The 235,385-nt window shown below is 43.8% G+C and overlaps 2 protein-coding genes across 4 annotated transcripts; both read left to right on the top strand.

The window, feature by feature from the left end:
• The first annotated feature begins 11,114 nt into the window (after nucleotides 1–11,114).
• Nucleotides 11,115–164,027, top strand: ARMC9 (armadillo repeat containing 9). 3 transcript variants are annotated; one of them, XM_067466116.1, is made up of 27 exons: nucleotides 11,115–11,356; nucleotides 13,010–13,095; nucleotides 15,349–15,474; nucleotides 16,842–17,009; nucleotides 24,206–24,361; nucleotides 26,301–26,393; nucleotides 29,103–29,127; nucleotides 38,225–38,382; nucleotides 43,861–43,959; nucleotides 59,310–59,345; nucleotides 73,354–73,388; nucleotides 75,366–75,477; nucleotides 77,468–77,560; nucleotides 79,089–79,179; nucleotides 79,619–79,742; nucleotides 86,511–86,650; nucleotides 88,852–88,928; nucleotides 93,644–93,718; nucleotides 101,199–101,289; nucleotides 104,417–104,475; nucleotides 124,260–124,364; nucleotides 129,648–129,766; nucleotides 135,628–135,705; nucleotides 141,607–141,737; nucleotides 144,239–144,371; nucleotides 155,546–155,718; nucleotides 163,140–164,027. In XM_067466116.1, exons 2-27 carry the CDS (start codon nucleotides 13,042–13,044, stop codon nucleotides 163,160–163,162), a joined length of 2,574 nt encoding a protein of 857 aa, XP_067322217.1. In that variant the 5' UTR covers nucleotides 11,115–11,356; nucleotides 13,010–13,041; the 3' UTR covers nucleotides 163,163–164,027. The 3 variants fall into 3 exon arrangements, with proteins under 3 accessions (XP_067322217.1, XP_067322215.1, XP_067322216.1); XM_067466114.1 differs by lacking the exon at nucleotides 135,628–135,705 and having other exon boundaries at nucleotides 11,116–11,356; XM_067466115.1 differs by lacking the exons at nucleotides 59,310–59,345; nucleotides 135,628–135,705 and having other exon boundaries at nucleotides 11,116–11,356.
• A 40,244-nt stretch (nucleotides 164,028–204,271) lies between these two features.
• On the top strand, nucleotides 204,272–229,045 carry B3GNT7 (UDP-GlcNAc:betaGal beta-1,3-N-acetylglucosaminyltransferase 7). Its single transcript, XM_060767312.2, has 2 exons — nucleotides 204,272–204,397; nucleotides 226,099–229,045. Exons 1-2 carry the CDS (start codon nucleotides 204,387–204,389, stop codon nucleotides 227,297–227,299), a joined length of 1,212 nt encoding a protein of 403 aa, XP_060623295.2. The 5' UTR covers nucleotides 204,272–204,386; the 3' UTR covers nucleotides 227,300–229,045.
• The last annotated feature ends 6,340 nt before the right edge of the window (nucleotides 229,046–235,385 follow it).

Raw genomic sequence — 235,385 nt, 5'->3', positions numbered from 1 at the left:
TTTATTTATTTATTTATTTATTTATTTGCTATATTTATATACCGCCGTTTCTCAGCCTAGCCGGCGACTCAACACAATCAACAGTATACAGTTAAAAGCATAAAAAGCATAAAACACAGTTCATACATCAATACCAATCCAGTTCAACTCTTAATTAAAAACGTGATCCAGTCCGTCGTCCATATTGCCAGTCCTTTAGTCAATTACCATTCGTTGCACTGAGTTAACCAAATGCCTGCCTGAACATCCAGGTCTTCAATCTTCTTCGGAATATCATCAATGAAGGGGCTGATCTTACCTCCAAGGGCAGGGCGTTCCATAGCCGCGGGGCCACCACAGAAAAGGCCCTGTCTCTCGTACCCGCCAGCCGCACCTGTGAAGCAGGCGGGATAGAAAGCAGGGCCTCCCCAGAAGATCTTAGGGTCCTGGTGGGCTGATAGGCCGAGATACGTTCGGATAGGTAAGTTGGGCCAGAACCGTTTAGGGCTTTAAAGGCCAACGCCAGCACTTTGAATTGAGCCCGGTAGCAGATCGGCAGCCAGTGGAGCTGGTGCAGCAGAGGAGTTGTATGCTCCCTGCGCTCCGCTCCCGTTAGTATCATGGCTGCCGAGCGTTGGACTAGTTGGAGCTTCCGGGCCGTCTTCAAAGGCAACCCCACGTAGAGAGCGTTGCAGTAGTCCAAACGGGATGTGACCAGAGCGTGGACTACCGTGGCCAAGTCAGACTTCCCAAGGTACGGGCGCAGTTGGCGCACGAGTTTTAACTGTGCGAATGCTCCCCTGGTCACCGCCGAAACCTGGGGCTCCAGGCTCAGCGATGAGTCCAGGATCACACCCAAACTGCGAACCTGCGTCTTCAGGGGGAGTGCGACCCCATCCAACACAGGCTGTAACCCTATACCCTGTTCGGCCTTACGACTGACCAGGAGTACCTCTGTCTTGTCTGGATTCAATTTCAATTTGTTCGCCCCCATCCAGACCGTCACAGCGGCCAAGCACCGGTTCAGGACCTCGACAGCCTCCTTAGTAGCAGGTGGGAAGGAGTGACAGAGTTGGACATCATCCGCGTACAGATGACATCGCACTCCGAAACTCCGGATGATCTCGCCCAGCGGCTTCATGTAGATGTTGAACAACATGGGAGACAATATTGAACCCTGAGGAACCCCACAAGACAAAGGTTGTGGGGTTGAACAGGAGTCTCCCAGTAACACCTTCTGAGACCGATCCTCGAGGAATGAGCGGAGCCACTGCAGAACAGTCCCTCCAAGACCCATTCCTGCGAGGCGTCTCAGAAGGATACCGTGGTCGATGGTATCGAAGGCCGCTGAGAGGTCCAGCAGCACCAACAGGGACACACTCCCCCTGTCGAGCTCCCGACGCAGATCATCCACTAAGGCGACCAAGGCTGTCTCAGTACCATGCCCCGGCCTAAAGCCAGACTGTGCCGGATCCAGATAATCCGTGTCTACCAAGAATGCCTGGAGTTGTGAGGCCACCACACGTTCCAGGACTTTGCCCAAAAAGGGGAGATTGGAAACAGGCCGAAAGTTGACGAATTGAGTGGGGTCCAGTGATGGTTTTTTCAACAGCGGTTTTATTACAGCTTGCTTTAAGCTGGCTGGAATATTGCCTTCCCGGAGGGAGGCTTTAACCACCACCTTCACCCACTCGGCCAATCCCCCTCTGGCCGAGTGGGTGAATAAACTAAGCCAAGGAGCAAAATAAGCACAAAGAACTTATCCTGTCTAATGGTAATTCCTGCTCATTCCGAAACTTAAATACAGAGAACAGAACACACAAAGCAGATTTTAGCAACCAAAAAAGATATTGGCAACTGCAGAACATCTTGCCGAAAGCCTTGGAGCTTTCTGCTAAAAAGAGGCATTTGTTTCAGGCTGGTTTTCAGCAGGAAATAAAGAAAAAGAAGCTGCAATAAATTAGGGAGCGAAATATAAAACAAATAGAGCACTTGTAGATTTATGTTCCATCTGAAGGTGTCCATAGAGAAACACCTGGATTGTAAACACAGCAGTGATGACACATTTATGACATTGCTAGGCGCCAAATGTGTTTCTACAAGAAAGCGACAATCTGTGGCTTTTAATTAAAGTGCGTCCATTCAATAGTTGAGATGCGCCCTGAGGCACTCCAGGTCAGGAAGAAGCCCTCCGACTTTAAAACACACCACACGAAGAGTGAAGAAACAATAAATAGTAAATAGTCAGAAGAAATAAATGCTTGTAAGAAAATAAGAAGGTTCCAAAAAGTCCATAAAAAGCAGTAACACAAAGCAAAGTCCCCACAAATAATAAAAGCAATCCAAGACAGCATTAATCCAGAGATGCAAAGACAATCCAAAAGTTGTTGTAGGTTTTTTCGGGCATCACATGGTTTTGCATAATCTGGAGTCCTGTTTTTCTTACCTGGACTTCTGGCTGAAGCATTATCCTAGTCAAGGAGGATATGGTGGAGGCTCCTTCTTTGGAAGCTTTTAAACAGAGGCTGGATGGCCATCTGTCAGGGGTGATTTGAATGCAATATTCCTGCTTCTTGGCAGAATGGGGTTGGACTGGATGGCCCATGAGGTCTCTTCCAACTCTTGGATTCTATGATTCTATGAGCCCTGCCACATGCACAATGGTGCATGATATTGACAAGCTGGAAGAAAAGTTCAAGAGGGGTAATGACAGGCATAGAATCATGGAATCAAAGAGTTGGAAGAGACCTCATGGGCCATCCAGTCCAACCCCCTGCCAAGAAGCAGGAATATTGCATTCAAAGCACCCCTGACAGATGGCCATCCAGCCTCTGTTTAAAAGCTTCCAAAGAAGGAGCCTCTACCACACTCCCTCCGGGGCAGAAAGTTCCACTGCTGAACGGCTCTCACAGTCAGGAAGTTCTTCCCAATGTTCAGATGGAATCTCCTTTCTTGTAGTTTGAAGCCATTGTTCCGCATCCCAGACTCCAGGGAAGCAGAAAACAAGCTTGCTTCCTCCTCCCTGTGGCTTCCTCTCACATATTTATACATGGCTATCATATCTCCTCTCAGCCTTCTCTTCTTCAAGCTAAACATGCCCAGCTCCTCAATCCGCTCCTCATAGGGCTTGTTCTCCAGAACCTTGATCATTTTAGTCGCCCTCCTCTGGACACATTCCAGCTTGTCAATATCTCTCTTGAATTGTGGTGCCCAGAATTGGACGCAATATTCCAGGTGTGGTCTGACCAAGGCAGAATAGAGCATGGGGAGCATGACTTCCCTAGATCTAGACACTATGCTCCTATTGATGCAGGCCAAAATCCCATTGGCTTTTTTGCTGCCACATCACATTGTTGGCTCATGTTTAACTTGTTGTCCACGAAGACTCCAAGATCTTTTTCACACGTACTGCTCTCGAGCCAGGCATTGTTCCCCCATTCTGTATTTTTGCATTTCATTTTTCCTGCCTAAGTGGAGTATCTTGCATTTGTCCCTGTTGAACTTCATTGTGTTAGTTTTGGCCCATCATCTCTCTAATCTGTCAAGATCATTTTGAATTCTGCTCCTGTCCTCTGGGGTATTATCCCTCCTATTTGGTGTCGTCTGCAAACTTGATTATCATGCCTTCTAACCCTTCATCTAAGCCATGAATGAAGATCCTGAGCAGGACCAGGCCCAGGACGGAACCCTGCTGATGGCACTCCACTCGTCACTTCTTTTCAGGATGAAGAGGAAGTCTTGGGGAGAATCACCCTCTGGGTTCGTCCACTTAACCAATTACTGATCCACCTCACCGTAGTTTTGCCTAGCCCACATTGGACTAGTTTCCTTGCCAGAAGGTCATGGGGGACCTTGTCAAAGAAGGCCTTCCTGAAATCCTGACACGCCACATCCACGGCATTCCCCGCATCTACCCAGCTTGTAGCTCTATCGAAGAAAGAGATCAGATTAGTCTGGCATGACTTGTTTTTGATAAATCCATGTTGACTATTAGCAATGACTGCATTTGTTTCTAAGTGTTTGCAGACCGCTTCCTTAACAATCTTTTCCAGAATCTTGCCCGGTATCGACGTGAGGCTGACCGGACGGTAGTTGTTTGGGTCGTCCTTTTTTCCCTTCTTGAAGATTGGGACCACATTGGCCCTCCTCCAATCTGCTGGAACTTCTCCCGTTCTCCAAGAACTCTCAAAGATGGTTGCCAATGGTTCCGAAATGACTTCCGCTAGTTCCTTCAATAATGTTTAAATATGTGAAAGGATACTGTATTATCCTTTTTAAAGAATTTACTCTGTTGTAAAAAGAAGATGGCAGAGTCAGTGCATAGAGGTGACATCAAAAGGCAGAACTACTTCACTTTGGGGATAAAAGAGTAGAGAATGCAGTAGGGGAAATGAAGCACAAAATAGGTATTTTATTTGTTTATCGTGTCAGGAGCAAACCAAACAGTTGTATTGAATTTTTTTAACAAACAAACAAACAAAGCACAAAGTTTGCAAGCTTAGTAGTTGATTAGATGTCCTTTGACCAGTATCTGGCCACTTGGAGTGCCTCTGGTGTTGCTGCAAGAAGGTCCTCCATGGTGCATGTGGCAGGGCTTATAGAATCATAGAATCCAAGAGTTGGAAGACACCTCCTGGGCCATCCAGTCCAACCCCATTCTGCCAAGAAGCAGGAATATTGCATTCAAATCACCCCTGACAGGTGGCCATCCAGCCTCTGTTTCAAAGCTTCCAAAGAAGGAGCCTCCACCACACTCCGGGGCAGAGAGTTCCACTGCTGAACGGCTCTCACAATCAGGAAGTTCTTCCTAATGTTCAGATGGAATCTCCTCTCTTGTAGTTTGAAGCCATTGCTCCATTGCGTCCTAGTCTCCAGGGAAGCAGAAAACAAGCTTGCTCCCTCCTCCCTGTGGCTTCCTCTCACATATTTATACATGGCTATCATATCTCCTCTCAGCCTTCTCTTCTTCAGGCTAAACATGCCCAGCTCCTTAAGCCGCTCCTCATAGGGCTTGTTCTCCAGATCCTTGATCATTTTAGTCTCCCTCCTCTGGACACATTCCAGCTTGTCAATATCTCTCTTGAATTGTGGTGCCCAGAATTGGACACAATATTCCAGACGTGGTCTAACCAAAGCAGAATAGAGCATGGGGAGCATGACTTCTCTGGATCTAGACACTGGGCTCCTATTGATGCAGGCCAAAATCCCATTGGCCTTTTTTGCCACCACATCACATTGTTGGGCTCATGTTCAATTTGTTGTCCACGAGGACTCCAAGATCTTTTTCACACGTCCTGCTCTCGAGCCAGGCCTCATTGTCCCCCATTCTGTATCTTTGCATTTCATTTTTTCTGCCTAAGTGGAGTATCTTGCATTTGTCCCTGTTGAACTTCATTTTGTTAGTTTTGGCCAATCATCTCTCTAATCTGTCAAGATGGTTTTGAATCCTGCTCCTGTCCTCTGGAGTCTTGGCTATCCCTCCCAATTTGGTCCCGTCTGCAAACTTGATGATCCTGCCTTCTAGCCCTTCATCCAAGTCATTAATAAAGATGTTGAACAGGACCGGGCCCAGGATGGATTATGACCTAGAAAGCTCTATACGGTTCTGGTCCAGCTGACTTGTCCGAACGCATCCATCCCTACGTCCCACCTCGTAATCTAAGATCATCCGGGAAGGCCCTGCTCTCACTCTCGTCGACAGGGGAAATGAAGCACAAAATAGGTATTTTATTTATTTATCGTGTCAGGAGCAAACCAAACAGTTGTATTGAATTTTTTTTAACAAACAAACAAACAAAGCACAAAGTTTGCAAGCTTAGTAGTTGATTAGATGTCCTTTGACCAGTATCTGGCCACTTGGAGTGCCTCTGGTGTTGCTGCAAGAAGGTCCTCCATGGTGCATGTGGCAGGGCTCATAGAATCATAGAATCCAAGAGTTGGAAGAGACCTCCTGGGCCATCCAGTCCAACCCCATTCTGCCAAGAAGCAGGAATATTGCATTCAAATCACCCCTGACAGGTGGCCATCCAGCCTCTGTTTCAAAGCTTCCAAAGAAGGAGCCTCCACCACACTCCGGGGCAGAGAGTTCCACTGCTGAACGGCTCTCACAATCAGGAAGTTCTTCCTAATGTTCAGATGGAATCTCCTCTCTTGTAGTTTGAAGCCATTGCTCCATTGCATCCTAGTCTCCAGGGAAGCAGTAAACAAGCTTGCTCCCTCCTCCCTGTGGCTTCCTCTCACATATTTATACATGGCTATCATATCTCTTCTCAGCCTTCTCTTCTTCAGGCTAAACATGCCCAGCTCCTTAAGCCGCTCCTCATAGGGCTTGTTCTCCAGACCCTTGATCATTTTAGTCGCCCTCCTCTGGGCACATTCCAGCTTGTCAACATCTCTCTTCAATGGTGGTGCCCAGAATTGGATACAGTATTCCAGGTGTGGTCTGACCAAGGCCGAATAGAGCATGTGGAGCATGACTTCCCTGGATCTAGACACTAGACTCCTATTGATGCAAGCCAAAACCTGCTAGGATTCCATAGCATTGCCACCTGGCAGTTAAAATGTTGTCAGACTGCATTTATTCCACAGTATAGACATGCACGAGACATTAACAAGAACCTAGCCCTAGTTGAAAGTCTTTTTAATTTCATTTCCCTCTTGCTGTGAGCCCTTTTGGTTTCTCCAGCATCCTTTTCTCGTCCAGAGAGGCCACTCTTCTCTTTTCTGCAGTTCGAGTAGGTCATTGGCTTTTTCCCTTCTGAAAAACAAAATTGTTTTCCGGGAAATCATCGTACTTTATCCCAGGCGTCTGTGAGAAACTATCCTAACCATCCATCTCTTCAAAGCCCCGGCCCACGTCGCAATTCATAAAGCAAAAGGCTTTGGAGTTTGTCAACCTCAAGAAGCCCAAGGGTCAGGCCGATGGCTGGGTTTGCAAGTGTTTGCAAGAGAAGCCATCTGTTTGCTTAAATAAACTTGCAAGGGACAAAAGCGTACGTCCACTTTGAACAATTGCAAAAATGGCAGAAGCCACAAGCCCTGGCAGGCCAGGATGCCTTTTATCTCTGAGCCAAGGGGAAACCGGTTTGATGTCTATATCGCTCCAGAAGTATTTAAGATATAATCAATATTCAGTATTTATGTAGGCTGTTGCTAGCTTCCAAATCCTTCCAGCGATGCATTATCTCAGATTGCACCCACATTGTGGAATTAATGCAATTTGACATGGCTCAATGGCTCAATGCTATGGAATCCCAGGAGCTGTAGTTTTGCAAGGTCTTTAGCCTTCTCAAGAAGGGGCTCATCAAACTACAAATGCCATGATGCCACAGAAGTTAAAGTGGCATCAAACTGCATTAATTATATAATGTAGATGAATGCACCTTAAGAGAAAAAATTTCAACTTGGTGCCTTTCGGATGTCTCGGATTACATCTCCCATCATCCAGTCAGTGGTTCAGATAGTGACACTTTTCAACTCCATTTTAAAATGTTACTACTACTACTACTATCACTACTACTACTTGTATAGAAGGTAAGGGGACCAAACCTGTAATAGAAACAACTGATTTTTGGAAATAAGTATTGTAATTGGCTGGTCTGGGGTGAAGGGTCAGCACTGGGTGATTGGACAATATGGAAGCAGGAGGATGAAATATTGTAGGTATCAAGACATACATGTTCTGCACAATTTGTTAATGGGAAGTGCTAAGATAAGAATTAAAAAACTCTAAAATTACAACAGCAAAACAGCAGAGAGGAAACAACCAGGCACATCTTAACACCTCTCAACAGAACATTTTCCCAGGCTCAGCCAGGCCTTCAAATGCTAATGAAGGTGATCAGCTGAAACATTCACACCTATCTTCAGCAGAGAGCTCTTTGCCCCACCCCAGTCATTCCACGGATATATAAACCCATTTTCCTATTTCCAACAGACCTCACTACCTCTGAGGATGCTTGCCATAGATGCAGGCGAAACGTCAGGAGAAATGCCTCTAGAACATGGCCCTATAGCCCGGAAAAACCTACAACAACCCATTCACACCTAACTCCAGCAGACAAGAGTCCTTTGCCCCACCCTAGTCATTCCACAGATATATAAACCCATTTTTCCTACTTCCAACAGACCTCACTACCTCTGAGGATGCTTACCATAGATGCAGGCGAAACGTCAGGAGAAATGCCTCTAGAACATGGCCATATAGCCCGGAAAAACCTACAACAACCCATTCACACCTAATTCCAGCAGACAAGAGTCCTTTGCCCCACCCTGGTCATTCCACAGATATATAAACCCATTTTTCCTACTTCCAACAGACCTCACTACCTCTGAGGATGCTTACCATAGATGCAGGCGAAACGTCAGGAGAAATGCCTCTAGAACATGGCCCTATAGCCCGGAAAAACCTACAACAACCCATTCACACCTAACTCCAGCAGACAAGAGTCCTTTGCCCCACCCTGGTCATTCCACAGATATATAAACCCATTTTTCCTACTTCCAACAGACCTCACTACTCTGAGGATGCTTACCATAGATGCAGGCGAAACGTCAGGAGAAATGCCTCTAGAACATGGCCATATAGCCCGAAAAAACCTACAAGAACCTAGTGATTCCAGCCATGAAAGCCTTCGACAATACATAAGATAAGAATGTTTAAACACTGAATATGTTAAAGCTACAATAAATAAAAAGTTAAAAAACTACTACTACTACTATTATCATTACATAATTACATAATCCACCAGCATGGAAGCGATGCTCCTATGCCACCAACTCCGCTGGACTGGCCACATTGTCCGAATGCCCGATCACCATCTCCGAAAGTTGTTACTCTACTCCCAACTTAAGAACGGGAAATGAAATGTTGGTGGGTAGGAAAGGAGATTCAAAGATGGGCTTAAAACACACCTTAAAAACTGTGGCATAGATTCCAAGAATCGGGAAGCCCTGGCCTTTGAGCATTCTAACTGGAGGTCAGCTGTGACCAGCAGTGCTGCAGAATTCAAAGAGGCACGAATGGAGGGCAAAAGGGAGAAATGTGCCAAGAGGAAGAAGGTGTGCCAAGCCAACCCTGATAAGGATCACGTTTCAGCTGGAAACCAATGTCCTCACCGCGGGAGAGCATGCGGAACAAGAATAGGCCTCCACAGCTACATACGAACTCACCGCCAAAACACTACACTTGGAGGACCATCATCCTCGGGCTACAAGGCGCATCTGTGCTGTCGACGGGAGCGAGAGCAGGGCCTTCCCGGATGATCTTAGATTACGAGGTGGGACGTAGGGATGGATGCGTTCGGACAAGTCAGCTGGGCCGGAACTGTATAGAGCTTTCTAGGTCATAATCCATCCTGGGCCCGGTCCTGTTCAACATCTTTATTAATGACTTGGATGAAGGGCTAGAAGTCAGGATCATCAAGTTTGCAGACGGGACCAAATTGGGAGGGATAGCCAATACTCCAGAGGACAGGAGCAGGATTCAAAACGATCTTGACAGATTAGAGAGATGAAGGGCCAAAATTAACAAAATGAAGTTCAACAGGGACAAATGCAAGATACTCCACTTTGGCAGGAAAAACGAAATGCAAAGATATAAAATGGGGGACGCCTGGCACGAGAGCAGTACGTGTGAAAAGATCTTGGAGTCCTCGTGGACAAGAAGTTAAACATGAGCCAACAATGTGATGTGGCAGCAAAAAAAGCCAATGGGATTTTGGCCTGCATCAAGAGGAGCATAGTGTCTAGATCTAGGGAAGTCATGCTCCCCATGCTCTATTCTGCTTTGGTTAGACCACACCTGGAATATTGTGTCCAATTCTGGGCACCACAATTCAAGAGAGATATTGACAAGGTGGAATGTGTCCAGAGGAGGGAGACTAAAATGATCAAGGGTCTGGAGAACAAGCCCTATGAGGAGCGGCTTAAGGAGCTGGGCATGTTTAGCCTGAAGAAGAGAAGGCTGAGAGGAGATATAATAGCCATGTATACATATGTGAGAGGAAGCCACAGGGAGGAGGACGGAGCAAGCATCCTTCCTGCTTCCCTGGAGACTAGGATGCAGAACAATGGCTTCAAACTACAAGAGAGGAGATTCCATCTGAACATGAGGAAGAACTTCCTGACTGTGAGAGCCGTTCAGCAGTGGAACTCTCTGCCCCGGAGTGTGGTGGAGGCTCCTTCTTTGGAAGCTTTTAAGCAGAGGCTGGATGGCCATCTGTCAGGGGTGATTTGAATGCAATATTCCTGCTTCTTGGCAGAATGGGGTTGGACCGGATGGCCCATGAGGTCTCTTCCAACTCTTTGATTCTATGATTCTGAGGAAGCCTGCCACAGATGTGGGCGAAACGTCAGGAGAGAATACTTCTGGAACATGGCCACAAATAACAACAACTCAATAACAGTTATAGTTTCACACGGCCTTCAGATTTCGTTGGCTAAGAGCGCAGGGGACTCACCAAACTATAAATCCCAGGATTGCATAGGATTGAACTGCGGCCTTGTGTCAATCAAACCCTCCTGACTCTTTGAAAGAGGGGGATTTTTCCCAGCATCCCCTTCGCACCCTCTTAGTAAAGCATCCCCCGTTGCTAGGAGACGCCTCTCCCCGCCCCTCCGCTTCTGAATGGCATTCGTTTTGGCGAATGATGTGCTCCTCTAACTGAGGGGGCGGGGCCTAGCGGGCCTGCCGTTGCCAAGCGACAAGGGAGTGAGTTGGACCTTCTAATAAAAGCATCCCCCGTTGCTAGGAGACGCTTCTCCCCGCCCCTCCGTTTCTGTTTGGCATTCGTTTTGGCCAATCACGTGCTGCGCTGACTGAGGGGGCGGGGCCTAGCGGGTCTGCAGTTGCCGAACGACAAGGGAGTGAGTTGGGCCTTCTAATAAAAGCATCCCCGTTGCTAGGAGACGCTTCTCCCCGCCCCTCCGTTTCTGAATGGCATTCGTTTTGGCGAATCACGTGGCCCTCTGACTGAGTGGGCGGGGCCTAGCGGGTCTGCCGTTGCCAAGCGGCAAGGGAGTGAGTTGGGCCTTCTAATAAAAGCATCCCTCGTTGCTAGGAGACGCATCTCCCCGCCCCTCCGCTTCTGTTTGGCATTGGCTTTGGCCAATCACGTGCTTCTCTGACTGAGGGGGCGGAGCCTAGCGGGTCTGCCGTTGCCAAGCGACGAGGGAGTGAGTTGGGCCTAGTTCATTTCGAAGCTGAGCTTGGGAGTCGCCACTTCCACCTCAAATTCTCCCTTTTTGGGAGGTGGAAGGGCCTAGAAACCTATTTTTAGGAAGTGGAAGGGCCTAGAAACCTATTTTTCTTAAAAAATAGAATAAAGTTCCCTGACTTTCTGTCACTCAAAGATTTGCACTCTGCACATGCTCAGAGGTACGTCCTTGTTTAGCTTTGCAAAGCTTTGGGAGCCTGGCTTCAAGATCTTAGCTTATACAGCCTATTACTATTGGAATTGAATGAATTAAATGATTTAAATTGTTTTCTGTGTTTCAGTGTCTGGGATATTTAATTTGTGGGGTTTAAATATGTATATTTTATATTTTCTTACCTCTATTTAGCTCATTTTGCTTCATTATTATATTGTGTTTGTATAATTGTATAATTTTCATAATTGATTAATTTTGTATAATTTTTATATATTTTATATTATATTTTATATGTATTCTATATATATTTATGTTATATATACTATATTTCGCTCATTTTGCTTCATTATTATATTGTGTTTTCTTGTGTGTGTATTTTAGCTGGATGTAATTGCTTTTATTGTATAACTTTATATATATTTATATAATATTATATTTTATATGTGTTTAGTATTTATATATATATATAATATTTATATTATATAAATTTTTACAATATATATATATATAAATTAAATATATATTATGAATTTATATTATATTTGATATAGATATATATTTTTATATGATAGACATATAATTAATATAATATATTTATATTAGATTTGAGATATATATATATATATATATATATATATATGAGTATTATTATTTATTTTATTATTTACAGTATTTATATTTCGCTTTTCTCAACCCTAGGGGGACTCAAAGCGGTTATTATTTAATTTTATATATATACATACATATATATATATATATATATATATATTATTTACTTTATTATTTACAGTATTTATATATCACTTTTCTCAACCCTAGGGGGACTCAAAGCAGTTATTATTGTATTATTATTTACTTTATTATTTACAGTATTTATATATCGCTTTTCTCAACCCTAAGGGGACTCAAAGCGTTTATTATTTAATTATATACACACACACACACACACATACATATACATACACACACACACATTTATATTACATTTTATATATTTTATATATATTATATTACATTAGATTATATTTTATATAGACATTAGATTTTATATCTATTATATTTATGTATTTTTTATTTATTTTTCATTTCTCCCTCTTCTCATGCTTTGAGGTCAGTTACAGCATAATTAAAACAGATAATTGGGTTGCTGTCAGTTTTTTGGGCTGTATGGCCATGTTCCAGAAGCATTCTCTCCCGACCTTTCGCCGGCATCTATGGTAGGCATCCTCAGAGGTTGTGAGGACCTCACAACCTCTGAGAATGCCTGCCACAGATGTGGGCGAAACGTCAAGAGAGAATGCTTCTGGAACATGGCCATACAGCCCAAAAAACTTACAGCAGCCCCATGATTCCAGCCATGAAAGCCTTCGACAATACAAAGTTTTTACTGTCTAATAAACTTTTCCCATGTTCTTATGATAGAACCAATTAGGAAATGACATTTGTAACCCAGGAACAAACATCGTGTTACATAGTGTTGTTGTTGTTGTTGTTATTATTATTATTATTAGTATTGTTAACTTTTATTTCTATCCTGCTTTTCTCCCCATAGGGACTAAAGCCAACTAACAGTCGTGTGACACAACTTTGTAAACATTTAAAATAAGACAAATACAAAATTTCCAAAAAAATATATTTGTATATTGTATTCTAATTACAGGTTACCCCCCTCTGACAGCTGCTTGACATTTCATGATGGGGGACATCCTTGCGTATGAAGCGGAATTGCTCGGAATGGTGAAAGAGGTACTTTTTTATTTTCACTCACTGATTTTCTTTCTAGTGATACTGTGAGGCTTCATTTTGCAATATGGTTTATTTTGGTAGGGTTGTAAAGAGGCCCTGTAATTACATGTGTGTGTGTGTGTGTGTGTATACATACACACACACACACACACATGTAATATTACTAAGAATATTACAATATAATGGTATAGTACAATACAGTAAAATATAATACTGATACTGTGCTATGCTAATAATATAATATATTGTATGTATATATAATAAAGCATGCCCAAAAGGTGTGTTTTTTTCAATACAGTAAATAAACTGTTTTTCCCCCATAGCAGCTGTGTTTTTTGCATCTCAATTTACCTTCCCATTTTGAATTTTTTAAAATAATATTACTATTCTCTTCGGGGATGTTCTGTTCTGGCATTAGCATCTAATCTGTTACTATAGCATGTAAACAAACAAGACGTAGGCAGTGATCATGTACCCAATTAAGTGAAAGGAAACCCCACTGAAACCAGAGCACTTCCTTTTGTGTAGAAATATACGATATTGCACCATTAGCATCCTATATTTCTTATTTGCTATATTGGAGCAGGCCAATTGTCACAGAAGGAAAGATTTTGCAAGTCTTTTGCTGTTTTTGTCCCCAAGAGAGACCGTTAGTTTCCTGTTCTGTTTCACTAGCCTATTGTAATCCTTTTTTTGTTGTTTGTATCTTTTAATGCAGGGGTTCTCAACCTGTGGGTCCCCAGGTGTTTTGGCCTACAACCCCCAGAAATCCCAGCCAGTTTACCAGCTGTTAGGATTTCTGGGAGTTGAAGGCCAAAACATCTGGGGACCCACAGGTTGAGAACTGTCGGAAATATGAAATATTAACTAGGTATTAGTGATTACAAAAGTGCAAGTCAAGCACTGAAAGAGTGAGTAGGCCAAAGCCTGTTAGAGTCAGTGGGCCAAAACTAGTGTCATCCTGAGGAGAATAAGTTGGCCAAATCCTGTTAATGGGCCAAAACTAGTGTTGTCCTGAGGAGTGTGAGATAAACCTCTGTGTGAGAGAAGCCTCATGTAAGAAAGCTCCAGTGTAAAGGCTGCTGCATGTAAAGCTATTATGTATTTGTTTATTTTATGGAAAGTCACAGGTCCACAGTCTGGGTGTCCTCCTGGACTCATCACTTACGCTTGAAGCTCAGGCGTTGGTGGTGGTTGGGAGGGCCTTCGCACAATTAAGACTCGTGTGCCAGCTGTGACCGTACCTCGTGAAGGCAGATCTGACCACGGTGGTCCATGCCTTAGTCACCTCCAGATTGGACTACTGTAATGCACTCTACGTGGGGCTGCCCTTGAAAACAGCTCAGAAACTTCAGTTGGTTCAACAGGTGGTGGCCAGGCTACTAACCGGTGCTTCTTACAGGGAGCGGTCAACCCTCCTGTTTAAGGAGCTCCATTGGCTGCTGTTCATGGAGCTCCTTAAACAGGCCTACAAAGCCCTGAATGGCACCTACCTGCGTGACCGCATTTCTGTGTACGAACCCACACGATCCCTTCGATCATCTGGAGAGGCCCTGCTCACGTTCCCACCTCCCTCGCAGGCTCGATTAGTGGGGACGAGGGAGAGGGCCTTCTTAGTAGTGGCCCCTCGACTCTGGAACTCACTTCCCAGGGACATTAGACATGCTCCAACATTGGCAGTCTTTAGGAGGAGTCTAAAAATGTGGTTGTTCCAGTGTGCCTTCCCAGAATAGGAGAACTCTCAGCAATATGCCCTCATAATGCACTTTAATACTGACTTAGGGTGGATTGTTGTTCCCTCATTTCTCTCCGAAAAATCCTATCCAGTTATATTTTTTACCTGTCCACGTCAGCATATTTTCAATTTTAATTTATTACATTTGGCCCAGCCATTTTAAAACTGTTTATATGTCACTATTGATAGTTGTTTTGTTATGTGATTTATATGATTTGTATTTTATTGATGGTTTATTAATGTTGTGTTATTGATGTTGTTTGATGTATTTTGGGCTTGGCCTCATGTAAGCCGCACCGAGTCCCATGGGGAGATGGTAGTGGGGTACAAATAAAGTTTTATTATTATTATTATTATTATTATTATTATTATGGAAACCTTGTTCTTGTAAAAAGTGCAACCATATTATTTCACTACAGAGAAAATCCTCCTTTGGGCTACTCGTGCTGCCGATAAGTTACTCTGCTCTACATTTATGTTTTAATGGAAAATGTAATGACATATTTTCTTGTTTGCAGTATTTGGACTATGCAGAGTTTGAGGAGACTGTGAAAACTTTCACAAAGGAATGCAAAATAAAAGGGAAGCCATTGCCTAAGACAGGAGGTAGTTGTGCAAAGGACTCTAAGACACTAATAATCCAGGTAACACCACACTTTTTGCAGAATTATTATGTTTTATTTATTGAATGAAACCAAATGCTTCTATTTCTTTGCCGGGCTTCAACTGTGCTGCTATGCTGTCATTTTAGTATGAATCTGGGATCTCCAAACAACCATTATAATATGGCTGAATGGGTTTGCTTCAGAAGTAAAAGCAAACCTTTTCCCCGTGTAAAGAAATGTAGCAGCAATAATTCCTGGAATTTTTTTCCAGTGGATTTCCAAATATTGTAGATGATTTGCTTTATTGGATTGTTGTCTTCTTTATATTGCTTTCTGAGAAAATGTGTTGTAGCAGTCATTGGATGTTCTGCTTTCCTCTTACTCATAAGTAGAAAGATGGCCACCTCTGCCCCCTTCCTGCGCTCAGTTATTACATTGCTCACTACTTAACCCTGGCAGCGAAATGCAGCCTCCTTGTAAAGTACTTGCAATTGTGCTCAGTCGAAATACCAGGCTATGTCTTGCAAGTGTGATATGCTTATTTTATTTATTTTGGTTGCTTCTACCCCGCCCTTCTCACCCCGGGGGGCACTCAGGGTGGCTTACAAAAGCGAGGCACAATTTGATGCCCGCAAAACATACAGCAAAAGACAATAACATCATTTAACAACAACAATTCAATCAAGAACAGCAATTACCATAAGATAATAATTATAATAGGTAAAAACAACCATAAAACCAATAAAAGCAATAAAAATCCATACAAACCTCCTTGACGGTCAGCGTTTCACAATCTCATAGTTTAAATTCCAATTCCATAATTGTCAGTCCTTTTAGTCCTATACATCTGGTTTCTGTATCTAATTGTCAGGTTGCCCAAAGGCCTGGTCCCACAACCACGTCTTTACCTCCCTCCTGAAGGTGAGGAGGGATGTTGACACCCTAATTTCCCCCGGGAGTGAGTTCCACAAGTGAGGGGCCACCACTGAGAAGGCCCTGCTCCTCGTCCCCACCAGCCTCGCTTGTGATAGCGGTGGGGTCGAGAGCAGGGCCTCCCCGGATGATCTCAAGTTCCGGGGTGGGACGTAGAGGGAGATACGTTCGGACAGATACACTGGACCAGAACCGTAAAGGGTTTTGTAGGTCAAAACCAGCAACTTGAATTGTGCTTGGAACTGAACCGGCAGCCAGTGGAGCTGACACAGCAGGGGGGTGGTATGCTGCCTGTATGTCGCCCCGGTGAGCATGCTTCCAAGATATAGCCTGATGTTTGGATTAACTTTTGTTAAAGGGTAAGCTTTCCAGGCATGGGCAAACTTTGTCCCTCCAGGTGTTTTGGACTTCAACTCCCACAATGCCCAACAGCCCATGCCTTACTCTCTTCTCTTTTCCTTTCTGTTTGGAAGGATCTTCTGACTTCCTTTACCGACGGAGACCAGGACGTCTTCTTTGAACTCTGGGAGGAACACATCCCCTCCACAGTGCGAGACAAAGAAGCTCTTGCCCAGAAGCTGGAGTTCTACCTTCACATTCATTTTGCCATCTTCCTCTTAAAGCACTCGGTGGGGAAGCCGGTATGTTTGCTCTGCTCTAAATTTGGCTGCATGGGTTTTCTGACTGTCTAGGTTTTTAATGAGTAGTGGAGCCTGGGGTGTGCTCGACTGTTGAGTCCCTGTCTTGGTGTACAATCCATTCAATTCAATCCTCTTTCCGGTTTAATATTTAATTTTGGTTTGTGGCTTTGGTTTAGTTCTTCCTGGGGAAGTCTGACTGTGCCCTATCTTATAGTACTCCTCTATAAAAAGGTAAAGGTTTTTCCCTGACGTTAAGTCCAGTCGTGTCTGACTCTGGAGGTTCTTGGGCCTTCCAGGTGTTGGAGGGCCCAAATTTGCCCATGCCTGATCAAAACCATTATAATGATGTTCATGCCAAGGGTCCTGCCACACAGGCCTATATCCCAGAATATCAAGGCAGAAAATCCCACAATATCTGCTTTGAACTGAGATATCTGAGTCCACACTCAGGTTTAGCACAGCTGGTAAATCATCAGCAACTATAAGTTCGAAGCCCCGGCTCGGCGTGAGTGGCCAACTGCCAGCCCTGCTCACTGTTTACCTAAGCAGTTAGAAAGCAGCTTTAGCTGTAATTAGAAATATTAGGTACTAGGTTCTTGTGGGTTTTTTCGGGCTATAGAGCCATGTTCTAGAGGCATTTCTCCTGACGTTTCGCCTGCATCTATGGCAAGCATCCTCAGAGGTTGAGGTCTGTTGGAAGTAGGAAAAATGGGTTTATATATCTGTGGAATGGCTGGGGTGGGGCAAGGAGCTCTTCCCTGCTGCAGTTAGGTGTGAATGTTGAGCTGATCACCTTCATTAGCATTTGAAGGTCTGCCTGAGCCTGGGAAAATCTGTTGCTGGGAGGTGTTAATCTGTGCCTGGTTTTTTCCTCTCTGTTGTTTAGCTGTTATAATTTTAGAGTTTTTTAATACTGGTAGCCAGATTTTGTTCATTTTCATGGTCTCTTCCTTTCTGTTGAAATTGTCCACATTCTTGTGGATTTCAATGGCTTCTCTGTGTAGTCTGACATGGTGGTTGTTGGTGTGGTCCAGCATTTCTGTGTTCTCAAATAATATGCTGTGTCCAGGCTGGTTCATCAGGTGCTCTGCTATGGCTGACTTCTCTGGTTGAAGTAGTCTGCAGTGCCTTTCATATTCCTTGATGCGTGTGTTGGGCAATGCTACTGCGTTTGGTGGTCTCTATGTAGACTTGTCCACAGCTGCATGGTATACGGTAGACTCCTGCAGAGGTGAGAGGATCCCTCTTGTCCTTTGCTGAACGTAGCATTTGTTGGATTTTCTTGGTGGGTTTGTAGATTGTTTGTATGTTGTGTTTCCTCATCAGCTTCCCTATGCGATCAGTGGTTCCCTTGATGTATGGCAGGAACACTTTTCCTCTGGGTGGATCTTCATCTTGATTCTCGTGGCTTGTTCTTGGTCTTGCAGCTCTTCTGATGTCTGAGGTGGAGTCTCCATTGGCCTGGAGAGCCCAGTTGAGGTGGTTCAGTTCATCTTGGAGGAGGTGGGGTTCGCAGATTCTTTTTTGCACGGTCTGCCAAGGCTTTTATGGTGCTTCTTTTTTGACTTGGGTGATGGTTGGAGTTTTTATGTAGATATCTATCTGTGTGTGTGGGTTTTCTGTAGACGGTGTGACCCAATTGTTGATCTGGTTTGCGGATGACTAGGACATCTAGATATTAGATGTTATATTAGGTACCACTAAAAGTGGGGTAGGTGTTTTATAATGCCATAAAGAAAAAAGAAGATCAGATAATGCTGGAATGAGGATGTCCTGACAACTTTTCTTCATAGAGGATGGAGCAACAGTACCCCCTGTGGACTCGAGCCCAACCGTCCATGGCATCAAAACAACACTTCCTTCTGTTCTGTCTGTGTACTGTCTATACAAACGGCATTGAATGTTTGCCGTGCTTGTGTACTTGTGATCCACCATGCGTCCCCTTTGAGGTGAGAAGGGCGGAATATAAATGAAGTGGTGTTGTTGTTATTATTATTATTTGAAATACAACAAGATGAGTCCACAGCAAACACTCTGCTGTGTGTTGAATTGGATCACACTTGTCTAGGACTGTGTGATGTATCGGCAAATGATGCGTGCAGATCCCAGTAAGGTGGCCTTCTGCAGCTGGCAGATGGTAATTTTGTCAGCGCTGATTGTGTTTAAGTGCAGGCCAAAGTCTTTAGGCACTGCACCCAGTGTGCCGACCACCACTGGGATCACCTTGACTGGCTTGTGCCACAGTCTTTGCAGTTCGATTTTTAAATCCTCATATCATGTTAGCTTTTCCAGTTGTTTCTCTGCAATCCTGCTGTCACCTGGGATTGCAACATCAACGATCCATACTTTGTTTTTTAACACGATTGTGAGGTCAGGAGTCCTGTGCTCCAAAACTCTGTCTGTCTGAATCCCGAAGTCCCAGAGGAGTTTGGCGTGTTCATTCTCTGTAACTTTTTCCGGCTTGTGATTCTACCAGTTCTTTGTCGCAGGCAGATGGTATTTGTGGCACAAGTTCCAAGGAATAGTCCAAGGAATAATTTGTGGCACAAATTCCAAGGAGATATGATAGCCATGTATAAATATGTGAGAGGAAGCCACAGGGATTTGAATGCAATATTCCTGCTTCTTGACAGGGGTTCTTACTGGATGGCCAATGAGGTCTCTTCCAACTCTTTGATTCTATGATTCTATGAATCATCTGAGTAATGGTATTGTGCCTCTGCTTGTAGTCTGTCTGCGCAATCTTCTTGCAGCAGCTCAGGATATGATTTATTGTTTCATCTGCTTCCTTGCGGAGTCTACATTTGGGATATGGTGTTGTTGTTGTTATTATTATTATTATTATTATTATTATTATTATTATTATGTGGGATTTGATATACTAGGATACTCTAGGATATAGGGCCCCAAGTCCTCGTAATGCAATCCTAATCCTTCTTGTTAATCCTTTGTGCTTTCCAGTTGTTTCCAATTCATGGCAGCCCTAAGGCAAACCTATCATGAAGTTTTCTTGGCCTTTATTGGTCTTGCTCTTCGCTTGAGAGGTTTCCCACTGGGCTTCCATTTCCGAGTTAGGATTTGAACCCTGTTCTCCAGGGTCGTTGTCCTACAGTGAAACCACTAGGCCATGCTGATTTTCGGTGCATCCTTATTTGATAGGAGGTCTCAATAAACACAGATGGGAGTTATTCCAGAATAAGAACGCATAAGATGTCTTTTGTACATGCTATACCATTTTATTCCTTATGCAAACGTGTTCCTTGGAGCAGTTTCATCAGTCAAAAGCTGTGGTAAATAAAACATGCCAGCCTTTAAGATGTCACAAGATTGCTGCCACAGACTGACACGGCTTCCACAGAAATATTGCTTTTGTTCCTTTTCCTGTAGTAACTTCACCTGGGCAAGAAGCATAGACGTCTAAGAACTATGGCTTGTGTCTCTGCAGTCTCAAACCGTGAAAATACAGGCTTTTTCTAAAATGGTTGAGACTTAGATTGGAAAGAAGCAACATAAACTGTGCTATTAAAACCAAGACATCGTGTTTCTATACCTGGAGCAATCATATCCATACAATAGTCAGGCACTTTGGGTAATAAGGCCTTAAAGTAGTCTAGTGTGGTTGGGGAAAGTCAGTAGAAGTGGTGCCATAAGGTCACCTGCAGGCTGCCTGCGGTATTCGGTAGGTGAGAATTGAGGCTTTCTAAAAATACAGCATCTTGCTGTGCGCTCTTTGCTTTCTCTTCGTATTGGTCCCCGCGCAATCAAAACAGCAGGGAAAGTGTTGTGAGGGCTGCTGGCTAGTTACATTTGGGCCTTAAAGGGACTTTCATCCAAGATGCAAGGTAATAAATAGTGTTTTGTATACCTCCCAACAGAGCTAGTATAAAGTTATCTGCATTGTTGTTATGCCACTTGTTTCCAAAAGAAGTAAAAGTATGATTATTCTCTGGATGGTACTGAGAAGTGATCCACATCTTCAGCAAGATGCAAGAAGCAGTTAAATTTAATCATATCTGGTAGCCATTGTGATATAGTGGTTTGAGTGTTGGACTTGGCCATAGAAACCCTCTGAGTGGTCCTGTATCAGGGCTCTTATCCCAGGATCTGATCCCAGGTTTTCTGCTTTCAACTGGATTATAGGAGTCCCCACTGCCAAATAATAATAATAATAATAATCTGTCTATCTATCTATCTATCCATCTATCTATCTATCATCTATCTATGATATGTGCATAATGAGTACCTTAAAAACAAAAGAACAAATGAATGAAATCACACCAAATGTGGCAAGAAAACGTCTCACAACACAAGGAGTGACCATCACTCAAAAAAAATATATGATTTTGTTATTTGGGAGTTGTAGTTGCTGGGATTTATAGTTCACCTACAATCAAAGAGCATCCTGAACTCCACCAAAGATGGAATTGAACCAAACTTGGCACACAGGACTCCCACAACCAACAGAAAACACTAGAAGGGTTTGGAGGGCATTGACCTTGCGTTTTGGAGTTGTAGTTCACCTACATCTATAGAGTACTGTGGACTCAAACAATGATGGATCTGGGTTGTTGTAGGTTTTTTTGGGCTATATGGCCATGTTCTAGAGGCATTTTCTCTTGACGTTTCACCTGCATCTATGGCAAGCATCCTCAGAGGTAGTGAGTGATGGATCTGAACCAAACTTGGCATGAATACTCAGTATGCCCAAATATGAGCACAGATGGAATTTGGGGGAAATAGACCTTGACATTTGGGAGTTTATAGTTCACCTGCAATCAAAGAGCATTCTGACATCTGCCCTTGCACTGTGCTACTCTGCTGCTGAGTATGCATGCCCAGTGTGGAACACATCTCACCACACTAAAACAGTGGATGTGGCTCTTAATGAGACATGCCGCGTTATCATGGGGTGTCTGCGCCCTACACCACTGGAGAAATTACACTGCTTAGCCGGTATTGCACCACCTGACATGCGCCAGGAAGTAGCAGCCAATAGTGAAAGGAACAAGGCAGAGACATCTCCAGCTCATCCCCTGTTTGGGTATCAGCCAGCATGTCAACGACTTAAATCTAGAAATAGTTTTCTAAGATCTACAGAGACACTCGCTGGAACACCTCAGCAAGCGAGAGTCCAAAAGTGGCAGGCTCAAACCCAGAACCTCAACCAATGGCTGATACCAAATGAGAGACTCCCTCCTGGGCACACAGAAGACTGGGTGACTTGGAAGGCGCTGAACAGACTGCGCTCTGGCACCACGAGATGCAGAGCCAACCTTCAGAAATGGGGCTACAAAGTGGAATCCTCGACATGCGAGCGTGGAGAGGAGCAAACCACTGACCACCTGCTGCAATGCAACCTGAGCCCTGCCACATGCACAATGGAGGACCTTCTTGCGGCAACACCAGAAGCACTCCAAGTGGCCAGATACTGGTGAAAGGACATTTAATCCACTACCAAACTCACAAATTTTGTATTTTGTCTGTTTGTTTGCTTTGTTCTGTTAGAAATGTAATATAATTTGACTGTTTGTCCTGACACGACAAATAAATAAATAAATAAATAGAGCATTCTGAACCCCACCAATGACAGAATTGGGGCAAACTTCCCACACAGAACTTCCATGACCGACAGAAAATACTTAAGGTCATCCAGTCCAACTTCCTTTACCAGGGCAAGAAAACATAATCAAAGCCCTCCTGACAAAGACCCATCCAGCCATAGATATAGATATAAATGATTCACACAGAGAGAGAGAGGTATAGTATCCTAGATTTGAAAGGGACCCCTAAAAAAGGACAATTATATGTTGCCTGTTCCAGAGTAGGCAAACCAGACACTCTCCACATCAACACTGACAAAGAAATAGCAAGAAATACTGTTTACCCAACAAGCAACAAGAAATTACAGATATTAGAAATCAACACTTTCTTATTACTTTATTTCCCAGATCACCTGACTGGGCCACAGCAACGCGTGGCAGGGGACGGCTAGTCTGGGATAAACAGAAAACTTGAGATCAGATCCTGGGATATAGGGCCTGTCTAGAAGGGCCCTCACACTCTATCTCCCTTACAGACAGGCAATGACAAGCCTTGCTCTGAACTAATTTTGGCAGGAATACCCTATGATACAGGCATGGGCAAACTTTGGCCCTCCAGGTGTTTTGGACTTCGACTCCTGCAATTTGGAGGGCCAAAGTTTACTCATACCTGCTATGACAGGCTCGCTTAGAGCTTCGGTATGGTTGGGCTACTTCACATAACTTGCCAGACTTAAGCCACTGCCAGACATGTTCGGCATCAACTTTATTTGTCATGTCAGAGCAACCAGTCCATTATATTACATTTCTAACAGAACAAAGCAAACAAACAGGCAAATACAAAACTTGTGAGTTTGGCAGTTGGTTAAATGTCCTTTGACCAGTATCTGGCCACTTGGAGTGCTTCTGATGTTGCTTCAAGAAGGTCCTCCATTGTGCATGTGGCAGGGCTCAGGTTGCATTGCAGCAGGTGGTCTGTAGTTTGCTCTTCCCCACACTCGCATGTCAAGGATTCCACTTTGTAGCCCCATTTCTCAAGTTTGGCTCTGCATCTCGTGGTGCCAGAGCGCAGTCTGTTCAGTGCCTTCCAAGTCGCCCAGTCTTCTGTGTGCCCAGGGGGGAGTCTCTCATTTGGTATCAGCCATTGGTTGAGGTGCTGGGTTTGAGCCTGCCACTTTTGGACTCTCGCTTGCTGAGGTGTTCCAGCGAGTGTCTCTGTAGATCTTAGAAAACTATTTCTAGATTTAATTCGTTGAAATGCTGGCTGATACCCAAACAGGGGATGAGCTGGAGATGTTTCTGCCTTGGTCCTTTCACTATTGGCTGCTACTTCCCGGCGGATGTCAGGTGGTGCAATACCGGCTAGACAGTGTAATTTCTCCAGTGGTGTAGGGCGCAGACACCCCGTGATAATGCGGCATGTCTCGTTAAGAGCCACATCCACTGTTTTAGTGTGGTGAGATGTGTTCCACACTGGGCATGCATACTTAGCAGCAGAGTAGCATAGCGCAAGGGCAGATGTCTTCACTGTGTCTGGTTGTGATCCCCAGGTTGTGCCAGTCAGCTTTCGTATGATATTGTTTCTGGCACCCACTGTTTGCATCAACTGTAATACAGCTATGCAAAGAGCTGACATGTGTTTCTTTATTTTACAAGAACAAAGTGGCTTTGGATAAAAGGATTTTGTGCTTTAAAACCTACCTGGAAACCAAAGGGGCAGGCCTGAGCCAGACGACAGAATTCCTCCCGTTCTACGCCTTGCCTTTTGTTCCCAACCCTATGATCCACCCTTCCTTCAGAGAACTTTTCCAGGTATGCACCTGCTTTGTTCAGAAATTACAGCTATTTTATTGGAATGTTGTGTGCTTTTTGGGCTATAGTTTCATGTTCTGGCAGCATTTTCTCCTGACGTTTTGCCCATGTCTGCGACTGGCATCTTCAGAGAATCTCATTTTATCAGAGGAACTATTTTATTATTCTGTTCTGTTGCAATCTATATGTCCCAGTTGTTCCACAAAAGCTTCCTAGCCATTTCTCTGTTGGAATTGATAGATTGACACACTCAATAAAGCGTGTGTAGTCTTGTGTTCACCCAAAAGTGTTAAAAGAAGACATTTTTTTGAGGTGTTAGATCAATTTACTTAAAATACAGTCCACAGTAATGTTGTTACACATTCACAGGTTTTGCTGAAGGGGTGATATGTATTTGGAACAGATTTTTTTTAACTTTTATTTTTTTCCTTTATTTTTTATTAATTATTTGACACAATCCCATACATAATCAGAAAATGTACATTCAGAAATAATGAAACATGTCTAGATCTGTATGCAGATGGCAACTTGTACAAAATAAGTATAACATACTTTACCATTCATTCGAATTTAAGACATTTTCAAAGGAAAATCCATGCAAACTATTCCTAACTAGAACTGTTTCCATCTAGATAACAGCAATAGTGCCATCAGCTATTTCTCTCCCCCCCCCCCCCTATATCAAACACACACACAAAAATAATCCCAATGTATTTGGGAAATTCCTTACGAGGCCAGAAATATATCTTAAATATATCTTCATGATCAAGAGAGTTTCAGAAAACAAGACATATTATTAAAGTCTTCTTTTTTACTCCTTTTTACACTTTTGGGTGAACACAAGACTACACATGCTTTATTGGGTGTAGTTAAAATGTTTTTAATTAACTAAAATATATGCACTAAAACGACTTACACAGATTAAAAGAGTTTCCAGATACCAAATAAAATAAATGAGCATACAAGAATGTTATTTATTTTAGAGACTTTCTATTGTATTCTGTATGGAAGAACCACCTCTTTTTTGAATGCAACAGAAATCCAACTGCGTTGTCGAAGGCTTTCATGGCTGGTATCACTGGGTTGCTGTGAAGTTTTCCAGGCTGTATGGCCATGTTCCGGAAGCATTCCCTCCTGACATTGCACCCACATCTATGGCACACTCTGAGGATGCCTTCCATAGATGTGGGTGAAACATCAGGAGAGAATGCTTCTGGAACATGGCCAGACAGCCTGGAAAACTCACAGCAACCCAGAAATCCAACTGATGGGCAAGCCTCTCTGAAGCATGTTCAGCAACCTTGGTGTTGTACTAAAAAGGGCTTTTTCTGTCGAGAAATTGCCAGTTATATTGCTCCGAGTGATTGACAACATAGGAGTGAAAATGGAGACGAATGGGTTACTCGTGAAGATGGCATAATATTAGAGAAATGCTTTCTTCCAGTCAGAATCCTGCAGTTTTCATTCTTACTCCATTGTTATTTTTGTGTCGTTCTCAAATACACCTCAACTGCAGAAATCCATCCAAGAGGTTATTGAAGACTGTAAATATTGTGACTTGTTCATCAGGGTACAATGTGCTCACATTCATCTCTATTGGACAACCATAATTTTTTGTCCTTTTCCTTGGCTGCTTTGCTGTTGTGTGTTTTCCATTTCAAAGAAGGTTGCGGAGGAGAACTTAATGATGATTTTTGCCAGTAAAGATGGCACTTTTTCCATTTTGATGACCACTCTGCATTTTACAATATTCCCAGTAGCTTTCTGCACATCAACCATTCCCCAAATGGTCTGTTATTCTATTTATTTTACCAGGGAACACATTTTAAGTTGCATGTTCTTCTGCCTTGCTTCCTGCCTTCGACAACATTGTAATGCATGGCATGCTTTATGTACATATTTGGAAAACAGTTTTGATCTGTGTACGTTTCTCTTCTAGGACTCTTGGGAGTCTGATCTGAAAACAAGGTTGGAAGAATTCCTGTCTGTGACGCTGAAAGCCAGTAATACCCCAAGGCTTTTGACGTTATATGTATCCTTTGCAAAAAGCTTTCAAAATAGTCCTATTGCAGTGATTACGAAATGATTCCCTCTTGGTTTTTGGTAGAATGAGAATCACTTGGCTTCTCAGCATCTCGATGATATTGTATTGTTTGACTCTGTACATAGTTAGGTGAAAGTTCTGACTTCAATAGAACAGTCACCCAAGTAGATTGCAATTCACTGATTAGTAGGATATGTTTTAATCAGTGAATAAATTGGCAAATTGGATGTTCGAATAATCCATGTACAGTATTGATGTATGAGTAAATAGTTTTGAAGAAAAAATATACTGTACTTTTGCATCATACACACATACTATGCATGGCTATTCTTTTCAGTCTAAGGCTGGCTGTACAATATAATTAATGTCATTTAACAGTGTAATGAAAACCTGCTCACGGGCCTCCATACCGAGAGGCTGCAGAACCAACTACCTTCAGGGCATTACTCCTGAAACATCTGCCTTATTGGAAAACGATTACAGGATCCACAACGAAGTCCCATTTAGTGAGTAGACCCTTCAGGCAGGGCAGAGCATTGTGTCCTCCATCTCTGAAGCCAAGAAAGAACAGTGGATCAAGCTGATCACAGAGGTCGACATGGGCAGGAGCAGCCAGAAGGCGTGGAGGCTGCTAAGACGGTTGAGCAACAACCCCTAACAAACAAATACCCATGCCAACATAAAGGCAGATCAGACAGCACACCAACTATTGAAGAATGCCAACATAAAGGCAGATCAGACAGCACACCAACTATTGCCTTCGACAAGGTCCCCCATGAACTTCTGGCAAGGAAACTAGTCCAATGTGGGCTAGGCAAAACTATGGTGAGGTGGATCTGTAATTGGTTAAGTGGACGGACACAGAGAGTGCTCACTAATGCTTCCTCTTCATCTTGGAAAGAAGTGACAAGTGGAGTGCCGCAGGGTTCCGTCCTGGGCCTGGTCCTGTTCAACATCTTTATTAATGACTTAGATGAAGGGCTAGAAGGCAGGATCATCAAGTTTGCAGACGACACCAAATTGGGAGGGAGAGCCAATAGTCCAGAGGACAGGAGCAGAATTCAAAACGATCTTGACAGATTAGAGAGATGGGCCAAAACTAACAAAATGAAGTTCAACAGTGACAAATGTAAGATACTCCACTTTGGCAGAAAAAATGAAATGCAAAGATACAGAATGGGTGACGCCTGGCTCGAGAGCAGTACGTGTGAAAAAGATCTTGGAGTCCTCGTGGACAACAAGTTAAACATGAGCCAACAATGTGATGTGGCGGCAAAAAAAGCCAATGGGATTGTGGCCTGCATCAATAGGAGCATAGTGTCTAGATCTAAGGAAGTAATGCTCCCCATGCTCTATTCTGCTTTGGTTAGACCACATCTGGAATATTGTGTCCAATTCTGGGCACCACAATTGAAGAGAGATATTGACAAGCTGGAATGTGTCCAGAGGAGGGCGACTAAAATGATCAAGGGTCTGGAGAACAAGCCCTATGAGGAGCGGCTTAGGGAACTGGGCATGTTTAGCCTGAAGAAGAGAAGGCTGAGAGGAGATATGATAGCCATGTATAAATATGTGAGAGGAAGCCACAGGGAGGAGGGAGCAAGCTTGTTTTCTGCTTCCTTGGAGACTAGGACGCGGAACAATGGCTTCAAACTACAAGAGAGGAGATTCCATCTGAACATTAGGAAGAACTTCCTGACTGTGAGAGCCGTTCAGCAGTGGAACTCTCTGCCCCGGAGTGTGGTGGAGGCTCCTTCTTTGGAAGCTTTTAAGCAGAGGCTGGATGGCCATCTGTCAGGGGAGATTTGAATGCAATATTCCTGCTTCTTGGCAGAATAGGGTTGGACTGGATGGCCAATGAGGTCTCTTCCAACTCTTTGATTCTATGATTCTATGATTCTATGAATGGGAAACCCAACCTTGCTACCAAAGTAGGAAAGAAACCAATAGCCAGACAACCAGAGATTGAGAACAACAACCTCCATGAACCCTTTACATCTACTGAATTGGACATGGCTCTCAATAAATGTAAAAATGGCAAAGCAGCTGGCCTGGATGATCTACAGATGGAACAAATCAAGAACTTTGGCCCAAAAGCAAGGCGCTGGCTGCTGGAGCTGATGAACAACTGCACTGCATCCTGTCAGATCCCCAAAATCTGGAGGAAATCAAGAGTCATAGCCATCTTGAAACCAGGCAAAGACCGTAATGATCCAAAAAGCTATAGACCAATCTCCCTGTTGTGCTACCTTTACAAATTAGTATCTAAGATGGATACCCCCAGGCACTCTTCTAAAATGGCTGCTGAACTTCCTGGGCCTACTTTTCTGAACCTTTCCTAGCCTAACAAGTAGGGAATTAATTACACCAGACCAATGTCAGGATCATTAAGTTTGCTCTCGTAACCATTGATGTGAGATTCGTACTGGGTGGGGAAAAAGTGATGCTGGTGGAAAGATGCAGGGAAAAAAGTGAGATCCTCTCTAGAATATCACCTTTGGAAAAAGGTCCTCTTGGTTAGTACAGGTGCCTCCTTTTTGAGCATATATGAATAACATATCTTGTCCATATCTCTGCAGTATTCTTTGTCAAAGTTTCAGAAGTATTTCTGTGAAACTTCAAGCTGTTCTCTCTGTCTCTCTGACTCTTATTTACATATTGCTCATTTTCCTTAGCCCTTATTGTCTCACCTGACAGAAGGAGAATGCACAGTGCAGCCAAGGTAAATAATTCAGTTTAATGAATACATGAAAGAAAATTCTGTAGATGACCTGTATATTCTCTTGTGGCATCAGAATGTCTGTTCCTGCTTACTAGAAGTAAAAAGGAGGGGATTTTTACTCTGTATTTACTTTTTTATAATGTCTGGCTTGCATTAGTTATTAAGAATAATTTATGATATAGCCTACATAGGGGCAAAAGTTTGGTAGCATTTTCTTCCACAGTTTGTCAAACTTCCCTAACAATATTTGGATATTGAACAAAGATGCATTTAGGTAAAACAAGGACTTTAAAACTCATATGGTGGCAGCAGATAGGGAAGGAATTTGCAGAATATTATTTATTTACTTTGCTTATATACCGCTGTATCTCAAGCCCGAAGGCGACTCACAGCGGTTCACAAACAGTAGAAACAGTAGAAACAGCAGTGGTTCCATACAACATATAACAATTGACTTAACACATTATCCATAAATTACCAATAAGCAATTACAATGCACAATTATTACAAAAAACAACCGTACCCAATCTTCTCATCATCCAAGCGTAGTCCAGATTCGTCGTCCATTGTTCCATTCCTATGTTCCATTACCAGATTGTACTCAATTACTCAAATGCCTGCACAAACAGCCAGGTCTTCACCTTTTTGCGGAATACCATTAGAGATGGTGCTAGTCTAATGTCCGTAGGAAGGGCGTTCCACAGCCGAGGAGCCACCACCGAGAAGGCCCTATCTCTCGTCCCCGCCAGCCGAGCTTGAGAAGCAGGCGGGATCGAGAGCAGGGTCTCCCCGGAAGATCTCAAACTCCTGGTGGGTTCATAGGCAGAGATGCGGTCAGATAGGTAGCTTGGGCCGGAACCGTTTAGGGCTTTAAAGGCCAACGCCAGCACTTTGAATTCAGCCCGGTAGCAGATCGGTAGCCAGTGGAGTTGGCGCAACAGGGGGGTTGTATGCTCCCTGCGCTCCGCTCCTGTTAAAATCATGGCTGCCGAGCGTTGGACTAGTTGGAGCTTCCGAGCTGTCTTCAAAGGCAACCCCACGTAGAGAGCGTTGCAGTAGTCTAAACGGGATGTAACCAGAGCGTGGACTACCGTGGCCAAGTCAGACTTCCCAAGGTACGGGCGCAGCTGGCGCACAAGCTTTAGCTGTGCAAATGCTCCCCTGGTCACCGCCGAAACCTGGGGTTCCAGGCTCAGCGATGAGTCCAGGGTCACACCCAAGCTGCGAACCTGCATCTTCAGGGGGAGTGCGGCCCCATCCAACACAGGCTGTAACCCTATGCCCTGTTCGGCCTTGCGACTGACCAGGAGGACCTCTGTCTTGTCTGGATTCAATTTCAATTTGTTCGCCCTCATCCAGACCGTCACAGCGGCCAAGCACCGGTTCAGGACCTGGACAGCCTACTACCACTATACTACTACCACTACTACTACCACTACTACTAATAATAATAATCAAAATTGATGTGGCTCACAACTGGAACTTGGAAAAAGGAGACAGAGGGCCTGATTCTTACAGCCCAAGAATAAAAAATTGGAACCAATGCCATCAAAGCCAGAATTTAAAACTCAATGACAAATCCCAAGTGTAGACTGCAAGAGGGCAGACAAACGATGGGCCACATCCTCAGCTGCTGCAAGAAGGTCGTGCAGACAGACTACAAGCAGAGGCAGAATGCTCGGATGATCCCCTGGATCTCATGCCGCAAATACCATCTGCCTGCGACAAAGAACTGGTGAAATTATGAGCCTGAAAAAGTTACAGAAAATGAACACGTCAAACTACTCTGGCACTTCCGAATTCAGACTGACAGAGTTTTGGAGCACAATACTCCTGATCTCACGATCATAGGGAAAAACTTGAAGAATCACAAGTGAGATTGGTGGGGATGAGGAGCAGGGCCTTCTCGGTGGTGGCCCCTCACCTGTGGAATTCACTTCCTGGGGAAATTAGGTCATCGACATCCCTCCTCTCTTTTAGAAGGAAACTAAAAAATGGATATGTGACCAGGCCTTTGGGTAATCTGGCAGATAGACAAAGGTCAATGACGACTAGAATTGATAGGATTTGACAATGTGGAATGGAATTTACGGATTCTGAGCTGGCGAACGTTGGGCATTAGATTGGTTTTATTGATTGTGATGTATAATTGACTGTTTTAATTGTTTTATAATTGCTGTTGATATATGTTTTTATCTTATTGTTTGTGTTGGCATCGAATTGTGCCTTTTGTAAGCCGCCCTGAGTCCCCCTTCGGGGGTTGAGAAGGGCGGGGTAGAAATGCGCGAAATAAATAATAATAATAAAAAAGAAAAGTATGGATCGTTGATGTTGCAATCCTAGGCAACAGCAGGATTGTCAAGAAGCAACTGGAAAAGCTGACACGATATGAGGACTTAAAGATCGAACTGCAAAGACTCTGGCACAAGCCAGTCAAGGTGGTCCCAGTTGTGATCACATCGTCAGCTGCTGCAAGAAGATCACGCAGATAGACTACAAGCAGAGGCACAACACCATTTCTCAGATGATTCATTGGGACTTGTGTCACAAATACCATCTGCCTACAACAAAGAACTGGTGGGATCACAAGCTGGAAAAGTTTACAGAGAATGAATACGCCAAACTCCTCTAGGACTTCCGGATTCAGACAGACAAAGTTTTGGAGCACAAGGCTCCTGACCTCACGATTGTGTTAAAAAACAAAGTATGGATCGTTGATGTTGCAATCCCAGACAAAGAGCAGGATTGCAGAGAAACAACCGGAAAAGCTGACATGATACGAAGTTTAAAAATCGAACTGCAAAGAATCTGGCACAAACCAGTAAAGGTGGTCCCAATGGTGATCGGCACACTGGGTGCAGTGCCTAAAGACCTTGGCCTACACTTAAAAACAATTGGCGCTGACAAAATTGCCATCTGTCAGCTGCAAAAGGCCACCCTACTTGGATCTGCAAGCATTATTTGCCAGTACATCACATATTCCTAGACACTTGGGAAGTGTCCGACGTGTTATCAAATACGAAAGCCAGCATAGTGATAAACAACATTATTTATATTTTGCTCTATTTTCCCAGCGGGACTCAGGGCGGATTGTCATGTGAAAGACAAGTGCTTAAACATGACCCTTTTGCTGATTTTCCCCATGTAAATGCCACATATAAATTTGAAGAGTGGGGAGGTGTCTGTTTGCCTGAACTTGGCCAAGATTTGGAAAGCCCAGGAAAAATGCTGTGCTTAGTTACGTAAGGAAAAAACATAATCCTGAGTAGACATTTATGGGCTGCAGTTACGTCGTTTATTGTGCTCTTAAAACAAAATGAAGATGTTGATGGGAGAAATGACAGAATCCCTTGGAAAATGTCTTACGTTTTTCTGGTCTCTTGAAGCGTTCCCTGTAATGGCAGGAAAGGCATGTTTCCTTTAAGGAGGAGGAATAGTTTAGGGACCAGAATCTCAGTTGATTTCCTTTATCAGCATAATTGTACCCTCTGCTTTGCAACGCCAGCCGCATAATGTCTGGTTGTTGCATGCGTTCAAGTCATTTATGACTTATGGTGACTCTAAAGTAGACAATTCAAGAAAGGTATTGACAAGCTGGAATGTGTCCAGAGGAGGGCGACTAAAATGATCAAAGGTCTGGAGAACAAGCCCTATGAGGAGCGGCTTAAGGAGCTGGGCATGTTTAGCCTGAAGAAGAGAAGGCTGAGAGGAGATATGATGAGAGTCATGTATAAATATGTGAGAGGAAGCTACAGGGAGGAGGGAGCAAGCTTGTTTTCTGCTTCCTTGGAGACTAGGACGCAATGGAACAATGGCTTCAAACTACAAGAGAGGAGATTCTATCTGAACATGAGGAAGAACTTCCTGACTGTGAGAGCCGTTCAGCAGTGGAACTCTCTGCCCCGGAGTGTGGTGGAGGCTCCTTCTTTGGAAGCTTTTAAACAGAGGCTGGATGGCCATCTGTCAGGGGTGATTTGAATGCAATATTCCTGCTTCTTGGCAGAATGGGGTTGGACTGGATGGCCCATGAGGTCTCTTCCAACTCTTTGATTCTATGATTCTTTATCACAAGATTTTCTGGGAGCCCCTGGTTGTACAATGGGTTAAACCCTTGTGCCGGTAGGACTGCTGACTGATAGGTCAGCGGTTTGAATCCAGAGAGAGTGGATTGAGCTCCCTCTATCAGCTCCAGCTCCCCATGCGGGCACATGAGAGAAGCCTCACACATGGTAAAACATCAAACATCTGGGCATCCCCTGGGTAACATCCTTGCAGATGGCCAATACTCTCACACTAGAAGCAACTTGCAGTTTCTCAAGTTACTCTAACACGGAAAAAATAGATTTTCTTAGCAAAATTTCTTCAGAGAGGGGTTTGTCTTTGCCCTCCTCTGTTGAAGCATTAACCTGATCCAGCACATTTTTGCTTCAGGTGTGAAGTCTGTGTTTGTATCCCAACATATATAGAAAGCAGTAAAGGCTCTAAATAAATGCAGAGAGTCAGCTTTCCAATCTTTTATTCAACTGAGCACAGTGACCACCTCAATATAGGCATTTGAGCACTGTGGCCCATTGTACTGAGCACCCACCAAGTGTCACAGCTTTTTAGGAACAAGGAACCTGGGATATGTCTATGTTCCTCATTTGTTGCAGTTACGACACACTGGCAACAAAGATGCACATAGTCAAAGCAATGGTATTCCCCGTAGTCACCTACAGATGTGAGAGCTGGACCATAAGGAAGGCTGAGCGAAGGAAGAGAGATGCTTTTGAACTGTGGTGTTGGAGGAAAGTGCTGAGAGTGCCTTGGACTGCGAGAAGATCCAACCAGTCCATACTTCAGGAAATAAAGCCCAGTCTCTCACTGGAGGAGAAGGAGATGAGAGGCCAAGATGAAGTTCTTTGGCCACATCATGAGAAGACAGGAAAGCTTGGAGAAGACTGATGCTGGGGAAAATGGAAGGAAGAGGGGCTGACCAAGGGCAAGGTGGATGGATGGTATCCTTGAACACTTTGGATTGACCTTGAAGGAGCTGGGGGTGGTGACAGCTGACAGGGAGCTCTGGCGTGGGCTAGTCCATGAGGTCACGAAGAGTCAAAAATGACTGAACGAATGAACAACAACATGACACCACTTTAACTGTCATGGCTCCATCCCACATCATTGTGGGAGTCATAGTTTGGTAAGGGACTTAGAATTGACTGCCAGCACTCTGTCCTGCAGCATGGGAGTACAGTGGAGAGTTCCAAGTTCCTTACCAAACTACAAATTCCAGGATTCCATAGAGTGGAGCCATGGCTGTTAAAGTGGTATCAAACTACAGCAATTGTGCAGTATGAAAGACTCCCTTTAGCTCTTTCTTGCTTTGATGCTATATATATGCATTTTGCTTCTTCATTTTGCTGGTTTCACTCCTGTTCTCCCAACAAAGAAGTCTTGACGATAAGTCACATCCTGGAATGATGTAACAGACAGATACAAAGGAATCTGGGTTAGAAAGCAGTCGATTTCCCCCAATTTTTGCCAGAGTTTAAGAAACTTGGGAGTTCCACGTGAGCTCACTGTGTTGCTTAAACTACTTGGTTGGCATTTGGTCTCTGTGAGAGGGAATACGTTGTGTTGTCAGAATAAAATAATCAGAAAAGTACTATTCAGTGAAGGGGAAAATTGACTGAGACCTCTTGGGCTTTTTGTTCTGTAGTTTTCAGTTTGGAATTTAAAACTGTGGAAAGTGTGTTTCCGTTTCCTTGGAAGTTTCTTCAGTAGATTGGGAGATGTAGGTTCTTCAATCTGCCTTTCGCTTTTGCTGCTTTGACTCTGTTCTCATCAAGTACTCAATCTTCCTTCTTACAAGCCTTGTCACTTCGTGGATGCTACCTCTTCCTTTGTGTGTTGTGTTAGGCGATCCCTCGCTGTCCGAGTAGGATAGTCTTCCAAGATCAGTGTACTGGTGGGTCCGTAGGTGACTGTGGACCCCTATTCTTGACCTGCATCTTCTTCTGCAATGAGGGCATTGGTTTCCAGGTGGAAAGCGGTCTCGGTCAGGGTTGGCTTGATGCGCCTTCCTCTTGACACGTTTCTCTCTTTCTCCCTCCATTCGTACCTTTTCAGATTCTACAGCTCTGCTGGTCACAACTGACCTCCAGCTGGAGCATTCAAGGGCCAGGGCTTCCCAGTTATGGGAAGCCCTCTTCCTTTAGTTTCTTCTTCAATAGCCATGGGTTCAACTTGACTTTTGGCTTATCCCCAAAGGCCTTGTGGTCTGTTGTAACCAAGCCTCAGTTCGTGTGACTGTAGGCTTGGTTACAACAGATTTGGTTACTGTATTGTCAAAGGCTTTCATGGCCAGAATCACTGGGTTGTAGTTTTTTTCAGGCTATATGGCCATGTTCTAGAGGCATTCTCTCCTGACGTTTCACCTGCATCTATGACAAGCCTTCTCAGAGGTAGTGAGGTCTGTTGGAACTAGGAAAATGGGTTTATATATCTGAGGAATGACCAGGGTGGGCCAAAGAACTCTTGTCTGTTGGAGCTAGGTGTGAATGTTTCAATTGACCACCTTGATTAGCATTTGGTGGCCTGGCAGTTTTTTGGTGTGGCTTGTTAGTGCCTGGGGCAATCTTTTGTTGACAGGTGATTAGTTGTCCCTGATTGTTTTCTCTCTGTTGTTTTGCTGTTGTAATTTTAGAATTTTTTAATACTGGTAGCCAGATTTTGTTCATTTTCATGGACTCTAAAAAAACTCTAGGCTGTTAGGAATTGTGGGAGTTGTAGTCCAAAACACCTGGAGGGCCGACGTTTGTCTGCCCAGTTCCCCTTCGTTTGTCCAGTTCCCCTTCGTCATGTAGGAACACACAATCCAAGCGCTCCTGACAGACAGCTATCCAATCTCTGTTTCAAAACCTCCAGAAAAGGAGCCTCCAAAGGACTCCCCGGCAGCAGCGGATTCCATTGAACGCCATGAGTTCATTTCCACTTATCAAGTCATTTATGTGTTTTATGTGCCTTAAAGGGCACCGCAGTGAAAGATTGTACAACTGAGTTTCTGTAATTGCATATCAGTCACAGACCTTTTCGGTAGTATGCAGGGCTTCTAGTGCGTAGTTTGGAAACTGTTATGTCACATTGGAGGGTTTTAAAGGCATCCGTCCATAAAGGGTTTCCATCTGGGAAATGCAAGTGCCAGTTCTGTTTTAACGCTCCGTGATAAAAGTTGATACCTGTGATTCTTGTTTGGTTTGGTTTGAAACGGTCTCCAGTAAATACTCAGGTCTGTTTATAAGCACCATCTTAAGAGCACCGAGCATTGTTTGCCGGACTTTGAGACAAAATGTTCTAGCGAGACCATTAAATTGTCAAGGCCTGTTTTAGAGGCCGACGTTTTCCCATCCTCTGGCTGTGTGTTGTTTCAGTCCAAGGAGGGTGATGTAGTCTAACGCTGACTGAGTACATTCCCATCGCCTGGCCTGGGTCTTGTGAAGCTGGTAGTATTTCCTAACGTCTATAGTACCTGCTGCAAAGTGTCTCTCTTGTGCCTTTTTGTAGCCATAATGGATCTCACTAGCCAAAGAGGAGGCCAAAAGCGTGACTCTTACTTTAAGCATTTTTTTTACCCCTAACTTGATGGTAGCCGGAGTCAAATGGAGAATGCACAACTGGATCAGCCCTTCATATCGCTGAGCCTGGAACCTCAAGTTTTGGCAGTGGCGAGGGGAGCTTTTGCACAACTAAAGCTTGTGTGCCAGCTGCACCCGTACCTTGGGAGGTCTGACTTGGACACGGTGGTCCACACTCTGGTTACATCCCGTATAGACTACTGTAACGCTCTCTACATGGGGTTGCCTCTGAAGACTGCCCAGAAGCTGCAATTAGTCCAATGCTTGGCTGCCAGGCTACTGAAGGGAGCAGGGTACATGGAGCGCACAACTCCCTTGTTGCGCCAGCTCCACTGGCTGCAAATTAGCTTCCGAGCGCAATTCAAAGTGCTGGTTTTAACCTACAAAACCTTTTAAGTTTCCCGCCCAGTTTACCTGTCTGAATGGATTCTCCCCTACGAACCATCAAGGGTGTTAAGATCTTCCGGAGAAGCCCTGCTCTCAGTCCTGCCACCTTCGCAGTCGCATTTGGTGGGGACAAGAAACAAGGCCTTTTCTGTGGTGGCTCTCCGGCTATTTATTTATTTATTTCGTACATTTCTACCCTACCCTTCTCAACCCCCGAAGGGGGACTCAGGGCGGCTTGCAAAAGGCACAATTCGATGCCAGCAATACACATAATAAGATAAAATACATAGCAGCAACAATTATAAATAGTTAAAACAATCCAATTATCCAATAACAACTAATAAAAGCCAGTCTAGTGTTCAACGTTCGCCAAGTCCAAAATCCGTAACTTCATTCCACATTGTCATAATCCTATCCAACTCTAGTCGTCATTGTCCTTTGTCTCTCTGCCAGATTACCCAAAGGCCTAGTCCCATATCCATGTTTTTAGTTTCCTTCTGAAAGAGAGGAGGGATGTCGATGACCTAATTTCCCCAGGAGCGAATTCCACAGGCAAGGGGCCACCACCGAGAAGGCCCTGCTCCTCGTCCCCACCACCCTCACTTGTGATAAAGGTGGGGTCGAGAGCAGGGCCTCCCCAGAGGATCTTAAACTCCGAGGCGGGACGTAGAAGGAGATGCGTTCGGACAGATACGCTGGGCCGGAGCTATGGAACTCTCCTGAATGAAATTATATCTGCCCCTTCCCTCCTGACCTTTAGGAAGCAAGTGAAGTCTTGGTTGTGGAACAAGGCATTTGCAGAGTGATGTCTGAGACCGGTAATTGACTAAGATATTGACAACAATGTGCAGACTGAGTTGGATGTTGTTTTTATCCTGGCAAATGTTTTATTATGCTTTTTATCCGATATGTATTTTAACTTATTTTTTTAATATAATGTTTTAAAGTTTGTTTGTGATCATTGAATACTTCCTGTTAGCTGGTCTTTGTCCCTCTATGGAGGACGGAGGTAGAGAAGATCGGAATAGAAAAGTTTTAAATAAATAAATAATACCCCAGTGAAACTGACACATTTCCTTTCCTCTTTTCTGCAGAAATGCTGCAGCAGCTTCACCAGCAGCTGGTGGAGTCCGAACGCAAAACTATGACTTACCTCAAGCGATTCAATAAAATCCAGGCCGACTATCACAACCTGATTGGGGTCACGGCCGAGCTGGTGGATTCCCTGGAGGCCACAGTGAGTGGCAAAATGGTGAGTCAGTCAGAATTAGAGGGCAGGGAGAGTTGCTTGCTGGGATAGTGTAATTATTTATTTCATGTATAGCCTGCCTTTCTCTCGACATGAGCCTCAAGGCGACTTACAGCACGGCTAGCTCAAGATAGAACTGAAAACCTGATCAAAGTTGAGACATGATTAAATGCGCTATCCTATGAAAATGCTGTGAATTTTTAAAAGTGCTGTCATGCATATCCAGTATTGCCCTCGTGTTGGAGGGGCCTAGCCTACTTTCTTCCTTCTCCAACTCTGAGAGGGTCTTCCTCACAATGTCTCCACAGCAACATCCTTGCCACAATGGGTAGGCTCTCTTTGTGGTTCTTTCCTTCCTTCCTTCCTCCATTTTCCTCCTACAGCTTCTCCCTCTTCCCTTCCCTTCCCTCCTTGCTCCTTCCTTCCTTCCTTCCTTTCCACGCTTTCCCTCATACAGCTTCTCCAGTCTTCTTTTTTTCCTATTTCTTCCTTCCTTCCTCCCCCCCTCTGCACTTTTCTTCCTTTTCTTAACCTTCTTTATTTCCTCCCTCCCCTCCCTCCCCCTCATACACATGTCACCTAGCAGCAACAAAGCCACTTCACCCCCTTCTTTCCAAGTGACATCACAGAGGGCCACTTCACCTGGCAGCAGCAAATCCTCTTGGTTCTTTTTCTTTCTCTCTGTACCCAAAAGAGTGGTCCTTTTAGTTCAAAACACTCAGTTATTTTGAGTTGGACAATGAAAGTTATTTGTGCCATTTTTGGTCCAGATCCACCAAGCAATGGAGAAGCCTTTGTGGTACAAATAAACACAACAAACTACTTTGACTTTTATATAAATAGATAGAATAAAATTGCTTAATAATAACTATAAAGGTAGAAATAGATCACATCCCCCAATTAAACAAACCACTTTCTGCACAACCAATCATCAAATGCCTGTTGAAATAAGGGTATCAGGAGGGCTTTATCTGCGGCTGAAAGGAGAGCAGGGAGCAAGCCAGACAGTTTCCACAGCCTGGGAACAACCACCAGAAAGGCCCTATTCCAGGGGAGCATTTGCACAGCTAAAGCTTGTGCGCCAGCTGCGCCCGTACCTTGGGAAGTCTGACTTGGCCACGGTAGTCCACGCTCTGGTTACATCCCGTTTAGACTACTGCAACGCTCTCTACATGGGGTTGCCTTTGAAGACAGCTCGGAAGCTCCAACTAGCCCAACGCTCGGCAGCCATGATTTTAACAGGAGCGGAGCGCAGGGAGCATACAACCCCCCGGTTGCGCCAACTCCACTGGCTACCGATCTGCTACCGGGCTGAATTCAAAGTGCTGGCGTTGGCCTTTAAAGCCCTAAACGGTTCGGGCCCAAGCTACCTATCCGACCGCATCTCTGCCTATGAACCCACCAGGACTTTGAGATCTTCCGGGGAGACCCTGCTCTCGATCCCGCCTGCTTCTCAAGCTCGGCTGGCGGGGACGAGAGATAGGGCCTTCTCGGTGGTGGCTCCTCAGCTGTGGAACGCCCTTCCTACGGACATTAGACTAGCACCATCTCTAATGGTATTCCGCAAAAAAGTGAAGACCTGGCTGTTTGAGCAGGCGTTCGAATAATTAGTGCAATGATTGGTTAATGAACACTGGAATGGAACAATGGATGACGAATCTGGAACATGTTTTTGATGACGAGACGACAGTGAATGGGTATTGTAGTAACTGTTTATTAATTGTGTAATGTGTTAGGTTGTTAACTGTTTCTATACTGTAGTACTGAATTTTGCTGTTCGTATTTGTTGTGAACCGCTGTGAGTCGCCTTCAGGCTGAGAACAGCGGTATATAAGTAAGGTAAATAAATAAATAAATACATAAATAAATATTCCCCATTCATATACACCTTATATACATAGCCTGAAGGTAATTTTGCACACAGTTTTAAAAAATAATTATGTGTGTGAAACAAAGTTGATGGACATTGAGCCATCAAAAAGCAAAGGTGTCATTATCTCAGCTATCCCTATGGACAGTTTCAGATTTTGGAGTCTTTTACATTGGGAAATTCCGGATAAGAGTGGCTCACCTTGTATATTCTCTGCTTTTAAAAGCTGAATTAGTATACAAAGTAAAGTATATCATGCAAGTATAAATATTTGCAACTGTGAGTCTGCTCCTTCCAATCCCCTCTCTTGATTTCTGATTGTTCTCTGAGGTTTTCAAAGCTGGGAAAATGGATCCAGAGGGAATTCTGCAGAAAGCTGACTCCTGTGGGGATGGTTCAGTGCCCTCTTGTTTACCATTCATCCCCTGGAAATGTCTCCCTGCCACCCCTACCCCTGTTGTTGCTGCTGTTCTGATTTAGGGTGGTCCTAAAGAAGCCAGTCTATGATTGGAAAATCCCAACTCAACCATAAAATCCATTAGGCAACCTGGGCAACTCATACTATTTTGGCCTTAGAGGCAGAGCGTAGCAAACTACTTAGGAACATATCTGGCCAAGAAAACCCTGAGGTTGGAAAGACACTGAAGGCATACAGTAAGAATAGCAAAAGTAGTCCTATTAGGGTTTTCTCAGCAAAATTTGCACAAGAGAGAGTTTCCCATTGCCTTCCTGTGAGGCAGAGAGACTTGGTCAAGATTACCCAATGGGTTTCCATGGGTGAGATAAAATCCCAATTCTGGTTTTTCAGAGTCCTAGTCCAACATTTAATCCAATTTTCCACAGTGGCCCTCCTCTCCATGTTAAGTATCCCTTACCCAGGATTCTGAAATCTAAAGTACTCCAAAATGGTTCACATGGGTGGCTGAGCTAGTGACATTTTTACTGTCCGTTTGCTCAGACTACAGATTATTATTGGTTTGGTTGCATGCACACAAATATTGTGTATAAAATTACCTTCAGGTTATATATACAGTGTATAAGGTGTATATGAAGCATATATGAATTTTGGGTTTAGACATGGGTCCCATCTCCACAGTGTCTCATTATGTATATGCAAGCATTCCAAAATTGCAACAACAACAACAACAACAACAAAATCTGAAACACAGAACTATTCTGTTGCAAGCATTTTGGATAAGGGATACTTATTGTCCTATATTAGCCCAGCAAAAGTGGATTTGCCTCTATTGAGCTCTGCCCCAAGGGCCAGAAAACATGGGTTGTTTTTTTCCCCCCATATTGTCTAAGGCTTTCACAGCCAGAATCACTGAGGTGTTTCTGGGTGTAGTTTCCGGGCTGTATGGTTGTGTTCTTGCAGCTTTTTCTGACGTTTTGCCTGTATTTGCAGGCGAAACGTCAGGAGAAAATGCTGCTAGAACACAGCCCAGAAACCACATAACACCACATTGTATTTCTTCTGCTAAAGCAAATATGATCATATCACTGGCACCAAAACAATAAATAAATAAGTTGAAGGGTTTTGTTTGGTTTGTTTGCCATATTGCATCAATAATAGTGGAGGGATCTGTATCAGAGGAAGTGGCACAAAGGGAGAGGGTTTGCCACACTTGGCGACCCTTTTCTGAGTCACGTTTGTCGTTGATGACCCAAACATGGCTGTCTGGTGTCTTGTATAGTGTGCTCTGAAGCAATCTGGGTCATCTCTTCTTTGTTCACCATGGACTTGCTTTTCCTAGAATCTACCAGGTGATGGCACCATTTAGTTGAATTGGTGGTCTTTCTCAAACTGGATCGGTTGAAGTCTGGAAAATGAAAAACACTTTCACCTGATGGCATTTTTATGACCTTGGATTGGACAGAATTTTAACATCATGGTCCTGGAAAGAATTTTTTTTAAAAAAATAGTATTTCTCACTCCCAGAAAAAAAATCTTACATGCCAGCTCTCACAGAGGAAACGGCAGAATCTGCGTCATATACAGTCGCCACTCCCTGAGTATTCACAAATTCAACCATCCATAGTTTGAAAATATGTTTAAAAATCTATAAAGAAAACCTAAAAATTGGCATTTTTTTGTATGGGGCACAGTTTTACTATGTCATTGTATATCATGGGACAGGAGCATCCTCAGGTTTTGGAACCAACAATGCCACCTATGAGCTAGGCCAAAGTGACTACACAAGAGGGGAGTAATTTCTCCCATCCAAATTTCTCCAAATATGAAATTATTGTACTTCACCCCTATATGTGTCAGTTCCTAGTATGATCAGGGACATTTTAGATCGGTTTTCAAGATTTCTTTATTTTAATATTGTGTAAAATCAGAAAGAGCAGGAAGTGAATCTGGGACTGGATGCAAACGTACTGTGTGAAAATCTGTGCTTTGAAATGTTCTATATAAAGGGGTCCAAATAGTCCACTATAGATAAATGCAGTTGTGGCCAGATTGTGCTATTATTATTATTTTGTCGTGTCAGGAGCAAGTCGCTTCTGGTGTGAGAGAATTGGCTGTCTGCAAGGACATTGCCCAGGGGACACCTGGATGATTTGATGTTTTTATCATCCTTGTGGGAGGCTTCTCTCATGTTCCCACATGAGGAGCTGGAGCTGATAGAGGGAGCTCATCTGCCTCTCCCCAGATTCGAACCTGCGACCTGTCGGTCTTCAGTCCTGCCGGCACAGGGGTTTAACCCACTGTGCAACGGGGGGCTCCTAAGATTTATAGTGCTATAAGACACTATAAACATCTTCAGACAATTGAAAGAGTCTGTGGTGGCGCAGTGGGTTAAACTGCGAAGCTGCAGATGTTGCTGACTGAAAGGTCAGCGGTTTGAATCTGTGGGATGGGATGAGCTCCCGTTATTAGCCCCAGCTTCTGCCAACATAGCAATTTGAAAATATGCAAATGTGAGTAGATGAATAGGTACTGCTATGGCGGGAAGGTAACAGCTCTCCATGCAGTCATGCCGGCCACATGACCTAGGAGATGTCTACGGACAATGCGAGTTCTTCAGCTTAGAAATGGAGATGAGCACCACCCCACAGAGTCGGACACGACTAGACTTAATGTCAGGGGAAACCTTTAACTTTAACATACTCCAGAAAGTGCCATCTATATAAATAAAAATGTAATGTTCATTTGTGGGATTAACATAACTCAAAAACCACTGGATGAATTGACACCAAATTTGGACACAATGCACCTATCAGGCCAATGAGTGACCATCACTCATCAAAACACTGAAAAACACAGCAGAAGGGACTTAAAATCAAAAAACAAAACAAAACATTACAACGCATTCGTAAAACCACATATATATACGCAAACACACATATACACAAATATATACACACAAAAAACACATATACATAGACTGGGCCACAGCAATGCATGGCAGAGGATGGCTAGTATCCTATAAATTCACAATGACTATTCTTACAGTCTTTTTGTCGTGAGAATTGGATATTCCTTGTCCTTGTGGGTTTGGGTTTTCAGTCCTTTGGATTTGTTAGTCTAGAGTCCCCTGGTTAATTAAGGTCAAAGGAAAGAGGTCTAACTTCCCTCTTGGTTTGTTGTTTCCCTAACGTAGATCACTCCAGAAGACCTACAGAGTGTTTGTGTGCGTCTCTTTAGCAACCAGATGAGGCAGAGTGTGGCCCACAGCATTGACTTCACAAGGCCTGGAACTGTAAGTATAACCTTCTCTCTGATGTTTTAGGTTTAAAAGTCGTGCTGTTATCTTGTAGGGAGAAAATATGTACATATAGGTAGAGATAAGGTGAGCCTTGCCCGCATAATTCCTCCCAAAGGTGTAATGGAGTTGTGATGTGCGAGTGTCCTTGAGCAAGATCTTTTTGTGCTAGTTCTCATAAAATGGACTGGCAGCTTTATGTGTAAGAGCCCTGTGACACATTTACATGTGCAGAGCACTCTTTTGGTGTGTGTATATATCTTGTTTGGGCAACATGGGACAAGATGCTATATATTTTCATTTTATGCACGGAAAACAAAGGTTTGCGAGGGAGTGTCTTGGTCAAGGCCAGGTTTGTGACTCAATCCAACCAGATCAGAGCTGGTGGAAACAGACAGGCCTTTGTGTTCATTTGATGATTCTAGACAGGTACAGAAAGTCTAAGGGTACCACCCTTTTTTCATATTGCCCTGAACAACAGCCGCCTCACCATAAACCTTTGCAATCCGAGGAGCTGTTCCCTTTCACGGAGTCCCCAAAGGCCTTCTGTGTTGAGAGTGAAGAAGCATCAACACTTGTCTGGAGATCAATTAGGAACAAAGGGATGACCACGGTCCATGCCTGCTATCTAGTTTTTCACCTCTGCTTCTCAGATCCATCTAACTCAAGGTGTTTTACGTTTTTCCTGCATCGAAAGGTCACTTCCCCTTTCTTCCCTAAAGCTTTGTTACCCTTTGTTTAGAAGGGAGCATTATGGGGTTTTTCTGCCTCAAGACCTGATCTTAGACCTGATAGTCAGCATTGACTCTCCTGCCAAAGTTGTCACGTCTATCAACTCTTTTATCTGAGATGTATTACCTGCAGCAATAAAAAATGTTTACCTTTCTTAACCTTCCCAGAACATCCTGAATATTTTCTTTTCTGTTTCCTGCCATAATGCACTGGCTGTGTTGGATTGTATTCTGTTATAGATACCAAGTATAGATACCAAGCTGCCTGTCTTTCGCAGCTTCTGGAGATCAGCTGCCTTGATCTGAAGGTGCCAAACCCTGAGCACAGCTCCATTCCTTCTCTCTATCAGGCAAATAGCTCTGGACAAATGTCATCACCATCATCATTACAGGTTATCACTCGTGGCTGAGTGTGATTGCCTTCCAAGTGTAGGGTCTTGGTGGTGGGTCCATAGGTGTAAGTAGAGATCTATTCTAGATCTGCAATGTTATAATTGATTGCGTCTAATATCAATGAAGAAGTGGATTGTAGGATTTTTGGGCCTGCTGAGCCTGTGAGCCAGCATGAGATTTTAAGTTCTGAAATTGAGCATTCTCCTGCAGTTAGGGAAGGTGAAGGTCACATTCCAGAGAGGGACCCAGAGAAGTCTTTCTCTAGGGAAACGAGTTTAAAGGATAAATGCCAGGTGGAGAGGTAAATGAGTTGTTAGATAGGAGGCTTAGTTTTCATAAACTCCGAGCTGCTTCACAGACTCAGAGAAGGTCACAACGCTTGTTAGAGAAAAAGCTGTTATCAGTTTGCAAAGGTAAACGGTATGATTTCATGGCTTTATTAGAGCGACCAAAGGGATTTTTCAGCAGTCTGGTCAACATTGGAATTTGAAGCAGCAACTCTTGTCAAGTTCTACTCAAGTTTGCTAAGGGAATTATAGTTTCATGTTTCCAGTGGTTCATGTTCAATGCTTTCAAGTTTAAAGGATTGTTCCTGAATTCTTTGTATTGGATTTTATGCTGCCTTGCATATTTTTCATTCCTGGTTTTGCATTCCTGGTTTTTGATGCAACTCTGGATCTTGTGGACTATTTCATACATTTAGAGTTAGATCAGCGGTTCTCAACCTGGGGGTTGCGACCCCCAAGGGGGTCATTTGGCCATTTCGGAGGGGTCATGAGGTTGCCTCCTTTGGCCCCACTCCCAAGGCTTTGTGCGAGGCCAGGCCTAGTGTGAAGGAGCCTCACCTGCCTTGGGCTCTCACTGGCCAGGAAGGGCACGGGCCAGGAGAGGGCTCATTCGCGCAAAGCCTGACCTTGCGCAAAGCCTGCCTCGCCTACTTTGCACTCTCCGAAAATTATTTTATGGTTGGGGGTCACCACAACATGAGGAACCATATTTAGGGGTCATGGTGTTAGAAAGGTTGAGAACCACTGACTTAGATGGTTTTTAAAAACTATTTTTGCTGAACTCACAGCACAACACTAGGGAAACTACGGTTACAGGTAAGCAACCTCTCATTTCTCTTGACACGTTAGGTAAATAAGGATATGGTGGACCTTTTTCCATCCCTGTTTATTTATCTATATATAAAAGTCAGTATGTATGTTTTTTTATTTGTCTGTCTATCTGTACCACAAAGGCTCTTGCTCGGTAAAGTGGCTCTCTGTGATGTTACTATGATGTCACTGGATTGACTGTTGTTAGGTGAAGGATTGGGTGAAGTGGCCCTCTGTGTATGAGGAGAAGGGAGGAAGGAAGGAAAGAGCTGTGTTGGAGACATTATGAGGTAGGCCCTCTCACAGCTGGAGAAGGGAGAAAAGAAAAGAAAGAGAAAAAGAAGCAAAAGAAAAGAGTGGAGGAAAAAAAAGGGAGAGAGGAAGAGAAAGGAATGGGGAGAAAGTATGAAGGGAAGGAAAGTGAAGAAAAGGATGAAAGCAGGGAGAGCGGAGTGGCTCTTCCAACACCTGGGCAACACTGGGTATTATTATTATTAATAATAATAATAATAATAATAATAATAATAATAATAATAATAATTTGAAACACAACAAGATAAGTCCACAGCAGACAAGATCACTCTGCTGGCTGTTGTATTGGATCACACATCGGACACTTCCCAAGTGTCTAGGATTGTGTGATGTATCGGCGAATAATGCATGCAGATCCCTTCGGGGAGATAGGGCAGAATATAAATAAAGTTGTTTATTACTATGCTGGTTTTTGTATTGGATCACACGTCGGACACTTCCCAAGTGTCTAGGAATATGTGATGTACTGGCAAATAATGTTTGCAGATCCAACTAGAGTGGCCTTCTGCAGCTGGCAGATGGTAATTTTGTCAGTGCCGATTGTGTTTAAGTGCAGGCCAAGGTCTTTAGGCACTGCACCCAGTGTGCCGATCACCACTGGGACCACCTTGACTGGTTTGTGCCAGAGTCTTTTCAGTTCGATCTTTGAATCCTCATATTGTGTCAGCTTTTCCAGTTTTTTCTCTTCAATCCTGCTGTCACCTGGGACTGCAACATCGACAATCCATACTTTGTTTTTTAACACAATAGTGAGTTATTGTGGTTCAAAATATCAAAATTATTATTATTATTATTATTTACTTGCCCCTCCTCGGGACCAGTCACAGCACAGTCAAAACACACAAACACTGCAAAAATTCTATAAACACACATATTAAAAGGTAGGTCTATAAAGGATACGTATATATTCTCGACCTTTGTATACAAACCTAGATAGCCCCAACAATCCCCCAGCTTCCTTCACAACTGTTTGTTTCTATGGCGAGCAAAGCTGGATTATTCAAACTATGCATGCAGAAAAGAGATTGCACCCTGGGCATATAAACATGTCGCTGACCTCCTTTAGGTGACTAGCTTGCCTGTCTGTGGATCTTTTTATGACTTTAGTGTATTGTCGCGGAAACTTTATCAGCTGGATTTTCCCCTCGGATTTGTGGACTTGGGACTTCCTTTCCAGCCTGACCTCTGGTGACCCTTCCTGATCTCCCCACAGTTGGGCCTGAACACAGTTTAGAACAGGCATGGGTAAACTTTGGCCCTCCGGGTATTTTGGACTTCGACTCCCACAATTCCTAACAGCCTACTGGATGTTAGGAATTGTGGGAGTTGAAGTCCAAAACACCCGGAGGGCCAAAGTTTGCCCATGCCTGGTTTAGAAAGTTTGAAAGCAGGAGTGAGGCGGAGTAACTATTGGATTGCACCAGATGCCACTGAGTAGAATTCTCTATCATTTGAGCTCCTTGGGAATAAGAATACATAACAGAGGAGAATGCAATGTGTGGAATAAGAGGGGAGGATGTAATTCAATAGTGGTTGGTGCTTTCATGTTGATGTGGTTTTATTTCAGTGGTAGGGTTCAATGCCTTGTGTAAGCTCCATTAAGATTTGGAGAGCGCAGAACCATTTTACCAAAGTAGAAGTCCTGGGCCGCCTTGATATAGCAGAGCTTCTTTGGGTTTTTTAAGGGACAGTAGATTTTTTTTTTAGGCAACTGACTGCAGTCATCCAGAAGATCTTAATTCTTGAGAAAGTGTTTGACGAATTTTATTTGTTACCTGCCTCTCTTCAAGTTAAATATTCAAAACTATTTGGAAAAACCAGGAATCTCCACAGGCTTTTGGAAGCATGATCCTTTTGGAAATTAATTGGCATTCACACTTTTTGGAATTATCATAACCTATTGGAAAGGCTAAAAGGGTTATGTGCCGTCGCACCTGGGGGCTATTATCCTCAATAAAGGAGGGATGGACGTGGCTTCTTTCCCCCAGGGGATTGCTTCTTGCCCTCCTATAGGAAACTGGAACTCCCAAAAACGCAAAACACTGTAAAATGCTCAAAATGAGTTTTATTGATAACAAAGTCATTTCTTTAAAGCAGTGAGCTGGAAAACTTCAGAGGGGTGAAGGAAAACATACTTTACAGTCTCAATAAGTTCTGGGTCCAAGGGGTTTGAAGCTGAGAAGCCTCACCAAGTTTCCTCTTTCCTCAATGGCTGTGAATGCCGGAGCAAACCACAACCCCAGTTCAGATGGCCTATGTTTGAAGATTCAGGATCTTCCTCTGTTGTCAAAAGAACTGGTATGAAGGTGCTGGGGTCTCCTCAATGTTATCCAGGATGATCTGGACATAAAGCATGAGTCCCCAGGGTAGAAAACCTCAGAACTGGTGCTAAGAGGTAACTTAAATCAGGGTCCTTAAGAATGAAGTCTTTTACTCACGTCCATGTGGTATGATCTCTGAAGGCAGAATGAAAAGAAAAGGAAGTTCTCCCCTCTTGCAGGAAGAGGTGGAGCCAAACAGTACTGATTGACAGCTACAAGCAACCAATCCATACAACTGTACATAAGCAAGGTAAAAAGGGGACAGGATTAAACATGATACAACAGTTTAAGTCTAACAACTAACAGTTCTATACATAGGTGGTGCCACTCGCGCCGTCACAGGTTAAAATTGCTGGAAGAAACATTAACAACCTTAGATATGCAGATGATACCACTTTGATGGCGAAAAGAACACTTCTGAAACTCTGCTATATATGTTTTTGTGTATTGAGATATTTTGGTTCCTAACAGTTCAAAGAGATATCTAGGTATATCAGTCTAACAGCTGAGAAACCTAAATGCCTTTCATGGATACTAGTTAGTGGGTATGTACCACTAAGGAGAAGGCTGACTCAAGAGAGTTTTTATTTCTTCTCAGAAAAGCTATACTTTACAAAAGGTTATGATTTCTAACAAGGTCGTGCTTTTCCAATGTTGTTGTTGTTTGGAGAAAGAAACCATTATGGGAGCTAATTTTTTTGTTGTTGTTTATTTGTTCAGTTACTTCCGACTCTCTGTGACCTCCTGGACCAGCCCAGGCCAGAGCTCCCTGTCAGCCATCACCACCCCCAGCTCCTTCAGAGTCAAGCCAGTCACTTCAAGGATACCATCCATCCATCTTGCCCTTGGTTGGCCCCTCTTCCTTTTTCCTTCCATTTTCCCCAGCATCATTGTCTTCTCCAAGCTTTCCCATCTTCTCATTATGTGGCCAAAGTACTTCATCTTTGCCTCTTATATCCTTCCCTCCAGTGATCAGTCAGGCTTTATTTCCTGGAGGATGGACCGGTTGGATCTTCTCGCGGTCCAAGGCACTCTCAGAATTTTCCTCCAACACCACAGTTCAGAAGCGTCTCTCATCCTTTGCTAAGACTTCTTTATGGTCGATCTCACATCCATAGGTTACTACGGAAAATACCATTACTTTTATTATGTGGACCTTCATTGCCAGTGTGATGTCTCTACCCTTCACTATTTTATCGAGATTGGTCATTGCTCTCCTCCCAAGAAGTATATCAATCCATTGCCAAGTCTTTGTGATAATTCCAGCAATTTTAACACCCTGTTACTACAGAAAAGCCTCTCAACAAACAGTTGTTTGGGACTCAGTTCTTGTGGGTTTTTTCGGGCTATATGGCCATGTTCTAGAGGCATTTCTCCTGTCGTTTCGCCTGCATCTATGGCAGGCATCCTCAGAGGTGAGTTGTTTGGGAGCCAGGGATAAAAGCAGTGTTGGCAGGAGTGAGAAAAGTTCACCTCAAATAATTTTTTTTCTTTTGTTATAGCAGGCTTTTAAAAGCAGAGTGATTGGAATGTTAGGCAGGTATATAATTTTATTACATTTTTAATTTTTATATATATATTTTAAAATATTCATATTATTTTTACTTAGCGTTGTTTTCTTCTTACTGCTAGCTGCCTTGAGTACCTGTATTGGGGGAAAGGCAGGAAAATATGAAGTAAATAAATAAAAATAATTTTTAAAATGCTAGATGACTAAATTTCCTCTGTTTCTTCATGATAACCACAAATAAGTTGCATATCTTTTAAAAATAACTTCTCTCTTTTTGACCATTTGGAAGTAAGAAAGCCAGGAAGAAAGGTGGCCATGAAAAGAATGTTAAACCTCTGATTTGCTTGCCTTTGAAGTTCCTGCATTGAAGGGGGCATGACGTGAATTCCCCGATGAGACTGGCTTTGCTTTGAGGGCTTAAAGGTGTGTCCCCGATACTGTCTTCTTTATGTGTTGCTTTTGCAACGATAGAGACAAAAGGAAGGTCAGACCCGCGTTACTCCCATATCTATGCTGAAACTTTAAAAATCTTTTGCTGAAAGGAATGTGAAAGGGCCATTCTTGAACCGTTGCTTTTTGCCAATGCGTTCTGTTTATAGAAAATGTTTCAAATTCCAGTTGTGTAGTAGTCATCAGTTGGACAAACAACAAATTCCTCTTTAGCAGAAAATGCAAAGACCCTGGGAAGGGCATGCCTTTGTTGTAATTTTCACAGACACCTGTTTGTCATGCACCGATGAATCAGGTGGCTGTTAAAGAACAAGGCAATACTTTACCTTCAAAGAAAATACAGCTTTGTGATGTTTACCTGTGGAATTGCTAATTTAAAGAAGTTCAAAGTTCAGTGTTTAACTTCTCAGGGATTTCACAGGCTTGAAAAGTACCAGATTGGGAAAATGGTTATAGTAGGTTCCCTGAAGGAGCGGACCAATGTCCAAGTGACCTCGAAGTCTTTATTAGGGAAAATTCAATACTTTGCATTTCTGTCCAGAAATAACACAGTACCTAGTCTGCATATCAGTTATTTTATTTATTTATTTGTCGTGTCAGGGCAACCAGTCAATTATATTACATTTCTAACAGAACAAAACAAACAAATAAACAGACAAAATACAAAATTTGCGAGTCTGGTAGTTGATACAATGTCCTCTGACCAGTATCTGGCCACTCGGAGTGCTTCTGGTGTTGCCACAAGGAGGTCCTTCATTGTGCATGTGGCAGGGCTCAGGTTGCATTGCAGCAGGTATTCAGTGGTTTGCTCTTCTCCACACTCGCATGTTGTGGATTCCACTTTGTGGCCCCATTTCTGAAGGTTGGCTCTGCATCTCGTGGTGCCAGAGCGCAGTCTGTTCAGCGCCTTCCAAGTCGCCCCGTCTTCTTTGTGCCCAGGGTGGAGTCCCTCATTGGGTATCAGCCATTGATTGAGGTTCTGGGTTTGAGCCTGCCACTTTTGGACTCTCGCTTGCTAAGGTGTTCCAGCGAGTGTCTATGTAGATCTTAGAAAACCATTTCTTGATTTAAGTCGTTGACATGCTGGCTGATCCCCAAACAGGGGATGAGCTGGAGATGTCTCTGCCTTGGTCCTTTCACTATTGGCTGCTACTTCCTGGCAGATGTCAGGTGGTGCGATACTGGCTACAGGGTGCGATACAGGGTGCAGACACCCTGTGATAATGCGCCATGTCTCATTAAGAGCCACATCTACTGTTTTAGTGTAGTGAGATGTGTTCCACAATGGGCATGTGTACTCAGCAGCAGAGTAGCATAGCGCAAGGGCAGATGTCTTTACTGTGTCTGGTTGTGATCCCCAGGTTGTGCCAGTCAGCTTTTGTATGATATTGTTTCTAGCACCCACTTTTTGCTTGATATTCAGGCAGTGCTTCTTGTAGGTCAGAGCACGGTCCAGAGTGACTCCCAGGTATTTGGGTGCACTGCAATGCTCCAGTGGGATTCCTTCCCAGGTGATCTTCAGAGCTCGGGATGCTTGTCTGTTCTTGAGATGAAAAGCACATGTCTGTGTTTTAGATGGGTTGGGGATCAGCTGGTTTTCCCTGTAATAGGCAGTAAGTGCATATCAGTTGAAAAAGGTTAGTAGAATGGGCTGCATGAGTCCAGATTTGAGGATGGTCAGGGTTAAGGTTAGGGTTTTTAGATTTTTGTTTAATCGTGTTAGAAGTGACTTGAGAAACTCCAAGTTGCTTCTGGTGAGAATTCACCTTCTGCAGAGGCATTGTCCAGGGGACATTCGGATGTATTACCATCCTATGAGTGGCTTCTCTAATGTCCCTTCAAGGGAAGATGGAGCTGACAGACAGGAGCTCACCCCCTCTCGCAGATTTCAACCACTGACCTTCAGATCAGCAGTTCAGTCAGCACAAGGGTTTTAACCCATTGCGCCACCATGGTTCCAGTTTTTAGGTAGAAAACCAGGTACAACAGAAAAGGATAAAGCCAGTCTGAAATACATCAATCTTTAAATGTATTTAAAGACATCCAAAGAAAGCGAGTCCTCCACTCCTTTATGCAGTTTATTCCATTTTTAAGCAATTTTTACAATCAGGAAGTTCTTCCTAATATCTAGGCGCAACCACTGTTCTTGGAACTAGAATCCATTGGTTCTTACTTTAGTCCCTGGAACCCTTTCTGTCTTCTGCATGACATTCTTTCACCTATCAGTTTTCTCCAAGTGAAACTTTCTCCATCCCCTAAGTTGTTCTTCATAGGACTTAACAGATTAGAGAGACAATTGGCTAAAACTAACACAGTGAAGTTCAATGGGGATAAATGCAAGATACTCCATGTAGGCAGAAAAAATGAAATGCAAAGATACAGAATGGGGGACGATGCCTGACTTGAGAGCAGGACGTGTGGAAAATATCCTGGAGTCCTCATGGACAGGAAGGTAAACACAAGCCAACAATGTGATGTGGCAGGAAAAAAAGCCAATGGGATTTTGGCCTGCATCAATAGGAGTATAGTGTCTAGATCCAGGAAGTCATGCTACCCCTCTATTCTACCTTGATTAGGCCACACCTAGAATACTGTGTCCAGTTCTGGGCACCACAATTGAAGGAAGATGTTGACAAGCTGGAATGTGTCCAGAGAAAGGTGACTCAAATGATCAAGGGTCTGGAGAACAAGCTCTATGAGGAGCAGCTTAAAGACCTGGGCATGTTTAGCCTGAAAAAGAGAAGGTTGAGAGGAGACATGATAGCCATGTATAAATATGTGAGAGGAAGTCATAGGGAGGAGGAGGGAGCAAGCTTGTTTTCTGCTGCCCTGGAGACTAGGACGCAATGGAACAATGGCTTCAAACTACAAGAAAGGAGATTCCATCTGAACATTAGGAAGAGGCCCCTTCTTTGGAAGCTTTTAAGCAGAGGCTGGATGGCCATCTGTCAGGGGTGCCTTGAATGTGATTTTCCTGCTTCTTGGCAGAATGGGGTTGGATTGGATGGCCCACGAGGTCTCATCTAACTTAATGATTCTATGATTCTATGACTGGGAACACCATTCTTGGGACCTGACTTTGGGTTCTGGACCAACATGAATTCTTGCTTATTTATCTCCCTAATAGTTTAGAGTTTATTTATTTATTTACAGTATTTATATTCCGCCCTTCTCAGCTTGAAGGGGACTCAGGGTGGATCACAATGCACACGTACACGGCAAGCGTTCAATGCTGTTTTTCTAGACAGACAGATAGAAGTATTTTTGGCATTTCCACTTTGGTGCCTGGAGGTTATTGCTCGATTCCAGCTTCAGGAGGTTGTTGTCGCTTCAGCCACTATGATTCCAAGTCGTTTGATCTTATTTCCTCCTTGCTCTTTGACTGCTGGCATTTTTATGGTGTCATAAAATACCTCTCCGCTTTTGCGGTTCCTAATTTCTCTACCCACAGCTCAGCTGTTTTCAAACTGCTTAGGTGAACAATAAGCTAGGCTTAACAGTTGGGTGCTCAATCCGACTCAAGCATCGAACCTGTCGCCTTCCGGTCGGCAGTGATCTATTGCAGCTGGAGATTAACCAGCTGTGCTACAGTCCAGCTTTTGGATTTTTGTTTTAAGTCTTGAGAGGATATTTCCCAGTGATACTTGTCTCCGGTTAATCCAAAGGTGTTCTGTTAGGTTTTTGTATTTTACTTGGAGACTCATCTGCGTGGAAAGGTTAAAGAGTAGCATTCCATGGGTTGCAAATGAATTTAAGTATGTCATTGTGGTGAAGTGTGAATTTTAACCTACAGTCATGTATAATTATAAGTAGGTGTTTAAAGGGGTAAGTATTTAAAATAGCATAACTGGGGAATGGTAGCCAGGACAGCTCACTCTGAGATGGGTTGCCATGGTAAAAGGGGAGGAGCCAACTGCCACTTGGCAAGAGCAGGCATTTTAAATAAGCAGTCTGTGATCAGAGAACCGCAGGGAAAGCTGGTTCTACCGTGTGGAGAATCAGGAAGGTTTAGGCTTTTAACCTGTGTGGTTTAGATAGGCCAAGTTGCCTTATTTAGATTAGTAGTTAGAGTTTGGGAAAAAGAAAAAGGGAAGAGAACCCTTGTAAGAATCTTTACTGTAACAGAGATAACAGAGGGAAAGAATAGGCCAGTACCTGGAGTGATCTGTTAAGTAAAGAAACACATTTTGAAGGAAATAAGTTTAAAACCTGTCTAGTGGAAAGAACAGTCCTCTTAAGAGTTGTTTTATGAAAGATTATAAATGTAACCACTAAAGGAACGTACCTCTGGGAGTTAAGAAACATTGAAACCATTAAGCTTCTATACTTCAATAAACTTATTACAGTTTCTCTTAAATCCAAGCCTCTGTTTCGTATACTTTCAAGTCAAGCCACGTTACACATCAAAGGAAGATAAACAAAATATTACAGGCTAGTGGCTGTGTTATCGAATTTGTAGATTCATTACAAATTGTAGGAGACTGACAAATCAGTAACGTCCCTACAACTGGTGACGTTGTTACAGTCATTATGCTTAGATAAGACTTAAAATTCAAAAGGAAAGGGGAAGAGAAGAGACGAGAAGAGAATGTTGTGGTGGGCCAAACTGGAAATATGTGTCCACAGGAGAGGGAAACAGCAAACATTTAAGAAGGTTGTTAGGATATTTCTCTGGATGCAGCTTTCAAGAGTGTTTCAGTGATTGGGATGTACTACACATCTCTTTGCTCATCCTTTCTGTGATATGTCTTATGTAAAAATACAGTAAAAATGGCTGGGAAAATACGCAAAAATAAGAGAATGTATAGTCTTTGTAGAGATCCATATGCACATTTTACTATGCATCTATTTTAGCTCAGAGTGTATGAAGACAGGTCTGTTGTCGTTTCTGCTGTTGAAGCTCAGCTGACTGAGACTTTGTGGTATTGGATAACCTTTTGGAAAAGAAAGGTTGGATACAGGTGTGGTGAAACCGATAGCGCTTACTCAAGCAAACACATTCTCTTGCTGCACCTTACTGCAGGTATTATTTTGGGCTTAGCTTCCTTTGTTTTCACAACTCAGCGCAGCCACATAATATTTTGTGTTGTTTTGGTGTTTGATCCCTCCTTATAATTTTCCTGCATGTACTTTTTAATTTGGACATAGAAAGATGTCTAGAATGTGCTGGTGTTCCCTTCGTCATTTACAAAACAAATAGAAAATAATTGTAGCTCATTATAGTTTCATAACTCAACGGAAGACTGTAGATATGGGCCACTTACTTTATCTGCCCTTTCCTTAGAAGCCCAATAGTTAGAACTTTGATATCAAGGAGAATAGTCGAAAGCTGTGAGTCTCGGACTTCGAACTTTGCCATGTGTTACTGCACCTTGTTATCAGAAATGTGTGTGCCATGTGTGGCATATCTTGTGTGATGCGGTGTGATCCCCGAGGCTAGGAAGACCCTTCCCACCCTTTCTGTGCTCTTTGAGATAGGAAGCCCATTGAGATTGGGTTGTTGTAGGTTTCTCAGGCTATGTGGCCATGTTCTAGAAGCATTCTCTCCTGATGTTACGCCTGCATCTTTGGCAAGCATCCTTCGAGATTGTGAGGACCTCACAACCTCTGAGGATGCTTGCCATAGATGCAGGCGAAACATCAGGAGAGAATGCTTCTAGAACATAGCCACATAGCCCGAAAAGCCTACAACAACCCAGTGATTCCAGCCATGAGATCCTTCGACAATGCATTGAGATTATCAGTATAAAGGTATTTAGGCACCTATGATTGGAAGGGAGACCTCTTAACTGAGCAAAATAAAACATTCATTTGAGGGTGCAGAATTCTTATTTGGAGTTGCAGTGTTTATTTAGTTGTTTGTTTTGATAGAATCCTAGAATTGGAAAGGACCCCAAGGGCCATCCAGTCCAACCTCCTCCGTCATACAGGAAAAGTGCCATCAAAGCATCCTTGACAGAGGTCCATCGAACTTTTACTTAGAAACCTCCAGAGAAGGAGACTCCACCTGATTCCCAGGAAGTAGCAAATTCAATTGGTAAACAGATCTGTGAAGCTCTTCCTAATGTTTAGGTGGAATCTCTTTTCCTAGCATTTGAATCCATTGCTTCAATGTGTCCTGTTCCAGAAAAGAAGCTTGCCTTCTCCTTGATATGATACCCTTTAAGATATTTAAACATGGCTAGGCCACATTTCTCTTGATATGAGGACTCAGTGCTTTGACTGTGCAGAGGTCGGTGGGATAATGTATTGTCGAAGGCTTTCATGGCCGGAATCACTGGGTTGTTGTAGGTTTTTTCGGGCTATATGGCCATGTTCTAGAGGCATTGTCCCTTGACGTTTTGCCTGCATCTATGGCAAGCATCCTCAGAGGTAGTGAGGTCCTCACTACCTCTGAGGATGCTTGCCATAGATGCAGGCGAAACATCAGGAAACAATGCCTCTAGAACATGGCCATATAGCTCGAAAAAACCTACAACAACCTGTTGGTGGAATAGTTTTTGCATCTTTTGATGCAGGATCCTTCCTTAGTACCTGGCAGCTCCCATTTATTTGCCCCAAACTCTTTCAAGGAGTAGACTTTTGAGGCCGCCTCTTTAGTACATTCTCACTGGTGCTGAATGTTTGCCATCACATGGCTTATGGTCATCTCTTTCCCAAAGGAGCATCCAGTGGTGCAATGGGTTAACCCTTGTGCCGACAGGACTGCTGATCAAAAGGTCGGCGGTTTGAATCCGGGGAGTGGGGTGAGCTCCTCTCTGTCAGCTCCAGCTTCCCATGCAAGGACATGAGAGAAGCCTCCCACAGGATGGTAAAACATCCGGGCGTCCTCTGGGCAATGTCCTTGCAGACAGCCAATTCTCTCACACTAGAAGTGACTTGCAGTTTCTCAAGTTGCTCCTGACATGGACAAAAATTCTCTTTCCCATGTAGCCTGTCTCTTTCCTTCTTTGCCATAGTTACTCTCAATGCTGTAGAACAGTTAAGATACCAAGGGATAGCTGGGGTAGATCTTTATGTGGAGCAGCACATATAGTTAGGATTCTGGGTAGTAGAGCTGTGGGGAGAAGGGATACAAGTCTGGGGCAGCCAGAGATAAGGAAGCTGCCAGACAATGGAGAAGCATGAACCATTGGGCTAAAAATCAAGGTTGGGAAGACATGTAAGGAAGGTTGCCGCCTGGCTCTTCTTAGGGTCACAGCTGTGGGATCCAGAGAGCAACTCTCTCCCTTTGAACATCTAGCCACAGAGAGCACCAGAAGTACTTGGCCTGGACCACAACTGACCCTAAGAGACACAGCAAAACATTTCTGTTGCTGTTAGGCTTCAGATAATAGAGAAAGGAAACCTCCCCTCCTGGCATTTTGATTTTTAGAATTCAGGGAAGGAAGGCTGTGTTGAACTTTTCCTGCATGATGATGACATATCTCTGAGTCAATAAGGGTTTCAGTACAGGAAAGTGGGCAACAGCAGAAGGCACTGTGAGTGAGGCTGTGATGCGCTGCACACTTCCCATCTAGTTTGGTGAGACATGCCTCCATGTCATTTGTGAGTGAGCAAAACACGGCCTGGGATCCCTCTGCATTCTCCAGATTGCTCCCCACCAACAAATAATCACCCACCAAAATATTTTTATTTTTCTTTCAAATAAATTGCAACACTCTTCCCCAAAAACATTTAATCTAACTACAGAAATTTATCCATATCCACAGATTCAACCATCCATACCTTGAAAATAACATTCCCCCCCCCCCAAAAAAAATCCAAGAAGCAAACCATGATATTGTCATTTAAAGAACTGGATCATTTAAACTGCTCATTTAAAGAACTCTCGTCCCTGCCAATCACGCTTGCGAGGGTGGTGGGATCGAAAGCAGGGCCTCCCCCGATGATCATAAACTCTGACGTGGATCATAGAGGGAGATACGTTTGGACAAGTAAACTGGTCTGGAACCATTTAGGGCTTTATAGTTCAAGACCAACACTTTGAATTGTGCTCGGAAGTGGACCAGCATCCAGTGGAGCTGACGAAGCAGGAGGGTGGTATGCTCTCTGTAAGTCACTCCAGTGAGTAATCTGGCCACCGACTGTTGGACTAGTTGGAGTTTCTGAACAGTCTTCAGAAGCAACCCTGCAGAAGTTAAGGTTGGGAGGAGACATTATAGCCATGTATAAATATGTAAAAGGGTGTCATAAGGAAGAGGGAAAAGGTTTGTTTTCTGCCGCCCTGGAAACTAGGACTCGGAGCAATGGATTCAAATCACAGAAGAGAAAATTCCACCTGAACATTAGGAAGAACTTCCTGACCATAAGAGCTGTTCAACAGTGGAACTCTCTGCCTCACTGTGGTGGAAGCTCCTTCCTTGGAAACTTTTAAACAGGCTGGATTGCCATCTGTTAGGGATACTTTGATTGTGCTTTTTTTTGATTGTGTACCTGTTACCTTTCTCTTTAAATTGCTGACCATCTCTTTCTGTGTGACTTCTCTTAACTCTTTCCTCCATCTCTTCTATTTTAATGTTTGCCCCAAAAGGGATATTGCTGTATGAGCCCCTCTGATGATGGATATGTAAGTTCCTACATCTTTTCTTCTTTTTCGTCTTCACTCGTCTTGTGCACCCTTTCACGTTCTCTGTCATCCATTCCTGCTTGTTAGCAGCACTCCTTCCTCTATTTGCTGTTGTATGGCAAAATATATGGCAGCTTGGAATGCTTGCATGGGAAAACACAGAACTAGGCCTCCCAGCCAATAAAAAGCATTAAGGAATTAGGCTGTCAAATCCATTAAACATGCAAAATCTGCTTTAATTTGTGAATGAATGTACCTACAGGTTTTCCTTTTGTATTTCTGTGCTTAGAGGGCAATGCATGCCTATTTTGTAGCGGGTGCTGTCTTTAAATAAGGCTTCTCCTTTACATGTCAAGTGAATGCCTCTTCTTGAATGTTGCCTTATATGTTTTTGTATTGAAATGATAGTACACATTGAAAAATCAGTGGATATTAATTCTTTAGATGCATAGATGGGGTATAATGTTACAACTCACATATTTAAGCACAGTTACGTAGTTGTGGCAATGGGATCAGAATCTAATTTATCTACTAGCTTGGGTACCCGGCGTTGCCCAGGTTATGTGAAAAGGGCATTTTTAAATTTTATAGAATGATGTTGTGGGTGAACTACAACTCACCTCATGTCAGGTTAACCCCCTGAAACTCCATCAATAGTTAGTTTGTCATGTTGGGAAAGTTTGCTCTAGATCAGTGGTTCTCAACCTGGGGTCCCCAGATGTTTTCGGCCTACAACTCCCAGAAATCCTAGCCAGTTTACCAATTGTTAGGATTTCTGGGAGTTGGAGGCCAAAAACATCTGGGGACCCCAGGATGAGAGCCACTGCTCTAGATCAAGTATGGGTTAACCCAGGCCCCTTGGGCTCTTGTCTCAGGCCCTCCTCTCTCTCACCATCCTTTGCTTTCCTTCCTTCTTTCTCTCTTTCCTTCCTTCTTCCCTTCCTTACTGCCCTCTTTCTCCCCCCTTCCTTCCCTTCCACCTTTTGGTCCCTTCCGTCTTTCCTACTTCCCTCCCTTCTGTACTTCTCTTCCTTCCTTCTCTCTTTCCTTCCTTCTTCTCTTGCTTCCTTACTGCCCTCTTTCTTCCTCCTTCCTTCCTTTCCACCCTTTGGTCCCTTCCCTCTTTCCTTCCTTCCTTCCCTCTTTCCTCTTTCCTACCTCACTCCCTCCTTCCCCCCCTCTCTCTCACCTTCCTTCCTTCCTCCCCTTCATCCCTTCCTTCTGTACTTCTCTTCCTTCTCTCTTTCCTTCCTTCTTCTCTTGCTTCTTTACTGCCCTCTTTCTCCCTTCTTCCTTCCCTTCCACCCTTTGGTCTCTTCCTTCCTTCCCTCTTCCCTCCCTCCTTCCTTCCTTCTCTCTTTCCTCCCTCCTTCCATCCCCTTCATCTCTTCCTTCCTTCTGTCCGTCTCTTCCTTCCTTCTCTTTTTCCTTCCTCCTTTCCTCCTGGGGTGGTGTGTGGTGGAGTCTCCTTTTCTGGAAGCTTTTCTGCAGAGGCCGTTTATTGGGAGTGATTTTTCCTGCATGGCAGGGGGTTGGACTGGATGGCCCTTGGAGGTCTCTTCCAGCTCTAGGATTCTAGGATTCTATATCAGGAGTAGGCAATACAGGGTCTCATGGATACACTTTTCTCTGTCGTCCACCATCTCATCTTGACCTTTTGGGCTCCTGTCTTTCCTTCACTTTCTGCCTCCAAAAGAGAAGAGGAAGGGGAGGAAAGGGTAGGGAGGGAGGGGTCTTGGGGAGAATTAAATCATTCTATTTGCATTGAATCATAAGGTTTGTATGCATTTGCAAGAATATATATTAACATGAGTACTGTGCTGAGGATTTGCATTAGGAAGCACTGCTTTCTGGGCTCTTATATACGCTGCAATGCGTTGGGGGACATTTGTTCATCGCCTGAAGTCTTAGAAGAGAGAAAATACATTATATTTCATTATAACAGGGGGGAGAATTCATGTTGGCCATGGGCTCTTAGCACCCCTATACATTTTGAAACCTCAGAAAGGTTTGGGGATGGAAATAGAGAAAAGCATGAGTTCTGAGCCAATGTGTTTCATTCAAGAGAAGCAATCTCTGGGCCTTTTTAGTCCGTAGGTATATCATAAGAGCATGGCGGCTCATGGATGGATTTCAGCATAGTAAATGGTACCGATCCCCGCTTTGTCACATACTGAGACAAGTACCGGTTGAACCTGCCCTGACATGTTTTGGAGGAATGTTCCAGAGATGGATTGCATGGCCTAGAAGGTTAACTTGTAGTGGATCTACCAAGATAATGGCCCTGTTTATCATTCCTTTCGTGCCCATCTTGGCCCATTTCCTCCCTCATCTGTCTTTGTCCCAGAGATATGAGCCTGCAGGCAGGGCCTGTCATTCATCATAGGCATTATTCTGCCCTTGGCTTTGGAAAGGGTATTCGAAAGAATTAAATACATGGTTGTCAGCTTAGGAGTGTCATATCTCCACCTAAGTCTAGCACAGGTATGGGCAAACTTCGACCCTCCAGGTGTTTTGGACTTCAACTCCCACCATTCCTAACAGCCTACCGGCTGTTAGGAATGGTGGGAGTTGAAGTCCAAAACATCTGGAGCGTTGAAGTTTGCCTGTGCCTGGTCTAGCACTATCTACATATGATGCATGTGAGCTGAATGCCATTTGCAAGTCTGCAGCCCAGATGGCTATTTGCATGCAGACATCGTCGCCAAGAGGACTTTGTGAGAGTTCCAGATTGCCCACAGCCAGTGCATTCTTTGCAAGGGAGAGAGGATATTGGCTGGCCAAGCCGACGGCAAAACCGCAGCCTGGGAACGGAAACAGACCTGCCTTTCAAAAAAAGGTGCACTTCTGTTTAGAGCTGTCCAAGCCTCCCTCCTAAAAACAGCACAATTGCATCCAAGAGACCCCTTTATATAATCAATTCACTATTTTTTCCTACACATTGCCACCAGCTGTCTATGCAGTTTTAGGGGGGAAAACAGGATAAGATCCTTGGTCAGGCTTGCATGTATCAATCTATACTCACCTAGTACACCATACTTACCTACTGAATAGCCACGTTTTGCACCCCATTGTGTATTTCGTATTATGTCTGCTTGTGCACGGTGGTTATTTCTGCAATCACAGTGGATCGAAAGTGACATTGAAGGCATGGAGAGGTCCAAAAATGTGCATAATAATAATAATAATAATAATAATAATAATAATAATAATAATAACCTTTATATATACCCTGCCACCATCTCCCCAGTGGAGACTCAGAGCAGCTTACTTGGGGCCAAGCCCAGACAACATATTACAGCAATAAAATCAAAGCATAAACAACAAACAACAGCAACATCATCAAAATTATATAAGCAAAATAAAGGCAGTCATAAAATAACATTCTAATAAGCACAATCACAGTAACAATAACAATTGACGGGCCACATGTAAAAGATAAGACAATTAAAAGGCTGTAATAAAATAAAATAGGAGCAGGATATTTACGGGGAACTCATGCATGCCTGACTTTTGTTGGTTAGTCCCATAGATACCATGTATTCCTAAAAAAACATATGACTGGGTCCCAGAGCAAATCAATTTATTTATTTCTTATTTCGGTTACTTCTATTCCGCCCTTCTCACCCTGGAGGGGACTCAGGGCAGCTTACAAAGGCACAATTCGATGCCGACATCACATAACAGTAGTATAAAACAATCTACCAGCAATTAACAGTTAACAAACAGTTTCTGCATATAACAATAAAACCAATAAAGCCATTAAAACCACTAAAAACCAATTACACCTCATTAACGGTCAGCGTTCGCCATCTCATAGTCCAGTTTCCAATTCCACTTTGTCAGTCCTGTCAGTCCTAATCGTCTGATTGTCCTTATCTAGTTGTCAGATTGCCCAAAGGCCTGGTCCCACAGTCCTGTCTTTACTTTCTTCCTGAAGGAGAGGAGGGAAGTTGATGACCTAATTTCCCGCAGGAGTGAGTTCCACAGGTGAATTCTCCCTAGAAGCCAAAATGACTGAGACTCAAGGCTAAATTCTCCCTGGAAGCCAAAATGACTGAGACTCTCGTACTTTGGACATATCGTGAGAAGACAAGACTGATCAGAAAAGACAGCTAAACTAGGAAATTCCAACTGGAATGGATCCCCATGAGGATCCTCCTCCTGGAGCAAACCAAGAATGGTCAACTTGGAAGTCCCTGAACAGACTCGGAAGCGGAGTGGGCAGATAAAAAGACAACCTGGCAAAATGGCACGACCTAAAAGAATTCTCCACCTTGTGCGACTGTGGAGTGAGACAGACAAGTCCGCACCTGAATGCTTGTCAACAATGTCCTGCCTCATGCACAGAAGAAGAATTGTTTAAAGCCACAGGCAATGTGGTTCACCTGTGGCTTTAAACAATTTTTGTCTGGAGTGAATTATAACAGCAAATAAAGAACAACACTCAAACATAGGGAAACTCCAGACAAGACACAAGCAGGGACAGCTAATCAGGGATGGGAAGGGTCTCACTCACACAAAAGAACTGCCTCTATTAATCAAAAGTATTCACCAAAAATTCACCAACTAAGGATTTCCCCAGGCAGTAACAAGTCACACCTAAAAAATGTCAGGCCATCAAATGCTAATCAAGGTGGCCAATTGAAACATTCCCACCTAGCTCCAACAGACAAGAGCTCTTTCTCCCACCCTGGACATTCCACAGATATATAAATCCAATTTATATATCTCACAACCTCTGAGAATGCCTGCCATAGATGCAGGTGAAACGTCAGGAGGGAATGCTTCTGGAACATGGCCATATAGCCTGAAAAATCTACAGCAACCCAGTAATACAATGGGTGCTTTTTCTTTCCTTCCCTCTCCTTCCTTCCTTCCTTCCTTTCTTTCTTTCTTTCTTTCTTTCTTTCTTCCTTCCTTCCTTCCTTCCTTTCCTTTCCTTTCCTTTCCTTTCCTTTCCTTTCCTTTCCTTTCCTCTTTCCTTTCCTTTCCTTTCCTTTCCCCTTCCTTCCTTTCCTTTCCTTTCCTTTCCTTTCCTTTCCTTTCCTCTTTCTTTCCTTTCCTTTCCTCTTCCTTCCTTTCCTTTTCTTTCCTTTCCTCTTTCTTTCCTTTCCTTTCCTCTTTCTTTCCTTTCATTTCCTCTTGCTTTTTTTCTTTCTTTCTTTCTTTCTTTCTTCCTTCCTTCTTTCCTTTCCTTTCCTTTCCTTTCCTTTCTTTCCCTCTCAAGATTTTATTTAAATGTTTAGGACACAGCACTACCTAAGAAAGTTAAAATCTGCATTCTTTTATTGTGGGAATTAGTTGTTGGGCAGGGATGGGAAGGGTCTCGCCCACACAAAAGGATTGCCGCTATTAATCAAAAGTATTCACCAAAAATGGAGATAAACGAATGAAAGGCCAAAGGGATTTCGACAGAACACACAATGCATCTGCAAGGCATCTCTGCCCGAGAAGGTAATCCCTATGTTGGGGAGAAACTTGAGTTTGAAGGCTCTAGGGCTTTTAATTGGCGATTATGTCTCATCGCTCTTTGATTTAAGCATAATATGAAATGAATTCCTATAGAGGTGTGTGTATACACACCTTGGTTTGTGAGAGCCATGCTCCTTGGATTACATAGGGCGGCTTTGCAAAACTCCATGCGTCCGGATGGTGTGTCGGAGGGAGTAATCCGATCTCCCCCTTGGCATTTCATGCCTTTTGTCTTCCCCTACCAAAGCCTCAACAATAGGCCCTGATTGCGGGAGCGCCATGAAAAGCCCTGCGTTATAAGAGAAGGCAAGCCAGGAAGGAGCGCACAAAGCAAGGCGACATAATTGTGACAAAAAGACGATGACAATGAATATGCCAGGAATAAATGACACCCATTGACATCACTGAGACGGATGGTGGGAAAATTTGCACAGAATGATTCAGTTTTCTGCTTTTGGGGCACACCTCCAAGTCATTTTAACGTAGTCCGTTGTCTCAAAAGAGACAAAGGATACTGGCGTTTTGATGTCTTGGGGTAATTGCATTCTTTAAGGGATAATAGGGGGCTTGGGGGTGGGGAGAAGAGACCCTGCAGGATCTTTGAATTCAAATATTTAGGAAGATAGAAAATGTGGGGAGGGGATGTTGTTAGCTTTTTCTCACACGTATGAAGGGTGCGGGGTGAGGAAGGCTATGTGGTCCTATATCTTGGATTTTATTATACAGTAAGTCCCCTGTAGCCCCCGGTACCACAGCAGATTAAAACGCTGTGCTGCTGAACCTGCTGACCAAAAAAAACCTTCAAGTCCTCATGGACAAGTTAAACAAGAGCCAACAATGTCACGTGGCCACAAAAAAAAGCGCCAGTGGGATTTTGGTCTGCATAAATATGAGCATAGTGTCTAGATGTAGGGAAGTCATGCTACCCATGCTCTATTCAGCCTTGGTCATACCACACCTGGAATATTGTGTCCAATTCTGGGCACCACAATTGAAGGGAGATGTTGACAAGCTGGAATGTGTCCAGAGGAGGGTGACTGTCAGCAGAGTTGTAATATCAAATAAAAAAATAACAATTCTTCAGCAGAAGCTTGCTTTATTAAAGCTTCATAGTGGAAACTCAGAAATCAAACATCAGACCCTTAAACAAAAACCTCCAACCTAATCCAAGACCAAGACCAAGACCCCAAAGACTGCAGGCAGATGCAAACCATTATAACAACAGTAATTAGATCCACCTGCACCCAATTGACCAAACCCAAACCACAAGCATTTCAGCAATTAAAAGCACAAACTTACTTACACAAATATAACCAAATACATACAATGAACAATATAATTTTGCACATTTTACAATACTTCTAACACTCCTCCACAAAATTATATTAGTTCATATTTATACATTCATAAATTCAATTTTTCACAAAATTGGTTATGTTTTTCACAAGTAAGAGGTTTCGTCAAAATATCTGCAACATTTTCAACTGAAGGAACATAATTGAGAACAATTCTTTTGTCCTTAACAAATTGTTGCACATTTGAATATCTAACATTAATGTATCTAGACTTCGTTTTCATATTTTGATTTTTACACAAAGCGATGCAAGTTTGAGAATCAACAAAAACTTGTATTGGCAATTCTAAATCAATGTTCAGACTTTTAATCAAAGATTCTAGCCATTCTGCTGATGACAAAGCATCAGACAACGCTGAGAATTCAGCTTCTCCAGTACTTAATGCTACAATGTTCTGTTTTCTGCTCTTCCAGCATACTGGTGTATTTGCATATTTTATTACAAATCCAGTAACAGATTTATTTTCCTTTAGATTTGCGAAAGAACTATCGCAATGTATTTCTAAAGACTTTTTGTCATCTGGACAAATTCTGAAAACTTTTTCAGCAGTTTGTTTTAAATATCTCAGAACTCTTTTTACTCCAGCCCAGTCTGTATGTGAGGGATTTTGAATCCTTTGACTTAGGATACCAACAGAAAAAGAAATGTCAGGTCTTGTGTTGTTTGCAATGTACAATAAAGAGCCAATAACTGAACGATAAATGAAATTGTTATCAAATACTTCTCCATCTACATGTTGTAGAAACTGAAGAGCCATGGGTGTATTAATAGTGTTTGCATTTTCCATTCTGGTTCTTCTCAAAAGATCATAAATCTTGTCAGTTTGGTTTAATTCAAAACCACTTTCATTTCTGGCAATATTTATGCCAAGATATCTATTAACATCTCCAAGATTTTTGATTTTCAATACTTTGCTTAAATTCTGAAATACTTCCTGAATGTTTTCCTCAGATCCAATACATAACACATCATCCACATAAATTACAATAAACATTTGTGTGTCTCCACTTCCTTTTGAGTACAAACAAGGATCAAAACTATTGGCAACAAAATTCAACTTTGTCAACACTTTGTCTAAATGTAGGTTCCAATTACGTGCACTTTGTTTAAGACCATAAAGACTTTTCTTAAGAAGATAAGTCCCTTCAGGAAGGTCAGATTCAAAACCTGGGATAGCAGATATATAAACTTTCTCCTCCAAGTCTGCATGAAGATACATTCACATCAAAATGTTTGACTTTTAAATTCCTATTACTGGCAATTGCAAGGGCTATTTTTAGTGCTTCCCCAGACACTGTGGGGCTAAATATCTCATTAAAATTTTCTCCATATATCTGTTCAAAACCTCTAGCAACTAACCTGGCTTTGTACAAAAAACCACCATCCTTTGTTTGTTTACGTCTATAAACCCAACGACAACTTAGAACCTTTACATTGTCAACTGTTTTAGACTTCTCCATGACTTGCAAATCTTTCAAAGAATCAAATTCACTTTGCATTGCTTTTAACCAAAGATTTCTCTCAGTCTCATCTCTTTTCAACATCTCTTTATAACTTTGAGGTTCAGACCAGTCATGTTCTTGTATTTTCACAACTTCACAATGGTATCTCTTTGGAGGAATACCCTTAGTTGTCCTAGAACTGCGCCTAGGAATGGTCCTAGTACTATCTCCTCCATCAGTCTCATCAGTTTCTGAATTACTAGAGCTAGTACTTTCTGAACTAGAAGATTCAGCTTCAGCTTTTCTCTTCTGAGGTTCTGTCCTTTTAATTACAGGACTACTGCCTTGTAACTGACTAGAAACAGATTCTTGCTTCACTTGCACTTGTGTTCCAAACTGTGTATCTTGAGATGTGCTTGGTTGTATATTTTGCTGTGCAGTCTGTTGTGAAACTGATTGCACTTGTGTAGCAGGCCGCTGTGAAACTTGCTGTGTAGTTGGCTGTGTGGTTAGTGGTGTGTGCATTTGAGTAGTATTGAAAGGCAGAAACACTTCCTTATTTGAATGAATCCTTTCCCAACCACTGTGTTGTTGGAACTTCACATTTTTAGAAACTAACACCCTATTATTACCACACCAAAATCTCCAACCTTTTGACTCAGAAGCAGGGCCTAGATATTTCAATTTCTTCCAAATAGAATCCTTTTTATGTCTTTGTTGAGAAGGAATTAAGACATATGAGTCACTTCCAAAAACTCTGATTGAACTCAAATCAGGAGTTTTTCCAAAAAACAACACATAAGGAATACTATTGACACTTTTGCAAAAAGAACGATTGAGCACAAAGGTGGCGTTTGCCACGGCTTCAGCCCACAATCCATCAGATAAACTAGCATCTCTTAACATTTTTCTAGCCACAACCTTTACAACACCTATCCACCTTTCTGCAACCCCATTTTCACTGGGTGAGTAAGGATTTGTTAACCTGTGAACTATGCCAAACTTTTCAAGCAAATTTTGCATTTGTTTGGACATAAACTCAGCACCACGATCACTCTGAAAAGCTTGTACTGGGTACTCAGGAAACTGTGTTTGCATTAGCTTCAGCCAAGCAGAAATTTTTTGAAAAACTTCACCTTTAGTTCTTAAAAAGAAGGTGAATTTCAACCGTGAAAAATCATCTACCAAAATCAAAAAATATTTTGATCCGCCTACAGAAGTAGGATGAGGACCAGATACATCAATATGGACAAGCTCTAAGATCCTTTTTGAAACTCTAGCACTGTATTTTGCTATAGGAGCTTTCTTAAGATTTTCTGCTGCACAAATTTCACAATCTAGAAAATTCTTACATCCTTGAATAGGAATCTCACACAACTCAGCTGTCTGTCTTAGATACTGCCATGACAAATGACCCATTTTCCTGTGAAATTCATGAATACATTTGTCGTGTAATGGCCTGGGATTATCAGGTATCTGCTTAATGCAAGCAGACACATTTGTAGCAGACTTTAAAACAAAAAATCCCTTTTCTTGTCTCAGTTGCACTTCATTACCTTGAAGATCTATTAGCATAGACTTTTCTTTCTTTAAAGACACCTCAAAACCTTCATCTAAAAGTTTGTTGACACTGAGAATATTATACATAATTTCTGGTACATAGTACACATTCTCAAGAGTACATTTCAGACTGTCAATATAAAGATCACCACAAGAAAATACTTTAACTTTTCTATCATCTGCCAAAGAAATAAAGTTTATATCAGAGTCTCTCACATTTGTCAACAGTTCTATAGTTTTCACCAAATGCTGAGAACAGCCTGAGTCAATAATGAAAGAGTTCATTGTATCCTTCTTAGAGGTCACCAGGAAAGCATGCTGTAAGTCCTTTGAAGAACTAGGTCTCTCCACTTGCTTGTTTCTCCATTGTCCTGGATTCTGTTTGCAATTCTTAGCATAATGCCCTTTCTTTTTACATTTAAAGCACACAATTTGTGACTTTGGCTTAGCAACACAAGCAGTGTCATTAGAAGCAGTCCCAGAACTTGAACTCTTCTGCATAGAAGCAAAACTTCTCAATTTGCGTTGAGCTTCAAATTCCATAATTTTCCCTGAAATAAAAGGTATCGTGAGATCCCTGTCTGGAATTTCATGAAGAGAGTCCATAAACGCATAAAAAGGGCGAGATAGAGATCCCATCAAGATTAACGCTTGTTGCTCAGGGGGAAAAATAATGTCTCTTGCTCTCAACTCCGAAAAAAGAGCCACAACTCTTGTAACATGAGTTTGAACTGGAGTGCCCTCCTCATGTTTGAGGTTAAACAGCTGTCGCATAAGAATTATCTTTGAACCACTTGATTGTCTTTGAAACATATCTTTAAACAGATTCCACGCAGTTTGTGCATGAAGAATATTATGAAGGTGAACCAACAAAGAATCTGACACAGACAACTGAAGAAGCGCCAAAGCTCTTTCATCTTTTTGTTGATCCGCAGGAGTTAGTTGAGCTGGCAAATTCTCAATTATGTCCCATAAATTCTGGGAAACAAGATAAGCTTTAAATCTGATGCTCCAACTGAGCCAGTTACTATCAGATAGTTTATCAAAAGGGAGTGAACCAACTTGAAGAGGCGGCAAAGCCATTTTGGTATTTCACTTTAAAGTCCCAAAGTTCCAGAAACAAAAACTTACTGCACCAAAAAAGAAAGGACCCCCAGTATACCCGGGTTTCAGCCCAGCCAATTTATATTCACTTCTTCAAGTAAAATTGGCTTCTAGCAGTCCAATATCTTTCAAAACTTTGCAGTAATCATCTGGAATTCAAACACAGGGTCTGACTCACAAACTGTTTGCTTCTTCTTTTGGCTGCAGAAACATTTGCTGAAAAAAACCTTTTGTGCAAGGCAAGACAGGAAAGCAAACATAGTTGGCCCTTGCTGCTCAGGCACGTAGAAGGCAAATTCTCCAACATAGCAAGCCATAAATCTTCTTGATTTCTCTGAAGGCAAATCTTCCAAGGTTTAGTGTTCAGCAGCAAGCTATCACTTTAAACCTCGCTGCTCACCAAAGCAGCCAGGAGCAGAAGACTCAAAAATGCCTTCAAAAAACTTCTTAATGTTCCACCACATATTTCAAAAACAAACATCACCTCAGACGCATGGATTATGCAGCGTTCTGGGCCCATAACCTGTCAGCAGAGTTGTAATATCAAATAAAAAAATAACAATTCTTCAGCAGAAGCTTGCTTTATTAAAGCTTCATAGTGGAAACTCAGAAATCAAACATCAGACCCTTAAACAAAAACCTCCAACCTAATCCAAGACCAAGACCCCAAAGACTGCAGGCAGATGCAAACCATTATAACAACAGTAATTAGATCCACCTGCACCCAATTGACCAAACCCAAACCACAAGCATTTCAGCAATTAAAAGCACAAACTTACTTACACAAATATAACCAAATACATACAATGAACAATATAATTTTGCACATTTTACAATACTTCTAACAGTGACTAAAATGATCAAGGCTCTGAAGAACAAGCCCTATGAGGAGTGGCTTAAGGAGCTGAGCATGTTTAGTCTGCAGAAGAGAAGGCTGAGAGGAGACATGATGATAGCCATGTATAAATATAAACAGTCTAGGACAGTGTTTCTCAATCTGAGGGTCGGGACCCCCGGGGGGGTCGTGAGGGGGGGGGTCAGAGGGGTCTCCAAAGACTATCAGAAAACACTATTTTCTGTTGGTCATGGGGATTCTGTGTGGGACGTTTGGCCCAATTCTATAGTTGGTGGGTTCAGAATGCTCTTTGATTGTAGGTGAACTGTAAATCCCAGCAACTACAACTCCCAAATGTCAAGGGCTATTTCCCCTAAACTCCACCAGTGTTCACATTTGGTCATATTGAGTATTTGTGACAAATTTGGTCCAGATCCATCATTGTTTGACTCCACAGTTCTCTCTGTATGTTGATGAACTATATCTCCAAAACTCAAGATCAATGTCCACCAAACCCTTCCAGTAATTTATGCTGGTCGTGTGGATTCTGTGTGCCAAGTTTGATTCAATTCCATTGTTAGTGGAATTCAGAATGCTCTTTGATTGCAGGTGAACTATAAATCCCAGCAGCTACAATCCCCAAATGACAAAATCAATCACCCCACAACCCCACCAGTATTCAAATTTGGGCATATCGTGTATTTGTGCCAAAATTGGTCCAGTGAATGAAAATACATCCAGCATATCAGCTATTTATGATTCATAACAGTAGCAAAATTACAGTTATGCAGTAGCAACAAAAATAATTTAATGGTTGGGGGTCACCAGAACATGAAGTACTATATTAAGGGGTCGCGGCATTAGGAAGGTTGAGAACCACTGGTCTGCGGGGGAGGGGAGGGGGGCTGCTCTCGTTACCGCCTTTGTTACAAATACATTTGGTGGAGACGAGTGACAGGGCCTTCTTGATGGTGGCCTCTCAGCTATGGAATACCCTCCCTATAGATATTAGATCGGCCCCCTCCCTTTTAACATTTCGGAAAAAAGTCATGGCTTTTTGAGCAAACGTTTGCAAATGCAGAGTAATTGACATAGGACAACGGAACGACAAGACAACAAGGCCGGACAACGTTTTTAACAAGGAGACACTAATGATTTATATTTTATTGATTCTGTTTAGTTTTTAATTTTATGTAATGTTTTAATTGTATGTATGATATTGTAAGCATTGAATTTTACCCTGTGAACCGCCTTGAGTTGCCTGCGGGATGAGAAAGGCGGTAAACAAACAAACAAACAAATAAATATAAATATGTGAGGGGAAGTCACATATTTATATGTGGACTTATAAGGAGTGGCTTAAGGAGCTGGGCATGTTTAGCCTGAAGCAGAGAAGGCTGAGAGGAGACATGATAGCCATGTATAAATATGTGAGAAGAAGCCACAGGGAGGAGGGAGCAAGCTTGTTTTCTGCTTCCTTGGAGACTAGGATGCAGTGGAGCAATAGCTTCGAACTACAAGAAAGGAGATTCCACCTGAACATTAGGAAGAACAGGAACTGTGAGAGCTGTTCAGCAGTGGAACGCTCTCTCTGCCTTGTAGTGTGGTGGAGGCTCCTTCTTTGGATGGCCATCTGTCGGGGGTGCTTTGAATGTGATTTTCCTGCTTCTTGGCAGAATGGGGTTGGACTGGATGGCCACGAGGTCTCTCCCAACTCAATGATTCTATGATACTATGAAATCTGGGGAGCAGGGTGAACAGGGTACAAATGTGATTAGATCAATAGGTACCGCATTGGTGGGAAGGTATTGGCGCTCCATGCAGTCATGCCGGCTAAATGACCTTGGAGATGTCTGTGGGCAATGCCGGCTCTTCGGCTTAGAAATGGAGATGAGCACAGCCTCCCAGAGTTGGACACGACTAGACTTAATGTCAAGGGGAAACCTTTAAATCCCCTGTAATCATGGAACCCATCTCTCCATAAGAAAAGTCCTCCAGCTGATTCTATGGTATGTGTCCCCTGGAAGTTACCCTACAGTTGCATTGGAGGACTTAGTAAATTATTTAAGAAAATACCTTTTTGGGAATTGCTAAATCGTCCAATGCAACTCTATGATGTCCTAGGACCAGACAAAAAGGAATTCAATGGCATTTGGTTGTTATAATTTGCGTAGAAGATCACTAGATACGGTTGTTGGTAATATGCTGTGTGCGCTCTCTCTTTGTCTCCCATGCAGGCCGCCAACATGTTGAGAGCATCATTAGCTCCTGTGTAAGTATTGCTCTTTTAAATTTAGTGTTCTTTGTTGATTAACTTTTTGAAAAGTAGTTGGATCAGGAGAGAGGTAGTTATACAGGCCTTTCCTATAGGAGCTCACCAAAGCTCTGAGATCTTTGGGAGAAGGGTTTGGTCTCACCACCTTCTGAACCATTTCTGGTGGGAACACAAGATAGGGCCTCCTCAGTTGTTGCTCCTTGGTTTTGGAATTCCCTCTTTAGGGAAGCAAGGATGCCTACATCTGTATTGTCCATCTCTTAGCAAACGAAAACATTTTTTCTTCCAAACAAAAGCAGATAAGATGTGTCTGTTCCTGCTGTTTGGACCGTCTTCTCTGCAGTTGTATGATTGAGGCAGCTGCTGTCTCACAGTAGTTCCCAACTTTTGGACCTCCAGGTGTTTTGGACTTCAACTCCCAGAAATCCCAGCCAGCTTTCCAGCTGTTAGGAACTGTGGAAGCTGAAGTCCTGGAGGTCAAAAGGTTGGGTCCCACTGTATCCATTTCTCTATCTAGATTTCCTGCGTTGGTTGGAAGCTTAATATGAGCAGGAAAGTGAGAGTAGGCACATCCTTAAGTATACAGAGAAAGTGGAAAAACTAGTCTAACTATAGATACTCTAGAAGGGTGCTCATCACCGACATCTGTCTCTTGTGTATGGCTGGTGAAGTTGCCAGATCGAGAACTGGGAAAGGCTTTTATGGGTTGCATAAAAAGGAATTTCAGCTGACGTGGCTTGTCATGTAACCAGGTGGCAAACAGCTGAAATCCCTTCTTCTTCTTCTTCTTCCTCTTCCTCTTCCTCTTCCTCTTCCTCCTCTTCTCTTCTTCCTTCTCCTTTTCCTTCTCCTTCTCCTCTTCCTTCTCCTCCTCCTTTTCCTTCTCCTCCTCCTTTTCGTTCTCCTCCTCCTCCTCCTCATCCTTTTTCTCCTTCTCCTTCTCTTCCACCTTCTTTTTCTTATCGTCCTTCTACTACTCCTTTTTTCCTTCTCTCTTCCTGCTCCTTCTCCTCTTCCTCCCCTTCTCCTTCGTGTTCTTCTTATCCTCCTCCTCCTCCTTCTTCTCATCCTCCTCTTCCTTCTCCTTCTGATTCTCCTCCTTCTCCTCCTCCTTCTCCTCTTCCTTCTCCTCCTCCTCCTCCTCCTCCTCCTTTTTCTCCTTCTCCTCCTCCACCTTCTCTTTCTTATCCTCCTTTTCCTCCTCCTCCTCCTTTTTTCCTTCTCTCCTCCTGCTCCTTCTCCTCCTCCCCTTCTCCTTCGCGTTCTTCTTATCCTCCTCCTTCTCCTTCTTCTCATCCTCATCCTCCTCTTCCTTCTCCTTCTCATTCCCCTCCTTCTCCTACTATTTCTCCTTCTCCTCCTCCCCTTCTCCTTCTTCTCCTCCTCGTCCTTCTCTTTCTCCTCCTCCTCCTCCTCCCCCTTCTCCTTCTACTTCTCCTTCTTCTCATCCTCCTTCTCCTCATCCTCTTTCTGCTCCTCCTCCTCCCCCCTCCCCCTCCCCCCCTCCCCCTCCCCCTTCTCCTTCTCCTCCTCCTTCTTCTACAGAACATTTTAAGCAGGCATGGGCAAACTTGGGCCATCCCCTCCTCCTCCCCCCCCCGCTCCCTCTCCTCCTCCTCCTCCTCCTTCTTCTCATCCTCCTTCTCCTCCTCCTCCTCCTTCTTCTACAGAACATTTTAAGCAGGCATGGGCAAACTTGGGCCATCCCTCCAGGTGTTTTGGACTTCAACTGTTAGGAATTGTGGGAGTTGAAGTCCAAAACACCAGGTGGGAGGGCCCAAGTTTGCCCATGTCTGCTTTAAAAGGGCAGGAGCCACCTGTGGTTTTCGCTGTGTCAGTCCTAAGGACCCTGCAAGGGAACCACTTAAAGAACTACTATAACAAGTTGCGATCTGCCTCTTCCTAGCATAGGGTTTCCGCTCTTCTCCATAAGTGCTTGTTTCCCATAAGTGCCTATTTCTTTATTACATACAGGAAAATACAGGAAGTGCCCCTCTTGCCTTCCTTGGATTATGAGAAGCTCAAGAAGGACCTGGTGGATGGCAACGACCGCCTTAAAGCCTTCCTCCTGCAAGCATTGCGTTGGGTAGGTGAGCTGCGCAAGAGGCAGGCAAACGTGTGCTTTTTAGGTCATTAGGGATGATGCAAAATGTCAAGTGTCTGAGGCGAACTCATCTCCATTGCCTACTCCATTTAGTAAATGGGTATCTTGCCTTTCTCCCCTCTAGCCGACCTTTTGCTTGTTTCCAAGCTCAGGGGTGTTCCAACGGTGCTTGGTTTCTCACCTTATTTTTCTGTTCCTGTTCCCTTTTAACCAGTAAAAGTGCCATTCAAATGTCATACAAGTGAACATTGTTTAGGAAGTCATAAGGGAAGGCTGCTTAAGATGTAAATGCAGAGATGTTATTAACCCAGTGCTACTGATGTCAAGTTTGAGCAGGAGAGATGCATTGGTACAGCTTCCTCAAGTGCCTGCGTTTCCCAAGTCATTTAGGAAAGAATAAGCGGAGAGCATGGCCTTTTTGCTGAGGCCCCTTCCACACAGCTGAATAAAATCCCACACCAATGCTTCCTCTTCATCTTGGAAAGAAGTGACGAGCGGAGTGCCGCAGGGTTCCGTCCTGGGCCCGGTCCTGTTCAACATCTTTATTAATGACTTAGATGAAGGGCTAGAAGGCAGGATCATCAAGTTTGCAGAGGACACCAAATTGGGAGGGATAGCCTCCCAATTGACAGATTAGAGAGATGGGCCAAAACTAACAAAATGAAGTTCAACAGTGACAAATGCAAGATAAACGAAATGCAAAGATGCAGAATGGGGGGTGCCTGGCTCGAGAGCAGTACGTGTGAAAAAGATCTTGGAGTCCTCGTGGACAACAAGTTAAACATGAGCCAACAATGTGATGTGGCGGCAAAAAAAGCCAATGGGATTTTGGCCTGCATCAATAGGAGCATAGTGTCTAGATCTAGGGAAGTCATGCTAAGCGGAAGTCATGCTATTCCGCTTTGGTTAGATCACACCTGGAATATTGTGTCCAATTCTGGGCACCACAATTCAAGAGAGATATTGACAAGCTGGAATTTGGCCAGAGGAGGGTGACTAAAATGATCAAGGGTCTGGAGAACAAGCCCTATGAGTAGTGGCTTAAGGAGCTGGGCATGTTTAGCCTGAAGAAGAGAAGGCTGAGAGGGGATATGATAGCCATGTAAAAATATGTGAGAGGAAGCCACAGGGAGGAGGGAGCAAGCTTGTTTTCTGCTTCCTTGGAGATTAGGACTTCAAACTACAAGAGAGGAGATTCCATCTGAACATGAGGAAGAACTTCCTGACTGTGAGAGCCGTTCAGCAGTGGAACTCTCTGCCCCGGAGTGTGGTGGAGGCTCCTTCTTTGGAAGCTTTTAAACAGAAGCCGGATGGCCATCTGTCAGGGGTGATTTTTTTTTTCATAATTAATTTTTTTATTAACCACAAAAGAAATGCTATATACATAAAAAGAGGTGGAACAATATAGTGAAAGAAAAGTAGGAAATAAAGATGTATAAGTCTTAACAAAAACTACTTCGTTCTTTTCTTTAAGCCAGATTCTTTACAGCAATTCAATTTGTTCTCCTCTTTTTTTCTAAACATCTAATAATTTTTTTATTGCATTTATATTCCTTTCATTACAAAAACAATCTCTATAATTCATATAATGTCAGGGGTGATTTGAATGCAATATTCCTGCTTCTTGGCAGGGGGTTGGACTGGATGGCCCATGAGGTCTCTTCCAACTCTTTGATTCCATGATTCTATGATTATCTGCTTTGAACTGGAAAATATGTCAGTGTGGACTCAGATAACCCAGTTCAATATATTGTGGGATTTTCTCCCTTGGTAGTCTGGGTTATATGGCTGTGTGGAAAGTGGAAGCTGGGTTTTTCTGGTTGGTGAGTTGAGTCCAGTACCAACGTCTTTATTGGTCCTGTCCTAGAGGATCGTTTTCTGTGATGCAGAAAAAGGATTGACTTCTGCTTGAATCTCAGTATCCTCTCTAAGGAATTAGTTATTCACAAACACCTCTGTGCTTCTTCCACAGCGTTTAACAACCTCTCACCCCGGCGAGCAGAGGGACACAGTGCTGCAGGCTTATATCAACAATGACCTTTTGGATTGCTACAACAGTGTCCAGGTTGGCAGTGGCAGACGTTCATTGAATCTATATAAATAAAAATGTAATGTTCGTTTGTGGGATTAACCTAACTCAAAAACCACTAGATCAATTGTCACCAAATTTGGCCACAAGACACCTACTAACCCAAATTGGTTTTGTCATTTGGGAGTTGTAGTTGCTGGGATTTATAGTTAACCTACAATCAAAGAGCATACTACACTCCAAAGAGTATTCTAAACTTTTTCTCTGGTTGGATCTTTGTCCTTACTCTCATGGCTTGGTCTTAGGCCTTGGAGCTCTTCTGATGTCTGTGGTGGAATCTTAATTGGCCTGTAAAGCCCAGTTTAATTGCAATATTAACACTTATCTCCAAGAGACTAGAGTTCTTTCTCCCACCCTGGACCTTCCACAGATATATAAACTTCCCTTGCTTAGTTTCCAATAGACCTCACAACCTCTGAGGACGCTCGCCATAAATATGGGCGAAACGTCAGGGGAGTATGCTTCTAGAACATGACCAGACAGCCTAGAAAGCTGACAGCAACCCAGGTTATTTCATTCATTCATTGATTTACTACATTTACTACAGACTTGGCCACGGTGGTCCATGCTCTCGTCACATCTAGGTTAGATTACTGCAACGCCCTCTACGTGGGGTTGCCTTTGAAGACTGCTCGGAAACTTCAAATAGTCCAAGGAGAGGCAGCCAGGTTAATAACTGGGGCGCCATTCAGGGAGCACACAACTCCCATGTTACGCCAGCTCCACTGGATGCCAGTTTGCTACCGGGCACAATTCAGAGTGCTGCTTTGGCCTATAAAGCCCTAAATGGCCACAGCCCAAATTACCTGTCCAAACGCATCTCCCCTATAAACCACAGCGGATATTAAGATCTTCTGGGGAGGTCCTGCTCTTGGTCCCACCACCATCACAGGCGTGTTTGGCGGGGATGAGAGACAGGGCCTTCTCAGTAATTGCCCGTCGGCTATGGAACTCCCTTCCTAATGAGATCAGGTCAGCCCCTCCCTCTTGTCCTTTAGAAGGATGATAAAAACGTGGCTGTGGGACCGAGCCTTTGGGACTGTGCAATGAGGCAGCGATAGGAACCCTTAGTATGCCAACCAAATTCAACATGGTTGTTGAGATAGTTTTAACTAGTGGATTTTAACATCAAGATAAGCGATTTTAATGCTTTTGTATGTGTATGGTATAATATGTTTCAGCATCGAATGTTTGCCGTTTATATGTTGTACTCTGCCCTGAGTCCCCTTCGGGGTGAGAAGGGTGGAATATAAATGCTATAAATAAATAAATAACCTTCCCTCTCAGCCCGCAGGCGACTCAGGGCTGAGTGTTGCGAGTCCAGAAGCGGCTGAGTTTTGGTGCCATTGATTTTCTCTGAATCCAAGCATAAATGAGCAACGGAGAGCATTTCGTTCTCATTCCCATTGAGAGACACACATAGGCAGGCAGACAGACAGACAATTTGTTTCTCTCATTTCGGGATGGCAGAGTTTTTCATAAAGCGTTCCTTTTCCTCTTTCAGAGAAGTGTGTTGATGCTGATACAGTCGAAGAGTGAGGTGGTTCGTCAGTATACAGCCAGGCTTATTAATGCTTTTGCCTCACTAGCTGAAGGTAAGACCTGAAATGCTAAAATCATTGTTTTTCTGGCTCTGATCGGCCTGTGTATTTATGTCAGAGAAGGTTCAGGTGTTTAGATAAATCAGTGCTAGCAAGAACGTGGAGCAGCCAGCCAGACAGCTGGTTTTGATGTTGTCGCAGAAACAAATAGAAACTGTATTGTCGAAGGCTTTCATGGCTGGAATCACTGGGTTGTTGTAGTTTTTTTCGGGCTATATGGCCATGTTCTAGAGGCATTCTCTCCTGACGTTTTGCCTGCATCTATGGCAAGCATCCTCAGGATGCTTGCCATAGATGCAGGCAGAACATCAGGAGGGAATGCCTCTAGAACATGGCCATATAGCCCGAAAAAACTACAACAACCCAGATAGGACGAGTAAGAGGCCAGCTGTTCTTCTCAACTTGATTTTTCTCCCTTTTTTTCTTCTTCCAGGTCGGCTTTACCTTTCCCAGAATCCCCGTCTGCTCCGAATGCTGGAAGAGAGGCTGAAAGCAGAGGACAAGTATTCTCTTACCCGAGAGAATGTCCTGGGAGCTTTGCAGAAACTCAGCCTCAGGTGACGAAAGCCTTGCGGGGTCCTGTTGACAGCAGGAAGGGAAAGGCAGGCTCCTTGGGCGGCACGCAGGGTGAAAGGAGAGCCCTTGCTTGTCATGCAGCTCTCATCAAAGTCCTCCGGAGCGGATGGAGGAAGGAGGCAGTCCTGTCACTTAGAGATAGAAGAGGATTCTGCTGGGCTTTGCTGGCTTTGGCACCGTCCTCCGTTGTGCCTCAAATCCTCCAACCTCTGTCATGCTTTGCACCTGGTTTTGTACTTAATAAGTATCTTTAATACAAAAAGATTAATTATTCTTAAAAACCCAACAGACACAAAGAGATAAGGAAATATTATAAAAACCGCTAAAACACATTGTGCATGATTGGTCACATATTATCTTCATCAGATAATAATAATAATAATAATAATAATAATAATAATAATAATAAATTGTCGAAGGCTTTCATGGTCGGAATCACTGGGTTGTTGTAGGTTTTTTTGGGCTATTTGGCCATGTTCTAGAGGCATTCTCTCCTGACCTTTCGCCTGCATCTATAGCAAGCATCCTCAGAGGTTGTGAGGTCTGTTGGAACTATGAAAATGGGTTTATATATCTGTGGAATGACCAGGGTGGAGCAAAGAACTCTTGTCTGTTGGAGCCAGGTGTGAATGTTTCAACTGACCACCTTGATTAGCATTTGATGGCCTGGCAGTGCCTGGGGCAATCTTTCGTTGAGAGGTGATTAGATGTCCCAGATTGTTTCCCACTCTAACAACCACCTTGTCAGACTATACAGAGAAGCCACTGAAATCCACAAGCATGTGGACAATTTCAACAGAAAGGAGGAAGCCATGAAAATGAACAAAATCTGGCTACCAGTATTAAATAAAACTCTAAAATTACAACAGCAAAACAACAGAGGGGAAACAATCAGGCACATCTAATCACCTCTCAACAAAAGATTGCCCCAGGCACTGCCAGGCCATCAAATGCTAATCAAGGTGGTCAGTAATTACTACATTGTAATTGGAAGTGGTCCATGGTTGCAAAAACCTTATGTCAGGCATGGGCAAACGTGGGCCCTTCAGATGTTTTGCAATTCAACTCCCATAATTGCTGTTAGGAATTGTGGGAGTTGAAGTCCCAACACCTGCCTGCCTTATGTGGACTCTTGAGTTTTAGGAACACCGTGATTGTGGTGGACCAGTTGTGTGAAGAAATCTTGGCCGAGAAGGACTAGGATTGGATTGCCATAAGCTGGAGTAGACTTGAAGGCACTGGGAGCCAGGATGGAGTAGTGGTTTGAGTGTTGGACTGAGACCCTGGGAGACCAGCGTTCGAATACCGTTCAGCCATGGCAACTGAGTAGTGTTCATACATTCCCAGCCACCGAGGAAGGCAATGGGAAACCTCCTATGAAGACAAAGAGCAGGGCCGGTGCTGGTTTTTGCTGTTGCAACATCTTCAGAAGTGGGTGGAAGAACAAGAGCAAGGCCCTTTAGGCCTGCGCACAGAATCAGGGATGGGAAGCTCTTTTAACTCAAATCTCTGTGAGAAAATGTTCTGTTTGAATCTTTGCTTTATGGGTGAGAGCAACGATGGCCAGCGCCATACATTCGTCACATGTAACCACAGCAAAGCAGTGTACTTTTTAAAAACGTTATAAGACATTTAGTACTTTAGGTGTAACAACTTATAAAAAGTGGCCTTTGAATTCATTACAGTTAGGTTAGGTTGTTGAGCACGTTCTCTTTCCACCAGTCCCACTGCTTATCGTACCTTCGGCACACAGATCTTGTCCTCATTTCTTCTGATATGACAGTGATTCGTGCAACTTTGACTGTATCAAGATTGTGCAATAGGCCCTTGGTATCCACTGGGGTTTCTTTCCTGGACCCCCACTCCAAAACCTGCAAAATGTTCAAGTTGCACAATATATCTGTAAAGGTAAAGGTTTCCCCTTGACATTAAGTCTAGTCCTTTGTCTTTGTCTGAACCAGGGCACCTTATCCTTTGTAATAGTCTATCTGTCAATCTGTTTGCCTATCTATCTATCTATCTATCTATCTATCTAATCTCCACAAACACTGTAGCATCTCTGTTCCAATTTTTAGTTTGCTGTTTAGATAGCTTTTTTTTCATGTCAGGATCGACTTGAGAAACTGCAAATTCCCCATCGTGGTCAACTGTGAATTGCACATATGGTATTTCCTGCGCCTGCGCAGAAAATACCATACGTGCAAACCATATGTGCGAATTCACAAGTGACCACTCGGGGAACTACGGTTACAGGTAAGCAACCTAATTTTTCCCATTGTGGTCAACTGTGAATCACACATATGGTTCGCACATATGGTATTTTCTGCGCAGGCGCAGGAAATACCATATGTGCGAATTCACAGGTGACCACTCGGGGAACTACGGTTACAGGTAAACAACCTAAATTTGTTTCTGGTGTGAGAGAATTGGCCATCTGTAAGGATATTGCCCAGAGATGCTGAGATGATTGATGTTTTATTTATTTATTTCAGATATTTGTACCCCTCCCTTCTCTACCCCCGAAGGGGGACTCGGGGCGGCTTACAGCTGGCAACAATTTGATGCCCCATATATACAACAGATAAAACAACTGTTACGTAATAATTAAACATTAAGTTAGATTAAAAAACATTTAAAATAGTGCAAATAGTCCGACTTCTACAATCAACAGCTTAATCCGAAGCCAGTCCACGGTCCGTTTTCCATAGCATTGTCAACATTTTTATTTATTTATTTATTTATTATTTAAAACATTTATATTCCACCCTTCTCACCCCAAAGGGTACTCAGGGCGGAGCACAGCATATACATGGCAAACATTCAATGCCAAGACATTAAAATACACCATTTAGAACCGTCCCAGTCATCCGCGTCAAATCTAATTGGCCTGGTCATCTTTCCTATTGCCGCTTTATTGCCCTGTCTCGAAAGCTTGGTCCCACAGCCAAGTTTTTACTATCCTTCTAAAGGACAGGAGAGAGGAACACCCGGCCTGATCTCACCAGGAAGGGAGTTCCATAGCCGGGGAGCAATCACCAAGAAGGCCCTGTCTCTTGTCCCCACCAATTGTGCCTGTGACAATGGTGGGTCGGAAAGCAGGGCCTCCCCGGAGGATTTTTTTATTGTCAACCTGCTATCCGAATGCCTGGTCCCATAGCCACGTCTTCAACTTTTTCCTAAAGGAAAGGAGGGAAGCAGTGGACCTAATTTCACTGGGGAGTGAGTTCCACAGGCAGGGGGCCACCCCCGAGAAGGCCCTGTCCCTCGTCCCCACCAAGCGCATTTCCGACAAAGGTGGGATTGAGAGCAGGACCTTCCTGGAAGATCGTAAATTTCAAGGTGGTAAGGGGAGATACATTTGGACAAGTAAACTGGGCCGGAACCGTATAGGGCAGTGGTTCTCAACCTGGGGTCCCCAGATGTTTTTGGCCTTCAACTTCCAGAGATCCTAACAGCTGGTAAACTGGCTAGGATTTCTGGGAGTTGTAGGCCAGAAACATCTGGGGACCCCAGGTTGAGAACCACTGGTATAGGGCTTTATAGGTCAAGACCACACTTTGAATTGTGCTCGGAATTGGACAGGCAGCCAGTGGAGCTGACATAACGGGGTGATGTGCTCCCTGTATGTCGCTCCAGTAAGTAGTCTGGATGCCGCCCATTGGACTAGTTGAAGTTTCCAAACAGTCTTCTAAGGCAGCCCCATGTAGAGCGCGTTGCAGTAATCTGTTTGGGATGTAACGAGAGCATAGACTACCATGGCCAGAGCCTCATCCTGTGGGAGAGTTCTCTCATGTCCCTGCATGGGGAGCTAGAGCTGAGGCGGGAGCTTACGCCGCCCCCCAGATTCAAACCACCAACCTATCGGTCAGCAGTCCGGCCAGCACAAGGGTTTAACCCACTGCGCCAACGGTGGCTGCTCCATCAAAGCACTTAGAAAACCATTTCCCCCTGTGTAATCAACCAAAAAAGGCTCGAATGAGCTGCATTCTGGAGAAAACCACCATCTGTCACTAACATGCTATGATCAGAATGCCTTATTTCTGAGAATACATTGGCTCTTGCATTTTGGACCACTTGGAAATTTTGAATTCTTTCCAAATGCAGCCCTGCAGAGAGCGATGTAAACTGACTCGCCACTGCACAAATGCTTGTGTTCATCTTTGGAAGATACACTTGAATATTTTCCATCTTTTCCCTTCATTTATATTGTTTCCAGATTACAATGAGCAATAGACCCCTTGCTAGCAAAAATATCAACAACTTTTTGTCCAAGGCAGAGTAAGCAGGACCATTGAAGAGTTAAATATAACCAAGTGCCTGTTTGGAGAAAGGATAGGAGAGATCTACTACACCATATGGACCAAGCCAATAAAGGCATCTAGAAGTCATAAATGCATCACTTTACTAGCTGTTTTTATGGGCCCTGGTTTATCTAAACATTTGAATAAAGGGAGGGAAAGGTACAGAGACATTAAAAGGGGACGAGATTTTCCAACAAGCGAGTGAAACATTAACCCCGTTGCTATCAGGAGGGCTGCTTACTTACGGCTTCACAGGCGAAGTGCAGTTATCTTCTCATCTGTTCTTCTTGGTGCTGGTTTCCTCCTCCTCGGCCAGATAAAGGACTTCCGGCCACTGCAGAAGTCGCATGCTGCTCACAAGGGCCGGACCACGCACTGATTGTTCTGCAGTTAAGGCTCTGAGCCGTCATGTGAAATGCTGCCGCCTGTGTTTGACAGGATGGAGACATGTCACAAAGTCATTTTTGAACCTTTTTCTAGGAATGCATCTACAGTGTAGAATTAATGCAGTTTGACACTCTTTTAACTTTACTGTCACAAGTTCTATAGAGTTATGGGAATTGTCCAACCAGTCCAACCCCCTGTCAAGAAGCAGGAGTATTGCATTGAAATCACCCCTGACAGATGGCCATCCAGTCTCTGTTTAAAAGCTTCCAAAGAGGGAGCCTCCACCACACTCCAGGGCAGAGAGTTCCACTGCTGAACGGCTCTCACAGTCAGGAAGTTCTTCCTCATGTTCAGATGGAATCTCCTTTCTTGTAGTTTGAAGCCATTGTTGCATGTTCTAGTCTGCAGGGAAGCAGAAAACAAGCTTGCTCCCTCCTCACTGTGATTTCCTCTCACATATTTATATATGGTTATCATATCTCCTCTAAGCCTTCTCTTCTTCAGGCTAAACATGCCCAGCTTGTTCTCAAGACCCTTGATCATTTTAGTTGACCTCCTCTGGACACTTTCCAGCTTGTCAACATCTCTCTTCAATTGTGGTGCCCAGAATTGGACACAATATTCCAGGTGTGGTCTAACCAAGGCAGAATAGAGCATGGGTAGTATGACTTCCCTAGATCTAGACACTAGACTCCTATTGATGCAGGCCAAAATCCCATTGGCTTTTTTTGCGACCACATCACATTGTTGGCTCATGTTTAACTTGTTGTCCACGAAGACGCCAAGATCTTTTTCACACATACTGCTCTCAAGCCAGGCATTATCCCCCATTCTGACTCTTTGCATTTCGTTTTTTCTGCCTAAGTGGAGTATCTTGCATTTGCCCCTGTTGAACTTCATTTTGTTAGTTTTGGCCCATCTCTCTAATCTGTCAAGATCGTTTTGAATCCTGCTCCTGTCCTCTGGATATTGGCTCTCCCTCCCAATTTGGTCCTGTCTGCAAACTTGATGATCCTGCCTTCTAACCCTTCATCTAAGTCATTAATAAAGATGTTGAACAGGACTGGGCCCAGGACGAACCCTACGGCACTCCACTCGTCTCTTCTTTCCAGGATGAGACCAGCTTCACATGTATGAAGGATTGGTATCCTTCTGGTGTCAATTGTTGTGTTTTCTTTCCATCTCTAAGGACCCCAAACCTGCTACACACAAACAATGGATACCACACATTAGTCATCTCATCTCAGCATATTCTCGAAACAAGTAACCATTCATTGCGGTGTTGAGACACTCGTATAGTTTGGTGCCTTAGAAATAAAGTGACACTTAGAGAAAATAGGAAGTAGAAAGTTAAAATCAGCAGGCAATGAGTTTGAGGTTTGTAGATTAGTTTGGGTTGCATGTTGTAAGTAAAGATGTGTTAGCTGTTGTAGTTTTACATATATTTGAAAATTGTTCTTATTTCTGTTTTTTACGTTAGTGGTTTTGGCTTCATTTTCCTTTGTACTCTCAATTTTATTGATTTATTGGCCTTTCTTTGTTTTGTAAGATTGTATGTTTGAATAAAACCATGCAGACAGCTACGAGCGACTGCAGAGTGAGTGCAGGTTGTTAAGCCCGTCCTCTAATCATGGTCCTCTAATTTCACAGCTCTACAAAACCTTTTTTTAAAACCATAAACTGGTTTTATAGTAATTTGGAGTTCTAAATCCAGAAATGACGTCAGGTTTGCTCCATCACCTGCAGTTCTTTCTCTGTCACACTTTGACATTTTAATTTTGCAATATGTGACTGAGTAAGATTATTTTGGGGAAGAAAGAGTAAACAGTAAGAAAGGGGTTAAAGCAGGCACGGGCAAGCTTGAGCCTTCCAGGTGTTTTGGACTTCAACTCCCACAATTCCTAACAGCCGGTAGGCTGTTAGGAATTGTGGGAGTTGAAGTTCAAAACACCTGGAGGGCCCAAGCTTGCGCTTGCCTGGGCTGAATTGTCATCTTTCCATAGTATCCTGCTGGTGGATCTTCAACCTAATGTTTTGTTATTATTGTCTTTGAATTGCCAGGCGGGCTTTGCAGTCGGCGATGATCAAGGATGGTCTCATTCTGTGGTTGGTGGAAGCCTTGAAGGACACAGATAGCATGTCCGATTACACCTTGGCCTACTCGGTTGCCTTGCTCATGAACCTTTGCCTTCGCAGCGCAGGTATCCAGCATACAGCAGTTTGAGAAAAATCACATCCATGCAAGTCTTGTGGTCACGGGGGATGTAGATGTTTGTGTATTGTACTAGGACCATGGGAGAGCCAGGAATGGCCATGGAAACCTCAGAAGAAGATGATAACAAACCTCCTCTGAATAAATCTGGCCCAGAAAACCCATAAGTTGAAGCTGACTTGAAGGCACACATCAACAGCACATCTATATTGGCATAAGTTCTGACAAAGATCACTGAGGGATCTAGATGTCTTAATAGGCCACAAGCTGAGCATGAACTATATGATGTGGCAGCTTTAAAAGGCCAATGTGATTCTAGGCAGTAGCAGTAGAAGTAAATTGTCCAAATTAAGAGAAGTCATGGTCCCACTCTCTTCTTCTTTGGCCAAACTTCACCTGTAATCATACTGGTCACTACATTTCAGGAAGATATGGACAAGATAAAAAATGTCTAGCGAAAGGCAACCAAAATGATCAAAGGTTTGGAAACAAAGCCCTATGAGAAATGGCTGAGGGAGCTGGGGATGTTTAGTTTGAAGAAGAAGAAGGTTGAGAGGTCACATGAGAGCTGTGCTTAAATATCTTAAAGGGTGTCACCTTGAGGAAGGGGCCAGCTTAGAATCATAGAATCAAAGAGTTGGAAGAGACCTCATGGGCCATCCAGTCCAACCCCATTCTGCCAAGAAGCAGAAATATTACATTCAAATCACCCCTGACAGATGGCCATCCAGCCTCTGTTTAAAAGCCTCCAAAGAAGGAGCCTCCACCACACTCCAGGGCAGAGAGTTCCACTGCTGAACGGCTCTCACAGTCAGGAAGTTCTTCCTCATGTTCAGATGGAATCTCCCTTCTTGTAGTTTGAAGCCATTGTTCCATTGCGTCCTAGTCTCCAGGGAAGCAGAAAACAAGCTTGCTCCCTCCTCCCTGTGGTTTCCTCTCACATATTTATACATGGCTATCATGTCTCCTCTCAGCCTTCTCTTCTTCAGGCTAAACATGCCCAGCTCCTTAAGCCGCTCCTCATAGGGCTTGTTCTCCAGACCCTTGATCATTTTAGTTGCCCTCCTCTGGACACATTCCAGTTTGTCAATATCTCTCTTGAATTGTGGTGCCCAGAATTAAACACAATATTCCAGGTGTGGTATGACCAAGGCAGAATAGAGGGGTAGCATGACTTCCCTAGATCTAGACACTATGCTCCTCTTGATGCAGGCCAAGAGGAGCATTGACTTTTTTTTGCCGCCACATGACATTGTTGGCTCATGTTTAACTTGCTGTCCACAAGGACTCCAAGATCTTTTTCACACGTACTGCTCTCGAGCCAGGCATTGTCCCCCATTCCGTATATTTGCATTTCGTTTTTTCTGCTTAAGGGGGAGTATCTTGTATTTGTCCCTGTTGAACTTCGTTGTGTTAGTCTTGGCCCATCTCACTAATCTGTCAAGATCGTTTTGAATCCTGCTCCTGTCCTCTGGAGTATTGGCTTTCCCTCCCAATTTGGTGTCACCTGCAAACTTGATGATCCTGCCTTCTAGCCCTTCATCTAAGTCATTAATAAAGATTCAGAGCAGGACCGGGCCCAGGAACGAACCCTGCTTGTGGCATTCCGCTCGTCACTTCTTGTTTTCTGCTTGTTTTCTGCTCCTCTGTAGACAAGGACACAAAGGAGCAATGGATTCAAATTACAGGGAAATAAATCCATGTAAACATTAGAAAATACTTCTTTGGAGTAAGACCTGTTTATCAGAGGAATAAGCTGCCTTATAGTCCAAACAAGTCTCCTCCTCTTGAGGTTTGTAAGCAGAGGTTGGATGGCCATCTGTTGGAGGTGCTTTGATTATGTTTTCCTGCATTACAGGGTTGGGCTGGATGCCCTTGTGGTCTCTTCCAACTCTGTGATTCTATGAATTTCCATAATCCTTCCATGTTTAGGTGCGACTTGCATGTAATTTTCACATCTAGACTGTTTGGAATTTGCCCTCTTTAAGGCTCAAGTCATGAGCCAACCACTGCAGATTTGCATAAAACGATCACGGCCATGACTTATGGTTCAGTTCCTGATTACTATTCTTTAAATAACTGCTAATGGCTATTTGTGATACGTACTTGTTGATAACAGGTGCTTGACTGGAATGCAGAGTTTACCTTTGACGCCACTGAATCCCGTATTTTATGTTTGATTCCCCACAGGGAAGAAAATGTGTGTGAAGATTGCAAATGAGGTACTCAAAGTTCTCTCGGATCTTCTGGGCCATGAGAATCATGAGGTACATTATAGATAACTCATACTGTTGTATGGGTTGATGTTAACAATTCCACCTATCATTTGAATGATACCAATGACTAAAACCTACAGTCTGCTGATTTTCTTTCATGACAAACTCCATGGAACTTTCGGGGGGGCAGGAATGAGGTCTGTTGACCCATCCAAAAGTGAGCAGAAGCGTTCAGGATTTTAGCCCACACCTGTATATTGAGTTGGCGCATTCTGGAGCAAATACATACAGAAATTTAATTAACAAATATGCTCTGTGTTTTGTCACTAGATAACGACCCAGGCTTGATAGCTCTGTGATGAGGTATCTAGATTTGTTTTCTAGCTTCACAAAGACAAACAGCAAAAGGCACCAACCAATCCCTCTGCAATGACAGAAATACAGCTTAATGGTACAACGTTAGAGAACGTTGACCATTTCTGCTACCTTGGCAGCAGAATCTCCACAAAAGCTGACATCAACACCAAAATATAACACCACCTGAGCTCATGAGAGAGTGTATGTTGTAGTGGTTTATGTTGTAGTTCAGCCTTTGATTGTGCCTGCACCTGATCTCTCTGGGGATTCTGGGCCTGTTAGTCATTCTGAGGACACTGGATATTCTGGGTCTGCAAGTCACCAGGAAAGCCAGCAAAAGATTTTAAGCCCTGAAAATGAACAGTCTGTGTGTGAAGGCCACATTCCTGAAAGGCCATTTGCTAGGGAAGCAAGGTCACAAACAGATCTGAGCTCAGAGGATGAAAATGAAAGTCCAGTTGGACAGGCTAATGAGCAGATAGATAGGGGATTTACATTCCGTCAACATAGGGCTTCTCAAGAGAGTGTACGAAGATCAAGACGATTGTTAGCGAATAAGTCCTTATCAGTTTCCCAGTATGCATGCCCAGTGTGGAACACATCTCACCACACTAAAACAGTAGACGTGGCTCTTAATGAGACATGCTGCATTATCACGGGGTGTCTGCGCCCTACACCACTGGAGAAATTACACTGTTTAACCGTTATTGTACCACCTGACATCCGCCGGGAAGTAGCATCCAATAGTGAAAGGACCAAGGCAGAGACATCTCCAGCTCATCCCGTTTGGGTATCAGCCAGCACGTCAACAACTTAAATCAAGAAATAGTTTTCTAAGATCTACAGAGACACTTGCTGAAAGACCTCAGCAAGCGAGAGTCCAAAAGTGGCAGGCTCAAACCCAACCTCAATCAATGGCTGATACCAAATGAGAGACTCCCCCCTGGGCACACAGAAAACTGGGCAACTTGGAAGGCGCTGAACAGACTGCGCTCTGGCACCACGAGATGCAGAGCCAACCTTAAGAAATGGGGCCACAAAGTGGAATCTATGACACGCAAGTGTGGAGAAGAGCAAACCACTGACCACCTGCTGCAATGCAACCTGAGCCCTGCTACATGCACAATGGAGGACCTTCTTATAGCAACACCAGAGGCACTCCAAGTGGCCAGCGACTGGTCGAAGGACATCTAATCAACTATCAAGTCTGCAAACTTTGTGTTTTGAATGTTTGTTTGTTAAAAATGCAATATAACTGCTTGGTTTGCTCCTGACAAAATAAATAAATATAGTTTCCCAGGGGAGAAGGCATGATTTTCTCTCTTTGTTCGCTAGCCCAGCAGATGGGTCCGTTAGTCCAGGCAACATTGGTGATTGAGTATAGATCTATTTTCAAGTCAAGGGATTTCTAGTTCCATGTTTCCTTTTGTTCATGTGTCATGGTTCCAAGCTTTGAAGACTGTTCCTTAATCTCATGTTTTAGATTTATTCTTCTTTTGTATTCTTGGTTTTTGATGCTACTCCTGCACTTTGATTTCTGTGGATTATTCCTGACAGTTGGACTTCGGTTTTGTAATACTATTTTGCTGAATTGCTTTTCATATATATTCTTCAATAAACTGCTATTTTACCTTGGACTGGAGTGTGTTCCCAGCCTTGAAGTGTAACAGTTTCAGACTTCTTGTTGTTCATTCGTTCAGTCGTCTCCGACTCTTCGTGACCTCATGGACCAGTCCACGCCGGAGCTCCCAGTCGGCCGTCACCACCCCCAGCTCCTTCAAGGTCAGTCCAGTCACTTCAAGGATGCCATCCATCCATCTTGCCCTTGGTCAACCCCTCTTCCTTTTACCTTCCACTTTCCCCAGCATGATTGTCTTCTCTAGGCTTTGCTGTCTCCTCATGATGTGGCCAAAGTACTTCAACTTTGTCTCTAGTCTCCTTCCCTCCAGTGAGCAGTCGGGCTTTATTTCCTGGAGGATGGACTGGTTGGATCTTCTCGCAGTCCAAGGCACTCTCAGAACTTTCCTCCAACACCACAGTTCAAAAGCATCGATCTTCCTTCGCTCAGCCTTGCCTAAGGTCCAGCTCTCACATCCGTAGGTGACTACAGGGAATACCATGGCTTTGACTAGGCGGATCTTTGTTGCCAGTGTGATGTCTCTACTCTTTACTATTTTATCGAGATTGGTCCTTGCTCTCCTCCCAAGAAGTAAGCGTCTTCTGATTTCCTGGCCACAGTCTGTGTCTGCACTCATCTTTGCACCTAGAAATACAAAGTCTGTCACGGCCTCCACATTTTCTCCCTCCATTTTCCTAGGTGTTTGGCTCTGCTTGAAAGTTGCTTGATGGCCAATTTAAGTTCTCCATCCTGTAAAATCATCTGCAAAGGCTCGCTCCCCCACCTCCTTCTCCTTGGAATTTCTCCCTTCTTAACCCAAAAAGGAATGCCCGACAGCTGCCCTTTGGGACCTCAGACTGCCGGTTCCTGGGATTATGTTTAAGCCCTTGCAAAGTCTTTTCTTTGAACCTCAATTGGATCCCGAGGCATGGAGCTCAGTGTGCTCCTGGCCTTTCCCAGAAGCCCAGATGTGAACCTCCTAGTTCCAGATTTCCAGCGTCTGGAGAAGTCGGAGCATTTCATCGTCCACTTCCCACACCCTCATTGGGATCATTCAAAATTGAGAGTATTTCGTGAATAACAATGCCTACATATTGTAATAGTGTCTTGCTGGCTGAGCTTTCACATTGGGTTGGATGACAATAATACACTTGGACATAATGAACGGGTGGCAGCTATGGATTCTAACCACCTTAAGCTGGTTTTTTTTCAGCCTGACTCACTGCTGAAAGATAAAGGTTTTCATTTATTCATTCATGTATAACTGACATCTGTATGAGATTACTGTAATCAGGTTCGCATGGAGATAGACGTTCATAAGGACTCCAGAAACTTCCAGTTGATTCAAGGTTCCTTTGCCCGTTTTGGAAAATGTTAAGATATCCTCTTTGAAAACAATTTTGTTAGTTTCCATTCATAGTATCTTGGTATCAATAAGCTTAAATGCATATAATTAAAAATAATCACACACACTATACCTGAATGTACAATGTATGTGATTATTTTAATTATACATATTTTAGACTTAGCTATCCTCGGAAAATAAGATGCGCATTTGAGTCAGGGAATACAATTGCTTTTACATGGTTAGCTTTTGTGTCTGAAGACATTGTTAGCGTTTATGTTTTTAGTTGTCTTTATATGTAGAATGCTTTGAGGAAATATAAATATTGTAACTAAAGCCAACACTATGTTCAAAGCATTTTGGATTATTTCAGGTATTCTTGCTAAGCCCCTTATCAGGAAAGTTGATTGCACAAGAGGCTGAAGAGATGTTGCCTTGCTTAAAGTCTACTCTTGAGTCTTCTGCAAAGTGAAATTGGAGATTTTATGACTCACACTTATCCATCTCATTCACTTTGTAGTGAGGTGGGGTAGCTCCTCCAGCTGTGCACAGAAGGCAGTGTAAAGATGTCGTCCTTGGGCATTTATTTATTTATCGTGTCAGGGGCAGACCAAACAGTTGCATTGCATTTTTTAACAAACAAACAAACAAACAGAACACAAAGTTTGCAAGCTTGGTAGTTGATTAAATGTCCTTTGACCAGTATCTGGCCACTTGGAGTGCCTCTGGTGTTGCTGCAAGGAGGTCCTCCATTGTGCACATAGCAGGGCTCAGGCTGCATTGCAGTAGATGGTCTGTAGTTTGCTCTTCTCCACACTCGCATGTCGTGGATTCCACTTTGTAGCTCCATTTCTTAAAGTTGGCTCTGCATCTCGTGGTGCCAGAGCGCAGTCTGTTCAGCGCCTTCCAAGTCGCCCAGTTTCCTGTGAGCCCAGGGGGGAGTCTCTCATTTGGTATCAGCCATTGATTGAGGTTCTGGGTTTGAGCCTGCCACTTTTGGACTCTCGCTTGCTGAGGTGATTCAGCGAGTGTCTCTGTAGATCTTAGAAAACTATTTCTTGATTTAAGTCATTGACGTGCTGGCTGATATCCAAACAAGGGATGAGCTGGAGATGTCTCTGCCTTGGTCCTTTCACTATTGGCTGCTACATTCCGGCGGATGTCAGGTGGTGCAATACCAGCTAAACAGTGGTGTAGGGCGCAGACACCCCATGATAATGTGGCATGTCTAATTAAGAGCCACATCTACTGTTTTAGCGTGGTGAGATGTGTTCCACACTGGGCATGCATACTCAGCAGCAGAGTAGCATAGCGCAAGGGCAGATGTCTTCACTGTGTCTGGTTGTGATCCCCAGGTTGGGCATTAACCAGATAGAAGTGGGAGCGATTGGGCCACAGAGAGAGGTGTCTCCTTTGGTTTAAAATATATTTTCTCTTCTCTTGCAGATCCATCCCTATGTGAACGGGGCACTTTACAGCATCCTTGCTATTCCGGCCATACGAGAGGAAGCTCGAGCAATGGTGAGAGAGCCTGCCCTGCTATTTATTTTCTCTGTGTTTTTCCTCATTACTAATAATGTAAGATTTTTCTTCAAAATCAAGGATGCCTCATGGGATACTTGATTTTGCTGCAGTTACATCTCACTCTGCCTCCCACTTCTATAGGAACAGCAAATGCACAGCAACTCACTTAACCCTTATTCATCATGACCAGTGATAATACTTCGTAACATGATTTTGTTATTGGGTTAAAAATGTCATTTCCTAATTGATTCTATCATTAAAACATGGGGAAAGTTTATTGAACTGCAAAAACTTTGTTTTTGTGGGAGGGAGATCCTGCTATAGCACATTTTGCTATAGTTTTTCAATAAATATCTCATCATAGAGTCTCAACCCATTAAACCTAATTTCTGGCAGCCACAATAACAAAGTTTCTGGAGTATAACAACTACTTTCAAAGTAAGTACCACACAATTAAACAGGAAATAACACTTTCAGACCAGGAACAGATATTTATTTTCCAATTTCGTTACATAATGTAATATGAGTTGTAGTGCCACTATTGTATCCCAGCCAGAATTCACCTTACACTCAACACCAGCCAGGGATCCAAAAGTGATAGTAAAACAGTTGATTGAGAAAAGTACATATAAAAAGGAAGAGTCATCGTAAGAAATAAGAAAAGCAAAATCCAATAGGTAATGGGAAAAAAACACTCCAAAGGCAATTATTTATTTATTTAAACTTTTATATCCCAATCTTCTCTACCTCCATAGAGGGATTCAGACCAGCTAACAGCAAGGATTCGATGCTAACAGTACAGTCTAAAATATCAATACAATCTAAATAACATACAGTGAATTAAAAATACATATAGGATATAATACATATAAGCCAATTTGCCATGTTAAAATCATGTCCAACTCAGTCTGCAACTTGTGGTCAATAACTTTGGTCAATTGTCGGTCTCAGCCATCATTCTGGGAATGCCTCATTCCATAGCCAAGATTTCACCAGCTTCCTAAAGGACAGGAGGAAGGGAGCATATCTCATTTCATTCGGGAGAGAATCCAAAGCTGGGGGGCCACCACAGAGAAGGCCCTGTCTCTCATTCCCACCAGTCCAAATCTGTCCCATAAAACAAGGTACAGGAAAATCCAGAATCAATACATGAGCATCTTCCAGGAAAGCAAGAATCAAAACGTGAACACGAATCCAAAAGCAAGACTATAGAACCTTCATAAAACATGAAACCATAATACCCAAGATCTTAGACTCAAAACATGAACTGGAAACAAGACTTGAGACCCTCACTGTTACACAGCGTTGCCTGATCTGAATTCTAAAGAAAACAATTCTCTGATTTGAGGCCCACAAGCCATGAAGTCATGTCTGTGACAATGACTGCCTTCCCTGTGAGATCTCTCGCACTGCTGCTTGTTACAATTGAGATGGTAGTGGGACTGAGAGAAGAGCCTCCCCTGTCGATCTCAAAGCCTATGCCAATTCATAGAAAGAGATGTAGTTTTGAAGATAGGTTATTGTGAAATATCAAGATACAGAAATCAACTAGGAAACAGCAAAACTTAAAGAGGAAAAAGACTGCAGGCATTAAGGGATCCATTCAAAAAAGTCTTCCTGAAGCATGATGCTTCATTGATTGTTATAATGCTATTGTTTTAATTGTTTTTAACTGTTTTATGATGTTTTAAGCATTGAATTTTGCTATTGTGAACCGCTCTGAGTCGCCTGAGGGCTGAGAAGAGCGGTATACAAATATAGTAAATAAATAAATAAACAACTAGATGAAAAGTCTTCATCAGCTACATCTCCCTGTCTGCTGGACTCTGAGGCAGTTTCATTTTCAAGCCCATTCTCACAAACACGATCTAAACTCCCCTAATTTCCCTCATTGAAAAACCCACCCACTCTCCAAGACCCTGAAATAACAATCCACTCATTGTCATCAGCTGCCTGAACCACAACAGCCACAGGATCAGGATGGCCACAGATTATCTCATTCTTACTGTAGTGTGATCTTAGCACATGAACAGGGACCATTCTACCCCAAAATAATTTCCCCTCATGGTACTGGAAATTACTTCAAATAGTTTCCATACTTTCAACAGTTCATCTCTTTCCATAACGGCTCCACTTCCATACCAGCCAACCAGTCTGACTAAGCTGGGTACTGACTAAGCTGGAAACTTCCGTCCTTCTTTCTGTTGGAAAGGACTGAAGCCCTTCAAGCTTTTTGCTCCATTTCTTCAAAATTGGAAAAAAAAATACTCAGACCTTTTGTTATAAATCCCAGTATTGGAGAAGGATAGGAAAATTGATGGGGATAATGATGATGATGACAGTGGCCATGTTAACCATGTTAGCAGTAAATAAAGAAGATTTTGGCAGAGTTAAAATTGTGGGATTTTTCAGGATGATTCCTTCACCCTATTATTTGCTATTGCAATAATGCTACTGGTAGTAATACTAGGGGAAATATATCAGGACTGTAAAATACCGAGGCAAGTTGGAAAATTGAACCATTTATTCTGTCTGGGTGATTTAAAACTACATGGAAGAAATTGAATCAAACACTGAAACCTTATTGAAGACTGTTAAGACTTTTTAATCAAGACATCTCCATGTGCTGCATCATCAGTCAAAAGGAATGAAGCTCTTTGGCAGAAATACAATTAAAATTCTCAGTCATGAACAAAACTATATGTATTTGGGAATATTACAAACTGAGAATATTTAGTGAGTATATTAAAACAGCTATGCATAGTCCTAAAAGCTTAACAGAAAAATAATAATTTTGGCCATAAAAGTGCAGGCCACAACAATCATTTGATACAGTAGTGCAATTCTTGTTTGGACTCAAAGCAGAATTAGATGCACTAGATAGAAGTATTTGGAAAATTAGGACTATAAAACATGTTTTACATCCTGAAAATGATATCACTGTATCACAAATGAGAACATTGATGACTTCGATGAAGGGTTAGAAGGCAGGATCAAGTTTGTAGACAACACCAAATGGGGAGGAAGAGCCAATACTCCAGAAGACAGGAACAGAATTCAGAACGACCTTCACAGATTAGAGAGATGATTGGCCAAAACTAACAAAATGAAGTTCAATGCGGACAAATGCAAGATACTCCACTTAGGCGGAAAAATTAAATGCAAAGATACAGAATGGGAGACGCTTGGCTTGAAAGCAGTATGTGTGAAAAAGATCTTGGAGTCCTCGTGGACAACAAGTTAAACATGAGCCAACAATGTGATGCAGCGGCAAAAAAAGCCAATGGGATTTTGGCCTCCATCAATAGGAGTCTAGTGCCTAGATCCAGGGAAGTCATGCTCCCCATGCTCTATTCTACCTTGATTAGACCACATCTGGAATACTGTGTACAATTCTGGGCACCACAATTGAAGAGAGATATTGACAAGCTGGAATGTGTCCAGAGGAAGGCGACTAAAATGATTAAGGGTCTGGAGAACAAACCCTATGAGGAGCTGCTTAAAGAGCTGGGCATGTTTAGCCTGAAGAAAAGAAGGCTGAGGGGAGACATAATAGCCATGTATAAATATGTGAGAGGAAGTCACAGGGAGGAGGGAGCAAGCTTGTTTTCTGCTTCCTTGGAGACTAGGACGCAATGGAACAATTCCTTCAAACTACATCTGAACATGAGGAAGAACTTCCTGACTGTGAGAGCTGTTGAGCAGTGGAACTCTCTGTCCCAGAGTATAGTGGAGGCTCCTTCATTGGAGGCTTTGAAGCAGAGGCTGGATGGCCATCTGTTAGGGGTGCTTTGAATGCAATATTCCTGCTTCTTGGCAGAATGGGGTTGGACTGGATGACCCATGAGGTCTCTTCCAACTCTGTGATTGTATGGTCACTCCCACCTAAGGATCCCATTATTTTCTTATCATCTCATTGACTGTTCATTACAATCATATCTAAAATGACCTCTTCCATCATTTGGACAATGTACTTGCCTTCAAGACGAGTCAGGAATTTGTTGGGCCTGATATTCTTGGTTGTGATTTATTTCCAACCGCTATCAGGATGATTGAAATCTCCCATCATTGCTATCTCTCTTCTTTCTGGCAAGTTCTCTATCTGGCCTGGGTACAATTTTAATTCATACATATTCATACATACATACATATGTAGGAGTAATGATATATTGTATTTACTTTTTACTTGTAAGCTGCTCTGAGTCCCCTTCGGGGTGGGAAGGGCGGCATATAAATGTTGTAAATAAATAAATAAACCCTTATGTTGGCTGCACCGCTGACCTGAGCACCTGAAGGTTGGCAGTTCAAGTCTGCGAGACGGTGTGAGCTCCCATTTGTCAGCCCCAACTTCCCATACGGGGATATGAGAGAAGCCTCCCACAGGATGGTAACACATCAGGCGTCCCCTGGGCAACGTCTTTGTAGACTGCCGATTCTCTCACACCAGAAGCGATTTGCAGTATATCCTCAATTTGCTTCGGACACAATAAAAAAAATCATTTATAAATCTGTATAGATGTCGTCTTTGTGTACGTTGCTTTTTAACCTCGATAAACTTTGGGCTGAAATAAAATCCCACAGACATGAGCTTCCCAGCGGTCGTGATACCTTCAGTAACGAACCATGTAGTGAAATCATAGCAGAGTCATTCCCTTAATGTGGACTTTGTTTTGCTCTGCCCCTTTCTTGAGCACACTCCGCGGTTGCCGTCTGCATCAGGAGGACTGATTTTCCATGTCTTGAGGTCTGCTTACTGGAAATTTCATCTGATTCTGCCTCAGTGCAAACAGTCACGGTTCTGTTGAGGAAAATGGAGAAAGGCCAGCAAACTTGGAGGCAAAGCTGAATTGCGACTGGTGTTTCCAAAGAAACGGTTGCAAGGCCATGAAGTGCTCTGGCCCAAATCAGTGTTCTCCCTTGTGGGGAATTACGTGTGATAAATGGATGCCTTCATGGAACTGCAGGGCAGTGTGTAAGAAAAGATGTCAGTTGTCGGCTCTCCGGCAGCTGCTCGCCATGAATGCAGAGGGCTGATGAATGTCTTCTGCGGGAGTGCTGCTGCCGTTGTCTTGGTGGAGAAGATAGCCATGGCTCGCAGCTATACAAAAGCTGAACAAAAGTGGGCATCGCTTCTGATTGGCGCCTGCGCTCACTCTCTTTTGCCGTTATGCAAAATCTGTGTACTTGTGAAGCGGATGGATGCTGCTCTTCTTCCCTGGGATTCTTATCTTCCCTTTCCTACTCTAAAATGCTATCTCTGAAGACACAAGGCTTTTTAATGGGTGGCTGGAATGGCTTTGTTTTGAAGCTGCCACTCATCATCAGCCCCTTTGTGTATCACTTGCGGAAAGGCTTGCGATTCTGCTGAGATGAGAAGGATTCTCAGGAGAAATTTTGATTATTCTGCTCAGTAAGAAAAGAATCTTATTATTGCTAGAACAGAGAAGCATCCCGAGCTCTGAAGATCACCTGGGAAGGAATCCCACTGGAGCATTGCAGCGCACCCAAATACCTGGGAGTCACTCTGGACCGTGCTCTGACCTACAAGAAGCACTGCCTGAACATCAAGCAAAAAGTGGGTGCTAGAAACAATATCATATGAAAGCTGACTGGCACAACCTGGGGATCACAACCAGACACAGTGAAGACATCTGCCCTTGTGCTGTGCTACTCTGCTGCTGAGTATACATGCCCAGTGTGGAACACATCTCACCACACTAAAACAGTGGATGTGGCTCTTAATGAGACATGCCACATTATCACGGGGTGCCTGCGCCCTACACCACTGGAGAAATTATACTTCTTAGCGGGTATTGCACCACCTAACATCCGCCGGGAAGTAGCAGCCAATAGTGAAAGGACCAAGGCAGAGACATCTCCAGCTCATCCCCTGTTTGGGTATCAGCCAGCACGTCAATAACTTAAATCTAGAAATACTTTTCTAAGATCTACAGAGACACTTGCTGGAACACCTCAGCAAGCGAGAGTCCAAAAGTGGCAGGCTCAAACCCAGAACCTCAATCCATGGGTGATACCAGATGAGAGACTCCCCCCTGGGCACACAGAAGACTGGGCGACTTGGAAGGCGCTGAACAGACTGTGGTCTGGCACCACGAGATGCAGAACTAACCTTCAGAAATGGGGCCACAAAGTGGAATCCTCGACATGTGAGTGTGGAGAGGAGCAAACTACTGACCACCTGCTGCAATGCACCCTGAGCCCTGCCACATGCACAATGGAGGACCTTCTTATAGTAGCACCAGAAGCACTCCAAGTGGCCAGATACTGATCAAAGGACATTTAATCAACTACCAAGCCTTCAAATTTTGTATTCTGTATTTTGTATTTTTGTATTTTGTCTGTTTGTTTGCTTTGTTCTGTTAGAAATGTAATATAATTGACTGATTGCTGATGACTCAATAAATAAATAAATTGCTAGGCAGCTTCTTATAGTCAAAAAGCGCAATGGTATTAATTAGGGTATTGGGTGGTTTCTGTGTTCTAGCGGCATTTTCTCCTGACATTTCACCTGCATCTGTTTATTTATTTATTTATTTGGTACATTTCTATCCCACCCTTCTCCCCACAAGGGGACTCAGGGCGGCCTCACATAGGCGTCAATGATGCTTACAACATATACATCAAAGAATACAATAAAACAGTAAAATCATCTTAAAACATCAAACACATCAGCCAATACATTCATTTACCAGATAATATTAAAATGCCAGTAAAACTAAAAATTAAACCAAGAAATCCAGTGTCGCAACCCAAATTCCTTTCCTATTGTCACTATCATCTAATCAAACGCCTGGCCACAAAGCCAGGTCTTCAGTTGTGTTTATAACATAATAAAATATGTTTTAAAAAAACATTACAACTGTACCCTCAATTCACTTCTGACGCGATAAATATAAATAACAGATAAGAGATGGAAAGATAACAGAAAGACAGGCAGACTGATAAATAGAGGGTGCTGGGTGCATATCGGCTGAGCAGAAGCTTGGTTTGCAGCATCTTCTAAAAAGATTTGGCTTCTGCATCAGGGGTGGCTTAAAGTGAGTTGTAACATGATAGGAAATCATCCAGAGCATGAGGTTGACACACTTGATACAGTCACAAACTTGGCTAGAACAGGCATGGGCAAACTTGGGTCCCTCCAGGTGTTTTGGACTTCAAGTCCCACAATTCCTAACAGCCTCAGGCCCCTTCCTTTTCCCCCTCAGCCGCTTCAGCGGCTGAGGGGGAAAAGGAAGGGGCCTGAGGCTGTTAGGAATTGTGGGACTTGAAGTCCAAAACACCTGGAGAGCCCAAATTTACTCATGCCTGGTGCAGAGGCCTCGTTTCCACTTCTCATCCTTCCCTTCTGCAGCCAGACAGATACTACGTCTCACTGGGGAAATGACCCCAACTTGGGGTCACCCATCTGAACCACTGGCCACTGACGCGGCTTTGTTTTTTTCCCCAACCCATCCAGGAAATGGAAGACATTCTGCGCTGCTACATTGAGGAAGGAAATGCTGATATGATCCAGCAGATTGAGTTCATTATCAAGCAACTTAAATCAGGTGAAAAGAATTCACTATTATTTTCTGTGTTGCAGCTTTTAAAGATAAACTGTTTTTAAGGATGTTTGCTCTGATCAGGATAAGAAGAAGTGGAGTTTTCTGACTGGGGAGTCTCCATGTTCCAAGGCCAGTTCATGGAGTTCTTTTACCGTCACATTCTGACTATAGTCCCATTCATGTCAATCGAACTTGCTAGATATAGTAATTGAAGAGCAGCATCCACAATTGAGACTCGTGCGCCAACTGCGACCGTACCTCGCAAAGGCTGATCTGGCTGGGGTGGTCCATGCCTTGGTCACCTCTAGATTGGACTACTGTAATGCACTCTATGTGGGGCTGCCCTTGAAAACAGCTTGGAAATTCCAGCGGTCAGCGGCCAGGCTGTTAACTGGTGCTTCTTACAGAGAGAGGTCAACCCTCCTGTTTAAGGAGCTCCACTGGCTGCCGTTTATTTTCCGAGCCCAATTTAAGGTGCAGGTGCTTACCTACAAAGACCTAAATGGTTTGGGACCATCCTACCTGCGTAACCGCATCTCCATTTATGAACCCACGCGCACACTTCGTTCATCCGGAGAGGCCCTGCTCGTGATTCCACCTGCGTCACAGGCGCGTCTGGCGTGGACGCAAGACAGGGCCTTTTCTGTGGTGGCCCCCCGACTCTGGAACACCCTCCCCAAAGATCTTAGACAGGCCCCTACATTGGCAGTCTTTAGAAAGAACTTGAAGACTTGGCTGTTCCGATGCGCCTTTCCAGAATACGAAAACTCCAATAACAAGTCCCAGAAGCACTTTATTAGAATTAAGATTGCTGCACACTGCACTTACCCTATATTCCTTACATATCACCTGTCACATCAGCACTTTTAATTTCTGTACCCATTACTCTGGCCCGGCCCAGTTTTATTGTGTCTTGGTGTATTGTTTTATTGCTTGTTGTTTAATATTGCTTTAATTGTTTTTAATTTGTTTTAGGTGTTGTATTGTTATGCTGTGTTTTGAGGCCTTGGCCTTTGTAAGCTGCATCGAGTCCTTCGGGAGATGCTAGCGGGGTACAAATAAAGATAATAATAATAATAATAATAATAATAATAATAATAATAGTAAGTCTGGACAGTTTTTTCCATAATTGAGTTTATTTGGTGATAAACCCCATTGAATTCAATGACACTTGTTTCCAAGGACTGCAATTTGGTTGCTTTATCCTGTGCTTCACAACAGATATATCACATTTAATTCAGCTGAATATATTTATTTATTATTTACATATTTAAAACCTTTATATCCCAATCTTCTCTACCTCCACAGAGGGACTCAGACCGGCTGACAGCAAAGATTCAATGCTAACACTAAGAATCTAAAGTATAATATGTCAACATTAAAATAACAAATACATATAAGATAAATTACATAAAAGCCGTTCGCCAAGATAAAATCACGTCCAGCTCAGTCCGTATATTCAGTCCATATGTTGTGGTCAGTGACTTTGGTCGATTGCCGCTCTGAGACATCATTCCGCAAAAGCTTCGTTCCACAACCAGCCAAGACTTTACTTGCTTCCTAAAGGTCAGGAGTGAGGGGGCAGATCTAATTTCATTCAGGAGTAAATTCCATAGCTGAGGGGCCACCACAGAAAAGGCCCTGTCTCTCATTCTGACCAGATGCACCTGCGAAGGTGGCGGGACCAAGAGCAGGGCCTCTCCAGATGATCTTAACACTCTTGATGGTTCATAGGGGAGAATACGTTTGGACAGGTAAACTGGGCCGGAACCGTATAGGGTTTTGTAGGTTAAGACTAACACTTTGAATTGTGCTCGGAAGGAAATTGTCAGCCAGTGGAGCTGGCACAACAAGGGAGTTGTACGTTCCCTGTACCCCGCTCCTGTTAGTAGCCTGGCTGCCGAGCGTTGGACTCATTGCAGCTTCCGGGCAGTCTTCATAGGCAACCCCACGTAGAGAGCGTTGCAGTAGTCTATACAGGATGTAACCAGAGCGTGGACCACTGTGGCCAAGTCTGACTTCCCAAGGTACGGGCGCAGCTGGTGCACAAGCTTTAACTGTGCAAAAGCTCCCCTGACCACCGCCGAGACCTGGGGTTCCAGGCTCAGCGATGAATCCAGGATCACTCCCAAGCTGCGAATATAGTTTCAGATAAGTAGTCTCTCACTTTCAGCATAAAGTTTTTGTTCTTAAAATAATTTTATTGATAATTTTCCAAGGGTGGTGAGAGGTAAGGGGAGGAGGGAAGTGGAAAAATATATAAGAAAAGTGATTGGGAAAGTAAGTGTGGCAAGGAAGGAAGGGGGACGGGGGGACGGGGGGGAGAAAGGAGAAAAAAGAAAAAATGCATCCAAAAATATAAAAAAATGGGTTATAGTTAAAAAGAGAGAAAAATCAATGCAAAAACCCCAGGAAAGATAACTCTTTAGAACTTACTTTCTTCTTTATAGTGGGATGGATAATAATAGAAAAAATAAAAAAAGAAATGAATAAAACTGTCTATTGTATTTAACATAATCTCTGTTGTAATCCATTCCATTTTCTCTGAGTTTTAGATTGACATATTTAACTTCTTTTCCTTCATCCAGTCTTTAAACAGAGTCCAATCTGTTATATTTCTGCGTTTCCTTTGGGATTTAGCGGTCATGAAAGTCAGTTCATCCATATTCATAATGTCCAGCATCTTCTCAATCCATTCTTCTTTCATAAAGCTTTTAGATTCCATCTCTGTAGGCTTCTAGCCATTTGAGGCAATTGTATGATTGTGTTGTCACATTGTTGTTCATTTCCCCTTTTTTTGAGCACACCTCAGCCATCCTAATTTTGGAAAAGTTGTACCAGTGTGTTTGAATACTTCAGAATGGCTGTAAGCAAAATAGTTGTACAGACACTGCTGTGGATTGAATGCCACTGTTACCCAAGTGACTATGCGATGACAACTTGCCTTTTGCAGAAGTGATGAAAATCACAGGAAAACAAATCTACTCTAGATTGTAGCCATTGAGAGAAATAATGTGAATTAGGGTTCATTCGCTGTTTTATTTCAAGAGGGCGGCAGTTGTAGATTCAATGAATTGGAAGCAAGCTGCCATTCTTATTTGGTGTTACTTTTGATCTTTTTTTCTTTTAGATGAGCCACTGGATGATAGTGCTGAGTCTGATGATGAAGAAAAAGAAGATAATGACGAAGTGAGTTTTGAAAGCTTGCCATAGTTTGAATTGATTGGTTAATTGCATTATTATTATTATTATTATTATTATTGATGAGGTTTTTTTCAATTCATATACATGTACATATACATAAACCAATACAACACTACCTAACATCTACACAATATTAGTATTTGGTTAGGCCCTCCCCTCCTCTCACCCCTCCCATTTTGGTGAGTTTTCATCCCTTGGGTTGGAGACATTCATATATATTCATATACACTCAAGTATATGGGTGAATAACTCGGGACTATGTCTGTTCTTGTTTTTATTGTATTTTAAAGTTAATTGTATTGTTTTAATCTACTGCTATAAACTGCTCCGAGCCAAATTGGGAGTAGCGGTATACAAGTCAAATAAATAAATTATAAATAAATAATAAATATAAGCTGACTCTAATATAAGCCAAGGCACCTAATTTTACCACAAAAATCTGGTAAAATGTATTGACTCGAGTATAAACCAAGCGTGGAAAATGCAGCAGCTACCGGTGAATTTCAAAATAAAAATAGATACCAATAAAATGCCATTAATTGAGGAATCCATAGGTTAAATGTTTTTGATTATTTACATAAAACTGTAATTTTGATTATTTACATAAAACTGTAATTTAAGATAAGACTGTCCAACTCTGATTAAACCATTATTATAACCTCCTTCAATGTAAATGTGCTTACGTATCCTTCCAATAATAATAAAGAGAGTGAAATAATAAATATAATAATAACAATAATAATAGATTAAAATAATGGAAATGTTACAATGACAGTAATAATAGAGTAAAATAATAAATGTAATAAATAATAGAGTAAAATAATGTAAATGTAATAATAATTATAGAGTAAAATAATGTAATAATAATAAAGTAAAATAATGTAAATGTAACAATAATAATAATAGAGTAAAATAATACATGTAATAAAATAATAATAACAAATTAAAATAGTAAATAACTTTGCGTTTATTGCTTTTATGATATTTTATACTGTTTAATTTTTTTTATCTATTACGTTTTATGTATACTGATTTGTTGGAAACCGCCTTGAGTCGCCAATTGGCTGAGAGAAGCGGTAAATAAATAAATAAATAAACTTTGACTCGAGTATAAGCTGAGGGAGGCTTTTCAGCCTAAAAAGGGGATGAAAAACTCGGCTTATACTCAAATATATACAGTAATTCCATTCTTCCTTCCTATTACATTGTTCTTCTATTCATCTTTCTGGCCTGATAGTTATTATTTATGAATTCCCTACACAAATTGTAACAGATTTAATGATGAAGCCTTCTTTTTCAGCTTTCTTATTTTTAAAATCAAAGTTTAGAAATAGCTCCCAGTCCTTGATGAAGTTTTTTTTTTTTGTTCATCATTGCTAATTTGTCAATTTCTACTATTTTAATGACTTCAACCATTCATTCTTCTCTTGTTGGGAGGGCCGTTGACTTCCAAAACAGTGCGTATAATATCCTTGCTGCTATTATTATGTAGTTCAATCCTTTGGGATTGTTTTATTAATTTATACCCCACCTTTTCCCAGTACGAAAGCTCAAGGTGGCATACAAATTATTACAAAGAGTACAGATTCAGAACTGTACAAAAAAATCTGTATTTAAAACAACAATTATAACAATCTGAAAAAAAAATTAATTTACTAAAGGCAGTATTATAAAATAACAATGCAACACGGCATACTATTAAAAGCCCAGTGTGATTACTGGTGTCTCTCTCTCAGCAGTTTTGATGGGACATTCTGGGAAATATACCAGAATGAAAACGATGCCAAAAAAAGTGGCCTTCAAAGGACGGTTTGTGAAAAGTCAGTTCTCCTGCTCAGTGAGCTCTTCAAAGGGGAACTCTGTGGTCTATTTAAAGGGGAGCTATAACGGAGGGCTAGGAATAAACCTGGCCGTAGTCCTACGACTTTGGGCAGCATCCAGCAAGAAGGTCTCCCTTGTGCCTGTGTCTCCATGCCTTGAACAGGAGACGTTAAGAGCTTGTGCTGATGTCATCTTTCAGGTTATAGAAGGCCTTTCATCCAGCAGGACAGAAAGAAAGAAAGCCAGTTCTCACCCACCACCAGTTGAAGGCACAGAAGGCTTTTAGAACATCACTTTTATGCAAACTAGAGGACCTAGACCAAGCATGGGCAAACTTGGGCCCTCCCGGTGTTTTGGACTTCAACTCCCACAATTCCTAACAGCCGACAGCATAAAACAGCGTAAAACAGCATAACAATAGCTAGCAACAACAATAACAGCAGACTAATTTTGGAGGCGGGGAAGAAAGCCACTTATTTATCATGTCAGGGGCTACCAGACAATTGTATTACATTTCTAACAGAACAAAACAAACAAAACACAAAATTTGCAAGCTTGGTAGTGGATTAAATGTCCTTTGACCAGTAGCTGGCCACTTGGAGTGCCTCTGGTGTTGCCACAAGAAGGTCCTTCATTGTGCATGTGACAGGGCTCAGGTTGCATTGCAGCAGGTGGTCAGTGGTTTGCTCTTCTCCACACTCACATGTCGTGGATTCCACTTTGTAGCCCCATTTCTTAAGAAGGGCTCTGCATCTTGTGGTGCCAGAACGCAGTCTGTTCAGTGCCTTCCAAGTCGCCCAGTCCTCTGTGTGCTCAGGGGGGAGTCTCTCATTTGATATCAGCCATTGGTTGAGGTTCTGGGTTTGAGCCTGCCACTTTTGGACTCTCGCTTGCTGAGGTGTTCCAGCGAGTGTCTCTGTAGATCTTAGAAAACTATTTCTTGATTTAAGTTGTTGACGTGCTGGGTGATACCCAAACAGGGGATGAGCTGGAGATGTCTCTGCCTTGGTCCTTTCACTATTGGCTGCTACTTCCCGGCGGATGTCAGGTGGTGCAATACCAGCCATACAGTGTAATTTCTCCAGTGGTGTAGGGCACAGACACCTCGTGATAATGCGGCATGTCTCATTAAGAGCCACATCCACTGTTTTAGTGTGGTGAGATGTGTTCCACACTGGGCATGAATACTCAGCAGCAGAGTAGCATAGCGTAAGGGCAGATGTCTTCACTGTGAAGCCACTATGTGATCTGGTTAAAGGGTAAGGTGGTTTAGTAAGGTGGATGGCAATGTATAATGGCGTAGGAAATATCATGGAAACAGAGCAAATCAACAGGATCAGAAACAATTCAGTTAATATAATATAGGACATCAAATTAAATGACGATTCAGGTCATGATACAGGCCATTTGTCATAGGAGTCGTCAATCGAAATCACGACGAAACATCCACGTCTTTAATTCCTTATAGAATATGGCTAGGGAGGGTGCCAGCCTAATCTCCCTGGGGAGGGAGTTCCAGAGACGGGGGGCCACCACCGAGAATGCCCTCTTTCTCGTTCCCACCAACCGTGCCTGAGACGGGGGCGGGATTGAGAGAAGATCATCCCTGTTAGATCTTAAGGACCGCGTGGTCTCATAAGGGAGGAGGTGGTCGCGCAGATAGGCAGGTCCTGAACCGTTTAGAACTTTATAGGTGATAACCTGCACCTTGTATTGGGACTGGAAACTTATCAGCAGCCAGTGGAGCATGTTTAAACATCAGGGTTGATCGCTCCCTGTAACTTGCTCCAGTTAACAATCTGGCCGCCGACCTTTACACCAGCTGTAGTTTCCGAACTGTCTTCAAGGGCAGCCCTACGTAGAGTGCATTACAGTAGTCTAATCTTGAGGTAACTAAAGCATGGACCACCATGGTAGACTTTTGGATTACTATATAAACTTGTTTTTTATTGGAATCTGTAAAAGAATAATGGAACTCAAAATAGGACATGTGAACCAAAGCTACTACAAGTTGACTTGGAGCAAGTCGTGTTTTCTTCTTAGAGGAAAGTGACAAAAAACTTCCTCTTGAATCAACCTTGCCAAGAAAACCTAGAGTTGAGTCATTGAATGCCAGCAAACCAAGGGTTAAAGACAGCCACAGTGATCTAGTATTCTGTACTCAGCGAATTTCTGTGAATTTTTGTTTCCCAGGTACATCTTTTAACACCACAGAGCAGTCTTTCCTTCCTTTTTTGAACAAGGACCGAGAGCAGTTTCCTGCTGTTGGGGAAGTTATCTCTACTTGATGTGTTACAGCTGCAGTACGATTGCAGAATTTCATTCAGGTTTTGAAGGACTGTTTGCTTAGCTTTACGCACGCTCACCAGCAGGAAACGGCAGTTGGCAGATGGTGGCTGGTGTCAAACACCTTCACACTCACAACTCTTCCTTTACATTTTGTCCTCAAACATTGTCCTTGTATTACCTGTTCTGTAACCCTGTGAAGGACTTTGCGTAATGAGCAGAGGTGTGTGTTCCACTCCAGGCCAAGAAGCCCTCTGACTTTACACACCACACAGCTGGGTAAAATGCAAGCAGTTTATTGAAGATATTTAAAAAGCAATAGCAGTAAAAAGCAATCCACAAAGATAGGTAAATCCAGTTAGGTAGAAAAAGAAGATAGGAACAACAAGTCCAGGAAATAGTCCATCAGAGTTCATGATAACAAATACTGGAACTTCCAAGGCAAAATCCCAAAACTTGAGCATGAATTAAACAAGGCATTTCAGCACGAAAATAGCAAGGCAAATCAACATGGAAATTAAAAGGCAGTGGATACAGGAATCTATCCAAGGCCAGGCTTCCAGGGACCCAAGGCAACATCTTGATTCAATTCCAACGTTGCTTCATCTGACTACAGATACTATACTTGGCACTTTTATCGCCTAATCTACTGTATATTCCAAACGGCCAGGGATGGATTTCTTCTCAGCCTTGAATCTGCTATCAGTTTCTCCTGTAATCTGGCAGAGCGCCTGAGTGCCTGGTTTGTTTTCCTTTGCTGACTGAAAGCACTTCTATCTACTGGCTCATTAATTTCTGCAGCTGGCCCAGGTGCCGAGCCTTTCTCAGGCTCAAAGCCTTGGGAAAATTCTGGTAGCAATTCAAGTCCAGGGAACAGATCATCATCCCCAAACCCTTCAGGAACATTCTCATCAGTAAAGTCACTTTGAACAGGAATCCCATTGTCATTCTCTGCATCTAGAGCAACCTCATCGTTAGACGCATGAACCTCATTGTCACTCCCAATATCAAGAGAACCCTGATCATTCTACACAATCACAGGCTGGACTCCAATAGTCAGAGCCATGCTTCATGGATGAGAAGGCTTTAGAATGATAGAATAGGAGTTGAAAGTAATCCCAAGGGCCATCCAGTCACACCCCATTCTGATATTCACGAACACATAATTGAAGCCCTCCAAAAATGACTATCCAGCCTTTGTTTCAAAACTTCCAGAGAAGGAGACATCATCAGACTCCCAGACAGCAGATTCCATTGTCAAATGATGCTGAATCTCTACATTTGTCGTTCATAGTTGATTTGTTACCAAGGCAATCAATTGTGGGAGTTGAAGTCCAAAACACCTGGAGGGCCTAAGTTTGTCCATGCCTGGTCTAGACATTCCAGAGTCCTTGGTAGACTTTTTGGAGAAAGATAAAAACCAGCTTTTTTACCAGAATCTGTAAAAGGACAGTGGGATCCATAATAGAACATATGTACCAAAGGCCGATGATGTTACCAAGTGCATTAAGGATCTCCTGACCTTTGCTCTGTGGGACTCTCCCTTTCTGAAGGAGCAAGATGGATAGGTGATAGGATGGATGGTATCTCTCTATATGTGTGTATTTTCTCTTACTGCGAATGGTGTTGCCCATCATAGGCGAAGCTTCTTTGAAATAGTTTTTTATTAGTTTTCTCATATACAATCAATTTAAAACAGCGTTTCTCACCCTGGGCGTTGGGACCGCTATTGGGGGGGGGGGGGTAGAGGCGGTTTCAGAGGGGTCACCAAAGACCATCAGAAAACATATATTTCTGATGGTCTGAGGAACCCCTTTGGCAGAGAAGGCTGAAGATCTTTCTGCCTGTCCTTCTCTTCCTTTCTGGAATTAGATGGCCTCTCACCAAAATCTCCACAGTGATTGGCCAGCCGCTGAACGAAGGGGAGGGCTGTTTGTGAGACTCTAAGCAGGGAGGAAAGAGCAGGTATGCACGACAGTGTGGTGCATGCACATGTGCGGGCGAGGGAGAGCGTGCAAAGCTGGAAGGAGGCTTGTGCCAGCGAGTCCCTTCAAGGCATAGGGGTACTGTGTGAGAAGTTTGGCTCAATTCTGTTCTTGATGGGGTTCAGAATGCTAGGTGAACTATAAATCCCAGCAACTACTACTTCCAGATGGCAATGTCTATTTCCCCAAACTCCACCAGTGTTCATATTTGTGCATATTGAGTATTTGTGCCAAGTTTGGTCCAGATCCATCATAGTTTGAGTCCACCGTGCTCGCTTGATGTAGGTGAACTGCAACTCCAAAACTCAAAATCAATCCCCACCAGACCCTTCCAGTATTTTCTCTTCATTGTGGGAGTTCTGTGTGCCAAGTTTGGTTCGATTCCATCATTGGTGGATTTCAGAATGCTCTTTGATTGTATGTGAACTATAAATCCCAGCAGCTACAACTCCCAAATGATAAAATCAGCCCTTCTTTCAGCCCCACACCTTCTTGCCAGGACCCTCACTTGAGTATAAGCCAAAAGGGGGGGGGGGTTCAGCCTATAAAAGGGTTGAAAAACTAGTCTTATATTCCAGTATATACCGTAGATTATTGAATTATTTACAGACGGCGGCCAGAATAAATTACGCTCGTCGTTGGACAACAAAAGAATTTCCTTCCAAAGAACAATGGATGTCTAATATATTGGACATAACCCAATTACTGAACAAACATACAGAAGGACATAGAAAAACAATGGACTATTGGAGAAAAGAAAAATAAATAAATTGGATAATAGTATCAAATTGAAGAAAATAAGAGAATTTATCCCCAGGAAAGAAAAGAAGACGGCAAAACACAATAAAGAATTAAGATTGGGATAGAAAATACCACGGTGAAGAAGACTGGAAGTTCCCCTTCCTTTCTTCCTTCCTTTCTTTCTTTCTTTCTTTCTTTCTTTCTTTCTTTCTGTCCTTATTCTTATTCTCTTATTCTCTTGCTTAACTACCTTCCCCAGATCCCTAGTATTCTTGTCGTAGGTTCCCTTTTCATAAATATATATGGAGCCCCCGGTGATTCAGTGTATTAAAGCGCTGAGCTGCTGAACTTGCTGACCGAAAGGTCGCAGGTTCGAATCTGGGGAGTGGGGTGAGCTCCTGCTGTTAGCCCCAGCTTCTGCCAACCTAGCAGTTTGAAAACATGCAAATGTGAGTGGATCAATAGGTACATCTCCGAAATGGAGATGAGCACCAACCTCTGGAGTTGGACACGAGTGAACTTAATGTCAGGGGAAAACCTTTCCCTATATATTGCCCAATAGCAAACAGGCAGCCAGTGGAGCTGACGTAACATGGGAATTGTGTGCTCCCCGTATGTAGCCTGGCTGCCTCTCGCTGGATCACTTGAAGCTTCTGAACAGTCTTCAAAGGCAGCCCCATGTAGAGCACGTTGCAGTAGTCTATCCTGGATGTAACAAGTGCATGGACCACCGTGGCCAAGTCTGACTTCCCAAGGTACGGACGCAGCTGGCACACAAATTTTAATTGTGTGAAAGCCCCACTAGCTACCTCCGCAACCTGAGATTCCAGTCACAGTTATGAGTCCAGGAGGACTCCCAAGCTGTGGACCTGTGCCTTCAAGGGGAGTGTAACCCCATCCAACACAGGCTGTAACCCTATGCCCTCTTTGGCCTTGTGACTGATCAGGAGGACCTCTGTCTTGTCAGGATTCAACTTCAATTTATTCACCCTCATCCAGACTGCCACAGCAGCCAGGCACCAGTTCAGGACCTGAACAGCCTCCTTGGCATCTGGTGGAAAGGAGTAATAGAGTTGGACGTCATCTACCTCTAGAAGGTAGAGTCAGGTCTCAGTGTTTGAATTTACAGGAAAGTAGATTTTGATTGAACATTAGAAGGGACTATGTGTTGTTGATGGGACTTCTTGATAGTAAGAGCTGTTCTCTAATGGAAACAATTGCCAAGGTCTCTTTCTCTGGATGTCACCAGAAAGAGGTTGGACAGCAACCTGCTGGGATGCTCAGGCTGGATGGAGATCTTGTATTGAGCAAAAACGTTGGACTCCGTGACCCACAAGAGTCTTTGTAATTCCGTTTCTCCAGGCCAAAGTGAAAGGTGTTCCCAGTGAGGACTTTGCTAGTATTTTAGCTGCAACGTTTCCTCTATTAATACTCCTCTTCTGACTGTACAGGTGTAACCCTTCAATGGCAGAATTGATTTACAAGATGTGCCTTTCTCAATTGCACAAGGTCTACTTGGCAGGTTCTTGCAGGATGTCTCTTTTTCCACCTGTCATTGTTTTTTTTTTTTAAGCAAATAATCAATCTGGTGACGCACCTTAAAGGTTGGGAACATTGTTCCTCTGGAATGCAGGAAAGAATTACCTGGCATCATGTGAACTGGGGTAATGCAATAACATGACGTGTATTTGGCCGGGTCTGAGCCTTTGGAGGAAGACTGGTGGGTTTAGGAGCACCCTGAAACCATGCGCCTTCATTTCCACTCTGTGTTAGTCGTGGATAATGTAAGCTGCTGCTTTGTGACCTTTAGAGCAAGTTTTGTATCATGTTTAAAGTAATGGTGGATGTTGCATTCCAGAACAAGAAATAGCACCTCTGACTATAAACATACCACACGTTTAGTGAAGGAACAATCCTTTTTATTGTTGTTGTTCATTCGTCCAGTCGTCTCCGACTCTTCGTGACCTCATGGACCAGCTCACGCCAGAGCTCTTTGTCGGCCGTCACCACCCCCAGCTCCTTCAAGGTCAGTCCAGTCACTTCAAGGATGCCATCCATCCATCTTGCCCTTGGTCAGCCCCTCTTCCTTTTTCCTTCCACTTTCCCCAGCATAATTGTCTTCTCTAGGCTTTGCTGTCTCCTTATGATGTGGCCAAAGGACTTCAACTTTGTCTCTAGTCTCCTTCCCTCCAGTGAGCAGTCGGGCTTTATTTCCTTGAGGATGGACTGGTTGGATCTTCTTGCAGTCCAAGGCACTCTCAGAACTTTCCTCCAAAACCACAGTTCAAAAGCATCGATCTTCCTTCGCTCAGCCTTCCCTAAGGTCCAGCTCTCACATCCGTAGGTTACTACAGGGAATACCATGGCTTCCTTTTTATTAAAGCTTAGCAAAAAAGCCAGTAGAAATAAATGCTTGTAAAGATAGATAACATTCCAAAAAGCAATAAGGCATTCAAAGGCAGCAAGATAAAACAGTGTCCAAACGTAGCAATCAAAAGCAATGTTCAAAAAGCATGAAGCTACAATCCAAGGCACTGATTATCCAGATAGGAATCAACCAAGAAGCAAGAACAGAGCAGACACTGCTAGTCAACTTGAAAGGCTAGAAAAAACCATGAAGACGAGACCACTTGAAAAGGAATTCCATGAGGCTTGTGCTTGGATGCCTGATCTGACAAGATTTTCTAAAGGCAAACCTTAAAACCCCAAAACTGGTTTCATTTTCCTCCAGTCTTTGACATTAACTGACGAATTATTTCAGATTTACGTAAACATTGAGCCTCTTGTCAATTCTGGTTAATCTCCAGCCGCCGACTCTGCTTATCTGACTCCTCATTAACTTTACCAGGTGCCAGACTGTTTTCCAAACTAGAATCTGGAGAACTCACAGGCGGAGGAAGTAAACCTTCCTCCCAAAGCCTGACAGAAACATTCTCATGAGAATCTGCCCTTTGCACCGAAGCCTCTCTGTCAGTGTCCGCATGAAACTTGTTGACCAAAGTGTCTCCATCTTGCACCTTAGAGTCAGTCCCAGCATCCCCCACATCAGAGGCAACAGGAGACTGATTTTCCTCCTCATTACCCACATTAGACACAGAAATATCAGGAGACTGAAACACAATCACAGGTTCAATCACACGCTCAGGTTCAATCACAGACTGAGTCCCAACAGTGGACATCCAGTGGACACCTAGCTTTGCAACATCCAGTGCAACAAATGGCAACATACAACTTAACCAGTGAACCTCGTCATTCCCAGCCTTGTTGCAATGCCTTCTGCAAGCTAACTTCAAACTAAGAATAAAATAATCCCTGAATGTGTATATCCCCGAATGTGTATCTTTTATGACTCCAGAAGATTTGGGTTGTTAACTAGGCTTTCTAAGCTTTGGGTGCCATTTTCCTCCTTCGGAGTCATTGCTAAAAGGAATACTTCCTCATCTCTCAGTTATGAGAACCAAAGCTTTTTCAGAACACACCATCTCCTGGCATATTCCTTTACTCATAATGCCTTATTGAGTCCTGTCTGTCTCAATGCCGTGATTTTGGCAGAGAACCAGTTGGGTGAAGAAGCAAAAGGCATGTTTCTCAAGAAGGCAGGTGGTTCAGCAGGGAGGTGTGCCAATAGACGATGCCCAAACAGAAAGAAGATAGACAGAAGTTGAAACTGTGGCCTGAACAAGGCAAGGGAGAGTGTGGTGTAGTGCCTTGATCCTTGTACTGGAGGCCAAGATTCAATCTCCACTGGGCAGTGAAACCCACTGAGTTGAGCTTGGGCAAATACATTCTCTCAACCTCAAAGGGAAGCCGTGGCAAACCTCTTCTGAACACATCTTGCTAGGAAACTCCTGTGATAGGTTGGAAAGACTTGAAGAGACACAACCTTAATTATGAGTTGTCTTGGAGGAAGTCATTTGGGCCATTTGAATTTCAACAGGGCTCAACGTAAGATGCTATATCTAGGCAAGAAAACTGAAGTGCACAAATATAGGAAAGGGAACACCCGGCTTTACCGCGTTGAGGACTTTTAGAAGACCACAAGCTAAACAGGATGTAGCAGCCAACAGCCACTGTAATTCTGAACTGCATCAACATACAGGAGTCTGGTGTCCTGATGAAGGGAAGGTGCTACCCTGTCCTGCTTTGACCAGACCTCACCTGGAGAACTGTGTCTACTAATCCTTGGCACTAGAGTTCAAGAAGGATATGACTATGTATTGTTGAAAGCCAGAATCACTGGGTTGTTGTAGGTTTTTCGGGCTGTATGGCCATGTTCTAGAAGCATTCTCTCCTACAGACATCTATGGCTCTTTGGCTTAGAAATGGAGATGAGCACCACCACCCCGGTCGGACACGACTAGACTTCACGTCAAGGGGAAACCATTGACATCATTGATATATCATGAAACTTGTACATTTTACAGGTTTTGGTATCCTCAAGGAATGGGGACCCTAGAACTAAACCCAGTGGATACCAGGGGCCCACTGCATATTGTTTACAGAATGACAATTGCAAGAATCACTGTCATATCAGAAGAAATGGGTGCCAGATCTGTGTGCCAAAGGTAAAATAAGCAGTGGGACTGGATGAAAGAGAACGTGCTCAACAACCTAACTGTAATGAATTCAAAGGCCACTTTTTATAAGTTGTTATGCCAAAGGTACTAAATGTCTTATAATGTTTTTAAAAAGTACATTGCTTTGCTATGGTTACATGTGACGAAGGAATGGCACTGGCCATCTTTGCTCTCACCCATAAAGGTCTGTGTCTGTGCAGAGATTCAAACGGAACGTTTTATCACAGGGATTTGAGGTGAAAGAGCTCCCCATCCCTGCTTCTGTGCACAGTCCTAAAGGGCCTTGCTCCTGTTCTTCCACCCATTTCTGAAGCAAAAACTAACACACTCTCTTTGTCTCCATAGGAAGTTTCCCATTGGGTTGTTGTAGGTTTTTCAGGCTATATGGTCATGTTCCAGAAGCATTCTCTCCTGACGTTTTGCCTGTATCTATGGCAAGCACCCTCGGAGGTTGTGAGTGTTGTTTCAGTAGAGTTTGCTGTTATCCAAAATTTTGTGTATCCATGCAAAATGGATATATATATATATATTTATTATGTGATAACTTCTTTTCAATTTTATCATCCTGTCCTACCTTTCTCAACCTTTCTCTCTTTCCCCACACATTCTGACACTTGAATTTGAAACTGTAGGCTCCTAGAGATAGTTTTTGTTGTTCATTTGTTCAGTCGTTTCTGATTCTTCGTGATTTCATGGACCAGTCCACACCAGAGCTCCCTGTCAGTCGTCACAACCCCCCAACTCCTTCAAGATCAATCCAGTCACTTCAAGGGCACCATCCATCCATCTTGCCCTTGGTCGGCCCCTCTTCCTTTTTCCTTCCATTTTCCCCAGCATCATTGTCTTCTCCAAGCTTTCCTTTCTTCTCATGATGAGGCCAAAGTACTTCATCTTGGCTTCTACTATCCTTCCCTCCAATGAGCAGTCAGGCTTTATTCCCTAGAATATGGACTGGTTGGATCTTCTTGCTGTCCAAGGCACTCTCTGTCCTGGAGATAGTGCCAGGTATTGTTCCATCTCCACAGAGATATCTGCCTGTCCTATCTATCTGTCTGTCTGTCTGTCTGTCTGTCTGTCTGTCTGTCTGTCTATCTATCTATCTATCTATCTATCTATCTATCTATCTATTGCTCTACCTATTTATCTAGTATTGCATTTTATGAATCTGATCCTTTGCCCTGCCCTCCACCAAACAGGGAGGCTCATAGAGATCTAAGATAATGTTTGGCGTCAGGGCGTAAATGTAGTTTGTGGAACATGTTTATTCAGTGCTGTAAATATACAAATAACTGACCAAGCTCAGGAGGTAATTTCTTGGACCACTGCCATCTCGCTATTTTGAAAGAACGTTTTGTCAGGGTAGCAACGGACTCGTGTCTGAGTCAATGAGAATCTGTTTGGCTGCCTTCCCTCCTCTGCTTTTCCTGTTCGCACAGTTCTGGTCTTTGCCAACCATCACTCTGAAAGCTAAAGGTGGGGTTTTGCACTCTCCGTTGGAAGGATAGATTTCTACGCTCCTTTTTATAGAGGAGATTAAACCCAGTGAACAGTGGTGCTAATGTTCAGGGTAGGTCTTTTCTGGACTTATGCATTCTGGAGATGTGGTTAAGCTATTCACCGTGGCGGATTGCCTCTTTCTTTTCATCACTTTGTCTGAATCGGAGTTGAGCAATTTGTGTAGTAGAAGGTGTCATCAGCTGCTTTCAATGAGTCCACTGAACTGCTACCTTGGTTGTTTACTGAAGGTTGCCCATGCCAGACAGTCTCCTTTGAGTTGGCTTGTTATTGGACTAGCATGATATGGCCTGTTGTTTCCATTCTGCTCCTGCGAATATTGAAGAGCTAGTATCCTAGAGCAATCAGACAGTTGGGCCAAGATCAAGGAATTCTGGGGTAAAATTGGGATCATGGGGGTGTTTGAAATCTGCAGAGAAAGAGTGAGATCTGTAGCCTTTGGACAGTGTTCTTGTTCACATACCATTACTTTAAAAAAGCCAATATGATGCTAGGCTGCATTGACAGGAGTGTAGTGTTTACATCAAGGGAGCTGCTTTGAGTCCTCTTTGGAGAGATAAGGCAGGGTGTAAATAAATATAACAATATTTATTTATTTATTTATTTCGAACATTTTTACCCCGCCCTTCTCAACCCCTGAGGGGACTCAGGGCAGCTTACAATTGGCAATAATTCAATGCCACATCATAAAATACAGAATAATAAATATAACAATTATACATGAACATTAATAAATAAAGATTAAAACAGTATACTTACGATCCATTTAGCTATTGCCCGTCTGGTGGCTGTTTAGCTAGCCATCTACTAATGGTTACTCCGCTTAACTTATCCAAATCCTCTTCCATGCCATAGTCAACATTATCAATTGTCCTTTAACCTGATTGCCCGAAGGCCTGGTCCCACAGCCATGTTTTAACCTTTTTTCTAAAGGTGAGGAGGGATGACGATGACCTAATTTCCCCGGGGAGCAAATTCCACAGGCGGGGGGCCACCACCGACAAGGCCCTGTCCCTCGTCCCTGCCAAGCAAGGCGGGGCCGAGAGCAGGGCCTCCCCAGACGATCTTAAGCTCCGAGGTGGGCCGTAGAAGGAGATACATTCGGACAGGTACGCTGGACCGGAGCCGTATAGGGTTTTATAGGTCAAGACCAGCACTTTGAATTGTGCTGAGAATTGGATCAGCAGCCAGTGGAGCTGGCACAGCAGAGGGATGGTATGCTCCCTGAATGACGCTCCGGTGAGTAATCTAGCTGCCGCCCGTTGGACTAATTTCCGAACAGTCTTCAAAGGCAACCCCATGTAGAGCGCATTGCAGTAATCTATTCAGGATGTGACAAGAGCGTGGACCACCGTAGCCAGATTCGACTTCCCAAGGTACGGGTGCAGCTGGCACACGAGTTTTAACTGTGCAAAAGCTCTCCCGGCCACCGCCGAGACCTGGGGTTCCAGGCTCAATTTGTTAGCTCTCATCCAGTCCGACACAGCAGCCAAGCACCGATTCAAAGTTCCGACAGCCTCCTTGGTAACAGGTGGGAAGGAGTGACAGATTTGGACGTCATCCGCGTAGAGATAACACCTCATTCCAAAACTAATAACAATAGTAGTAGTAATAATAATCACACAGATGTACTACAACTCTGTGGCCCAAATAATTCATTGGAACTTATGTCACAAGTACCACCTGCAAGTAGTAAAGAACTGGTGGGATCATAAACCTGCAAAGGGAGTGGAAAATGAACATGCAAAAATACTGTGGGATTTTCAAATCCAGACTGAAAAAGTTTTGGAACACTACGTCACGATTGTGGAAAAGAAAAAGGTTTGAATTATTGATGTCACCATACTGGGTGACAATCGCATTGAGGAAAAACAACAGGAAAAAACTCAGCCGTTATCAGGACCTCAAAATCGAACTGCAAAGACTCTGGCATAAACCAGTAGGGGTGGTACCAGTGGGGATTGGCAGACTGGGTGTCGTGCCAAAAGATCTCAGCCGGCATCTGGAAACAATAAACCTTGACAAAATCACAATCTGTCAATTGTAAAAGGCCACTTTACTTGGATTTGCGCGCATCATTCGAAAATACATCACACAGTCCTAGACGCTTGAGAAGTGTTCAACTTGTGATTTTGTGATACGAAATCCAGCATGTAGATCTCGTTTGCTGTGACATACTGTGCTTTTGTGCCAGTAACATAATAATAAGTTCTGGGCAAAGCAATTCAAGAAGGTGATGGACAAGATGGAAGGTATTCAAGGGAGGTATCTGTTTAGGCCGTGCTTCTGCTTTGCCTTTCCATCTCTACATCTGTCTTTGGTCTGGTCCTTCTCACTTTATTGAAAAGGGCATGGAGTAGAGAGGGGTGTTGTTTATTCGTTCAGTCGCTTCTGACTTTTGGTGAATTCCGGGACCATCCCAGGCCAGAGCTCCCTGTTGGCTGTCACCACTCCCATCTCCTTCAAAGCCAAGCCAGTCACTTCAAGGATATCATCCATCCATCTTGCCCTTTGTCGGCCCCTCTTCCTTTTTCCTTCCACTTTCCCTTGCATCATTGTCTTCTCTAAGCTTTCCTGTCTTCTCATGATGTGGCCAAAGTACTTCATCTTTGCATCTAATATCCTTCCCTCCAGTGAGCAGTTGGGCTTTGTTTCCCGGAGTATGTATGGTTGGAACTTCTTGAAGTCCAAGGCAGTCTCAAAACTTTCCTCCAGCACCACAGTTCAAAAGCTCAGTTCAAAAGCTTCCTTCGCTCAGCCTTCCTTATGGTCCAACTCTTGCATCCATAGGTTACTACATGGAGTACCATTGCTTTAATTATGTGAATCTTCATTGCCAGTGTGATATCTCTATTCTTCACTATTTTATTGAGATTGGTCATTGCTCTCTTCCCAAGAAGGAAACGTCTATTGAGTTCCTGGCTGCACTCTGTGTCTGCAGTCATCGTCTCACCTAGAAATATAAAGTCTATCACTACCTCCACATTTTCTCCCTCTGTTTGCTAGTTATCAATCAATTTGCTTGCCATTTGGTTTTTTAATGTTTCACTGCAACCCAGCTTTTGCACTTTCTTCTTTAACCTTGGTTAGACGGCTCCTCAGCTCCTTCTCGCTTTCAGGCATCAAAGTGGTATCATCTGCATATCTAAGGTTGTTAGATTCCTCAGGAGACAGACAAGGTGACGTGATATCCCCATACCACCAAGATCTTGCCACAATTTTTATTATGATCCACACCGTCAAAGGCTTTAGAGGGGTACGCTCAATAAAACAAAATTGCTTAGGTATTATTTATTTACCATGTCAGGGGCAGACCAAACAGTTGCATTGCATTTTTTAACAAACAAACAAAGAGACAAACACAACACAAAGTTTGCAAGTTTGGTAGTTGATTAAATGTCCTTTGACCAGTAGCTGGCCACTTGGAGTGCCTCTGGTGTTACTGTAAGAATGTCATCCATTGTTCATGTAGCAGGGCTCAGGTTGCATTGCAGTAGGTGGTTTGCTCTTCTCCACACTCACATGTCGTGGATTCCACTTTGTAGCCCCATTTCTTGAGGTTGGCTTTGCATCTCGTGGTGCCAGAGCGCAGTCTGTTCAGCGTCTTCCAAGTCGCCCAGTCTTCTGTGTGCCCAGGGGGGAGTCTCTCATTTGGTATCAGCCATTGGTTGAGGTTCTGGGTTTGAGCCTGCCACTTTTGGACTCTCGCTTGCTGAGGTGTTCCAGCAAGTGTCTATGTAGATCTTAGAAAACTATTTCTTGATTTAAGTCGTTGACGTGCTGGCTGATATCCAAACAGGGGATGAGCTGGAGATGTCACTGCCTTGGTCCTTTCACTATTGGCTGCTACTTCTGGGCGGATGTCAGGTGGTTCAATACCGGCTAAACAGTGTAATTCCTCCAGTGGTATAGGAGGGCGCAGACACCCTGTGATAATGTGGCATGTCTCATTAAGAGCCATATCTACTGTTTTAGCATGGTGAGATGTGTTTCACACTGGGCATGCATACTCAACAGCAGAGTAGCATAAGACAAGAGCAGATGTCTTCACTGTGTCTAGTTGTGATCCCCAGGTTGTGCCAGTCAGCTTTCATACCTATATTGCTTAGGTAATGTCCACAAGTTGAAGTTCCAGACCAGGAAATGTTGAAACTAGGGTTGGGATATTGAATTGGCTGGCCCTAGATTTAAACAGCAGCAAGTGAACGCATAAGTACATCATGTAACACAGGAAGGGACTTTTGGGGCGATGGCACCCACTTCAGAAACATTTTCCATTTCTACCTATAGAAGGCCCTTTTAAAGTGACACGTCTTAGCAAAAAGAGCATTCTCCCTTTTCTTTGTTTTCCCACGGGAGGAATGCCTCCTAAGACAATGTTTATGGCCCATTAAACTAAACAGATTTAACTGATTATTTATATGCTATTTTTGCCTGTGAATCGATTTTTCAAACTGGATCGTAGCCCTAGTTAGAACTGGTTTTTGACGTTTAGCAAGTATTACCAGTCGATTAGAGGGGGAAAAATGCAACTTTTATCTGAAATGGGATCAGAATGGCAGCTGGAGTGCGAAGGGTTCCTTGGCCAGAATCCCAGTCGTATACGTGTGCATCTCATTGATGTCTTTCCGCCTAAGAAAGCCACATTCTTCTAAGAATATATTTATGGAAATTCATGGCGGCTACAAAGCGATGCCTTTGGTGCTAGGCTACTGCCAGATTCAAGTGGCCGCGGAGGATGGCCTCAAGCAGAAAAAGTGGCACGAGGCAGCAGCCTTCCACCTTTTTTCTGCCCATTACCGCCACTCAGCTATATCTGCTTCAGGATATATATCCGACCTATAGTATGCCAACTGTTCCCAACCATAAGGCCCCAGGAAGCTCGATTTAAACGAAGATTCAACTTCAGAAAGGCAGATTAAGACTAAATTCTCAGACATGTTAGATGACATGATCATATCGGTCGCGCCAATCCCTGAGGAATACGAGCACTTTATTGAAATAGTGAAAACCTGCTCACGGGCCTCTGTACCGAGAGGCTGCAGAACCAACTACCTTCAAGGCATTACTCCTGAAACAGCTGTCTTGTTGGAAAACTATTACAGGCTCCACAACAAAAACCCATTTAGTGAGCAGACCCTTCAGGCAGGGCAGAGCATTGTGTCCTCCATCTCTGAAGCCAAGAAAGAACAGTGGATCAAGCTGATCACAAAGGTCGACATGGGCAGGAGCAGCCAGAAGGCATGGAGTCTGCTAAGATGGTTGAGCAACGACCCCTCACAAACTAATACCCATGCCAACATAAAGGCAGATCAGATAGCACACCAACTCTTGAAGAATGGGAAACCCAGCCTTGCCACCAAAGTAGGAAAGAAACCAATAGCCAGACAACCAGAGATTGAGAACAACGACCTTCGTGAACCATTTACATCTGAATTGGACATGACTCTCAATAAATGTAAAAATGGCAAAGCAGCTGGCCTGGATGATCTATGGATGGAACAAATCAAGAACTTTGGTCCAAAAGCAAGGCGCTGGCTGCTGGAACTGATGAACAACTGCACTGCATCCTGTCAGATCCCCAAAATCTGGAGGAAAGCAAGAGTCATCGCCATCTTGAAGCCAGGCAAAGACCGTAATGATCCAAAAAGCTATAGACCAATCCCCCTGTTGTATTGTCGAAGGCTTTCATGGCTGGGATCACTGGGTTGTTGTAGGTTTTTCCGGCTATATGGCCATGTTCTGGAGGCAATTTTTCCCCTGACGTTTCGCCTGCATCTATGGCAAGCATCCTCAGAGGTAGTGAGGAAAATGGGTTTATATATCTGTGGAATGACCAGGGTAATGTTTCAGCTGATCACCTTGATTTGCATTCAATAGCCTGGAAGCGCCTGGGGGGAATCTCTTGTTGAGAGTGAATTGATGTGCCTGATTGTTTACTCTCTGTTGTTTTGCTGTTGTAATTTTTCAATTTCAACAGAAAGGAGGAAACCATGAAGATGAACAAAATCTGGCTACCAGTATTAAAAAACTCAAAAATTACAACAGCAAAACAACAGAGAGTAAACAATCAGGCACATCAATTCACTCTCAACAAGAGATTCCCCCCAGGTGCTTCCAGGCCATTGAATGCAAATCAAGGTGATCAGCTGAAACATTACCCTGGTCATTCCACAGATATATAAACCCATTTTTCCTACTTCCAACAGACCTCACTACCTCTGAGGATGCTTGACATAGATGCAGGTGAAACGTCAGGAGAAAAATTGCCTCCAGAACATGGCCATATAGTCCGGAAAAACCTACAACAACCCAATCTCCCTGTTGTGGCCACCTCTACAAAGTTATGGAGAGACTTATTTTGCATAGAATTATGGAAAAATAGACCCATGTCTGATTCCACAGCAAGCTGGCTTCAGGAAAGGCAAAAGCTGCGCATCGCAAGTGCTGAACCTGACTCAGCACATAATAATAAATATAATAATAGAGTAAACTAATGTAAATGTAATAATAACCATAATAGAGTAAAATAATAAATGTAATAAAAATAATAGTAGAGTAAAATAACGTAAATATAATAATAAGAACAGAGTAAAATCATAAATGTAATATTAACCATTCAGATATTGCAATGACATCTTGAGTGACAAGGGCCCTTAATCAAAGAATGCCAGGAGATGAAATGTTATATTTTGTATTTGTCTTCACAGATGAAGCTAAATGGAACAGGGAACTTTGTGTTTTACATTTCAGTCTAATGGCCATGTCCTGCTTATAACTCCTTTGAGCAGACATGTGGTCCGGGTTGGGGATGCTGACTTTCTTCTCTCTTCTCTCCTGTCAGGAGGACCATAATAGCATGGAAGCCGATCTGGATAAAGATGAAGTGTTGCAGCCTCAGCCGGGGGAGTTGTCGGGCGAGAAACTCTTGACCACAGAATACTTGGGAGTAAGTACCACCTCTGTGGCACCAACAAAGGCAATTTTGGGTTTCATTGCTGTGTGTTTTACCCTGGACAGGGGCAGGGTTGGCATGTTTAGCCCCGAAGTCCATATGAATTTGACATAAGTGAAAGCAAGTAAAAAAGGCTTTATTTCAGCCAAGTTAAAGATAATACACACTCTTCAAGTAACATAAAACAGGAGTCTTCACATCAGACAGAAAAATAAAGTATTTGGTAAACAGGCTTACAAGTTGCAAATGAGAAGAGCCTTCAGAGATCCGAGGCTGGAACAACAATACAGGAACAGGAACTCCCTCCAAAATAGGTCAGTTTTAGCCAGCACTGAACCCCGGACCTTGCTGCTGATTTATAGCCCTGAACTTCCTGGCACAGCCATCCCTAGGGCTTGGTCTGATTGCTCAATGTTTTCTCTGCTAGCCTAATTGATCTTCTTTTGCCTTCTTTCTCCCTTCGATGTTCTGTAATCTTTGAATCATAGAATCAAAGAGTTGGAAGAGACCTCATGGGCCATCCAGTCCAACCCCATTCTGCCAAGAAGCAGGGATATTGCATTCAAATCACCCCTGACAGATGGCCATCCAGCCTCTGTTTAAAAGCTTCCAAAGAAGGAGCCTCCACCACACTCCGGGGCAGAGAGTTCCACTTCTGAACGGCTCTCACAGTCAGGAAGTTCTTCCTCGTGTTCAGATGGAATCTCCTCTCTTGTAGTTTGAAGCCATTATTCCATTGCGTCCTAGTCTCCAGGGAAGCAGAAAACAAGCTTGCTCCCTCCTCCCTGTGGCTTCCTCTCACATATTTATACATGGCTATCATATCTCCTCTCAGCCTTCTCTTCTTCACGCTAAACATGCCCAGCTCCTTAAGCCGCTCTTCATAGGGCTTGTTCTGCCTTCTTTCTCCCTTCGACGTTCCAGAAAGGTAGGGATTTCTGGTATTACTGCTGCCTCTTCTCCTTTCCTCACCACTCAACCCCAAATCCCCAAGGACTGTTTCTTCCCACCTGTCCTCCTTCTCCCTCAGGATCAGAAGAGCAGTCTAAACACTCCGGCACTTTCTGAAGCAGCTCAGTCAGATGTCAGGCACTTGACTGTCAAGTGGTCTCATCATCAGAAAGTGTCAGGAACAACCAGACATTTGTATTACATTTTTAATCATTGCTCCTGACACAATAAATAAATAAATAAATAATCAGAAAGTATTTCCTAATATTTATTATTTATCGTGTCAGGAGCAAACCAAACAGTTGTATTGCATTTTTAATAAACAAACAAAGCACAAAGTTTGCAAGCTTGGTAGTTGATTAATACCTGTGAGTCGCTCTGGACCGTGCTCCGACCTACAAGAAGCACTTCCTGAATATCAAGCAAAAAGTGGGCGCTAGAAATAATATCATATGAAAGCTGACTGGCACAACCTGGGGATTACAACCAGTCACAGTGAAGACATCTGCCCTTCTGCTTTGCTACTCTGCTGCTGAGTATGCATGCCCAGTGTGGAACACATCTCACCACGCTGAAACAGTGGATGTGGCTCTTAATGAGACATGCCGCATTATCACGGAGTGTCTGCGGCCTACACCACTGGAGAAATTACACTGCTTAGCCAGTATTGCACCACCTGACATCCACCGGGAAGTAGCAACCATTAGTGAAAGGACCAAAGCAATGACATCTCCAGCTCATCCCCTGTTTGGGTATCAGCCAGCATGTCAACGACTTAAATCAAGAAATAGTTTTCTAAGATCTACAGAGACACTCGCTGGAACACCTCAGCAAGCGAGAGTCCAAAAGTGGCAGGCTCAAACCCAGAACCTCAATCAATGACTGATACCAAATGAGAGACTCCCCGCTGGCCACACAGAGGACTGGGCGACTTGAAAGGCACTAAACAGACTGTGCTCTGGCACCACGAGATGCAGAGCCAACCTTAAGAAATGGGGCTACAAAGTGGAATCCACGACATGCGAGTGTGGAGAAGAGCAAACCACTGACCACCTGCTGCAATGCACCCTGAGCCCTACCACATGCACAATGGAGGACCTTCTTGCGGCAACACCAGAGGCACTCCAAGGGGCCAGATACTGGTCAAAGGACATTTAACCAACTAACAAGCTTGCAAACTTTGTGGTTTGTTTGTTTGTTTGTTAAAAAACTGTTTGGTCTTCCCCTGACATGATAAATAAATAAATCATCAGAAAATATTTCCTAATTAGTTTTAGTATATAATATAAAAGCCAGTGTGTAGTAGCCAGAAAGAAGGCCTAACCCAGTGAGCCCACTGCCAGAGATGCTTCGAGGTGATCAATTTTGCTATTCTCAGTTTCATTGGAGGGAGAAGAAGCCTGGCTATGAGCCATCACCACTGTTTGTTATTTCTGTACAACTGTTTGCTTTCAAATGTGGAAACAGAATTGACCTTACTATTACTGTTCTTATCTTTGTCGTAACTTCGTAGCTATAGTTACTTCATTATTAATTTTAATGCTCTGCTTGTAAAAAGAAATCATATTTGTTTCCAGTCCTGCTGAAGCATGCATGCATAAATGAACGTGTTTGCTTAGGGATACGGGCCACCTCATCTTGTTCTCCACTTCACCTGGCCTTTAAGAAACTCTGGATGATAATAATGGTGGCAGAGGACTTTTACAAGTCAAACAAGCAGTTGAAGAAGAAAAACACACCCTGGCAGAATATGTCAAGGAAAGCCAAGAACCTGCTTTAATTGAAGTCAATAATTGGAAACTTCTCAAAGCACAGCAGACAAAGAGTCAGTACAAGAAAACTGCACTCCAAACCAGAGCTGACAGCTGCCACAACAAACCCTTACACGGGCAGTTCCTTGACAAAATTGAAAGAAAAGTTGACAAGGAGAAGACCTTGGATTCCTGGAAGATTCAGGCAGAAGTTGAGCTAGAAATCAGAGAGCAATGTGGTCTAATGGTTTGAGCATTGGACATGGGCAAACTTGGGTTCTCCAGGTGTGGCTCACGAATGGAATCCTGGCTCACGAATGGAACCCTGAAGAAGGAGACAGAAGAAGGCCTGATTCTTGCAGCCCAGGAGCAAGCCATCAGAACAAAGGCCATTAAGGCCAGGATTGAAAAATCAGCTGATGACCCAAAATGCAGACTGTGCAAGGAAGCTGATGAAACCATCTCCTTAGCTGAGATGATGGACCATCTCCTTAGCTGTTGCAAGAAAATTGCACAGACAGACTACAAACAAAGACACAACACTGTGGCCCAAATTATTCACTGGAACTTATGTCACAAGTACCACCTGCCAGCGGTAAAGAATTGGTGGGATCATAAACCTGCAAAGGTTGTGGAAAATGAACATGCAAAAATACTGTGGGACTTTTGAATCCAGACTGACAACGTTTTGGAACACAACACACCAGACATCACGATTGCGGAAAAGAAAAAAGTCTGGATTATTGATGTCACCATTACTTACTTACTTTACTTACTTACTTACTTACTTACTTAGGCGATTCCTCATAGTCCAGGATGATGGTCCTCCAAGTCCGGTGTCCTGGGGGTGGGTCTGTAGGTGACTGTGGAGCCCTATTCTTGACCTGCATCTTCTCCCACAATGAGGGCATTGGTTTCCAGGTGGGAGGCGGTCTCGGTCGGGGTTGGCTTGACGCGCCTTCCTCTTGGCACGTTTCTGTTTCACTCTCCATTCATGCCTCTTCAAATTCTGCAGCACTGCTGGTCACAGCTGACCTCCAGCTGGAGCACTCAAGGATCAGGGCTTCCCAATTCTCAGTGTCTATGCCAGAGTTTTTAAGGTTGGCTTTGAGCCCATCTTTCAATCTCTTTTCCTGTCCACTAACATTCCATTTTCCGTTCTTGAGTTCGGAATAGAGCAACTACTTTGGGAGATGATGGTCGGGCATCCGGACAATGTGGCCGGTCCAGCGGAGTTGATGGCGGAGGACCATTGCTTCGATGCTGGTGGTCTTTGCTTCTTCCAGCACGCTGACGTTTGTCCGCCTGTCTTCCCAAGCCATACCAGGTGACAATCACATTGAGGAAAAACAACAAGAAAAACTCAGCCGCTATCAAGTCCTCAAAATCGAACTGCAAAGGCTCTGGCATAAACCAGTATAGGTGGTCCCAGTGGTCATCGGCACACTGAGTGCCATGCCAAAAGATCTCAGCCGGCATTTGGAAACAATAAACATTGACAAAATCACAATCTGTCAACTGCTAAAGTCCACCTTAGTTGGATCTGTGCACATCATTCAAAAATACATCACACAGTCTTGACACTTGGGAAGTGTTCAACTTGTGATTTTGTGGTACGAAATCCAGCATAGAGATCTCGTTTGCTGTGACATACTGTGCTTTTGTGTATAATAATAATAATAATAATAATAATAATAATAATAATAATAATCTTTATTTATACCCCACCACCATCTCCCCAAAGGGGACTCAGGGTGGCTCACATGAGCCCAAAAATACAACGAGGAAAATAATATACAAAACAACAGAAAAATTACATCAGAACAAAATACATAAAATCGCAAAATAAAATGAACAATGCAAAATAACATAATAAAACAATTATTATTTTTTGTCGTGTCAGGAGCGACTGCTCCTGTTGTGAGAGAATTGGCCATCTGCAAGGACGTTGCCCAGGGGACGCCCGGATGATTTGATGTTTTTATCATCCTTGTGGGAGGCTTCTCTCATGTCCCCGCATGAGGAGCTGGAGCTGATAGAGGGAGCTCCTCCGCCTCTCCTCAGATTCTAACCTGCAACCTGTCGGCACAGAGCTTTAACCGACTGTGCCAAATAGGACGGGCCCAATACACAGATAGAATAATAAAGCCCTGGATGATGCATCTACATTGTAGAATTAATGCAGTTTGACACAAGTTTAGCTACCATGGCTCAATGCTATGAAATCCTGGGAGTTGTAGTTTGTGAGAAACCAGATCTCTTTGTCAGAGAAGGCGAAAAACCTTTGTAGAACTACATCTCCCAGGATGCCATCACATTGAGCCATAGCAGTTGAAGTGGTGGCAAACAGCACAAATTCTACAGTGTAGAAGTACAAGAGGCTGGATGGCCATCTGTCAGGGGTGATTTGAATGCAATATTCCTGCTTCTTGGCAGGGGGTTGGACTGGATGGCCATGAGGTCTCTTCCAACTCTTTGATTCTATGATTCTATGATACTTTCCAGCAATGAGTATTTCCTCCTCTCCTTAAATGTGTATTTCTCTCAATGGCTTGTATTCTCTTTCTTTTCTCAGATAATGACCAATACACCCAAAGCCAAGCGGAAGCCAGTTCCCAGCCTGCAGCAGAGCGTTGATGAACCATTCCAGAGGCCCATGACGCCAGGCTGCCACAGAGGCACCACCTACGCAACGTAAGTCTGGGCAACCAGAGCGAAAGCTGAAGAACAATCTATTTCTCATTAATGACGTGAATTGTGCTCATGGAAAGATGCTGCTGAAATAAAACAATCCAGTTAGACAGGACATTGCCCTTTCTGTATTTTTTTCCTATCAGAAAAAGAGTTCATAGAATCATAGAAACATAGAGTTGGAAGAGACCTCATGGGCCATCCAGTCCAACCCCATTCTGCCAAGAAGCAGGAAAAATGCATTCAAAGCACCCCTGACAGATGGCCATCCAGCCTCTGTTTACAAGCCTCCAAAGAAGGAGCCTCCACCACACTGGGGCAGAGAGTTCCACTGCTGAACAGCTCTCATATTTGTAAGGATGGATGCCTGGAAGACTCAGGCAGAAGTTGAACTAGAAATCAGAGAGCATTGGACATGGGCAAACTTGGGTTCTCCAGGTGTTTTGGACTCCAACTCCCACATTCCTAACAGCCGGTAGGCTGTTAGGAATTGTGGGAGTTGGAGTCCAAAACACCTGGAGAACCCAAGTTGCCCCATGCCTGTCTTAAGGGCACTATAGGTTGAAAATGACTTGGAGGCACACAACAACAAGAGCTCAAATTCATTGTTTGCAAGCCGGAATATGCTAGTTGTGAATCTTGAATGTAGTGAAGACAATCCGCTTTCTTCTTTACGTCCTAAAAAGCTTAATATTTCCAATCTCTACGGCTCATACATACGTCTAGAGCCCATCTGAAGCTTCTTGAGTTGAGCAAAGCATTTTGGCAGAATGTTTTCAAAGTGCACTTTGAAATACCACTTACCGAAATCTCTCGAGTCAGAGCCATCGTGACTAAATATAACTTCCAGTTTTGGATGCGAGGTGGGGTTTCAGCACACTGAATAATTTCTTGTCTGTCCTCGTGGCCAGAACTAGTGTGTTGTAGCCATTTTAGTACTGACTAGAGCAGAGCTTCTGATGCTTTTTCAGCTTTTTGTTCAAGACACAAGGTATATAAAATAGGTATATGAATCATTTTTTTTAAAACATCGGATGTGTTGCACTCCAGGACAGGAATAATCCTCTGACTTTAAACACCACGCATTGAATAGGAAAAAAAATCCTTTTATTGAAGATAAGTAAAAACAGTAAAGCAAAAAGCACTTTAAAGAAATGGGTAAATCCAATTAGGTAAGAAGATCAGCAGGAACAAATTAATCCAAGGTGGAGTTCAGCAAAGTCTATAAAAGCAAAGTTCACACAACTCTAATACAATCCAGAAAATCAGAAATACATTGATCCAAGGCTTGGGTAAGCAATCATGAAATCTAGGTATCAAAAACATGAAACAAGAAATATCTTAGCATGAATCTTTAAAGCAAAGCTTCCATGAACACACATACACAAAAACATACACACAAACACATGCACGCGCACACACATTTTAAGCTGCAGATAGTTGAATTTGAGGATACAGAGGGCCATTATTATTATTATTATTATTATTATTATTATTATATCATATTATTGCAAGCCAAACTCTGCAAGTAGGTTCTAGGTGCAATAAATTAAAAAAATAAGTTACTTCTCTAGAAGGGAAAAAGGATATGATAATATTTGGGATGTATGAGGATCATAGAATCATAGAATCAAAGAGTTGGAAGAGACCTCATGGGCCATCCAGTCCAACCCCCTGCCGAGAAGCAGGAATATTGCATTCAAATCACCCCTGACAGATGGCCATCCAGCCTCTGCTTAAAAGCTTCCAAAGAAGGAGCCTCCACCACACTCCGGGGCAGAGAGTTCCACTGCTGAACGGCTCTCACAGTCAGGAAGTTCTTCCTCGTGTTCAGATGGAATCTCCTCTCTTGTAGTTTGAAGCCATTGTTCCATTGCGTCCTAGTCTCCAAGGAAGCAGAAAACAAGCTTGCTCCCTCCTCCCTGTGGCTTCCTCTCACATATTTATACATGGCTATCATATCTCCTCTCAGCCTTCTCTTCTTCAGGCTAAACATGCCCAGTTCCCTAAGCCGCTCCTCATAGGGCTTGTTCTCCAGACCCTTGATCATTTTAGTCGCCCTCCTCTGGACACATTCCAGCTTGTCAATATCTCTCTTGAATTGTGGTGCCCAGAATTGGACACAATATTCCAGATGTGGTCTAACCAAAGCAGAATAGAGGGGTAGCTGAATGTGTATGGGTAACGTGAATGCTGAGTAAAAATGTAACCTCCTTCTCTGTTGGTTTGTTAGCCAGTGTAACTTTAGGTTGTTTATGAATTCAGTGTATTTACATAGAATCTGTATGTCTAAATGTTGTTCTGGAAAGCCCCCCACCTTATCTCCAGAAGAGGTTCACTTTAATTCTCACACACCCAAGAATCTCTTACAACAGTATCCCTACCTCGACTTGCAACAAGGAGAAGCATCAATTGAGGGCTATTTGCACCTGAAAGCTAAGTTTACTGCCTTCTCTAATGATTTGCTGATAATTATGAATTACCTACAGGAAAGTACGGGGCTCCTGAGTACACTTGCAAAAATAATTAAAGCGGAAGTTTTGGAAAGCAACTGTGATTCTATTAAGGCAATATCGGCTGTCAACACTCTATATACAACCAGGCAGGGCGCAGCTACCTTAGGCTGTAGTGATAAAAAAACAAAACAGACAAAAGCAGATAAAAGCAAGCACCTTAAAGTCAACTGTAAGAGCCAGGAAAAAAAATCATGAACAGCAAAAGTGAGATGAAACAAAAGACAGCATGCAAACAAAAAGTTTCAGAAATCATCAACGCGGTTTAAAGACACTCCTGGCTCTCAGTTCTTGTGGGTTTTTTTCGGGCTATATGGCCATGTTCTAGAGGCATTTCTCCTGACGTTTCGCCTGCATCTAGCTTCCTCAGAGGTGAGGTCTGCTGGAGCTGGGGAAAAAGGGGTTTATATATCTGTGGAATGACCAGGGTGAGACAAAAGGCTTTTGTAAGTTGGACTAGGTGTGAATCTTTCAACTGACCACCTTGATTAGCATACAGTGGGCTGACTGTGCCTGGAGCAAACTCTTCTTGAAAGGTGATTAGATGTCCCTGCCTGTTTTTCTCTCTGCTGTTTTTGCTGTTGCAATTTTAGAATTTTTTAATACTGGTAGCCAGATTTTGTTCATTTTCATGGTTTCTTCCTTTCTGTTGAAATTGTCCACATGTTTGTGGATTTCAATGGCTTCTCTGTGTAGTCTGACATGGTGGTTGTGAGAGTGGTCCAGCATTTTTGTGTTCTCAAATAAAATGCTGTGTCCAGGTTGGTTCATCAGGTGCTCTGCTATGGCTGATTTCTCTGGTTGGAGTAGTCTGCAGTGCCTTTCATGTTCCTGGATTCTTGTTTGGGCGCTGCGTTTAGTGGTCCCTATGTAGACTTGTCCACAGCTGCATGGTACACGGTAGACTCCTGCAGAGGTGAGAGGATCCCTCTTGTCCTTTGCTGAACGTAGCATTTGTTGGATTTTCTTGGTGGGTTTGTAGATTGTTTGTATGTTATGTTTCCTCATCAGCTTCCCTATGCGGTCAGTGGTTCCCTTGATGTATGGCAGGAACACTTTTCCTCTGGGTGGATCTTCATCTTGACTCTCGTGGCTTGTTCCTGGTCTTGCAACTCTTCTGATGTCTGAGGTGGAGTCTCCATTGGCCTGGAGAGCCCAGTTGAGGTGGTTCAGTTCATCTTGGAGGAGGTGGGCTTCGCAGATTCTTTTTGCACGGCCTGCCAAGGCTTTAATGGTGCTTCTTTTTTGACTTGGGTGATGGTTGGAGTTTTTATGTAGATATCTATCTCTGTGTGTGGGTTTTCTGTAAACGGTGTGACCCAATTGTTGATCTGGTTTGCGGATGACTAGGACATCTAGAAAAGGCAACCACCATGTCAGGATGCACAGAGAAGCCATTGAAATCCACAAACATGTGGACAATTTCAACAGAAAGGAAGAAACCATGAAAATGAACAAAATCTGGCTACCAGTATTAAAAAATTCTAAATTTGCAACAGCAAAAACAGCAGAGAGAAAAACAGGCAGGGACATCTAATCACCTTTCAAGAAGAGTTTGCTCCAGGCACAGTCAGCCCATTGTATGCTAATCAAGGTGGTCAGTTGAAAGATTCACACCTAGCCCAACTTACAAAAGCCTTTTGTCTCACCCTGGTCATTCCACAGATATATAAACCCCTTTTTTCCCAGCTCCAGCAGACCTCACCTCTGAGGAAGCTTGCCATAGATGCAGGCGAAACGTCAGGAGAAATGCCTCTAGAACATGGCCATATAGCCCGAAAAAACCCACAAGAACTGAGTGATTCCGGCCATGAAAGCCTTCGACAATACACTCCTAGCTCTAATTCCATCTTCAAAAACCTTGGTAACAAGAAGGAGGAGAAGCAAAAAAAGACTCCATGCATGTTGATGCCATAGTCTCCTTTATCGACCCAAATATAGCCAAATTTGTCATAAATGTTGTTCTGTAAAAATCTTATCAGTTGGGGGACCAACTGCTGCTCTGGGCCAGAGTGAAGAGAGAGGGAGCCAGGGGACAGTTCCACCTTGTCTTCTGTGCTATGCTAATAATATAATATAATGTAATGTAATGTAATGTAATGTAATGTAATGTAATGTAATGTAATGTAATATATATTGTATATACATATAATATTTATAATATTATAATGTTATACAATATAATACTAATAATAATATGATATTATAATTATATTTTATATTACATGTAATATTACTAATAATATTACAATATAATGGTATAGTACAATTTTTATTTATTTACAGTATTTATATTCCGCCCTTCTCACCCCGCAGGAAACTCAGGGAGGATCACAATGTACACATATATGGCAAAACATTCAATGCCAATTTTGACATACAACGTATACAGACATACACAGAGGCTATTTAACTTTTTCTGGCCACTAGGGGAGCTGTTGCTTTCATCGTCCATCTGCGACACTGATGAAGTACTTCCGCATTCCCTGCATGCTTTTGCTGGAGTGCTTTGCTGGAGTCTTTTTTATGGCCTCATAAATTAGTTAATTTAGCCTCCCCACACAAGGTGGTACCTAATTTTCCTACTTGACAGATGCAACTGTCTTTCGGGTTGCAAAGGTCAACAACAGGCTACACAATTGGTTGAAAGCCCACTCCAATCCGGGCTGGCTTCGAACTCATGACCTTTGGTCAGAGTGATCGTAATGCAGCTGACACTCAGCCAGCTGCGCCACAATCCCCGGGCTAGTAATGTATAATACTGATATTGTACTATGCTACTAATATAATATATTGTATGTATATATACCTTGTAAGCTGCTCTAAGTCCCCTTCGGGGTGAGAAGGACGGCATATAAATGTCGTAAATAAAATAAATAAATACTCTTTCTCATTCTGGGAAATTGCAATAAATCTATCCTTCAAAGTTTTTGAAAAGTTATTCATTAACACTGAAGTATCTCAGGCGATACACATAGGTATTCAGCGAGAGAGAGAGAATTCACCCATCACGAAAAGAAACATTAGGATGCAATTTAAAGGTCAGGAGGAAGCAGGGATGCTTTTAAAGGTCAGGAGGAAACAGGTGGTTCTGTGCCCATGTGGAGTTTGCAGCATGAGAGAGCATATATACGTATATGATTTCAACACTCGTAAGCACAATACAAATGTCGTTTTTGTTCTAAAAGTCGCTTGATTTCTAATGTTGCACAACCCCTTGCAATCTTATCAAAATGAAGCCAAAATAGTGCAGGTTTCGGGAAGGATGGGCCCTGGTCTGGCTTATTTTTTAAGCTCTCCATGAGTTAGTTTTATTGTGACATTTCCGGCACAGTTTGTATTTCATTGCAGCGAGCAAGTCTTAAAACCTGCAGGGCCTAAACAAGGGATGTTTGCAAAACAGGAGGCGTTGATTGCTATTCCTGACAGGTAGGTCTTTCCCCCTTTTTCTAGATGCCCTGAAGTCATAAAAGTTGAGTCCTCTTTCATCCTGAAATGTGAGATATGCTTATGAATTTCTTCAATATCTAAACCCCTTTTTCCTGCTGCATTAATGGTGCCTAGTGCCACCAATGTCATGCGAATCTGCTCTGGGTTTTAGTATGAATTTCAAGGAAGGGATCCAAAGTATTGAACCTATCTAGGGGATATTTCAGGGATTGAAGCTTGAATTAATATCTGATCCATTGTCCCACTGAGATGAGATCTTTTGGGCATAATTATTTCCTTTTTGGTAACAGCACAAATGCATTATAGAAAAGTTTGGTTTCAAAAGCCTTCCTTTGCTTCTGTTATTGTCTTCTACATACTGTATATACTCGAGTATAAGCCTAGTTTTTCAGCTCTTTTTTTAGGCAGAAAAAGTCCCCCTCGGCTTATACTCAAGTCAAGGTTAATTATTATTTTACTCTGTTGTTGTTATTATTTATTTATTATTTATTTACAGCTTTTATATTCCGCCCTTCTCACCCCGCAGGTGACTCAGGGCGGATTACAGTGTACACATATATGGCAAACATTCAATGCCAATTTTTGACATACAAACATATACAGACATACACAGAGGCTATTTAACTTTTTCTGGCCGCCAGGGGAGCTGTCGCTTTCATCGTCCGTCTGCGACGCTGATGAAGCACTTCCACATTCCCCGCATGCTTCCCTGCTGGAATGCTTTGCTGGAGTCTTCTTTATGGCCTCATAAATCAGTTAATTTAGCCTCCTCACTAAGGTGGTACCTAATTTTCCTACTTGACAGATGCAACTGTCTTTCGGGTTGCAAAGGTCGACAACAGGCTACACACAATTGGTTGGAAACCCACTCCAACCCGGGCTGGCTTCGAACTCATGACCTTTTGGTCAGAGTGATCTTAATGCAGCTGACACTCAACCAGCTGCGCCACAATCCCGGTGGAATAATAATCCACAATTATTATTATTATTATTATTACATTTATAATTTTACTCTATTAGTATTATTACATTTATTATTGTACTTTATTATTGTTATTACATTTATTATTTACATTTATTATTTTACTCTATTAAAACTCTTATTACTACATTTCCATTATTTTCATCAATAATAATAATAATAAATGTAATAATTTGTTTTTATTAATAAATTATTACATTTATTATCTTATTCTCTTTATTATTATTGCAAGGATACATAAGCACATTTGCATTGAAGAAGATGAAAATAATGGTTTCATCAGAGTTGGATAGTCTTTTCTTAGGTTGTTGTAGGTTTTTTAGGTTTTTTTGGGCTATATGGCCATGTTCTAAAGGCACTCTCTCCTGACATTTCGCCTGCATCTATGACAAGCATCCTCAGAGGTAGTGAGGTCTGTTGGAACTAGGAAAAAGGGTTTATATATCTGTGGAATGACCAGGGTGAGACAAAGGACTCTTGTCTGCTGGAGCCAGGTGTGAATGTTTCAACTGATCACCTTGATTAGCATTTGATTTGCCTGGCAGTGCCTGGAGCAATCCTTTGTTGAGAGGTGATTAGATGTCCTTGTTTGTTAAATCTTATCTTAAATTGCAGTTTTATGGAAATATTCAAAAACATTGAACCTACCAATGCCTCAATTAATGTAATTTTATTGGTATCTATTTTCATTTTGGAATTGACCAGTACCTGCTGCATTTCCCACCCTCAGCTTATACTTGAATCAATACGTTTTCCTCGTTATTTGGGGTAAAATTAGATGCCTCGGCTTATATTCTGGTCGGCCTATACTCGAGTATATACAGTGTATATTTTTCTTGCAGTCACATTTGCAAAATCTAGGAATATCTAGTGATAAAATCCATGGAACAATAGAGAGAGCTAGATTAAGAAGAGGATGGAGAGAATCCAATAAAACTCCAGATTTAAAAAGTGCTTAGTAGGAGGCTTTTTTTTTCAAAATAGAAAATAGCTTTTACTGGGCACTTGGAGATGATGCATTTCCTCATTTTTTGTCTGGTGGAAAACTAAATTAAACCCAAGGTTGGAAAACTTTAAAGAAGTTCCCATTTTTTCTCCTCTCCTTTGGAAAATGGAAATCTCCAGCACTGTTTGGAGATTTTGTGATTTTTGGGAAGGCATGACCTTGTTAGAAGTCACAACGTTTTGAAAAATGATGCCATGACCTTTTTGGTTAAATAAAGCACAATCTTTTAGAGTCATAACCTTTTGGGAATCCAGCATTCACACACATATATATACAGCAGAGTTTTAGAAATGTTCCTTTTAGTTGCCCAAAAAATATCTACTCTCCCTTAAAATATATTTGCCATAAATCGTGCTCTCAGGAGACAAAAATAAGCAGATTTCTTTAAAAGTAACATGGTTGGTTTAGTCACAAACTTCATGTATTCAGCATACAGGTACTTTGCTTATCAATCCAGTTACAAATTTGAACTGTGAATTTGAACTGTGGTGCTGGAGGAAAGTTCTGAGAGTGCCCTGGACCGTGAAAAGATCCAACCAGTCCATACTTCAAGAAATAAAGCCCGACTGCTCATTGGAGGGAAAGATAGTAGAGGCCAAGATGAAGTACTTTGGCCACATAATGAGAAGATGGGAAAGCTTGGAGAAGACAATGATGCTGGGGAAAATGGAAGGAAAAAGGAAGAGGGGCCGACCAAGGGCAAGATGGAAGGATGGGGTATCCTTGACGTGACTGGATTGACCTTGAAGGAGCTGGGGGTGGCGACAACCAACAGGGAGCTCTGGCGTGGACTCGTCCATGAAGTCACGAAGAGTCGGAAACGACTGAAGGAATGAACAACAAGAAGACAGGCCACCTTTCTTAGAATCATTAGTCCATAGTTCAAAGCATATCTGTGTTCTGAGAGTCTAATAGTTTGTCTAGTCCAGTGATTCCCAACCTTTTTTTTTACCAGTGACCTATTGACCAGAGACCACTTTGACCAGGTACCTGTTGCAATCCAGAACAAGAAACGAGACCATAAGATAATAATCCACCACACTTGACTGTGGGGAAAAAACAATCCCTTTTTATTGATGAAAAGTGGTTACAAAATAGAGGAAAATGCAAAGTCAAAAAGCCACAGTAAAATTCAGCAGTCAGGAATATCCATGAATTAGATCAAAATTCCAAAAGCAACACTGTAAAAACCTGGAACCTGTTAGCAAATCACTAACCGTACTTGGAGCACTAGAAGCCTCTTGGGATGTAGGCCACGGGAAACAGGGAAATCTGCCAAGTTAATGCCTCAGTCTAAACGATGCCTGATCTAACAAGACAACCCGGCGAGAGGCACTTAAAACTGAAGAAACTGTTTCGTGACACGCCTCCAGGCTTTGAAGCCTGAGCTTCCTTTTCCCTTAATCTGCTTGACCTTCGCAGACTCTGCAATTCACTCCTGTTTTTCCAAATCTGTCCTTTTCTATCCTCATTAAGGAAGCCAGGTGCTATCTCCTCTGGAGAGTTATCACCGCTTGGCTCTGCAACATTCTCATCAGAATGTGTAGTTTCCTCAGAATCATTTTCATTACCCTCAGGGAGAAATACATTTTCAGTAGCATCAGGAAAGACAATCAGAGAATCAGGTTCAGATTCAGCAATCAGAGAATCAGGTTCAAGTTCACACGCAGGCTGAACCCCAACAGCCCCACTTGACCAGGGACCCCTTTGAACAGGGGCCACTCTCCAACATTAGTACCAAAAGGGTTACAAATCAGTTTTTGGTCAATTTTAGATTCAGTTTGGGGTGCTGATTCAGAAAATTGCATTGGATAGACCACATCAGCTCTAATTTCTGAAACAGAACATATGCCATGGTGAGCGACAGGGAAGGAGTGGCGGGTGGCATGAAAGGAGTGGAAATAAAATAAATAAAGAGGAAGGGAGGCTTGCAGACCAGATTTTCGTTCTTGCAACCCATTGGTTGTCTGCAGCTCACAGAACCACTGGTCTAGTCTGAAAGTCCAATGAAGTCTCTGAACATACTGTACCTACTGAAGCCCAAAACGAACCTCTAAAATGGAGTCTGAGTCCTGAACAAGCCCAGTTCTGATTGCATGCTGCAGCTCCTCCCATTGCAAAGAGTTTACAATTGCAAACCAAATATTGACATATACAATACAGTAAGCAATTATATACATAACAAATAACTCGTGGAGGCTTGAGAAGGTTGCTATTTCCAACACTCTCAGTCTTGCACTTTGTACTTGGAAGACTTTGAGCAACCGCTAGAAAGGATGTGACCAACGTGTTCATAGGCACAAGCTATGAAGAAACGAAATTGGCATGAAGACTATTTCCTCCAGCATCGTGCTTTAGCCTCTCATCTCTGTGCCTGAGGCAGACCTCTTTGGAGCATAGCAGACAGGAAGAGTTTGGGAAATTATATGTCAAGAGAGCTGGACGGAGCTTGTGTAATTCTTTTATTTATTTACATCACACTTTCCAACCAAAATTGGAAGGTATCTCATAAAAAGATTTTTAAAATAACAGGTGTAGGGAAAAACAGAATAGTTATCACGGTCAAAGCAAATTATATTAAAATACAGTTGAATAAAAGAGAAAATATCCACCCCTCATCCTCCTTTAAAGCCTCTTCATCAACAAGCATTTGGTTGCTCTAAAGCCCACCAGAATGTTTTCCAAAAGGTCTTTGCTAGTGAGCAGAAGGACACAGGGGAGAAGGAAAGCTCAACCATCCTTACGGTGTATCTGCATTGTAGAATTAATGCAGTTTGATACTGCTTTAACTTCTATGGCTCAAACTTATGGGATAATGGGAGTGGTAGTTTGGTGAGACCTCAGCTCGAAAATTAAAGACTAAAACTACAACTCCCAGGGGCTTGTAGCATTGTGGGAGGAAGCACACAAGGGAGAAGGGAAGCCCAACCATCCTTAAGGTGTATCTTCATTGTAGAATTATGCAGTTTGATACTACTTTAAATAACTACTATGGCTCAAAACTATGGGATCATGGGAGTGGTAGCTTGGTGAGACCCCAGCTCGAAAACTAAAGACTAAAACTACAACTCCCAGGGACCCATTGCATTGAGCCATAAAGCGATGTCAGGATACATTATTTTTATAGTGTAGCTCAGGCATGGGCAAACTTCGGTCCTCCAGGTGTTTTGGACTTCAACTCCCACAATTCCTAACAGACTACGGCTGCTGGAAGTGCACCTTTGGAGGTGAGTTCCACAACCTGGGAGCAAGTACCACAAAATATGAGACCTCCTCCCCAAAGTATGTGATGGGATGCTGCTGGAATGCCTACCAGTTGGGACCTTCAAGGCTTCTTCAAGTTACGTCAGCCAGAGAGGGCCATTGTAATTATGCCAAGCTTCCACGTTTCCCATCATCTGCCCTGAAGGAGTGACAGCCAGCCCTGTCATGTGGTCAAAGAAGACCACCAAAGAGCAAGACTGCCTTGATTCCTGTGTCCATGCTTTATCTGTTTCCACTTTCCCCCCTTCCTTCTTCAAGTCTCGTACAGCGAGTGGTCCATGTCCTGTGGGAGCTGGCAAGCATGGCTGTCCCGATGGTCCACCTCCAGCTTATGTTCTCACCTTCCACCCACAATGACTTGTTTCCTTGTAATTTGGAGAACCGATGACATTCACTTGTGTGTCATCTGGGTACTTCAGAGATGGGTCCATTACCACTGAGCCACAAGACAGGCGCCAAGTTGTCCACCGCTTCAACGGAAACCACAAGAGATGATACTGGCACCAGCTTACAATGGGAAAAACTTTCCCTTCTCAATTACAGGAAATTAGGGAGGTAGTAATTCAGACACAGTAATAGTTTTTGATGGCAGGCATTCATCACTCTGCCATCTCATTTCCTTCACCAGGTCAGAACATGATGCTGTATCTTCTGGTAGTGAGGAGAGCCGTGTCCAGCACAGACAGATCCAGGTCGCCGAGTCAGTAACGTACAGCGGGAGGAGACCCAGCTTGTCAGAGCTTTGTTCCTCTTTGGCATGTAAGGATCTGATGGATGCTTGCCCATGGCTTTGGGTTTCAGCCAACCTTTCATGGTTTAACTCACTGTCTTCTAGATATTACTACTGCCTAGGGGGTTGAAGAATATATGGGGCTGCAGGTAGGGGTAGGAAAGGCATGGGCAAACTTTGGCCCTCCAGGTGTTTTGGACTTCAACTCCTGCTTCTTGGCAGAATGGGGTTGGACTGGATGGCCCATGAGGTCTCTTCCAACTCTTTGATTCTATGATTCTATGATTCCCAGCCGGTATGCTGTTAGGAATTGTGGGAGTTGAAGTCCAAAACACCTGGAGAACCGAAGTTTGCACAGACCTGGGGTAGGACATGAGAACCAGATCCAAAAACTTAGCCAGAGGTGGGAGAGCCTCATCATGTTTCTCATTTCTATGCATGTTTGGAAAAGATGTTAATGCTAGTTAAAAATGGAAGGCATAGAAAAGGGGAGAGGCCACGTTACAAGTGGATTGATTCAATCAAGGAAGTCCTGGAGTTTGATAGACTTTAGCAGCGCTCTTGGGTGACTCTCATTTGTAGGTCAGAGTTGACTTGACAGTATATAGCAACAAATCTGGATTTCCAGCCACGATTTCCTTCCAGAGCATTTGACAAAATTCAGGTAGAAACTCAGCTCAGGGACAGAACACACAGTTTGTATGTAAAAGATATCAGGTTTAAAACATTACATTTCTAGAACTATCTAGTCCATCAGAAACCACTGCAGGGTCATTTTTGAACTAATGAAGAAGGTGCTTCCCATGATGAGATCTTTGGGGTCCCATCATACATGAGGCTTGTGCTTTGAAAACCATTGAAGTTAGGTAGATGTGGGTTGCTGTAGTGTTGGCAGCAATGCCTCAAAGCAGACAAGAGAGAGAGAGAGACACTACAGCAGTGTTCCTCAACCTGTCCCCAGGTGTTTTGGCCTACAACTCGTAGAAATCCCAGCCAGTTTACCAGCTGTTAGGATTTCTGGGAGTTGAAGGCCAAAACATCTGGGGACCCACAAGTTGGGAAACACTGTTCTACAGAGTAATGGGACACCATCAACATACAGGTGCTTCCCATGATGAGATCTTTGGGGTCTCATCATACAAGTTATTTCAAACATATGTTACTCATTTGTTCCTCAATGTTGAGCCTGTAAGGCTCTTTCTCTCGCTGAGGTTTTCTCTCCATTCCTCTATTGCAGTGGTTCTCAACCTGGGATCCCCAGATGTTTTTGGCCTACAACTCCCAGAAATCCCAGCCAGTTTACCAGCTGTTAGGATTTCTGGGAGTTGAAGGCCAAAAACATCTGGGGACCCCAGATTGAGAAGCACTGCTCTATTGTGCTAGACTTGTCTTGGTGAAGACTTGGGGCAGAGTCTTTTAGTCTAGGGAACTCCCTTCCAGGAGATATTTAATTTGGGAAACAGACATCTGCGAGAGCGGTTTTCTCCGCAATCTCAACTGTGAGATATCCCAAATCCATTTACACCAGGCCTGCTTATTACACAAGCGTATTGAACACAGATTCAGTTGTAAACAAAGAGCTTTGAAAACCATAGAATCATCATGCTGGAGAACCTAGCAAAGTCTTCAGAAGTGTTACCTCTAAGTCTCCAGCACAGTTCTGTGGTGAACGTCCATATCGTTGGCCAAGGAGGACCAATGTCTTAACAGCAACAAGAATGTCTCAAGATATATATGTTCTTTCCCACCAAAATCTGACCATAGAATCATGCTGGATATCTGGAGAGATCACTACTCTGGGCATTGCTAGGACCTTCCACAGCATACAGAGGTTCACTCTAGACAGAGGTGTTGTGTATTTTCCGGGCTATATGACTATGTTCCAGAAGCATTCTCTCCTGGCGTTTCACCTGCATCTATGGCAATCATCCTCAGAGGATGCCTACCACAGATGCAGGCAAAACGTCAAGAGAGAATGCTTCTGGAAGATGGCCATACAGTCTGAAAAACACACAACAATCCAGTGATTCCGGCCATGAAAGCCTTCAACAACACTTTAGACAGAAGTCGTAACTAATTTCAGGTAGGAAAAATAAGGCTCCAGATTACACTAACATTGTATTATGCAAAGGATCTCAGAATGGATCCCTTGCATAATATATGTGACTACTGTATTACTCCAGTTGGACTTCTTTATGTCATAATTTATGTGTCATGTAAGCCACTCCGAGTCCCTTGGGGAGATGGTGGCGGGGTATAAATAAAGTATTATTATTATTATTTATCACGATTAGAAATGACCTGTGGATTTTCTGCTGCAAACATGGAAATATCTTGTCAAGCATTTGCCAAGCTAAAGCCAAGATTTTAACTGCAACAAGAATACCTCAAAATATGCATTACCTAGGGACAGTGCATTGAACCTTGAGTGCTGTTTGTTTAGCAGAACAAGTGATGGGTGGAGTAACAATTACTGCAACCAGGGTGCAAAATGTCCCCTTCCAAATATTGAATTTTTTTCCCCAAACAGCTGTTGAAACAGAAATGTCGGAGAGGTCCTCGGTGCATTCTGGAAAAAGTCAACGTGTCACTCCAGCTGCTGATATCCTGTTTCTCCATTCCCCAGATTGTTCCCAGGACAGTGCAAATGAATTATCCAACAGGTATGTAAATAAGCAATAACCCACTATATGGTAGATGTCATAATTGAGAAACAAACTGAACATAAAACTGGCAATACAATAAAACCTTTGTGCACACCTAGGGTGTGATTACTTTGGAATCATTCTGTTCTAGTGACTGCTACACCTGAAAAGGAGACATAAAAGGGAAGTTTAAACAATCAGGAAACTGAAGCAACTCCTATAAAGAAAGGTCACAACATTTGAGGCCATTTAGGTCAGCAAAGAGGCAAATAAGGGAAAGATATGAGAGTGGTATACGGTTATATGTGATTGTGACGATGTGTAAGTTTTATTCCTTTGGTTATGTGTAGTTTGGACAGTGGTTTAGGGATGGTAAGTATGGGAGATTATGTTTTGTGGGAGATGGTGGCTTGGCGTTAGCTGAGTTGCCATAGCATCAGGGGCGGAGCCAACTGCCTCTTAAGGAGGCAGCTGTTTTAAAAAGTCAGTCAGTACGCCGGTGAGCTACTGAGAGGACTGAGTCTCTGGGTGGAGATTCAGGGAATGTGTCTGTAGCCGGTGTGCTATAGGAAAGACTGAATCTCAGGGTGGGGATTCAGGGAATCAATTGGTGACCCAAGTAGTTGCAGAGAAGGACCCGGTAGTGGGAGAGCTACAGGGGGTTGTTGATTCTAAATTAAGAATCAAGGTTTGGCTGGGTTTAAGCCTGCTGTGCCTGCTGTGAAACGTTTTGAAGTCTGTGCCTGAGATTACTCATGAAACCTTTCCAATTTAACCATCAAGATTTGTGCCTCTTTTGAAGAAACAGTTAAACATGTTATACTCCTGTTAAAATAAACTTGTTACTGTTCCACTCAAGCCTTGCCTGATACAGTTTCTCCTAAGTTGAACAGCCTGCAATAGTAAAGTCAAGCCAGGAAAGTAAACGCTGCACTATCAAATAAATAAAGCCTTCTGTAATTAACAGTCCCTTTATAAAATAGCTCCTAGGTTGATATTGATCGTTGCCTGGCTTCCCTCATAGATTAGGTGGCAGTGGGTGTTTTACCACTCGCACCTTCACATTTGGTGGCATTCGGTGGCATTAAAACGGTCTTCTTCACAGTGATGCAGAGAAAACAGAGAAGGAGTGGTTTTACGGGTCTCTGCTATGTAGACCCTGACTTTGCCTGATGACCTTGGATTATGGGAAACTCAGGACAAATACAATAATGTCCTTCTGTACAGAGTGTGCCATTAAACTGCAGAACTGGCTACCTTGAGATAACAGTGAGACTCCATAAGATGACCAGCAACTTGGATGGCTTTAAAAGGGGATTAGGTAAATTGATGGATGTTGGGCAGTTGATGGCTACTATTGTCAGGAAGTTCTTCTTGATGTTTAGGTGGAATCTCCTTTTCTAGTGCAGTGGTTTGAATCCATTGCTCCATTGTGTCCTAGACTCCAGGGCAGCAGAAAACAAGCCTGCCCTCTCCTCAATATGACATCCTTTCAACATGTCACCTCTTCATCATCTCTCCTCAGCCGCTTTTCATAGGGATTTGTGGTTTTTCAAGACTACTTTGATCACCCTTTGGACACTTTCCAACATGTCATTTTCTTCCCTAAGTTGTGATGCCCAGAACTGAAAGCAAAATGTATTCCAGGTGAGGTCTGACCAGAGCAAAATAGAGCCATACAATTGCTTCCTTCAGCCTAGACACTATCCGATCTATGCAGTCTAGGATCACATTGACTTTATTAGCTGACACACCACATTATTGACTGATGTTAAGCTTATGGCCCACTTACTAAGACTTCTAAGTCACAGGTTCGAATCCGGGGAGAGGCAGATGAGCTCCCTCTATCAGCTCCAGCTCCTCAAGAGGGGACATGAGAGAAGCCTCCCACAAGGATGATAAAAATATCAAATCATCCAGGCGTCCCCTGGGCAACGTCCTTGTAGACAGCCAATTCTCTCACACCAGAAGCGACTTGAAGTCATCCTGACACGACCAAAAACTAAGACTTCTAGGTTTCTAGACCTGGGGCTGCTAAAGAAACCTCAAGACCCCATAACTACCTCATATCAAGATGCCTACCTTCACGATCTCATCTCCATCTATGAACCATCGCGAACTCTAACATCTTCCGGGGAGGCTCTCCTCTTGCTCCCACCTCCATCAAAAGCATGGTTGGTGGGGATGAGAGAGAGGGCCTTCTCAGTGGTGCCCCCCCCCCCCGCCCCACCTCTGAAACACCTTTTCAAGGGAAATAAGACGGGCCCCATCTCTCCCCTCTTTTCGTAAGAGTTTGAAGACTTGGTTTCAACAAATCTTTGAGAGTGACCAGTGCTAGCTCAGCCCAGACACTGTCCGGACATGACCTAACCCCCTTATATATTACCTGGTCATTCTCCTAACAGGTCCCTGGAAATAGCCCATCCCCACTTTTGTCATTTACCTATTACACTACTGCACCCAAATGCCAGTCCCATCTTATTTCAATTTGTATCAGTCTCGACCAAGTCTTTTTAATTGTCCTGACCCATTCCTTTTCCATGCCGTAACAAATAGACATGAAGAACAGGCTATATATATAGATAGATAGATAGAGAGAGAGAGAGAGAGAGAGAGATGTTGTTGTTGACTAATTCCATGCTTATGTTGCTGTTACTGTTATTTTTTTGTTCATATTGTGACTATGTATGTTTTGATGTTGTTGCTTGGAAACTGCCCTGAGTCCGTCCCCGTCCCCCCCCGGGAGATAGAGCAGTATATAAATAAAGTTGTTGTTGTTGTTGTTGTTGTTGTTGTTGTTATATCTTGTTGGCCTGTATGGAGCCAACAAATAGGTGAAGATCTTGTCTTCATAAATATCAGTAGAGGATGTTTAAGGAGCTCCACTGGCTGCCGTTTATTTTCCGAGCCCAATTCAAGGTGCAGGTGCTTACCTACAAAGCCCTAAATGGTTTGGGACCTGCCTACCTGCATGATCATATCTCCATTTATGAACCCACGCGTTCTCTTCGTTCATCTGGAGAGGCCCTGCTCGCGATCCCACCTGCATCACAGGCGCGTTTGGTGGGGACGAGGGACAGGGCCTTCTCTGTGGTGGCCCCCCGACTTTGGAACACCCTCCCCAAAGACATCAGACAGGCCCCCACACTGGCAGTCTTTAGGAAGAATTTGAAGACCTGGCTGTTCCGATGTGCCTTTCCAGAATAGGAAAACTCAAGTAAGCACTTTATTAGAGTCCCAGTAGCACTTTATCAGAACTTTAACATTCTCTGCACACTGCACTTCCTTGAAATCGGATAGATCACCTGTCACATCCAGCACTTTTTAATCTGTACCCATTACTTGGCCCGGCCCTGTTTTTATTTTGTTATGCTGTATTGTTTTGTTGTTTTTACTGTTATTGCTTTAATGTTTTTGATTTGCTTTGAATTGTATTGTTATGCTATTGTGTTGTTGAGGTCTTGGCCTTTGTAAGCCACATCGAGTCCTTCGAGAAATGCTAGCGGGGTATAAATAAAGTTTAATAATAATAATAATAATAATAATAATAATAATAATAATAATGTGATCAACCTAGTTCTGTTCCTGGGAGATGTCTCAAGTCAGGATTCTTGGAGCCCAAACACTTGGAATTGATTGATTTGTTGTCCCTTCCAGAGCTTAGTGTCCCCCCCACTTGAATTGTTGGAGTTTGGAAGTTTAACCTCAGTCTCTTTGCTCACTCCATTTGGAGGTGTTGCTCTCAACTAGGGCCTTGTGGTGGCATTTCTCTTTGCTTTTCTTTCTAGTTGATGGACAAGTTCCTTGTTCTGCAAAGTCTTAACAAGTGCCAATCAGAGTTTTCGTAGCTCTCTTGTTTGTGTGTTTAATCATCAGGTACAAAAAGGTGGTTCCAAGTGGCAACAGCTGGAACATACCTCATGCCAATTGGAAGGCTGATTGTTCTGCGTGAACTAAAAATAATTTGCTAACGCACTGAGGTTCTTGCTGCTGTCAGACCAATTGTTTTCTTCCCGTGTTTTCTTATTAGTCTTGTGGAAATTTTTGTTTGTCCCAGTTACAAAGCAAGCTAATGCTTTTGGGATGCTCGCCTTGGTGTGGAATGTGGCGATCCAACTCCTACCTCACTAGAAAGTCACATTATACGGTCTAAAACAGGCATGGGCAAAGTTTGACAAGACAGAGGTACTCCTGGTCAGTCGTAAGGCTGAACAGGGTATAGGGTTACAGCCTGTGTTGGATAGGGTCACACTCCCCCTGAAGACGCAGGTTTTGTTTGCAGCTTGGGAGTGATCCTGGACTCATCGTTGATCCTTGAACCCCAGGTCTCAGCGGTGACCAGGGGAGCATTTGCAAAGTTAAAACTTGTGCGCCAGCTGCGCCCGTACCTTGGGAAGTCTGACTTGGCCACAGTAGTCCATGCTCTGGTTACATCCCGTATAGACTACTGCAATGCTCTCTACGTGGGGTCGCCTTTGAAGACTGTTCGGAAGCTTCAAATGGTCCAACGCTCGGCAGCCAGGTTACTAACAGGAGCGGCACTCAGGGAGGATATCACTCCTCTGTTGCGCCAGCTCCACTGGCTGCCAGTTTGCTACCAGGCACAATTAAAGTGTTGGCCTTAGCCTATAAAGCCCTAAACGGTTCTGGCCCTACTTACCTCTCCGAACATATCTCCTCCTATGAACCAGCTAGGACATTAAGATCGTCTGGGGAGGCCCTGCTCTTGGTCCAGCCAGCTTCACAAGTACGGTTGGCGGGGACGAGAGACAGGGCCTTCTCAGTGGTGGCCCCTCGGCTGTGGAATACCCTTCCCACAGAAATAGGATCGGCCCCCTCCCTGTTAGTATTTCGGAGGAAAGTGAAGACCTGGTTGTTTGAGCAGGCATTGGAATAGGCAGTGTAACTAATATAGAAACATGGAACATTTGGATGATGAGACTGGATCTTGATTTTAACTATGAGGCAAGATGAGATGAGATGAGATGTTTATTGATTGTTATAATGTTAGTCTCAAATTGTTTTTAACTGTTTTTATCGTGTTTAAGTATTGTATTTGCTTTTGTTAACCGCTCTGAGTCGCCCTAAGGGCTGAGAAGAGAGGTATACAAATATAGTAAATAAATAAATAATAAATAAATTTGACCCTCCAGGTGATTTGGACTTCAACTCTCACAATTCCTAACAGCCGGTAGGCTGTTAGGAATTGTGGGAGTTGAAGCCCAAAACACCTGGAGGGCCGAAGTTTATCTAACCGCTTTGAAAAGTGGGTGCCTTTTCAGCCACGTAGTTACGAAGTCACACACAATAAGTATCTATGGATACTTGAAACCATGGGTAATAGTAAACGCTATATATTTACTATACATGGCCCAGAAGCAGGTCCGTAGCCAGGATTTTGTTTCGGGGGGGGGGGGGGTAGGGGGCTGAGTTTGGTTCGGGGGGGGGCTGAGTCTGAGTGAAACTAGAGGGTCTACCCTAGCAAACCTTTTGTATCGTTACCCCAATACCCCCATGCAAATGGGATATATTGAGCGTGGTGATCAGATCATGATATGAATAAACATAACAGTTTAAATAATGTACCAGTAAGGCCTTCATCAGACTGGCAACAAAGATCCATTGCCTAGTCAAAGCCATGGTATTCCCTGTAGTCACCTACGGATGTGAGAGCTGGACCTTCGGGAAGGCTGAGCGAAGGAAGATCGATGCTTTTGAGCTGTGGTGTTGGAGGAAAGTTCTGAGAGTGCCTTGGACTGCGAGGAGATCCAACCAGTCCATCCTCCAGGAAATAAAGCCCGACTGCTCACTGGAGGGAAAGATACTAGAGACAAAGTCGAAGTACTTTGGCCACATCATGAGGAGACAGGAAAGCCTAGAGAAGACAATTATGCTGGGGAAAGTGGAAGGCAAAAGGAAGAGGGGCCGACCAAGGGCAAGATGGATGGATGGCATCCTTGAAGTGACTGGACTGACCTTGAGGGAGCTGGGGGTGGTAACGGCTGACAGGGAGCTCTAGCGTGGGCTGGTCCATGAGGTCACGAAGAGTCGGAGACGACTGAACGAATGAACAACAAAGGCCTTCTTGCGGACCACCATGAGAATTTCGGGGGGGGGGGGGCTGAAGCCCCCCAAGCCCCCCCCCCTCCCTGCCCAGATGCATGCCATAGAATTGCACTGCAGGACCTGAAGATGTCCACAAACACTTCTGTGGTGAAATAGGTGAGGTGCATGAGTAAGTGAAACCACGGATACTGAATCCGTGAATACTGTGTCTGCAAAGAAGAATTCTCCTTTTCCATTCCCACTTCCAGCCATATGCACTACATGAAATTCGGTTCTCTTTCATACCATGCAGTGATATCCCTTTAGCCTCTATCCTACGGGATGTGGGGAGCAAGAAGAACAGGAGTCTTCTTCAAAGAGGAAGGTTCTTCGAAAACGATGTTTCCCATTTCTTCATCCCTCCTGCCCACCCTCTACTTTCCACTAACCCTAAAGCCTCTATGGATTACATCTTGTTTGAAAAGAATACAATTGGAGATATACCTTTGGAGCAGTGTTTCTCAACCTTCCTATTGCTGCAACCCCTTAATACAGTTCGTCATGTTGTGGTGACTCCCAACCATAAAATTATTTTCGTTGCTACTTCATAATTTTGCTACTGTTAAGAATAGTAATGTAAATATCTGATATGCAGGTTGTATTTTCATTCACTGGACCTAATTTGGCACAAATAACCCATACACACAAATTTGAATACTGGTAGAGTTGGAGGAGGGGGTTGATTTTGTCATTTGGGAGTTGTAGTTGCTGGGATTTATAGTTCACCTACACTCAAAGAGCATTCTGAACCCCACCAACGATGGAATTGAACCAAGCTTGGCACACAGAACTCTCATGATCAACAGAAAATACTGGAAGGGTTTGGTGGGCTTTGTCCTTGAGTTTTGGAGTTGTAGTTCACCTACATCCAGAGAGTATTGTGGACTCAAACAATGATAGATCTGGACCAAACTTGGCAGGGATACTCAAAATGCCCAAATGTGAACACTGGTGGAATTTGGGGAAAATAGACCTTGACATTGGGAGTTGTAGTTGCTGGGATTTATAGTTCATCTACAATCAAGGAGTAATCTGAACCCCACCAACGATAGAGTTGGGCCAAACGTCCCACACAGAACCCCCATGCCTTGAAGGGACTCATTGGCATGAGCCTCCCTCCAGCCTCACACACTGTCCCTCACCCATACATGCGCACCACGTTGCCATGTGCTGTGCACTCCTGCTCTTCCCTCACTACTTGGACTCTCAGAAATAGCCCTCCCCTTGGCCAATCACAGTGGAGGAGGGTTTTTGGTGAGAGGATTCACAATCTGTTTCCAAACAAGAAGAGAGGACAGGCAGAGTGATCTTCAGCCTTCTCTGCCAAAGGGTTCCTAAAACCATTATTTATTATTTAAAACTTTTATATCCCGATCTTCTCACCTCCGTAGAGGGACTCAGCAAGGATTCAATGCTACTGATACAAGTTAAAACATCATACAACAATACAAGATTAAAATACATATAGATAAAATACATATATACCAAATTGCCAAGATGTTCAACTCAGTCCACATATGTGGTCACTCACTTTGGTCTGTAATCAGTCTCAGCCATTATTCTGGGAATGCTTTGTTCCATAACCAGGATTTCACTAGCCTCCTGAAGGACAAGAGGGAGGGGGCAGATCTCATCTCGCTTGGGAGAGAGTTCCATAGCTGAGGGGCCACCACAGAGAAGGCCCTGTCTCTCGTCCCCACCAAACGCGCTTGCGAAGGTGGTGGGACTGAGAGCAGGGCCTCTCCGGAAGATCTTAATGCCCTTGATGGTTCATAGGGAGAATACATTAGGACAGGTAAATATATCAGAAATATATGTTTTCTGGTGGTCTTTGGCGACCCCTCTGAAACCCAGGAGTCCTGATCCCCAGGTTGAGAAACACTGCTTTAGAGTCAGTCCACACACACTTCAGTCCAAATGTCTCAATACTTGGTCTTTCTCAGAGGAGGAATTGGAAATTCTTGGGTCTTTCACATGTTTTGTGGGTCAGCTGTTACACTTCACATACTTATTCCAGGTCATTAGGTTCCTGTGGTATGTTACACCTGATTGCTTCTCTGGTCTAAATTTACAGAAATGTTAAGCGTGATGAAAATGTTTCCTGATGTAGGTGGAAAGGTGAGAGCACATTGTTCTCTTGTCTGTTTCGACGTTCCTGTGGCTTATGAGTCACCCATCATTTAGTGCAGCCTTCCTTCTCCAGCTGCTTGCCAGTTTTTGAACCACTTTCGACTAAGACCGCAAACAGCAGCTTTAGGGAAGGAGAGTTGCTGTCTAGCGCAGTGTCTTTGTGGCGAGATCAGTGCAAGGGCTTCTTTCACGCTTCACTTATTGCTTTCCTTGTAGCACCACCCAACAGTGCGCTCACAAGAGTGTGTTAAATATTTTCCTTGGAATGCTTTGTCCTCTGCTGACGTGGTTAGTTAATCTTGCTTTCTTTCATGTTCATGGAACCTGTTCTTAATTACAAGGGTTGAATGAAAAGTAATGCCTCCACTTTCATAACTCCTCAACAGATGGCAGTTCTAGTATGCGGCAGGTACTGGCTTGTTCAGTAGACTCTCCTCTACAGTTCCATTTTGGTGAGAAGTCTTAGCATTGATCAGTTGTGTTATTAAAGTGCAAAGTATAGAACCTTGTGCAGATGGTCAGACAATGCGACTTAAGCAATGTGCAGTCATTGAATTCTTGAGAGCTGTTCAGCAATGGAACTCTCTGCCCTGGAGTGTGGTGGAAGCTCCTTCTTTGGAGGCTTTTAAGCAGAGGCTGGATGGCCATCTGTCAGGGGTGCTTTGAATGCAATTATCCTGCTTCTTGGCAGAATGGGGTTGGACTGGATGGCCCTTGAGGTCTCTTCCAACTTTATGATTCTAGAACATACAGCTGGATACTACACAATACCCCAGCGATTCTGGCCATGAAAGCCTTCAACAACAATGAGGACTTTTTGGCCCCAAAGCCTTGCCATGGGTCTGGAAATGGTTGGCAAGATCTTCCAAAAAGATAGGAGAGGGGTCATCAAATGGTCAGGAGGAAGGCAGTTCAAATGGGCTTTGGGACAGCCCTTCATAGCAACCATTTGTCAAAGCTAACCCTCAAAGAGTGGGAGCATTTGGAGGAAAAGTGTGAAGTCACAGGGCAGTGAGAACTAACCAGGGAGCCCCACAATTGCCCCCATCTCCCTCCACATTGCTTTTCAGGTGAAATGATTCCCAATCCAGCCTCCTGCCCAAAGAATATGCACAAACATCCAAACTGATTCAGAGTCACAATCCAATGCTCAAACCTCTAAAGCTTGCTGGTTCTCTCCTATCTTGTCTAAAGCCATGTAATATCTATAAACAAGTCGAACAAACTGTGTAAACCTGTTTGGATGTTTGCGCATATTCTTTGGGCTTTACATAGATGGTAAAATCTGTGATAACAGAGGTAAACCTTGTCTGTCAAATATTGATAAATACGAACATACCTAGATAGAGAGATATTCCCAAAAGCAATATAAAAATGAGGAATGTGTTTTAGCTTAATAAATAGCAGAGTTGATACGAAGCTTCCTGTTTGTTCTCCTTTATTTATCCTTACATATCTATATCTATCTATACACATAATAAAAGTGAAAATATGCATGTGCGTATGTGGCACTGGTGTCCCTTTACAACACACAGCTGAGGAGCCAACAATGGACCTCCCTCCACAGACATTGCAGTTTATAGTGAGCACCACATCCCAGGGTTCCTTTCTCTCTCCATTGGTGTGGAATTTGCATTACCCTGCCCATTGCCTCTCCCTTAACCCTTTCCTACCCTTTCCTATGTTCCTTTCTCTCTCCATTGGTGTGGAATTTGCATGACCCCACCCACTGCCTCTCCCTTGACCCTCCTACCCTTTCCTATGTTCCTTTCTCTCTCCATTAGTGTGGAATTTGCATAGCCTCACCCACTGCCTCTCCCTTAACCCTTTCCTACCCTTTCCTATGTTCCTTTCTCTCTCCTTTGGTGTGGAATTTGCATGACCCCACCTACTGCCTCTCCCTTAACCCTTTCCTACCCTTTCCTATGTTCCTTTCTCTCTCCTTTGGTGTGGAATTTGCATGACCCCACCCACTGCCTCTCCCTTAACCCTTTCCTATGTTCCTTTCTCTTTCCATTGGAGTGGAATCTGCATGACCCCGCCCACTACCTCTCCCTTAACCCTTTCCTACCCTTTCCTATGTCCCTATCTCTCTCCACTGGTGTGGAATTTGCATGGCCCCACCCATTGCCTCTCCCTTAATCCTTTCCTACCCTTTCCTATGTTCCTATATCTCTCCATTGGTGTGGAATTTGCATGACCACACCCACTGCCTCTCCCTTAATCCTTTCCTACCCTTTCCTATGTTCCTTTCTCTCTCCATTGGCGTGGAATTTGCATGACCCTGTCCACTGCCTCTCCCTTAACCCTTTCCTACCCTTTCCTATGTTCCTTTCTCTCTCCATTGGTGTGGAATTTGCATGACCCCACCCACTGCCTCTCCATTAACCCTTTCCTACACTTTCTTATGGCACACAGTAAACAGAGAAATTGATCACCAACCAAACACATTAGAGTGGGTTGGGGCACTGACTCAACATGATGGAAGTTGTAGTTCACCTAGCATCAAGGCAGAGCACTGTGACCCCCACCGACAATGGACCTAGACCACATTTGGCACACAGAACCCCCATGACCAACTTAACCTACTGGAGGGGTTTGAGGGGACTTACCCACCATGGTGGGATCTCTAGTTAACTCTGTAGCTAGAGACCCCACTGACCCCACCAATGATGCATCTAGAGAGCAGACTTGCCCAACATTACAAACTTTAACCACTAATGGAGTTTCAAGGGGTTAACCTGGTATGATGTGAGTTGTAGTTCACCCACAAACTTACGCATGTTGTAAAATAACCTGGGCAATGCCGGGAACTCAAGCTAGTAGGGAATAAAGAAGGGGAATCATACCTGTTCTAGCTGTGTTTAGTTGTCAGGTCAGGAGCTGACTCCTCCATCTTTTTGCAGGCCAGAAGCATTGTTTATTTCCTGTTACAGCTGCATTTTCCTCTCTTGCAGTGATTTCCTCTCCGGCTTTGCCAGCAAACCGAAGCTGCCCTGCTCTCCAGACTCCCAGAACGTCAAACCTGGAAGGGGCAAGATCCCCACCATTGCACCCCAGTTCTCCCAGTCTGGGCCCCAGCAAACCAGTCGCCCTGGTTCTTCCGGATCATCAGCACGAAGCAGGCAAAGTAAGATCCCAGAAGGTTGGGTGGGTCCAAGTCATGCAGCAAAAGCTTGGAAACAATACTTTTGGTCATTCACCATGTCCTACCCCAAGCATGGGCAAACTTTGGCCCTCCAGGTGTTTTGGACTTCAACTCCCACAATTCCTAACAGCCTACCGACTGTTAGGAATTGTGGGAGTTGAAGTCCAAAACACCTGGAAGGTCAAAGTTTGCCCATGCCTGGTCTACCTCCTTGTTAATCACTCTGTAGAACTTTGTGATTAAAGGGCAAGGTATAAATACCTTATACGAGGGTTGAATGAAAAGTAATGCCTCCACCTTCAAAACTCCTCAACAGATGGCAGTACTGGTATGCGGCAGGTATTGGCTTGTTCAGTAGACTCTTCTTTACAGTTCCATTTTGGGGGGGGGGGGAGACTTAGCATTGAACAGTTGTGTTGTTAAAGTGGAAAGTATGGAACCCTATGCAGATGGTCGGTCAATGCGACTTAAGCAATGTGCAGTCATTGAATTCTTGACAGCAGAAGGTGTCACCCCAAAGGAGATTCATCAGAGAATGCAAGCTGTTTATGGGGATTGTGTTGATGTGAGTACTGTGTATCGTTGGGTAAGTAAGTTTAAAGATGTTGAGGTGGGAACATCTGACAGAGTTTAAAGATGTTGAGGTGGGAACCTCTGACAAAAAGTTGGACGTCCTGTGACAGCAACCACCGCGTTTCACAAGCAAAAGGCTGACAGATTGATTCAGGACGATCATCACATCGCTCAGAGAGAAATTTCAAGCATAATCGGCATTTCACAAGAACAGCTTTGCTTGGCTATCGGAAGATCTGTGCACGATGGGTTGCGGAAACAGGGTGTTGACTTCTTCCGTGATGGCTTCAGAAAACTTGTTCATCATTGGCAGAAATGTATCCAATTGTCTGGTGATTATGTGGAAAAGTGAATAGCTGTTGAGTTTCAGCCTGTGTGTGAACCTGTACCTGACTCTCTGATTGTATTTCCTGATGTCAATGATTCTGAGGTCAACGTAGATGACAGTTTGTGTAGTGAAAATCCTGCTGCTTTGGAAAGCGAAAGTCCAAATTCCCATGAGAATGATTCAGAGCCAAGCATTGAACTTTCACTCCCTTCTAGCTCTCCAGATAATCTGACTCCTGGTCCCTCTAACGAGGATAGGCGGGGGCAGATTTGGCAAAGCAGCGGCGAAGCGCAGAGTTTACAGAGGTCAGCTAGATTAAGAGAAATGCAAACATGGCCTTCAGGCACGTTTCTATGCTTTAAAAACGCTTGGCCTGGATGCCCATTTAGTCCAGGCATCGTTTCATATTCATGTGCAGGCTCTTGCAGTTCTCTTGCTTCCTGTGGCTTTGTTCCAAGGAGTTTTTCTAGTGCTTCAAATACGGTTAGTGGATTGCTAACAGGTTCCAGGATTTAGCAGTGTTACTGTGGGTTTTTTATTTTGTTCATGGACATTTCTTGTTATTGATTTTTACTGTGGCTTTTTACCTTGCATATTTTCCTCTATTTTTGTACTCGTCTTTCATCAATAAAAAAAGATTGTTTTTCCCTGAAGTCAAGTGTGGTGGATTGTTGTCTTAGGGTCCTGTTTCCTGCTCTGGGTTGCAACAATAGCGGTAGTTAAAGAGCACATTCTAAGGACTGTTTCTGCGTTTGATTTATTAAAATAGTCCCATCCAAACCAAGTAACGAAGGTGGAAGCATTACTTTTCATTCAACCCTTGTACAATATGTGTGTGTGTAAGTTCAGAGATGGCATTGCACATTGCACAGGCCCTGTCTCTTGTAGACATCTACCTCCCCTCAATTGGAAATGGCATGCAGAGGAGGGCCTTTTGCTTTTAGAGACTAGACAGGTAGAGATGGATAGAGATGCTCCTCTTCAGGTAAGTAGTTTAAGGCTGCTTTTACAATGAGAAAATGGCAGCGTTGGGATTAGAACGGGATTGATTTCCAGGCATTTTAAATGTTTTGTTTTGGCATCAAGCAGCAGACTCATTCCGACTCCGGGGTTTGCATCCCCTGTTTATTCCTGATGTCTCTACTATCTGTTTCCTGCAATACGACCTCCGTCCAGCCTGGATCAAGCGCGCTGTCAACAAACCCGATCCCCTCCGTCTTTCCTGCCTCACTTCTGTGGCTGTGACATGTCACATTGCAAAGGAAGCGTGTCTGAAATGTGTGAAATGCCCACACCACCAGGAAAAGTGTCCCTGAAGCCCACATCCTTTTCACTTTCCAGGGAAATTGGAAATGCATCTCCCACATGCACTGCGTCAAGATTTGTGAATCTCCTGCACGCCAAATAAAATTGCTGTGCTTTTATTGTTTTGCTAAGGCTTTAAATCCTCCCTGTCTTAGACTTTCCAGGTGTTGGTCCCATCTTGGCAAACGTTTGCATTTCCTGTGTTCTCGGTGTCCACAGGGTTCCTTGTTTAACACAGGAGAGGATTATTAATTCATAAGTGTGAATGACAACAAATCACAGAGTGCAAGATGAACCGTCCTTGCCCTGCACATTTTAACATCTAAAATTCAACTCAGCAGCAGGAGGAAAGAGGAAAAACACAAGACAGTGGCCAAAAAGGAAAGGGCATACTGTTGAATTAATATATCTTCTATATGGCACCAATGAGGCGGACGGTGTGTCCATGTTTTTATGTTTTGTTTTGGCATCAAGCAGCAGACTCATTCCGACTCCGGGCCTTGCACCCCCTGTTTATTCAGAGACGAAACATTCAGGACAGACAGTTCTGAGAGATGATGGAGAGATTGCAGCCAAAATTTGGGGACTTAGAAAAAGGTAGACATGGGGCCCTAACCTCTGTCACAAGCATGGTTGGTGGGGATGAGAGAGAGGGCCTTCTTGGTGGTGGCACTCTGCCTCTTATTTCCAAGGGAAATAAGACAGGCCCCATCCCTCCCCTCTTTTCGTAAGAGTTTGAATCATAGAATCAAAGAGTTGGAAGAGACCTCATGGGCCATCCAGTCCAATCCCCTGCCAGGAGTATTGCATTCAAATCACCCCTGACAGATGGCCATCCAGCCTCTGTTTAAAAGCTTCCAAAGAAGGAGCCTCCACCACACTCCAGGGCAGAGAGTTCCACTGCTGAACAGCTCTCACAGTCAGGAAGTTCTTCCTCATGTTCAGGAAATTGGGGCTGACAGACAGGAGCTCACCCCGTCTTGCAGACTGGAACTGCCAACCTTCAGGTCCTCAGGTCAGCAGTTCAGCCAACATAAGGATTTATTTATTTATTTACGACATTTATATGCTGCCCTTCTCACCCCGAAAGGGACCCAGAGCAGCTTACAAGTAAAAAGTAAATACAATATATTATTATTGTCATAGCACAATATTAATATTATATACTACATTGTAATATAACATTATACTGTAATGTTATTAGTAATGTTACATTTAATATAGAACATATAATTATTATATCATTTTATTAGTAGTATTAGTATATTGTACTACAATATTATCAATATTATATGTATATACAATATATTATGTTATGTTATGTTATAGAATCATAGAATCAAAGAATTGGAAGAGACCTCATGGGCCATCCAGTCCAACCCCCTGCCAAGAAGCAGCAATATTGCATTCAAATCACCCCTGACAGATGGCCATCCAGCCTCTGTTTAAATGCTTCCAAAGAAGGAGCCTCCACCACACTCCAGGGCAGAGAGTTCCACTGCTGAATGGCTCTCACAGCCAGGAAGTTCTTCCTCATGTTCAGATGGAATCTCCTCTCTTGTAGTTTGAAGCCATTGTTCCATTGCGTCCTAGTCTCCAGGGAAGCAGAAAACAAGCTTGCTCCCTCCTCCCTGTGGCTTCCTCTCACATATTTATACATGGCTATCATGTCTCCTCTCAGCCTTCTCTTCTTCAGGCTAAACATGCCCAGTTCCCTAAGCCGCTCCTCATAGGGTTTGTTCTCCAGACCCTTGATCATTTTAGTCGCCCTCCTCTGGACACATTCCAGCTTGTCAACATCTCTCTTCAATTGTTCTGCCCAGAATTGAACACAATATTCCAGGTGTGGTCTAACCAAAGCGGAAGACTTGGTGGTTTCAACAAATCTTTGAGAGTGACCAGTGCTAGCTCAGCCCAGACACTGTCCAGTCACGACCTAGCCCCCTATATATTACCCTGGTCATTTTCCTAACAGGCCCCTGGAAATAGACCATCCCCGCTTTTGTAATTTATCTATCAAAGTAATATACCAAATGCCAGTCCCATCTTACTTTTATCAGTCTTGACCTGGCCTTTTTAATTGTCCTGACCCATTCCTTTCCCATGCCCTAACAAATAGACATGAAGTGCAGGCAGGATTTTTCCCTAAATATTTATGCATTGTTGGGTAATTCTATACTTATGTTGTTGTTATTGTTATTTTTTGTTCATGTTGTGACTCTGTATGTTTTGATGTTGTTGCTTGGAAACCACCCTGAATCCCCCTAGGGAGATAGAACGGTATATAACTAAAGATTATTATTATTATTATTATTATTATTATTATTATTATTATTAGAAACACAACAAGATGAGTCTACAGCAGACACTCTGCTGGCTGTTGAATTGAATCACACGTCGGACACTTCCCAAGTGTCTATGTGATGTATCGGTGAATAATGCATGCAGATCCCAGTAAGGTTACCTTTTGCAGCTGGCAGATGGTAATTTTGTCAGTGTCGATTGTGTTTAAGTGCAGGCCAAGGTCTTTAGGCACTGCGCCCAGTGTGCTGATCCCCACTGTGACCACCTTGACTGGCTTGTGCCAGAATCTTTGCAGTTCAATCTTTAAATCCTCATATTGTGTCAGCTTTTCGACCTCTGCAATCCTGCTGTCATACCTTGTTTTTTAATACGATTGTTATTATTATTATTATTATTTCCAAGGACTCAGGCAGAGAGAAGTCTTTCCCACTCAACTTTCCCACTTCCATTCAACACCTCAAATTGTTTTGTTTTTTGAAACAGAGAGACCTAGAAAAAAAAATCATAGAATCATAGAATCATAGAATCAAAGAGTTGGAAGAGACCTCATGGGCCATCCAGTCCAACCCCATTCTGCCAAGAAGCAGGAATACTGCATTCAAATCACCCCTGACAAATGACCATCCAGCCTCTGCTTAAAAGCTTCCAAAGAAGGAGCCTCCACCACACTCCGGGGCTCGTGTTTGCGCAGTGCTGCGTTGGGTGGTCCCTATGTAGATTTGTCCACAGCTGCATGGATATACGGTAGACTCCTGCAGAGGTGAGAGGATCCCTCTTGTCCTTTACTGAATGAGTCTCCATAGGGACCACCAAACGTGGCTTTGCCCAAGCACGAATCAAGGAACATGAAAGGTACAGCAGACTACGTCAACCAGAGAAGTCAACCATAGCAGAGCACCTGATGAACCAGCCTGGACACAGCATATTATTTGAGAACACAGAAATGCTGGACCACACCAACAACCACCATGTCAGACCACACAGAGAAGCCATTGAAATCCACAAGCATGTGGACAATTTCAACAGAAAGGAGGAAACCAGGAAAATGAACAAAATCTGGCTACCAGTATTAAAAAACTCAAAAATTAGAACAGCACAACAACAGAGAGGAAACAAACAAGGACATCTAATCACCTCTCAACAAAAGATTGCTCCAGGCACAGTCAGGCCATTATAGGCTAATCAAGGTGGTCAGTTGAAACATTCACACCTAGCTCCAGCAGACAAGAGTCATTTGCCCCACCCTGGTCATTCCACAGATATATAAACCCTATTTCCCAGTTCCAACAGACCTCACTACCTCTGAGGATGCTTGCCATAGATGCAGGCAAAACGTCAGGAGAGAATGCCTCTAGAACATGGCCATATAGCCCGAAAAAACCTACAACAACCCAGTGATTCCGGCCATGAAAGCCTTCAACAATATAATAAATAATAATTATTATTAACATTGAAATGTTAGGTTTTGAGCTAAGACAGTTGCATGGGGCATAGCTTCAGTGTTTTTCACCCCCAGTTTTGCCCCGATGCTAGTGAGAGGCAACCATGAAAAAACTATTTGCTCAACTATCTAAGGCAAACTATTGGCATCATAAAGCATACTGGGTACAAGCTAACTAGCAAAGAAAGTGGGATGATGGTCACATTGGGAGTTAAGGCTCTTCTGGACTCTTGGACCAGTTCTTAAACACGCTTCTGGAATGAGCTTCATGTATTCCAAGTAGACTGGAACATATTTACTGGTTTTTTTTATACTGGTTTTAAACTACTTCATTGGATGTGTTGCAATAGCAGATTCCAAAATTAGTTTAGTGTTTACACCTTATTTTATTTTTCTGGTTATTTAATATTTAATGTTTATTTTACATAAGTGATATTTGTCTTTACTGTTCTAATGTAGCACAAATCAGACTACGTATTTTGGGCATTAGTATTGAAATCTGAAATACATACAGAAAGTCTTTACTTTCTGTATCTGTTTTAGAAAGGGGTGGGGCAGCTTAATGGGGGCCAAGCCCAGCAGACAACAAAATTTGCACTCTAAGACACAATTAAAAACGTAGTAACATACAATATGACATTAAAAATCTAATTAGCGCCTGGGGGAATCTTTTGTTGAGAGGCGATTAGCTGTCCCTGATTGTTTCCTCTCTGTTATCCCCCAGGCACTGACAAGCCACACCAAACAACTGCCAGGCCATCAAATGCTAATCAAGGTGGTCAGTTGAAACATTCACACCTAGCTCCAGCAGACAAGAGTCCTTTGTCTCACCCTGGTCATTCCACAGATATATAAACCCTTTTGCCTAGTTCCAACAGACCTCACAACCTCTGAGGATGCTTGGCATAGATGGAGGCGAAACGTCATGAGAGAATGCCTCTAGAACATGGCCATATAGCCCCAAAAAAACCTACAACAACCCAGTGATTCCCGGCCATGAAAGTCTTTGACAATACAATTACAAGGCATGTTTTACAGCACCAAGATACTGCAAACCATACGACAGGAAAGAGACCAAGCCACAGATCAGAAAGTCCCTCGTTCAAATCTCGCTTTCAATTGCTCAAGGCTTGTTTGGTAGCAGTTGCTGCCTGTTGTGACACTGATCATCCATGCCGTGCCAACCCACTCACAGAGAAAAGGATCTCTTTGGGCGCAGCCTGTTCACCTTCCCACACCGAGGCTCAAAGGCTTAGTCACGGCTAAACAAACTGAAATCACAATGGTTTCCTCTCTTAGTGCCTGGCATCGGAACGTGCGGCCGCTGGGTGATTTCAAAAGCGATTATTTTGTGTGGCTGTTGCAGCGCAGTGTTTGGGAGCAGGTTGAACAAATGTCGCCCGGAGGATAGAAGCCGCCCGGCCTGAACGCCTCTCCCTTTTCTCTCCTTAGGCAGCCAGTCATCCCGGAGGTGAGGACAGGACCTATCCTCAGGGATCACCTGCCCAAGAGCTGAAGGTGAGACCTGGCCAACTCCCTGCAACAGGAACCTCCCCATTTGCAGGCCAAATGGGCAGATTATCCACGCCGTGAGCAGTGGACACCTTATACACCAAGATCTATCTGATGGGATGAGCCTTTTCTTGGGGGCTTCAGCCAAGCAGACGAATTGTGCCTGGAGCATATTTGTCTTCAGAGTATGTACAGCTGAGGATCCTTTTTTTTTTTTGTTCATTTTTGTCACCAGAAATCACAAGCTAGCAACGCTCCTTGTCGGTGTGGACGTCATATTAGGACACAGTTATGGCATGTTAGCTGGTGTCTATTTGCCTCTTTGGTGGACGGCATCAGCTGCACTCACATTCCTTGGTGCACTAGCTCTTTTCTTCCTCTTCCACTCTTGTTTTTGTCTTTGGTGCACTTCACAAGGTGTTGGCCTCCAGTATCTACCATATTTACAAGGCGACTGGGGGTATTAGATGACTTTCCAACTTTTAAAGATAAAATACAGGTATACTCGGCGTTTAAGACTACCCCTCTTCCAACACTATGCCCCCGCATTCAAGGACCTCCTCCGCCCTCGCCACTCACCTCCTCCGAAGGCCACTGGGCTTTCCTAGGCTCAAGGAAACGCCTCCGGATGACAACTCCCAGCAGCCCCAGGTGGCAGCGTGCCTTGGATGTATTCCCAGAGGCATTCTAGGAGCCGTAGGAGTCAGGGAACTACTGCTCCCAGAATGCCTCAGGGAGCACATCCAAGGCACGCCGCCGACTGGGACTGCTGGGAGTCATCATCCGGAGGCACTTCTTTACAGGGCCGTAGCCAGAAAAAAAATTCGGGGAGGGTTGAAATTTTGGGGAGGGGGGGTTGAAAATTTCAGGGGGGGGTTTGAAAATTTCGGGGGGGGGGGAGTTGAAACCTGCCTCTTAGCTCACGTTGAAGCAAAGAGCACAGCAGGGGCAGAGCAGCCTTCAATAGCCTGCAGCTCTGCCCCTGTCAACCACCCCCACCAAGTCTGGCCTCCTTAATGAGAGCATTCAACACACACACACCCAACTTAGTTGCTTCACTACATCGGCTATTGCTGCAAGTAATGACAGTGTGAATAAATTGTCTATATTTGCTTGAGATAGTGCTTGCAGTTCTGGAGGGACTCTTAATTTTTTGCGTCTCATAGACTTAGCATGGGGATTTGGTTAACCAGTTAAAATTCATGAGGAAAGCAGTTTTTTTTTTAACCTGAAAAATTTCGGTGGAGGTCTTTAAAAGGAGAGCAGGGAGAGCGGCGAGGGCCACTTCACCTCCAGCGGCCCATCACCTCTAGTCTCCTCCCCATGCTCTCCCTCCCTCCATCCTGCTCCTCCTCCCTCCTTCCTCAAGCCACACCACTAAGGGAGATTTTTTTAACTTATTATTTTAATTTATACCCAGCATACTAGATGACCCCCGACTTTTTATAAGATTTTCCAGGCTTAAAAAGTCATCTAGTACGCCGGAAAATACGGTAGCTTCAGTCTTCATTTTGGGTTGGCAGCTTGAACCAGTTACAGATGCTGGGACAGGTGACAAGTCAGTAGTTAGACTAAGCAGCTGGATAGTTAGTTTGACTTTCACATACCTGTTTCAAGCATTTTTAAAAAATATATTTTTTTTATTAATAAAGTTTCCAAAGTTTAAGAAAGAAATAGAAAGTAGGAGAACATTTTTGCTATAGATAAGAGAATAGTAGGAAAAATAAGAAGTTGATGTAAGGAGGAGAAAAGAAGAAAATAAAAAAAATGTTGACTTCCATCTAGTCTTTGTTGGTCTTTGACGTCTTTTTCTATAATGTAAGGATATTTTACCTCCTCGGTATTTCTTCTTCAGTTACGATTTATTTTTTTTTATATAATAATCTGTATTTTCTATTGTCTAAAGTAGTCTTTTACTGGGTCCCAATTGGTACGTTTCTTTGGTGTTCCTTGGTTTGATGTTAACCAATATGTAAGTCCATCCATGCTCATTATCTCCAAAATCTTGTTTTGCTATTCTTCCCTTTGGGGTATTTCTTTCATTCACCACTTATTTATTTATTTACGACATTTATATGCCGCCCTTCTCACCCTGGAAGGGGACTCAGAGTGGCTTACAAGATATATATACACACAATATATTAAATTATTAGCATAGTACAATATCAGTATTATATATTACTATATTGTACTACACCATTATATTGCAATATTATTAGTAATATAAAATATATAGTTATAATATTGTATTATTATTATCAAAGTACCCCTGACAGATGGCCAACTAGTCTCTGTTTAAAAGCTTCCAAGGAATGATCTTCCACCGGACTCCGAGGCAGAGAGTTCCACTCCTGAACAGCTTGTATGGTCAGGATGTTTTTTCTGATGTTCAGGTGGAACCTGAACATTTAAACCCATTACAGCTGAAAACAAGCCTGCTCCCTCTTCCTTATGACACGCTGCCACATATTTATACATGACTATCATGTCTCCACTCAACCTTTTCTTCCGTAGGTTAAACAGACCCATCTCTTTTAAGATGCTCTTCATAGGAATTCATGGTCTCCGGACCTTCAGTCCCTTTAGTTGCCCTCATCCTCTGGACTCCTTCCACCTTAGAGTCAATCTCTCTTTTGAAGTGTGTTGCCCAGAATTGGACACAATTGGACACAAAGCAGAATACAAAGGCATCCTTCCAAATATTTAAAAACGCTTGCTGTGTCCCCTCTCAGCCTATTACAGGCTAAATATATGCAGCTCCCTATGTTGCTCCTTGGAAGGATTCATAGTTTCCAGGACTTTGCCCAAAAAGGAGAGATTGGAAACATGCCAATAGTTGATGAATTGAGTGGGGTCCAGTGATGGTTTTTTCAACAGCAGTTTTATTACAGCTTGTTTTAAGCTCACTGGAATATTGCCTTCCCAAAGGGAGGTATTAACCATCCTTCACCCACTCGGCCAATCCCCGTCTGGCTTCCATTATCAGCCAGGATGGGCAGGGGTCTAGGATGCACGTGGTCGCTCTCATTCCTCCAAGTATCTTGTCTGTATCCTCAGATTTCACCAATTGAAATGAATCCATCAAAATCAGACAAGCAGATGCTCGTGTTACATCCTCAGAGACTGCCATTAACATGGTGCCCAAGCTGGAACGGATCAAAGCGACTTTGTCCACAAAGAACCGAGCAAAACCTTCACAGTGAGCTGCCGAGTTGTCAGGGCTCCCATCCTTACAGGCGGGATTTAACAGGCCTCTGACAACTCGGAACAGCTCTGCCAGACGGTTCCTTGTGGATGCCATATTGGCTGCCAGAAAGGATTTCTGTGCAGCTTTATTGCCGTGGCATATGCCCTTAGAAGGGCATCTAGGCATGTTCGATTTGACTTGCTTGGATCTGAACGACACATGTCCTCTAGTCTCCTCTTCCTTCGCTTCCTTGCTGCCAGCTCCTTGTTGAACCAAGGGACTGGTTTAGCTCAGCTACTTGGGAGGGGATGTTCTGGAGAAATCGTGTCTATTGCCCTAGTCATCTCCCCATTCCAGAGAGTGACCAGGGCATCAACAGGATCACTTACCAAGGTGGCAGGAAACTACCCCAAGAGCTGTCAGGAACCCATCCGGATCCATAAGCCTCCTGGGATGGACCATCTTAATGGGTCCTCCACCCCTGCGGAGGTTAGGGGGTGCAGCGAGCCTAAACCTAATCAGGTGATGGTCAGTCCATGGCAACGGAGCGATAGTCAGCTCCTCTCCACTGCCAACATCCTCCCATCCCTGGCAGAAATCCAAGTATAATGTGTGTCCAGCACTGTGAGTAGGGCCAAATACCAGTTGGGACAGCCCCATGGTTGCCATGGAAGACATGAAGCCCTGAGCTGCTCCTGATAAGGTGGCCTCAGTGTGGACATTGAAGTCCCCCAGCACAATGAGCTGTCGGGACTCCAATGCCAACCTCGAGACCAACCCAGCTAGCTCAGTTAGGGAGACTGTAGTGCAGCGGGGTGGATGGTACACTAACAGAATCCCTATTATGTCCCGTTCACCTGCACCTTGAATTGGGTCCAGAAAATGAATGGCAGCCAGTGGAGCTCCTTGAACATCGACTGCCTAGTTGGCAAAGGAATTGTCCCACAGGCTGCAGAAGGCCTCTGCAGTATAAGTCGAATGCTCTTTGATTGTAGGTGAACTATAAATCCCAGCAACTACAACTCCCAAATGACAAAATCACACACACACACACCTAACCCCACCAGTATTCAAATTTGGGCGTATTGGGTATTTGTGCCAAATTTGGTCCAGTGAATGAGAATACATCCTGCATATCAGACATTTACATTAAGATTCATAACAGGAGCAAAATTACAATTATGAAGTAACAACGAAAATAATGTTATGGTTGGGGGTCACCACAACATGAGGAACCGTATTAAAGGTGACGGCATTAGGAAGGTTGAGAAACACTGGCCTAGCACTTCGGTGAAGTCTCCTTCTCTGTAGGCTTTCAAGCAGAGGCTGGATGGCCATCTGCCAGGAGGGCTTGAATTGTGTATTCTTGCATGAGCCAAGGGGTTAGGTTGGGTGACCCTTGATCCTACATTCTTCAAAACATGAGCTGGTAAGAAGGCCTTGCAGCCAAGATAACCACCGAGAGTCCGAAGGCCCCTTGTGTAGCTGGGCCCAGCGCAACACAACAGTGGCAAAACCCCAGAAAACGTCAACCTTTTCAACAGGATGGATGACCTTGGCGGCGTCCAGGCTCTTCTTCCACAATGTGGAAACAAACCTCCGCATTGTGAACCGGTGTGTTTCTCTGCCTTTCAGCACCAATGTTCTCAATAGCAGGAAACCACACGCTTTGTTGCCGTTGAAAAGGGTCTCCGCACTCTGCCAAGTTATCTGGTGCCTCTTCCCATTCCCTCTCCGCAGCCTCTTTCCCCTTGCCCGGGCTCATCTTTTCCAGAACGCTATTGAGGAATGTGATGGTTTGTTATTCCCAAAATATCCCTTTCGTTCCTGAAGAATTTGCTGAGCTTTGCAAGAAGGCAAGATACCTCTGGGCATCTCAGTGTCCTCTTGTGAAACAAGCAGATCAAAGAGAGGATTTGGGGAAAGAGTGGGCCACGTAGATGAGATACCTCTGGGTATCTTCCCACTTTCATGAAGGCTGGAAAATTCAAGACTTAGATTTGTTGGGCAAGTGGGCTTATTAACAAAAGACCCTCTCTACAAAAGCACAGCAGAGTAACTTATTAGCAGCAGCGTGAGCCAACACCAAGTAGTCCAAAGTAGTAAAAAGAACCAAAACACATAGACTAATGTTATCTCTTCCATAGGAGGCTTTTCTTTGTAGTAAAATAATATGGTTGCTCTATTTCAGTGGTTCTCAACCTGGGGTCCCCAGATGTTTTTGGCCTACAACTCCCAGAAATCCCAGCCAGTTTGCCAGCTGTTAGGATTTCTGGAAGTTGATGGTCAAAAACATCTGGGGACCCCAGGTTGAGAACCACTGCTCTATTTGCAAGAACACGGTTTCCATAACATGAACAAAGTTCTTTATACTTCCTTCTTTGCTTCCACTCCGGACTTTCTCATATAGATAAACAGCTTTGCTCTCACTAAGCTTCTTCTCACACAGAACTTACACAGGAGCTTCACCCAGTAGGTTTTTTTACGCACAGCAGCCCTTCACACTGCGCTTCACACACAAGGCCTTCAACCTGGGACTTCTCTCACCGAAGCCTTCTCACAACGAGGCCTACCTCACACTGAGGCCTTTCTCCCACTGAGTCCTACCTCACACTGAGGGATCTCTCAGACTGAGGGCTACTAAGCTACAGGCACACCTGCTTATATTGAACTGCAGCTTTTTCTGAGTCGTTGCATCCATTTAAACCTTTCAGTACTTGACATACATTTTTACACACACTGGAGCTTCACACACCATGTCTTCAACCTGGGGCTTCTCTCACCAATGCCTTCTCACACCAGGCCTACTAACACTGAGGCCTACCTCACACTGAGGCCTTTCTCTCACTGAGGTCTACCTCACACTTAGGCCTACCTCACATTGAGGGCTACTAAGCTACAGGCACACCTGCTTATATTGAACTGCAGCTTTTTCTGAGTCATTGCATCCATTTAATACTTTCAGTACTTGACTCACATTTTTACACACAGCAGCCCACACTGGAGCTTCACACACCATGTCTTCAACCTGGGGCTTCTCTCCCTGAAGCCTTCTCACACAAGGCCTCCTCACGCTGAGGCCTGCTAACACTGAGGCCTATCTCATACTGAGGCCTATCTCACACTGAGGGCTACTAAGCTACAGGCACACCTGCTTATATTGAACTGCAGCTTTTTCTGAGTCATTGCATCCTTTTAATACTTTCAGTGCTTGACTCACATTTTTACACACCGGCCTTCACACTGGAGCTTCACACATGAGATCTTCAACCTGGGGCTTCTCTCACCAAAATCTTCTCACACCAGGCCTACTCATGCCGAGGCCTGCTCACACTGAGGCCTTCCTTACACTAAGGCCTTTTTCTCTCACTGAGGCCTACCTCACACTGAGGGCTACTAAGCTACAGGAACATCTGCTTATATTGAACTGCAGCTTTTGCTTAGTCATTGCATCCATTTAACCCTTTCAGTACTTGATTCACATTTTTGCACACACTGGAGCTTCACACACCATGTCTTCAACCTGGGGCTTCTCTCCCTGAAGCCTTCTCACACAAGGCCTCCTCACGCTGAGGCCTGCTAACACTGAGGCCTATCTCATACTGAGGCCTATCTCACACTGAGGGCTACTAAGCTACAGGTACACCAGCTTATATTGAACTACAGCTTTTGCAGAGTCATTGCATCCATTTAACCCTTTCAGTACTTGACTCACATTTTTACACACAGCAGCCTTCACATATGAGATCTCCAGCCTGGGGTTTCTCTCACTGAAGCCTTCTCAAACCAGGCCTACTCATGCCGAGGCCTACTAACACCGAGGCCTTTCTCTCACTGAGGCCTACCTCACATTGAGGGCTACTAAGCTACAGGCACACCAGCTTATATTGAACTGCAGCTTTTGCAGAGTCATTGCATCCATTTAACCCTTTCAGTACTTGACTCACATTTTTACACACAACAGCCTTCAAACTGGAGCTTCACACACGAGGTCTTCCACCTTGGGCTTCTCTCTCTGAAGTTTTCTCACATCAGGCCTGCTAACACTGAGGCCTACCTCACACTGAGACCTATCTCACATTGAGGGCTACTAAGCTACATTGAGGGCTACTAAGCTTATATTGAACTGCAGCTGTTGCTGAGTCATTGCATCCATTTAACCCTTTCAGTGCTTGACTCACATTTTTACACACAACAGCCTTCACACTGGAGTTTCACACATGAAGTCTTCAACCTGGGGCTTCTCTCACCGAAGCCTTTTCACATCAGGCCTGCTAACACTGAGGCCTCCCTCACACTGAGGCCTATCTCACATTGAGGGCTACTAAGCTACAGGCATACCAGCTTATATTGAACTTCAGCTTTTGCTGAGTCATTGCATCCATTTAACCCTTTCAGTGCTTGACTCACATTTTTACACACAACAGTCTTCAAACTGGAGCTTCACACACGAAGTCTTCAACCTGGGGCTTCTCTCACTAAAGCCTTTTCACATCAGGCCTGCTAATACTGAGGCCTACCTCACACTGAGGCCTACCTCACACTGAGGCCTACCTCACACTGAGGGCTACTAAGCTACAGGCATACCTGCTTATATTGAACTGCAGCTTTTGTTGAGTCATTGTCTCTCATCTTGGAAACTTAGCAGGCTCAGCCTTGGCTAGGACTTGGATGGGAGAGAAGCAATATTTACCAGGCGCTGTAAGCTCTATTTCAGAGGAAGGGATTGGCAAAACCACCTCTGAATATTCCTTGCCTGAGAAAACCCTATGGAATTAATGTGGTTGTCATAAATCATCAAGTAACTTGAAGGCATGTACACAAGTTTGCTCCTGGTACTGTCAGGCCATTATATGGTAATCAAGATGGTCAGTTGAAACATTCACACCTAGCTCCAGCAGACAAGAGTCCTTTGTCCCACCCTGGTCATTCCACAGATATATAAACCCACTTTCATAGTTCCAACAGACTTCACTACCTCTGAGGATGCTTGCCATAGATGCAGGCGAAACGTCAGGAGAGAAAGCCTCTAGACCATGGCCATATAGCCCGAAAAAACCTACAACAACCCACACCTTGAATGGGTCCAGAGGCCAAATTGTGGTTCTTTATCCATAGGCTGAGAACGTAGAACTGTGATATCTTTAAAACGTATCAACTTCTTTTAACAGGGAGTTTTGGTGTTTGCAGAGGCATTGGATGCAAAATAATCCCTTACTTATTATTCCTATTATTATTCCGAGCCCAGCTGTCGTCGACAAACCTTTGGTAAATATCCCTCCTACCTGCCCAAATGCTTATGTACATCTGCTCTTCATCCATTACCATTTGGCTGGTGAGCTGGCACTTTAGCCATTTTCCCTCCAGGCATTCTATATGTTTGAAAACCTGCCCGTCTTGCTTTCCAAACCGGTTGTCACGTGCATAGGTTGAAAGGCCTCAACGTCTGCATCAAATTGCATCTATTCTGGTTCTTTTAGGCATTCTTTTCTTGCATTATGATTAGATAGACAGAAGCTCTCCGAAGCTCTAGGTGCTCTTACTGCCTATTACAGGGGAAACCAGCTGATCCCTAATCCATCTAAAACACAGACATGTGCCTTTCACCTTAAGAACAGACAAGCATCCCGAGCTCTGAGGATCACCTGGGAAGAAATCCCACTGGAGCATTGCAGCACATCCAAATATCTCGGAGTCACCCTGGACCGTGCTCTGACCTACAAGAACATCAAGCAAAAAGTGGGTGCCAGAAACAATAACTTACGAAAGCTGACTGGCACAACCTGGGGATCACAACCAGACACAGTGAAGACATCTGCCCTTGCGCTGTGCTACTCTGCTACTGAGTATGCATGCCCAGTGTGGAACACATCTCACCTCACTAAAACAGTAGATGTGGCTCTTAATGAGACATGCCACATTTTCACGGGGTGCCTGCGCCCTACACCACTGGAGAAATTACACTGTATGGCTGGTATCGCACCACCTGACATCCGCCAGGAAGTAGCAGCTGATAGTGAAAGGACCAAGGCAGAGACATCTCCAGCTCATCCCCTGTTTGGGTATCAGCCAGCACGTCAACGACTTAAATCAAGAAATAGTTTTCTAAGATCTACAGAGACACTCGCTGGAACACCTCAGCAAGCGAGAGTCCAAAAGTGGCAGGCTCAAACCCAGAACCTCAATCAATGGCTGATTCCAAATGAGAGACTCCCTCCTGGGCACACAGAAGACTGGGCGACTTGGAAGGCGCTGAACAGACTGCGCTCTGGCACCACAAGATACAGAGCCAACCTTAAGAAATGGGGCTACAAAGTGGAGTCCACGACATGCGATTGTGGAGAAGAACAAATTACAGACCACCGGGCGCACAGAAAACTGGGCAACTTGGAAGGCGCTGAACAGACTGTGCTCTGGCACCACGAGATGCAGAGCCAACCTTCAGAAATGAGGCTACAAAGTGGAGTCCACGACATGCAAGTGTGGAGAAGAGCACACCACTGACCACCTGCTGCAATGCAACATGAGCCCTGCCACATGCACAAGGGAGGACCGACCTCCTTGTGGCAACACCAGAGGCACTCCAAGTGGCCAGATACTGGTCAAAGGACATTTAATCAACTACCAAGCTTGCAAATTCTGTGTTTTGTCTGTTTGTTTTTGTTAAAAATGTAAAGAATGTTATGCAAACGTCTGGTTGCTAATGACACAATAAATAATGGTTAGATTTTAAAACATTTGACCATCTTATCTCATAGTTGGTTGCGTCATCCTCCCAGTCCAGAAGGTGATGGAAAGGAAGCATGGAGCATAAAGAGCAACTACTTGGAGCAGAGCCACCGTTCCTTCTTGGCCAGGGCCTGCCTTGAATGGCATGGGGTGGAGAGGTGAGAGGAGGGACCCCTCAGCTGCCACCCCCAACCCACCCCTTCCTTGGGACCGGCCTGCATCTGGGAGGGAGGGAAGGAGGGAGAAGGAGCCCAGGGTGAGCCTGCCTCTGCCAGGAATCCCGGCTGCAAAGAAGAGAGGGGCAGTGTTTGCGCCTGAAAGGAGGCAGTGTGTGCCACGAGGCTCCATGCCGGATGCTGGTGTCTGCTCCTTCATAGGGAAGGCTGTGTGGCTAATACCCTCGTAGGCACACCCAGAGCAAAGAAGAGCGAGACGGTGCTTTTTTCCTAAGGGCGTTAAAAAGAAGTCATCACTCGTCTTCTTTTGCCTTCTCCTCTTCCTCCACTTCTTTTTCCTCCTTTTCTTCTTTCACCTTCAAGTTCCATAATTTCTAACAGCAGGTAGGAAAAGAACTAGAGGTGGAAGAAGGAAGAGAAGTGGGGGGGGGGGGGGGAGAAGAGTCAGGAGAAGAAGAAGAAAAGGAGGAGGAGAAAAGGTGAAAACCTTTTTCCTCCTCTTCCTCCTCTTCTTTCACCTCTTCTTTTTCTCCTCTCCTTCTTTGACCTCTTCTTCTTTTCCCTCTCTTATTTTTCATCTCTTCTTCTTTTCCCCCTCATCCTTCTCTTCTTCTTCTTTACCTCATCTTCTTTTTTCTCTTTCCACCTCTTCTTTTTTCTCCTCCTTTTTTCTTCTTCCACCTCTTCTTTTTTCTCCTCCCCTTCTTCATTCATCCACCTCTTCTTTTTTCACAACCTCTTCTTCTTCCTCCTTTTCTTCCACTTCTTTTTTCTCCTCCTCCTCGTCTTCTTCCTCCTCTCCTTTTCCTCCTCCTCTTGTTCTTCTTCCATCCCTTCCTCCTCCTCCTCCTCCTCCTCCTCCTCCTCCTCCTCCTCCTCCTCCTCCTCTTTTTCTACCTCTTCTTCTTTTTCCTCTTCTTCCACCAATGATGGAATTGAACCAAATATGGCACACAGAACTCCCACGATGAACAGAAAATATATATCAGTGATTGGTTGGGTACGGGGGGGGGGGGGGGGGGCGGGGAGCGCTAAAATGCTGTTTGCTTAGCGTTGAAAATTACCTAGGGCCGCCTCTGCCTGCAGATCTCAAACCAATGCCGAACACAAAACAGGTAACAACAAGTCCAGACAGTACCCAATGCACAAACGTTTACCAACACCTTGCCTTCTGCAAGGAACCCTCGTCCCAGACCCCTTTTATCTACACATCATCATCAGAAGATGAACTGACCACCACCCCATCATTATCTCTCGCAGCTGCTCTCAATTCTGCACGTGAATTCCTACTTCCATCCCTCCATCTTCTCCATCTCCTGTCAAGACTTAGATCCCCCCAAGACTCAGTTGTATTCCCCGATCTGGGGCGGCTCAACCCATTACACAAAGTAAGCATTCGCAATATAGTTGATTTTGCCCAGGGGCACTCTTGAGGCGCTCTTGGGGGAAAATAGACCTTGACATATGCGAGTTGTAGTTACTGGGATGTATAGTTCACCTACAATCAAAGAGCATTCTGAACTCCACCAATGATGGAATTGAACCAAATATGGCGCACAGAACTCCCACGATGAACAGAAAATATATATCAGTGATTGGTTGGGCAGGGGGCAAAATACTGTTTCCTTACCGTTGAAAATTACCTAGGGCCACCTCTGCGTGCAGATCCTAAACCAATGCCGAACACGAAACAGGCAACAAGTCCAGACAGTACCCAAAGCACAAACGTTCACCAACACCTTGCCTTCTGCAAGGAACCCTCATCCCAGACCCCTTTTATCTACACAGCATCATCAGAAGATGAACTGACCACCGCCCCATCATTATCCCTCGCAGCTGCTCTCAACTCTGCACGTGAATTCCTACTTCCATCCCTCCATCTTCTCCATCTCCTGTCAAGACTTAGATCCCCCCAAGACTCAGTTGTATTCCCATAAGTCAGAAACTTCTTGAAGGCACATAGCAAAGAAGAGAACTCAGCAGTTGTGCCAGAGGATGTTTACATCTTCTAACAGTATATTCCGAGGGTCAGAGCTCAGTCTGGGTGAATTCCAGTGGGGTAAAAAGTTATGTTTCAAAGAAGCGAGGTGTTTCATCATTCTTTGAGGACATTCCTGTTTTCAGCGGCAAAATATGGAGACCTGCTGGACTGGAGGAACGGTTCATTTTGTTGAACATCCACATTCCAGATTTATCGCCTCTCGGAAGTATCAAAACATCTTCCAAAACCACTGTCACAGGGTGGCAGAACATGAAAGCCTGAGATGGAAAAAAAAGTTCAGCCTGTAAGTTTATTTATTTATTTATTTACTGCACTTGTAGACCGCCGTTCTCAGCCCTAGGGCGACTCACGGCGGTGTACAACATATAAAAACAATTTACAATAAAGGCAATATCACAAACAACAATAACAACATCACTATCAATAATACAATTACACTAAATCATTCGCGACGTCTCATCATAGAATCACAATCCAATCTCGTTATCCGTATTCCGTTCCAATCATCATTGCCAATTGTTGTAGCACTTAGTCAAACGCCTTCTCAAACAACCACGTCTTTAGTCTCTTGCGGAATGTCATAAGGGAGGGCGCCTGTCTGATGTCTACAGGGAGGGTGTTCCACAGCCGGGGGGCCACCACCAAGAAGGCCCTATCCCTCGTCCCCGCCAGGCGTGCCTGTGAGGCAGGCGGGATCGAGGGAAGGGCCTCCCCAGACGATCTCAAAGTCCTCGTGGGCTCATAGGCCGAGATGCTGTCAGACAGGTATTTTGGGCCGGAACCGTTTAGGGCTTTGTAGGCCAACACCAGCACCTTGAATTGGGCCCGGTAGCAGATCGGCAGCCAGTGGAGCTGGAACAACAAGGGCGTTGTGTGCTCCCTGCGTCCCGCTCCTGTTAGTAACATGGCTGCCATGCGCTGGACTAGCTGGAGCTTCCGGGCCGTCTTCAAGGGCAGCCCCACGTAGAGAGCGTTGCAGTAGTCAAGGCGGGATGTGACCAGAGCGTGTACTACCGTGGCCAAGTCAGACTTCCCTAAGTTGTCTCAGGCCTGTGAAGTCTAGTTCTCCCAAGTCTCCAAGAGTTGCCAGATCTCTGCTTTCAAGGCTCACCCCCAGGCAGAAGATGAGGCTGCAAGCCAGCCAGTCTTGGGCTCCAGATAACAGGAAAGGACTGTGCAAATCTCAGCTCAGCTAGAAGAGCCGGAATCTGCTGCAGTTTGCAAGGCTTTGCTGATTTGTTAAACTGCCTTGAACAGGAAGGATTGTTTTAAATATATGTGCTATTGTGGTTTTTAATGCTTATTTTTGTCTTGTTAATTTTATGTTCGTGCTGTTCTCTTTGTATGTATTGATTATGTCACTTGGGTCACTTGGTTACGCCCCTGAGTCCCCTTGGAGAGATAGAGCGGCATATAAATAAAGTTTTGTTGTTGTTTGTTGTAGCTACAGTAGTCAAGTGTAGTCCAGTCTATGATTATAGAATAATAGAGTTGGAAGAGACCACAAGGGCCATCTAGTCCAACTGTTGAGATTAATTTCACAATTCAGCAGCAGATTAGTGGAACAACTTTAGCACTTTCCAGTATCTTCTTCCTGCACAGTATTTTCAGTCAACTGCTCCCACAAACTGCAGTCACTCTGGAACTATTTTACAGACATTTGAGCACATGCCCAGCCATTGTCAGTTTTACTATTGCCCCCCCCCCCCCCCCCCAATCTAGATGACACTACAAACTTACCACAGCACACGGTTATATCTTGTCTTAGCAGGCAGGTTCTTTTAATCAGTTACATAGAGCCTTTGATGAACAGCATCACAGCACAAGGAGAGAGTAGACACTCTACATGACTTCCTTATATACAATTCTATACAATTACACATATCAATCTCTGATTCGTTCCCAACTCATTAACTTAACTCAGACCCAGGATTACATCATTCACAATCACCTGGACTAGGCCAGAACACATTCCCCAATTGAAGTTCTGTATACAGTTAATGCATGACTCAGCATTTCCAATAGAAGCCTATTAGCAGTGCATGACTCAGCTATATTACATTACAATACATTGTACAACCTGACACCAACCCACTGCCATGCAGGAAAAGCACAATCAAAGTAACCCTGACAAGATGACCATCCAGCCTCCAAGGAAGGAGGTTCCACCACACTCCGAGGCAGAGAGTTCCACTGTTAAACAGCTCTTCTTACAGTCGAAGTCCTTCCTAATGTTCAGGTGGAATCTCCTTTCTTGTCATTTGAACCCATGGCGGAAACAGAAGAACAGCCTGCCTCAGGGGAGCGTGCTTGCTCCATCCATGTTCAACATCTACACAAATGACCAGCCACTGCCAGAAGGGACAGAGAGTTTCATCTATGCTGATGATCGTGCCATCACCGGTCAAGCAGGGAGCTTTGAGATGGTAGAACAGAAGCTCTCCGAAGCTCTAGGTGCTCTTACTGCCTATTACAGGGAAAACCAACTGATCCCTAACCCATCTAAAACACAGACATGTGCTTTTCATCTCAAAAACAGACAAGCATCCCGAGCTCTGAAGATCACCTGGGAAGGAATCCCACTGGAGCATTGCAGCGCACCCAAATACCTGGGAGTCACTCTGGACTGTGCTCTGACCTACAAGAAGCACTGCCTGAACATCAAGCAAAAAGTGGGTGCTAGAAACAATATCATACGAAAGCTGACTGGCACAACCTGGGGATCACAACCAGATACAGTGAAGACATCTGCCCTTGCGCTGTGCTACTCTGCTGCTGAGTACGCATGCCCAGTGTGGAACACATCTCACCATACTAAAACAGTGGATGTGGCTCTTAATGAGACATGCCGCATTATCACGGGGTGTCTGCGCCCTACACCACTGGAGAAATTACACTGCTTAGCCGGTATTGCACCACCTGACATCCGCCGGGAAGGAGAAGCCAATAGTGAAAGGACCAAGGCAGAGACATCGCCAGCTCATCCCCTGTTTGGATATCAACCAGCACGCCAATGACTTAAATCTAGACATAGTTTTCTAAGATCTACAGAGACACTCGCTGGAACACCTCAGCAAGCGAGAGTCCAAAAGTGGCAGGCTCAAACCCAGCACCTCAACCAATGGCTGATACCAAATGAGAGACTCCCCCCTGGGCACACAGAGGACTGGGCGACTTGGAAGGCGCTGAACAGACTGCGCTCTGGCACCACGAGATGCAGAGCCAACCTTCAGAAATGGGGCCACAAAGTGGAATCCTCGACATGCGAGTGTGGAGAAGAGCAAACCACTGACCGCCTGCTGCAATGCACCCTGAGCCCTGCCACATGCACAAGGGAGGACTTTCTTGCAGCAACAACAGAAGCACTCCAAGTGGCCAGATACTGGTCAAAGGACATTTAACCAACTACCAAACTCACAAGTTGTGTATTTTTCTGTCTGTTTGCTTTGTTTCTGTTAGAAATGTAATATATAATGGACTGGTTGCTCTGACACGACAAATAAAAATTTGAACCCATGACTCCATTGTGTCTTAGTCCCCAGGGCAGCAGAAAACAAGCCTAGCACTCTACCTTATGACACCCTTTCACATATTTATACATGGCTCTCATGTCTCCTCTCAACCTTCTCTTCTGCAGACACTCCTCATAGGGATTGATGGTCTCCAGACCCTTGATCTGATGGCCGAAAGCGAGGAGGAGCTGAGGAGCCTTCTGATCAAGGCGAAAGAAGAAAGCGCAAAAGCCGGGTTGCAGCTAAACGTCAAAAAAACCAAGATTATGGCAACAAGAATGATTGACAACTGGAAAATAGAAGGAGAAACCGTGGAGGCCGTGACAGACTTTGTATTTCTAGGGGCAAAGATGACTGCAGACGCAGACTGTGGCCAGGAAATCAGAAGACGCTTCCTTCTTGGGAGGAGAGCAATGTCCAGTCTCGATAAAATAGTGAAGAGTAGAGACCTCAGACTGGCAACAAAGATCCATTGCCTAGTCAAAGCCATAGTATTCCCTGTAGTCACCTACGGATGTGAGAGCTGGACCTTAGGGAAGGCCGAGCGAAGGAAGATCGATGCTTTTGAGCTGTGGTGCTGGAGGAAAGTTCTGAGAGTGCCTTGGACTGCGAGAAGATCCAACCAGTCCATCCTCCAGGAAAGAAAGCCCGACTGCTCATTGGAGGGAAGGAGACTAGAGACAAAGTGGAAGTCCTTTGGCCACATCATGAGGAGACAGCAAAGCCTAGAGAAGGGAATGATGCTGGGGAAAGTGGAAGGCAAAAGGAAGAGGGGCCGACCAAGGGCAAGATGGATGGATGGCATCCTTGAAGTGACCGGACTGACCTTGAGGGAGCTGGGGGTGGTAACGGCCGACAGGGAGCTCTGGTGTGGGCTGGTCCATGAGGTCACGAAGAGTCGGAGACGACTGAACGAATGAACAACAACAGACCCTTGATCATTTTATTCACCTTCCTCTGGACACCTTCCGGCTTTTGAAATGTAGTGACCAGAATTGGACACAGTGTGATTCCAGGTAAAAAGGTCTGACCGAAGCAGAATACAAAGGCACCATGACTTCCCTCAATCTGGACACTAGACTCCTTTGGATGCAGCCTAAAATCCCATTGGCTTTTCCAGCTGCTGCATCACACTCTTGGCTCACATTCAGCTTCTTTCCTATGAAGACTCCAAGATCTTTTTCACGTAGACTGCTGTTGAGCTGTTGAGCCAGGCACCACCCATCCTGTACCATTGCATTTCATATATTTCTGCTCAAATGTAGGATCTTTGTCCTTGTTGAAATCCATTGTGCAAGTCTTTGGCCAATCAGTTCTCTAACTAGTTAAGGTTGTTTTGAATTCCAATCCTGTCCTCTGGCATATTAGCTCTCCCTCGTAATTTGGTGTCATCTGCAAACTTGATAATTAATTATGCCCTCTAAACCTTGGTTTGGACTTGTAGTTCACCTACATCCAGAGAGCACTATGGATGTGTCATAGAGTCAAAGAGTTGGAAGAGACCTCATGGGCCATCCAGTCCAACCCCATTCTGCCAAGAAGCAGGAATATTGCATTCAAATCACCCCTGACAGATGGCCATCCAGCCTCTGTTTAAAAGCTTCCAAAGAAGGAGCCTCCACCACACTCCGGGTCAGAGAGTTCCACTGGTGAACGGCTCTCACACAGTCAGGAAGTTCTTCCTCACAGAATCATAGAATCCAAGAGTTGGAAGAGACCTCGTGGGCCATCCCGTCCAACCCCATTCTGCCAAGAAGCAGGAATGTTGCATTCAAATCACTCCCGACAGATGGCCATCCAGCCTCTGTTTAAAAGCTTCCAAAGAAGGAGCCTCCACCACACTCCGGGGCAGAGAGTTCCACTGCTGAACGGCTCTCACAGTCAGGAAGTTCTTCCTCATGTTCAGGTGGAATCTCCTCTCTTTTAGTTTGAAGCCCTTGTTCCATTGCGTCCTAGTCTCCAAGGAAGCAGAAAACAAGCTTGCTCCCTCCTCCCTGTGGCTTCCTCTCACATATTTATACATGCTGGATCTGGATCTGGACCAAACTTGCCATGAATATTCAACATACCCAATCTGAATGAACACTGGTGGAGTTTGGGGAAAATAGACTTTGGCATTTGAGAGTTTTAGTTGCTCAGATTTATAGTTCACCTACAATAAATTTATTAATGACTTAGATGAAGGGTTAGAAGGCAGGATCATCAAGTTTGCAGACGACACCAAATTGGGAGGGATAGCCAATACTCCAGAGGAAAGGAGCAGGATTCAAAACGATCTTGACAGATTAAAGAGATGAAGGGTCAAAACTAACACAATGAAGTTCAACAGGGACAAATGCAAGATACTCCACTTTGGCAGGAAAAACGAAATGCAAAGATACAGAATGGGTGACGCCTGGCTCGAGAGCAGGACGTGTGAAAAAGATCTTGGAGTCCTCGTGGACAACAAGTTAAACATGAGCCAACAATGTGATGTGGCGGCAAAAAAAGCCAATGGGATTTTGGCCTGCATCAATAGGAGCCTAGTGTCTAGATCTAAGGAAGTCATGCTACCCCTCTATTCTGCTTTGGTTAGACCACATCTGGAATATTGTGTCCAGTTCTGGGCACCACAATTCAAGAGAGATATTGACAAGCTGGAATGTGTCCAGAGGAGGGCGACTCAAATGATCAAGGGTCTGGAGAACAAGCCCTATGAGGAGCGGCTTAGGGAACTGGGCATGTTTAGCCTGAAGAAGAGAAGGCTGAGAGGAGATATGATAGCCATGAATAAATATGTGAGAGGAAGACACAGGGAGGAGGGAGCAAGCTTGTTTTCTGCTTCCTTGGAGACTAGGACGCGGAACAATGGCTTCAAACTACAAGAAAGGAGATTCCATCTGAACACGAGGAAGAACTTCCTGACTGTGAGAGCCATTCAGCAGTGGAACTCTCTGCCCTGGAGTGTGGTGGAGGCTCCTTCTTTGGAAGCTTTTTAAACAGGGGCTCTCCTTGCTCAATCCGTGCTCTTGGTCTCGCTCTTCGTTTGGCTTTTCAATGCTCAAAAGCCTACAGGATCAGCAGGTTCCCATTCAGCGCAGATTGGATTTCATCCTCCGAGAAACACACCCCGCAGTTGACCCAAAGGGCACCGCTCTCCTTATCAAAGGCCTCCAGCACAACACACCTGAGGAAGAATGGATGCACAAGTTTGCACTTCTTTGTTCAAAGCTCACGCCTGGAAGAATGCTAGACAAAAAGTCAAGGAAGAAAAGGCAAAGGCAATGTTTATCCTTGGAACGTGGAGAAAATGAAAAATAATGACTGCCATTGGTTTACATAACTTTCGAGCAGACAATGGATGACGTTTATTTATTTACTCGCTGTACCTGCTATGTATTGCTGTGGCCAACTTTCCCTCCCTCTTTCTCTTCTTTCTTTCTCTCCTTCCTTCCCTTCCTCTTTCCTTCCTTCCTTTCCTTTCCTTTCTTTCTTTCTTTCTTTCTTTCTTTCTTTCTTTCTTTCTCTCCTTCCTTCCTTCTCTTCTTCTTTCCTTCCCTTCCTCCTTCCTTCCTTCCTTCCTTCCTTCCTTCCTTCCTTCCTTCCTTCCTTCCTTCCTTCCTTCCTTCCCTTTTTTCTTTCATTCTTTCCTTCCTTCTCTTCTTCTTTCCTTCCCTTCTTCTTTCTTTCCTTCCTTCCCTTTTTTCTTTCTTTCTCTTCTTCTTTCCTTCTCTTCTTCTTCCCTTCCCTCCCTCTTTCCTTCCTTCCTTCCTTCCGTCACTTTTTTCTTTCTCTCTTTCCTTCCTTCTCTTCTTCTTTCCTTCCCTTCCTCTTTCCTTCCTTACCTTTTTTCTTTCTTTCTTTCTCTCCTTCCTTCCTTCTCTTCTTTTCTTCCCTTCCTCTTTCCTTCCTTCCTTCCCTTTTTTCTTTCTTTCTCTCTTTCCTTCCTTTCTTCTCTTCTTTTCTTCCCTTCCTCTTTCCTTCCTTCCTTCCTTTTTTCTTTCTTTCTCTCTTTCCTTCCTTCTCTTCTTCTTTCCTTCCTCTTTCCTTCCTTCCTTCCCTTTTTTCTTTCTTTCTTTCTCTCTCTCCTTCCTTCCTTCTCTTCTTCCCTTCCCTTCCTCTTTCCTTCCTTCCTTCTCTTTTTTCTTTCTTTCTCTCCTTCCTTCCTTCTCTTCTTCTTCCCTTCCCTTCTTCTTCCCTTCCCTTCTTCTTCCCTTCCTTCCTTCCCTTTTTTCTTTCTTTCTCTCCTTCCTTCTCTTCTTCTTTCCTTCCCTTCCTCTTTCCTTCCTTCCTTCTCTTTTTTCTTTCTTTCTCTCCCTCCTTCCTTCTCTTCTTCTTTCCTTCCCTTCCTCTTTCCTTCCTTCCTTTCTTCCTTTTCTTTCTCTTTCTTTCTTTCTTTCTCTCTCTCCTTCCTTCCTTCTCTTCTTCTTTCCTTTCCTTCCCTTCCTCTTTCCTTCCTTCCTTCCTTCCTTCCTTCCTTCCTTCCTTCCTTCCTTCCTTCCTTCCTTCCCTTTCTTTCTTTCTTTCTTTCTCTTCTTCTTTTCTTTCCCTTCCTCTTTCCTTCCTTCCTTCCCTTTTTTCTTTCTTCCTCTCCTTGCTTCCTTCTCTTCTTCTTCTCTTCCTCCACCCCACCTTTTCTTTTCCTTCCTCTTTCTCCCCGTTCTTCCTTCTTTCCTATTCTTGGACTGCAAGTCTTGGAGTGATCCATGTATCTACCTACCTACCTTTCTATCTCTATCTAATCTATCTCTCTGGAGGATTGCTGGGAGTTGCAGTCCAGGGATAGGAAATTGGGAATATGCAGGGATTTGGATGCTCTCAAAGAAATCCCAGGAGGAGAAAGCTTGCAGGACCAAGGCAGTGACATCTCTGACCATTTATTGGGATATCAGCCGGTACGCCAATGCCTTAAATCAATAAACAGCTTCCTAAGATCTACAGAGATACTCACAGGATCACCTCAGCAAGTGAGAGTCCAAAAGTGGCAGGCTAAAACCCGGAACCTCAATCCATGGCAGATACTGAATGAGAAACTATCTATTTACCTACCTACCTATCTCTATATAATCTATCTATCTAGAGCAGTTGTTCTCAACCTAGGGTGCCCAAGAGGGAGTCTCTCATTTTATATCAGCCATTGATTGAGGTTCCAGGTTTTAGCCTGCCACTTTTGGACTCTCATTTGCTGAGGTGTTCCTGCTAGGATCTCTGTAGATCTTAGAAAGCTATTTCTTGATTTAAGGCATTGGCGTGCTGGCTGATAACTGAAGAGAGGATGGGCCAGAAATGTCACTGCCTTGGTCCTTTCATTACAGGCGGCTACTTCCCAACTGATGTCAGGTGTTGCAACACCAGCTAAACAGTGTAATTTCTCCAGCGGTGTTGGGCGTAGACATCCTGTGATAATGTGTAGGCAGAGGCTGGATGGCCATCTGTCAGGGCCTTTGTGCTTTTCCTGCATGGCAGAAAGAAGGGGTTGGACTAGATAGCCTTTAGGGGATCTCTTCCAACTCTATGATTCCTTGCTGAAGGGACTTGGGGCCTCACCAAACTATAAATCCCATTCAGTTCTTGTGGGTTTTTTCGGGCTATATGGCCATGTTCTAGAGGCATTTCTCCTGACGTTTCACCTGCATCTATGGCAAGCATCCTCAGAGGTAGAGGTCTGTTGGAATTAGGACAATGGGTTTATATAAATCCCATTATTACTGAGCCATGTCAATCTGCATGCATTCTACAGTGTCGATACACCTCTAGAGACAGGTTCAGGAATAAGCCTTGGATATCATATCTGTATGCAGCTTGCATCGTGGATTGAAACACTTATCAGTCTGCAAAGCATTTATTTATTTGTTTGTTTGTTTATCGTGTCAAAAGCAACTTCAGGATTGCATTTAATTTTTTTTAAACTTGGCATTATGCTAAATGTCCTTTGAGCAGAAACTGGCAACTTGGAGTGCCTCTGGTGTGGCTCTGAGAAGGTCCTCCATTGCGCATGTGGTTGCATTGCAGTAGGTGGTCTGTAGTTTGCTCCTCTCCCCACTCGCATGTCGTGGATTCCACTTTGTAGCCCCATTTCTTAAGGTTGGCTCTGCATCTCGTGGTGCCAGAGCGCAGCCTGTTCAGTGCCATCCGTCATCCACTCTTCTGTGTGCCCAGGAGGGACTTTCTCATTCAGTATCAGCCATGGATTGAGGTTCCAAGTTTGAGCCTGCCACTTTTGGACTCTCGCTTGCTGAGGTGTTCCTGTTAGTATCTCTGTAGATCTTAGAAAGCTGTTTCTTGATTTAAGGCGTTGGCACGCTGGCTGATATCCAGACAGGAGATGGGATGGAGATGTCACTGCCCTGGTCCTTTCATGACCGGCTGCTACTTCCTGACAGATGTCAGGTGGTGAAATACCGGCTAAGCAGTATAATTTCTCCAGTGGTGTGGGGCGTAGACATCCTCTGACCATGCAACATGTCTCATTAAGAGCCACATCCAGTGTTTTAGCATGGTGAGATGTTTTCCACACTGTGAATGCATATTCAGCAGAGTAGCCAAGCGCAAGGACAGATGTCTTCACTGTGTCTGGTTGTGATCCCCAGGTTGTGAAGCATGAACAATGCATGAAAAGTTGACTGGAGCAGATGGCTGTTTCAGTTTTCAACCCCTCGGGCCAAGGAAAATGGCTCCGGTCCCAGTCCTTTTGTCTCATCTGTATGCAGATCCCTTTTGTTGGAAACGTTCAGCGAAGGTTCACATCTGGGAAGGAATCCGATGGAATGCCCTCTCCGTCCGGCTGCTTCAATTCAGAGCAAAGCCGAAGCTGGACGCCTCTTCCCAAAACTGAGACCATCTACAATGGCATATAATCCAGTTTCTGAATCCTTTGATGTGGATTATACGGCAGTGTAGATCCAGTCTGAGTGGGAAGGGCTTGCAAACCTTACTTTACTTAGGCGATCCCTCGTTGGCCGAGTAGGATAGTCTTCCAGGATCAGTTTTCTGGTGGAGCCCTATTCTTGCTCTGCATCTTCTCCCGCAGAGAGGGCATCGCTTTCCAGGTGGAAGGCGGTCTTGGTTAGGGTTGGCTTGACACACCTTCCTCTTGGCACGTTTCCCTCTTTCACCCTCCATTCATGTCTCTTCAAATTCTGCAGCACTGCTGGTCACAGTTGACCTCCAGCTGGAGCGATCAAGGGCCAGGGTTTCCCAGTTCTCAGTGTCTATGCCAGAGATTTTAAGGTTGGCTTTGAGCCCATCTTTCAATCTCTTTTCCTGCCCAACAACATTCCGTTTTCCGTTCTTGCAAACCAAACCTCACTGGAAGGAAGGTTGCAACTACACCGTGAAACGGATGCAGTTTGAGCCCATGGCTCAATGCTATGGCTTCGTAGGATTTCTAGTTCAGTTTGTAGTCTACTCCAACCAACCCCAAGCATTTAGCTAAACCAGAAGTAACAACAGCAAGCCAAACCCAAGGAACCCTTTTGCAAGGATCCGTGCTTTTGCAGAACTGTTGCAAACGAGCAAGCACAATTTACGTATTTACACATTTTAATCTCTCTCTTATCTATATGACTAATGCTGGGAGTTTACTGCAAATATGTAAAAATATTGATACAGAGATGTATATTTGCTTAGAGGAAGCTAACTGGATGTGGGTTGCTGTGAGTTTTCCAGGCTATATTCCAGAAGCATTCTCTCCTGACGTTTCGCCCACATCTATGGCAGGCATCCTCAGAGGTTGTGGAGTCTGTTGGAAACTAGGAAGATATGTAAACTTTCTCAGGGGCTGTATGGCCATATTCCAGAAGCATTCTCTCCTGACGTTTCGCCCACATCTATGGCAGGCATCCTCAGAGGTTTTGGGGTCCGTTGGAAACTAGGAAGATATATAAACTTTCTAAGGGGCTGTATGGCCATATTCCAGAAGCATTCTCTCCTGATGTTTCACCCACATCTATGGCAGGCATCCTCAGAGGTTGTGGGGTCCGTTGGAAACTAGGAAGATATGTAAACTTTCTCAGGGGCTGTATGGCCATATTCCAGAAGCATTCTCTCCTGATGTTTCACCCACATCTGTGGCAGGCATCCTCAGAGGTTGTGGGGTCTGTTGGAAACTAGGAAGATATATAAACTTTCTAAGGGGCTGTATGGCCATATTCCAGAAGCATTCTCTCCTGATGTTTCACCCACATCTATGGTAGACACCCTCAGAGGTTGTGGGGTCTGTTGGAAACTAGGAAGATATGTAAACTTTCTCAGGGGCTGTTTGGCCATATTCCAGAAGCATTCTCTCCTGATGTTTCACCCACATCTATGGTAGGCACCCTCAGAGGTTGTGGGGTCTGTTGGAAACTAGGAAGATATATAAACTTTCTAAGGGGCTGTATGGCCATATTCCAGAAGCATTCTCTCCTGACATTTCGCCCACATCTATGGCAGGCATCCTCAGAGGTTGTGGGGTCTGTTGGAAACTAGGAAGATATATAAACTTTCTCAGGGGCTGTATGGCCATATTCCAGAAGCATTCTCTCCTGACGTTTCACCCACATCTATGGCAGGCACCCTCAGAGGTTGTGGGGTCTGTTGGAAACTAGGAAGATATATAAACTTTCTCAGGGGCTGTATGGCCATATTCCAGAAGCATTCTCTCCTGACGTTTCGCCCACATCTATGGCAGGCATCCTCAGAGGTTGTGGGGTCCGTTGGAAACTAGGAAGATATTTAAACTTTCTCAGGGAGGGAGAGGAGGGATTAGTGTGGTTTTATCATTTTATTATTAGAACTTTATCAGACTGAAATTTATAACCCCACTATTTAAGATCAGCAACGGGAAGCAACCCAGGAACTTTGCACTCTGGCACTTTAGTCCCAAGTATTAATTTGTTATCAACTTGACACTTAATCCATTAGCTATTTGTGCTGATACGGCTGTACTAAGAGCTTCAGCTTCATTTTCTTTCTATTGAGTGTTTGCATATATTCCTAGGTTCCATGCATTTGCAACAAGGTGGCTTCCCTTGGTTTGCAATCATAGGGCTAGCCACCTGTCTATCATTGTTAGGTTTTGGTTCCGCCCCTTTCCCCAGGGCCATGGGAAGAGAGAGAGCCATTTTTAGTTCAGTTTTATAGTGGAAAGCTAAGCTACAGGACGTGGATTAGCTCCATCCGTAGAAAAGCTTCATTTCCTACAGCATCCGGGACAGAAATTCCGGGGGAAAACAGTCCCAAAACTCTGGCTGGGAGCTTACAGCCTCTCAGCTTTACAGCATCTGAGGGAAACAGTCCTAAAGTTTCGGGAGAAAACAGTTTTACAGACCCAAAATACTCCAGCTGGAGGATCTACATAGCCTTGACTGGTAGGTCTACTCAGGAACCAAGATGCAGATTGGAACCGGTAGTAGAACCTACATCAGCAAAGCTTAGACATTAGATCGCCTGGGAGGGGTTAAAAAGGGGTTTTCCTTGTTAAAGAAAGAAATAGTTAGGTTCTTGTGGGTTTTTCGGGCTATAGGGCCATGTTCTAAGGGCATTTCTCCTGACGTTTCGCCTGCATCTATGGCAAGCATCCTCAGAGGTAGTGAGGTCTCTGAGGATGCTTGCCATAGATGCAGGTGAAATGTCAGGAGAAATGTCTCTAGAACATGGCCCTATAGCCCAAAAAAACCCCACAAGAACCTAGTGATTCCAGCCATGAAAGCCTTCGACAATACAAAGAAATAGTTCTCCAAGCAAGGTGCCTGTCCATTTTGGGGCAAGTTAAGAAGCATTTGTTTAATCTGCTGAAGATCCAAGAAGTGTTTGCTGTTTTATTGAAGACCTAAGCAATAATAAAGGACTTTGTTAAACATTTCAAGCCTTCTAAAGACTGTGTGTGGGAAAATCCTTGAAGGCCTCTCACCCGAGGCACCCCGGCGCCCGCTGGGCACAACGAGCACGTCCTGCTTAAAAAATAAATTATTACAGGCCCAGCGCACTATTTATTTTGCATTTTCTCCTTGCACTTTATACTCCTGCACTTTACAAGTTCCTAAACTGTCCATCATTCCCCATGCTGGGCTGCTGTGAGTTTTCCAGCCTGTATGGCCATGTTCCGGAAGCATTCTCTCCTGATGTTTTTCCCACAAAATCTGGCTACCAGCATTTAAAAAAAACCCTCTAACATCAGGACACTCTGAAAACAGTAGAATTCCAGACAAGAATCAATCAGGGCCAGCTAACACCTCCCAATAAAGGACCCCCCCAGGTAGCAACCAGCCAGGCTTTGAAGCTGCAAGACCATTCAATGCTAACGAAGCTGGCCAATTGCACCATTCACACTTGCCTCAAGCAGACAAGAGTTCTTTCTCCCACCCTGGTCATTTCACAGGTATGCCTAGTTTCCAACAGACCTCACAACCTCTGAGGATGCCTGTCATAGATGTGGGTGAAATGTCAGGAGAGAATGCTTCTGCAACATGGCCAAAGAGCTTGAATGCCTAGTGTCCAACAGACCTCACAACCTCTGAGGATGCCTGCCACAGATGTGGGTGAAACATCAGGAGAGAATGCTTCTGGAACATGGCCAAACAGCCTGAAAAACTCACAGTAAACTAGTGATTCCTGCCATGAATGCCTTCGACAACATGTTTATAATTTAGTGGGTTGTTGTAGGTTTTTCCGGGCTATATGGCCATGTTCTAGAGGCATTTTCTCCTGATGTTTTGCCTGCATCTATGGCAAGCCTCCTCAGAGGTAGTGAGGTCTGTTGGAACTAGGAAAAAAGGGTTTATTATCTGTGAAATGACCAGGCTGGGACAAAGGACTCTTGTCTGCTGGAGCTAGGTGTGAATTTTCAACTGACCACCTTAATTAGCATTTGATGGCTTGGCAGTGCCTGGAGCAATCTTTTGTTGAGAGGTGATTAGATGTCCACTATGAAAACAGTGGAATTCCAGAGAAGAATCAATCAGGGCCAGCTAACACCTCCCAATAAAGGACCCCCCCAGGAAGCAACCAGCCAGGCTTTGAAGCTGCAAGACCACTCAATGCTAATGAAGCTGGCCAATTGCAACATTCACACTTGCCTCAAGCAGACAAGAGTTCTTTCTCCCACCCTGGTCATTCCACAGGTATGCCTAGTTTCCAACAGACCTCACAACCTCTGAGGATGCCTGCCATAGATGTGGGTGAAACATCAGGAGAGAATGCTTCTGGAATATGGCCAAACAGCCTGAAAAACTCACAGTAAACTAGTGATTCCTGCCATGAATGCCTTCGACAACATGTTTATAATTTAGTGGGTTGTTGTAGGTTTTTCCGGGCTATATGGCCATGTTCTAGAGGCATTTTCTCCTGACGTTTCACCTGCATCTATGGCAAACATCCTCAGAGGTAGTGAGATCTGTTGGAACTAGGAAAAAAGGGTTTATATATCTGTGGAATGACCAGGGTGGGACAAAGGACTCTTGTCTGCTGAAGCTAGGTGTGAATGTTTCAACTGACCACCTTAATTAGCATTTGATGGCCTGGCAGTGCCTGGGGCAATCTTTTGTTGAGAGGTGATTAGATGTCCGTGATCGTTTACTCTCTGCTGTTTTGCTGTTGTAATTTTAGAGTTTATAATTTTAGTGTTTATAATTTACTTTGCAGCATTTGAAGCAAGCTGAGGACAAAAGAAATGGTGAAACCGGTGCATTTTGAAAACTGCTGGAAAAGTGGGACAGCAGAGGATGAAATCAGATGGAGAAAATGGCCATACAGCCCAGAAAACTCACAACAACCCAGTGTTTCAACTATGAAAGCCTTCAACAACACTTGCTGGATATGTTTGTGTTTGCGGGCATCTCCGTTGTGGAAGGAATGCAGTTTGACCCTATCTATGCTATGATTGAACTGCATTATAGGATCAGTGTAGACTCGTACATTGCTGTTTAAGTGACTATATACCCCAATTCAGTCTGCTTCGTAATGATAGCGGACTTTTCTACTCCATTTGCACCCATCTGATTGACTGACAAGCAAACGATCTTGAATGTTGACAAGCTGGAATGTGTCCAGAGGAGGGCGACTAAAATGATCAAGGGTCTGGAGAACAAGCCCTATGAGGAGCGGCTTAAGGAGCTGGGCATGTTTAGGATATATGATAGGAGATATGAGAGGAGATATGATAGCCATGTATAAATATGTGAGAGGAAGCCACAGGGAGGAGGGAGCAAGCTTGTTTTCTGCTTCCCTGGAGACTAGGACGTAAGGGAACAATGGCTTCAAACTACAGGAAAAGAGATTCCATCTGAACATGAGGAAGAACTTCCTGACTGTGAGAGCCGTTCAGCAGTGGAACTCTCTGCCCCGGAGTGTGGTGGAGGCTCCTTCTTTGGAAGCTTTTAAACAGAGGCTGGATGGCCATCTGTCAGGGGTGATTTGAATGCAATATCCCTGCTTCTTGGCAGAATGGGGTTGGACTGGATGGCCCAGGAGGTCTCTTCCAACTCTTTGATTCTATGCATTTGGATGTCTTTCCTTCTATAACTTGCGCTTTGCAGCAGATGGCTCAATGTGTTTTGCTTTGTTTGTGGATTTCCATATTTCCGTTGCCCTGATGCCGAGGAGGGTTTGGCTGTTTATAAAAGAGGGACGGGACAAGGAATTCATGCGCCATAACACGTCTGTTTGAAGACCCATGGATACAGATTGGCTTGCAAACATTCGGCCGTGATGGATGGGAGGAAGCTTGGTTGCATCTATACCAAACATGGGCAAACTTGGGCTTTCCGTCCTGGTGTTTTGGGGTGTTGGAGTTCAGCCTGTAATTGTGTTTCTAGATCAAGGTGCTTTGGATGTGGAGAATGATGGCAATGAGGGTCAAGATGGCAATGGTCTGGTCAATGATATTGTGCTGTCATGCGCTGTGCCTATAGCAATTGGCTTTTGAACAGGACGTGCTCTTTGTGCCCAGTGGGAAGCCGGGGTGCCTCGAGTGAGAGGCCCTAAGGATTTTCCTATACAGAGTCTTTAGAAGCTTGAAAAGTTTAACAAAGTCCTTTATTATTGCTTAGGTCTTATTATTTATTTATTTATTTATTTACTTCGCTTATATACCGCAATTCTCAGCCCAAGGGCGACTCATTGCGGTGTACAACATAGAAAACAGGTGCAACATACAAAACATAGTGTAAAATAATCCACAATTCATCATTATCAAAAAACATCTCATCAAAACATCAACATTACTACAAAAGCCATTCCGAGTCGTCTCATCGTCAAACCCACAATCCGATATCATTTCCGTTGTTCCATTCCTATGGCCAAATTACAGTCATTGCACTTCCTGTTCGAACGCCTTCTTAAACAGCCAGGTCTTTAACTTCCTGTGGAATATCAACAGGGAGGGAGCTAGCCTGATGTCCACGGGAAGGGTGTTCCACAGCCGAGGAGCCACCACCAAGAAGGCCCTATCTCTCGTCCCCGCCAGTCGTGCCTGTGAGGCAGGCGGGATCGAGAGCAGGGCCTCCCCGGAAGATCTCAAAGTCCTGGTGGGCTCATAGGCAGAGATGCGGTCAGTTAGGTATCTTGGGCCGGAACCGTTTAGGGCTTTATAGGCCAATGCCAGCACCTTGAATTGAGCCCAGTAGCAGATCGGCAGCCAGTGGAGCTGGTACAGCAGGGGAGTTGTATGCTCCCTGCGTCCCGCTCCTGTTAGTATCATGGCTGCCGCACGTTGGACCAGTTGGAGCTTCCGGGCCGTCTTCAAAGGCAACCCCAAGTAGAGAGCGTTGCAGTAGTCTAAACGGGATGTAACCAGAGCGTGGACTACCGTGGCCAAGTCAGACTTCCCAAGGTACGGGCGCAGCTGGCGCACGAGCCTAAGCTGTGCAAATGCTCCCCTGGTCACCGCCGAGACCTGGGGCTCCAGGCTCAGCGATGAATCCAGGATCACACCCAAGCTGCGAACCTGCGCCTTCAAGGGGAATGTGACCCCATCCAGCACAGGCTGTAACCCTATACCCTGTTCGGCCTTGCGACTGACCAGGAGTACCTCTGTTTTGTCTGGATTCAATTTCAATTTGTTCACCCTCATCCAGACCGTTACAGCAGCCAGGCACCGGTTCAGGACTTCGACAGCCTCCTTAGTAGCAGGTGGAAAGGAGTCTTCAACAAAACAATCAAATACTTCTCAGATCTTCAACAGGTCAAACAAATACTTCAGGGATTTGAATCAACTGGTGGCTTTCTTAATCTTGTCCACAAGGGACAGGCAACTATCTTCATGAACTGTTTCTTTTCTTTAAGAGGAAAACCCTTTTTAACCCCTCCTTGGGCAATCTACTTTCTAAACTTTGCTGGTGTGGGCTCTACTCCCGGCTCCACACTGCTTCCTCGGTCCCGAGTAGACCTACCAGTCAAGGCTTTGTAGATTCTCCAGCTGGAGTCCTTTGGAACTGTTTTCCCCTGGAATTTTGTAAGAAACGAAGCTTTTCTACAGGTGAAGCTGATTCACGTCCTATAGCTAAGCTTTCAAATGTAAGACTGAGCTAAAATGGCTCCCTTTCCTTCCTGAACCCTGGGGAAAGGGGCGGAACTAAAAAACCCAACGATGATAGGCAGGTGGCTGCACACCAAGGGAAGCCACTTTATTGTAAAATGCATGGAACTTTGGAATACATGCAAACACTCAAAGAAAGAAAAGGAAGTTGGAGATCCTGGTACAACCATACCAGCACAGATATTAATGCAGAGAATGACATAGAGACATCAGTTCAAAGTGTAGTTTCCCATGAGAATGTTTCTACAGGGGATAGGGATGATAGTATACTCCCTGAATTGCTCCCAGAGAGTTCCCAGGATTTGGGGCTTGAAAACAACTTGGCACCTGGAGAAACTAATGAGCATATAGACAGATGGGTGGAAATTAGCCAAAACAGACAGCTCGGCCAAGGCCTTCGCCGTTCTGCCAGGCTTCGACAGATAAGGATGAGAGGCACTCAGGGAAAATGAAACCAATTTCTGAGTGCTTGGAATGGCTTAACGAGGAGATATAAAGTTCCCACCATGGGAAATATAGTCAGATGAAGCATCGTTTCAGAATCCTGCTAAGTTCTTGCCCTTGTCTTATGGAAGCCTTGCTTGGAAGATTCAAGTTTAAGGATTTCTTGTTTATGGTTTGACTCTTCGTTTCTTGTGATATTATACTCGTGCTTTGGATCAACGTTTTCCTGGTTCTTTGGATTTTATTAGAGAAATCTGGATGTTGTTTGCTGAACCCTACCTTGGAATGCTTTGTGCCTGCTTATCTTCCTACCTAATTGGATTTATCTATTCCCTTACAGTGCATTTTTACCTTTACTTTCTTCAATAAAAAAGGATTTTTTTCCTACTCCACGTGTGGTGTTTTAAAGTCAGAAGGTTTTTCCTGTTCTGTAGTGCAACACAAACACACAAACACAAAGATGCATGCATACACAGATGCATACACACGTTTTGTCTTATTCTGTTATGACAGGCTGTGCTTTTTATTTAATTTTAGTTTGTCAAGTTATAATTCATATTTATATGTTGGGTTGTATAAATTGTGTTAGTATGGATGTATTGTTGTTGTATTCAGACATTGAATGTTTGCCTTTTATGTTTGGAACCCGCACTGAGTCCCTTTGGGGAGATAGAGCGGAATATAAATAAAGTATTATTATTATTATTATTATTATTATTATTATTATTTATCTCTAGTATATATCCAGTACAGTAAAGTATACCCTGTATGTTATATATATATACATATACATATACATATATATATATATAGAGAGAGAGAGAGAGAGTATACACATACCATATGTATATAATAATATATTTGTGTGTGTGTGTGTGTATATATATATATATATATAGACACACACATACATACACACACATGCACACACTATATGTATTATACATAAAGTGTTTATATATATGGGTGGCCCACAAGGTCTCTTCCAACTCTATGATGATATATAGATGTGTGTGTACATGCACACCCCCACATACACACTCAGACATGCACTATATATACGATACTGTATACACACACACTATATATATGCATATATATATATTATATAGTGTGTATATACAGTATCGTATATATAGTGCATGTCCGAGTGTATATATTACATAGTGTATACACACACTATATATATGCATATATATATTATATAGTGTGTATATACAGTATCGTATATATAGTGCATGTCTGAGTGTATATATTACATAGTGTATACACACACTATATATATGCATATATATATTATATAGTGTGTATATACACTATGTAATATATAGTATATACATACTATGGATCTAACAATATATATATGCATGTATAGTACATATAGTCTATGTGTATATATATACTATATATATATCATATATATAGTGTGTGTATAGATGTGTGTGTGTGTATATAGTGTATATATAGTGTGTATACATATATACACACTATAATATATATATATATGCATATATATAGTGTGTGTATACACTACGTAATAGATACACTCAGACATGCACTTATATATATATACTTTACTATGTATACCATATATAAGTATGTGTCTGTGTATATATAGTCACACACTGTATATATTTAATATATACTATATATAATTTGTATATATGCTATATATTTAAATGTGTGTACGTGCATGTATATATTCCTACTGAACTTTCCAATCTTCTGGCTGCACTCAATGAGTCCAGCTGCGCATGGGGATTATGCCTCGCGCACCCTAGAAATGCAATTAATGAAGCCATCCATAAACCGGTGTCGATGTGCTGAGGTTTGGACAGCGTGAAACGAAAGCGATGGCTATCAAAGGGTAATTAATCCCTTTCTCTCGAGCCTTAATTCCCCAAAGAATGTCTAGGGCTGGTGGTTCCTTAATCCAAATCAAGATTCCCTTTCTCCGCTCCCCCTTTGAAGAGCTGATCCTGGATTATTGGCGCGCATACTTTCGCAGGCATCACATGAAGCGGGATCTGGGTGAAGCTCAGGGTTCAGGTTTTGGGGGGGAGGGCTTGAAGTTTGAGAAACCGCACATTGCAGGTGCCTCGATTTTGTGGAAAGAATGCCATTTGGTGCCACTTTAATTGGCATGAAACTGCATCATATGGCCAGTGCAGATGCATATAATGCAGCTTAACTGCATTGAGCAACAATATACAAGGCCTTATCTATTTGTCTGCTGCATTTGTACAGAATCACTATCCATGTCGGTTTGTTTCATTTCATTTGTAGGATCCCGTTTTCGTTCCCCCCAAAATTGGTGAATGAACGGCCTAAAGCTGAGCGTTGCTCCCTGGTTAAGAGGTGCTTGGCTGTATATAAGCATGCCAAACACCTGCCGTGCATGGATATAGGCCCCGGCAGGGCTTCCAGTGAGCGCTGAGTGCCTGGCGTGCTTGGATGTGGACATTGGCAGGACATACGGAGAGCACCGAGCACCTGGCATGCTCGAATGAAGACCCTGGCAGGGCTTACAGTGAGTGCCGAGTGCCTTGTGTGCTCAGATGAAGACCCTGGCATGGTTTATAGTGAGTGCCGAGTGCCTGGCATGCTCGGATGTAGACCCTGGCAGGGCTTACACTGAGCAACGGGTGCCTGGCATGCTCGGATGTAGACCCTGGCAGGGCTTACAGTAAACGGCGAGCACCTGGCGTGCACGGATGTAGACCCTGGCAGGGCTTACAGTGAGTGCCGAGCGCCTGGTGTGCTCGGATGTAGACCCTGGCAGGATTTACAGTGAGCGCTGAGTATCTGGTCTGCTCGGATGTAGACCCTGGCAGGGCTTACAGTAACCGCTGAGTGCCTAGCATGCTCTGATGTAGACCCTGGCAGGGCTTACAGTGAGTGCCAAGCGCCTGGCAAGCTCGGATGAAGACCCTGGCAGGGCTTACAGTGAGTGCCGAGTGCCTGGCAAGCTCGGATGAAGACCCTGCCAGGGCTTACATTGAGTGCCGAGCGCCTGGCAAGCTCGATGAAGACCCTGCCAGGGCTTACATTGAGTGCCGAGCGCCTGGCAAGCTCGGATGAAGACCCTGCCAGGGCTTACAGTGAGTGCCAAGCGCCTGGCAAGCTCAGATGAAGACCCTGGCAGGGCTTACAGTGAGCGCCGAGCGCCTGGCTTGCATGGATGTAGACCCTGGCAGGGCTTACTGTGAGCGCCAAGCATCTGGTGTGCTCGGATGTAGACTCTGGCAGGGGTTACAGTAAGCATTGAGTGCCTGGCATGCTTGGATGTAGATCCTGGCAGGGCTTACAGTGAGTGCCGAGGATCCTGTGTGCTCGGATGTACACCTTGGCAGGGCTTACAGTGAGTGCCGAGCGCCTGGCGTGCTCAGATATAGACCTTGGCAGGGCTTACAGTGAGTGTCGAGCGCTTGCTGTGCTCAGATGTAGATCTTGGCAGGGCTTACAGTGAGTGCCGAGTGCCTGCCATGCTCAGATGTAGTCCCTGGCAGGGCACACAGTGAGCTCCGAGTGCCTGGCATGCTCAGATGTAGTCCCTGGCAGGGCTTACAGTGAGTGCTGAGTGCCTGGCATGCTCGGATGTAGACCCTGGCAGGGCTTACAGTGAGCTCCGAGTGCCTGGCATGCTCGGATGTAGACCCTGGCAGGGCTTACAGTGAGCTCCGAGTGCCTGGCATGCTCGGATGTAGACCCTGGCAGGGTTTATAGTGAGCTCCGAGTGCCCGGCGTGCTCGGATGTAGACCCTGGCAGGGCTTACAGTGAGCTCCGAGTGCCTGGCATGCTCGGATGTAGAACCTGGCAGGGCTTACAGTGAGCTCCGAGTGCCTGGCATCATTGGATGTAGACCCTGGCAGGGCTACAGTGAGCTCCGAGTGCCTGGCGTTCTCGGATGTAGAACCTGGCAGGGTTTATAGTGAGCTCCGAGGTCCTGGCGTGCTCGGATGTAGACCCTGGCAGGGCTTACAGTGAGTTCCGAGTGCCTGGCATGCTCGGATGTAGACCCTGGCAGGGTTTATAGTGAGTGCCGAGTGCCTGGCTCGGATGTAGACCCTGGCAGGGTTTATAGTGAGTGCCGAGCGCCTGGCGTGCTCGGATGTAGATCCTGGCAGGGCTTACAGTGAGCGTCAAGTGCCTGGCATGCTCGAATGTAGAACCTGGCAGGGCTTACAGTGAGCTCCGAGTTCCTGGCATGCTCGGATGTAGACCCTGGCAGGGTTTATAGTGAGTGCCGAGTGCCTGGCGTGCTCGGATGTAGAACCTGGCAGGGCTTACAGTGAGCTCCGAGTGCCTGGCGTGCTCGGATGCAGACCCTGGCAGGGCTTACAGTGAGCTCCGAGTGCCTGGCGTGCTCGGATGTAGAACCTGGCAGGGCTTACAGTGAGCTCCGAGTGCCTGGCGTGCTCGGATGTAGACCCTGGCAGGGCTACAGTGAGCTCCGAGTGCCTGGCGTCCTCGGATGTAGACCCTGGCAGGGCTACAGTGAGCTCCGAGTGCCTGGCGTGCTCGGATGTAGACCCTGGGAGGGTTTATAGTGAGCTCCGAGTGCCTGGCATGCTCGGATGTAGACCCTGGCAGGGTTTATAGTGAGTGCCGAGTGCCTGGCGTGCTCGGATGTAGACTCTGGCAGGGTTTATAGTGAGCTCCGAGTGCCTGGCGTGCTCGGATGTAGAACCTGGCAGGGCTTACAGTGAGCTCCGAGTGCCTGGCGTGCTCGGATGTAGAACCTGGCAGGGGTTACAGTGAGCTCCGAGCACCTGGCATGCTCAGATGTAGACCCTGGCAGGGCTACAGTGAGCTCCGAGTGCCTGGCGTGCTCAGATGTAGAACCTGGCAGGGTTCATAGTGAGCTCCGAGTGCCTGGCGTGCTCGGATGTAGACCCTGGCAGGGCTTACAGTGAGCTCCGAGTGCCTGGCGTGCTCGGATGTAGACCCTGGCAGGGCTTACAGTGAGCTCCGAGTGCCTGGCGTGCTCGGATGTAGAACCTGGCAGGGCTTACAGTGAGCTCCGAGTGCCTGGCATGCTCGGATGTAGAACCTGGCAGGGCTTACAGTGAGCTCCGAATGCCTGGCGTGCTCGGATGTAGAACCTGGCAGGGTTTATAGTGAGCTCCGAGTGCCTGGCATGCTCAGATATAGACCCTGGCAGGGTTTATAGTGAGTGCCGAGCGCCTGGCGTGCTCGGATGTAGATCCTTCCAGGGGTTACAGTGAGCACCAAGCATCTGGTGTGTTCGGATGTAGAACCTGGCAGGCCTTACAGTGAGTGCCGAGCACATGGCGTTCTCTGATGTAAACCCTGGCAGGGCTTACAGTGAGTGCCAAACATCTGGTGTGCTCTGATGTAGACCCTGGCAGGGCTTACAGTGAGCGCCAAACATCTGGTGTGCTCTGATGTAGACCCTGGCAGGGCTTACAGTGAGTGCCGAGCACCTGGCGTGCACAGATGTAGATCCTGGCGGGGCGTTGCTTTGGCCCAGTCTGGTGATCTGGAAAATAAAGTAATGAGAATGTGTTGGTTTCTAATATATGTAATTTCTTTCTGCTTGGGAGTAAACAGTATTTCTTGCCGTTTCTTTGCCAGTGTTGATGTGGAGAGTGTCTGGTTTGCCTACACTGGAACATGCAACATATCATTGTCCTTCTTTAGGGGTCCCTTTCAAATCTATAATACTATCTCTCTCTGTGTCTATCATATCTATCTATGTATATCTATGGCTGGATGGCTCTTTGTCAGGAGGGCTTTGATTATGTTTTCTTGCTCTGGTGAAGGAAGTTGGTCATTTTGGTATTTTTTGTTGGTCATGGGGGTTCTGTGTGGGAAGTTTGACCCAATTCTGTTGTTGGTGGTGTTCAGAATGCTCTTTGATTGGAGGTGAACTCTAAATCCCAGTAACTACAACTCCCAAATGTCAAGGTCTATTTCCCCCCAACTCCATCTGTGTTCGCATTTGTGCAAATGGAATATTCTTGCCAAATTTGGTCCAGATCCATCTTTGTTTTGAGTCCACCGTGCTCTCTGGATGTAGGTGAACTACAACTCCCAGACTCAAGGTCAATGCCCACCAAACCCTTCTAGTGTTTTCTGTTGCTCATGGGCGTCCTGTGTGCCACGTTTGGTTCAATTCCAACGTTGGTGGAGTTCAGAATGCTTTTCGATTGTAGGTTAACTATAAATCCCAGCAACTACAACTCCCAAATGACAAAAAATACCCAGAAGATTTCTGGCTTGTAACCTGTGCTTGTATAAAAAAACCTCCTGGCAATCCCCAGCTGTCTATTTCCAGGAAGGACTATTGTTGGTGAGTTTTATATGAGTGTAATCTCCCCATCAGAAACTTCATCAAAGCAGAAGGATCTCTGTTGCTAAGAAGTTTCACATGACTCACAAAGTCATAAAAGCCGAATTCGTGCTAATCATCAAGGATCTGTTTCCTGGTTGGAATTATGAAATATATAAAATGTGATACGACATATATTGATTTCCAACACAACGAGTGAATGCGGGAGAGGTCTTTTGGTATATACCAGGCATGGGCAAACTTGGGCCCTCCAGGTGTTTTGGACTCCAACTCCCACAATTCCTAACAGCCTATTGGCTGTTAGGAATTGTGGGAGTTGGAGTCCAAAACACCTGGAGGGCCCAAGTTTGCCCATGCTTGGTATATACAATTGAAACTTATTTCACACAATGAAAGAAAGGAGAGAATGAAGGAAAAAGGGAAGAAAGGAGGAATTGTGGGAGAAAGAAATAAGAGGGAAGAAGGAAGGAAGGAAGGAAGGAAGTAAGGAGAAGGGAGAGGGAGAAAGAAAAAAAAAACAGGAAAGAAGAAGAAAGACAAGAAAAGGGGCAAAAAGAAGGAAGGAAGAAGAGTAAGAAGGAAGAGGGGAGGAAGGATGGGAGAAAGGAAGGAAAATAGGGAAGGAAGGAAGAAGAAATAAATAATAGAGGAAAGGAGGAGAGAAGGAAAAAGGGATGGAAGGGGAGAAAGGAAGATGGGAGAAAGGAAAAAGGAGGGAGGAGGAAAGAAAGAAAGAAAGAAAGAAAGAAAGAAAGAAAGAAAGAAAGAAAGAAAGAAAGAAAGGGAGGGAGGGAGGGAGAAAGAAGAGAAGGAAGGAGGAGGTGAAAAGATGGAAGAAGGAACAGTGAAAGAGGGAATGAGGAGGTGAAAGGATGGAAGAAGGAAGGAAGGAAGATGGAGGGAAGGAAGGAAGGAAGGAAGGAGAGGGAAGAAGAAGGGGAGAAAGAAATGAAGATAGAGAAGAAAGAGGGAAGGAAGAAAGCAAAGAAAGAGGGGAATAGGAAGGAAGGAAGGAAGGAGAGGAAGGGAAGGAAGGAAGGAGAGGGAAGAAGGAGGGGGAAAGAAAGAAGATAGAGAAGAAAGAGGGAAGAAAGAAAGCAAAGGAAGAGGGGGGAAGGAATAAAGGAAGGAAGAAATGAAGGAAGGAAGGAAGGAAGGAGAAGGGAGAAGGGGAATAGGAAGGAAGGAAGGAAGGAAGGAAGGAAGGAAGGAAGGAAGGAAGGAAGGAAGGAAGGAAGGAAGGAAGGAAGGAGAAGGGGAATAGGAAGGAAGGAAGGAAGAAATGAAGTAAGGAAGGAGAAGGAAGGAAGGAAGGAAGGAAGGAAGAAAGAAATGAAGGAAGGAAGGAAGGAAGGTAGGAAGGAAGGAAGGAGAAGGGAGAAGGGGAATAGGAAGGAAGGAAGGAAGGAAGGAAGGAAGGAAGGAAGAAGGAGAAGGGGAATAGGGAGGAAGGAAGGAAGAAATGAAGTAAGGAAGGAGAAGGAAGGAAGGAAGGAAGGAAGGAAGGAAGGAAGGAAGGAAGGAAGGAAGGAGAAGGGAGAAGGAGAAGGGAAAAGGAAGGAAGGAAGGAAGGAAAAGGAAGAAGGAGGAGAGAAAGAAAGAATGAAGATAGAGAAAAAGGAGGGAAGAAAGAAAGCAAAGGAAGAGGGGGGAAGGAAGGACGAAATGAAGGAAGGAAGGAGAGGAGAAGGAGAAGGGGAATAGGAAGGAAGGAAGGAAGACAAAGAAAAAGAAGATAGGGAATAAGAAGGGAAGAAAGAAAGAAGGAAAGAAAAGAAGAGTGAAGAAAGAGAGGAAAAGAGGAGGGGAGAAAGAAAGAAGGAAGGAAGGAAGGCTGGCTGGCTCTGTGCTTCTCTCTATTCTCTGCTCTGTGGGTGAGAAGGAGGGCCTTTTGGAGGTGAATGATCCCAATGACAATGTGCAGTGATTTGACAGCCTGCCAATCATCCTAAATGGCAAAAAGTCTATTTCAGGGGCAAGCAGTGTCTTCGGGTGAAAAAAAACCAGCCTGATTTTTAAAATAGGATTTGGAAAATGAGTTACCTGCAAAGTTATGCTCATCTCGAAAGGATGAATTCTGCATTTTTCAATATTGCATCTTGGTGTTAAAATAGCGTGGCAGGAATCAGGAAGCCCATAATAAAATATATGGCCAGATTATAAAAATAAGGCCTACGAATTGTTAAAATAATTTAATATTAGTTATTTAATTTTAAATATATATATATGTTAATTGTTTAACTCTTTAAAAAAATGACCATAATTAATCATTATTAATTGCCATGCTATTAATCGCGGCATGGGTCTTGAGCATGTTTGCTATGGCTGTAAATCCCATTGAGCTACCGACAATAAAAAACATTATGTCCCAAAATAAAACAGTATTTCATTATATATTTTTTATTATATATTATCAGTAGTATTATATTTAATATAATAGTATTCTATTACAATATTATATTGAATTATTATTAGTATTATATTGTATTACATTATATTATTATTATATGTATATACCTTATATTAGCATAGCACAATATTAATACCAAACATTCCCATATTGTACTATACCGCTATACTGTAATATTATTAGTAATATTACATGTAATATTATTAGTAATATTACATGTAATATAAAATATCTAATTATTATATTGTATTATTATTACTATTTTATTGTATTACATTATAATATGTATTATTATCAATACTATATGTGTATACAATATATTATATTATTAGATTATAATACGATATATTATATTATTAGCACAGCACAATATTATTATTATATATTATACTATACCACTATAGTGTAATATTATTTGTAATATTACATGTAACATAAAATATATAATTTCTACATTGTATTATTATTAGTAATATATTGCATTACATTATAATATTATTATCAATATTATATGTGTATAATACAATATATTATATTATTGGCACAGCACACCAGAAATATATTAATACTATAATATATCATATTAATATCTAAGCCTTAAAGATATTAGATTATATTATTATTATAGTTTATATTATATTATTATATTATATTATAATAATTATAATATTATTATCAATATTATATGTGTATAATTCAATATATTATATTATTAGCACAGCACACCAGTAATATATTAATACTATAATATATCATATTAATATCTAAGCCTTAAAGATATTAGATTATGTTATTATTATAGTTTATATTATATTATTATATTATATTATTATATTATTATCAATATTATATGTGTATACATTATATTATTGGCACAACACACCAGAAATATATTAATACTATAATATATCATATTAATATCTAAGCCTTAAACATATTAGATTATATTATTATTATAGTTTATTATTATATTATATTATTATATTATTATCAATATTATATGTGTATACATTATATTATTGGCACAGCACACCAGAAATATATTAATACTATAATATATCATATTAATATCTAAGCCTTAAACATATTAGATTATATTATTATTATAGTTTATATTATATTATAATAATTATAATATTATTATCAATATTATGTGTATACAATATATTATATTATTATAATGATTATTATAATATTATAATATTATTATCAATATTACATGTGTATACATTATAATATTAACACAGCACATCAGTAATATATTAATACTACAATATAATATATTAATATCTAAGCCTTAAAGTTATGAGATTATATTATTCTTATAGATTATATTATATTATTATATTATAATAATTATAATATTATTATCAATATTATACTGTATGCAATATATTATATTATTATATAATTATAATATTGTCAATATTATATGTGTATATGATATTTTATATTATAATATTATAATAATCATAACATTAGTATCAATATTATATGTGTGTACAATATATTATATTATTATTATATTATAATTGTTATAATATTTTAATCAATATTATATGTGTGTACAATATATTATATTGAAGCTCGTACAGCTACGAATCCCCTGGCAGTTAAAATGGTACCAAACTGCATCAATTCTGCAGTGTAGATGCATTGGGATAGTTTCCAATGAAAGGCCTGGCTCTCCAGCTCAAGCACCTGCAAGCCTTCTGCCCGGAGGGGGCGTGGCTTCCGGGAGACCACGCCTCTATGCAAATAAGGGGCGGGGCCTAGACTAGAGTGCTGGCTGCCTTGGCTCTGAAGCCATTCAAAGCCTCCCAGGTCAGGAAGAGAAGCGGATTTTCAGCCTAAAGCAGAGAAGGAAAGTCCGGATTTTATTCTTCCCAATTACTTTTTCCCTGCGGATATCCATCATGTTCCAGTGGTGAGTTTGCCTTTCCCTTCCCATTATTATTATATTGTCATTTTAGAGAGTTCTCTCCCCCAAGGATGTCTGAATTAGAGTAGTCCCATTGGATCCACAGCATTTACTTCCGTGTAAATTTACATTTGAGCATCAGAAGCAGGGAATTGGCTTTGCTTTGGATTCAAACCGGGAGGGGGAAGTAAGTGAGTCTCTAACCTCAAAAAAGGTAACTTTTCTAAGCTCTAACCCCCCCAAAAGTAACTTTTCCAAGCTCTCTAGACAAAAGTTTGGGATTTAAGAAAGTACAAGGTTTTGTGGGATTCCTAAAGTTTGTTTCAATAAGGAAAAAGGAGTTTTGCATTGCTTGTGCCTCCCAGAAAAGTTTGGAAAAGTTACTTTTAAAAAAGTTACTTAAAATACTTTGCATTTTTAATTCAGATTTGAGAATATATTATATTAGTATATGGTTGTGGATGATGGGAGTTGCAATCCAAAATTGCCTGCATTGGTGAAAGATGGATTTATATTATATTATATTAGTATATGGTTGTGGATGATGGGAGTTGTACTCCTAAATACCTGCATTAGGGAAAGATAGATATTATATTATATATTGTTGTGGATGATGGGAATTGTAATCCTAAATACCTGCATTAGGGAAAGATAGATATTATATGGTTTTGGATTATGGGAGTTGTAATCCTAAATACCCGCATTCGGGAAACATAGATATTATATTATATGTTGTTGTGGATGATGGGAATTGTAATCCTAAATACCAGCATTAGGGAAAGATAGATATTATATTATGTTATATATGGTTGCGGATGATGGGAATTGTAATCCTAAATACCCTTGTTAGGGAAAGATAGATATTATATTATATATGGTTGTGGATCATGGGAATTGTAATCCTAAATACCTGCGTTAGGGAAAGAAAGGTATATTATATATGGTTGTGGATCATGGGAATTGTAATCCTAAATACCAGCATCAGGGAAAGATGGATATTATATTATATATTGTTGTGGATGATGGGGATTGTAATCCTAAATACCAGCATCAGGGAAAGATGGATATTATATTATATTACATTTTATACGATATTATATTATATGGCTGTGGATGATGGGAGCTGTACTCCTAAATACCCACATTAGGGAAAGATGAATATTACATTATATTATAGTATAGTATATGGCTGTGGATGATGAGAGTTGTGATCCTAAATAGTTGGATTAGGGAATCCTAAATACCTGCATTAAGGAAAGGTGGAGATTATATTATATATTACATTATATGGTTGTGGATGATGGGAGTCGCAATCCTAAATACCTGCATTAAGGAAAGGTGGATATTATATTATATTGTATGGCTGTGGATTATGGGAGTTGCAATAAAAAAAACCTGCTTTAGGAAAAGATGCTATTATATATAATATTATATAATATTATATTTGGTTGTGGATGATGGGAGCTGTAATTCTAAATACCTGCATTAGGGAAACATGCATTTATATTATATTATATTGTTGTGGACGATGGCAGTTGTAATCCTAAATATCCGCATTAGGGAAAGATTGATATTATATTATATTATATATTCTATTTGGTTGTGGATGATGGGAATTGCAATCAAAAATTACCTGCATTAGGGAAAGATGGATTTCTATTATTATGGATTTCTGCCCAGGGGACGCCCGGATGATTTTTGATGTTTTTATCATCCTTGTGGGAGGCTTCTCTCATGTCCCCGCAATTGGGAGCTGGAGCTGATATAGGGAGCTCATCCGCCTCTCCCCGGATTCAAACCCGCGATCTGTCGGTCTTCAGTCCTGCCGGCACAGGGGTTTAACCCACTGCTATAAATCCCAGCAACTACAACTCCCAAATGTCAAGGTCTATTTTCTCCAAACTCCATCTATGTTCACATGTAGGCATATTGACTATCTGTGCGAAGTTTGGTCCAAATCCCTCACTGATTGAGCCCACAGTTCTCTCTGGATGTAGGTAAACTACAACTCCAAAACTCAAGGTCAGTGCTTACCAAACCCTTCTAGTATTTTCTGTTGGTCATGGGAGTTCAGTGTGCCAAGTTTGGTTCAATACGATCGTTGGTGGAGTTCATAATGCTCTTTGAGTGTAGGTGAACTATAAATCCCAGTATCTACAACTCCCAAATGTCAAGGTCTATTTCCCCAAACTCCACTTGTGTTCATATTTGGGTATATGGAATATTCATGCTAAGTTTGGTCCAGATCATCATTGTTTGAGTCCACAGTGCTCTCTGGATGTAGGTGAACTACAACTCCCAAAGTCAAGGTCAATGCCCACCAAACCCTTCTGGTATTTTCTGTTGGTCATGGGAATCCTATGTGCCACATTTGGTTCTATTTCATCATTGGTGGAGTTCAGAATGCTCTTTTATTGTAGGTGAACTATAAATCCCAGCAACTACAACTGCCAAATGACAAAATAATATTATTATTATTTTGCGTGATGGTCACTCCTTGGGTTAGTAGGTATCTTGTGGCCAAATTTGGCGGCAATTCGTCCAGCGGATTTTGAGTTATGATGTCACTCAAAACGAACAGAGCATTTATATATAGAGATTATATTACATGGTTGTGGATTATGGGAGTTGTATTCCTAAATACCTGCATTAGGGAAAGATAGATTTATATTGTATTATATTCAGTGGTGAATGATGGGAGTTGCAATCCTAAATACCCGCATTAGGGAAAGAAGGATATATTATACTATATTATATTATATATTTTTGCGAATTATGGGAATTGTAATCCTAAATACCGGCATTAGGGAATGATAGAGGTATATTATAATAGGTTGTGGATGATGGGAGTTGCAATCCTAAATAATCACATTAGGGAAAAATGGATATATTATACTATATTATATATTGTTGCAAATTATGGGTGTTTTAATCAAGAATATCTGCATTAGGGAAAGATGGATATCATATTATATTAGGTTGTGGATGATGGGAGTTGCAATCCTAAATACCCGCATTAGGGAAAGATGGATATATTATACTATATTATATATTGTTGCAAATTATGGGAGTTGTAATCAAGAAAAGCTGCATTAGGGAAAGATGGATATTATATTAGGTCGTGGATGATGGGAGTTGCAATCCTAAATACCCACATTAGGGAAAGATGGATATATTATACTATATTATATATTCTTGCAAATTATGGGAGTTGTAATCAAGAATAGCTGCATTAGGGAAAGATGGATATATAATGTGGTTGTGGATTATGGGAATTGCAATCCTGAATACCTGCATTAGGGAAAGATGGATATAAAATATGGTTGTGGATGATGGGAGTTGTAATCCTAAATACAGGCATTAGGAAAAGATAGATGTATATTATATTAGGTTGCGGATGATGGGAGTTGCAATCCTAAATACTTGCATTAGGGAAAGATGGATATATTATACTATATTATATATTCTTGCAAATTATGGGAGTTGTAATCAAGAATACCTGCATCAAGGAAAGATATAGTTCTTACCTTCATTAAAAGGTTTGGGGCAAAATTACATTTGAACTATGACTACCCAGAACCCTCTAACCAGTGAGAACAATGGGATTTGTAGTCCAAAATTTCTATGTATGTATATGTGTATTTATTTATTTATTTATTTATTTTTGGGGAATTGGAGTCCCAAAAAATGCAAAAAATATGTCCAAACAGATAGATATGATGTTAATGCTTATATATTAGGCATGGGCCAACTCTGTCCCTCCCTCCAGATGTTTTGGACTCCAACTCCCATCATTCCTAACAGCCTCAGGCCCTTTACTTTTCCCCCTTCAGCCACTTAAGCATGATAAATTAAACAATTGTTTTGGTAAAAAAATCAAAATATTTCTGTTTGTGTGTGTTGTGTGGGTGTGCACCGGGACTGGCGCAGCTGGCTGGAAGTCAGCTGCATTAAGATCACTACTGACCAAAAGATCATGAGCTTGAAGCCAGCCCGGGTCGGAGTAAGCTCCCAACCATTTGTCAAGCTTGCTGTCGACCTTTGCAGCCCGAAAGACAGTTGCATCTGTCAAGTAGGAAATTTAGGTGCTACTAATGCGGGGAGGGAGCCCCTGGTGGCAGAGTGGATTAAACCGAAAGGTCACAGGTTCGAATCCGGGGAAGAGGGGTGAGCTTCCGCTGTCAGCCCCATCTTCTACCAACCTAGCAGTTCGAAGACATGCAAATGTGAGTAGATGAATAGGTACCGCTCCGGCGGGAAGGTAATGGTGCTGCATGCAGTCATGCTGGCCACATGACCTTGGAGGTGTCTACGGACAACGCCGGCTCTTCGGCTTAGAAATGGAGATGAGCACCACACCCCAGGGTCAGACACGACTGGACTTAATGTCAAGGGACAACCTTTACCTTTGCGGGGAGGCTAATTTAACTAATTTACGACGCCATAAAAATCTCCAGCCGCGTGCAAAAGAATGAGGAAGTACTCAATCGGTGTCACAAGTGGGTGGTGAAGCAACAGCTCCCCCGGTGGCCGGATTTCAAAAAGCATACCCAATGAGGAAGTACTCAATCGGTGTTTACGACACCATAAAAATCTCCAGCAGCGTGCAAAAGAATGAGGAAGTACTCAATCGATGTTTACGATGCCATAAAAATCTCCAGCAGCATGCAAAAGAATGAGGAAGTACTCCATCGGTGTCACAAGTGGGTGGTGAAGCAACAGCTCCCCCGGTGATCGGAATTCAAAAAGCATACTTTCATGAAGCTGGAATGTTAAATAGCCACTGTGTGTCTGTCTATATATGTTGCGTGTCTATGGCATTGAATGTTTGCCATGTATATGTGCATTGTGATCCGCCCTGAGCCCCCTGCGGGGTGAGAAGGGCGGAATATAAATCTATATTTAAAAAAATGTAATGTTCGCTTGTGGGATTAACATAACTCAAAAAATTGATTTTGTCATTTGGGAGTTGTAGTTGCTGGGATTTGTAGTTCACCTACAATCAAAGAGCATTCTGAACTCCACCAATGATGGAATTGAACCAAACGGAGCATACAGGACTCCAACAGAAAATACTGGAAGGGTTTGGTGGGCATAGACCTTGAGTTTGGGAGTTGTAGTTCACCTACATCCAGAGAGCACTGTGGACTCAAACAATGAAGGATCTGGACCAAACTTGGCACGAATACTCAATAAACCCAAATATGAACATAGATGGAGTTTGGGGGAAATAGAATTGACATTTGGGATTTGTAGTTACTGGGATGTATAGTTCCCCTACAATCAAAAGAGCATTCTGAGCACCAATAATAGAATTCAACCAAACGTGGCACACAGGACTCCCATGGCCAACAGAAAATACTAGAAGGGTTTGGTGGGCATAGACCTTGAGTTTGGGAGTTGTAGTTCACCTACATCCAGAGAGCACTGTGGACTCAAACAATGATGGATCTGGACCAAACTTGGCACGAATATTCCATATACCCAAATATGAAGACAGATGAGGTTTGGGGGGAAATAGATCTTGACATTTGGGATTTGTAGTTACTTGGATTTATCGTTCCCCTACAATCAAAGAGCATTCTGATCCCCACGAACAATAGAATTGGGGCAAACTTCCCACACAGAACCCCCACGACCAAGAGAAAATACTTAAGGCCTTCCAGTCCAACTCCCTTCACCAGGGCAAGAAAACGTAAACAAAGCCCTCCTGACAAAGAGCCATCCAGCCATAGATATAGACAGATAGATATGATTCACACACAGAGAGAGATATAGTATTATAGATTGGAAAGGGACACCTAAAGAAGGACAATTATATGTTGCATGTTCCAGAGTAGGCAAACCAGACACTCTCCACATCAACACTGACAAAGAAACAACAAGAAATACAGTTTACGGGAATTCAGACAGGATGCAAACTTTTACTAAAGTTTGACATGTAATAGATGCAATACATGTCTGGAATTTACACCAAAAAGAAAGCAAAACTCGATTGCTTTTGTATTCAAAGGGAAAAAGTACATGTGTGGTTGAGACAAAGGTCACTCGCAGTTTTTGGGGGGGCGTTTCAGTCGGCTGCGGTTCAAAACGAATCAGAAGAGTAGTTTGCAAAAACAGTTTGCAGAAAAGCATCAGAGCGTGCAATGCAACAAGTGCCTCGGAGTATGCGCAGAGTGCATCCTCCTTGAAGCTTTGCAGCCAGGAAGACCTTTTTGATGTATTCTTCCAAACAAATCAGAAGAGTAGTTTGCAAAAATGCATCAAAGCATGCAATGCAACAAGTGCCTGTGAGCATGCGCAGAGTGCATACTCCTTGAAGCATTGCAGCCAGGAAGATATGTTTTGATGCATTCTTCTAAACGAATCAGAAGAGTAGTTTGAAAAAATAATTTGCAAAAATGCATCAAAGCGTGCAATGCAACAAGTTCCTCTGAGCATGCGCAGAGTGCATCCTCCTCGAAGCATTGCAGCCAGGAAGACTTTTTGGATGCATTCTTCCAAACGAATCAGAAGAGTAGTTTGCAAAAATAGTTTGCAAAAATGCATCAGAGCATGCAATGCAACAAATGCCTCTGAGCATGCGCAGAGTGCATACTCCTTGAAGCATTGCAGCCAGGAAGACATTTTTTGATGCATTCTTCCAAATGAATCAGAAGAATAGTTTGCAAAAACAATTTGCAAAAATGCATCAAAGCGTGCAATGCAACCAGTGCCTCTGAGCATGCGCAGAGTGCATCCTCCTTGGAGCATTGCAACCAGGAAGACTTTTTTGATGCATTCTTCCAAACGAATCAGAAGAGTAGTTTGCAAAAATGCATCAAAGCGTGCAATGCAACAAGTGCCTCTGAGCATGCGCAGAGTGCACCTTCCTTGAAGCATTGCAGCCAGGAAGACATTTTTTGATGCATTCTTCCAAACGAATCAGAAGAGTAGTTTGCAAAAATGCATCAATGCAACCAGTGCCTCTGAGCATGCGCAGAATGCCTCCTCCTCGAAGCATTGCAGCCAGGAAGACTTTTTGGATGCATTCTTCCAAACGAATCAGAAGAGTAGTTTACAAAAATGCATCAAAGCGTGCAATGCAACAAGTGCCTCTGAGCATGCGCAGAGTGCACCTTCCTTGAAGCATTGCAGCCAGGAAGACATTTTTTGATGCATTCTTCCAAACGAATCAGAAGAGTACTTTGCAAAAATGCAGCAAAGCATGCAATGCAACAAGTGCATCTGAACATGCGCAGAGTGCACCTTCCTTGAAGCATTGCAGCCAGGAAGACATTTTTGGATGCATTCTTCCAAACGAATCAGAAGAGTAGTTTGCAAAAATGCATAAAAGCGTGCAATGCAACCAGTGCCTCTGAGCATGCGCAGAGTGCATCCTCCTTGAAGCATTGCAGCCAGGAAGACATTTTTGATGCATTCTTCCAAACTTTTAGGATGCATCCACACTGTAGAGAACTAATGCAGTTTGAAACCGCTTCAACTGCTGTGACTTCATGCTAATTGAATCCTGGGATTTGTAATATGAAGTGCCCAACAGCACAGTTCTGCAGAGAAGGCGGAAGACCTTGCAAAACTACAACTCCCATGATTCTCTTAGGAGTAACCCACAGCAGTGCAAAAGGGTGTCATACTTCATTAATTCTACCATGTGGATGCACCTGAGGACCCAGGTTCACATTGTGGGATTCCTCTACACCAGGCATGGGCAAACGTCAGCCCTCCAGGTGTTTTGAACTACAACTCCCACAATTCCTAACAGCTGTTAGGTTGTGTCTTTCTGCTAGGTGAAGAGATGGACTGAATGGTATCTCTACTGACTTATAATCAATCAGAGGCTGCATGGCCATCTGCCTGGAGGGCTTTAAATGTGCTTTTCATGCCTGGCAGAAGGGAGTTGGACTAGATGGCCTTTGGGGGTTGAGCATGCACAAGTTCCCACGGCGGAGGATCCAAAGACCTTGTGAAACTACAATTCCCAAGACCTTCTAGTTGCAGGGCCATAGCAGTGGAGTGAAGCCTTTGTGTTCAGAAAGCAAATACTAAAGGTGCATCTCCAGTGTCCAATCAATGCAGTTTGGGCCATGTCTAAAGACCTTGCAAAACTACAACTCCCATGACTCTATAGCATTGAGCCCTGGCAGCTGAAGTGATGCCAGGCTTATTCAGAGCTGTTGAACCACCAAACCATCAGAAAGCAAAGGTGTCACTCACTTATCTATCCATGTAAATGATGCATGGACAAACTTTGGCCCTCCTGGTGTTTGGACTACAACTCCCACCATCCACAACCATATAATATATATCCATCTTTCCTTAATGTGGGTATTTTTGGATTGCGACTCCCATCATCCACAACCATATACTAATATAATATAATATAAATCCATCTTTCACGAATGCAGGTATTTTTGGATTGCAACTCCCATCATTCACAACCATATACTAATATAATTAATACAATATAAATGCACCTTTCACTAATGCAGTAATTTTTTGATTGCAACTCCCATCATCCACAGCTATATACTAATATAATATAATTAATATAATATAATATAAATCCATCTTTCACTAATGCAGGTAATTTTGGATTGCAACTCCCATCATCCACAACCATATACTAATATAATATAAACCCATCTTTCACGAATGCAGGTATTTTTGGATTGCAACTCCCATCATCCACAACTATATACTAATATAATTAATATAATATAATATAAATCCTTCTTTCACTAATGCAGGTAATTTAAATGCAGGTATTTTTGGATTGCAACTCCCATAATCTTCAACCATATACTAATATAATATAAATCCATCTTCCACTAATGCAGGTAATTTAGGATTGCAACTTCCATCATCCATAAGCATATACTAATATAATATATCCTCAAATCTGAATTAAAAATGCATAAAGTATTTTAAGTAACTTTTAAAAAAGTAACTTTTCCAAACTTTTCTAGAAGGCACAAGCAATGCAAGACTTTTTTTTATTATTGATGCAAACTTTAGGAATCCTATACAATTCTGTACTTTCTTAAATCCCAAATTTTAGTCTAGAGAGCTTAGAAGAGTTACTTTTTTAAAACCAGCTCTTAGGAGTTGTGGGAGTTGTAGTCCAAAATACCAGGAAGGCCCAAGTTTGCACATGCGTGATATAAACAGTTTAGGATCATTTTGGAATTCCAGATAAGGGATGCTCCAACTGGAATGCATCTACACGGTAGAAACGATGCACTTTGATTCTGCTTTAATTGCTATGGCTCTCAATCAGAACCAGGTTTGGATTGCAATCATGCAGATCATTCTCTTCTTTGCTAAATTTGCAGATTCCCTTTTCAAGCAGAACTCTCTTGCATTCAGATAACGCCTTATTATTATCTCTAGCCCTCCGTATCTTGAAGGGAGGAAAGAACCCAAGCCACTTGCATGATCCAAATCAGAGCTTTCTCAATATGCAGAATCTCTTTGACAGGAGGAGTCAAGCAGGTGGAGGATTTCTTTGGTTTCATATTTGACAGTTCCATTTTCTTGAGTTCCATTTAACCGAGAGTCATGGGCAAACTTCCTAACTTGGGGGTTGCATGCTCAGCAGACTAATTGCCCAATGATGGAAGAAAGGGAAGGAAAGGAGGAAGGAAAGGGAGAAGGAAGGATGGAAGGAGAAAGGGAAAGCGGGAAGGAGGGAGGAAAGAGGGAAGGACAAAAGGGAAGGATGGCAGGAGAAAGAGGGAGAGAGGGAAGGAGGGAGGAAAGAAGGATGGAAGGATGAAAGAAAGGAAGGGAAGGATGGAAGGAGAAAGAGGGAGAGAGGAAGGAAAGGGGGAAGGAAGGATAGCCGAAAGGGAGGAAGGGAGGGATGGAAAGAGAAAGGGAGAGAGGGAAGGAGGACGGAAGGACAAAAGGGAGGAAGGGAAGGATGGAAGGAGAAAGAGAGAAGGAGGGAGGAAAGAGGGAAGGACAAAAGGGAAGAAGGGAAGGATGGAAGGAGAAAGAGGGAAGGAGGGAGGAAAGAAGGAAGGAAGGATGAAAGAGAGGAAGGGAAGGATGGAAGGAGAAAGAGCGAGAGAGGGAGGAAAGAGGGAAGGAAGGAAGGATGAAAGGGAGGAAGGGAGGGATGGAAAGAGAAAGGGAGAGAGGGAAGGAAGGAGGAAGGACAAAAGGGAGGAAGGGAAGGATGGAAGGAGAGAGGGAGAAAAGAGGAAGGAAGGATGGATGGATGGATGAAAGGGAGTGAGGGAAGGATGGAAAGAGAAAGGGGAGCGGAAGGAAGAACAAAAGGGAGGAAGGGAAGAATGGAAGGAGAAAGAGGGATGTGAGAGAGATAGAGAAGGAAGAAAGGACAGAAGGGAAGGATGGAAGGAGAGGGAGAAAGGGAAGGAGGGAGGAAGTAAGGACAAAAGGGAGGAAGGGAAGGATGGAAGGAAAAAGAAGGAGAAAGGGAAGGAGGGAGGGAGGAAGTAAGGACAAAAGGAAGGATGAAAGGAAGGAAGGAAAGAAAGGATGGAAGGAGAAAGGGGGGAAAGAGGGAAGGAAGAATGGAAGAGGGCGGTAAGGAAAGATGGATGGAAGGAAGGAAGGAGAAAGAGGGAGGTAAGGAGGAAAGAGAAATTGAAGGAAAGACAAAATTGAAGGAAGGGGTGGGAAGGAAGGAAGGAGAGGAAGGAAAGCAAGAAGGAAAGATGGATGAAAGAGAGGAAGAGAAGGATGGAAGGGATAAAGAAAAGAGAAAAGGAAAGAAGGATGAAAGGGTAGAAGGGAATGGAGGGAGAAAGAGGGAGGAAAAGGAGGAAGGAAAGAGAGAAGGAAGGAAAGACAAAAGAGAAGAAAGGAAGGAGGAAAGAGGGAAGGAAAGAAGGATGAAAGGGTGGAAAGGAAGAAAGGAGGGAGAGAGAAAGAGGGAGGTAAGGAAGGGATGGAAAGAAGGAAAGAGGGAAGGAAGGAAGGATAGAATGGTGAGAGAGAGCGGGCCTGGGTTTTGCCCATACCTGATCTAGAATATAGGGGAAGATTGTGACTAATATGATAAAACCAAGTTTGAAAAGCAAACCTTTCGTTAATGAAAGCCGTTTGCTTTTTAGAAAGTCATTATTCCACTTACAGACATTGCACACGTTACAAAGTTGTTTTGATCTTTGCACACCTGAGTATTTCAATACTCTTGGCAAGCAAAAGTTTTTCCTGCCCTTTATTCCTATCGTCCTCCCTCTGGGTGTGTTTTTAAAAAGAGGATTGTATTTATATATATATATAATTAAAAGTTCATTGTTCTTTCTTTGGAAGGAGAAAAAAAAGAAAGGACCGTTCCGAGAAAACCCTTGGCATTTCCATGCATCCTTCGCCTGCCTTTCGTAGTTTCTTTTTGCAGATTTTGCAATGGCTAAAGTCGCAGCTAACAGCCCGGCGGGCGGTGACGTTTTGGGTGACCCATAACCTCCTGCCTCTTATCTCCCTCTCCCATAACAAACCGGTCAGTCATTCTGGCTTTATTACCTGGGGAGACATTCCTAATGGAGAGAGGCTTTCCGGCAACCTTTCCCTATGGATTGCCCCTGCTTGAATGTAGCCATTGTGCCTTCCTTTCCCCCCATTGTCGGCTTGCATTTCGTAGAGACCTTGCATTGGAAGAGACCCCCAGAGGTCATATAGTCCACCCTCCTTGTATCTTGCAGGAAGACACCATCTAAGCCCTCCCAACAGATGGCTATCCAGCCTCTGCTTAAGAAACCTCCAGAGAAGGATTGTCTATCACACTCTTTGGAAGAATATTCCACCATCATTTAGTTCTTGCTTTTGGGAAGTTTTTTTTCCTAAAGTTTAGGTGGAATCTCCTTTCCTAGTAGTTATGAATCGTATTGCTCCTGGTCTGCAGAACAGTAGGAAACAAGATTATGACATGCATTCAGATATTTAGACATGGCTCTCCTGTCCTTTTCTCTCAACCTTCTCTTCTCCAAGCTAAGCACTTACTTACTTACTTACTTAGGTGATCCCTCGTTCTCCGAGTAGGATAGTCTTCCAAGTTCGGTGTACTGGCGGTGGTCCGTGGGTGACTGTGGAGCCCTATTTTTGATCTGCATCTTCTCCCGCAGTGAGGGCATTGGTTTCCAGGTGGGAGGCGGTCCCGGTTGGGGTTGGCTTGACGCGCCTTCCTCTTGGCACGTTTCTCTCTTTCGCCCTCCATTCGTGCCTCTTCAAATTCTATAGCACTGCTGGTCACAGCTGACCTCCAGCTGGAGCGCTCACAGGCAAGGGCTTCCCAATTCTCAGTGACTATGCCAGAGTGTTTAAGGTTGGCTTTGAGTCAATCTTTAAATCTCTTTTCCTGCCCAACAACATTCCATTTTCCGTTCTTGAGTTCAGAGTAGAGCAACTGTTTTGGGAGATGGTGGTCAGGCATCTGGACAGTCCAGCGGAGTTGATAGCGGAGGACCATCGCTTCAGTGGTGGTGATCTTTGCTTCTTCCAGCATGCTGACGTTTGTCCACCTGTCTTCCCAAGATATTTGCAGGATTTTCCAGATGCAGCGCTGATGGAATCGTTCCAGGAGTTGCATGTGACGTCTGTAGACAGTCCATGTCTCACAGGCATAAAGCAGGGTTGGGAGGACAATAGCTTTATAAACAAGCACCTTGGTATCCCTACGAATGTTCCGTTCCTCAAACACTCTCTGCTTTATTCAGAAAAATGCTTCACTCGCAGAGCTCAGGCAGTGTTGTATTTCATTATCAATGTTGACTTTTGTGGAGAGGTGGCTGCCAAGGGAGCGGAAATGGTCAACATTTTCTAATGTTACACCATTAAGCTGTATCTCTGGCATTGAGGAGCTAAGCACTAAACCACATTGTATGCCCTAAGCCTGACTTTTGATCCTTTCAGTAATCTTGCCTTTTGTCCATCTTCTTTAAAAGCTTCCAAAGAAGGAGCCTCCACCACGCTCCGTGGCAGAGAGTTCCACTGCTGAATGGCTCTCACAGTCAGGAAGGTCTTCCTCATGTTCAGGTGGAATCTCCTCTCTTGTAGTTTGAAGCCATTGTTCCATTGCGTCCTAGTCTCCAGGGAAGCAGAAAACAAGCTTGCTCCCTTCTCCCTATGACTTCCCTTACATGGCCATTATCATGTCTCCTCTCAGCCTTCTCTTCTTCAGGCTAAACATGCCCAGCTCTTTAAGCCAATCTAACAGGGCTTGTTCTCCAGATCTTTGATCCTTTGAGTCACCCTTCTCTGGACACATTCCAGCTTGTCAACATCTCCCTTCAATTATGGTGCCCAGAATTGGACACAGTATTCCAGGTGTGGTCTAACCAAAGCGGAATAGAGCATGGGGAGCATGACTTCCCTGGATCTAGACACTAGACTCCTATTGAAGTCATGCTGAGTGCCATCACCTTCCCGCCAGAGCGGTACCTATTGATCTACTCACATTTGCATGTTTTCGAAGTGCTAGGTTGGCAGAAGCTGGGACTGACAGCGCGAGCTCACTCCACTCCCTGGATTTGAATGTGCAACCTTTCGTTTCGGTTAACAAGTTCAGCAGCTTAGTTATTTATCCCACTGTGCCACCGGGGCGGGGGGGGGGGGAGGCTTTGATTATTTATTTATCATTTCAGGAACAAACAAAATAGTTGTATTGCATTTTTTAACAAACAAACAAACAAGACTTGGTATTCTATTAAATGTCCTTTGACCAGTACCTGGCCACTTGGAGTGCCTCTGGTGTTGCCGCAAGAAGGTCCTCCATCGTGCATGTAGCAGGGTTCAGGTTGCACTGTAGTAGGTGGTCAGTGGTTTGCTCTTCTCCACACTCGTATGTCGTGGATTCCACTTTGTAGCCCCATTTCTGAAGGTTGGCTCTGCATCTTGTGGTGCCAGAGCGCAGTCTGTTCAGCGCCTTCCAAGTCGCCCAGTCCTCTGTGTGCCCAGGGGGAAGTCTCTCATTTGGTATCAGCCATTGGTTGAGGTTCTGGGTTTGAGCCTGCCACTTTTGGACTCTTGCTTGATGAGGTGTTCCAGCGAGTGTCTCTGTAGATCTTAGAAAACTATTTCTTGATTTAAGTTGTTGACGTGCTGGCTGATTACCCAAACAGGGGATGAGCTGGAGATGTCTCTGCCTTGGTCCTTTCACTATTGGCTGCTACTTCCCGGCGGATGTCAGGTGGTGCAATACCGGCTAGACAGTGTAATTTCTCCAGTGGTGTGGGGCACAGACACCCCGTGATAATGCGACATGTCTCATACTCAGCAGCAGAGTAGCACAGCGCAAGGGCAGATGCCTTCACTGTGTCTGGTTGTGATCCCCAGGTTGTGCCAGTCAGCTTTTGTATGATATTGTTTCTAGCACCCAAAGTTTGACTTGATCTGCAGGTTGTTTACATTTGGCACATATAGCTAATAAAGCCTTTCCATTCACCTTTATTTCTCCTCTTTGCAATTTTGGCATGTTATTGTTTCAGATTAATGCCGCCGCAGCCCTTGTTCTGTTTCACCAAAGTCTTTGCATTGATAAATTATCCTTTTTCCTCCCATCCTTGCAACACATACCAGAAATACTATACGGTCCTTATTTAGATAGATAGCTCGATTGCCTTTGTGGTAGATTCTGCCTTTACATTAGAGTGAACCTTCTTCTTGATAAGATCAAATACCTCTGTACAAAAACACAATTTTTAACAGACGACATACCTGAGTCGGGGATGTAAAACCAGCTCAGCGACTCTTCTTACATTCTCTCACCTGAGCCTCAGGTGTGTACCTGTTTGGTATTCCTTCAATGTTCAATGCATTCCTTATAGAATGGATACATTTTGGGGCCCTGGGGGTGAAATTCTAGTTTGGATAAGGTCTTTTGTGTTGCATTGCAGCAAGGCTCAGCAATAGTATGCTTTAACATAGGGCTTACATGCCCGAAAGGTGCGAGATCCTATCAGATGTTGGAAGCTAAGCAGGGTCATCTCTGGTTAGTAATTGGATGGGAGACCGCCAACAAATGCCAGGTTCTGTAGGCTCTATTTCAGAGGAAAGAACCTCTGAATACTTGAAGGCACATATGCATACACAAGGTGGTGTCCAGGGGCTAAATAAACCATATTCCACTTGATCTGAGAAGCTAAGCACGGTCAGCTCTGGTTAGTAATTGGATGGGAGACCACCAGCAAATCCCATGCTCAGTTAGCTCTATTTCAGAGGAAGGAACCTCTAAACATTCCTCCAAGGCACATATGCATAGACAAGGTGGTTTCCAAAGGCTAAATAGACCATATTCCACTTGATCTGAGAAGCTAAGCAGGGTCAGCTCTGGTCAGTAAGTGGATGGGAGACCGCCAGCAAATCCCATGCTCTGTAAGCTCTGCTTCAGAGGAAGGAACCTCTGAATACTTGAAAGCATGTATGCATAGACAAGGTGGTGTCCAAAGTTGAAATATACCAGATTCCACTTGATCTGAGAAGCTAAGCAGGGTCAGCTCTGGTCAGTAATTGGATGGGAGACCGCCAACAAATCCCAGGTTCCGTAGACTCTGTTTCAGAGGAAGGAACCTCTGAATACTTGAAGACACATATTCATAGACAAGGTAGTTTTCAAAGTCTAAATAGACCAGATTCCACTGGATCCGAGAAGCAAAGCAGGGTCAGCTCTGGTTAGTAAGTGGATGAGAGACCGTCAACAAATCACTGGTTCCATAGGCTCTACTTCAGAGAAAGGAACCTCTGAATACTTGAAGGCACATATGCATTGACAAGGTGGTTTCCAAAGGCTAAGTAGACCAGATTCCACTTGACCTGAGAAGCTAAGAAGGGTCAGCGCTGGTTAGTAAGTGGATGGGAGTCCATCAACAAATCCCAGGTTCCGTAGACTCTTTCAGAGGAAGGAACTTTGGAATACGTGAAGGCACATATGCATAGACAAGGTGGTGTCCAAAGTTGAAATATACCAGATTCCACTCGATCCGAGAAGCTAAGCAGGGTCAGCTCTGGTCAGTCAGTGGATGGGAGACCGCCAACAAATCACTGGTTCCGTAGGCTCTACTTCAAAGGAAGGAACCTCTGAATACTTGAAGGCACATATGCATAGACAAGGTGGTGTCCAAAGTTGAAATAGACCAGATTCCACTTGATCTGAGAAGCTAAGCAGGGGCAGCCCTGGTTAGTAATTGGATGGGAGACTGCAAGCAAATCCCAGGTTCCGTAGGCTCTACTTCAAAGGAAGGAACCTCTGAATACTTGAAGGCACATATGCATAGACAAGGTGGTGTCCAAAGGCTAAATAGACCAAATTCCACTTGATCTGAGAAGCTAAGCAGAGGCAGCCCTGGTTAGTAATTGGATGGGAGACCGCAAGCAAATCCCAGGTTCCTTAGGTTCTACTTCAGAGGAAGGAACCTGTGAATATTCCTTGAAGTCACGTATACATGGACAAGGTGGTGTCCAAAGTCTAAATAGACCAGATTCCACTTGATCTGAGAAGCTAAGCAGGGGCAGCCCTGGTTAGCAATTGGATGGGAGACCGCAAGCAAATCCCAGGTTCCTTAGGTTCTACTTCAGAGGAAGGAACCTGTGAATATTCCTTGAAGTCACGTATACATGGACAAGGTGGTGTCCAAAGTCTAAATAGACCAGATTCCACTTGACCTGAGAAGCTAAGCAGGGTCAACCCTGGTTAGTAATTGGATGGGAGGCCACAGACACAATCTGCTTTACTGTAGGCTCAATTGCAGAGAGGATGGAAGTGACAAAAGCACCTTTGGGTTTTCCTTGCCTAAGAAAACTGTATGAAATTAATGGGTTGCCATAATTGAAGATGTATATGCATAGACTTGTGATCTAAGGTCACCATATTCTGTCTAATCTTGGAAGCTAAGCAGGGTCCATCCTGGTTAGTAATTGGATGGGAGACCACAGGCACACATTACTTCCTGTAGGCTCAATTGCAGAGGATGCAAATCTAATAACCTGTGCAAATTGCTATTGTGGTGTGTTTTCAAGTAATCTGTGATTTATGGTCAACCAAAGGCAAAAACTTAATCGCAAGGCTTTCTTTGAAAAGATTTGTTCAGAAAGGTGAGGAATCCCTTGATGTTTTGTTTTGAACTGTAGTAGGGCTATTTGGTGCTCTCGACACATTTGGAACATGTGCATTTTGGCATTTTTGGGTAACTCCTTTAGGGTAAACTCTGGTGCAAATCCGAGATGGAGAAACAGAATTCCTAGAATTGTGTGCAATATTATTATTTTCCAAAGTTAAACTTTGCCTTGTCCTAAATGTCCTTTGACCAGTAGCTGACCACTTGGAGTGCCTCTGGTGTGGCTGTAAGAAGGTCCTCCATTGTGCCTGTAGCAGTGCTCAGGCCGCATTGTAGTAAGTGGTCAGTGGTTTGCTCTTCTCCACGCTCGCATGTTGTGGATTCCACTTTGTGGCCCCATTTCTTAAGGTTGGATCTCGTGGTGCCAGAGCGCGGCCTGTTCAGCGCCTTCCAAGTCTTCCATTTGCCCAGGAGAGAGTCTTTATTCAGTATCAGCCATGGCTTGAGGTTCTGGCTTTTGGCCTGCCACTTATGGACTCTTGCTTGCTGAGGTGTTCCAGCAAGTGTCTCTGTAGATCAGTGGTTCTCAGCCTGGGGTCCCCAGATGTTTTTGGCTTACAACTCCCAGAAATCCCAGCCAGTTTAGCAGCTGATAGGATTTCTGGGAGTTGAAGGCCAAAAACATCTGGGGACACCAGGTTAAGAACCACTGCTGTAGATCTTAGGAAGCTATTTCTTGATTTAAGTCATTGGCTTGCTGGCTAATATCCAAACATAGGATGGGCTGGAGATGTCACTGCCTTGGTCCTTTCATTACATGCTGCTGCTTCCTGACGGACATCAGATGGTGCAATACTGGCTAAACCAGTGGTTCTCAACCTGTGGGTCCCCAGATCTTTTGGCCTTCAACTCCTAGAAATCATAGCAGCTGGTAAACTGGCTTGGATTTCTGGGAGTTGTAGGCCAAACACTTGGGAACCCACAGGTTGAGAACGACTGGGCTAAACAGTATAATTTCTCTACTGATGTGGGGTGTAGGCATCCTGTGATAATGTCACATGTCTCATTAAGAGCCACATCCACTGTTTTAACATGGTGAGATGTATTCCATGCTGAGCATGCATACTCAGCAGCAGAGTAACCAAGCGCAACGGCAGATGTCTTCACTGTGTCTGGTTGTGATCCCCAGGTTGTGCCAGTCAGCTTTCGTATGATGTTATCTCTAGCATCCACTTTTTGCTTGATAGTCAAGCAGTGCTTCTTGGAAGTCAGAGCATGGTCCAGGATAACTCTCCAAATATTTGGGTGCGCTGCAATCTTCCAGTGGGATTCCTTCCCAGGTCATCCTCAGACAATAGTCTGCTCCAAAACCTACGCTGTTGAAAAGCCTGGACGTTCTTCGTCATGTATTGTCAAAGGCTTTCATGGCCGGAATCACTGGGTTGTTGTAGGTTTTTTTGGGCTATATGGCCATGTTCTAGAGGCATTCTCTCCTGACGTTTTGCCTGCATCTATGGCAAGCATCCTAAGAGGTAGTGAGGTGTGTTGGAAGTAGGAAAAGGGGTTTATCTATCTATGGAAAGACTAGGGTGGGACAAAGGACTCATGTCTGCTGGAGCTAGGTGTGAATGTCTCAACTGACCACCTTGATTAGCATTTGATAGCCTGGCAGTGCCTGGGGCAATCTTTTGTTGAGAGGTGATTAGATGTCCCTGATCGTTTTCCCTCTGCTGTTTTGTTGTTTTAATTTTAGAGTTTTTTAATACTGGTAGCCAGCTTTTGTTCATTTTCATGGTTTCCTCCTTTCTGTTGAAATTGTCCACATGCTTGTGGATTTCAATGGTGGACAAGTCTACATAGGGACCACCAAACGCAGCATTGCCCAAACACAAATCAAGGAACATGAAAGGCACTTCAGACTACTTCAGCCAGAGAAGTCAGCCATAGCAGAGCACTTGATGAACCAGCCTGGACACAGCATATTATTTGAGAACACAGAAATGCTGGACCACACCAACAACCACCATGTCAGACTACACAAGGAAGCCATTGAAACCCATAAGCATGTGGACAATTTCAACAGAAAGGAGGAAACCATGAAAATGAACAAAATCTGGCTACCAGTATTAAAAAAACTCTAAAAACAACAAAACAGCAGAGGAAAAATAATCAGGGACATCTAATCACCTCTCAACAAAAGATCGCTCCAAGCACTGCCAAGCTATCAAATGCTAATCAAGGTGGTCAGTTGAAACATTCACACCTAGCTCCAGCAGACAAGAGTCCTTTGTCCCACCCTGGTCTTTCCACAGATAGATAAACCCACTTTCTTAGTTCCAACACACCTCGCTACCTCTGAGGATGCTTGCCATAGATGCAGGCGAAACGTCAGGAGACAATGCCTCCAGAACTTGGCCATATAGCCCGAAAAAACCTACAACAACCCAGTTCTTCGTCATGTTTAGGTGGCATCTCTCCTCCTGCCATTCGAACCCATTGCAACCCTTCTCCGTTTGTCAGGCCGTAATCCTGCCTCGTGCTGGCGTTGGGTAAAGCTAAGCCCGTGCAATTATAATGGGACAAGCTGTAGATCCCCTTTCTGCTGAATGCGGACATTGTGCAAACCGACTGGCCGCTGCATAATGCGCCCGTTGATGCGCAGCCGCCGTTTCTGCAACCTCAGGGAATCGAGCTGCAAACTTTTTTATTAATTACACAGTGAACGGATCTATGAGTAAACAGTAAACGATGCATGCACAATCAATACGAACACGGCATATATAGTAAACCAACACTCTTTCCCAAAAGGAAAGGGCCTGAGGCTGTTAGGAATGGTGGGAGTTGAAGTCCAAAACACCTGAATGGCCCAGGTTTGCCCATGCAAACTGTAAACTTGCAAGCGCACTCCTGATCCGACTCCACACTGAACCCTTGTTCGGTGCAAAGGGAGCAGTGTTTGGCGATCTCCGAGTTGGGACGTTTGCAAGGCTGGCGAAACAGGGCGCCTTCTATTTAGGGAAGACCTTGTCCCGCCTGACTGCCCTTTTGTCTCTCTTTGGGGCTTTCCTTTTGCCGGCTGTGCGAAGGCAGAGAAGGCGGCCCAGGTGACTGGAATGCGAGGGATTCAGGGAAAGGAAATTGGACACGGCTCAGCTTTGCAAACGGAATACATTCCAACGGGGCCGATGGATGCCCCAGAGGGCTGGAAAGGAGAGAAATGAAGTCGGTGGAAACACCGAAGACCATTCAGTCCCACTCTCTGCAATAAAGACACAATCTGAGCCTTCCCAACAGATGTACATCCATCTCTAAAACCAGTAGGCTGTTAGGAATGGTGAGAGTTGAAGTCCAAAACACCTGGAGGCACCAAAGTTTGCCCATGCCTAATCTAGAGGCTTAGAGAGTCTGATTTGCCAGTGCTACTGGGAATGGAATGACCCCAAAACAAATCCAATCCAAGCCAAAGATGTTACTCCATTTTAATATGGCACCACAGTGGCTCAATTGCATGGAGTGTTTGGATTCTATATGGAGTGCATGGAATATTTGCATTGGCTGCTGGTTCAGCAAGTGCACCATAAGCCAACCCTCAACAAAACCTCCTTTTGTAGGGCGGCCCCTACACCAAGAAACCCAAATATTATCCTCTACTGTACTTTATGGCCCTTTCGAGAATCCTGAAGAGGCAAACTGAAGGTATATCGAGGTAGCAATGGGCTTTAGCGTGTTTCTGGGGGTGGGATGGTGGTAGTTTTGCATTACAGGCAGTCCCCAAGTTACAAACATCCAACTTACAAACAAGAACGGGGTGAGACAACAGGAAGTGAGAGAAATGTACCCCTCGGAAGAGAAATAAACTCCTTAAAGAGTTGTTATCATGGGGAAAATGTGTCTCCACTGAAGCTTTATCTCCAATCCTTGATTCCACAACAAGCCACATTTTGCAAAATCCAATTATCATAGGGATAGAAAGTGAAGGGACATATTCCAAACAGGGGCACAGAAAGCAAAGAACACACCACAGGGATGCTAACCTTCCCTATGCTTTCCAAAGATACGTAGATAGATGGATGGATGGACGGACGGAGAGGGAGAGGGAGATAGACAATTGTGGGACCCTGATCTAGATTTCTCTCTATTTGTTTGTGGGACTTTGAGATGATCTTCAGTTGGTCACAAACGTGATCTGCATGGGCCTCGTGCACCTTAGAGACTACATTTTGCATATTCATTGTCAGTGGCATTGACCGCACAGCAAGGCAGGAACACGATCAATCACAACCACCTTAGGCTATAAACTATTTTACAGCTATAGACATTAGAAGCTACTTAACACTCAGCACATCGTAAAACTTCTCCATACCGTAACATAGCGAACACACGAACTGCTGTTATCAGCACTAGTCCACACCTCTTGCATTCCAGAGTGACGTGTGGCGTATGAGGCTGCGTCCATTTGCACTTTATTTATTTATTTATTTATTTATTTATTTATTTTACACTTGATTTATGACCTCTCTAGGAATGCCGATCCCTCTATGGTTCAGTTAACTCTTTCCACTCAGGAATACATTACCCTTGGCACATAGCTACTGAATTTTAAACATACATACATATTTTGAAATTTACATTATAAATTGCTAACATCTTCAACATTCATGATGTATCTTTCTCCTCCTTTCCTAGGAAGAAAACGGTCTACAAGAGCGTCCTCCTTTCCTTTGCGCTGGTGGTGGCCGTGACGGTGCTGCAGCGTGGCATGGCTCCCACACAGCTCTTCCAAGGCCAGCAGCCACCGGCCAAAGAGCTGATGCCTCAGGAGCCGCTCAAAACCCAGAAGAGGGATGGAGTCATCTCAGCTTCCAACAATTTCTGGAAGAAGGAGAGCCCTGCTGTTGAGGAGACGGCGCCAACGGAGAAGCAGGTGACGGCGTGGGACGTCACCACCATCAACTGCTCGGCCAACCTGAACTTCACCAAGGATGACTGGTTCAAGGGCCTGGAGCCCAACTTCCGCCAGTTTCTTCTCTACCGCCACTGTCGCTACTTTCCGATGCTCATCAACCACCCAGAGAAGTGCGACGGGGACATCCACCTCTTGATCGTGGTCAAGTCCATCATCACACAGCATGACCGCAGGGAAGCCATTCGCCGGACGTGGGGCCGTGAGAAAGAGGTAGGTGGCCGGAAGGTGCGGACGCTCTTCCTGCTCGGTGTGGCCTCCAAGGAAGAAGAGCGGGCCAACTACCAGAAGCTTCTGGAGTATGAGAACTACATCTACAAGGACATCCTGCAGTGGGACTTCTTGGACAGCTTCTTCAACCTCACCCTCAAGGAGGTCCACTTCCTCAAATGGTTCAACATCTACTGCGATCGGGTCCAGTTCATCTTCAAGGGGGACGATGACGTCTTTGCCAGCCCTGACAACATCCTGGAGTTCCTTCAGGACCAGAAGGAAGGTAGCGACCTCTTTGTGGGGGACGTCCTCTTCAAGGCCCGGCCCATCCGCAAGAAGGAGAACAAGTACTACATCCCCAACGCCTTGTACAGCAAGAACACCTACCCGCCCTACGCCGGCGGAGGAGGCTTCGTGATGGACGGCCCGTTGGCCAAGAAGCTGCACCGGGTCTCGGAGACTTTGGAGCTGTACCCCATCGATGATGTGTTCCTGGGCATGTGCCTGGAGGTGCTCAAGGTGGTGCCTGTGGCCCACGCTGGCTTCAAGACCTTCGGCATTGTCAAGAATAAGAACAGCAAGCTCAACAAGGAGCCCTGCTTCTACCAGAGCATGATGGTGGTTCATAAACTCCTCCCAACGGAGCTGCTAGCCATGTGGGATCTGGTCCACAGTAACTTGACCTGCTCCAGGAAACTCCAGATCCTTTAGCTCCCCCTTTGCTTGGGTGGAAACTTAAACCAGTGGGATATCCAAACTCCCCCATGTCCTTCCTCCAAGGAAGAGGACACGGAGCACCAAAGGAGAAGTTGTCCTGGTATTTTCTTTATTTGGAGATTTTTGGAGACACAATATGGATGGTAATCGCAAAGGGAAGACTATGCTGAGAAGGGGACGCTGGACAATTTTGGGGACGGGCCACAAAGATTTGGCCTCCTCCTTCCTTTCTGTGAAGGGAATGGTTGGCAAAAAAGCCAACATTTTTTGTCGTCGTGCTCCTGCGGTGCATTTCTCAGCTGCGGGCTGGTCCCGAAAGCGCAGATACCATTATTTCAAGATGAATGAATGTGTGTGTGTAAGAGACTGCGGAGTGTGTGTTTTGGATGAAGACTTGGAGGCTGCAATTCGCTCTCCGTTGTGATTAACTCCGTCAACGCGTTTACGCAAAAGGCTTGGAAGAAGAAGGGCTACTACGGCGATGGTTAACTCTGGGTTGTAAGGTGGATACATTAAAGATTGTGCAATGAAGGGGAACTCCTTTGCACAAGGAGGCGTTGGATGGATACCTCCTTACGCAAATGTACAAAAGGTACAACCACCAACAAAACCTGGAGTGTGCCATCACTTTTCTCCCTTCTCCTCCATATTTTTGCCTCTGCTGGAGGTGTTTGTATATGTGTATCTGTGTGATCATGTAGTTGGTGGATCTCGTCCTTTGGTTCTCCAGCTCTTTTGGACTTCTTCAAGAACCAACAGTAGGCCTGGGCAAACTTGGGCCCTCCAGATATTTTGGACTGCAGCTCCCACAATTCCTAACAGCCTCAGACCCTTTCCAGGCACCCATGACATCATGCCAAACACACCTGGACTTCAAGATCTTCCCATAGCTTTGTGAGAATAGTCTATGTCTTACTCATGACATCATATCAAACACACCTGGACTTCAAGACCTTCTCATAGCTTTGTGAGAATATTTAGTCTATGTCTTACTCCTCTGATCTCACGGCTAATCTAGTTTCTTGGGAAGCCTCTCCATCAATCCAAAGACTTTCACGTTCCTCTGTTGCTTGGGAACAAGCATCAAATTCAAAACATCCTTTGCCTCAGCCTCGGCTGTCTACAATTCTCTCCACACACAGGAAAGGGCCAGAGGCTGTTAGGAATTGTGGAAGTTGCAGCCCAAAATACCTGGAGGGCTCAAGTTTGCCCAGGCCTTATGGAGAGATTCTGGAAGCAGAAGTCCAAAAAATCTGGAGAACGAAAGGTCGAGACCCGTTGATACGTAACGCTCTCCATCGGACAGATTCCTTTCCTCCCTCTCTTGCTTTTGCTGAGCCAAAATTGTGATTTCACTTGTCCCATCTGCAGGCTGGAAGGAAATAATGTGTTGATGTTTTTTTTATATATATATGTATAATATAGACAATGCATGTTCTGGTGCAGGAAGGTTTTCTTTTCTGTTTTTAATGCAGCAGTTTAAACTTTTTGGATGAGGTTGAGACACATCAAGGTGTGCCGTCGTTCTTGAGCAAATGCGTCTTTGGGCATTACTACTTCTTCCTTGGCATAATACGGAAAATATATAGTCCTATAGATCAATTTAAAGAAAAGGAAGGGGGGAAAAAGCAGGTCAACATATTTCAGCCAAGCTTTTTGTTATTCCAAACGAACAATGTGCAGAAATGAAACGAGCAGGTCAAGGAAGTCTTGCGTAAGTCAATAAAAATATGTTGCAGCCTCTGAGTTCACTTGAAGGTATTTTCCAAATGCACGCAGGGATATTCCTGAACTTGCCATGGAAAAGCAGAACCATGCATATTTAATGTATTGTCGAAGGCTTTCATGGCTGGAATCACTAGGTTCTTGTGGGTTTTTTCGGGCTATATGGCCATGTTCTAGAGGCATTTCTCCTGATGTTTCACCTGCATCTATGGCAAGCATCACCTCTGAGGATGCTTGCCATAGATGCAGGTGAAACGTCAGGAGAGAATGCCTCTAGAACATGGTCATATAGCCCGAAAAAACCCACAAGAACCATGGATATTTATTTTTATTTATATTTCGCCCTGATAAAAGGGACGCGAGGTGGCTTACAGCAAATCTGGCAAAGACATATTTCTAATGGTCTTAGGAATCCCTTTAGCAGAGAAGGCTGAAGATCTTTCCACCTGTCCTTCTCTTCCTTTTTGGAAATGGAAGGTGAATCCTCCCACCAAAAGCCCTCCTCTGTTGTGATTGGCTGGCTTCTCAGCCAAAGGGAGGGCTGTTTCTGAGATTCCAAGCAAGCAGGGGAGAGCAAGCATGCTCGGCACATGGCAGAGTGGTGCGCATGTGCAGACGAGAGAGAGCGTGCAAGGCTGGAGGGAAGCTTGCGCCAGTGGGTCCCTTCAAGATATGGGAGTTCTGCGTGGGAAGTTTGGCCCAATTCTGTTGTCGGTGGGGTTCAGAATGCTCTTTGATTGTAGGTGAACTATAAATCCCAGCAACTACAACTCCCAAATGTCAAGGTCTATTTCCCCCCAACTCCACCAATGTCCACATTTGGGCATATTGAGTATTTGTGCCAAGTTTGGTCCAGTTTGGTCAGAGTGGACTGAATTCACTTAGTGAAGGAAAAGAACACACTCCTTCATTACTTGACCTCTGTGGTTCTCTGACTTCAGTAGCAAGCTACAAATCTTTAACAAGTTTGAGTCCACAATGCTCTTTGATGTAGTTGAACTACAACTCCAAAACACAAGGTCAGTGCCCACCAAATCCTTCCAGTATTTTCTGGAAGTCCTGTGTGCCAAGTTTAGTTCAATTCCCTCATTGCTGAAGTTCAGAATGCTCTTTGATTGTAGGTGAACTATAAATCCCAGCAACTCCTAAATGACAAAATCCATTGCCCCCAACCCCACCAGTATTCAAATGTGGATGTATTGAGTAATTGTACCAAATGTGGTCCAGTGAATGAAAATGTCAAGGTCTAATTTCCCCAAACTCCACCAGCGCTCACATCTGGGCATATTGTGTATCTTTGCCAAATTTGGTCCAGATCCATCATTATTTGAGTCCACAGTGCTCTCTGAATGTAGGTGAACTACAACTCCAAAACTCAAGGCCAATGCCCACCAAACCCTTCCAGTATTTTCTGTTGGTCACGGGAGTTCTGAGGTCCAAGTTTGATTCAATTCCATCGTTGGTGGAGTTCAGAATGATCTTTGATTGTAGGTGAACTATAAATCCCAGCAACTACAACTCCCAAATGTCAAGGTCTATTTCCCCCCAACTCCACCAATATTCACATTTGGGCATATTGTGTATCTTTGCCAAATTTGGTCCATTTGTGACCAATGACTTCCCTAGATCTAGACACTATGCTCCTATTGATGCAGGTCAAAATCCCATTGGCTTTTTTTGCCGCCGTATCACATTGTTGGCTCATGTTTAACTTGTTGTCCACGAGGACTCCAAGATCTTTTTCACACGTACTGCTCTCGAGCCAGGCATCGTCCCTCATTCTGTATCTTTGCATTTAGTTTTTTTCCGCCTGTGGAGTCTCTTCCATTTGTCCCCGTTGAACTTCATTGTGGTTAGTTTTCGCTCATCTCTCTCATCTGTCAATGTGGATGAGAGATAATGGGCAATCCCTTCTTTCTTTCAGTGAAGAATAGGAATTATGGATCATGAAAGATCTCTAATGCTTTTGGAAAGCAAACCACATCACTCATGGCTAGAGGTTGAACTAGATGGCCTTTGGGGGACCCTTCCAGCTGTAGGATCCTAGGCAGGGGCGGCTCGTCCATTACGCGAAGTAAGCGGTCGCAGAACACTTTTTTGCCAGGGGCGCAGAGGCGCCTCTGTAAATGCCCCTCGACCGCCACTTGAGGAGCGCCCCCTCAGCTCACAACAGCCCTAGCAGTCCGGGGGGAGTCTTGGCTTTCTTGCCTCGCTGCCGGGTGATCCTCTTCCCAAAGGGGCCGGGCCCTTGAGCCTTGTCTAGCCCCTCTCATTCCTGCTCCACCCGGCCACCGGGTGCGCGAGCAGAGCTGGCGCTCAATCGTTCTCTGTGTTCAATCCCTTCCCCATGACTGGCTCCCTTTCCCGATCCCCCGGCACTCCACCCATCTCCTCTCCTCTTACCAATCCGCGGGTGGGTCAAGGGGCGGAGCTGCCGTGTCTGGCCCGCTTCGGGTCTGGAGGCGTGTCTGAAGTCCCCAGTGTGCGCACCAAAAGTTGCCTCTTCTCCTGACTTTCTCTTCAGCCATTGGGACCAAGAGAGAGAGAGAGAGTCCCTCTGGCTGCAGGTATCTCCCACCTCCGCTCCCTCCTTTGTTTTTGCACCTACCTTCAGGAAAGTTGGGCATCTCCACCTCTCTCTCTCTCTCTTGGTCCCAATGGCTGAGGAGAAAGTCAGGAGAAGAGGTGATTTTTGGTGCACACGCCGGGGTCTTCAGGCACGCCTCTGGACCCAAAGTGGGCCAGGCAAGGGAGCAAGTGCGGCAAGTGTAGTTACTGGGATTATAGTTCACCTACAATCAAAGAGCATTCTGAACTCCACCAATGATGGAATTGAACCAAATATGGCACACAGAACTCCCACGACGAACAGAATATATATATATATATATATATATATATATATATATATATATATATATATATGAATGATTGGTGGTGGGGGGGGGGGCGGCATGCCAAAATACTGTTTGCTTACCTTTGAAAATTACCTAGGGCCGCCTCTGATCCTAGGTGTCAGTATCATAGATTGGAGGGCCTTCCAACTTGGAATGTTTATGTCAACTTTTCCAACTCAAGAAAAGTTCCTTTTTTTGTTTCAGAGCATGCTGTTTGGGGATTCTGGGAGCTCTGTTGCCGTCTTGCAAATGAACAAGGCACACACACACACGGTCTCCTGTTCAAATGGAAATGTCAACAGAGCGGAGGGAGGGGAGGGACTGGCATACTTTCCTTGGCTGAATTCTTTTCAGTCTGAAGGTGCTTTCTGAGCACAACCTAGGGCAACAAGAAGGGCATTATTATTATCAGAGTTACAAAACAGAGTTTTCATCGAGGATGAGGTCCTCAAACACTTTTGGGAAAACTTTGCAGAAAGTTAGCATAAGATTCAGGACTGTTGTCTGTGATTTGTGATTTACTGTGAACTTTTTATTATTATTTATGAAGGTGATTATTTTGGGTTGTTGTAGGTCTTTTCGGGCTATATGGCCATGTTCTAGAGGCATTCTCTCCTGACGTTTCGCCTGCATCTATGGCAAGCATCCTCAGAGGTAGTGAGGTCTGTTGGAACTAGGAAAAAGGGTTTATATATCTGTGGAATGACCAGGGTGGGGCAAAGGACTCTTGTCTGCTGGAGCTAGGTGGGAATGTTTCAACTGACCACCTAGATTAGCATTTGATTGCCTGGCAAGGTGGGAAATCTTGAATGTCACAACGGGGCATTTGGAGCAACCTGTCGACTTCCACAAGCATGGTGTTTATGGTTGCGTAAGAAGATGAGAGAAGTGTGTGTCCTTTGGTGGCACCGATGGAGAGAAGGTCTCAGAACTGGGCCAAGTTTCATCATTCCCAGTCCACAGGACCCTGACCCGACCCTCTTGTTTTAGATGGAGTCCCTGCATTGAGCAGAGGATGCACTAGATGGCCTCAAGGGACCCCCTTCCAAAAGATTTTAGAGAAACGTAGGGATAACTCCTTGTGCGGAAACAGGAACGTGATAAACCTAGATACCACGAGCATCATCCACCACAACTGGATGAAGATGCCATCCAAATGATGACCTCCAAAATCTTGCCATTGAGGAAAATACGTTTTCCAGGCGAGTGGACTAGATGGCCTCAAGTGACCCCCTTCCAGCTCTGGGATTCGTTCAGAATATTTTAGTACTAAAACCTGAAAAGTAGGGATATCTCCTTGTGCGGAAACAGGAACGTGATAAACCTAGATACCACGAGCATTATCCACCACAACTGGATGAAGATGCCATCCAAATGATGAACTCCAAAATCTTGCCATTGAGTGTGAATGTTTCAACTGACCACCTTGATTAGCATTTGATGGCCTGGCAGTGCCTGGAGCAATCTTTTGTTGAGAGGTGATTAGATGTCCTAGTTCCAACAGACCTCGCTACCTCTGAGGATGCTTGTCATAGATGCAGGCGAAACGTCAGGAGAGAATGCCTCTAGAACATGGCCATATAGCCCGAAAAAACCTACAACAACCCATTGATTATTTTATTTCCCAGAGGAGGAAGAAAGGAATTGCTACCTCCCCCCCTCTTTTTTTGCAAAGTTACTTTTGCTTCCCATTTCTTTTAATGGCGGAGGCCTGGGCAGAGCCCGACAACCATCGCGTGCGGTGGAACCACCTCTTGATGCAGAGACTAATCTGCATTGAATCCCTTTTAATTTATATATCCATACAATACATCTATCTGGATGCCTATTTATATGTCAATGCTGTCGAACCCTCTGTTTGTGTGTCTGAGAGTGGAGATCAACATTGCTTTGTCCTGATGGAACTGTACATATCAATGCCCTGGAATGTTATGATTATTTTGGTTTCTAAATAAAATGTTTTGGGTAAGAAAAAGGAAAAAGTGCTTGTCATGTCGTTACTTGTTTTGATGTGGGTCTTTTTATTGGCATTTTTGGACTAGAATCATAGAATCAAAGAGTTGGAAGAGACCTCATGGGCCATCTAGTCCAACCCCATCCTGCCAAGAAGCAGGAATATTGCATTCAAAGCACCCCCAACAGATGGACATCCAACCTGTGTTTCAAAGCCTCCAAAGAAGAAGCCTCCACCACACTCTGGGCAGAGAGTTCCACTGCTGAACAGCTCTCACAGTCATGTTCAGATGGAATCTCCTCTCTTGTAGTTTGAAGCCATTGTTCCATTGCGTCCTAGTCTCCAAGGAAGCAGAAAACAAGCTTGCTCCCTCCTCCTCCCTGTGGCTTCCTCTCACATATTTATACATGGCTATCATATCTCCTCTCAGCCTTCTCTTCTTCAGACTAAACATGCCCAGCTCCTCAAGCCGCTCCTCATAGGGCTTGTTCTCCAGACTAAACATGAACAAAGACTGTGAAGCTGCAGCAAAAAAGGCCGATGTAGTTCTGGATCACGATGATAGACCTACCATATAGTCTCCAGATTAAGGAAATTATAATAGTGCTGCTTTGCTTTGTTTTGGAGAGACCTTATCTGGCCTATTAAGTGTTTTTTAAGGGGTTGTAATTGACTAGTTTGTTTGATTCTATTTCAATATTTGTATGTTGAGCAGGAATCAACAACAACAATTGATGTTACAATCCCAGGCAACAACATAGCAATCCCAAGGCAACAACAGGATTGACGAGACGGAGCTGGAAAAGCTGACATGACCTTATTTTGCTTATTACACTATATGACACAATATTTTTTCCTGAGTTATCAATGTCATTTCCTGGGTTGTAGGTTTTTCGGGCTATATGGCCATGTTCTAGAAGCATTCTCTCCTGATGTCACCTCACAACCTCTGAGGATGCTTGCCATAAATGCAGGCAAAATGTCAGGAGAGAATGCTTCTAGAACATGGTCATATAGCCTGAAAAATCTACAACAACCCAGTGATTCCAGCCATGAAAGCCTTGGACAATACAATGTCATTTCCCAATTGCTTCTATCATTAAAAACATGGGAAACGTTTATTAGGCTGCAAACACTTTGTTTCTGCGGGAAGGATATCCTGCAGCTAATTTTTGCTACAGTTTTTCATCGCATCCCAATCCATTCAACCTAGTTTTGTAGCAGCAAAACAAAGCTTCTGGAGTAGAACAACTCCTTTCAAAGTAAGTACCAACCAAGCAAAAAGTGGGCACTAGAAACAATATCATACGAAAGCTGACTGGCACAACCTGGGGATCACAACCAGACACAGTGAAGACATCTGCCCTTGCGCTGTGCTACTCTGCTGCTGAGTATGCATGCCCAGTGTGGAACACATCTCACCACGCTAGAACAGTAGATGTGGCTCTTAATGAGACATGCCGCATTATCACGGGGTGTCTGCGCCCTACACCACTGGAGAAAT

Source organism: Anolis sagrei, chromosome 3 (assembly GCF_037176765.1).
Source record: "Anolis sagrei isolate rAnoSag1 chromosome 3, rAnoSag1.mat, whole genome shotgun sequence".
Lineage (NCBI taxonomy): Eukaryota > Metazoa > Chordata > Lepidosauria > Squamata > Dactyloidae > Anolis > Anolis sagrei.
The sequence above is the reverse complement of the archived record's forward strand: the minus strand, read 5'-3'. Positions and strand labels throughout refer to the sequence as shown.

What these genes read in the sequence shown, in the direction of transcription:
- ARMC9 (XM_067466116.1), top strand. Translation starts at nt 13,042, where the DNA reads ATGATGGGGGACATCCTTGCGTATGAAGCGGAATTGCTCGGAATGGTG. An exon ending in AGCACTCGGTGGGGAAGCCG is followed by an intron (nt 17,010 to 24,205) that starts GTATGTTTGCTC and finishes TTATTTTACAAG; the next exon opens with AACAAAGTGGCTTTGGATAA. An exon ending in GCCCCTCTGATGATGGATAT is followed by an intron (nt 59,346 to 73,353) that starts GTAAGTTCCTAC and finishes TCTCCCATGCAG; the next exon opens with GCCGCCAACATGTTGAGAGC.